We start from the raw sequence: 237,906 nt of genomic DNA on the forward strand, positions 1-237,906 counted from the left end.
ACTTTCTTTCAAAATGTTTACAAACTTTCTTTGGAAATCAGTGCAGCTCAAGAGGTTCATGTTGAATGGTTAGTATGGGTAGTTGTTAGATGTTGTACTCCATCAAGTATTACAGTTCCCTGTACATGCTAGTTAAAAAAATGGATATGGCGCTGCATGGTGCCCAAATCACCATACGGTTCATCTGGCCCTGCATTACTCATCTGTTATCTGAACACACTCTATTCAAGTAAATGGGATGACAAAATAAAAATCTACCAGTTACTGATATACATCTATACACATTATTAATAAACAGTGGTGTGTGTGTGTGTGTGTGTGTGTGTGTGTGTGTGTGTGTGTGTGTGTGTGTGTGTAATTTACCATTTAAATAATTTATTTCTGTCAATCAACATGTTGTTTTGGACCCCATTGGTTTTGAAACAACATGAGAGTAAGTACATTTTTTGGTGGACTAGACAAGAAGTACTCATCTGAGCAACATGAGTGAAAATTACCATTTGATTTTATCTGAAAATACATAAATGTACAGTTATGATGTGATGTTTAAGATCATGCCAACAAATCTCAGGTGGGCTGAGGTCACAACTTTGGCCAAGAAGGTATATTTTCTTTTTTTTGAAGCCATTATGTTGTTGATTTACTCCAGTCTTGTCACATCACACAAATTATTTTGAGCTTCAACTGGTGGAGAAGAGGGGCTCCTAGAGAGAGAGAAAATAAAAACAGCTTATGCCCTAAACATAATGGCATAACCATACATTTTATGTTGAGATGAGGTTTTGGGGGATATGGGGTTAGCATGTTTCTTTACAGAAAATCTGCACTATGCTCTTGCAGTTATATTTGCAGGACCCCCAATCAGAGCAGTGAACTGTCTCTATTTGTAGACTGTTAGTATGAGTGATTAGTATGACTGTTAGTATCTTAGGTGTGCTGAGAACTATTGTGTGAGACATGGCTCACATAATGCCTCTCATGAATAGCAAACTCAAAATATGCGTTGTACAGTGAAAGAGACTTTGCCTAATACCTTGAATATCACCTCACTGACTGAAGCTGACTATTAATTCCATTTAACTATTGGAGAATTCTTTAGCCTGCTTTTACATCACAAACTTATTCCATGACATACTGTCAAGGTTTAGATAATGCACTCAATAAAGACATGAAAACATTTGACTGTTGGTGTGGTTTTTGAGCAGATTGTCTGTTGTTATGACTTTAAGATTACATAAAATTTTATGACTAGTTTCTGCAGAAACCAGGTCAATCAAAAAGTTTCACATGTTTCTTCCTCCAAGTGTATTATACAGAAATTGTGCACAGAAAGCTAAGAGGTTATTTTATATCCTTTCTAGAGGACAGCAGGGGAGGGGGGAGGGGGGAGGGGGCTCATTATATTCACCCTTAAAGTTATCTGGATGCAGATTTTAACAATGTATCGATCACATAACCAGTCTAGGACAGTTAAGGGACATATGGCTTAATCTATTGTGTATTATAAGTTTATTATACTTTAATTCTCTATTTACTGTAATTTTGTACTCAGTGTGTTTTCATTATGGGACAGCAATTTGTAATGTCTGTTGTTATTTAAGAAATAAACCTGAATTTGGGCCTGATTGTAAGGTTTTCAGTAGCATGATTTACATTTATCTTACAGAAAAAAAGTTATATTAACCAAAATATGACATTATGTTGGTCATACTACTTGCAAAATATGAATTTACTTAATTTAGAAAATATATATATAATAAATTATAAAAAGAAAAATTGGAGTCAAAAAAAAAGAAAGAAAAAAAGATATCAAGGCAGAGGAAAGACTTAATTCTATCTAGTTAGTATGTGAGAATGAAAAAAAGAGCTTGAAGCGTACTGCCTTTGCGTGCTGGAAATGTGTTTCTGCAGCCCACGGCAATTTGTATATATTTTACGAGGTGGCTAATTCGTATGAATTTGTACAGATGACCTACACCTAACCCTGTCCCTAAACCTATACCTGTCACTGGGGTCTAGACAAATCATACAAAATTGTACAAGTGAAGTTGTACGAATTAGCCACCTCATAAAATAGGCCTATGTACAAATTGGTCATGAGATAGTGTTGACAGCACATCACCAAATCGGGGGTGGGGGCTACTTATGGACTCAAAAAATAAAGTCTTTGGCTGTTGCTCCAGTAACTGGACAACCATCATCTTCTCCTGCTTTCTACATGATGCCACTGACCAAACTTCTGTGAAGTTCTTTTATTGAATGCTGAGGACAATTACACACAACCTTGTGAAAATGCAGCTTTATCTCTTTCGTAATAAATTCATACATAATGAAATTGTCTGTGTCAAAATTGGGCCAATGGCTTCTTACAGTCAATTGAAAAGAGAGGTCTCATTTGTTAAATTAGGTGTACTTAATGATAATTAGACATTTTAATTAATTTTTGTTTTAAAAATTACAATTAAGGCACACACACACACACACACACACACAGTCTGGTTAGCTATCCTTGTAGGAATTCTCCATAGGCGTAATGGTTTTTATACTGTACAAAAAGTATTTTCTATCGCACTGCCTACACCAACCCTACACCTAAAATCTACCCCTCACCGGATACTTTCAGCATTTTTACTTTCTCAAAAAAAGAAAAAAGAAAAATACAATTCTGTATCATTTATAAGCTTTTGTACCCATGGGGACCTCAATTTAGGTCCCCACGGTGACACGAGTCCCAATGAGTCTGTGTGTATTCAGGTTTAAGTCCCCACCAGGATATATCAACCTGTACGTATTCACACACACATAACTAAAGTATGATACTTACACCAGATAGGCCTATGTATCGTATGAATTATCCGCCTATAGGAATCAGGTGGGCACGTTCTGTTGGAAACACTATCACTATTATGGTGACAGCGACGCCTGGCGTCGTTCTGGGGAATTTAAAGATTCTATTTGTATTTAGTAAAGCTGAATATCACACACAAAGTAATAAAACAATAACACAATACTACAGTTTTGGTAGAATGAAAGACAGAATTCCAACCAAATTATGACTAGATATCTTTGCTTTCACTGCGATATTGTATTAAACAGTATTTTGAAACTTTTTGAAAATGTTATACTTGAAATATAGATCACTAGTAGCCTACGGGTGGAGGGCGACTGATCAGATAACAGTCTGTATGGACCGTCAAAAGCTTTTTTGATGGCCATAAAGTCAAGAGTATTTTAAATAATACAAACCTAAATGACATTAAGGCCTAATATTCTAGGCTATTAAATAAGTAATTGAGTATATAATTGAGTATACCGCACACTGTGGACAATTACAAAAATTTAAACGTGTTTACCAAAGAAACAAACTCGTCAAATTCCGCCCAGTTCTCCTTTGCTATGAGATTGGACAAACTGTTTTTACTCATGCCCCTTTATCCACCACTCCCCGTTCAGGCAGCTAAACTACGAATCCAGCGTTACGGTCAATGCTTCTCTCGTAAATATTAATTTGGTGATGCTGACGTTGCTTTGTACGTTTCCTGAAGCATTTGACATATCACTTAGACTAATTAATATTCATGACCCACAAGCGTCTCTCATTCGTCTACTGCCGAATGGTCCACATTATTACTGGACGAAGGACATAATTAATATGCATGAGGCTCACGCAAAGCATGTGTGACGTGCTATGAGCCGTCTCAAGTTGAAAACACAGTCCATGTTATTGCTCCTTCTCTGCAACGTGCGTGCTGCACTGCAAATGCAATATATATATATATATATATATATATATATTGTAGATCGTTTCGACTTGAATAATTAAACAAGTTATTTTTTGACGGATCTTCTTATTTTGCTCACTCAAGGACTGTTAAAATTACCAGCAATCCTACTGCTAGATTTTAAGTGACAATCGAGCCTTCAATTTAAGGTGAGGCTAAGCTCAATGCATTTAAGTCGTAACGTAAATTGAAACGGTCACATTACCTCTTCAGATTAAATACTACGGATTTTTTTTGCTTATGTAAACCGCTTGATTTTGCACACTTTATATTGATGTGGTTACTACTTGTTTCCGTGATCTGCAGGCTTAGGTGGACGGTAAACAACGTATAATGGCGACCGAGATTGAAGCATGGACCACTGGCCCTCAGAACGATGGTACGAACATTAAATATCCGGTTGTCCTAAAAATCTGCTCATTAATGCATTCAGCTTACATTTAGCTTATTAATGCATATTGTAGTTGGTCTTTTACCATGTCGTTTTTTGCAGACTATAGGCTTTAGTTGCAGTCATGTTCCACCACCGTGTGCAATGGCAGAAGGGTTGTATATCGCATATGTGGTATAAACTCTTGGAAAAATAAACGGTGCATTACTGCATTAAAACCAGGATTTCAGTGGATGTTATTTTGAAAGCATAAAGACGAAGTAAATTTTTAATGCAAAACTTTTTTTTCGGAAGTAATTTTAATTTCTCTATTAGAATAAATAAAGTGACCGAAACTGTATTGTTTCGTAGATTTTACTAAATGTACTGTCGTTCATAATGTAAACTCTACATTCTAGTTCCAAAAGATCGTTAAACGCAAGGAGCTAACGTTAGCATGACAAATTATCATATATTGCTGCCAGATTGGCTTAAGAACAAACCAGTATTGAATGGCAAGTTGTGACATTTCTTTTCTAACCAAATCTATTTATATATGATCTTGTAAACAATAAAAACATTAAATGTCTTTGTTAAGAATTTGCTTCAATATTTAACACTACGCCCCCTCGCTGAAATACCCGGATGTTTTTCTTTCCACGTGAGTTTGAGTAAGTGTTTTGTAGATTTCCTTTCAGAAATACATGAGTGCAGAGGTCTAGATCAGTGTTATAGATAATGGGAAAAAATTGTAAGAATATAAAATACAGATCAAAAACAATTTCCCTTAAGTTACAGACATACATATATTACATGACTGTTATTGTATATACATAAAAAAGAGACAAATATAAAATAATAAATCTGCGCTGCAAAAGGAACTCAAACAGAAATCCATGATAAATTACTGTTATTGAAAGTACCTACCACAGTCTTCCTTTATGACTTGTTTATTGACCTGGTCCAGTAATTTTACAGTCATGAGACTTGTTTTTTGATTGCACACAGAACTTGGCTTGGAATTTCTCTTATCTGATAGCTGACTTGAATCATATGAATCATAGTTGACCTGCGTGTTAAATCATCTGCATGATTTATTCTGTTTTCAATATTTGTGTAGTTATATTCAAAAGTATTATGTGTAAACAAAGGTAATTGCTTCAAAATTAAAATGTAATACGTTTTGGAAGGCTTACAATTAAAAAAATAATAATAAAAAAAAAACTCAGATTTGGGTGTTTTGTCACTTGGTCTATTTAAACTTTTGCCTTGTCACTGTTTTGTGTTTATATTGTTTTGTGTTTAATAAACAGTGCGTTTATTCTACAAGAGCTCATTTTAATGATTATGTTGGCATTCTGTCCTTCTCTTTTCTGGATTGGATCCAGTTTGATTAGTTTGATTAATAGCAGGCGTAAATTACAATGAACAAAAAAAAGTAAATAAATATTCTAGTATGACACTTTTCATTGGGGTTGATGTATTTATTTACACAACCGAGAAAAGAGTGTCAATGTAAATTTAACCCTTTAACTGCCTGCTCAACCAAATGGTTGATTTGTCACTTTATGGTAAACGTAGAAAAGCTAAGCTAATGTTTTCAGATAATCCTTTCTGCTGTCAGAATGTACTATTTGCTGAGAAATATAACTTTCTGATCATTCATTATAGTTCATATTTTCTGATTTCCATAGTATGTGTATGAATTCCGGTACTTTTGCCATAAAGTGACATATCAACCATTTTGTAGAGGCCGATATTTTAAAAATTATGGGACGTGTTGAAAAAAAATACATTGAGTGTGGTAACTAATGACATAAGGAGATAAGAAATGAAAACAAAAAAAATTTCAAATGCTTTTTTCTTGGTGGGGCAGTTAAAGGGTTAAGCAGATTTGTTATTTGCATACATTTTGAGATGTTTTGCATCTACAATTTCTGTGATTATTTAGCAGCCCCCCCCCCCTGCAATTTTGCAGCAAGCAGTAAAAGTAATTTTTTTCAGTTGCAATCAGATGTGTCATTGCAGATGTGATTGCAATCACATAAATGTGAAACAATACCTCTCATAAAACGTGAGTATATATGTTGCATAGTGCTAGCAAAATATTGTGTACCAATCAGTACTGGAGGAAAAAAATAGTTGTCTAACACACTTAAGATGTACTTTTCTTATACATTTTTCAGATTGCATTTGGGCAGGTTATAATTTAGCGTGCCACAAACAGATGAGATCTTATTGACCCCATACTTCTGAATAACCTCCTATTTGTGGATTCCTGTTTTTTTTTTCATGTAGTCATAGTGCATAATGTGTAATGCACAGACTTGCGAGACACATTTGCACTACAAACTGAATGTGTTGTTGTAACGTGGGTTTAGTGTACACCCTCATAAGATGTCAGAGGTGAATATGCCCATAGTTGACAAAAACAGATAAGACTTTTACTTTTATCACAGCAAATTCTCCTTCTTGACAGTTAAACCATTTGTTAAACACACCCACCACACCTCCTGGTGTCCCACTTACTTAGTACTCAAAACAAAAAGAAACCAGCAATGGGTACTACAGAGCTCCAGAGGATAACTTTTAGTGGATATTTCTGCAATATTTCTGCTTTGCTGTGTATTTTGTGTTGCTGTTCTTGGCACTTATACAGATTTAAACACTGTAGTAACTAAAATGTGGTTTCTCGTCTGATTATAAGTAGTATTTAGGAAGAGGGTATTTATTACCATGTAGTCCACTCCTACTCCTACTTTCTCCTGTGAACGTGTCACCCCACACCCCGCCCATGCGCACTGTACACTGCTATATGTAGAAAGGCTTGGCAAGAGCACCAGCTCTAGCACCAGAAATGAGCAACGTCAGCTTTTCTGCCTTCTGTGCTACTGCCTTTAGTTATCCTTCTGTAATCTTGTGAAAACAGAGATACAATTTTGGGGTTTACATTCTAACATTGTTAGAAACCTGTGCGCATTGTTGTTTTGGAGCCTGTCTCTTTAAAACTGAGTAGATTGATTGAGATTATTTTTTGATTTGAGTTAAAAGTGGACTCGTCACTTTTTTATGTTATTTATATTATTATTATAGTTTTTATTCATGTATTTTATTATTATTTTAGGGGATTCTTTTTCAAGGTTTATCTGATGTGAATGTGAAATCTTACCAGGTGTGCTGGAAAGACAAATATTTCTCCATAACTAAATGTTCCAATCATTTATGATGCAATTTGAAATAATAATATTTGTTCTGTACAGGTTTTGTAAATGTTTAGTTAAAGTGGTATGCCTGCTACGTGATGTCTGAACTTACCTTTTGACATAAAAATGTAAATTGCAAATGGAAAATTGTTGGGCTTGTATTTTTCATAAGCCTTATTTGTATATTTAATATTTAATTTCTTATTTCTCATTTGTTCTTTTACTATGCACATTTTTTATGTGAAGCAACTTAATAAATGAGGAATTTTGAGCAATTTGTCATGAGCAGGGTTTCTACGGGTCTTTAAAAATGTCTTAAAGCGGAGTAGAAAATCTGAAATTCACAAAATTATGGCACTGAATGTTGCTTTCACTGCAAAGGAAAGAAAGATATAATACCATCTTTAGTGTTTGTTCTTGTTTCCCAATTCAAATATACAAGCAAACCATCTTAAATCAAGATACAAAATGAAGGCATGAAGTTACAAAATTAAGTGAATGTGTGCTTAAGACAAGAATACATATCTGTAAATGGGGTATGAAAATTCAATTTAAAGGGAATGTGCATTAGCAAATATTTTCCCTGGGTTTAATCATAAAGTAACTTCATTTTGAGAAATTTCCAGAAGACATGTCATTTTGCTTTTCCAATAAATGCATCTTTACATTTGCCCTGGAAAACAAGACAAAAATCCTGAGAAAGATAATGTGTTTTTTTTTTAGATTTAGTTTGACCATGTTGTGAGACGGTACAGTAAAAAAATTTGGTTCTTTCCATATTCTAGTGGTTGCGAGCAGAGTTTATTATGTCTTCAATATGCTCTTATAAAAACCGCAGGACAGAGGCCTTTGCATGTTCTCCCTGTGTTTGCTTGGGTTTCCTTCCAGAGCCCAGAGGCATGCAGAACAGGTTTATTGAACAATCTAAATTGTCCCAGGACTTGTGTGTAAAGACAAGCCTTGTGTATGGATCAACTTGTGTATGGATTAACTGGTTCTCACCAGGAATATAGCCATATTTACTGGATTGGAGCGAAAGAAGCAAACAAACAAACATAAAACCTTCAGAAACCCTGGTAAATGTAACCGTATTTATTGTAGAAATTGCAAGTTCAAAATGTAAGCTACATGAAAAAAGAAACTAAAATACTGTGAAATGCAGAGAAGAAATCAGATGTCTACGGTGTTTAGCTGGTAACGTATGCTTGGCCATTTATCTAAATAGTTGTCCATTCGGTCTGTCTTGTACAGGCGTGTTCTCACTTGAGCAAGGGAAGGGTGAGGAGGATGAGTCTTATGGCAGTGAAGATCTGAATGAGTTGGAGGTGAACGGGAACTGGACCCCTCAGGAGAAGGCCCTGCACGAGGCCAGACTGAAAGCTAAGGCTAAGCGGCGCCTGCGCAAGTCATCATCCCGGGATTCCAACCGGGAATCAATCTCTGATTCCCTTTCAGGAGAGCTTTCTACCGATCCACACAGCCCCAAGGGCAAAAACGCTGTAAATGACAGAAAGTCACGGACTGGAAAAGGTCGGGGACTGCCGAAAAAAGGTCAGATTGTGAAAAATGAATTGTTTTTCCCAAGTGCCTAATTTTAATGGTAACTCAAGTTATATCATCAAGATGTGGTTATTTTTGTTTATTACATAATTCTTGATTTTTCTTGTTCTGTAATTCTTAGTTTTTAAGTTAAGCGAAAAATAAGATAAGCGATATAACCGGCACCATTTATATTGTGGTGTCTATTGGATAAATGTTTATTGTTCAAGGTCTGTCTACTTTCCGCACTTGGCTTTCAGCTAGTGTTTTAAACTGATTGCTCTTATGTATAGGTGGAGCAGGTGGTAAAGGTGTGTGGGGAGCAGCGGGTATGGTATATGAGGTGGAGGAACCTGATGCTAAGGACCCCAACTACGATGAATCTTCACAAGTAAGTGTATGGCTACATTTCAGTTTTACAGGTTACATGAAGAATACTAGTATACCTCACTTAATGGTAGATATAGTATGTATGGGTTATAAAAAATATTTGTCTACAGGCATCAGAACTCTTGCAAATATCGTGCAAATATTTTTTATAATACAAAAATGTTTTTAAACAATTGTTTAAACATTGTTATCAACAATGCCAGTTAACACAATTAGGACTGGAGGTTTATTTAGAAATGAAAGTTGTCAACATTTCCTCCCCCTCATGTCATTCTTCATGATTTTTAAGCCTGATTCAGACTCTGAGAATGTTTATAAATGAGAGGATTGTAACGTTGCACATCTTTATTATGATCCAACAGCAATATAAGTGAGAAACCATAATAGGACTCCTTAAGTGAGATTTTAGTGAACTTGCAAGAAGTTTGACTAAAATGCAGGAAAAATGATTTGAGGCTCCTGTTTTTATATATATATATATATATGTATGTATGTATATGTCCCAGATCAAATATAGCAACGTGTCAGTAGCATTAAATATCACAGATTCTTGCATTATGACAATGACACAACCACTAATGAGGTGTGATGTTTGGACTGGCATGAGTGTAAGTAAATAAAGTAGAGTGAATTATTTCTTAAAGAGATGTCCATTAGAAATAATCAGTGTTTCAGCAGAGCTGACTGGGATGTGAGCTAAAAGTAATTCTGGCAAGCATGCTGTTTGAATATCGCAGTGATGTTAATCAGTGCACAAATTAAAAAGCAATTGCCTGTAGCATTGTCTTGTTTCCTTGAAAGCTCTGTGAGGCCAGATGCATGATGAAAGCAATGTGTTATTTTTATTGTAGTATATACTTGTTGTTTCCTTATTTATTTTGCCCCTTATTTACAATAAAGGTGTATTTTCTAGTGTGAGTTTTTTTTTTTGTTTTTTTGTATTTCAGGGAGACACCGTATATGCCACAGTAGTACCAGAGCTGGACGAGAGAGAACTCGAGAAGACCATCAACCCCATTGTGCAGGAATACTTTGAGCATGGAGACACCAAAGAAGTGGAGGTGAGCTGTAGTTCATCACAAAGCCAGATACCAATTAACAGAACCTTTGTTTCAGTGTAATGTAGAGGAGAAAATGTTGGCTACAATGTGTGTTAAACATTCCATACCTATTAATTGTTTACTCTTAGAATAGTGGTTCTCAAACAGAAAACTGGAGCATACTAGGGGGCATTTAAAAGCATTAAAATAAGCTTAAACAAGTAATTTTAAATCAAGTTAATTTCTATTTTTAGTTCACAAAGTACATTTTCTTCTCCTTTGAAGATCCAGGGTTCACACTAGCTTGGACAACTAAGATATATGAGGAAGCCTAATTTAAGGTGGGATTTCTAGAGAGGGAAAAGTTATGTAAATTAATAAAATTCCATGGACAGTGTTTTTGTAACTTAATTTTATGGTTATGCCAAGCTCTAAAATAATTTATCATTTAGAAATTGTGACAAATCCGGGAAAAAAAAAAATACAAAATAAATGAAAAGTTAATAGATTAAAGGAAGCCAGATTCCTGAAGAACATTCAGATATATTTAAATGTCTGGAATCCTGAAATTTATAAGGGGGCACTGAAGTCAAAAAAGGTTTTAAACCCCTATATTACTGCATCATTATATCACAATTGGTGTATTATACAGTATTTTAAATACTCATTAGAAAGGAAGCATTGAATACACAGTTTCCACAGTTTCCACAATTCCACAGTTTCCTATTTCCTCCTTTGTCTGATAGATGCTGCTCAAAGAGCTGAACTTGGGGCATCACAAATATGAGTTCTCCTCTCTGGCTGTGTCTCTTTCTCTGGAGGGCAAGGCCAGCCACAGAGAGCTCACATCTCGTCTCCTCTCTGACTTGTCTGGGAAGGTGCTTTCTGAGAAGGACATGTCACGTGCATTTGACAAAATGCTTAAAGAGCTGCCAGACCTCATCCTGGATACACCGGAGGCCCCACAGGTTGTAAACCCAATTATACTGTAAAGTCCACAATGTAAGAAATTTAATGAAACGGGACAGCATGTAATTAAAGGAACAGTTGACCCAAGAGTAAACATTATTTATTCACCCTCATGTTCTTCCAAATATGCCAGACTGGGGAACACAATAGACCATAAAAATAGTCTTTTAAATGGAATTAAAGCATATATATATTATATTTTAATATGAAATACATTCCTTATATTACCTGGTTCCTTTCCTTTCCTCAGATGCTTGGCCAATTTATTGCACGAGCCATTGCTGACCACGCTTTACCGATGAGTTTCCTTGACTGTTACAAAGGCAAAGTAGATTGTGACCATGCCAGGTGAGCTTGATGTTACTTTGGCAGTCTTATATTGGCTTATTTGCTTGGATATTCACCAGCAGTTTTTGGTTTAGATTCTGAATTAGAATTAGTTTGAAGTTTGAAGACCAATATTATTTAAATAGAGGGAGTCACAATGTGATTTGCATTCTGGATCATAATGGGAATTGTGGCGGGAATTTACCACCTGCCACTAGCCAGTTGTCAATGCAGTGGCAGGTAATTTGGCCTTGTCTGTCAGTAGCTATGGTGAACTGTCTGTGATTGGTCAATGCTTTTGCTTTGTTCCAATGGTGCATGTTTGTAAAAGTAGCATTTCGTCTTTCCTGGAAGGACCACAGACGTAACAAGTGGAATAATGTTTGCCATTCACTTTAGTAGGTTATGTCATACTATTTTTACATATTCAAAATAAAATCCTTATGTCTAAAAAAAAAAAAAAAAAAAAAGTGTAGAAGCAGTTAGGGTAATTTCCCACCCTACATGGGGTTCTAGATTGAATATGCAGTTCCTTTTGTTTGACATGTGAAATCAGACAAAATGAGCTGCATGTATTTTTTCCTGCATTATCTGCTTCTGACTTGCTGCCTTACCCTGGCTTTCATGCTATTCCCCTGTTCAATATTAGAGCTGCACTGGACAGAGCATCAGTTCTTCTCTCCATGAAAAGAAAAATCATGCGGCTTGATAATGTGTGGGGAGTAGGTGGCGGCCAGAGGCCTGTCAAACATCTCATCAAGGAGGTGAGGTATCTCTGTATTATTACTTGCATCCTCTTTTTTTAACTAATTACTTTCAAAACATAGTGTAAATATTCAAAAAATTATAAGTAATAGTAATAAGTAATACATATTCAGCTTTAATCAGTAATTTTAATGGCTGTAAGGACTGCTTGTTAATACTGCAAATGCTTGTTAATACACCCTTAATCACACCCTTTTTCTTTGATTAATTGCACACTTTAACTTGAAATTAAACAGACGATTTATCTTGTTTCAAATGTTTTTGTCATTATTTGCTTTGTCAAGCAAAGTAAACAAAAAGATTATAGGGTGATTCTCAAAAATCTGTTTTCTGTAAGATAAATTTAGATGTCTTTCCAAAAAATGACACTTAGAAACTCCAAAAGGACACCAAAGGAGCCCATATAAGAATATATGAAAGAAAAAAAACCTGAATTTTATAGTATGTGTACAGTGCTAGAGCAAAGAGCCTATACATTTTAAAAAAGTACAGTTGCAATACCAAACAGGACCACATGAAGATGCCAAAAAACAACAACCTTAAACCAACCGCCTGCTGACTGCATATGTCTACTACTACTGTAGACCGATCCATTCATTATTGTGAATGGGTGTGGAATAAAGAAATAAAGAAATATATATATATATATAATTTTTTCTACATTTTCATGCAAAGGTGTTTATTAATTCATCAACTCGTTTCTCCAAGTAGAAACTATTATAAAGTCAGTCATAACTATATATATATATATATATATATATATATATATATATATATATATATATATATATATATATATATATATATATATATATATATTCTGCCCAAAAAATTGGGTTGGTACAATAGTAACCCATTTTCTCATTTCGGAACATGCCACTTATTTCCTGTCCATAAATTATGTTGCTGTTTGTTTTACAGATGAACCTATTGCTAAAGGAGTACCTGGTGTCAGGTGAGCTCTCTGAGGCTGAGCACTGTCTGCGAGATCTAGAAGTGCCACACTTTCATCATGAACTGGTCTATGAGGTATAAAGTTTGAAGTGTGAATAGCATGTTCACTAGTTATGTCATGAAGATTTTCACTGTTTCTTTTATAAAATGGTGTTTTACCATCAAGTCTACTGACTTGGAAATATCAGTATCACAAACATTGCTTCTTGGTTTTGCCCATTACAGAAACTAGTGCGGTAATATGCACTTTCCTTTACCCTAGTTAAGGTCTCTTGTTGTACCAGCACATTTTCAACATTTTCTTTGATAATAAAGTGCATTGTCACGTTGCACAAGGACTTGCTTTTCCTTATTCCTCTTCCTGTCATTTTCCTTGTTTCTCTCATCTGTTTGTTGTTGATGTAGGCTGTGTTTATGGCACTGGAGTCTACAGGTGAAACAGCCTTACAAATGATGGTCAAACTTCTCAAGGCATTCTGGCAAACTGGCCTAATCACTCTGGACCAAATGAACAGGGTTAGTACTAACTTTTATTTATTTTCTTATGTGCTATGGTGATTCTAAGGTTGCAACATAACAGACATAAAGACAAATCATTTTTTTTCAGTGTTTTGAAGGACATCTAAATAAAAGATCTAAGGCAGTGACTTGATTCAGTTAATTGGTTGTTGACTGGATGGAGGCAGATCTGAATGCAATTTTTTTATTTATAAAAGTCTATTTTAAGAAAGCTGAAGAGTGATACCCATGCATGGACAAATTGTTTGCATTGAAATGCATTTAGAAAATTTCCATTTAATGCAGGCTTAAATGATTGTTGTTGTTGTTGTTATTTATGTTTTAATTATTAACAAACAGATGGCTCTGTAATATTAGTATAATGGGGGTTACACCCACTGACATCAAAATTTGTATGAAACACAAAAAGTGATAGTGGATGGAGATTTATATCTAATATCTTTTCTAGTATCTTTTCACCAGATCACTACAAAGGTAGTTTTTCCAGTCATCACCATCATCTTTGAACCATACTTGTATTCAGAAGTCTATTGACATACAACTTGACTTGGTAATTGAAAGTTCGCAGGTTGGAACCCTGCAGAGGACAATCTAAAAGCCATTATTTTTGTGATTGTGAACAGAAACAAAAGGGCAACCCTGTAGTGAGGAAGTATTGTTCGTTCACTTAATTAATTCATTCATTTCCATAATTTTAATGAACTGGCTTTAAAGCTTTCTGTTTATAACAACGGCTTTCAAATCAGTTATTGATTTCCACATAATTCAATACATAATTTGACCAGATTGAATATATAATTGCTATGACATGGTTGGCAACGTTTTTTTGAACAGTGACGCTGTTTGTGAGAGGATTATTGAGTTTGCATGTTTCACACAGGGCTTCCAGCGTGTATATGACGAGCTGCCGGAGATCAACCTGGATGTGCCTCATGCGCACTCCATTATGGAAACCTTTGTGGACCTTTGTTACCAAGAGGCAGTGATCACTAAGCAGCTGAGAGATTCCTGTCCAACCAGGTCAGAGACTTGTATCTTCCTTGTTAACCGATGTTCCGCCATATGTAAAGACTGGAGAATATGATTGTGATGTTTTGTTACCATCTGCTACATAATGGTAGTTCTGTTCCTGTAAACACTAGCGTTGTAACATGTTCCTTGTGGCCAATAGGGGGCGTAAGCGCTTTGTGAGTGAGGGCGACGGAGGCATCGTGAAAAGCTAGAAGATTTGGTCAGAGCTCCGGCAGGCCCTGATGATGAGCAGCCTGGGATCTCCTGCACTTCCCTGGGAATCTGTCCTCACTGTCTTCATTGCTCATCCTCGGAGTACACAGAAATATTCAGCCTCAGAAACAATATCATTGTGTAGAAGAGTGACAACTGAGAAATGCTGTACTCTCCTCTATTACAGGATTGTTTCATTTTGTTTGTGAATTTATGTTCGATTGTATGCAGTATAAGTGCTGCAGCGGAAGAAAAAAAGTGGGGAAATCAGCAGCTTCAGATGGCCATGAAATACAGTTTGGTTTGAGGGATTAACGTTGCTTTTTTCAGCTTAAGTTGTTTTTTTTTTTGTTGTTGTTGTTCACAAGGGTTCACTTGTTAGTGTTCACAGTGGTCAATCAATGTTTTGCTTTTCTTTACAATTGAATTCATAAAATATGGAGCACGTAAACTAATGTATTAAATTGTGCTACCCAAATGAAGTGTTTAATCAAACTGTTGGGCCAAAATACAATATTTTATGAAGCGAATGGAGACACTTCTATTGTTTTTTTTATTTTATTAGTAGTAATTATTGCATGTTTATCTTCAAATTTGTCTTATTACTGCATAAAGAAACCCACTTTTTCAGATTCACAAGGTTCTGGGACATTGCTTGGTTAATTAAAGTCTCTTTTTTCGGTTATTCATGATTTATACCTTATGCATGATGAAAACTATTTTAATTTGAATGAGTTTATGGATCGTTTTGACATCAAGAAGAACCTTTGTATGTTTAAGCTTCCAAAGAATGGAGGAGAGAGCATCATCACCTCTCAGTCACGGCTGATGCCTGAAAGACTACAGTCTCCCATTTTCATAGCAGCTCAAGTTTTGTACCCTCTTTGTTTGAAGGTAATGTTCAGAACAATCATTTTAATTTTCAGTTATTTTCTTTATTTGGACGAGGAAAACTGGTTAAATTGTGTCAGTGCAGAGTAAACAATTGTAAGTTAAAAAAAAAATTGTGTATAATTTTTGAAGTGGTAAACTTTTCTGCAAATTTCCACCAGTTTCACTAGTGAAACACTTGTGGTTTCAATTATATGATGGAGAGAAACTACTAAATTTAACCAAAAGTACTTTGTACATGCAATCTGTCTTTGTATCTGTTGATGGGACACTTTTTCAAAACATTTTTTTTTTTGTCAACTAGCATTTACAGAGTTCCAGCATTAAATACATTTTGACATTAAATTTAATAAAAATTCATAATGCTCATAATCATGTTTCTTTGTGTGAGTTTATTTTATATATATATATATATATATATATATATATATATATATATATATATATATATATATATATATATATATATATATATATATATATATATAGGCATTTTTGAAAGGCAGTTTTTGAAGTGACTTACCTTTGGCAGGGTGGTGAAGTGCTAACCAGAAATGAGGGGCACAGCAGGACAGGATAGAACCCTAGTGCTTTTGAGTCTTGAGAACTCACGTCGCATGCTCTTGTTTTCTCTGTGCCCACAGATAATATTAAGGCAGTTTACAAATGTGATACTGATTTAATACAACAGTTCAAATAAATTGTAAGAATTTTCTCGGTTTCTTCAAGAGTTTCAAATATAGTAACAGCTCAGCCGCTTCACATCTATTAAAGCAAACATAGCCGAGTTTCATTCATTCAGTGAAAGTGTGTTTTTGAATGAATCTGGTCAGTCAGTTATTCATGGTTACCCATTCATAAAGACTTGCTTCCTTCCTAAATGAATCAGCCATTCGAACAAATCAATGTTCAATGATAAAAATCATTGAGTTGCCGCAACCTGCTGGCAGATTTAGTTAAATTTTTAGAGTATAATTTCAGTTATTTAAACAATTTAATATTTCTGAATTCAAAATGTTATATGTAAAACATTAATCTCCACATGAATGTGTGAATTTAATCACACTCATGCCACCTCTGAGCCTCATTAAACTGAAAATGTACGTATATATATATATATATATATATATATATATATATATATATATACATCTGGTCAGAGGAGAACTGGCCCCCCAACTGAGCCTGGTTTCTCCCAAGGTTTTTTCTCCATTCTGTCACCGATGGAGTTTCGGTTCCTTGCCGCTGTCGCCTCTGGCTTGGTTAGTTGGAGTCACTTGCTCTACTGCGATATCATTGACTTGATTGCAAATAAATGCACGGACACTATTTAAACTGAACAGATATGACATAACTGAATTCAATGATGAACTGCCTTTAACTATCATTTTGCATTATTGAGACACTGTTTTCCAAATGAATGTTGTTCAGTGCTTTGACGCAATGTATTTTGTTTAAAGCACTATATAAATAAAGGTGATTGATATATATATATATATATATATATATATATATATATATATATATATATATATATATATATATATATATATTATTAATACTAATTTCATATTATTGGTAACTTATTTGTCTTATTCTACTTACTATTATATTGTTTTAAATATACATTTTGAGTTTGCCATATATGGAAATGATACCATTACAAAGGTAAAACGTACCCCTGTAAGTCACTTTAAGAAATCAGATGTCACCTCGTATTAGGATGGATGATTATTTTTTTTTTTGATAATTGAAGAAGTATTTTTACTTTTAATAATTAAATTATTTAAAAAAGTAAGCATAGAGAATATACTGTATGAGATCTTGAAGAGACAGCAGCCTAAATAAACCTGCAGCTGCCTTTCATTATACAGTGAAGACTATCCATTGTTTATTTTTGTTTTTTTTTACTACAGTTGAACAGATTATAGTAAAACCAAACTGAAAAGAATAAGTACTGTTAATTTAATTTGTATCTTTTTATTGTTTTTGTTTGTGCTATTGATTGTCATTAATTTATTTGTTTTTATTTACTATTTACTTGTCATTTTTAGTTAAAATAAATTCAATTCTGAGTGCACCCCTTGAGTCAATCCCCTTGCATCCTCTTGAGTCAAACAATGTCTGACTGTAATTTCATTGAACAAAATACTGAACATATAGAGGAAATTTGGCAGACACTTTTATCCAAAGCAACTTAATTTTCAGCCAAACTCCTGTATTTATCAGTCCTGTAAATCCCTGGGAATAACCAGGAATATAGGACAAGACCTACAAGGTTAGACCTGCTGTAAAACTGGGAAATCCCATATGACAAATATTTTTTTTTAAACTGAATCCCATATGACAAACAATTTGGGACCAAATTGCGAAAATATAATGGCTTCTTTATTGCCATCAATAAAGAAATCACATTGTGTTAGAAAAGGAATTTTTATTTTTCTTTCCATAATAAACCAATTATATTATTGACTTTTGTTTTGATTTCTTAATTGTATGGTCATATTGATTTTCATTTCTCTTATTTGTATAAAAATACATAGAATAGGCTACCTTGAGGAAGTAGGCTATTACATCATCATTAAATGATCTGACGTGGCGATTCCAAAAGAATGGTCATATATCATAAAAAATAGAAAGATTAAACCGTTGACATAAATAAAAAGAGCTTTATATAAAGACCTAATGGAGCCTAGAAATCTAAACATTATAGGAAGTCAGAGAACTCCATTATGTACAGAGGTGTGTGTGTGTTGTGTGTGTGTGTGTGTGTGTGTATGTGAGAGAGAGAGAGAGGGAGAGAGAGAGAGAGAGAGAGAGAGAGAGAGAGAGAGAGAGAGAATGGAAACTGATTCGCTCCCAGGTGTTTGTTACGTTGACGCGCATTTACACCTTTCAGAGTCACTGTTCATCCGTGTACCTGACAGGAAACTGAAACCAGCGGAATCCAAGCTGACAGAACATTGGAATAAACCAGAGGACTTGCTTTTGAATCCATTCCTTCTCTCTAATTGAAAATGAGCAGCCGACGGCGGCGATGCAAGCGTCAGTTGATCAAATTTACTCAGCATATTGCTCGATTAATCACAGGAACTCTGAGCTCAGGTAAAGTCAACCAGTTTGATACTGTCTCTTTTTGAATATATTATTTAGGCTACCGCTCTGTATGATACTAAAAAGATAACTTAATTGGCACATTTCATCGTTTGACTGTAGCTTTGTTGTCCTGAAGTTCATTACAGCTTTTATCATGCTCAGCTTTTGTTCATAAACGGGTACTATTGTTATAACAGATTGTTTGTAAATTTATATTTAAGTTAACAAGTCATTAAATTTAATTATCGTATTTGCACACACAATAGCATAGTCATGAACTTATGATCAGTAATTGCCAAATACCAATTCCATTTATTGTGCCATGCTGTAAAGTAAAAGGTGTAATAAATACAGTGTGCCTTTGACTGAGAGATATTTCAGTTCAGAATTGGCTCTTGTTGCCACCTAGGGATTCAATACTTAATTTTATTAATTAATGCATTTAGCAGATGCTTTTATCCAAAGCAACTTCTAGTGCAACCAGACTATATATTTTTTTTCTTTTACCATTATGTTCCCTGGGAACTGAACCCATGACCTTTTTCAAAAGACCAAAGACATAATACATAATACAAGTCAGTTTTTCACTAATTGTGTTCTTTTGCCATACCAAGACCAAGGCCAGTTTTGCCATGGGGAAGGTGTAACGAAGCTAGAACTAAATTTACATTTTTTCATTTAGTAGATACTTTTATTCAAAGCGACATTGCACTGAAGGTATATATTATAAATTAGCTATCAGTTTTTGCATTGCTTGGCAATGCTACATGCACTGATATCTGAGAATGAATGAATGAATGAAATAAAAATGTAGATCAATGTAACAGTTCCAATTGGTTAATTCAGTTGTTTTACTGTTTACATTTTTTTCTGAAAAAATAAATAAATAATTTCATGTGAAACGCATTCAAAATGCATGTTTTCCTTTCCTTTTTTAAAGATATAATTTTATATTACGAAGTATTTCTCTCGAATCAGTGTCCGATTTTGTTTAGTTTTTTGGTTTCCCATGCATATATATTTTTAATGTAATTATCCCATACAACAACAATTTATTTTTCAATAAAAACCCATGACATCAGGTAAGAAGTAATAACACTATTAAAGTAAATAAACCCAATAATCATGAAATACACTCAAAAAAAAAAAAAAAAAAAAAGAAAAGAAAGAAAAACACCACAGTAGCAGCAAAGGACTTTTTTCAATGTTCAACTGTCAGTAGCTATAGGCTATCTATCTCTTTAAAAAATATTTTTATTATTGGGCAGTGATCAGCATTACAAAAGTCACAATAAAATGAAAACCTATTGTATAAGCTAATCAACAGGTGTTGTAATTCCTACCAGACAGTCTTGTGATTATAAATTCATACACACCCTTTTTCTTTGACTCTTCAAGGGTGTACTTACACATTTAACCGAATTATTTAATATGGAACATATTTTAGTCTGAAAATAATGCAGGCATGTACAACACAATGTACAACACACCCTATATGGGTTATTATTGAACCCATCATTAATGGGTTCATCATTAATGGTCTTAAATTTGTTGATGAGAGTTCTAATTAATTTCATCTTTCCCTTGGCTGTGCTTCATATCCTTGTGGGACTAAATATAATTACACACTCCATCATTCCATAGCCTACCATAAGACACTGATGATCCCTTAATAATGCCATAAATTAAGTATTGCAGACACTGGTATCTTTTTCAGATAGTTTTGTCTGCCACATTTCTACTGAATTTTGACTTTAATTCTTTCTGCTTTATCTGCTACTTGACCACACCTTCCTATTTGAAATTCATGCATGCAGATTACATTTATTATATGATTAATTTAAAGCATTTGATTGTTTTCCTACTGTTTTCCTACTTTGCCTTAAAAGCATCATAAGATAAAAATAACTACAAGCCATTCAATCTTTTCTCCCTTCCCTTGGTTCCTTTTTATCGTTTTCTTCTATCAGCAACCATTCCTTTTCCATTTACTCTTTCATCTGAGCTGTGGTTGATAATGTTGTTTTGACTGTTTGTGTTTGTGTCAACTAAATTCTTATTCCTAAAATAGAGTGAAATACCATATTCTCTCATGTGAATTAAATTTAAGGCCAGTTAATTTCACTTTCATCATTTTCACATCCTGTGCAGTGTTTAATAGAACACCTTTAAATTTAAATTATTTTCTTTTTGAAAATACTATACATATCTATATCAAATTAAACCAATCTAAACTTCTGAGGCATTCTATTAAAATGAGGAATTCTCATTAAAAAAATAAAAATAACAAAAATAAAAACTGGTGTTCTATTAATGATGAGATGCTCTTTTAAATATCCAGTGCATAATTTGCTAATATGTACACTCAGGGAGTACCTTTTCAAAAGGAACTAATATATACTTTTGAAGTATTAATATGTATCTTTTAGTTACTAGCATGTACAATTTAGGGGTAAATAGGGTAAGAGATGTTCCTTTCATCTTAAAAAAAATCCCTTTATTTTATACCAGTAAAACAAATTTTGTAATGAGGCTAGAATAATTTTTAAGGCACATCAGATATATTTTTTTACCAGTGTCTATAACACATACTAAATATTATAATTGATATTTAACTGATGTTTCCTGCATAAAAATGTTTCCCTTTAAACTGATTAAAGATCTAGATCTAGACAAATACAACTCAAAAATCTGCTAGTTATTTGTAGCACCACCTGTGTAGTGAAATGTGACCAGTGAATAGTAGTGGCTGCTATGACTTGATAGATAATGTTTTAGGAGCAGCTGGTAACATCTTGACCAGTCTTTAAGTGGGTCATTCTAGTACTCCAATTTTAGCATGGATAAATCTCCTCATACAAAAACAACAGGTTAACAAGAACATTTTGACCTACAAATAGTAAATAGTTCAAGTAGGACCGCATAATTTAAAGGAGATCACAGTATGTGATTGTAATTGTGAAATATCTTCAATGTGTTTTTTTCTTTCATTGTCTTCTGTATTTCCTCAGACATGGTATGTTTCTCATGCTTGGACAATGAAATGTAAAAAATTAAAGTTTATAAAGCACAGAGACTGTATCTTAAGCCAGCATCAACCTATGCACCAGGACGTTCTTCATGAGAATCTGGGACAGAGGTAGTATGCATGTCCTAAAGGAGACACCGCTCAGTGTCTTTAGTTACCTGACCTGCCAAGGCACAGTAGTGAATATTTAATAAAATTCACAGAAACAGGCCAGCAGACCCTTTAAGCTATATGCTATGAATACTGACCCCCCTCCCCCCCCACACACACACACATGCACACACATACTATCTTCCTGCTAAATAGTGTTTTAAGAACAGCTTTTAAATAACCAAACACCCTGAGGAGTTATACAAAAATTGAATCAAAATGCCATTACATAGGTGAAAAAACAATATAAAATACAACATTTATAAATACTTGTATGTTGCTGCAAATATTGACTCATCGTACCAACAGTTAAACACTCAACAGTCTCAGATCTCAGACACCATATCTGTTTAGACTCTAATGTAGTTTCTCAAATCACAGATAATGGTGTGTAAAAGGAAACATGGCCTTGACAGAGCCATAAAAACATGTCACTCTCTTTTCATTATTCATCAAAAGGCAAGTGTTTGTGTAATTAGTGTCACTGGATCCGCTAGTGCAAGGATTCTTAATTAAAGGTAAAGCTCTAGGCGTCATTGGGCAGTATGCAAGCGAGGATGTATCTGAACTCCTGCAGGTATCAGAGTAAATACAAAGATGGATTCTTTGAATCTGAAGCTGTTTTGCTCATAAAAATGATGGCAGCTGTGTGTGCTGTGTTGTAGATAATGAGGATGAAGAACAAGAGAGCACAACGTTGCGGTATCACCCGGAAAATCTGGAGCAACTGCAGTCGCAGACCCATTTCTCCAGACAAGAGCTGCAGTTACTCTATAGAGGATTCAAGAACGTGAGAGTTCAGTTAAACCCCACCTGCTGGGTGTAGGAATTAAAAATGATGCTGTCATTTTAGGGCTCCTGCTCTCTTTGGAGATATTCCAGTGTCTTAAATATTGCTTTCTTGTCCGCTCCTGTTTTTTGCTAGGATTGTCCAAGTGGAGTTGTGAATGAGGACACATTTAAAAACATCTATGCTCTGTTTTTCCCACTGGGAGGTTGGTCCACTTAAATTTGTTTTATAGATTATAAAATATGTTTAATCTAACAATATGATACCACATTTGGTAAAGTTCATAATAGGAAACTGCAAATCAGATAAAAGTTACAGATTACCTTTACTGCACACTGCAGTCTGTGTCTCCTCCTTGTGGTATGATTTGAGATTTTTTTCACAAAATAAAATGACTTATGATATAATGAATGATGCAACTTTTCATCCCTTTGGAAAATGGAGTGTGCCTTGTTACCAGATGCAGTTCAAAACAAAATACTGTTTTTGTTATGGGACAATTCAGTAAAAGATCAATTTAAATGTATATTAAAGCTGACTGTCATCATAATATTTCATTGAAATTGTTTAGGTATTTCCATATGTCACAGAAACTTATTTTACTTGAACAGATATAATTTATTGTTTTTTATTTTCTTAGATTCATCGAAATATGCTCAGTTTCTTTTCAATGCATTTGATAAAGATAAAAATGGCTCTCTTAGTTTTGAGGTAAGTATTTTTTATCTTAATTAGATAGTTTGGATAAAATATCCTTATTAATGATCTTGTTGTTACTTACAAACATTTGTGACAAATAATGATTTTCGAATGTTAAATCCTGTAACTCTATATAAAATATAGCAGGAATTTTCAGGCACTATGATGTAAATTCTTTATCTATACAATAGTTTTACTGTGCTTTAATTGATTTTATTTTTCAGGAATTAGTCTGTGATCTCTCAGTTTTGTTGAGAGGCACTACAGAAGAGAAGCTGAACTGGGCCTTCAATCTATATGACATCAACAAAGATGGCCAGATTACTAAAGAGGTCTGAAAACATTTTAATCTGAAGCTCTCAAAATAATGTCTGAACTACATCTTGAGTTTTGATTCCTGTCAAAAAACTTGGTTTGTTCTAAGCATTACTGAATGCAAAGACTGTGTATGATCTTTTTTTTTTTTTTCAGGAAATGTTAGATATATTAAAGTCTATTTATGATTTGATGGGGAAATCTATCCATCCACGACTTAAAGAGGAGGCATTGAGGCAACACGTCAGAATGTTCTTCCAAGTAATGCCTTCATGCACTTTTATGTTTAGGAAAAGTGATTATGCATGTATCTTTGGAAAATATGTAAGACCTACCATTTTGCTTTATATTATAGAAGTTTTCAGGTTAAAATGTCCACAGGGTGGCGCTACAAGCATTATGACGTTTAATCCTATTTGAATGATAGTTCACCCAAAAAAATCACACTTGTTGCTCCAAAACTGTAACGTGAAAGAAGATACGTTTAATGCTCTAACAAATACACCCCTGGTACCAAATAGTATTTAGATATCAACATTCTTCATAACATTTGCTGCAGAGGAAAAAAGTCATACAATATGTGAGTGAGCAAATGATGACAGAATTATTTTTTGGGTTAAATATCACACTGTTGGTCGTACAAACCTTTTGTATGGTTTCATAGCATTTAAATTGTGAACAAGTTGTCTATTAAAAATAGTTAATGCAATTTTAATTCTACAGTTTTGTTATAACCGTGTAATGTAAATTGGCATTAAACCCTACTTTCAATCAAATACACACTGAAAGAAAGAACCTTCAGTGCACTACGAGTTCCTTCAATATTGTAATTTTAGATTCAAATTACATTTATTATTATTATTAAATTGTTATTTAAAATAATCGGTAGGCATTTCACCTGGAAACAGCAGTGAGATATAGCAACCATTAAATCTGTTATTCTAAATTATTCACATCTTTAATGAGGTCAGCCTGGTTATTCTGCAGAAACATTTATTAAAACCTCTCTCAAATCTCTGTTAAAAGTCAGTTTCAGTGTGCATCACTAGATTACACCTCCCTCATACATTTGAAAGCAAAAATGCCTTGTAATCACATTTGTTTCATTTTTTTATTTTGTTTTTCTTCCTCCCCTTAGAAAATGGACATAAACCAGGATGGTGTAGTAACTATTGATGAATTCATTGACTGCTGCCAAAAAGTATGGCTCATTTGATCTTTATCTAAACCTTTATTTGCTATCCATAATATGCATAATAACACAACTGTTGATGCTTTTGTTTTACAGGATGAAAATATAATGCAGTCTCTTAAGATTTTTGACAATGCTGTCTAGATTTTAGTCAGGAAATCCACCCTAAGCACTAAGAAAGATATTTCTAGATAAATAATACTCGTTGTTATAATGCCAGCTTTTCTGTGCTGCTGTTCTGGACTGCTATTGTCTTTTGTGAACTGACTGCTGAATGTATACCTTGGTAAATGTGGGACTCTTCTGTGATGCAAATGTAAATGCAATGTTACTTGTAAAACACAACATCAGTGTTATTGTATAATAATATGCTCCTGTGGTTACTGACCTGGCTCATGTTTGGCACAGACTAGCTGTTTCATACTGACTGTTTCACACATTTTCATCCTTTAACCCTAACCTTAAACCATTCAATAACCAGCAACAGGTCTTTTCAGGTATTTTCTTTCTTTCTTTCTTTCTTTCTTTCTTTCTTTCTTTCTTTCTTTCTTTCTTTCTTTCTTTCTTTCTTTCTTTCTTGGTGAGGGTTAGTTTGTGATCTATCTTGTGGAGAAGACTGAATACAGTTTATTGATCATCAAAAGTGACACTTATAAAACTAAGGGGACCTAAAAATACACTGAAATTTAGTTTAATGATGTAACACGTTGCCATATTTGAAATTTCAGTAGTTAGCAAAACCTTATAGGATGTACAGTATGGACAAGGTAACACTATTTATAATAGCATAGTATATCTCTGATAATAAGTCAATAATTAAAATGAAATAATGTTAACTAGACTTTTAACATATATTTAACTAATTGACAGTTTAAATGTATTTTGTTGTTTTGTATATTTTTAATGTTAAGAATATAATACCAGTGACAAGGGAATTAGGCCTTGATAAATTTTAATATCAATTGGTATGATTACTTATTATCAAAAAGTAGAGTAGAGCCTCTAAGCCAGTCTCTCTCTCTCTCTCTCTCTCAGGTCAGGAGGTCTGTAGTTAGTGTCATTGGCTTCGGACACACTAGTTAATGTTGTTCATTATGCTTTTATCAGTAGAAATGACACTGTTGAAAGATCTGAAATTGAAAAGGTTTATAGGTACAAAACATACAGTTCTTGGCAAATGTTGAGAGGTGGTACCAGTACATGGTGGCATCCAAATGGTGCATTCCAATGGATTATGTACAGGGGTGCACATCATTTTTTCAGCCTGGTTCTCATAAGAGAACCTGCACATTTGGTTTGGTCCTCACACTGCATATAGCATGACCCATTAAATATAACTATAAAAAAATAATTAATAATATAATATTATTGCACTTTATTTATTTCGTTTTTAAAAAATAAAATAATAGTAAATAAACTAAATATTAGCGTGTGATAATATTATTAAAAATAAAAGGCATTCCTAGCATTAAATACAAATACATTTGTTTTGTAGTAAACTTAAAATAAAATGCTACTATTTACTACTACTTTCTTTGTTTGCCTCTTTAAGAAGAATCGCTTTATATATTCCCCAATTTTAAGTCGCTTTGAATAAAAGCGTCTAAAAATAAATAAATAAAAGCGTCATAATATTCAAACTTAAAATCAGCAGGCTTTTATTTTGGCAGGTTGTCGGCAAGTAAGTATACGCCCCTCCGGATTAGCGCCGCTGCTGAGCTTCAGTGGATCAGTGAATGTCACAGTTTTGCGTTGTGCTTTGAAAACGGCATTGCATAGCCTAGATTTATGCTCTCAGGTTGAAAATAAAACTCACATAGTACATTTTTATTTTGGTCCACTTATGTGCACCCCTGATTATATAAATTAAAATGCAGTCCAAAGTAATTTTATGTGTGACATTTTGGATATTTGAAAAATGTAACTCTTGTCTCAGAGGAATAATAAGATTTTAGTTGTCATTTTGCAAGATGTAGCACTGAATACATATTACTATTGTTTATTGTAAGGGTTGTATTCTCTTGTAATAAAACAATAAATGCCAGCTGCCTTGATTTAAGGAAATGTTCAACATTTTGATTTCTGCCGATTTTTAAAATGTCAGAGACAATTTCTTCAGCTCAGCATTAGTAATATAGTGGGGAAAGTCAGGGCCCCCAAACCGCCCCACACTGAACATTAATGATTGCATCATCCTAGTGTTTCTAGGAATCTATCAGAAGGAAATACTATCCAAAACCTTACAAAACCTCAAAAGCTTACAAAGGAAGCTATGCTTTTCACTTTGGAATACTGTTCCAAATAATTAGTAATAGCTATAAATAGTAATCCCTTCTGACCATTTGGTAACACTTGAGTGATTACTAGTGAGTTACTATGATCTTCACTTTTGAATTAATTATGAATTATGCATTATTTATAATAATTATAAAACAGTCACACTTTATTTTAAGGTCAAATTCCCGCTATTAGCAAACAACTATGACTTTTGCCTCAATAAAATCCTAATTCGCTGCTTATTTTAGTAGTTAGTAAAGTTTAGGTATTGGGTAGGATTAGGGATGTAGAATATGCTCATGCAGAAGATGTGCTTTATAAATACTAATTTATAAATACTAATATATAGAGTCTATGTGTTAACAAGGCATGCTAATAGGCAAGTCATTGATGAGAACCTTATGAATGGTGTTACTATATGAAACTGTATGTAGTTTCTTAGCACTTTTCTGTGAGTTATGAAAACAATAGTTAATTAAAGCTGCAAGCAGCGATGAACGGGCCCTCGCACCCGGGCTCACCGGCAGCGAGTGGCTTTAGTAAATAGGTGAACGGTGAGAAATATGCATTTAAACTCATAAATATAAGTGGAATATATCAAAGTTTACTCCATATTTGTGCCAATCTTTGTGTTGCCAGTAGGTGGTGCTCTCATTATAATGGACTATTGGCCTTCAGATGTGTTCAGGGCAGGACTCTTATTGAACATGTGAAGTTTGGGGAAGATCGAACAAATTATGCCTGAGTTACAACAACTTCTCTTGCTGTGGCGAGACATCAAAATTTGTCATGACGCCATGGACACGCCCTTTAACAAAAACTCAAGATCTCCACAAGTTAACATTGCACAGGCCTTTAGATTAGACTGACTACAAAAAAATACATTAATCTCAAAAAAATTCTAGGAGTAGTTTGTCACAGCATACAACATGTCACTTCCTGTTGCCAGCAGGTGGCGCTATGACTATAACTGAATATGGGCATGTAGATCTGTTAAGGGTAGAAGTCTTATCTAACATGTGAAGTTTGGGGCAGATTGGACATTGTAAATCTGAGTAACAGCAACTTCCTTTTTCATGGCGAAACATCGAAATTTGTCAGGCCGCCATGGACACGCCCTTTAACGAAACCTCAAAATCTTTGCAATCTAACATCGCAAATTCCTTTAGATTTAACTGACCAAGTTTGGTGTTGATCTGAATATATCTCTAGGAGTAGTTTGTTAAAGTACAACCCCTGAAAATGGCAAAAACAACACCAATTTTGCAGAGAAAATTCTAAATAACCGACTTCCTGATGGGATTCGAATTTCGTACCAAGAGACTTTTTTGTAGGTATTGGTGTGTTATATGTGTGTACCGACTTTTGTACATGTACGTGACAAATAGCTCGAGGCACACTCCATTGAATTTGCATATGCACTCCGTTGAAAGTTTATAGGTGGCGCTATCGAGCCATTTTGCCACACCCAATGGAATATTGGCCTTCAGATCTGTTCAGGCCAGGACCCTTATCACACACGTGAAGTTTGGGCAAGATCGGACACTTTATGCCTGAGTTATAACATCTTTTATTCCCATGACGAGACATCGAACTTCGTCACGGCACCATGGAAACGCCTTTTAACAAAAACTCAAGATCTTCACAACTAAACATCACACAGGTCTTTAGATTAGACTGACCACAAAAAAGACATTGATGTCATACAATTTCTAGAAATAGTCTGTCACAGTGTAAAATATGTCACTTCCTGTTGCCAATAGGTGGCGCTATGACTATAACTGAATATGGGCATGTAGATCTGTTCAGGTCAAGAGTCTCATCCAACATGTGAAGTTTGGGGCAGATTGGACATTGTATGTCTGAGTTACAGCAACTTCCTTTTTCATGGCGAAACATCGAAATTTGTCAGGCCGCCATGGACACGCCCTTTAACAAAATCTAAAGATCTTCACAATTTAACATCGCAAAGGGCTTAAGATTACACTGACCAGGTTTGGTGTTGATCTGAATAAATCTCTAGGAGGAGTTCGTTAAAGTACAACCCCTGAAAATGGCAAAAACAACACCAATTTTGAAGGGAAAATTCAAAATAACCGACTTCCTGTTGGGATCCGGATTTCGTACCACGAGACTTTTTTGTAGGTATTGGAGTGTTACATGTGTGTACCAATTTTTGTACATGTACGTGAAACATAGCTCGTGGCGCACTCCGTTGAAAGTGTATAGGTGGCGCTATAGAGCCATTCTGCCACACCCGGTGGAATATTGGCCTGCAGATCTGTTCAGGCCAGGACTCTTATCACACATGTGAAGTTTGGGGAAGATCGGACATTTTATGCCTGAGTTATAACATCTTTTATTCTCATGGCGAGACATCGAACTTCGTCGCGGCGCCATGAACAAGCCTTTTAACGAAAACTCAAGATCTTCACAACTGAACATCGCACAGGCCTTTAGATTAGACTGACCACAAAAAAGACATTGATGTCATAAAATTTCTAGGAGTAGTTCGTCGCAGCGTAAAATATGTCACTTCCTGTTGCCAATAGGTGGCGCTATGACTATAACTGAATATGGGCATGTCAATCTGTTCAGGTTCGGAGTCTCATCAAACATGTGAAGTTTGGGGCAGATTGGACATTGTATGTGTGAGTTATAGCAACTTCATTTTTCATGGCGAATCATCGAAATTCGCCAGGCCGCCACGGACACGCCCTTCAACGAAAACTCAAGATCTTCGCAATTTAACATCGCAAAGGCCTTTAGATTAGGCATACCAAATTTGGTGTTGATTTGAAGAACTCTCTAGGAGGAGTTCGTTAAAATACAACACATGGAAATGACCAAAATTACACAAAATATGTTCATAATATTAAAAATAACCGACTTCCTGTTGGGTTTAGAATTTCGCTCCAAGAGTCTTTTTTGTAGGTATTGGTGTGTTACATATGTGTGCCAATTTTCGTGCATGTACGTGAAACATAGCAGGAAGGCTGTTGATTTTCTTGGTATAGGTGGCGCTGTCGAGCCATTTTGCCACACCCTCTTCTGAATCCTGTATCAGACGAAAATTTTCACCAGGTTTGACGCGTGTGCAAAGTTTCATGACTTTTTGAGCATGTTAAAGCCCTCAAAAATGCGATTCATTCGGGAGAAGAAGAAGAAGAATAATAATAATAATTAAAGCTGCAAGCAGCGATGAACGGGCCCTCGCACCCGGGCTCACCGGCAGCGAGTGGCTTTAGTAAATAGGTGAACGGTGAGAAATATGCATTTAAACTCATAAATATAAGTGGAATATATCAAAGTTTACTCCATATTTGTGCCAATCTTTGTGTTGCCAGTAGGTGGTGCTCTCATTATAATGGACTATTGGCCTTCAGATGTGTTCAGGGCAGGACTCTTATTGAACATGTGAAGTTTGGGGAAGATCGAACAAATTATGCCTGAGTTACAACAACTTCTCTTGCTGTGGCGAGACATCAAAATTTGTCATGACGCCATGGACACACCCTTTAACAAAAACTCAAGATCTCCACAAGTTAACATTACACAGGCCTTTAGATTAGACTGACTACAAAAAAATACATTAATCTCAAAAAAATTCTAGGAGTAGTTTGTCACAGCATACAACATGTCACTTCCTGTTGCCAGCAGGTGGCGCTATGACTATAACTGAATATGGGCATGTAGATCTGTTAAGGGTAGAAGTCTTATCTAACATGTGAAGTTTGGGGCAGATTGGACATTGTAAATCTGAGTAACAGCAACTTCCTTTTTCATGGCGAAACATCGAAATTTGTCAGGCCGCCATGGACACGCCCTTTAACGAAACCTCAAAATCTTTGCAATCTAACATCGCAAATTCCTTTAGATTTAACTGACCAAGTTTGGTGTTGATCTGAATATATCTCTAGGAGTAGTTTGTTAAAGTACAACCCCTAAAAATGGCAAAAACAACACCAATTTTGCAGAGAAAATTCTAAATAACCGACTTCCTGATGGGATTCGAATTTCGTACCAAGAGACTTTTTTGTAGGTATTGGTGTGTTACATGTGTGTACCGACTTTTGTACATGTACATGAAAAATAGCTCGAGGCACACTCCATTGAATTTGCATATGCACTCCGTTGAAAGTTTATAGGTGGCGCTATCGAGCCATTTTGCCACACCCAATGGAATATTGGCCTTCAGATCTGTTTAGGCCAGGACCCTTATCACACACATGAAGTTTGGGCAAGATCGGACACTTTATGCCTGAGTTATAACATCTTTTATTCCCATGACGAGACATCGAACTTCGTCACGGCACCATGGAAACGCCTTTTAACAAAAACTCAAGATCTTCACAACTAAACATCACACAGGTCTTTAGATTAGACTGACCACAAAAAAGACATTGATGTCATACAATTTCTAGAAATAGTCTGTCACAGTGTAAAATATGTAACTTCCTGTTGCCAATAGGTGGCGCTATGACTATAACTGAATATTGGCATGTAGATCTGTTCAGGTCAAGAGTCTCATCCAACATGTGAAGTTTGGGGCAGATTGGACATTGTATGTCTGAGTTACAGCAACTTCCTTTTTCATGGCGAAACATCGAAATTTGTCAGGCCGCCATGGACACGCCCTTTAACGAAAACTAAAGATCTTCACAATTTAACATCGCAAAGGGCTTAAGATTACACTGACCAGGTTTGGTGTTGATCTGAATAAATCTCTAGGAGGAGTTCGTTAAAGTACAACCCCTGAAAATGGCAAAAACAACACCAATTTTGAAGGGAAAATTCAAAATAACCGATTTCCTGTTGGGATCCGGATTTCGTACCAAGAGACTTTTTTGTAGGTATTGGAGTGTTACATGTGTGTACCAATTTTTGTACATGTACGTGAAACATAGCTCGAGGCGCACTCCGTTGAAAGTGTATAGGTGGCGCTATAGAGCCATTCTGCCACACCCGGTGGAATATTGGCCTGCAGATCTGTTCAGGCCAGGACTCTTATCACACATGTGAAGTTTGGGGAAGATCGGACATTTTATGCCTGAGTTATAACATCTTTTATTCCCATGGCGAGACATCGAACTTCGTCGCGGCGCCATGAACAAGCCTTTTAACGAAAACTCAAGATCTTCACAACTGAACATCGCACAGGCCTTTAGATTAGACTGACCACAAAAAAGACATTGATGTCATAAAATTTCTAGGAGTAGTTCGTCGCAGCGTAAAATATGTCACTTCCTGTTGCCAATAGGTGGCGCTATGACTATAACTGAATATGGGCATGTCAATCTTTTCAGGTTCGGAGTCTCATCAAACATGTGAAGTTTGGGGCAGATTGGACATTGTATGTGTGAGTTATAGCAACTTCATTTTTCATGGCGAATCATCGAAATTCGCCAGGCCGCCACGGACACGCCCTTCAATGAAAACTCAAGATCTTCGCAATTTAACATCGCAAAGGCCTTTAGATTAGGCATACCAAATTTGGTGTTGATTTGAAGAACTCTCTAGGAGGAGTTCGTTAAAATACAACACATGGAAATGACCAAAATTACACAAAATATGCTCATAATATTAAAAATAACCGACTTCCTGTTGGGTTTAGAATTTCGCTCCAAGAGTCTTTTTTGTAGGTATTGGTGTGTTACATATGTGTGCCAATTTTCGTGCATGTACGTGAAACATAGCTGGAAGGCTGTTGATTTTCTTGGTATAGGTGGCGCTGTCAAGCCATTTTGCCACACCCTCTTCTGAATCCTATATCAGACGAAAATTTTCACCAGGTTTGACGCGTGTGCAGAGTTTCATGACTTTTTGAGCATGTTAAAGCCCTCAAAAATGCGATTCATTCGGGAGAAGAAGAAGAAGAATAATAATAAATATAGCTGCAAGCAGCGATGGCGGGCTCAAGCCGTCAGTGCAACACCACCCCGGTGGCATCGGGAAAACTGTGCCCAGCGGGCATAAGCATTTACAGTAACCCTCTTGCAATCAAATTTTAAGGGATATGGCAGTTAAAGGGTTAATCCGACCCATCTAGACTTTGAAATCACATACACAGAACAATATATATAACTTTAGTAACACTTTATTTTAATATATATAAAAAATGTATAAGTTGTGCATCGTAGCTGACACCTAAATGAACACATTACAATTGGTTTATGACTGCAAGTCTTTCTCCTCAAATGCTATTGAGCTTCAAATTTGCTTTTGAGCCCATGTGAAAAAGTAGCATAATTTACATATGACTTACAGTTTGTTTTAATAAATATCAAACATTCAATTTAATGGTGCATTATAGCTGTCACCTAGATGAACAATTACAGTTGTTTTTATGACTGTAAGTCATTCTCTTCAAATGCTACTGACGTTAGAAAAGTGTATAACAATATTACATGAAACTTTAGAGACGGTCCCTAAATTTGAGACTCTCGAATGTCCAATGTCAAGCCAACTTTATGCCTGTTTTTGTTTTGTTTTTTACTTTATTTTTCTTTTCTCTGTGCCGGATTGCTGATATCTTTTACCCGGGCATAGATGTCCATCCATCAATTACGAACATTCATCCGCAAATGTCCGAGCGGTCGCGAGCGCGGATGGGAGAATGGCGCATGTTTTATTTTTTTTTTAGCTACTGGGATGGTGCCCCCTCTGGGAGTTGGTGCCCTACGAAGACTGCGTATTCTGCATATAGGGAGCGGCGGTACTATCTGGAAAATATATTCCTCAAACCGTCGTACAAGAGGAGGTGATGCTAGTACTTCAAGAATCTCTCAAAACCTATCTGTTCATAAAGCCTATATATAAAGTCTTAATATAGTATTCCACAATATGTTGTGCTATTCTAATATTATTGTGTTTTTTTACTGACATTGTTATTTGCTGTTATTTTTTGTTTTAATATTGTTACTGTTGTTACTTGTTGTACGGTGACCTTGAGTGGTTTGAAAGGCGCCTTAAATAAAATGCATTATTATTATTATTATTAGCTGTACACTTGATAAAAAAAAAAATATATAAACTTATGCAATTGTATATATATATATATATATATAGTGTACAGTTTTCTTTTATTGCATCTTGAAATAAATGTTTCTGAGTTCTGTGTTTGTTTGTTTTTTTTTTTTTTTTTTTTTAGGAAGATTACAGCCTTTAATCTCCTCAAAATAAATATGCATATAAACCATGAACAATTTAATTATAGCTGTATTTATAAAATGCTTACTAATGACTATTCATTTTGGGAGTAGGCTAGCAACAGTTGATGTTGAGGCCTAAGATATTTCTTAAGCTGTAATGATGAAAAAACAACAACAACACAAAATTGCTTTTTTTTCTGCTGGTGATTAAAGAGATGATTAAGTCTCCCTCCCTCTCTCTCTCTCTCTCTCTCTCTCTCTCTGACACCAAGCCCATCCCCTCTCCCACACATTCACACAAACTCAGCACACACACTTAACACACACACACTTAACACACAAACACACACACACATACACACACATTACCCAGAGGGACAGAGTGACATCAGATGTATGGTAGTTTTTTTAATTTTCTATCATCCATATAGTGTTGTATAGTCATGAAACTATGCATATTTCCTCAGAATGACTTGTCTTCTATGTGTACATTTTGTTGAAGTGTTTAGAAGCTGCACTTAAAAAAATAAAAGACATTTACTGGTTCCTTTTTTACTGTTATTTCAAAAAATCACCATGACAAAACCATTCAAGCTATCCAAAACTAATTCGCACCTGTTCTGTAAGATAAATTCTTTAAACAGTGGTAAAAGAGGATGTGGTGCTGATCCTTCAAGAGTCACTCCAAACTTATCTGTCCATAAAGCCTATAAAGAATTATTCTTAATACACAGTATTTCACAATACTTCAGCATATTATTCTAATTAAGTGAGGGTCATTTTATCAGTAAAATACATATTATTTTTCTTTGAAAGATTTCTATAAATGATTTAAATCATACTTGTTTCTACAATAATTATTTAAAAGTAATCATATATCGCCATCTGGTGGCCATTATTGGTACTAAGAATTGCAAGCTTGATTTATATGTTATGATAGTTTTAATTTTAAGCTGGCTCTTGAAAATGATAAAGCTATGAAACTTGCTGTGCTTCTTTCAAATGATGACTTCTACGTATATAAAAAATTATGAAGAGTTGGAATGAAGAATGTTAAAGATATAGTAAAATAACTATTGTATTTTTTTATGTTACTTTAATAAATCGGTATGGCCACACCATTTAAGGTATCCTTAACCCATTCACAATTTAACATCTTCAGTATATTGGCATCATGTTGAAAAAGTTTGGTGTGAACTACTTGTGTCTTCTTGGAGGAGTATGATTCATTTACAGGCTGAGTTTATCATAAATCCACAATAAAATTTCTGAGTTCTGTATCAATCTGTGTTGTTGTTTTTTTATTTTTATTTTTTTATTTTTCATAGGAAGATAACTGACCCTTTACTCTCCTTTTTAATAAATGTGCTTATAAACCAAGAACAAGCTATTTATAGCTGTATTTATAAGCTGCTTACTACTGACTATTAATATTGGGACAAGGCTTTATAAAGCATGAACTGACTATTTACTAATGAGTGCAGTTATTATAAAGTGTTACCAATGCATTTACTAATGTTAACAAATTAGACATTATTTTACAGTGTTATAAAATTCTTTAATGACTTACAAGCATTTGTGAAAGTTCTGCTTGCATTACAGCTTAGTCTTCATCTGTGAGCTGAACAGTTTTACTGTTACATCCATGAGATTATGTAAATTAAGATAAATGTCATGTCACAGGATGGAATAGGTCAGTATCAAATGAGATTTAAATTATTATTTGCAGCACAAATAAGTATTTTTAGAATTTTGTTTTTAATTCCTGAAACTGTCAGAAAAGGATAAGGCCTAAGAGATTTCTTAAGCTGTAATGAAAACAGCAATGTTAGCAAAAGCAACAAAAAATAACAATTTAAAATAATTTTTTTTTTCTGGTGATTAAAGAGATGATTAAGTCTCTCTCTCTCTCTCTCATTCTCTCTCTCATTGTGTCTGCCACTCAGCTCATGCCCATCCCCCAATCACAGACACACACACACACACACACACACACACACTCAGTCAGCACACATACATTCCTCAAACAGAGGGACAGAGTGAGTTGAGATGTCTGAAAGTTTTTTAATTTTCTTTTAATCATACAGTGTTGTAAAGTCATGAAACTATGCATATGTCCTCAGAATGATTTGATCTCTGTATGATTTTTTTTTTTTTAAGTGTTTGGAAGCTGCAATTTAAAAATACAAGACAATTAATGATTCCCTTTTTACTGTCATTTCAAAAAATCACCACGACAAAACCGTTCAAGCTAACCAAAATCCGTTCGCAATTTAAGTTCCTCAATGTTTTTTCAACATGTAGACAAAGTTTGGTGAGTATAGTGAACATTTCCTGTGAGGAGTATGCATTAAATCAAAGCTCAATTTAAATATTCAAATCAAAATAGCCGACTTCCTGTTGGTCGTAGCTGATGACTGTGAATTAGAAAGTTGTCCGTCTGGAAAAGAACAATTTATGTACCAAGTTTGGTGTCTGTAGCTAAAACTAACCCCCCCACTTTTGACAAAAGGTGGCGCTATAGAGTGCCTCCTTCACGCCCTTTTAAAAGCTTTTGCCATTGTCTAGCTATCACTAATACTGATATGTGTTTTGAGTTTCATGTAAATCTGAGCTTGTTGTCTGCCTCAAACTCACCATAACAGAACATTCAAGTTTGACACGTTGCCATGGCAACACAATATCAGATATCAATATCCCCACAACAGATTTACATCGGCCATGTTTTGTCATTATTCTGATGAAGTTTTAAGTAAATAGAGTAAAAATAAGATGCTGAATTCAAAGCATTTGGAAAATGACACACTTCCTGCTGCCAGTTGGTGGCGCTATAATGTTGACTCTTAATAGTCACATATATGCGATCGGTATCATACAACGAACAAACCAATGAAGTTTGATCAAACTCAGGCAATGTATGTGGATGTTATTAGACATTTCCTGTTTCTCATTTCTCGCCATAATTTCAACGCCTCGCCACGGGCAAACCGTTCGAGATATCAAAAATCCCCTCGCAATTTTCCATCCCCAATGTCTTGAGATCATGTTGACCGAGTTTGGTGGCAATCAAGTAAAAGACCTATGACAAGTATATCAAATTCCAGAGCATGCTTTTTATAAACAGCCCTAAATAGCTGACTTCCTGTTGGGCGGAGCCTATGACATAGAGTGCGAAAGTTGTTCGGCTCAATGAGATCTATAAGTGTACTGAGTTTCATATAAATACATGAAAGTGTGTGTGAGCTATGGTTCAAGATTTCTGACTGTGTTCCAGGGGGCGCTGTAGAGCCCCTGTGCCACGCCCGGGTCCCAGTCTCTGTGGCGTCCTGATGGCCGCAGATTCCAATGTGTGTGCCAATTTTCAAGAGTTTTTGAGCATGTTAAGGCCTCCAAAAAACCCCGGAAGGTTTAATAAAAAATAAAAAAAATAATAATAAGAAGAATAATCCTTAGAAGAACAATAGGGCTCTTCGCCCCTTCGGGCTTGAGCCCTAATAATAAAAAACAAAGCAGATACAAGAGGGTCCTCGCACCTCGGTGCTCGGGCCCTAATAAAAAACAAAGCAGATACAAGAGGGTCCTCGCACCTCGGTGCTCGGGCCCTAATGATTAGCTAACAGTGAGCTAACAGATACACATTCCCACTGGCTCCATGCACAAAAGTCAAAATTCAGGATTGGATTGGACTATCCGGTTGCCCTCAGGAGTTTGAATTAATATGAACTTTTATCTTTCTAGGGCCACTCTTACGTTGCCTGTAAGAACCATGCAATAATTCCCTGATTTCTACATTTCTGTTCAAAAAGATTATTGAAATTATTTTAAAATAAGCCTCTTCTACTCAAAATAAGGCTGCATTTATTTTATCCAAAATACAGCAAAAACAACAATATTGTGAAATATATATTTTTTTACAATTTTGAACACATGTTTTCTAGAGAATATATTTTAAAATGAAATGTATTCCTCATATGAGAAAGTAATATGTATATAGAAAAGTAAAAAGACCTGCATTTAGCTGAAATAGAAAACTTTTATAACATTCTAAATGTCTTTACTGACCATTCTGGATAAATTAATGTATCTCTGTTGAATAAAATTATTAATTTATTGAATTTCTTTACAAAAAAACAAATAAAACATAATAAAAGCTATTTCAGGTGCAAATGTGGGAAAACTGAGCTGGTGCTCCACAATGTTTTCCACTTTTTGTTGTTGTATACAGTAAACCTACAATTAAATATCTAGATTTGATATGTTTAAATAATTAAGAGTATCCCATTAGCAGTGGCCCTGTGCCCGGGTATAAGATTTGTATGCATGTGTTGACTCATATCAGACTATCACATATCAAAGCCATTTTGTCCAGCTGAAATATTTACTTGATCAGCAGGTGTGCTGTCAGCCAAAGGTTAAGGGTCAGCCTAATAAAATTCATGCCGAAACAGCTGTCTGTCAAAGATAAGAATGACATCATGGTTTTTTGTGTCACATGACATGTACTGTATGATACCTATTTATGATGTGCCATCCCTGGTTCCTGCAGGCTGTGCTTATTATCTGAATTTTGGGGCTATATACAAGCAGCATTCTGTGATCAGTATTGCAATATAAAAGACCAAAAAGCAAATGCATTTTATGGACTGTACAGTAAACTACACTGGTCATATGAAGTAAAATGTCATCACATGGTGCAAACACTTGGGTACTAATAAACAGGTATAATTCATATCCTTTTATTTCTGTCCATGTTGTATATGCACATTGAGACATAAATGGCAATGAGACTTTGTAAGGACCATCACGAGGACAAAATGTGGTCTACAGTGCACACAATATGGAAAACAGCCACCAAAGTGTTGTGTTTGGCTCCCAGGACACAAATGCTAGTTTAACATTTAGACACAAACAGTGAATACCATTCCTTCTAGAGACAGCAGGAGAGCTGATGGCTTTCCAGACAGTACTGCAGACTACCTATTGAGGAAGAGGAATGAATTCACTCCATTAGACTTACTGTCCCTTCACCAACTCACCAAATACATCTGTGCATCATTTTAGGTGCGATATTTTAGACAACACTAAGTCAATGTTTTTTTTTTTTTTTTTTTTTTTTTTTTTTTTTTTTATAATCATACTTGATTGATATTTTAGTGTTTCTGTTGTCTAACAATAAGATGTGTATCAAGAAGAATGTGCTAGATATTGCATGAGTGTTGGCTGAATTATACAGTTGCTCAAAAAATTTGTTGTTTAGTCTTCTGTACAATAGCAAAAAAGAGTCTGAGATCTAAGAAGAGTCTGACAGTCAATTTCTCTTGCAAGTTTTACGGCTCACAATCAGTTTATCATATCCCAGAAACCATTTGATTCACTTGCCTATATTAGGGCTGTGTTACAGCAGGTTGTGCTTATTTGCAGCACAACATTACTTTGCGGTTAAGCATCTGGGACAGCAAAGGATTTTGTGCCGAGAAATTCTTTAGATGATTTTTATATCTTAGTTATTGTTCTCTGTAAATATCCATTTACTGGCTCATGCAGATGAGCATATTTTGTGATTAAATGGATTTCATTGGCCATTTATATTGTTTTTTTCCATGTTTTTTTTTTTTTTTTTTTTTAATCCCTGTATGCCCAGTATGTGTACTGTATGTGTTCTCTGTACTATAATTTAAGTTATGGTAACATTTTAGATTAGGGAACACTATTCACTATATTAGAATATGCATTACTAGAATATTGATTTATCAGTACTTATAAAGCACATATTAATGCTGTATTCTGCATGACCATATTTAGATCCCTTAAACCTACCCAATACCTAAACATAACTACCACAAACAACCACCTTACTATCAGTAAGCAGCAATAAAGGAACAACTCTTAATAGTGTTAAAAGTGTTACCGAAGTTATTTGTGTTCATGGATTTATTTTATTTTTTAATGGCCTTAAGTGCAACTCGGACACTTGGACAAGTCAGACAGCCCCATTGCATCTTTCTATTTCCATTGTAGAGAAACAGAAAGTGTTATCAAGCATCAAGAGCCCCACCAAGCACCTCAGGTCACTTAAAGGATGGTTCTATCAGTATGCTTTGACACCAGTCCTAAAACCCTCTCCAGGGAGTTTGGAGAGTTTCCAGGATGAGAGGCAAACTCCCCATTCCCACAAAAACTGATGGACCTTCCTTAAAGTACCTTTCTACCTATATCTGAACAAGACAAAAAGGGTTCAGTGTACCACAGGTCTTCTAGTACAGGTTCTCACTAGAACCCAGCAAGAGCCTGAAGCAGGAACGTTTAAATTCCTTAGAGACTAAAGAAGTGAAAAAAGGCAGAAGAAGAGGAGGAGACGAAGGAGAAGGAGGAGAGAGAGGTGTGGGACCTTCTGTGTGTCAAGTGGAATTTAAGTCCGGGGTACTGAGCAGGCAGAGTGGTGGGGCACTTCCTCCTTGACGGAACTGATCAGACTCAGCAGACAACAAGCAAGACAGGCACGTAAGACAAAAACCTTCTCCAAATCTGTCCTCCAGTGGCTGTCTATATCTGTCTGTTTGTTCTTTCTTTTTTCCATTACCTATTCAATGATGGTCAGTATTCTACTGTTATCTAATAAAATAAATTTAATTTCTAATACATTAAATATTTAATACCTAATATACTTGATCTTAAATACCTAAAACTGTGAATTAAAGTAATATAAAATATAAATTAATATATATATATTATAAGACACATTTTATTTTAAGATTGCATCATTTGGCTGGTTAAGGTACTTGCTTGCATGAGCATGTCTTGACAGTTAGAGTGCCTGGACAGAAATAACCAACCAATTCTGAAATAGGTTTTTTTGTTGCTCTACTAGGCAATGCATTCTCTAAATATGGTGTTCTGCTATAAACTTGCACAAATGTCCTTACAGATTAAATAATCTAAGATTGTTAAATTTTGCTATTAGGTCTGAATTGGTGGTTTAATGTGTAATTGTAAAATAATGGAATCTACATGTAAAATAGCCATTAAACATGTAAAAATTGCTAATCATTTGTCAGTATCAGTAATGGTTTGGGATGGATAAGGCAATCCATACGCAAAACCAGCATTTCAGATATAATTAAATAATAGTGTGCCTCTGCAGTATTCCACAGGCCACGGGTTTGACAGACACCAGCATGTGTCAGTAGAGTTTTGTCATAAGATCCCCTGGTGATGAGACCTGACTCAGTTAAATAGTGGACACTATCTCTCTCTCTCTCTCTCTCTCTCTCTCTCTCTCTCTCTCTCTCTCTCTCTCTCTCTCTCTCTCTCTCTCTCTACCTCTCTCTCTCTCTCTCTCTCTCTCTTTCAGAGTCTTGTCACCCCACCACAGAGCACTGACACAGTTTGCACAGATACCCACTTTAGCCAAGGGGTTTTATGACCTCTCACAATGTTTGTTCACTTTGGACTAGGCTGGAAAAACCAAAGTGTAAGCCTTAGAAAATTATTATTATTATTACTATTATTATTTAGTTTGTTTGTTGTGAGTATAGATTGCCTGGATTTGGAGTAAGTGTGTGCTCATTTTCTTCAGAATAATATGAGGGATTCCCTCATGCTTGTTTCTTATATAAAGCTGCATTTGAATATACTTACATTTAGGAAATAACTGTATTCTAAAACAGATAAATAGCATTAGATCAGTTGTTTGAGAAAATTGGATTTGGTTATAACTAATGCAGTTGGAAATGTTTTGATGTTATTGTATCTGACAAGAGATCAGATTAGTAAAATTAATGGTTAAAGGTTTAATGTTTTTCAACTAACCCAGTTAACAATATTATACTGAGGCTTGTGTGATGACGTTTTGGTCGTTTTATTAAAATATGCAGAGAAAGTTATCATTGCAAACTATAAAAGAATAAAAAAGTGCTCACTTAATTTAAATATAAATGCCACTTAAATAATAATAAAAAATATATATAATATCAAAATTGTGTAATTATACTGTTAATGCTTAATGTATTTACCATGGTTATTATGAGATGACCTATGCAAAATACAAGGTGCACCATGATGCCATGTTGCATCATGTTGTTAATGTATGAATCTGACCAATTTGTTTTTATAATTCTTGTATTGAGGTGTAATTCAATTCTTCATAACGCTCATGCCATTTCCTATATTTCCTTGTTCTAATTTTTCTTTCACAGGTCTAAGATGGAGTGAGGCACAGTCGGTGAGACAGCTGAAAAAACTCTAAATGTAAACATAACAATTTGCTTTTTACTGCTGTCAAAAAGAAGGGCATCAAAAAAGTGTCAGAAGCTTCACACTGATTAACTACCGGTACAGCTTCTCAATGACAGATTTCAAGACGAGAATGAGATTGTACACCACAAAGTAAGTCAGGACAGATTGCCACTGATTCTGAGAAAAATCCTGCTCCTTTAGTACTTAAAACCACAGAACTGTTTTCAGCTGCAACAGAATTTCAAAGTACAGACCAAGTCAAAATTGGAAACAATGGAGCATCTTCCACAGACAAAAGGAAAGGGAGTCTTTATGTTTGCCAGGAGGCGTCAAAGGATGGATGAGCTTTCCGCAGAACAAGAGGAAATGAGACGCAAAAGCATACCAATGGATGCATTTGTTGAACCAGAAGGTGAAACTATTAAACCTCCTCCGCGGGAAGAAAATACACAAGCCCCGCAAGATATCTATGTAAGGCAACAACAACAGTATCAAGACCAGCCATTTCAGCAACAGATGTTACCACAGTCAGCAAACGGTTTGAATGGTCTGGATCCATATCAAGGTTCAGCTGTTTCCAGATCCCTTGTCTCCAACAGAACTGCTAAGCCCTTTCTGGGTGGTCATAATCAAGGACAGAAAACTTTTTCACCAGTCAGCGGTGTCTCAAGCCCAACATCTAGGAAACCTGAAAACATATTCAAGGTTCCTGTTCCAGTAAACACAGCCCCACAGGTTTGGTCCCCCACATCAGACATCATTGCTTCACGTGATGAACGCATTGCTATACCTGCAATTAAAACAGGGATCCTGCCAGAAACTAAAAGGAGAGGAGCAAACAAGACAGACTCAAAAGAGAAGCCTCTGCTTCAGAAAAAAGGTGAACAGAAGTCCGTAACAGAGTCAGTTCCAGAAGAAGACTTTCTCAGTCTGGGTGCAGAAGCATGCAATTTCATGCAAGCTCCAACAATCAAACAGAAAAACCCTCCACCTGTCCTACCCAAACCTACCATCAACCCAGCCCACCCTCTTTGGTCTGCAGAGGGTCATGGCATGTCTCAGAATCCCCTTGCAGCATCAAGCTCAGTTCCAGCGATGGGGAACACCCAAGTGCAGGCAGTACCCCAACAAAGCCCACCAAAGCAGCCTGCTGAAAAAGCCTGGCCCCCATTGTCATCTCAACCAATTACACAGGAGGCATCACCTGCTTGGGTTCCATCCCACACACCAGATCCGAATCAACCAGCCTGGACTCCAGAACCACATCAGGCAAAACGTACACCAGATTTACTCCATGCTGGTCCTTCCCAGGCTAAAACATCATGGATTAGATCAAGTGAGGGTAACTCTGTTGCTTCCTGCCCACCCCAACACCTGAGCACATATTTTCAGGGATCTAAAGCTCCATCATCTTCTCCTAAAGGGTTCTCATCAGATGCAGGTGCTTCTGAGGGACTGAACCTTAAAGGAAAAGGAGCTGAACTGTTTGCCCGAAGACAGTCCCGAATGGAAAAATTTGTGGTGGACAATGAGACTGTGAAGGCCAACAAAGCAACATCCTCATCGCCAACACTTTCAATGCCAAGCACCTGGAAATACTCTTCTAATGTCCGTGCCCCACCTCCAGTCTCATACAATCCTATTCTGTCTCCTTTTTATCCCCTTGCAGCAGTTAAACAACCCCCTCCTGCAACTAGCCCAAAGATAAAGTCTAAAGCAAACACGGAGAAGAAGAATCCACCACCCAAACATCTAAATGTTCTGGATGTTATGAAACATCAGCCTTATCAGTTAAATTCCTCACTTTTCACCTACAACTCCACTCCAGAGGCCAAGGAAGCAGTTCCGCCTACAGAGTCTAAGCAAACGTCTGCTCAAACTCCTACCAGTTTCCAGTCCCTTGCTTATGAGCCCTCTACAGCATTCTCTCCCTCCCCAAATAGTTTGCAGTCAGTAAAGCAAATTCCATCTAAAGCCACTGGAGAGGTAAGTGTTCCATACCCCTTTGTTCACCAGTTTACATCAAATGAAGCCACCATTGTTCCACAACAGTTACATGGGGAAAAACTAGCCATGCATGATGGCCCTAGAAACAAAGGTGTCTCAAACTCCTTCCTGGCTCCTGGTATCTCTGGGGGCAATGTCTGTGTAGGGTCTTCTTTACCCGTAAATAATGAATATGCCTCACGGTGTGCATTACCTTTGGCTCCAAGACCAAAGTTTTCAGCCAAAATGTCGAACACTGGAGGCAAGAAATGGAAACCAGTAATTTTGCAACATTAATTGAGTTTCATTTTTTTATTTTTAATAGCATATATTTAAAACAATATGTTTGGGCAGATTCAAAAAGTGCTGTTTTTGCAGTTTTACAAGCAAGTTGTTTTCTGAAGGTATAACCCTTTAAATGACTCTTTCTAGATCAATGCACAAGAGAAGAATTTCATGCATTATATAACAGTTGTACTATTTAGATCATGTATAGATTAGATAGATTTTTTATTAGTTTCAGTTTTATTGTGATATGTTTCCACATTAATGTGTTTAGTTTATTTCATTTTATTTATTTTTTAGAGGACAAAATGTTAAACATTTTCTCTTTGTCTTGTGTATAGCAACACAACACATTTACCACATTATGCCAAGTGTTGCTGAATGGTAAAAAAGAATATAACCTTATTTTTCAGCCATGTTGTCTGGCCAGGCTAAGCACAAATGCAATGATCAGTGTTAAAAGCATTAAATGCAATGTTTCAAGTCAATATACTAGATCTCCCATTGGATTGAGCCTGCTTTGCAATTTTGTCAAACCTCCAAATCAGAAATCAGTTGTTGGTGTCGTTAGGAGTTTTTTTTGGGGGGGGGACAGTTGAAGTCAATCTAATAATATAATTCAGAATACTTAGTTTATTTGTACTCTTAGCATATTTATGTGTACTAATTCAAATATCATTGTGAACTGTTACTTCTGTTGTTATTTCCTCTTGTCATTTCAAAACTATTGCACATCCTGCTTCTTCTGTTTAATAAATTTTTCCATCAGCTCTGTTTCACTTAATGCTTTCTGTGCTCTCTTTTTGCTTTCCAGTACTTTCTGTGCTCTCTAATTACTTGCTAATTGTTCCATGAGTTCTCTTTCTGGTATTTCCCTCATGTTACTCTGCTTTCTATCTGGTAAAGTCCCACAAAGATCAGTTCATAATTTAAAAAAAAGCACAATATTTTCCTTCAGTGTAATAACAAAACACCTTGTACTATACTGGGTCAATAAATACTACATACTATTAACACATAAATCTTTAAACAAACTTAAATTATAAGGTTTTCCATTGGTATACAATCATTTTGAAATGTCTTAACAGGTCTGTATTCTGTCAAATTAATTGTTTTTTTTTTACAGATTGTTGATATACTATGGGTAGCTTGCAGTGGACTGTGGCTGTGGTTTTCTTAACTCTGCACATAGCTCATTTTAAAAATAGCTCTTGCTCCACCATGTTTGAAACAGACAAACCTTATTAAGACACCACTTCTGCTTAGCCATCTGATCTTACTGGTCTTAACTTCTTTTAATTAGTCCTCTAACCAGAGGAAAGTGCTGAAATAACCTCACCCCCAACTCAACACCAAACAGACAAAAAAAAAACAACATATTTTAATGACAACACTTAAGCAAAATTAATTTTCTCTATTAGCGTTGTCATTTTTGAAATGAGCTTTCTCATTTATTAATTTTTTTAACGAGGTTTCCCACCTTCCCAAACTGATAGAATATAAACTTTTGTAGTGAAAATTTGTGTAAACTTTTAATTCAAAATTATGTAAACTCAGTCCTTCTTGACACTGATCACACAAGTTCATGATGAATTGCCACGTCTGTCCTGTTTAACTCCTGGAGGCTGACCTCATTTAAATGCTCCGGTCTTTAATGGGTTTTGCTCAATTTGAGCATTAGCATCTTCTTTTTCAAGTTTTTGTATTACATCACCCAGTGGACCTTGGAAAAGGTTAAATTAGTTTATTGTGCTTTGGCTACAGCAGTCCTGTGGTGACAACATGCGTGCATGTCACTTCTGCAGGCTTCATCTTACTATGGGACTATAAAAAGTCTCTCTTTTCATAGTTTTGCTGGCTCTGAGACACTTGCACGGTATTTCGCTTGATCTTTTTTTTTTTTTTAAGCAAAAAACACTCATCACTAAATGATCCAAAAACCTAAAGTGAAGACCTGATTATTTCAGGAGCCTTGTCACAAGTCCATAGTTTTTGAATGTTGGTGTTACTTCTCACACACATAAAACAATGATTTGGTATTCCTCTAGTACCATAGTCCTCTTTTGTGCAATGAAATAAGTCTCCTGGCAGTTCTCTCCCATTGTTGTCAGCATTCAGTCCGAGTATGATTCAGTGTGCTAAATAACACTTTTAATTGTCAGGAAATTACTTGTATTTAAAAGTTTTGTTTCAACATACTTACCTTTTGATCAAAAATTAAAAATTTTTTTAAGGTTTATTTAGTAACTTTCAGGAGGATGTTATATACATATACATACATACATATATATATATCTAACTTCATGACTTCATAGAATCAGTAAGTATGAAGAGTGCAACCACTCTGAAAATATTTTGACAGTATCTAATTATAACCCAGAATTAATCTGGTGCCAAACAACACTGACCTCTCCTGAACCAAAATTAGCGATGTCTCTAAATAGCATTTACAGACATAGTCCAGAAGAGGGCAGTCAAAATGCATGTTTTCATTTATTTGTTTGATGTAAAAAGTACTGTAAGAAATACAGAAGTGACAGTTTGTGTTACAAAATAATTTGTGATTATTTTCAAACTGTTCATTTAGTACTGAAAAAATCTTTCTTTCTCTAGATATTCAGCAGGAGCCGTTCCTTGTCTTTCCCCCAGAGACTGTCCTCTGTGTCTCCTGCTTCCCCCGTGTCCACACCAGGTGTCCATTCAACAAGTCAGTCACTGGACAGGCAATATTCATGGGTGGAACAGCCCAAAAAAACACTCTCCTCTGTGGAGGCAGTTTCTCAAAGCTCCTTTGGTCCTGATGAGTCCAAAATTTCTGCTATTCATAGAAAATCATTACCAGAAACACCAGCAGAATGGAAGCAAAGAGTTTTCTATGACTCTGTTGGTGGCTCACAGGAGATGGAGCCTTTAATAGCTGTTACACCCCCCACCAACAGCTTTCCTTCAGTGCCAAAAGAACCAATATATGGGCCGCCTTTCCGTCCTGCACAGCCTCTGGTGACCAGCAACAGGTACAACAGGGGTAGTTCTCTACCCAGAAATTTCACACTTAACACAAACTGTCCACAATTGCATAAAGTCAGTTGGAAACTGTAATTAAATACTTCTGTTCATGCTGATTATTATTATTATTATTTTTTTTTTAAAAAAGAAGGTTTAAGAAATAATTTACCCTTAACATGAAAAATCTTACATTTTCCACTCTAGTTGCTTTCAAGATCCAAAAGACCAAAAATAACCCAACATTTTAAAAAACACAAGATTTAATAATAATAATAATAATAAATAAATAAATAAAAAACTTTACAGAAACTGAGCATTGCATTTATAGACATTTTAATGCTGAATTCTGTAAATACAATTTGGATTGGATGAGTGTGAAAAAACTCACAGTAGTCAAAGTAGGAAAAAGAAATGTCCAGGTTAAAGCTTAGCGGTGCATACATTGTGTTTATAAGCCTAATATTCTAGCATTTAAAATACAGTGCTGTTCAAAAGTTTGGGATCAGTATATTTGTAAAGTTTTTTTTTAAAGAAGTATCTTCTGCTTGGTCCAAATTACAGAAAAATACATACTTTTATAAAAACCAAAATAAAAATATTGTTAAATATTTCCACAATTTAAATTAATAGTTTTCTATTTTAATACAATTTTCAATATAATTTATTCCTGTGATGCAAAGCTGAATTTTGAATGGCAGTGCAAGTTGTATTACTTTAATATAATTCAATATTATTAAATAACCTGTAGAAGTTTAAATTATCTTGCAGCCCTCTTTGCTGAGGCCCCCTTGTTGAGAACTGCTGGACTGGATTATTTGTGAGCACTTATTATAGTTTATTTATACAGCATTATTATATTCATACACATTAAATCTTTTACAATATGTGAGCAAAAAAAAAAATCAACGGAAGGCAAGTTTTTTTTTTTCAAGGGAGTGTTAGATTAGATTAGTTTTATTTGTATAACCTTGTACAATTCATCTTTGTAGTTGCGACAAATGCAGTCAGTATGCAATGATGAATAATCTGAACCACTGATGCAATTTAGTTCACCCATTAAAACTATGCCAGTTAAAGTCAAGTCTCCAAAACAATTATTTTTTATTTTTTATTAATCATCAATGATGTCAGTGATGATTTCAATCATGTCAGAAGGGTTGTTCTTAATCTTTGATTATGTCTTTATGTCTGATATTATGTGTGTTCAATTATGTTTCTGGGTTATATTGAGGTATATTGAAGGTGTTTGATTGTCAACGTGCAGATCTTCATCATGGTCAGACTCACACGTCATATTTAATAGTAAATGCATTACTGCTTGTGGAACTATTGTTCAGTGTGTAATTCATGCCAAAATATTTTATTTTATATGTTGACGTTTCTATTTTTCTACTGTGCAAGTCAATGTGTGAATCAATAACCGTTTTCTAATACTAATTCTAGAAACAGCACAGAATATTATTTCTATCTGAATGAACATCTGCAACATCATTCAACTAAATATGCACATTGTTTAAACTCTTTTGTTTGAGAAAGCCTGACAATGCTTTTGAAATCCAAGCTCACCACAAACAGTTTGGATTCTTATCTATCCTAACATGTATCAAGCTGTACACTTACAAGAGTTTTATTAAAGCACAATTACCAAAAAATGATGTTAATGTTCTATTTGCCAATGTTTACTGCTAGACATTTTGACTCTATAAGATCTTTTCACAACTGCAAAATAGGTTAAGCCTATTTGATTTTCTCTCGGAGCAGACAACTATCTCAGTGCTGACTCCTATATAAGATGATGTGTTATGTAACAATGCAATAGCACAATCTTTATACTTCTGGAAGGCCAGCCATAAATGACAATCAAGAAAATCCCAGCCTTTGAAGCTGACAATTGCACAGACTAAAACCTCCATCACCTTTTACACACTTACACAAAAAGTACTCACACACAGACTTTGTAGACTTTATTCTCATGCATACGGTTCACCTCCCTCCCCCTCCGTGCCAACTTATACCATTGTGAGCGGTTTGAGTGCTGAACACAGCTAAAATTAGCCTATTGATGTAAGCTGGCGTTCCACTAACACCCGCACACACCCCCACCCCAGTGCAAGTCAAGAACAGAGTGCAAGACAAAGACAAATCAGGCCGGATCGATCTACCTAAAGTAACCTCTTCCTTTGTACAGGTCGAACTCAAGACACACGCATATCTAACAGGTAAGAAGATGGCCTTCCTTGAGAGACTGTGTGCAGCGTGGACATAATGATAACAGGCGTGTTATAACAAGTGTTGGGAGTTGTGGGTTGTGTTTTGTGGACAGTTCTGACACTTAAACTGTGGTAACAATGCATAGATACTATGTATTTTAGAAGACTTTCTTAGAAGAATGATATTAGATCAATATGCTCATGACAATGGAATGAACTAAAACAGAAGCACTAACAAATGGACATAAATATGAAAATGATTGTTTAGGAATTTCTTTCTGAATTGTGTGATTTCAGCAATCACAGCAATATAAAGTATGCAAATAGATGCTGATAATATTACGCAACCATTAAAAAAACTTTTTCACAAGTAAAAGTTTACCTACGCAAATCAATTCAAGTGTTACTAGCAATGTTACCAAAATAATAATAATAATAATAATAATAATTTTAGAGATTGATCTTTTTGAACTTTTCAATGGGAGCAGCAAGTAAAGGATTGAATAGCAAGGCCTTGCAAACTGTGCCAAGAAACTATCTTTTGGCTTTGATCAGTCTCAGTAACCCAGTATACACCCTGGACACAATGTTCCATCACCAGCTCATGCATAACCATGATTTATATCACATCATGACATATGACAACTTGCTCTGTATAAAGAGCTGGCTAGAATTCAGGTAAGTTTTCCCTTTACACTTTAAGGACAGTTATAGAAGGGTATTTTCAGTGGTTTAGAAAGCCTAAATATGGCATTTAACACAACTAGATTTTCTTCAGTAACTAATACAGAAACTCAATAGCAACCCTCAACATTTTAACAAAGAAGTCCTAATTTAGAAGAGAAAAAATACTCTGCAGATTTATAGAGATTAACTTTTATTTCAGGTAAATTCACAATGACAACACATTGTATCAATATATGTCATAAAAACATAGAATATTGTAGTTATAATAATATACAAACCCATCTAATTAAAAAAGCTATATCGTTATTGTATAAACTTTTTTTTTTTCCAGACAGGTTCTCTTGGGACTTTTCATCACATTATCCTATAAACTGACTTTAGATAGTTCTACTTCAAGTATCTGTGTCCTTTATGTATTGCAGCACTACTGGGATTCTCTTTTAAAGCAACATGTCACAGTTCAGCACTCTCTCAGTGCGTGAGAGGAAGAAGCAGGCAGCTGCCCTTTGCCATGAGGTCCATGGTGGTGCCAACGGTATAACCTTCCATCAAAACCTGCTCTCAGATCAGCACTGAATGATTACAGAGCACAGCACTGAACGTAGCTGCCAATCACAGAGAGAAACGCCAACATTTAGAATGTGGTTCAGGGCCACAGCCTCATTCTAGCCATAAATAATCTTGTGTGAATGTTCTGCTGCCTGTAGCAGTGGATTCACTCTGTCATTGTCACAGGCTATTTCTGCAGCGGCTAAAGTTGGGAGGATGGGGTAGGACAGCTGTGCTGGAGCTGAAATCAGAACAGAATAAAGATCATGGAGAACAAGAGAGCTTCTTCTGTTTAAAAAATAAAAATAAAAATCCCTTTCATAGTCCTTTAGTAATATCTTTTTAGTTTAAGACCAAATATAAACAGTTTATATTGAAACATCAACATTAAACATTAAAGATCAGGAATGATTTCTATTTTAAATATCAAGTTATTTTAAGAATTATCTTGGAAACGTTCAAAATAGCATCATCAGCATGGCTGAAAAGCTCCTGCAGCAATAGCATATGACATGCACCTTATATAATTTCCCTTTAATAACACTTTCCTAACCATCATATCTAACCTTTTGATAATGAATCTGTCAGTTTCTATTAAGGTTGAATGATTTTTCATGTGACCTTTCATAGAATATCTATCTAACACAGGTATCCATAACCTTTTGTATTTTTGGTTTCTTTATATCATGAGATGTTGTTTGAATAAAGGACACCCATCACAACTACATACAATATGCATTCAAATATGAATCATATGAAGCATCTAAAAGTTCACTTCATAATAACTTTCATTTCATTCACTATTAAGTCATTCACAGACATTATTACATGATACATTGTAGTAATGTCTTTATGAATCATTCATTATTGTCTATCTAAATTTTCATGAGCCATGTAAATTGTTAGAATAAGGTGTTATCAGATTTTGAAAAGGACTCTGCTGAATTGTATTGTAATACAAAATGAAACAATTGTGTGATATTAATACAGGTTTTACTATGGACCTGGGAAAGAAACTTTCCACTCCGAAAGACATCATGCTAGAGGAACTGTCTCTCTTGTCAAACCGAGGGTCACGTCTTTTTAAGATGCGACAGCGGAGATCAGACAAATACACGTTTGAAAGCATTCAGAATGAAGCCAATGCCATGTTCAATGTAAGTAGCATCTACACTGGCTTGAACCTACATGCATAACAAAGTCTATTTGCTTATATTGTGCATAACAATCATTCTACTGCAGATCAAAAGATGTAAATCAACGTAGTACATATTGTGGCACTAATAATACCAATAATTTCTAACCTACTTCTGAGGTGAGCTCAGATATCTAATTTGATGTTGATTTTGTCACTTAATCATTGACACTGAGCATAGAAAGACTAAACTATTCTGTTATATAATTGTGCTTTGCTTGTTAAACTACTATATGTGTGGTTACTTTGTAAAGCAAGCATGTGCTCAGCTAAATGAATGGCAGCCACACATGGAAGATAGCAAATGCCACGTGCCCGTGTCCTTCCCAATGTTCCTTCTTTAGGGTCAGCACTGAAATGCTCCCTGACAACCTACTTCATTTATCACTGTTCAAGTGTTTGTGTGTATGTGTGTGTGTGTCTGTGCTCGTTCTCACTTCTGTTTACCAAAATGCATTTATACATAAGTGACAGCTTGTTAATGTTTCAGTCAAAGGATTTATAATGTACATTGTTGCTATATGTAACTGTAAATGTATACATTATGAAATGAAGGTACAAGAAACCACTGTATCTCTTAAATAAAACAAATTTAGTAATCTGGTACCAATAAAACAACAGTCCAAGATCAAGGATATGGTGAAGTGAATTATTTTAAAGTCAATAGTTGTAATAAATCGTAAATTATTTTTCAGTCATAAATTGTGAAAGAATAGAGCTGTGGCACAATGGTATTGCAAGTCGTCTTGATATGATGATTATGTTGAAGTCCAGGCTCTGACATCTCTAACCATTTTGTCTGGAAATAATGGTGTTGACATGAAGAATGAAAATCCTCCATTGACCTTTTTGTTTAAGATTTTAGTAATAGAACAGACTACTTTCAACACAAAAGTGCACTTTGGGAGAATCAAGCATTATGTGCACAGAGATTAATCTGTGTCAAATGTAGCTCAGTTTACCCAAATCCTCACTGCCTTATTGGAGAAGAATAATAGAATAGAATAATATACTGTGCTTTTACGGCACCCAGTGGAACAAAGTCACTATCAGGCCACTTGGTCCACAATCTGAAATTATTTATAAAATTGTTTGTAAAGTGTTTTTTTTCTGTCTTGCTACACATGCACAACGAGGTACTATATGTCCAAGTTGAAACTGACATTTCTTTTTAGAATGAAAATCAAGACAATGCAGAAAACTCAGCAAATAAAGGAGATGCATCAAAAACACAAGCAAACCCTCAGGACATTGCACCAGGTATGTCAAAATCAACAATGTTTGTAATGCACAAAAAGTGGCTTTGAAACTATTTTCACTTAGAAATTGCTGTTCAATTTTACAAGTAACACATTGAATAAAACATAAAAGCAAAGAAACAAGAATTGTGTTCTAGAACTAATTTTATCTCAAATTTTATCTCATGTGCTTTATATGAATTATTAATACGTCTAATGGCAGAGTCAGGAGGATTGCACTACTCATGCTTTACTCTTGTTATCCGCCCTGAGCTTGTAAGATGCTTTCAAAGCCTTGTAATCATCTGTGAAAGAGTAAGTGCAATGGAATCAGAGAGACTGAAGAGAGAATATGATAGTGACAGCACATGCCACCCCCAACTCACCTTCTATTTCTAGCTAAGTGAATCACCCTGAGTGACTTTAAACAGGTTAAAAAGTGTATGTGTGTCGGTTTCACTCTGTGAATGTTCAATAAATACATTCTGCTTTTACTTTGTAAAAAAAAAAATATATTGCACTACTAAATCCAAGACAAAACTGGATTTTTAATTGAGCTTTTTTTTACGTTTATTGTGGTGCAGTTAATTTTTTTACAGTTCAGGTTTAATATGCCTGATTTGGTGTAGTTCTACTCCTTTCATCTTAATTTGGGTCATTTCTTGTTAGTTTTTATGGTGTGTTCTACATATGATGTTCTTTACAGTGGCTTCACTATATCAGGAACTCCAGATCATCAAACTAAGATGAAACATATGCAGCAAACTGTTGTTTTTGCAGGATATGGAGGTCCACTGACAAACATTCCTCCAGAGAGGTTTAATGCCACAGCCATGCCAAAATCCTACCACTCCCCCTGGGAAGAGGCCATCATCAATGACCCCACGCTGGCCGACACAATAAAAGTTCACATGCCAGTGCCTGAGCCTAAAACTGAGCTGCCTGACTACAAAAGCTTTAATAGGTATTGCATTTTTTTTTCTTAAAGCCAAATCATGCAAAATGCACGTGAATACTGCTTTCAACAAAATTTTAATATTTAGTTTAATTTTAATTTGAGAAAAATTAGGTTATGCTGGTTTCTTTTTAACTTATTTATATATTTTTATGCATTTAGTGCACTGTTGATATATTGCACAAAGTGGATCTATTTAGTCCTGCAATGATGTATCTGCACAACACAGCACCATCATGAGGAGATAAACAGGAGGTGCAGTCTCAATATCCATATAACTAATTATTCATTTGTAAAAAATGTATTAATTCATTAGGAACCGTGATTCCTTAAATTGGCATTGATTAAAAATTGGATTGATTTAAAATTAATTATTTATCTATCATTAAAATAGTTTAATGAGAGTTAACATCATACTATTTTATGACAAACTGATGTATTTCAAATTTAAAGAAGATACAACAGTCCAAAGTTCCAGCAGTAGAACGGAAACCAATTTATATGTGTCAATAATTAAATCTCTGTTTCTTAGGGTGGCTACACCATTTGGGGGTTTCGAAAAAGCCCCACGAGGGATCACCTTTAAGCTTCCAGAGGTGGACTTGAATGCTCCTCGGTACCCCGAGCTCCAGGATCCTGCAGCCAAGCGACCCACTTTCAACAGGACTGCCCAGGGGTGGATCTCCGATGGCACGCCTCTCATTTTACCCACTGTCTCTCTGGAGCCTTTTGAGATCCCTGAGTCTGACGATCTGTAACACAGATTCAAGCCCTTCTTGTTACCCAATCCCAATGAGCCTGATTGAGGTATAGGGTGTGTGTAGAAGTCTAGTTTGTGTGTTAGCATTCTTTGTATTCTTTGAAGTGAATTTTGAACTGCTGTTCTTGGTACTGCAATTTCCACATATCATTTTTGTAAGGGATGCCTTAGAACTGAAGATTTTTTAACACAATATGTGAGGCAGCATTTATAATCCTCATCAGAATTAAACACTTATGTTGGGTTGAAATCCACATAGCACATTATACTACATATGTGTTTAGTTATATCACCTATCATTACAACTCTAGGTAACCACAAACTCTGAAAAATACAGTGTGGACTACCATCAAAACACAGAAATTAATTTTTATTTATTGATGAAGACTTGTACAATTTGCAAAACAATACGTATATAAAAGTGTAAGAATATACATTGTGCAATAAGTACATTTATTGATACACTGACTATGTTACAGTGATTTTCACTAACATCATGCATGATTATACTGTGAAACATTACCAGTTTTCTAAGACTGCGTTCACATTTATGTAATATGTTTAGTACAACATCAAATACATTTTAGGTTACTTTTTTTGTGGTGAAATATTTCGCACTCTAGATTCTACGAAATCTCACCGAGCTTTGTAGTATAACAGTAAAATCAATCCTTTTACATCTGAAATCAGAAATTGATCAGAGATAGAACAGCCATGTAAATACGGTATAATGTGCTGAATGCCTGAAATCTTGTTTGCACTGTAAAAAAAAGAAAAAGAAAAGAAAAACATATTATTAATATATATTTCTGAAAATTTGTTTTGTGCAATGTATTTCTGTCTTTTGGCTAATGTTTATCCTTATATTCACAGTGTTAGAACCTTTGCTTGTAGCTTTAAAATATAGTGTACACAAATTGTCCACATAAAATGCATATTTATTTCAAATTTCTGCCATTGGTGATTTATTAAATTTGTATCATTTTCTTATATGGCCAATAATGCTAAAAATGTTCTGAATGGGGTTTTCACAACATATCTGCATAGTAAATCATCATCATCCAGAAGAGTCTCTGGAAGAATCTGTCTAGGTTACCCTGAGGCATATACACAGACATATCCTCTGACACTGTCTATATTTACAGGAGTCATAAGTAGCCTTGAATTTGACACTCTCTGTGCTACAGTTACAGTAAACACAAAGACTTCCAGACAGTCAGCAAATGCTTCCTTCGAGCGCTACAATAAATGTGCACGGAAAAACAGTTATTTTACATTAGAATACTTAAAGACCATTAAATAATAAATAGCATTAACTACCTACACAATAACCACTCTAAACAACAAACAAAACTAATATTTATTTATTTTAAGGTGATGTAATTACACGTTATCATTACTTACAATTGTAACAACAGTAAATTATGCACAATTATATGTAACTAACCATAAACCAAACCCTAACCCCATCTTTAGCATTATATTAAATATATACAGTAGTTAATTAATATTACTCATTGCTTGCAAATGTATGCATTCTTTTGTTGCTTTGAAAAACTAATTACCTTTTAAATAATAGCTCCATCTATAAACTTCAGTTCTGCTATTTTCTATTAGTGAACAAACACTAATTACAGTGACCGATACACTGTTTTAAAGCTGATGAAATGTTCTTGTGGTTTGTTCAGGCAGTTTATGGCTGCAGCCTGGTTCCACCTTAATATTCACATAGCAATGAGCAGCAAATGTTAATTATAGTCAGAAATATACATCATATAGGTTCACATGGCAGTATATTAAGCATACTGTACTGTCATTCAGAAAACAAAACAAGCAAACAAAGAAACAAAAACATACGTTCATAAAGTATACTGAATTTATTTTCAAGGATGTGATTTTAGTCCCTTTCACTCAAATCTGTGAATGTTTATATGGCCATCATGATGCAAAACAAAAGTCTTAAGTTGCACAGGTATATTTCTAGTTATTTATAGCCAGCAATACATTGTATGGGTATAAATTATTGATTTTTCTTTCATGCCAAAAATCATTACATTAAGTAAAGACTGTGTTCTATGAAGATGTTTTTTAAATTTCCTACAGTAAATATATCAAAACTTAATTTTTGATTAGTAATATGCAATGCTAAGAGCTTCATTTTTACACTTTAAAGCCAATTTTCTCAATTTTGATTTTTTTGCACCCTCAGATAAAAGATTTTCAATTAGTACCTCTGCCAAATATTGCCCTATCCTAATATACATATATAATATATATTTTTATTAAGCTTTTAGCTCAAGCATTTTTATTTTGACCCCATGAGTGTTTTTGTGGTCAAGGGTCACAAATGTACAAAAAAAAAAAAATATATATATAATAATAATAAAAAAACTAAAAAAATAAATAAATAATATATATACAATTTCAGTTTGCAGTTTGCTCAAACAAAACAATATATTTCACTTTTGTGTCACATGGTTTTAAGCTAGGCTATTTTGACCCATTTTCGTGTAGAATTGGTTCATTGTAGCATAATTTATACTGTTTTAAGTCTTGGAGTAGCCTATGGAGTCTCATTTGTAGCACCAAATTTCAGTAATTGTAATATAATAACAATGTTATGACATAATGCTAAAAATTTTTTTTTTCTTAATCTGTGACACGTCAAGCAGTACAATGCCAGCCCAGCACTGTACAACAATGTAAATGTCACATCGGTTGTTTTGCTGGGTCTCGTCCGCACACGCGGGTTATTTCTGCGGGATGACAGGATATAGTGAAGCGCCGCTACAGTAGCGGTATATGAGGGGCGGAGTCAGCGCGTCTAACTCCACATCCATCAGAATAATCTCCAGCTCAGGACCTGAACGGATAAACCCTCATGCCGATGAGTGTGGAGGAGAAGGAATGCATGAACATGGACACAGCGCTATGGTGCTATTATGTTTAGGCCTGTAAGAGGATATTTGACCATTTGGATTCACTGCGCTTTATGTCACGCTGAGCAATGAAGGATTCCGACAGCAAGTAACTTGAGCTGGACGTGCATAATGAACTCAGCTCCTTATGTACAGACGTGGATAAACACGCTTCTAAACGAAGGATTTCAGTACCAATACACTGGACACGTGTAGGTAAGCTATTCTTGTTTATGAATGATTATGTCTCAAAACCTAGCTAGCTGCCTACATGGATAGCATTTTTGGGCATCATAGGCGCGCTCTAATGCCCAAAAATGCGGCATAGAGCAGGTCACCTGATGCGCATGCGCAGAAACAGGTGTAACGGCATGCTGAGCGCATTTTTGCTTTTGTTTATCATGTTATGTTATGCAGATACGGTTACAAGACAATATAATAATGGATTCTGTTTCAAAACAGTTTTTCAAAGGCTATACGCAAAGGAAGTGACATTCAGCAGTCTTACTGCGCTTTTTAATGACAAATGAGCTCATATAGCCTAGCTAGACACCCAAATCTCTGTGTTAATATTTTCTGATGGTTATGTCACTGTATTTTAACTATTCGTTTTAAAACATAATGCATAAAAATAACAATACCACAAATAGTTATTGTTTACCATGAAGAACAGCTGCATAGCAATTCAATAATGTATAGCTACTTGCTATTTACACTGATAAACTCCAGAGCCTCATAGTGTATATTTTCAAGTGCTTGTGAGAACCATGCAAATTCTTCAGAAACCCCTTCAATGTTTTATTGTGAATTTTATTTCATACTGTTAGAAATTCAGCATTTTTAGTATGAATATGGAATTGCTGTAGCTGCCTACAGCCCATCATCTTCATGCGGTAGCCATGGCAATGGTCCAGCATTTACAGTAATATACTGCGACACTGCGGCAACAAGTTTTACATTCATCCTCCTGACCCTGGCCACAGAGGCTCTGAATAGAGGATTGCCCCTTAGCATTGAACACCAGTCAGATATCCTTACAGAGTCATTAGTCTCAGACATCACAACAAAGCTGAACTTCTCAAGAAAAAAAAAACACTAGCTGTATTACTACACTATAATAAGAACAAATAACAGAATACATATCATGTGTACAGACGTTATTATTCATTCTGAATAGATTTTGCATAGACTGTGATATGTATCAAGACTGAAATATCAAGAGTCTATCATTCATATCTAATGAGATTCAGAGGTGTCCAAGTACAAGCAGAACATTCCTATGTCTAAATATTTGGTGGTGTAAATGAGAGATGATTACTAAAAACACTAGATTAGAAATAGTTGCTAGATATTTTGTTATATTCCAGTTGTATAGAAACAAAGTATTATATCTCAATGCAAGCTCATACATTTTCTTCAAACTTTACTGTTGTTTGTTGCCACGTTAATGTAATGTAGTCATAATTTTTATGACAAACAAAATGCTTTTGGCTCAACATTTTAAAATAGGTACACGAGTAATAAAATCTTAAAATAAAATAATTATAATAAAAGAAAGAAAACATAAATATTTATTTGTTAAGTAGAACATTACAGTACATCAGTAAAAGGACTGGATTTTAAGATTGGAGATGAAAAAGAGCTATTCTCTCTTTATTCAAAAGAGATATTCTCTTTTGAATTCTAATTTAAATTCATGAGAGATTATGTCAGTACAGTAAGTTCAGTGTAGCTGATTTAATTTTATATTTAATTCTTTTTTCCATTTCAGTGTACTCAAAAGTTAATGTTCCATTTAACAGTTTTTGAGCAGTTTCTCGAAAGAAAACACAAATCAGAGCTTCAATATTTCTCCTAGGTCATTGAAAAAGTGATTTTGTGTTGCAAATACTTTACAAAAGTATTTGTACCTTCTACTTTGAATATGTTAAGCAACATATATGTGTGTTTGCTTGTACAACTGTTTGAGTATATTGCTCATTTAACATATTTGTTGAGATTTGTTTTAGTCATTTAAACTCAGTAGAATGATAGATATGTCAACTGGAGTGGTTGCATTGTCCAGTCAGTTCTTTTTGGCATAATAAAATAAGAATGTTAAATAAGGAATAAGCCATTCTACACTTGCAGTTTTCAGACACATTTTCGTTTTTTATCCATGGATGCAGTAGAAAAGGTAAAAAAAGATAACGTGTTATGGTTTACCAAATAAGCTATAACAGTTTCTGTGGACAATGGATAAAAGTCAGCTACACAAAAACACAAAAAGAGCTCAGTTATAAACAGACTATAAACAGTCACTAAGTTTGTTTCATGTACTTCTTTAAAGACGAAAGATTAAAACATTTTCTGCTATATTTCAGTTTTAATTTTTTTTTTACTGTCATGTTTTTTTTAGATATTGCTGTCTTAAACATTGCTTAAGACCATTAGAGCAGCTGTTTTGATACTCTATCTTGCCGTTGTCATTGTGCCTATCAACACTGAGTTGAATACGAGACATAACATCTTATGAAATGTTTGGACTTGCCTCCATGTTCTTTCGGAGCTCAACCAGTAAAAAGTCCAGTCCAATCTATTTTATGAACTATAGATCTATAGACAGAGTGACCATATATCCATTTTCTGGAGGTATTCTGGCTGGGCTTTCTAAATGACTTAAAATGTCTGTGTTTGTCTTGTGTTCAGAAGAATATGTAGCTCCTAATTGCAAATAGCATCAGAGGTTATGTAATACCTGTGTACAAAATGGTTGTAGTACCCATATGTAGCTTTCTATTTAACAAGATTGATTTAGTCTCTTCATATTGCTTACCTACTGCACTCCCAACCCTTCTCTGTGTGTCTCTCCCTCTCTATAGGTCTTCCTTTGTTCACCAGTGTTCTCCTTCAGTGCCTGTCCTGAGGAGCCTTTATGAATGACCCCCTTCAGTGACCTCCATTGACTTTGCTGGAAATGTTGAGGAGAGTAATGGATTTGTTCTTCTATCTGCATCCATCCTCTTATAGCCAGTGTGCCTGGATACAGATGAATCCACACAAACCAATGAGACAGAGTGTGATCATTGTCATAGTAACTGCTGGACTGATGAAGCAACCTGCCGCAACTTGTGGCTAAAAGTCACATGTTAACACATAATAAAAAGCTACTGTTTTGAAAGGTTCTTTATATTCAAATGGTGTGCTGTCAAATCCTGCACATCAGAAAACAAATCCCGTGTAGTGTATTTGCCTCTTTTTGTAGGGCACTGTGAAGTTGGTCTTCTCTGTCAGGTACAGGGACTGCTGAGAACTAATGCTGCCTAAAACAGATGTATCAACCTCAAGTTGCTTCAGTAATTGACTCTGGTTGTTTGCTGGAGAGGGCCAGGCTCCAACCTCATGGCATGGGTCAAACTATTTAAAAAGCCAGGAAGCAACATGGCTGGTACAGGTGCCTGGAGTGGGACGGGGCTGGGCAAGTCCTACCAGCCAGGCAGTATGATCTCTCTTGCTTTGACCAAAGGTCTTCTTAATGAGCCAGGCCAGAACAGCTGCTTCCTCAACAGTGCTGTGCAGGTGAGTGATGTTCTGGTAAATATTGAAAACAGGTGTGGTATATCACAAATGTGAAATATTCTGTGTAATGCTAATGCAAGTCAAAGATGCAAATACTCACAGATAATTATAAAAAATGTTGGGAACTTGCTAAAAATAACAACATTTTAATAATCTATTTTAGAATAATCTAACAAATTCTTTATTGTTTTTTGTGGTTCCATGAAGAACTTTTAGCATCCTTAAAACCTGCATATAGAAAAGGTTCTTTAGATTTTTTAAATGTTCTTCACACTAAGACAAATGATTCTTTTAAGAATTGTTCACTGAAAAGTGAATCTATACCTTTATTTGTAAAAGTTTATATATAGTATCTCATTAAGAGTGCAACAATTATTCAACATGGTACACTGTGGCAGGCTGATTTTATGCAAACTAAAGACATGTTTCTTTTAGGTTCTTTGGCAGCTTGACATCTTCAGGAGGAGCCTGCGACAGCTCTCTGGCCATTTCTGCTTGGGTGATGCCTGTATTTTCTGTGCTTTAAAGGTACACACATAAAGGTCCATATGTCTCAAAACCCAGTAATCTTTATTGTTTGAATTTACAAACGTTTTATATATATATATTTTTAAATGGCAAATGTACAGTAAGTTTGCATGCAATAGAAAATGTGATAGTCTTTTTCTTCCCTAATGTGATGTACATCCAAGTGAAACGACTTCTCAAACTAGATTTTATCCATCTGGAACTGATTAGATGATTGGAGTGTTGTCATTTGCTAATTGCTGTGATCTCATGTGAGTGACTCATTGCCAGGTTATTGACTAGCCCTTGTACCGTTATGCACATCAGATTATAAGGACACATGAGTAAAAAAAAAAAACAAACAAAAAAACATTGCCCAATATTGGTGTGTTTTACATGTTTATTATTTCTTTTTTTACAATTTTTACTAATGCTTATTAGGCATATATTATCTTAGTTCATGTAGATAGTAAACAATCTGTGAGTCTGGGCTTACTGGGTTCTGAGACACATCAGCTTTTCTCAAGGAACCCTATGTTGCATCTTTGAATTGTGTATACTGCAGTGCTGAGTTTGTTTGTGAGGATTATTGCATTGTTTCTTTTCATAGAGCATCTTCTGTCAGTTCCAGCAGAGTCGAGAGCGGGCTCTGCCATCAGATACCCTGCGTCATGCTCTGGCTGAAACCTTTAAAGACGAGCAGCGCTTCCAGCTGGGCCTTATGGATGATGCAGCAGAGTGTTTTGTATGTTTCACCTCATGTATTTGCATATTGTATATGTAAATGTAGAATTTCAGTTTACTTGAGATAAAATCTCTTTATACTTTTTTGTTTACCTGTTGTGCAAAAGAGACAACCTTATTTACTTATTACTGAAGTCTAGACCTTATTTAAGACTAATGCCCGTGTCTGGTTTGTAAGGCCAGTAAGCTTTTATTAAAACTGGAGTTATATGGCAGTGCTTTAAGTTGTATGGACCTCTGGGAAGTTAAAGTAGAAAGGTTAAAGTGGTTTATACATCATCACTGTGTCAGCTGATCTCATTTGATCAGGGTCCAAATGACGTTCACTTGTGACCATCACAAACAGTTATGTGTGCATTGCGCAGTGGTCTAGGCCAGATTTCAAGAGCTCTGCAGTGTCTGGGCACTGCCTAACTGTTTGCATTTTATAGTAAAAGCAGCACGATAGAATTAAATATAGTTCACCAAAAAAATGAAAATGGTGTCATTATTTACTCACTATCATATTGTTCCAAACCTGTATTAACATTATTTTTGTTTCTGTGGGAAACAAATAAGATATTTTGAAAGTCAGCAAAAGTCCACTGTGGGGAAAGAAAAAAATTCGGACACATTTTTCTAAATTTCTCTCAAAAGAAAACAAATATAAACAGGTTTAGAATAACATGGGGGTAAGTAAATGATGACAGAATTCACATTTTTGATGAACTATCCATTTAAGGCCTTGACACAAAATCTTAAAAAGCTAAATGTTGAAAGGGCTAATTAGAATGTATATATTGTCCATATTACCTATTTCTTATGGCAACAGTGTTGTAAAATATTTTTATTAAATGCACAGTCCTTTTATTTTTATTTTTTATGAGCAATCAAATAAAATGATTCACAATTTCTTTCTTTGCTTTGAATAATTTTGATCCGTTTGGTGCCATTAATGTGCTTTATTTTAAGTAGCTGTTTTGTGTTGTTTGACATACTTTGTGATAGGTTGATGTCTCTAATAATAACAATGATTCTTTAAAAATAACATGAAGAAGTTTGAGACTAGCACTAAGAATAACTGTGTCAATAGAGTTTGACTTATCACTGATCATTGTTTCCCTTTTGCTTCTTCTTTCCATCTGTTTGGGTAATTATGGGAGACAGCAGAACATTTTAGAAAGGATACACCTGCACCTGGTTTCTGATTCAGCCACAGAAGCGTGTACTTCCAAATCGTGCATTACCCACCAGAAGTTTGCCATGACTCTCTATGAGCAGGTACTATGATAACTATGATACTATGTTTTCTCTTCTTTTTTCATTTTCACTAAAACTTACTCAGCTACTACTTGAAATAACAGTTTATTCTCAGTGTTTTCTGTGTTAGTCTTTGAGACATGAAGTCATTCCAAGGCAATCCATTACAATGACAGAATTATGTATTTTTTGTTTGTATGGTTAGACCTCGCGTCGCCCTTACAGAAGTTTCTTTCTGTCTGTAGTTTGTTTGTCGTAGTTGTGGAGCATCATCAGACCCTCTTCCCTTCACTGAGCTTGTGCACTATGTATCCTCCACGGCCCTATGGTGAGTGAAATAATCTACTGTAAGTGATAATCTACTCTTAAGTAATATTGTATATGCTTTTATGAATAGTGGCAGTGTGAGAATCCAGCTGACCTAGTTTAACCATCCTACATGAATTCTTTGGACAGACAAATTCTGACAGAGATAGTGTCTGAAAGCTTCATAGAAAACAGAACTGTTTACATTAAAGGATTACAGTTTAATTTTAACAAAGTGGAATAGAGGTCGGCGGTACAGTATGTCTACAACCTAGAAACCAATTATCTCATTTGTGCTCTTTGCTCTTTTGTCAGTCAACAAGTGGAGCGAATCTTGGAGAAGACAGACAGACTGCGTTCAGACATGTTTGGTGAACTGCTGCAGGCAGCCAACACCATTGGAGATCTCCGCAACTGCCCTGTATATCAGCTTTTCTTTCATTTAAATCTTCTTTTAGTTGCATGTACATCAAATTCTGACATATTTTAAATTGAAAATGTTGCTTTTTACCATTTGACCTCTAGGCTACTTGTCAGGTCTGATAAATTTACAGCATAGCTTATAACACGTGGAACCTCGTGTATACCTCTTTATTAATAGTCCTAAATAAGTTTTATGATGAGTTCTCTTTGTAGCTCTTGCCTCTTGCATCTTCTCAGCTGTCAAATGTAAAATATAGCAGAGGCTTTTAATATTGTTTATTTTAGTTGTGTACAGATTGCACAGATAATCTTCAGAAGAGAAATGGATAAAAAACCAAATACATAAATATTGTTTATGTAAATCATAAATGCACCCCTAGTGCTCTAGCCATTATTTTCATCACATAGTGTTTGATTTGACTTAATTACTGTAATTAACATTTGTTCATGATTGTTTCTACAGTATATGCACTTTCTTCCAGCCTTGATAGGCACTATACAAGAAAACAGTATTATATGCTGCATCAGTACGCCTTTTGTTTGAAATTCTGCTCAGTGTAATTTGATCTGTGCATTGCAGAGTAACTGTGGGCAGAGTATCAAAATCCGCCGTGTGCTGATGAACTGCCCAGAGATCGTCACCATTGGCTTTGTGTGGGACGCTGAACAGTCTGACCTCACTGAAGATGTCATCCGCTCTCTGGGCCCAAACCTCAATCTCTCGGGGGTGAGGGTCAAATCTTTCTGCACAACTCTAGCTGTCTCCATTCATTTTTATTCAAGATCAGTTTTTATTGTTACAGTATACATTCAATGACTGTGTCATGTTCTGCGTTGCTTATTAAATCAAAACATTGATTTAACAACATGTAGGGAGACTGGCACATCAGTCCAAAACTAAACATCCATTAATATCATTACCTGAGTTAAAGGGGTCATATGATGTTGCTAAAAAGAACATTATTTGTGTATTTGGTGTTATGAAATGTGTTTATGCGGTTTAAGGTTCAAAAACTTTTTTCCACATACTATACATTATTGTTTCTCCTATATTCCCCACCTTTCTGAAACACATAGATTTTTACAAAGCTCATCATTCTGAAAAGCAAGGTGTGCTTTGATTGGCCAGCTATCCAGTGCATTGTGATTGGCCCGAATACCTCAAGTGTGTAACGGAATTGTAACAACCCTTAACATACTGTGATGCTGTGTCCTGGCACGACGAGACAAAAACAATAAAACCTGTTATAAGCGAGGCATTTTTTGCATCCTGTGGGGAAATAATTACTTATTATAATGACTTATACTGTATTTTTACGCGTTGTATTGCATTGCCACATAAACATAAAACCATGTCTGCATTTGTGATCAGAGAAACGACAAACAACAAGCACTACTCTGCACTGCTTAAAACTTGCATTTGAATCATCAATGGCAAATCCTTTACATATGAAAATTTATTTACAGACTGTAAGAAAAGGCAGCATTTTAGTCTACTCTCCCAGGATCAGGAAACAGTCCTCCATAAAATGCGTTGCACACACAAATATTTGGTTTAAATTTTTCTAATTAAATTGTTCTGGAACAGTGTTTTAAAAACAACTTAACCACTGATTTCTAGTCATGTCCTCTTTTGGAAGACCAAACAAAGTATTTTCACTTTCAAACATATATATATATATATTAGGGGTGTAACGGTACGCAAAAATCACGTTTCGGTATGTACCTCAGTTTTAAAGTCACGGTTCGGTTCATTTTCTATACAGTAAGGGAAAGAAATGCAAACATTAAACTGCAGGTTGTTTATTATTATAAACTTTTTTTTAAACAATTTGTTTACAATTAAAAAAATACTTTTTAAATAAAATACATATAAATTACAAAAGGATAAGAAATAAAATACTGCTGCAAAGTTCTCCACTAAATAAAATACTCTCAGTCTCAAACCAACATTATATAATAAAATATAATGAAAAATATAAATAAATAACTATGATTACAGTGCAGCATTACGAATCACCAATTGTAGGCCTGCTCATATTTAAAAAATATATATAAATTCTCCAAAGTGTAAAGTGCAGCATGAACAGTTTCAGTTTTTAGACCTGCTCAGATTTCGTTATTGCGTTGGACCGATCGGAAATAAGAGCAAAGGTCTGTTTAAATGCAGACGGGAGCTGCGTTTGAAATACAAAAGTTTTTTTCCTAGTTGTAGTGATGTTCACAAAAGGCGTGATGCCTTTTGAAAACTTTAGAATCAGCTGCAGGGCGGGATTTGCGGAGACTTCTGCCACTTGTTCGTTTTGAAACACGAAAATGTACCTATCATTCGGTACACACGTACACCGTACCGAAAGCCCTGTACAGAAACGGTCCGGTACGAATACACGTACCATTACACCCCTAATATATATATATAGTTGTGGTCATTTTCTAATAATAAGTTCCCTCATTTTAATTAAGTTTCATGAGTTCGCCTGCCCAATCAGTCCTTCTAGAAAATGGTGAACAAGCTAAATGTTCTTGAAGGAGACTCAAATTTGAACCTCTGCTCGAGTTCTGATTTAGAATTCGATTGTACAATGTGAAGGACAAATTAAGGAAATAAAGTCGGAAAAGGGAAGGTAGAGGAGTGCCTGAAGAATCGTCATCGGGACGGCGCAGTGACTGCTGTATATGGTTGTAGAGATGATTGACAGGACTGAACGTTTAGGCTCCACCTAAATTCTAAGTTTGGAACTTCACTAGATAGCGAGATATTTAACTAAAGTTCTGGAAAGAATTAATACAACAAGGCTACAGTTGGACTGAGTTAATAAGTAGTGGGAATTAATTCTTAATTTGTGGCCACTGCATACAAAATGTATTACTTTTGTTTACATTTTCCAAAACTTGTTAATTTTTTTTAAATATATTGTTACATTTAACTTGGAATGGAAATGTAATTTCATTGTACATGCATAAATATCAAATGTGGAATTTAAATGCCACATGGCTGCTTGCAAGTACTGTATGTGTTGTTAAAGTCAACCAGACTCATCCTCTGTTAGACCTCAGTTTCCTCCTCAGCAGTCATATGAGTACTGCAGGCCAATATCGCATAATGTCTAGGTCACTACACCAGAGGAGACATGAACCTTGGTAAACTTCGACAAAACCATTTTGTGCATTGGCTTGAACTAGAGGCAGTTTACCCTTTCATTTTCATTTTGAGAGATTACAGTTTGCAGATGGAACTGAAATATTGCAGTAGACTAAATGTGTCACATTGTAGTAACAATGCTTCAAAATATGTATTTTTATTTTTCTCACCATGAGTTTTAAATGTCAGTTTGACTGTTCTCTCTATTTATTCTTCAGCTGTTCTATAGAGTCACTGATGAAAATGCCAAGAAGAGAGATCTCCACCTGGTGGGAATGATCTGTTACTCTAGTCGACATTACCTAGCATTCGCTTTTCACAGCAAGTCTTCCAAATGGATCTTTTTTGATGATGCAACCGTGAAAGAGGTATTTCACCAGCACACACACATTTGTGCAAGCGTGAAAGAGATAATTTGTTATTTGACATTTACTTCCTGAAATGTGTTGGATCTTAGATAGTAGGTTCAAACACCATAAGGGTTGATCCATGAGATTCAACCATTTTGACTTTGATCATTGAAGTTAACTACAGCTTGATACAGGGAGACCTTTTGTAATTTTACTGTCATTCAATTTGGTATTTACAGTATGACTGTATAAGGTATTTGGAATATAATGTAATATTAAAAAATACCTCAAAATGTAAAATTATCAGATTTTACCAGCACTTTGGCTTCTGGAATCATAAATGACAGGTGGTCTTCTCTATCAAGAGCCTTTTTTAACTGTTACAACAAATACAACTACTGCATGATTTATTTTTTATTTTATTTTATTTTATTTTTTTTGGAGTTGGATGACTGTTTTCTAAAGGAGAAGCCAAAGTGCAAAAACTGTAAGAAGAAGAAGATATTTTCTTTATATAGTGCTTTTACATAACTCAAGGACACTTTGAGATATTGAGATACAACAGGAAACTAGAAATTGAATAGTGCTATAGAGGGACCTTGGAAATGAGTTCCAGATTTAAGTTAGCACAAGCTATTCTTAATAATCCCCCCCACCCCACAGAAGCATGTTGGTATTTAGGTATGTTAAACCATGTTAACTTCTTTGTAGTTACCTTATGTTACATAGTACTTTCATGGTTAATGACACTGCAAGTGCACATAAATCAAAGGGCAACCAAAATGGGAGTGAAAATAATACATTTAAAAGGATACAGTCATGATTTATTGATGCAGGAATTAATAACTGTTAAGTGGTTTAATAGGGACAATGTCCTAAAATGGGAAAAAACAAAAAACAAATGAGAAGTGGTTTAAAAACTACATCTAGCACCTCTTTTTGTAGTTAGTAGTCAGTAGCCTATAGTGTCTAGCTTACATTTTTATAATACTGTACTTATAATACTGTAGTTAGGTAGCTTTTTCTCAGTATAAAAGTGTCTGAGTTGAAGTAATTAGACAAACTGAGGTGCAAACAATGAGGTGTAGATTGAATAAACTAAGTGCAGAGCTTAGTTAAGAGTTAGAGCAAACACAGTCTCTATGTGATGTGATTTATGTGCTCTGTCAAAGTAACTAGTAGACTCATGAAGCACTATTAAGATTATTGATTAAATTTAATCGCGGCACCTTGCATGGAGGATAGAGCCATTCTCTCTTCAACAGATCAAGTCTACATCACAAATTATTCCAAATGCATTATCTCTGAACGCTATTTTTCTGTATTCTCTGGACACCGCTTGGACGTCATAGTTGACATTCACCTTCCTTTGGAATAGAGCCAGAACAGATTACAGTCTCTGACATAATCTTTGTTAGCGCACTCACCTCATTAGAATTACTTTTTGAATTTCCTGACTAGTAAAGCCGGATGTTATTAGTGCTAGTGTTAATAATAATTAAATCCAGGTTTAAATATGACTCGGATTTAAGAGTCTCTGGTTTCCATATTGCATTGGACTATGGTTGCAGATGTACCTTCTAAACACTTTGCTGAAAGTAGGTCATCATATGCTCTAAAATATTTGAACTCTTGGTGTTTACTGACATATTTATGTGTCTTATATCTTGTATCTAGATTGGCTCCAAGTGGAAAGATGTTGCATCTAAATGTATCCGGGGTCACTTCCAGCCTCTCCTCTTGTTCTATGCCAACCCAGATGGTACCCCAGTGTCCAATGAAGATGCCCCCAGACAGACAACCATGTGGTCCCGTTATAGCTCCCCCCTCAATGGGAAGGGGACAGGTAAAACTGCCTTGCTTAACAGTGTATGAGATAAACCAAAACATCCACATAGTACATATTTACCTACATAGTAAATAGTTTTTTTTAACTGTGTGGCTTGGGTGTAACCTTTTTAAATATTTAATCTACTTAAAATTTGAATCAGTTGAACCCAGCATCATGTCATAATGAGGATTTTTATTCCAAAATGAGTAAATGAAAAATAAATTAATGAATCAAACCATTTTTCTCTCAAATCATTAAGCTGTTGTATCCAAGAACAGCATATGAGATGATATGAAACTACGTAATATTTTTATTATTATTATTATTATGAATAATCCTTTGTATGGAAATTAGGTACAGACAAACTTTCAGTGGGCCCTGTGAGTTATGTAAAATGTGCTTTTATTCATTACTATATTCTATTTGTGACCTTGAGCACAAATCCCTGTTTTTGCGGCAAGCATTTGCCGGGTGGATGAGTCGATTTCTGTGCGGGTTTCTGAACTCCACCGAGGACAGGGATTATCACCCACGCGCACTTTTTCTCGCTGCCTTTCACTTTATCTCTGTCTCTCTGTCTCTCCTAATCCTTTCCCTCTGGCCTCTGCATTGCAATGTTATTCTCTTGTCTCTACTCTACTGAATTTTCCCTCCATTCTGTCTTCCATTCTTGCTTTACTCTGTCTCGTGTGCTAAATGGATATTCTCCCCAGGCTGTCATATTCACCTAATGCTATTGGAATGGGAAAGCATTCTTATTTTTCCATGAATATCTGTAAGTAGTGCTTGTATTCTTTTGTCCTTTAAGCTTTATTGATTTGATACTATTTGTGTCAATAGCTGACAACAGTGTGATGCAGCACAGAGCAGTGTTGTACATAGGGAACTAAAGCAGTTGTGCAGCAGCAATTTGTCCACTCGATAATTTCCCTCCTCTGTTGGACCTTTGTATGATTTCTTGGTAGTTGCGCAGTCTTTTGTAGACGGTGAAATGTCTTAATGTGTTTCCTGGATTTGTTCCTCTGGTGCTTTTGGAAGGATGTTTAATGTGGGATCTATGCCAGCGTGTTCCTGCAGTCTCTGCTGAGCTCTGTACTTAAGACTGAGCTGGCAACACTTCTGCTGAGCAGAACACAGATGCTTTCTCAGTAGTGATAGGCTGCTCACGCTCCCATGATTTCATCAAAGTTGCTAAGTTTTCACTTGCTTTAAATTATGGGCTTGACAACAACATTACCTAAGAAAGGCTTTGAAAATAATGTTTTTGTGTATAGTGAAAACATTGTGTACATCAATGAAATGAACATTTGTTGTGCTATTTTTGTATGCTTAATATATTTAACAAAACTTTTCAACAGTACTATTTAAGAACAACAACACTATTTTTCAAGTGACGTCAATATTTTCCTTGTAAAATGTAAAGAAGTGTCAGAGACATGCACATGTTCATATATATAGCTTTGGTGCACCTGTCCTGATCCCATTCCAGCTTTTCTCTCCATCATTCCCTGACCTCACCAACCCTAGATATAATAACTGGCAAAAAGCCAAACATTACATAACAAAAAGTAAGCAAGAATTCATAAAAGTTGAATAAAGTATTCATGTTATTATCATTGTATTTTTATACTGTAGTAATCATTGTATTATTGGTTAGTTGTGTTCTCAAGGTCATGTTTCATGTTTTGATTTGTTAATATTAGTTTTGTGATTAAAGATAAAATGCATCTATTGTTACAAGTAAACTGCCTTTTTTGTCTGCATTCTTTTTTCAGCATTGTTTTGCAGTCAGGTCAAGATTACATAAGTACAGTATTTAATGGTCATTTTCCTTTTTTGAAGATTTCATTCTTCAAGATAGATTATATTATGATTGATGTCGATTTAAATCCAATCAATTTTCTATTGTTTTGTTTTGATGGTTTTAGTTTAACTGGATTATTATTCCCTATTTGTTTGATTTATTGTACAATTTTTATGTGCGTACAGTGGCAAATCCACTTTGCTCTTCATCTATGGGGAATGCTGTAATCCATGTGTTGTTTTTTTCCCTCTTCAAACATCTGGGGTGGCTCACTGTGTGCCCTATATAAGCACATAATAAGCAAGTTTGTCCTCTCTCCTCTCTCTCTCCCAGAAGAAGTTTGCAGACACAGCAGAGATATAATGTATTTTAGGAGGCTTCTACTCAAAGCTGTTTGTTAAGTTATAGATTGCACTGCCTTATTTGATTACTTAACTCAGTGTGCACTGGATGAGAGACAGAATCAATTTATAAAAGTCTTTCTCTGAAAGTACATTAAAAGAGGTTGGTCTACAGCAGCATGATAGATCAAATATAGTGCATTATGGTAATAATCACATTTTATTTCCCTTGCATCATGTGCTATGGATGAAGGTTATTGTTACTTGCAAGATTACACCAGTCAAAAGTCCAGACATCATTCTTTCTTTAAAAGGATAAGTTTACCCGAATGTTCTTACTTCTCTTTTTGCAAACATTGACCTGTTCCTCATGCAAGTATAGTTTGTTGGTTTCATATAAATATATATATATATATATATATACACACACACACACACACACACACACACACACATGGTTTGGTGTGACATGAGGATGAGTCAAAATATTTTTCTTTTAGTTCACAACATTGCAAAATATTGGCATGTATACACTAATCAGTAATGCAAAATTAGAATATATAAAGTCTAATTGAATGTAGGTTTACCTCTGTGTTTTTCTGTCTGTTGTTCTCTTTGGCAGATACTCAGCTGTCAGGCTCTAAGAAACTGGACAGTGTGAGGGATATGAATGTTGGTTCTCAACGAACAAATCAGGGATCCCACAAAACAATGCAGTCTTCAGCCAATCGGTGTAAGTCATCATGATTAGTTGTTCATGTCCACACAATATGTTATATATATATATATATATATATAAAACAATGTTTGGAGACATTTCATTAGAAACATACTGATATGATGAAAGTCACAAATTTCTCCATTTTCAATGTTGCAGTTAAAGTGCTTCCAGAAAGTCCAAGCAGGTACCGACAGTCTTCCAGAGATGTTTCTCACCGAGGAGGAGGACAGAGAAGAGAGAGTGAAAGAAGCTACCGAAGATCAGACTCTCTCCAACACAAAGGTATGTTAATAAAAGACACATTTGAAGAATTCAGATACAAAAGCCTCTAAGTGCCATCTGAAATGTTCTTCTAAAATGAGCATTTTTATCAGGCTCCTATGTGTAGGTTCAGTAAATGTATTCTAATGGCAATGTATAGGTCTTTTTCTACGCAATGAAAGGGAAATAACTAAACATAAATATATAGGAGCCTTATAAAAATGCACATATCAGAAGAAAATTTCAGATGGCACTTTTCACTTATCTACATATTTATAATGAAATATTTTAGTTATTTATACTATAATGGGTAGCACTTTATTTTACAGTCCTGTTCCTCATGTACATACTATGTACTTATTAGTAATTACAATAACTATGTAATAATTACCCCTAAACCTAACCCTACCCCATGTAGTTACCTTGTATTACCAGAACTTTCTTAGATAAATACACTGTAAGTACACTATAAGTACATGTTAGTACACGTACTGTAAAATAAAGTGCAACCCTATAATGAATAATCCTGTGCACAGTAGCCTTTGTAGTGTCTGTTGTATTCTTCTATTAAATACATTCTACAAAATAACACAGTTCCAGTGATGAGTCATACAGAATATGTGTTATACAATAATTGTACCTTTTTACTAATGTGCTTATAAAATGTTTTGACTTTAATCTTATTTTAGCATTAGTATAGACCATGCTTCACTCATTCATTTTACCTTGCATTTTTTGTATTTTGTAATTCATAGAGATTTGTGTGTTAAACATGTTAAACGGTTTCCACTGGTAATATGCATCAATCATGAGACATCATCTACAGGCCAGAACAGAACTGCTAAACCTCTTCATGAGCACTAGAGCCCTTTTAGCATAAGCCGATTTTATACTTTTAGTTTGCTACTGTGTTACTGTGTAGTCATGTGTTTTTTTTTTCTATTTTGTGTCTCTGAAATGAGGTTTCATATTTAAAACAGTATGAAAAATATTTGTTATATTTCATCTATATATGTTGATGGGGTTATTCAATTCAGACATTTGATAATATCAGATGTTTTAATTGAATATTTATATTTTTTGAATGCAAATATTTTCCACTATTGACTACACAGAAATCCTGATCAACTATTAATTAAGTAAATGCATGAAACATTTTACATTTTCAATGAGTGAATTGTTTACAAAGAATGAATGATGAATCATTGCAGTCAATAAATTTGTTGTTGTATATCCTTCATCATAAGATTTTACTTTGACTCATGAGCCAGCATATACAGCCACTGTTTATTTAGTTGAGATTGCAGCATACAGATATAGTTCTGGGAGTTTGAAAACATAGATAAGTGTGCTGCTCATGATTCAACTTTTCTATTTTCAGTTGGGGTGCTTGCTCTGACAGACAGAGCTTCTAAAGGCAACTTACACACAGTGAAAAGTTTGAGTACTGGCTAACCTCCAAAATAACAGCAAACCATCTGTCCTATTAAACAGCCTGCCGAAAGCATATGCTGTTCAAAGAGGCTTAAAATTCATGTTAAAATCAGCATAAACTTATTGACACGCGTTGGCTAAATGTTGTGTGTGCAGGAGCATGAAGATGAAGATTAAAGCAAACAGACTTTATTAACATAAGGAACTGAATGTAAGCGTTAGTGAGAAACCCAGAAGATACATAGGCATATAAATACTAATACAAGCAAAGAAATAATTAAGCAACAGCTGAACGAAAGTCAAATGATCAAATTATTAAACAAAAAAAAGAGTTAATGTACTTAAGACAGCAATGACTGAAAACCAACTAAAAACTGTGATAACTGTGAAAGACTGAGTCTGTAGGTTGTAGCAAATTAGCTCAAAAGGGAAATGTATATGAATAATTATAAATAATTATAATTCATTACAATAGCAAGCACGCAGCTTTGCTGGAAAGCATGCAAAAGAGAGCACAAGGAATCATTGAGAGATTTACCAACACATGATCAATGTTGCTAAGTGCTAAGTTGCATTGTACGTGTTAAAACTTTTTATGTTTTGTGCGTTTTTGAATAGATGCATATTTAGATGCACATAGATGCACATTTTTTGGGGCTGAAACCAATACCGATTTTAACTAAAACTTATTGGACATTTCCTATACCGATACCGATATTTGTCACTTCCTCTCTTAACTTTTTGAGAAGAATAGTGTGCAATCTTTTGTCTTTTGGTTACCATTAAAGTGCAGACAGCAGCACTAGGATTATGTAACAGACATTATACAGCTCAGTGCCTTCACGCAGTTAATTAATAAACCATTGGTTTATTATATCTGTCTTTTTTTTCTTATATAGCCAATATGCTGGTTGTAAATTGAGGAAAAATCGGCCGATAAAAATCGGTGGCATACATTGGTGCATCCCTAATATTTTGCTTATGTATGGGCAGATGTATATGCATTTATGTTAAAATTTATATATTTTATTGTTTTTAGTATTATAGTTTTTTTTTTTTCTCGCGATTTTATCTTTCAAAGTTCTTTCTGCTATGATTCAATCAGTATTGCTAAGCATAAAAGTAAATAAACTTCAAAGTAATCTTCAAACTTATACTGTATCAACTGCCAGTAGTAACTGTAGCAGAATTAGTATTGTCTTCAGCTAATCTGTTTGTCCAGTGAACATTCAGTGTAATTTCATATCAACTCTAAGAAAGGATATTTTTGTGGCCACAGAAAATAACCCTCTTACAGTATTAATGCATTAGAGCAATTAGCTTGATCGGAATCGAAAAAGGGACATTATTCACAATTGGTGACAGAATCAGAAACTCATGTAATTCTTGCACAAAACCTCTGTTTCGTTTAGTTAAATGTACGATACTTGCATTGCCTTGGTCGAGTGTCCGGATGCAGTCTCGGATAAAAGTTTTGAATGGATTGAAGGTTTGGTGGTGTTGGAGCTATTCATGTTTTTACGGGTTTGAAGGGTGATGAACTCCAAAAGATGTTATTCTGGCTCAGTGGTGATCGTGAGAGTTTCTCCCAGATGAAGGTGATGAGAGAAGAGCACAGAACTCGAGATATTTCAGATGAAATCCAATAACAAGACGAAGCCGAAGCCTAGCACATACTAAGGGGTCCAGAAGAGTTCTAGCTCAGCATCCCCATCTTCTCAGTATCTTCTCTTAAAGAACCTAGACTGAGCTGTGTTAAAACCTGCCAGGTGTGGCTGCGCCGGCTCTGGGGTTCAGCAACCAGAAAGTGGGAAGGTAATGAGAGACGAGTAAAAAGACAAAAAAAGCAAGGCGGGTCACTGCCTTTTAAGTTTTATAACAAGTGTATGATTCTAACAAAATATTGGCCTTTAGATGTTTTCAGAAAAGGAGATGGGTAGCTATCTCAGACTGAGTACAGAAGCGAACTGAAATTGAGCGGAAGAACAAAGTCTGACGTAGTCAGGCTGGAAGTTTGTCAGACGGCCATGGAAATGCCCTTCAATGAAAACTCAAGATCTTTGCAATTTAACATCACAAAGTCATTTAGATTACACTGACTAAATTTGGTGTTAGTCAGTTTCTAGTAGGAGTTTGTTTAAATACAAAGCCTGAAACTAGCAAAAACTGCACAAAACTTGCAGAGACTTCTGTATAACCCCTTTTTTGTCCTTCATTTTGGCTTAGATTTCCAAATACATTTTGGGCCACTGTATTTTTGTATATATAATTTTAATTACTTACTAATTAAATAATATTTGTTTTATTATTTTTTTTTAGATATGACATATCCTCGATCATCTTCTCCCCCTGAAAACGGCCCTAGGTTTCATTCTGACCAGAGACAGAGAACTCTTCCCTCACGAGTCTCTCGACCTGAGCATTCTTCAGTACATCCTCGTGTATCACCCCAGGAGTCCACCCGCTCAAACCAGGGAATAGCCAGTGGCTCCACACGTCATGCTGAGTCATCATCCCTCTGCCATCGTGGGTCTACAAGTCTCCCGGAGCGTAGCAAGTCCAAGCCATCATGGCGACCAGTGCGAGAGGTTCTGAATGTAGACAGCGTGCTGAGTGAACTAGAGCGGCGTCAGCAACAGCAGCAGCGTGGGAGCCCTCGATGTGTCCGTCGCTTTGGCCATGAGAGAGGACTGATGAAGGAAAAACAAAAAGGTCTGATGACTATTTATGAAGATGACTCACGTTTGGAGACTGAAAGTCAAAGCTCCCAGGAGTCTCAGCGACAGATGATGGTGACAAGGCCTAAAGGTGGAGTAAATGTAGCACAGAGGAGTGATAACTGGATGATTCAGAGGACAGAATCAGGATACGAGAGCAGTGATAGGTTGAGCAGTGGTTCCACCAATCCTGACTCTCCAGGTGTTGAGAACTTCACAGGCAAAGAGCTCAGACTCAGTCAAGATTCACAGCACCTCAGGTAGGAGAAATTAAGTAGTTATAGGTGTTTGAGTTGTCCTTTGGATTCCTTGTTCTTGACTCAGTGGTGTATTTCCTCAGGGATCAAGGCCATATTAACCAAGGTGACTCAAAAACGGAGGCAGTGCGTTCTCCACTGTACCACAGTGAGTATTAATCATATGCCATGCCACATGGTTTCTGGTTTAAACCTGTTTAAACCGTGCTGTCAGAATGAGAGCTCAAACAGCTGATAATCACAATAATCAACATGATTCCAGTCCATCAAGTGATAAACTGCATGTTTCTGAGAAACACATATTGTACATCATTAAGGTTTTTTAACTTGAACAGTTTCTTCTGGCTAAAATACCAGTAATGTGAATCATCCAGTGAAAAATGTCATCCCCTGTTGTCCTCTCACATCAAAAGCTACCATCATATTATTTGATCTGTGCATATTTCTCTTAAGATTCAGACGATATTACTTTTTCACTGGAGAAAGCAATATTAATCATAGAGGACGTATTTTAGCCTGAAGCAAGCACATTTTATACCAAACATGAAGCTTTTGCTTCATAACAAATTAATCAAATTACTAGACCTGAATGAACCATTTTAATTCAGAGGACGCTTATTAATTAAGTATATAGTAAATATTAAATCATCTTTATAGTAAATAATCTTTTTACTTTGTATATGTGACACTGGAGCACAGTCATTCGTAGCACAGGTATATTTGTAGCAATAGCCAACAATACTTTTTACAATACTTTTTATTTTATACCAAAAATCATTAGGATATTAAGTAAAGATCATGTTCCATGAAGATATTTTGTAAATTTCCTACCATAAATATATGAAAACTTAATTTTTGATTTGTAATATGCTTTGCTAAGGACATCTTCTAGACAACTTTAAAGGCAATTTTCTCAATATTTAGATTTTTTTGCACCCTCAGATTCCAGATTTTCAAATAGTTGTATATTTAACAAATATTGTTCTATCCTAACATCTCAATAAAAAGAAAAAAAGAAAAAGACCCTTATGACTGCTTTTGCATTCCAGGGTCACATGTATGTTTTTATCTTGGTGAAAATAAATAGTATAAATTAAGATTAAAATGTAATGTTTGAACCAAACCATAAATATAATTTGAGAATACTAATACATTTGGGAAAACTAATAAATTTGCCTGTAATTTGAGTATATATTTTTAAGTTGGTCCAAAGTATAATATTTTTCTGTGTAACTAATTATTGTTTTTAAAGATTTTAAAACAGAAGTCATGGTCCAGTCAGTAGCCCATATTCTTGAGCAATGTTGAGATTTGGTGCTCATATAGGAGAGGTTGTTTTGAATCTAGTCAATGATTTCTCGGTCCTGTCCTTTTTGCCTTTTTTTCTGTCATAAAAAGCCATACAATTTCATAAATAAGCGTAGAAAGAGATGTCACAAAATGCACTTGTAAATTCTATTTCACTAATCAGTATATCACAAAATGACAATTCTGTAGAGGACTTTTATTTTATTATTTTAACAAAATACACAGAATGAGCATTTCAGGTCATATTTGGCACTTCACTGTGTAGCATGGTCTGTCTTAGTTTAAGCTATATATGAAACCAAGCTCCATCAAACCCCAAAAGAGAGACAGGCATTTGGAGTTGTTCCAAAAGACTGAATAACCTACAGTTTTGACATGTTTTTGTATACTTTGTGATTTTACGCAGCTGTAATTCTCACTAATTCCATGATAGCACATGGTAGCATGCCAAAAACTGATAAAATCTCTCTCTCCCCTTTTTCTACTTCACAAACGATAGAAGGAGCTTAAAATGTAAAACATTTTGCCCCATTAAAGACTGATATATATGGCATTGGAACACAAATTCTTTATAATTTTAAATTGCACTGTGGTTGATCAGGCTTGTGTGGCAGTCTTGTGTGGCATTTAGCTCCTAGTCCTTCAAATCCACATGTACTATTTCAGAGCCATCTTGGTTTCCCAGAATCTTCCCTTGGTTTCATGGAATTTTAAAGCCCCTTCTTAGTAAAGAGAAAAGCACCAGAAGCCAGCAGGACAGCACACATTCAGCAAAAGACAGACATGCAGGAGCATTGTTAAAGTAGAAAATGCAAAAACATCATTACAGTTGTAAAATGTATTCTATAAGCTTACTGAAGCCCAAATCTTTGACTTGAAGCACGTGTTGTATCCTGTGGCTTTATCCTCACATGGAGCTCAGCAGGTTGGCAGGAAAGAGATGAATAGTCTGTCTATTTATAAATAAGTGAGTAGGATGTGTCCTAGTGAGTGTGTCTGTGCCCACTGTGATCCAGCTAGCAGGATTTTGGCAGTTCTTTTCCTCTGTCGCTACACACCCATGGCAGAGATGCAAAAATTCACCTTTTAGGCTTTATTGTCTGTTGTTTGATGTCTCATGAAATAAACTATTGCACGTTTATTCCCTCAGGTAAACATTTGGTTAAAATTCAGGGAAAGAACTCAGAACATCTCATGAAAGGCAGCCCAAGTTCAAGGTATTTACAGGCTTTATCTTTACACTGCAAGTATTTTATAATGTAAAATTCACATATGTAAGAGTGTGACATGGTGTTATTTGAATCACAATTTTTCTTAGGGAATATTATGGAATCCTTTATATGAATATATATATATATATATATATATATATATATATATATATATATATATATATATTCATACTACGCATGCAAACACTGGAGACTGGAAACACAACTTTTGTAAAGGTGTTTTGTCTTTTGTTGTGTTCCAGAGTTAAATTTGGTAAACTCTTATTTGAGTATTTTTATTATGTAAAGAGTTTACATTTTGCATTTATCATCATTTGTTACATTAAAAAAAATAGATACAGCATAGAATGATATCATATCTCTACACTAAAGAGTCCAAAACAATTCTGCATGTTCAAAAACTAGTGTGACCACCCCATAACAATGATAAACAACATTTTGTAAACCTAAGATATTTGAAAATTGTATTACTTGATTGTTATACTACAAAACCTATAAAACATTTAAATCATTGGATTTTTTTTTTCTTGAAAATGTTTTCAAACGTTTTTTTTCTGAACCATATGGAACCACCATTAATGCAAGAGTGCATTTGTTTTAAACTAGATTTGCAAATAATTGTTCATTTTATTTATAGTGGACAACTATATACCATTGACTGCTTTACAGCAGAAATCTATAAGTCAAGTGTATAACAGTCCATTTTGAGTACACATGGAGAAACTCAATGAGTGGAGATGAAGATGTTAAAGGGTCATATGATGTTGCTAAAAAGAACATTGTTTTGTGTATTTGGTCTAATGAAATGTGTTTAATGCAGTTTAAGGTAAAAAAAACACATTATTTTCAACATAATGTACATTATTGTTCATTAAATTATATTCCTCTATGCCCGCCTTTCTGAAATGCGACATTTTTTTTTTTTTTTTACAAAGCTCTGATTGTATAGTGCATTGTGATTGGCCGAATGCCTAAAATGTGTGATGGAAATGTTACACTCCTTGCCATACTGTAATGCATGTCCCAGTAAGAACATCGGCACGACAAGACAAAAACAATCAAATCACAAATGAGCCATTTATTGCATGCATTGTCCTCTTTTTGAAGGCCAAAATAAGTATTTTTGCTTTCACAGTAAAACAGCTTCTCCACAACATGGTGCCAGCGGCAACAGCGTGAATCAAAGTTACGCATTTGGGCGGCTTTATGCAAATCTTCCCACATCGTAATGTAGACATGTGGGGCCGTGTTTAAACAAGGCATTTTAGGAGGGTGTGGACGAGTCTAAACTTTTATTAAGAATATATCTATGGGTTTAAGACTTTAGTCTTTGCATCTTTAGGGATCTTTCCTTTTCACAAACAGCTTGTAACACTCCAACGAGAAAGGAAAACTTGAAATCACCTCATATGACATAATGACTGTAAACATTGTGAAATAAGGTGACGTCTAAATACATGTGTTCATGTATCACAGAAGGAAGCTGAAATCCTGTGGTGCCAGGAAAGGGGGCAATGCAGAGAAAGACCCATCGACTGGTGAACTTCAGGTAGAACAGGAAGTTTCCATGCGATGGCACCACAGCCCAGAAAGCCCCCTACTGCGCCGGCTTGGCAAGATCAACTGTTCAGAGTGTAACAGTTCTGATGAACTCACAAACCCTCTTTCAGAGCAAGAAGACAGCGCTTATCGTTCCAGCACCAGTGAAGTCGCTCCACATGAATCACCGGGGCCTAATCACAGTTACCTATTGCAGCCAAGGGAAGAATCAGCCATAGCTCCAGCGATGCCAACTTACTCCAAACATGCACAGCGCCCCATCGAGATAAAGACTCCACCCTTCCGTCCAAGAATTTTACAGGAGCCATCACAGACCGCTTCTAGAGCCTCTGGTCGTGGCATTCCATCATTGCACACCACCGCAGTACACAGACGGATGGAAGTCAATGGCACATGCCTAAGCTCATCTGATGTGAGCTCAAAATCAGGTTCTGACCAGGAGAGAGGGGAGCAGGTGTCCAGCGAGCCTGAGGAAAGATCTTGTAGTTGGGATAAGCCATCTGCTTCAGTCTCTCCAGGATCTGGAGTGACGCTGACTACTTATTTCTCTGTGGATAATTGTATGACAGACACCTACAGACTAAAGTATCACCACCAGAGGCCGTTGGTCCTCTCCATGCCTGAGCCGAGAGGAACTGTTAAGGATGGGAGAGACCCTCAAACCTCAAGCCGTATAGAGAGCCAATCTGAGCGTCCCAAAAATAAGCCTGACCTTGGTATGTTAAAGTTCAGCTGATCTGTTCAATCAGTCATTGATACATTAATATATTGCCACAACCATTCAAAGGTTTGGAAAAGTAAAATGTTTTTTTTTAAGTTTCCTGTTCCCTTTCAGTGCGTCACTCTCTACGTCATGTCGGTGACCGTTCAATCAATCAATCACCTTTATTTATATAGTGCTTTAAACAAAATACATTGCGCCAAAGCACTGAACAACATTCATTTGGAAAACAGTGTCTCAATAATGCAAAAATTGGTACCGTTGAATTGGTATCTTGCTTCGAGAGACCAATCTACTTAAACTAAACAAGCCAATGTAAACTTAATAAGCCAATGCACATTGGCATGCAATTATTGCATCCAGCTGCAGCTGATCACGTCATGTGTCTGCGAGCATGGCTCTGTTACCTCCAGGGGGCGGAGCTCCATGTCCTCTTTCACGATCTAGTGCTTATCCTGGCAGGTTCAAGGCAAGGCCTATTTTCACCAGTAGCACCGATGGTTTGAGGATTACAGTGGTGGCAAACCCTCAGGGAAAACCAACCCTCGTGGGCCCACCACTACTCTAGCACCTCAGATCCAGTTGAGCAGCCAGTGGAATGTGCTGGGCCCTTTTCAAATAACATACATGCGGTATCCTGCAGGCCTCCTCCTGATGACTGAATGTCGATCACTGCATCGGAGGGAGAGCTCTCTGAGGAAGATTTGGCTGTGCTCCCTCTGGGATGGTGGCAATGCCTGTATTGGATCCAGAGATTACAGCTATGCCTTCCCGGGCTGCCGAGAAGGTAGGGCTCGAGTGGAAACCTCCACCACGTTCTGAGTCTTCCAGGCTGGTTGATTGGTTTCTCTTGGTGTCTCATGCTGGTTCTCAGCGCCCGCACTGATGCCTTTCTTCCAGGAAGTGCATGATGAGCTCAACAGGTCATGGACAGAACTTTATTCTGCCAGAAACTGGCCTGTGGGCTCCTCCTCCTTCACCACCCTTGACGGTGGTATATGGATTTCCCCCTGGTAGAGCAGTCAGTTGCGTTTCAGTTGTGTCCTAATGCCGCCTCTGGCCATGTCATGTGGTCTGTGGAGAACCTGCTTCCTCCTTACACACTAAGGCATTACTGCAAGTGCACCAGGCCAAGGCACTGAAGGACCTGCACAAGGGAGGTCATGACCCAGAATTTCTCAGAGAACTCCATACCACTACTGACCTGGTGTTATGAGCAACGAAGGACACTGGGTTGTGCGATGTCTGCTATGGTGGTTCAGGAGCGCCAAAAGTGGCTGTGTGGTCGATATGAGGGGCGCTGACAAAGTTTGGTTTGTTAATGCCCCTGTGTCCCAGACCGTCCTATTCAGCAATGCAGTCGAGAGCCTGGGCCAGAAGCAGACTGATGCGGTTGGTCACACTCTGCTCTTGTGGTCAGCTGCTGCCTCCACCCAGCTGCAGTGCCCCAGCCTGCTCGTCGCCTGATTGTCTGCTCCTGCGAGTCACGTTGACCCAACACAGGACCTCACTCATCCTACTCCTTCACCAGCCGGCAGCAGCGGGTGGTTCGAGACCCTACTCACGCAAAGCATTGCACCGCACACTCAGACTCCTCTCCTGCGTTCCACCTTGCTGCCTCACTGCGGGGACAGCAGTGTTCTGTTGGTCCAGCTTGCATGGTATCTAGATTCCTCACAGAGGAACATGCGCAGTAATTGCTGACCTGCTTGAATTCGTTCAAGGGCAGGATGACGGTCCCACTGAAACTATTTCATAGGCTCCAGGGGCATATGGCAGCTGCAGCAGGGCTATTGCATATGAGACCACTTCAGCACTGGCTTCATGGCCGAGTCCTGAGGTGGGTGTGGCAGCTTGCTATACTGGCCTGTCATCAATCCTTCACCCTGTGGTCAGATCTTATGTTTCTCCGGGCAGGAGTGCCCCTGAAACAGGTCACCAAGCATGCTGTGGTTTACACAGATGCCTCCATCACCAGCTGGGGGGGCCACGTACAATGGGTTTCACAGTTCCACAGTTTCCACAGTTCCACAGTTTCAGGGGTATGGACGGGTCCCCATCTGCACTGGCATATCAATTGCCTAGAGTTGTTAGCAGTGTGCCTTGCCTTGAAACATCTCAAAGGGTGCTTACGAAGCAAGCACGTGCTGATCCGAATGGACAACACAGTGACTGTTGCATACATCAACCAACAAGGTGGTCTGCGCTCCCGTCACATGTCGCAAATCACCTGCCACCTCCTCCTTTGGAGTCAGAAGGTTCTGAGGTCACTTAATGCCATTCACATTCTGGGCCTGCTCAACCATACAGCCGATGAGCTGTCTCGAGCTATGCTCCCAGAAGAGTGGTGAACCCATCCCAGGATGGTCCAGCTGATTTGGAGACATTTCGGAGCCACTCAAGTTGACCTGTTTGCCTCTCCAGAGACCTCTTACTGCCAGTTGTTCTGCTCCCTGACCAAGGGAACACTTAGCATGGGTGCACTGGCACACAGCTGGCCGCCGGGCCTCTGCAAGTATGTGCCTCCCCCAGTGAGCCTTCTTGCACAGATGCTGTGCAAGGTCAGGGAGAATGAGGAGCAGGTCTTGCTTGTGGCACCGTATTGGCCCACTCTGACTTGGTTCCTCGAGCTAATGCTCCTCGTGACAGCCCCTCCATGGTGGATTCCTCTGAGGAGGGATCTACTGACTCAGAGACAGGGTACCCTGTGGCACTTTATGAAACTTCATGTCTGGTCCTAGGAAGGGATGCGGAAGTTCTTGGTGACCTCCCCCGAGAGGTAGTAGACACCATCACTTCAGCGGGAGCACCATATATGAGACACACGCCTTGAAGTGGACCATGTTCTTCGAGTGGTGTTCTTCTTATTGAGAAGACCGCTGTAGATGCCCGATCAGGGTCATGCTTTCCTTTTTGAAGCAAGAGCTGGAGCGACGGCTTTCTCCCTCCACCCTTAAAGTCAATGTCACTGTGATCACTGCTAACCATGACCCCATGGAAGGGAAGTCGCTAGGTAAGCATGACCTGGTCATCAGTTTCCTTTTGAGGGCCAGAGGGTTAAATCCTCCACTGCCCCCCTCCATACCTTCTTGGGACCTGTCTCTAGTTCTTAAAACACTACAGCAAAGCCCATTTAAGCCTTTGCACTCAGTCAAGCTAAAGTTTCTTTCATTGAAAATTCTGCTCCTGCTTACACAAATTTTCGGTCAACGATTTGTGCCTAGAGTTTGGGCCAGTTGGCCTGGCTATGTGCCCAAGGTTCAAACTACTCCCTTCTGGGATCAGGTGGTGAGCCTGCAAGCGCTTTTCCATATGCACCTACTGTAAATGGATGTTCATATGTGTATTTGCTCCTGAGACTTCCTTCCTTCGAGAAGGATGGGCTTCCACAGCATCCCTGTTCCAAGTGGAACAGATACAATTTCCTGTGTGATCCAATCTCACAGAATGGTTAGTGCTATGACAACGGAGAGTGGTCCTCTTGTTGCGAGCACCAGCCTACACCAAAAAAAGGGTGCAGGCGGCTCACACAGGGCACTGGAAGGCATAGCATACAAGGCAATTTGGTAGAGGATCCCAATCCGTTGGTCACCGACATGACGTCGCTACGGTAGCTGTACCACCGCTGAACAGCTCGGTAACTTAGTTCCTTAGCGAAAACATGATATGCATTGCACCTGCAGCCTTTTTATGCTCACACTGTGATCAGCTGCAATTGCATGCCAATGTACATTGGCTCTTTAGTATACACTCTAAGTAGATTGGTCTCTCAAAGCAAGATCCCAATTCGTTGGTCACTAGCGTGACATCTCCGTTCCCTCCTTCAGGGAACGAGGGTTACATACGTTACAAAGACATTCTCACAAGACAAATTTTATTCCACAATAACACACTAAAAAATTTTATTAATATCAGAATAAAACATTTATTTATTTATTTTAGCTTACAATTTTAAAATACAAAATTAAAACAAACATTTTAAGCTCCTGCGTTTAGTGTAACACAGTTCTTCAGAAATCATTCTAATATGCTGATTTGGTGCTCAGGAAACACTTATTAAAAATTTGTGCTGCATAATATTTTAGCAAAAACTAATGTATACATTTTAGGATTCTTTGGTTACAAAAAGTGTACATTTAAGTGTTACATTTGTAACACTGGAAATGTCTTTACTGTCACTTTTTTTTTAATTATATATGTTCTTGATGAATAAGAGTTTTACATCTTTCTGATCTCAAACTTTTGAACGCTGATACATGTATTTCATAAATTATTCTTTCCAGGCAATAGCAACAATAAGCCCACTGCTAAATGGCACCCTGTCACTTCAAAAGGGCTAGATGAACATGGATATTTGTAAATGTTGAGGTAAGTTCACACTAGCAATGTACTGACTTCAAACACTTTATTGACTTTATTATATATTGCATTTGATAACACAAACTAACGATTTAGAACTAATACATTTATTACATTTGTTCACGATACCTACTAACTTTTGTTAACAAATACTTATTGTAAAGCTAATTATTAATATCAAAGGCTGTGGTAAATAATGATCCTCTTTTTTACTGCAGTGCAGTGTTTAAAACCTATGTTGTAAACTATTGTGTCTATGGTGTCAGTCAGAAATTTTCAAAAATTTGTCATTTTACTGTTCTACACTTACAGCTTTCTGGTTACTTTGTGTTTATTGGTGTCTCATATACAGAGTAATATTTCATTTGAATAGAGCTGAGCTAACACAGCAAACATCAGTGCAGATATCAGCCATTTTTCACCTAAATAACGCACAGAATTGTGCTGAGAAAGACCATAAAAGAACATAAAGCAATGAACCTGTTTTCAAGCTTTGGGCAGCCAAACATTTTGCTGAGCCAAGCAAACTAAGATAGTTATAAGGCAGTGGTGCATGCAGTTAGGGGGATTGATAGTAGAATTTGTTTTTCCTAAACATAACCTGTTAAGAAAAAGGCAAACTAATAAACAAACACAATGGGCTCTACTATTTTATTAAATTTCCTTGAGTGATTTTATTTGGGTATGAATTGGAAACAGCATACTAGCATACTAGACTTACTATTTCTGCCATATAAACATATGGTAAAATAGTAAGAGTAGTGTGCTGCAGGGTTGTTATTGTTAACTAAACCTATTTAAAATCATTTATAAAATCATTAAAAGAAAATATAAACATTAGTTGAAAAATTTATAAATAAAATGAATGAAAATGAAATAAATAAATAAAAAAATTAAAAAATGACATCACATAAAAATCATTAAGCTACTTAATAATATTAATAAACACTGTAATAGTAAATAATAACACCAAATAAAACCAAATTAACACTGTGCTGTTGAATGACTATTCATAGTTTGCGCTTTGAGATAATAATGAATGAATAGTTGTGTTCAACCTTTTAACTGGTACTTTATGTATTTAAAAAATATTCATTCATCCATCCATTCTCCAAACTGCTTACTGTCTGTAGGGTCACATGTATTTAAAAACAATGCAATATAATCAATCTTCTTTCTTATCAGGTCCTGGTGACCCAATGAGAAGTAATGCAAGAGAATTGCCAAAGATGTGAAAAAAAAGGATTGTTTTGTACTTGTAATTACAATGTATTTGTATTTGAGGGGCAGCATAGGAGAGACTTGTCCTTTTGTACCCTCTTCCTGTAAATTGTGATGTTCAAGTATCTTATAAGAGCCATCCACAGGAGGGCAGTATGCACTTTGGTTTGAATCAGTATTTGCTTGTGAACAGGAATGAACATTTTATGCTGAATATCCAATTAATTGATGATCTTTTACTGAAATGTGACAGGTAACAGAGCATATATATATATATATATATATATATATATATATATATATATATATATATATATATGAAACAAAGAATTGTCAGAGTCTTAAAGAGAAAAATAGTGATTATGTTGTTAACTTTAATTTTATTGCAAATGGACCTTTGTATATACTCCCTAGAGGTTGTTTGTGGAGTGCCTTCCTGCTATTTTTTTTTTCATGAAAAATACTGACATGATTCAAAATAAATGAATAATGTAAAATTATATCCTCTATATATTTTTGGAGATGTCTATGCAGTTATTTTTATTCTTTGTGTAATAAACTTCAAATGTTCAATCACTGGTGCAGTCTGTTTCTTTGTACTGTATTTTTTTTTAAATATCTAATATACTTTCCTTTTAGAAAATCAACAATCATGCTCTACCTGTGCTGACTCAATTGATTTTTATTTTAAATAAGTTAATTCAACACAAATGATGACACATACTGCATATAAATAAAACTGCTCACTAAAGGATGTAAAAATGGCTTTATTACCACAAATATCAAAACTCACAGTGCAAATGACACATGATTTACATACATACTGTGTAAACTTTAGGGCTACCAATTGTTAAAACCATTATTTACAGGTTGAACATCCATGGCTACAACATGTAAAAGTTTCATATCGTCCCACTAGAAGTGTAATTTAGAAATTTTGGGAATGGTCAATTTAGCTCCTCTTGAAAATCCTCTTGGCCTCAACTCCTTCATAGGTATAGCTCTGTAAGCAAATAAAAAAAACTGTTAGACAACACAAGTTTTGATCTGAGGGCTCTGTCTTCATTCATAATTAACAACAACTTACCTGTACGAGTTCATCGCCTATAATCTTCCTGGTTGTTATTAGCACCTTTCCGTTGTCCTTGCGTGTGAAAGTTCCCTTAAGCATATCTCCCTCCATGACCCAGGATCCCTACAATCAGAAGGTCTGTGGTCAGACTCACTTTGAACTGAGCAGTGATAGTCTAGTTCACCAATAACTGATTGTTTCTTAAGTAGGCATGTACAGAGGGTGTTATAAATGTTACATATTCTTATCTGTCACTCAAATATTCAAACTGTGAACTTTGTTGTTTCCACTTCCATTAGAAAAGCACAAGCAAATGGCCAGCTTGCAACATTCAGCAAATGTGACATGTGACTCTGATTAAACACAAAAGAGTTAATGTATAACATCACAATCCCATGTTATTGTTTTCATCACCATTCAGAACTGCTCAACATGCGTCTCAACCTTTGTCCTTGATTATTACACTTTCAGAAATAAAAACCTGTCACTGGGGTGGTACCATTTCAAAATATGTTTAAAAGGTGCATAGCAGTACTTCGAAGGTGCATATCAGTACTGCCTCAGTGATTTTTTCTTTTTGTATCCTTTTTTTCCAAAGAAGCTTTTTGCAGCAATGGAAAAACCACTCTCGGTCACCCAAAGAACCTTTAAGCTCTTAAAGGAACATGTTTTATTTAGTGTGAAGAATGATTTATATAATCTAAAGAACATTTTTTTCTCTATTAAGAACCTTTTTGTGCAATAAGAGTTTCCATGGATGTTAAAGGGACTTTATGGAATCAGGAACCTTTAGAGTATATAAGACTGAAAACACCTAAGATTGTTGAACTTACTGTGAGCTCAGTGCCGTCTGCCAGAGAATAGTCAAAGGTGACACCCAGAGTAAAGTCAATTTCCAGTGTGCGGAAAGTGCTGACTTCCTTCACGTGGAACTTGTCTCCGGTCTGCTCCAGTGTGATCTTCAGGTTGTCATGAGAAGCTAGTTTCCTTTTAACCATGTTGATGCCTGTTGAAAATATGCAGTTCATGTGCACCTTATAAATAATGACTGACTGAAAGACTGACTGACTGAAATTCAAAGAATCTTGCACCGTTTGATCTCGGATTCAACAATTAGAAATTCCTGTGTCCACTTACCCATTTCTTCCATGAACTTCTCATAGTTCTCATTGCGGTCGACTTTCCAGGTCCCGTTGAAGGTCATGATGACAGACAGTCTGCTGTGATTCTGACGGCGACTTAACTTTACCCTGTGCCTATCTTTTATACCTGTGCAAGTGACAGCACGCTGTCTTATCTTAGTATTATCTTCATGCTGATGTGGCTGAGTAAAGCTCACCTAGTATAAATCTCACCCTCCCTCCGGGCTTTACATTACACATCCCAGCATGCCTTGCATCTTCATTAATTGTGCAACAGAGTGGAGGCTTCAAGTCATTCCATAAGAACAAGCACTCACTTGTATTGTGTGGTCAAATATTCACATTGCTGTAGCGTCTTTGTTGGTCACACACAAAGTCCTGCTTTTGTTTGAATTGTTTGCTGTTTAAACTGCAGGGTGTGTCTGTTCAGTCGTTGTGGTTTATGTTGCAAGAACTGAGGGGTGTATTTTGGAAATGAATTTTAGCAAGCGTAATTTGACATGTATTAAACATGTTGAGAACTGCGAAAGGCGAAACTCATCATGTTTGACCTGACTCACCGGTTTACTGAAAATTATTCACTGTTAGTGCTTACAGTGATTCAATTATTGAGTGAAAAGAGCTGTGGCATATTTACTGATAACTCGACAAGACTTGCCAATAAAAAAAAATCAAAGCACAAACATGTGGTGTGGAAGTTTGATCTGGAGACACCAAGACATGATAAAGAGATAGAAAGAGATATGATAATCTCTGATAATGGTTTATTTTATCATTACCTCGGTCTTAATCTCACAAAAGGGCAATATAAGAAGACCTTTGAAGACCTTTGGTATCGTCCCATTGTAAGACCTTTGGTATCGTCCCATTGAATGAGAAGATAAGAAAAACTGAACTAATCTATCATATTCAAGGTTTAAAAAAGTTCACAAAGTTGTGGTCATATGTTTGTCTGCAAAATAATGAATGGTTTTAACAAAACAACAGTGATCTTATATTGGTAAAAAAAAAAAAAAATCTTTGGATAAAACCCGAAGGTTGCAGGTTTGAGTCTCACTGCCGGCAGGAGTTGTAGCTGTGTGTGTGTGTAAAAAATATATTAAAAAATAGCTGCCCACTGCTCGGTGGTGTGTGTTCACGTTGTGTACCCTCCTAACTGCTGTTTGTGTGCATTTGGATGGATTGAATGCAGAGCACCAGTTCAGAGTATGGGTTACCATACTTAGCAAAATGTCACGACTTATACTTAAAAAAATCTTACTCACCCCAACATCAGTGTATTATGCACAATATTTTTTTTTCTGCATAATATGCGATTTTACAAGTCATGTGCTTTTTTGAGGCTTCTGTGATTCATGGACTTTAAGATTATCTTTTTTTCTGCACAATTCTATGAAACATGAAAGGTTGTTTATTAATCAGGATGAAGTCATGCTAGGTTGCTGTAATCCAATTTTCTTGTGAACTTGAACTCTATCACTAGGGCATCAATTATCTTCCCATTGACTCTTAGCTTAGACAAATGATGTTTCAATCTTTTTATGACATAATTAGTAGTGAACTTGCCATGGTGTTGTATTTTACTAGAGAGAAAGTAGTAATTGCTAGCAAAGTTTATGTCCAGAAGTTAATGATCAACTACATAATCTGTAATATACATATAAATGTTGATTTCTCTAATATGGGAAGTGGAAATATTGAAAATATTGGTGTTATAGTGACTTCAAAGTCCAAGGTGAACTATAAATAGAAAGTAAAGTTAATTTTGTATTAATTTTCAGATCTAAGCAACAAAGTAGTTACATATTCATACCACAAGAAGGAGACAGTTGCTCCAATATTAGACGAGAGACTCTTGGAGAGTGACTCACATTCATGTGTGAGGAGCAGGCTTATTGCTTTAGTATTTGTTAATGTCTGACAGTAAAAAAAAGGTACATTTTGTCCCTGGTGATGATAATACATTAGCCTGCTCATATTGTTGAAGAGTTTTTGCTTAAATTTAAGCAGTAAAAATTATGATCCCAGTAAGCATTTTCACAATTTCCAGAAAATAAACACCTTCAGTATATTTAATCAATCTGTACATTCCTGACATTTATATTTTTTGTTAATGTTTCTTTTCATAACACACTGTCTGTAAAGAGACTGAGCCCGAGGGTCTGTGTCTGACTTTACTAAAAACAATGATTTTAGATTTGACTTTGCTTATATATATTTTTTTGACAATATGACCATGTATTTAGAGCAGCAAGACAGACTTACGAATATGTTTAGAGGCATTACAATGAAATACTCATGAAGGCTACTAAATATTTTTTATTTTATAAAAGAAAAACTCTCAGTAGCAATGCTATTATTACAATGGTATTTTGTTTTTATCCTACAACACAAACAAAAAATTAGACTATGCAAATCTTTTAAATAATATTTTAATACAAGACTTAAATAAATGCTGCAAACAGAGGTGTACATAAAAGCAGGTGACATGATAGATTTCCGATAAAAAGATCTGTGACAATGAATACAAACTTTCACACCAATGAAATATATCCACATTTTAAATAATTAATATCACTTAAAAAATTGTTTAGAGTCGATTCATTGATGCAATAACTACTTGTAACACATGAACATTAGTGTAAATGTTTTGTAAATTGTGATCATAAAATAACTTATATGCACAGGTTAAACAATTTCTCTGATGCAATGTGAGATTGTAAATATGATTCCAATGTGCAGGCATTTTTATTATTTAAAGCATCATGATCCGCTGAAACATGAAAAACTAATTCAGTCAAGCATATTTAATTATGGTTAAAAAGAGTATTTCCAATATAATACATTGGTACAGTAACAAAATGTGCCGTGATTCTGAACACAGAAGGTTAATTTGTTAATTATTGAGTGCATTTATAACAAACAAACAAATGTTAAAGCTATTTTTAAGCTGTAGTGTTCTTAATATTAAATATCAATACTCAGACATATAGTACTTAATACAAAGAGAAAAGTTTTTTTTTTTTTTTTTTTGCTCAGTTATGGAAAAAAAATTCTGGACTTTGTAGTGATCTACTGTAAATACTGTCACTTTATTTACTATAAATAAAGCAAGATGAAAACAAACAGTGATGAGCATGTCTGCACATTGCATAGTGTATTTGTACCATGTTCCAGTTTTATTCTGAAGTGCTATTTTATTAAATATATTCAATAGCTGGCATTCGATTAGTATGATTAATATCAAATGGCAGTCATTTCCATATTTCTACATAAAAAGTGTAGAGCTGTTTATCTTTAGCTATGTAATACCCTTTTCCCCATATGTTGTCATTATCTGTGAATGAGAGATAATTGGCACTTGAAATGCAGGGGTCACTAAAGAACACACTTAATTTGAGAGTTGAAGAATAAAAATGATCTTAATGAAGAAAGCGAAGTACACTCCTATTTACTGTATAGATTTCAGCAAGAAGAAATTCGTTGAGAACACAATAAAAATTGCACCACTGCGGCTCTATGGCGTGTCTGTTAGGTCTTGCGTGAGAGAAACCACACTTTCATTGGTTCTTTTTTTCCTTTCATGGTTACAGGTCCTCTGTACTCCAAATTAAACTGTGGATCGGCGTTTTCCACTGACTTCAAACACCTGAAACAAAACAACACAATAACAGCATTCAATTTATTCACACAAATATGCTGTATTATATATATATATATATATATATATATATATATATATATATATATATATATATATATATATATACTAATCTCACAAATTAGTTTCTAGTCTAGTCTAGTGTAGTGTATTATTAAAATTCATGTTGGTTGTTATAATTTTATTAATTGATTATTTCTGATTTTATATCCTGTACAGGGGATACAGAAGTAAAAAACAAACAAACAAAAAAAACTTTGGCTAACTTAATAGTTGACTTTTTTTCACAGTGTTTATATTTTATGAAATAGTCAGTGTACAATGAATATACTTTTTAGAAGTTTATTAAAAAACACTAAACGGTAGTACCCTGTACCCTTTACATGCTTTAACCCATGGAAAAATATATATACAGTATGTGCTCTGTGCATTGTTACAGGGTACTACTTTTTACAGTGTTTGTAGTAACCTTTTAAAAGTATATTAATTGTACACTAAATATTTCAGAAAATATAAACACAGTGTAAACAATCAAAATTGGTGTAGAAACACTTCGCACTCATAAATTCTTAGGGACAGATTTACTTAACAGGGCAATTTAGTGTTAGAGCGCAATTCCATAAAAGTGTTGATGGGGTGATTTACTGACAATGTGCACATTAAACAACATATGGGTGTACTCACACTAGCCAGTTTGAACCGTGCCCGAGTGCGTTTGACCACCAAAGCGCGGTTCGTTTGACTAGTGTAAGTGCTCCAAACCGTGCCCGGGCGCGGCTCGATTAGCCGGCCCTGGCCCGCTTGGAAGAGGTGGGCCAGTGCACGGTTCAGTTGGACTCGGGCGCGGTTCGCATGCAGTGTGAGCGCTAACCGTGCCGGAGCACGGAAAAGGACGCGTTGCGTCACGGTTTTGCGACGCTCCAAAACCAACATGCCAGGGAAAGGGTCGCTTTGGTCTACTCTACGGCAGAGGTGCAAAACGCATAAAAACTAAAAACTGCAAAGTCCTTGCTGCACTTCAGCTGGCACCTCAGCTGCAAACATCCTCATACGAGCAGCACGATTACATGAAATTTTTCGCGCCACTAAGGCGACACATCTGTTTAACAACAGGCTGTGAGAGGGCTGTGGACCAAACGACACAAAATTATCCACAAAGATAACAGAGCGATGGACTCCATTAGCCGTGTTTCCACTATTGAGCTAGGACCGGGCGTGCTAGTGCGTGCCAGGGCCAGCCGCGTTTCCACTGTCACTTCCGGGGATTGATCGTGCCTCGCCAGGGCTTCCTCAGGGCCAACGGCCAGGTTTTTTCGGCCCTACGAAAACCTTGGGCCAAAGCGGGCCAGCTGGGGCTAGAGGAGGGGTTATGAACAAAGGCGGAGTTTCTCCGTGTCTAGAGAGCGTCAGTGCGGATCATTTCAGAAAGATAACAGCTGTAACACCAGCATTAAAGACGTTTTAAAATAAGTTGAGCTCAAAACTCACTCTTAGTTAGCAGCAAGTGTTTGAAATAACTTGATCCGATGTGGATTATGATCATTAAATAAGGCAGAAATATTTATAAGCAATGTAAAAGACTATGCACGCTAAACATTAACATAGTAAACATGGTAAAAATGACCGTTTGGATAAATCAGACGTCAGCTTCTTATTCTCTATCACAATTGTGTATTTATTAAGTAACATTTTATCTGTCGTCTCGTTTCGTGAGTTTAGCTTCGTTGCATATCATCAAAATATAATAATGATTTTTGTTCGGGAGCTTTTATAAAAATAGAGAGTCTGCGCTGCGGATCATTTCAGAAAGATAACAGCTTTAACACCAGCATTAAACACTTTTTTAAATAAATCAAGCTCAAAACTCTCTTTCAGTCAGCAGCGAGTGATTGAAATAACTTGATCCAATGTGGATTATAATCACCATACAAGGCAGAAATATTTATAAGCGATGAAAAAGATATGCATGCTAAACATGTTACCATAGTAAACATGGTAAAATATGACCGCTTGAAGAAATTACGTCAGCTTCTTATTCTATATCACAGTCGTGTATTTATTAAGTAACTTAATATTATCTGTCACAAGCCTCGTTTCGAGAGTTTATCTCACGTTGCCTATCATAAAAGAATATAGCCTAATGTTTTTTGTTCGGGAGCTTTTATAAAAATAGAGATATTATCATTCATTCTAAATATGATGGCTACTGTGGCTAATAAACAGAAACAGACTCGACTGAATAAGCAGGCTATTTTCATGAGCGTTAAAAATAAATAAATAAAATAGAATTAAGTGTATTTATGTGTGAATAATTTTGAGTCCTGATAAATTAAAACAATATGATCAATGTATCACTTATTCTATAGTTAAAACATCGATGCTTTTGAATTTGAATATATAACAAAGCATGCAAACAAACTGCCGCTTTTATCATCTTCGTTTTGTGATCGCACATGTTAAAGTGACTTATTTCTTAGTTTTCTGATAACTTCTCTTTGTTGGTGAAATTTTGAGGTTGCATGACGTTGTTCTGAGAGGCATGTAAAGGGCGTGTTTTAGTGACGTGCAGCGGTGCTTCAAGCTCCACTGTGGAAACCCTGCACTATTCTGGCCTCGGTGCTTCTGGCCCGGGGCTATGAGCCCCGCCCGGCCCGCTTTAAGCCCTGGCTCGCACTGGCCCGACAGTGGAAATGCGATGGACTCCATTGTGTTCAGAGAGCGCCGCTCTTCCTGTTTATCCCGAAACCGTCGCACCATAATGACGTAAGCGTGCTCCGGCACAAATGCTGAAACTCTATATGTGAGTGCAGGCCAGAGGGGGAGTGGGGAGGGGAGACAATCGTACTCGGGCCTGGTTCATGGCAACCGTGCCTAGTGTGAGTACACCCATAAGACGCAGCCAGATAATTTCCATGATGACCAGTGGAATCTACCAAAAGCATTCCAAATTACTGTCTGCTTTAAGACATGCTTTTTTGGGTGTTAAATAATGGCGCAAATACCAGTAATTTGAAGAGTGCAAAAGTTAGTAAATCGCATTGAGTGATTGCTTTTAATACTCTCCTCCCATAAATTTTGCGTCTGAAAAGGAACCTCCTAGAAATGCATATTCAATAAGGTCAGGCGCAAAAATAACTGAGTCCATGCCTTTTCAGAACTAATTCTTCAATGCGCATCTTTAGTAAATCCTGACGGGACTATTTTAATGCCAAAAGAATGTTTGTGCTGGCACAAGCTGTTAGTAAACCTGGCTCTTAATATAATTCCCAAAACAGTTAACACATTGGATAACTGGAATAGCATTTTCTTGTAAAACGTACTCCAATCATTTACAACTTCGAGAAATATTTTTTTACAGTGCAGATTTATGTAATTTTTCTCACCTGTATGTGTACTCCGACACATTTATCTTTCCTTTCTCTCCTGTGGTCTCTGTGCGACTTGTTAGATTGACCGTGTTTCCAAACAGGCAGTAACGGGGCATTCTTTGACCTATGACTCCTGTGACCACCTCCCCTGTGTGGATTCCAATGGTGATCTGCTCCAAAACATAACAGTTAAAGGGTTAGTTCGCCCAAAAACAGCTTAAGTCATTTGTGGATTAATGCGCATTAGAGATGCGAACCTTTTAAAACGATTCAGTTCGATTTGGTGAACTGAACGATTTGTTTGCGAACCGGATATCCAGACTGCTTTGATTTGAACTCTCTCTCACAACAGACACGGAAGAGAAGACAATGCTGAATAAAGTCGTCGTTTTTGCTATTTTTGGACCAAAATGTATTTTCGATGCCTCAAAAAATTCCAGCGGACCATCTGATGTCAAATGGACTACTTTGATGATGTTTTTCTTACCTTTCTGGACATGGACAGTATACCGTACACACAGCTTCAATGAAGGGACTGAGAGGTCTCAGACTAAATCTAAAATATCTTAAACTGTGTTCTGAAGATAAAACGAGGCTTTACAGTACATGTTTGGAACAGCATAAGGGTGAGTTATTAATGACATAATTTTCATTTTTGGGTGAACTAACCCTTTAATATGCAGTAAATGTGTGAAGCCTGAAAACATGTAAACAAATTCACACATAACTTCTTAACATTCATTTTTACAATTTGGACAATTTATAAAGGGAGAGATCATGGTCCTTTTATTTATTGCATGTACTTATCTTTCCAGCAATTGCAAAGAACATTCCTCCTCTGAGCGAGACACGCTGTGCCACATGTACGTGCCAGAGCTAAACTAACGGTTCAGAAAAAAGTTAATGTGGGTGTATTTTTAAACACTGAAAGGAAGGATGATCTGACGGTGTCTCCCTTTGCCAGACTGTGCTTACTTTTGTGTGTGTGTGTCTTTGTGTGAAAGCATCCATGCCATTCGCCTAATACAGTCCTCTCTCTAATTTAGAGGCTCTTAGTGTTCCAGCAGCACATTTTCAACAGTCGCACATATAATAACAAACCTTTGTCGTCTGGTTAAACAAAAGACCCCGACTGAGACTTTACTGCAGATGTATTATCAAGCTATTCTTAGAAAACATAAAACATCCTTAATACACTGGCTAAAATGTATCCCCACAGGAGCATGTTTTATGATACAATTTTATTTTTTTTATTTTTATATACAGGACAGCATAGTGGGTGGGTGCTTGTATAAGCCCATCAGCCTGGTACACAAAATATGCAAGGTATTTTGTTTAATTTATGCTATGAGGCATTGCATTAAACAAGTCTAAACATTTAGAATTTATTTATTCATAAAATTATAAATACACAATGACCAGTATATACTTGTTTATTATATTGTGAGTTAAAAACATTATAATGTTTTTTATTTTTTTTTTATTTCTGAAAGAACTTTAACACAGTCTTTTCTGAAACATTGCCAAGGCATATTTTATAAAAGGCGTGGCTAAATGTTACATTTATTATATAGTGGGTTTATGTGAATATTGTTTTAAGTTATCTTGAAGGTTGTTATATTATAGTTAAATTTGTGTGTATTTGTTAATACATGATCAATAAAACAGATAATTTGCAGTTTCGTCCTGGATTTCAATTATGTTGAATGGCTATTAATCTTAATTTTATCCCCACAAATTCATAGAAAGATGCCATTAAACAAATCTTTCAGACCAAATATAAAAAAAAATTGAGATTCACTGTGAAAACATATATATATGTGCACCTTCTATATATTACTATTTACCTCTCAGCTTTTGCAAAAGCTATTTGTGATAATCTTTGATTAATCATTAATCATTCTCTTTAGCCCCTGTGGTTTAAGGTGGCTGTCAGTATATATATATATATATATATATATATATATATATATATATAGTCACGGGGTGAAGAACCACTCGACAAGAGGTGCGTGAATTAAATGCCCCGGAGGGTGGATTTATTGAATAGTGAAGGGTGCCTGGTGAAGTGTCCTGATCCGCTTTCAGGTAGTTGGTGCTTCCCGTGTGCTCTCTGTGCTCTTCGGTGCCAATCAAGGGGAAAGTGGGTGTCCTGACGTGCTCCAAAGTGTGTAGGCTGTCGGTCACTCGCTGCCTTCTGTGAAGATAGAAGAGAGGGGTTAGACCAGCGTTGCATTCGGTTCGAGAACGTCTTCTGAGTGTAACATGTGCTCCTTTTAAATGTGCTGGCTGATGGGGAGCAGCTGTGACTGATCAGCGGGTGACGAGGACATGCAGGTGTTTTGCTTTGGTTTCCAGGGCGACGCTGTTTCCACTGGGAGTGCTCATCACACTGTCAGGGGGGCGGCTAAAGAGGAGAAGTTGGGGACAAAACAACGGTAATAACCCGCCAACCCCAAGAAGGCTCGTACCTGGGTCTTTGTCTCGGGTCTTGGGGCGGCGTGGATGGCCTCAACTTTCTTGTCTTGCGGCTGGATGAGTCCTCAGCCGACTTGGTAGCCCAGGTACTTGGCCTCAGAGAGGGCTAGGTGGCATTATCGGGGGTTGGCGGTAAGTCCAGCCCGCCGGAGCTATGAGAGCACCCTCCGCAGACGATCCAGATGTTCGTCCCACACCTCAGAGTGGACCACGACGTCATCCAGGTAGGCGGCCGCGTAAGCTTGGTGAGGCCGCAGGAGGATGTCCATCATCCACTGGAACGTCGCTGGGGCCCCATGTAGCCCGAAGGGAAGGGTCCGGTACTGCCAGTGGCCACTGGGGGTGGAGAAGGGGGTTTTCGGCTTGGCGGCCTCGGAGAGTGGTACCTGCCAATAGCCCTTGGTGAGGTCTAGGGTGCTGATATACCGGGCCCTTCCTAGCCGGTCCAGCAGTTTGTCCACCCGAGGCATGGGGTACCCGTCGAATTCGGAGACTTCGTTCAGGCGGCGGAAGTCATTACAAAAACGGAGGGTGCCATCCGGCTTTGGGACCATCACAATGGGGCTGGACCACGGACTCCGGGATGGTTCTATTACCCCCAACTTTAGCATCTGTTGGACCTCTTCCTCAATAGCCTGCCGACGAGCCTCCGGGACTCGGTAGGGCCGTTGCCTAACGACAACTCCTGGGGGCGTCCTGATGTGGTGTTGAAGCACGTTGGTCTGCCCGGGCTGAGAGGAGAACACATCCTGGAACTGACTGACCACGTGCTGCAGCTCCATCTTCTGGGCAGCCGAAAGGTGGGGGTTGACATCTACAACCACGGGCTCAGTGAGGCTCAGGGCAGCTACTTGGTCCCGGGTCCCCACCCATTTCTTTAGGAGGTTGATGTGGTAGAGTTGCTCCGCCTGCTGTTGTCCCGGCTGTCTCAGGCGGTAAGTGACCGGTCCAATCCTCTCCACGACCGCGTAGGGTCCCTTCCAGGAGGCCAGAAACTTGCAGGCGGAGCTGGGGACCAGGACCATGATGCGGTCTCCCGGTTGGAACTCCCGTGGTTGGGCTGCCCGGTCGTAATGACGTTGCTGCGCTTGTTGGGCCCTGGTGAGGTGTTCCCGGACTAACGGCATCACTCGGCCGATCCGTTCCCTCATTTGCCGGACATGTTCGATGACGGTACGATGCGGGGCCGGCTGCTGCTCTCACGTCCAAGAGGCCCCGGGGTTGACGGCCAAACAGGAGCTCGAAGGGGGTGAAGCCAGTTGAGGCCTGGGGAACTTCTGGGTACCGGGTGGCATAGTCGACGATGACCAGGATGTGCTCATGCCCTCGGGCAGACTTCGGCAATGGCCCCACTATGTCCATTCCAATACGCTCGAAGGGCACCTCGATGATAGGCAGCGGGATGAGCGGGCTGGGGGGAGGAGTCTGGGGCGACGTGGCCTGACAGGTCGGGCAGGCTTGGCAGAACCGCTTTACCTCGGCGTCCAGGCCCGGCCAATGGAAGCGGTCACAGATGCGTTGAGCAGTATTGGCTGCCGCGAGGTGTCCTGCCATGGGGTGGGAATGGGCCAGCTCTAGAATGGTCTCGGTCTTGGCTCGAGGCACAACTAGTAACTTTTTCTCCTCCCCCCTACGCTGGGCGACACAATACAGCAGGCCATTCTCTACGACAAAATGTGGGAGAGGGTGGGGCCGGGGGAGGACTCTGGGAGTGCTCGTCACAATATATATATATATATATATATATATATATATATATATATATATATATATATACATTCCAGTGAAATTTTTAAATAGAATGTGAAATGCCATTAGTGATATTCATTTACTGACATTCACTAAAAAAATAAAAAAAGTAGAGCAAGCTTTGAATCCACAACCATTCACACTTAATGCACATCTTTTGAAACCCCCAATAGGCCTATTAAAATAGCTCCAATTATAGGCAAAACTATATCAGCTGTTAGTTCCTGGGTGAATTGATCCTGAGTGAATGATTCAACAATCAGACAAACATTTTTTTGATACAAACATTGACGTTCAGTGCTGTTGGACTAAATAGCAGCAATCTAGGAATGTAAATTGACCAAAACTGAGAACGCCTTGGTTACATATGTAACCCTCATTCCCTGAAGGAGGGAACGGAGACGTTACGTCAGAAAGAGACTGACAAATGGGATATCGCATAGACCTTCAGGGTGGAAGGAGACAGGCTTTGTTACAACCCTTCCTGAAGAAAGGAAAGCACTGACCCGACCAGGCATTCTCAGTGGCCTTCACAACGTGAAGAACACTAATTGACGAAGTGGTTCCACTTCAAAGCATAGTGATGGTCTTTCCTCAGAGGAATTGGCCAGGGAGGGGCTGTCGCAAGAAGTACAAGTTCGGGGAACCAGGTCCGACTGGGCCAAAAAGGCGCAACCATGAGGACCTGCTCCTCGTCCTCCCTGATCTTGCACAATGTCTGTGCAAGAAGGCTCACTGGGGGAAACACATACTTGCGCAGGCAGAGCGGCCAGCTGTGTGCCAGAGAACCTGTGCCAAGGGTGCCCTCGGTCAGGGAGTAAAACAACTGACAGTGGGAATTTTCTGGAGCAGAAAACAGGTCTACTAGAGTGTCTCAGAAGCATTCCCAAATCAGCTGAACTAACTGGGGGGTGGAGTCTCCATTCCCCGGGACAAACTACTGCCCTGAGAGCTTGTCGGCTGCACGATTGAGCCTGCCCGGGATGTGAATGGCACAAAGTGACCTCAGATGCTAGTGACTCCACAAGAGGAGATGGCGAGCGAGTTGCGACAAGCGGTGGAAGCTTAGACTGCCCTGAAGGTTGATGTATGCTACGGTCGCAGTGTTGTCCATATGGACCAGAACATGCTTGTTCTTCAGCAGGGCCCTGAAGCGGTGCAGAGCAACCCGTAATGCAAGCATCTCGAGGCAATTGACATGCCACTGAAGTCGGGGTCCTGTCCAGGAGCCCGACGCAGCATGCCCGTTGCACATGGGGGCTTCACGGGGTGAAGGCTCGGAGGGAGGCCAGAGTGACGGTCACTTGGAGCTTTCCCTGTTGCCATGCCCATCTCGGGACTTGGTCGTGAAGCCAGTGCTGAAGTTGTCTCATATGGAGTAACCCAAGCGGGATGACTGCTGCCTCGGATGCCATATGCCCCAGGAGCCTCTGAAACAGTTTCGCACAACCGCGCTCGAGAGCGAGCTAGAATCAACCAGTCATCGAGCTAGTTGGGGTTATAGACACCTCGTTCCCTGAGAGGAGCCAGGGCTCCCGCCGTGACTTTGTAAAGACACAGGGAGACAGGGCCAACTTGAAAGGGAGAACCTTGTACTGAAATGCCTGTCCCTCGAAAGCAAACCGTAGAAACGGTCTGTGTCGAGGAAGAATGGAGACTTGAAAGTATGCGTCCTTCAGGTCGATTGCTGCAAACCAATCCAACGGACAAATGCATTCGAAAATGTGCTTGGGCATTAGCATCTTGAACGGAAGTCTGTGAAGAGCTCAGTTCAAGGCACGCAAGTCCAGGATTGGCCGTAACCCACCTGTTTTCTTAGGTACTATGAAATAGGGGCTGTAAAAGGTGAACTTCATGTCGGCTGGACGGGCTGGCTCTATCGCACCCTTTTCCAGCAGGGTCGCGACCTCCACGCGCATGACAGGAGCATTCTTGCCCACCATTGTCGTGCGAATACCCTGAAACCTCGGGGGATGCCAGGCGAACTAAATCGTGTAGCCGAGCCTGATCGTTCGGATGGCCTGGGGAGCTCTAGCCAGGCTCCCAGGAACCGATCCAGAGGGATCAAATGAACTACAGGCGTACCCAAGGTGGGGGCAGCGAGGTAGAGCAGACAGCCCCGGCATGGGAGGCATAGCGTCCCTTAGCGGGGGTGGATTGCGTGCACTCGTCTGACTCCAAGAGTCAGAAGGCAATGCATTCTTGAGCCGGCTCTGCATAGAAACTGGCAAGGGGAGAGGAGAACGAGAGTGGCCAGGAAGCATATCGCCAACTGTCATTCGCGGCCTCTTGGGACCTGGAGGTAGAGAAAACAGCTTTTTTAGTGAAGGAGAACAAAGGATTCTCCCCCGGCCCTCCTCAGGGGGAAGGAGTGGTCCTGCTGCCATCTCCTGATGAGCTGACATCCCCAACTTCGGGTCGCCCATCTCAGGAATTGCACTTGGCCTGACGCTTGGCAGGTTTAGGGGCAGAGACGTGCCGCCTTTCTGCGCAAATGTCTTAACACTGACATGGTCATGTCCCCGTAATGAGAACATGAGTCATCCACGAATGCAGTGTCAGCGTGCTGAAAGCCCAGATATGTGACACAGCGATCGTGGCCATCACGAGGATCGATATATCTACAGCACCCAGAAACACACGTGCGAAATGACTTTAAAAAGACGCAAATTCAACCTGTTTTCTCTTTTAGTGAGAGAAAGAGCTCTTTCAGTGGTGCTGAAGTGCTCAGGGGAACGCAGGAGCTGGCTGCAGGAAACCCAGGTGAGCCGCTGAATTGTGCCGTCACTCCAACACCAGTTGACTCGCTTGTAAACACTGAAAGCAGCAAGCAATGTGCTCGGCTCTGAAGCGAAAGCTTGAATGCGAGTTGGCCGCGCTGCTCCTGGTATTCTTGAACTGGTATTCAATCTTACAATCAGCAGGCTATGATAAGATTTGAGCAAACACTTTTCTAATTTTGTTTCCACATAATTTAGCTATTCTGACAGAGAACGAAAGTGATAAGACAGAGACTGGAGTTGATAAGATGTTCTGGAACAAAATACATTAACATAACCTCATATGCTATGCATAAAAATGGGAAAAGAATGTTATTTTTCTTTAAACTTGCAACTGGGTCAAGAAAAGTGATCACCTGCACAGGAGCCTTGTCTACTTTCACCTGTCCAGCGATCTCCATCATGTCCAGGGCCAGATGACATATGGATTTTGCATGGTGGGTGCAGGGCTCCGGAAGACCACTCACAGTCATGTACTTATCACCAACTGTCTCCACCTTGCAAAGAACAGAGAGATGTTTGAGAAACTGATGAGACGGCTAATAATAGCTAATGTGCCTGTGGTATGATGAACCTCAAAGGATACTTGGATATTTTAATTCTCCTACCCCATAACACATTAACCTACTTGATGTAATAATATCTGCACAACAGATATAGTCTGTTTAAAGTCTGTTTAGATTCTGTCTGTGAGTATATAGAGTAATATATATATATATATATATATATATATATATATATATATATATATATATATATATATATAGAGAGAGAGAGAGAGAGAGAGAGAGAATTTATGTATTTTATTTGGCTGTATAAAATTTTTATATATACAGTATATATAAATACATATATATATATATATATATATAAATTTTATACAGCCAAATAAAATACAAAAATTAAAATATCAGAAGAACTATCCTCCTATTTTAGAACACTTTTGATTCATCAAAGTTTTCTTGACAATGCACACAAATCTTAGCAATTCAACTCCTTGTGTTTCATTCTCCAACCACATTTCTACACCATATCACAACAAACTCTAAAGAGAGAGCCCAGTCCTTTATGAGACCTTTGGACCACATAGATACAGATGGCTTTAAGTAAATATAGCTTTTTTTGGTGAGCCAACCTTGAAATTCTACCCACCCGTTTTGTTTAGTTAGCAAAGCTCCATGAAGTGCATTCTTGTCTGTATGCCTAGGATGTAAATTTTCTCATGCCCTTGTTTTTAAGAGAGCTTTGTACATGGTGTGTAGTTGGAAAAGTACAGACTATGAGGGACAAATAGTTAAGACGAGAAAGTTCATTCAATTTATATATTCTATTTTTATAAAAATACAATATATTTTATTTTTAGATAGTTCTATATATTATAGCTGATGCACTCATGTATGGATTTGCAAGTGATGCAACTGTTGAGTTGATTTTCCCATTTATCAAATATATCAGTATTGTTGTTTGATTAATACTCCCTTAATTACCAACTGCAAACTGTATGTACATGTAATCTAAAGACCTCCGGTAAATTTAATTAGTAAATTTAATGTGCTTCTTTTTTATCCCAGTATTGTATACACACTCTGTGTTTCCTACAGCAAGATTTAATAAATCAGCCCATGTAAGGTGATTCAATCAGGCACTTGACCTAATATAAGATTCACACCCTGCTCTAAATATAGTCATTCATTTACTCTAATTAGGAACATTATAAAAGATTTATCATAAAACAACGCATCATAAAAAAAAAGACTTATAAAGTTTTTGCTTTTTTGTCTTTGAACTTTGTAGCTGGAAAGTTTATTATTTTTGTTGAAAGTGACACCTTTATCACTTTAAGTTTGCTCATAGAATCATTGAAATAAAATTTTCAGATTTTGCACCTGCTGTATAATGCTTTAACTTTAGACTGTGGATAACTTGCCTTCTCACAAGCACATTCAAACATATTTGTCAAGAGTTGTCATTTTTGTCAAGATATTTTTAGGCCAGTCACAATCAAGAGGTTTTTTGTGTGTGCTGAATATCTCTGGATGTGGCCTAAAATATCTCTATTTATGTCTGTGAGCATGGTTATAAAGGTATTTTTATCTGTCTATTAATAAATCAAAAACACATATACAGAAAGATCTGAATTACATATTCCAGTTTGAAAGACACTCACCTTATAAACATAAGGATTCTTCCGAGAATCAGTGAGAATGTCAAATTTAGTGTAGATGTCATTGAGCAGATTGACAATTTTAATGGCTCCCTCTGCTGATGCATGTTTGCTGCAGAACGCATTGAACCCAACAATGCCACTGAAAAGAATTGTCACATTGTCGTATCGTTTAGCAGGCACGGGCCGCTTATGCCGAAGCTCATTGGCTACAGACGGAGGAAGAACCGAATACAGCAACCTGAAAAAAAAAGAGGTATCATCATTATCATGTACACTCTACAACAACATGCATTCATTTTATTTGTCACTGGAGAATATTTTTTTAAAGTTGTAGCAGTTGTTGTAACCATTCAATGCAATACAATTGTTTACTTCGGTTTGTTAAGAAAGGTTTTTAAAAATAACTAAATAATTTAATTTAATACTAAATTAACCCTTTTGTGAAATTCTATTAAACTGACCATGGGATAATGTGTATCATTTCATTCTTTTAGACATTGTACTTTCCCTGAAGGTTGAGTGCTAATTATCCACAGAGCAGTTTGAGTATTAGCTCTCTACATTTAGACATTTCAATCCATCTGTTCTATTTTTTATTCTTTATTGCTTTTGGGAAAACACAAGACTAACCTCATTTTAGAACTCTCAGTTATACAACATGATGAAACATAGGTTTAAATATAAAAAAGTTATATACTGTGTATATGTGACCCTTCTTGATTTGGTTGCTTTTGGAAACAAATTTTCTTCATATCAGACTCCCAGTCCACTCTGTAACTTAAATATTTCTGAACATGTCTCTCTCATGTACATATTGTACACTGCCATGGTAACTGCCTCAAGCATGATTTTTGGCCAAAACTCCTAACTGTGTTAAATTATGGATTAAAATTGCTGGTGTTGAGACACATTTCAATGATTTGGTCTGCTCATGGTCTCACAAGAATACAAAACAGGCTCTTTATAAATACATTTCACATTATTACTCAGACATCTTAAATAATAAAAACTATGCTGGCTCTTTATGTTGTCAAAAATAAATAAAGAAACAGCATGATTCACAGTAAATACAAAACATGGACAAAAGAAACAAACAAACAAACAAAACAAACAGCTATTTTTTAAAGAAGAGGATTAAGGCCAAGCAATAAAAAAATAAATAAATCCATCTCGTGATTATAATACAAGATCAAAGAAAAATGTTGAAATTAAAGCTGCAAGCAGCGATGAACGGGCCCTCGCACACGGGCTCAACGGCAGCGAGTGGCTTTAGTAAATAGGTGAACGGTGAGAAACATGCATTTAAACTCATAGACTGACCACAAAAAAATACATGAATCTAAAAAAAATTCTAGGAGTAGTTTGTCGCAGCATAAAACATGTAACTTCCTGTTGCCAGCAGGTGGCGCTATGAGTATAACTGAATATGGGCATGTAGATCTGTTAAGGGCAGAAGTCTTATCTAACATGTGAAGTTTGGGGCCGATTGGACATTGTATGTCTGAGTTAAAGCAACTTCCTTGGCAAAAATGGCAAAAACAACGCCAATTTTGCCAAGAAAATTCTAAATAACCGACTTCCTGATGGGATTCGGATTTCGTACCAGGAGACTTTTTTGTAGGTATTGGTGTGTTACATGTGTGTACCGATTTTTGTACATGTACGTGAAAAATAGCTCGAGGCGCACTCCATTGAATGTGTATATGCACTCCGTTGAAAGTTTATAGGTGGCGCTATCGAGCCATTTTGCCACACCCAATGGAATATTGGCCTTCAGATGTGTTCAGGCCAGGACTCTTATCACACATGTGAAGTTTGGGGAAGATCGGACACTTTATGCCTGAGTTATAACATCTTTTATTCCCATGACGAGACATCGAACTTCGTCACGGCGCCATGGACATGCCTTTTAAAAAAAACTCAAGATCTTCACAACTAAACATCACACAGGTCTTTAGATTAAACTGACCACAAAAAATACATTGATGTAATAAAATTTCTAGGAGAAGTTCGTCGCAGTGTAAAATATGTCACTTCCTGTTGCCAATAGGTGGCGCTATGACTATAAATGAATATGGGCATGTAGATCTGTTCAAGTCAAGATTCTCATCCAACATGTGAAGTTTGGGGCAGATTGGACATTATATGTCTGAGTTACAGCAACTTTCTTTTTCATGGCGAAACATCGAAATTTGTGAGGCCGCCATGGACACGCCCTTTAACGAAACCTCAAGTCCTTCGCAATTTAACATCGCAAATGGCTTTAGATTACACTGACCAAGTTTGGTGTTGATCTGAATAAATCTCTAGGAGGAGTTCGTTAAAGTACAACCCCTGAAAATGGCAAAAACAACACCAATTTTGAAGGGAAAATTCAAAATAACCGACTTCCTGTTGGGATCCGGATTTCGTACCAAGAGACTTTTTTGTAGGTATTGGTGTGTTACATGTGTGTACCAATTTTTGTACATGTACGTGAAACATAGCTCGAGGCGCACTCCGTTGAAAGTGTATAGGTGGCGCTATAGAGCCATTCTGCCACACCCGGTGGAATATTGGCCTGAAGATCTGTTCAGGCCAGGACTCTTATCACACATGTGAAGTTTGGGGAAGATCGGACATCTTATGCCTGAGTTATAACATCTTTTATTCGCATGGCGAGACATCGAACTTCGTCGCGGCGCCATGAACAAGCCTTTTAACGAAAACTCAAGATCTTCACAACTGAACATCGCACAGGCCTTTAGATTAGACTGACCACAAAAAAGACATTGATGTCATAAAATTTCTAGGAGTAGTTCGTCGCAGCGTAAAATATGTCACTTCCTGTTGCCAATAGGTGGCGCTATGACTATAACTGAATATGGGCATGTCAATCTGTTCAGGTTCGGAATCTCATCCAACATGTGAAGTTTGGGGCAGATTGGTCATTGTATGTGTGAGTTATAGCAACTTCATTTTTCATGGCGAATCATCGAAATTCGCCAGGCCGCCACGGACACGCCCTTCAACGAAAAGTCAGGATCTTCGCAATTTAACATCGCAAAGGCCTTTAGATTAGGCATACCAAATTTGGTGTTGATTTGAAGAACTCTCTAGGAGGAGTTCGTTAAAATACAACACATGGAAATGACCAAAATTACACAAAATATGCTCATAATATTAAAAATAACCGACTTCCTGTTGGGTTTAGAATTTCGCTCCAAGAGTCTTTTTTGTAGGTATTGGTGTGTTACATATGTGTGCCAATTTTCGTGCATGTACGTGAAACATAGCTGGAAGGCTGTTGATTTTCTTGGTATAGGTGGCGCTGTCGAGCCATTTTGCCACACCCTCTTCTGAATCCTATATCAGACGAAAATTTTCACCAGGTTTGAAGCGTGTGCAAAGTTTCATGACTTTTTGAGCATGTTAAAGCCCTCAAAAATGCGATTCATTCGGGAGAAGAAGAAGAAGAAGAAGAAGAAGAATAATAATAATAAAAAACAAAGCAGATACAAGAGGGTCCTCGCACCTCGGTGCTCGGGCCCTAATAATAAAAAACAAAGCAGATACAAGAGGGTCCTCGCACCTCGGTGCTCGGGCCCTAATTAAAGCTGCAAGCAGCGATGAACGGGCCCTCGCACCCGGGCTCACCGGCAGCAAGTGGCTTTAGTTAATAGGTGAACGGTGAGAAATATGCGTTTAAACTCATAAATATAAGTAGAATATATCAATGTTTATTCCATATATGTGCCAATCTTCCTGTTGCCAGCAGGTGGCGCTATCATTATAATGGAATATTGGCCTTCAGATGTGTTCAGGGCAGGACTTTTATCGAACATGTGAGGTTTGGGGAGGATTGGACATTTTATGCCTGAGTTACAACAACATCCTATTTCATGGCGAAACAATGAAATTTGTCAGGCCGCCATGGACACGCCCTTTAACAAAACCTCAAGATCTTCGCAATTTAAGATCGCAAAAGGCTTTAGATTACACTGACCAAGTTTGGTGTTGATCTGAATAAATATCTAGGAGGAGTTCATTAAAGTACAACCCCTGAAAATGGCCAAAACAACACTAATTTTGCAGAGAATATTCCAAATAACTGACTTCCTGTTGGGATTCGGACTTCGTACCAAGAGACTTTTTCGTAGATATTGGTGTGTTACATATGTGTACCGATTTTTGTACATGTACGTGAAACATAGCTCAAGGCGCACTCCGTTTAAAGTGTATACGCACTCCGTTGAAAGTGTATAGGTGGCGCTATTGAGCCATTTTGCCACACTCGATGGAATATTGGCCTTCAGATCTGTCCAGGCCAGGACCCTTATCACACAAGTGAAGTTTGGGCAAGATCGGACATTTTATGCCTGAGTTATAACATCTTTTATTCCCATGGCGAGACATTGAACTTCATCACGGCGCCATGGACACACCTTTTAACAAAAACTCAAGATCTTCACAACTAAACATCACACAGGTCTTTAGATTAGACTGACCACAAAAAAGACATTGATGTCATAAAATTTCTAGGAGTAGTATGTCGCAGTGTAAAATATGTAACTTCCTGTTGCCAATAGGTGGCGCTATAGCTATAACTGAATATTGGCATGTAGATCTGTTCAGGTCAAGAGTCTTATCCAACATGTGAAGTTTGGGGCAGATTGGACATTGTATGTCTGAGTTACAGCAACTTCCTTTTTCATGGCGAAACATCGAAATTTGTCAGGCCGCCATGGACCCGCCCTTTAACGAAACCTCAAGTCCTTCGCAATTTATTATCGCAAAGGGCTTTAGATTACACTGACCAAGTTTGGTGTTGATCTGAATAAATCTCTAGGAGGAGTTCGTTAAAGTACAACCCCTGAAAATGGCAAAAACAACACCAATTTTGAAGGGAAAATTCAAAATAACCGACTTCCTGTTGGGATCCGGATTTCGTACCAAGAGACTTTTTTGTAGGTATTGGTGTGTTACATGTGTGTACCAATTTTTGTACATGTACGTGAAACATAGCTCGAGGCGCACTCCGTTGAAAGTGTATAGGTGGCGCTATAGAGCCATTCTGCCACACCCGGTGGAATATTGGCCTGAAGATCTGTTCAGGCCAGGACTCTTATCACACATGTGAAGTTTGGGGAAGATCGGACATCTTATGCCTGAGTTATAACATCTTTTATTCGCATGGCGAGACATCGAACTTCGTCGCGGCGCCATGAACAAGCCTTTTAACGAAAACTCAAGATCTTCACAACTGAACATCGCACAGGCCTTTAGATTAGACTGACCACAAAAAAGACATTGATGTCATAAAATTTCTAGGAGTAGTTCGTCGCAGCGTAAAATATGTCACTTCCTGTTGCCAATAGGTGGCGCTATGACTATAACTGAATATGGGCATGTCAATCTGTTCAGGTTCGGAATCTCATCCAACATGTGAAGTTTGGGGCAGATTGGTCATTGTATGTGTGAGTTATAGCAACTTCATTTTTCATGGCGAATCATCGAAATTCGCCAGGCCGCCACGGACACGCCCTTCAACGAAAAGTCAGGATCTTCGCAATTTAACATCGCAAAGGCCTTTAGATTAGGCATACCAAATTTGGTGTTGATTTGAAGAACTCTCTAGGAGGAGTTCGTTAAAATACAACACATGGAAATGACCAAAATTACACAAAATATGCTCATAATATTAAAAATAACCGACTTCCTGTTGGGTTTAGAATTTCGCTCCAAGAGTCTTTTTTGTAGGTATTGGTGTGTTACATATGTGTGCCAATTTTCGTGCATGTACGTGAAACATAGCTGGAAGGCTGTTGATTTTCTTGGTATAGGTGGCGCTGTCGAGCCATTTTGCCACACCCTCTTCTGAATCCTATATCAGACGAAAATTTTCACCAGGTTTGAAGCGTGTGCAAAGTTTCATGACTTTTTGAGCATGTTAAAGCCCTCAAAAATGCGATTCATTCGGGAGAAGAAGAAGAAGAAGAAGAAGAAGAATAATAATAATAAAAAACAAAGCAGATACAAGAGGGTCCTCGCACCTCGGTGCTCGGGCCCTAATAATAAAAAACAAAGCAGATACAAGAGGGTCCTCGCACCTCGGTGCTCGGGCCCTAATTAAAGCTGCAAGCAGCGATGAACGGGCCCTCGCACCCGGGCTCACCGGCAGCAAGTGGCTTTAGTTAATAGGTGAACGGTGAGAAATATGCGTTTAAACTCATAAATATAAGTAGAATATATCAATGTTTATTCCATATATGTGCCAATCTTCCTGTTGCCAGCAGGTGGCGCTATCATTATAATGGAATATTGGCCTTCAGATGTGTTCAGGGCAGGACTTTTATCGAACATGTGAGGTTTGGGGAGGATTGGACATTTTATGCCTGAGTTACAACAACATCCTATTTCATGGCGAAACAATGAAATTTGTCAGGCCGCCATGGACACGCCCTTTAACAAAACCTCAAGATCTTCGCAATTTAAGATCGCAAAAGGCTTTAGATTACACTGACCAAGTTTGGTGTTGATCTGAATAAATATCTAGGAGGAGTTCATTAAAGTACAACCCCTGAAAATGGCCAAAACAACACTAATTTTGCAGAGAATATTCCAAATAACTGACTTCCTGTTGGGATTCGGACTTCGTACCAAGAGACTTTTTCGTAGATATTGGTGTGTTACATATGTGTACCGATTTTTGTACATGTACGTGAAACATAGCTCAAGGCGCACTCCGTTTAAAGTGTATACGCACTCCGTTGAAAGTGTATAGGTGGCGCTATTGAGCCATTTTGCCACACTCGATGGAATATTGGCCTTCAGATCTGTCCAGGCCAGGACCCTTATCACACAAGTGAAGTTTGGGCAAGATCGGACATTTTATGCCTGAGTTATAACATCTTTTATTCCCATGGCGAGACATTGAACTTCATCACGGCGCCATGGACACACCTTTTAACAAAAACTCAAGATCTTCACAACTAAACATCACACAGGTCTTTAGATTAGACTGACCACAAAAAAGACATTGATGTCATAAAATTTCTAGGAGTAGTATGTCGCAGTGTAAAATATGTAACTTCCTGTTGCCAATAGGTGGCGCTATAGCTATAACTGAATATTGGCATGTAGATCTGTTCAGGTCAAGAGTCTTATCCAACATGTGAAGTTTGGGGCAGATTGGACATTGTATGTCTGAGTTACAGCAACTTCCTTTTTCATGGCGAAACATCGAAATTTGTCAGGCCGCCATGGACCCGCCCTTTAACGAAACCTCAAGTCCTTCGCAATTTATTATCGCAAAGGGCTTTAGATTACACTGACCAAGTTTGGTGTTGATCTGAATAAATCTCTAGGAGGAGTTCGTTAAAGTACAACCCCTGAAAATGGCAAAAACAACAGCAATTTTGAAGGGAAAATTCAAAATAACCGACTTCCTGTTGGGATCCGGATTTCGTACCAAGAGACTTTTTTGTAGGTATTGGAGTGTTACATGTGTGTACCAATTTTTGTACATGTATGTGAAACATAGCTCGAGGCGCACTCCGTTGAAAGTGTATAGGTGGCGCTATAGAGCCATTCTGCCACACCCGGTGGAATATTGGCCTGAAGATCTGTTCAGGCCAGGACTCTTATCACACATGTGAAGTTTGGGGAAGAACGGACATCTTATGCCTGAGTTATAACATCTTTTATTCGCATGGCGAGACATCGAACTTCGTCGCGGCGCCATGAACAAGCCTTTTAACGAAAACTCAAGATCTTCACAACTGAACATCGCACAGGCCTTTAGATTAGACTGACCACAAAAAAGACATTGATGTCATAAAATTTCTAGGAGTAGTTCGTCGCAGCGTAAAATATGTCACTTCCTGTTGCCAATAGGTGGCGCTATGACTATAACTGAATATGGGCATGTCAATCTGTTCAGGTTCGGAGTCTCATCAAACATGTGAAGTTTGGGGCAGATTGGTCATTGTATGTGTGAGTTATAGCAACTTCATTTTTCATGGCGAATCATCGAAATTCGCCAGGCCGCCACTGACACGCCCTTCAACGAAAAGTCAGGATCTTCGCAATTTAACATCGCAAAGGCCTTTAGATTAGGCATACCAAATTTGGTGTTGATTTGAAGAACTCTCTAGGAGGAGTTCGTTAAAATACAACACATGGAAATGACCAAAATTACACAAAATATGCTCATAATATTAAAAATAACCGACTTCCTGTAGGGTTTAGAATTTCGCTCCAAGAGTCTTTTTTGTAGGTATCGGTGTGTTACATATGTGTGCCAATTTTCGTGCATGCACGTGAAACATAGCTGGAAGGCTGTTGATTTTCTTGGTATAGGTGGCGCTGTCGAGCCATTTTGCCACACCCTCTTCTGAATCCTATATCAGACGAAAATTTTCACCAGGTTTGACGCGTGTGCAAAGTTTCATGACTTTTTGAGCATGTTAAAGCCCTCAAAAATGCGATTCATTCGGGAGAAGAAGAAGAAGAAGAAGAAGAATAATAATAATATTAAAGCTGCAAGCAGCGATGAACGGGCCCTCGCACCCGGGCTCAACGGCAGTGAGTGGCTTTAGTTAATAGGTGAACGGTGAGAAATATGCGTTTAAACTCATAAATATAAGTAGAACATATCAATGTTTATTCCATATATGTGCCAATCTTCCTGTTGCCAGCAGGTGGCGCTATCTATATAATGGAATATTGGCCTTCAGATGTGTTCAGGGCAGGACCCTTATCACACAAGTGAAGTTTGGGCAAGATCGGACATTTTATGACTGAGTTATAACAACATCCTATTTCATGGCGAAATATCGAAATTTGTCAGGCCGCCATGGACACGCCCTTTAACGAAACCTCAAGATCTTCGCAATTTAAGATCGCAAAAGGCTTTAGATTACACTGACCAAGTTGGGTGTTGATCTGAATAAATCTCTAGGAGGAGTTTGTTAAAGTACAACCCCTGAAAATGGCCAAAACAACACAAGTTTTGCAGAGAAAATTCTAAATAACTGACTTCCTGTTGGGATTCGGATTTCGTACCAAGAGACTTTTTCATAGATATTGGTGTGTTACATGTGTGTACCGATTTTTGTACATGTACGTGAAACATAGCTCGAGGCGCACTCTGTTTAAAGTGAATACGCACTCCGTTGAAAGTGTATAGGTGGCGCTATCGAGCCATTTTGCCACACTCGATGGAATATTGGCCTTCAGATCTGTTTAGGCCAGGACCCTTATCACACAAGTGAAGTTTGGGCAAGATCGGACATTTTATGCCTGAGTTATAACATGTTTTATTCCCATGGCGAGACATCAAACTTCATCACGGCGCCATGGACACATCTTTTAACAAAAACTCAAGATCTTCACAACTAAACATCACACAGGTCTTTAGATTAAACTGACCACAAAAAAGACATTGATGTCATAAAATTTCTAGGAGTAGTTTGTCGCAGTGTAAAATATGTAACTTCCTGTTGCCAATAGGTGGCGCTATGACTATAACTGAATATTGGCATGTAGATCTGTTCAGGACAAGAGTCTTATCCAACATGTGAAGTTTGGGGCAGATTGGACATTGTATGTCTGAGTTACAGCAACTTCCTTTTTCATGGCGAAACATCGAAATTTGTCAGGCCGCCATGGACCCGCCCTTTAACGAAACCTCAAGTCCTTCGCAATTTATTATCGCAAAGGGCTTTAGATTACACTGACCAAGTTTGGTGTTGATCTGAATAAATCTCTAGGAGGAGTTATTTAAAGTACAACCCCTGAAAATGGCAAAAACAACACCAATTTTGAAGGGAAAATTCAAAATAACCGACTTCCTGTTGGGATCCGGATTTCGTACCAAGAGACTTTTTTGTAGGTATTGGAGTGTTACATGTGTATACCAATTTTTGTACATGTACGTGAGACATAGCTCGAGGCAGACTCCGTTGAAAGTGTATAGGTGGCGCTATCGAGCCATTCTGCCACACCCGGTGGAATATTGGCCTGCAGATCTGTTCAGGTCAGGACTCTTATCACACATGTGAAGTTTGGGGAAGATCGGACATTTTATGCCTGAGTTATAACATCTTTTATTAACATGGCGAGACATCGAACTTCGCCATGGTGCCGTGGACACGCCTTTCAACGAAAACTCAAGATCTTCACAACTGAACATTGCACAGGCCTTTAGATTAGACTGACCACAAAAAATACATTGATGTCAAAAAATTTCTAAGAGTAGTTCATCACAGCGTAAAATATGACACTTCCTGTTGCCAATAGGTGGCGCTATGACTATAACGGAATATGGGCATGTCAATCTGTTCAGGTTCAGAGTTTCATCAAACATGTGAAGTTTGGGGCAGATTGGACATTGTATGTGTGAGTTATAGCAACTTCATTTTTCGTGGCGAATCATCGAAATTCGCCAGGCCGCCACGGACACACCCTGCAACGAAAACTCAAGATCTTCGCAATTTAACATCGCAAAGGCCTTTAGATTAGTCACACCAAATTTGGTGTTGATTTGAAGAAATCTCTAGGAGGAGTTAGTTAAAATACAACACATGGAAATGACCAAAATTACACAAAATTTGCTCATAATATTAAAAATAACCGACTTCCTGTTGGGTTTAGAATTTTGGTCCAAGAGTCTTTTTTGTAGGTATTGGTGTGTTACATATGTGTGCCAATTTTCGTGCATGTATGTGAAACATAGCTGGAAGGCTGTTGATTTTCTTAGTATAGGTGGCGCTGTCGAGCCATTTTGCCACACCCTCTTCTGAATCCTATATCAGACGAAAATTTTCACCAGGTTTGACGCGTGTGCAAAGTTTCATGACTTTTTGAGCATGTTAAAGCCCTCAAAAATGCGATTCATTCGGGAGAAGAAGAAGAAGAATAATAATAATAATAAACAAAGCAGATACAAGAGGGTCCTCGCACCTCGGTGCTCGGGCCCTAATTAAAGCTGCAAGCAGCGATGAACGGGCCCTCGCACCCGGGCTCCCCGCCAGCGAGTGGCATTAGTAAAAAGGTGAACGGCGAGAATTATGCATTTAAAGTCATAAATATAATTGGAATATATCAAATTATATTCCATATATGTTCCAATCTTCCTGTTGCCAGCAGGTGGTGCTATCATTTTAATGGAATATTGGCCTTCAGATGTGTTTAGGGAAGGACTCTTATCGAATATGTGAAGTATGGGGAAGATCGAACATTTTATGCCTGAGTTACAACAACTTCTCTTGCTGTGGCGAGACATCAAATTGTGCCAAGGCGTTATGGACACGCCCTTTAACAAAAACTCAAGATCTCCATAATTTAACATTGCACAGGCCTTTAGATTAGACTGACCACAAAAAAATTACATTTCTGTCAAAAGATTTCTAGGAGTAGCTTGTGGCAGCATAAAACATGTCACTTCCTGTTGCCAGCAGGTGGCGCTATGACTATAACTGAATATGGGCATGTAGATCTGTTAAGGGCAGAAGTCTTATCTAACATGTGAAGTTTGGGGCAGATTGGACATTGTATGTCTGAGTTACAGCAACTTCCTTTTTCATGGTGAAACATCGTAATTTGTCAGGCCGCCATGGACACGCCCTTTATCGAAACCTCAAGATCTTCGCAATTTAACATTGCAAAGGTCTTTAGATTTAACTGACCAAGTTTGGTGTTGATCGGAATAAATTTCTAGGAGGAGTTCGTTAAAGTACAACCCCTGAAAATGGCAAAAAAAACGCCAATTTTGCAGAGAAAATTCTAAATAACCGACTTCCTGTTGGGATTCGGATTTCGTACCAAGAGACTTTTTTGTAGGTATTGGTGTGTTACATGTGTGTACTGATTTTTGTAAATGCACGTGAAACATAGCTCGAGGTGCACTCCGTTGAAAATGTATAGGTGGTGCTATGGAGCCATTTCGCCACACCCAATGGAATATTGGCCTTCAGTTGTGTTCAGGCCAGGACTCTTATCAAACATGTGAAGTTTGGGGAAGATCAGACATTTTATGCCTGAGTTACAAATTTTATTCTCATGGCGAGACATCAAACTTTGTCACGTCGCCAAGGACACACCCTTTATCGAAAACTCAAGATAATCACAATTCACTATCGCAAAGGCCTTTAGATTAAACTGACCATAACACAATTTAGATTTTATTAGATTTCTAGGAGTAGTTCATTGCAGCGTAAGGCATTCACTTCCTGTTGCCAGCAGGTGGCGCTATGACTATAACTAAATTTGGGAATGTTGATCTGTTCAGGTCAGGAGTCTTATCAAACATGTGAAGTTTGGTGCAGATTGGACATTTTATGTCTAAGTTATAGCAACTTCATTTTTCATGGCGAAACATCGAAATTCGCCAAGCCGCCACAGACACGCCCTCAAACGAAAACTCTAGATCTTCGCAATTTAACATCGCAAAGGCCTTTAGATTACACTGACAAACTTTGGTGTTGATCTGAATAAATCTCTAGGAGGAGTTCGTTAAAGTACAACCTCCGGAAATGGCAAAAATGACAAAATTTTGGATGAGAAAAAAAATTATAACTGACTTCCTGTTGGAATTTGGATTTCGTACCAAGAGACTTTTTTGTAGATATTGGTGTGTTACATCTGTGTACCGATTTTCATACAAGTACGTGAAACGTAGCTCAAGATGCACTTCGTTGAAAATTTATAGGTGGCGCTGTCGAGCCATTTTGCCACACCCACCTTAGCAAACCATTGCATACCTAATATTTTTCCAGCTCTGACGTGTGTGCCAAGTTTCATGACTTTTCGAGAAAGTTTCAGAAAAATAATAATAATAATAATAATAATAATAATAAACAACACAGAAACAAGAGGGTCCTCACACCATCGGTGCTCGGGCCCTAAAAAAACAAAGCAGATACAAGAGGGTCCTCACACCATCGGTGCTCGGGCCCTAATTAAAGCTGCAAGCAGCGATGAACGGGCCCTCGCACCCGGGCTCCCCGCCAGCGAGTGGCATTAGTAAAAAGGTGAACGGCGAGAAATATGCATTTAAAGTCATAAATATAATTGGAATATATCAAATTATATTCCATATATGTTCCAATCTTCCTGTTGCCAGCAGGTGGTGCTATCATTTTAATGGAATATTGGCCTTCAGATGTGTTTAGGGAAGGACTCTTATCGAATATGTGAAGTATGGGGAAGATCGAACATTTTATGCCTGAGTTACAACAACTTCTCTTGCTGTGGCGAGACATCAAATTGTGCCAAGGCGTTATGGACACGCCCTTTAACAAAAACTCAAGATCTCCATAATTTAACATTGCACAGGCCTTTAGATTAGACTGACCACAAAAAAATTACATTCCTGTCAAAAGATTTCTAGGAGTAGCTTGTGGCAGCATAAAACATGTCACTTCCTGTTGCCAGCAGGTGGCGCTATGACTATAACTGAATATGGGCATGTAGATCTGTTAAGGGCAGAAGTCTTATCTAACATGTGAAGTTTGGGGCAGATTGGACATTGTATGTCTGAGTTGCAGCAACTTCCTTTTTCATGGTGAAACATCGTAATTTGTCAGGCCGCCATGGACACGCCCTTTATCGAAACCTCAAGATCTTCGCAATTTAACATTGCAAAGGTCTTTAGATTTAACTGACCAAGTTTGGTGTTGATCGGAATAAATTTCTAGGAGGAGTTCGTTAAAGTACAACCCCTGAAAATGGCAAAAAAAACGCCAATTTTGCAGAGAAAATTCTAAATAACCGACTTCCTGTTGGGATTCGAATTTCGTACCAAGAGACTTTTTTGTAGGTATTGGTGTGTTACATGTGTGTACTGATTTTTGTAAATGCACGTGAAACATAGCTCGAGGTGCACTCCGTTGAAAATGTATAGGTGGCGCTATGGAGCCATTTCGCCACACCCAATGGAATATTGGCCTTCAGTTGTGTTCAGGCCAGGACTCTTATCAAACATGTGAAGTTTGGGGAAGATCAGACATTTTATGCCTGAGTTACAAATTTTATTCTCATGGCGAGACATCAAACTTTGTCACGTCGCCAAGGACACACCCTTTATCGAAAACTCAAGATAATCACAATTCACTATCGCAAAGGCCTTTAGATTAAACTGACCATAACACAATTTAGATTTTATTAGATTTCTAGGAGTAGTTCATTGCAGCGTAAGGCATTCACTTCCTGTTGCCAGCAGGTGGCGCTATGACTATAACTAAATTTGGGAATGTTGATCTGTTCAGGTCAGGAGTCTTATCAAACATGTGAAGTTTGGTGCAGATTGGAAATTTTATGTCTAAGTTATAGCAACTTCATTTTTCATGGCGAAACATCGAAATTCGCCAAGCCGCCACAGACACGCCCTCAAACGAAAACTCTAGATCTTCGCAATTTAACATCGCAAAGGCCTTTAGATTACACTGACAAACTTTGGTGTTGATCTGAATAAATCTCTAGGAGGAGTTCGTTAAAGTACAACCTCCGGAAATGGCAAAAATGACAAAATTTTGGATGAGAAAAAAAATAATAACTGACTTCCTGTTGGAATTTGGATTTCGTACCAAGAGACTTTTTTGTAGATATTGGTGTGTTACATGTGTGTACCGATTTTCATACAAGTACGTGAAACGTAGCTCAAGATGCACTTCGTTGAAAATTTATAGGTGGCGCTGTCGAGCCATTTTGCCACACCCACCTTAGCAAACCATTGCATACCTAATATTTTTCCAGCTCTGACGTGTGTGCCAAGTTTCATGACTTTTCGAGAAAGTTTCAGAAAAATAATAATAATAATAATAATAATAATAAACAACACAGAAACAAGAGGGTCCTCACACCATCGGTGCTCGGGCCCTAATAATAATAATAATAATAATTAAAGCTGCAAGCAGCGATGAACGGGCCCTCGCACACGGGCTCACCGGCAGCGAGTGGCTTTAGTTAATAGGTGAACGGTGAGAAATATGTGTTTAAACTCATAAATATAAGTAGAATATATCAATGTTTATTCCATACATGTGCCAATCTTCCTGTTGCCAGCAGGTGGCGCTATCATTATAATGGAATATTGGCCTTCAGATGTGTTCAGGGCAGGACTTTTATCGAACATGTGAGGTTTGGGGAGGATTGGACATTTTATGCCTGAGTTACAACAACATCCTATTTCATGGCGAAACAATGAAATTTGTCAGGCCGCCATGGACACGCCCTTTAACGAAACCTCAAGATCTTCGCAATTTAAGATCGCAAAAGGCTTTAGATTACACTGACCAAGTTTGGTGTTGATCTGAATAAATATCTAGGAGGAGTTCGTTAAAGTACAACCCCTGAAAATGGCCAAAACAACACTAATTTTGCAGAGAAAATTCGAAATAACTGACTTCCTGTTGGGATTCGGACTTCGTACCAAGAGACTTTTTCGTAGATATTGGTGTGTTACATGTGTGTACCGATTTTTGTACATGTACGTGAAACATAGCTCAAGCCGCACTCCGTTTAAAGTGTATACGCACTCCGTTGAAAGTGTATAGGTGGCACTATTGAGCCATTTTGCCACACTCGATGGAATATTGGCCTTCAGATCTGTTCAGGCCAGGACCCTTATCACACAAGTGAAGTTTGGGCAAGATCGGACATTTTATGCCTGAGTTATAACATCTTTTATTCCCATGACGAGACATCGAACTTCATCACGGCGCCATGGACACACCTTTTAACAAAAACTCAAGATCTTCACAACTAAACATCACACAGGTCTTTAGATTAGACTGACCAAAAAAAATACATTGATGTCATAAAATTTCTAGGAGTAGTTTGTCGCAGTGTAAAATATGTAACTTCCTGTTGCCAATAGGTGGCGCTATGACTATAACTGAATATTGGCATGTAGATCTGTTCAGGTCAAGAGTATTATCCAACATGTGAAGTTTGGGGCAGATTGGACATTGTATGTCTGACTTACAGCAACTTCCTTTTTCATGGCGAAACATCGAAATTTGTCAGGCCGCCATGGACCCGCCCTTTAACGAAACCTCAAGTCCTTCGCAATTTATTATCACAAAGGGCTTTAGATTACACTGAGCAAGTTTGGTGTTGATCTGAATTAATCTCTAGGAGGAGTTCGTTAAAGTACAACCCCTGAAAATGGCAAAAACAACAGCAATTTTGAAGGGAAAATTCAAAATAACCGACTTCCTGTTGGGATCCGGATTTCGTACCAACAGACTTTTTTGTAGGTATTGGAGTGTTACATGTGTGTACCAATTTTTGTACATGTACGTGAAACATAGCTCGAGGCGCACTCCGTTGAAAGTGTATAGGTGGCGCTATAGAGCCATTCTGCCACACCCGGTGGAATGTTGGCCTGAAGATCTGTTCAGGCCAGGACTCTTATCACACATGTGAAGTTTGGGGAAGATCGGACATCTTATGCCTGAGTTATAACATCTTTTATTCGCATGGCGAGACATCGAACTTCGTCGCGGCGCCATGAACAAGCCTTTTAACGAAAACTCAAGATCTTCACAACTGAACATCGCACAGGCCTTTAGATTAGACTGACCACAAAAAAGACATTGATGTCATAAAATTTCTAGGAGTAGTTCGTCGCAGCGTAAAATATGTCACTTCCTGTTGCCAATAGGTGGCGCTATGACTATAACTGAATATGGGCATGTCAATCTGTTCAGGTTCGGAGTCTCATCAAACATGTGAAGTTTGGGGCAGATTGGTCATTGTATGTGTGAGTTATAGCAACTTCATTTTTCATGGCGAATCATCGAAATTCGCCAGGCCGCCACGGACACGCCCTTCAACGAAAAGTCAGGATCTTCGCAATTTAACATCGCAAAGGCCTTTAGATTAGGCATACCAAATTTGGTGTTGATTTGAAGAACTCTCTAGGAGGAGTTCGTTAAAATACAACACATGGAAATGACCAAAATTACACAAAATATGCTCATAATATTAAAAATAACTGACTTCCTGCTGGGTTTAGAATTTCGCTCCAAGAGTCTTTTTTGTAGGTATTGGTGTGTTACATATGTGTGCCGATTTTCGTGCATGTACGTGAAACATAGCTGGAAGGCTGTTGATTTTCTTGGTATAGGTGGCGCTGTCGAGCCATTTTGCCACACCCTCTTCTGAATCCTATATCAGACGAAAATTTTCACCAGGTTTGACGCGTGTGCAAAGTTTCATGACTTTTTGAGCATGTTAAAGCCCTCAAAAATGCGATTCATTCGGGAGAAGAAGAAGAAGAAGAAATATAGCTGCAAGCAGCGATGGCGGGCTCAAGCCACCAATGCCATCGCCACCCCGGTGGCATCAGGTAAACTGTGCCCAGCGGGCACATGCATTCACAATATCCCTCTGGCAGTGAGGTTTTAAAGGATATGGCAGTTAAAGGGTTAATCCGAATCATCAAGACTTTAAAATCACATTCACAGAACAATATATATAACTTTAGTGACACTTTACAATAATATTTCATTTCTAAACATTATGTTAACATGAACAATATTTATATAGCATTCATTCATGTCAGTTAATATTCCAAATTTAAACATTAAAACATTGTTTTATTGTGATTTTTTTCCAAGCACATTTTACCAATTCCAAACCATATCAATCTTAATAACTACCATTATTTTTTATTTAATCATTTATGAGTGCTATACAATAGTCCAGGAAAGCTGGAAGAGAAAAACTCCTTATATTCATGTGTGCAGAATTATTGGGCATGTTTTCTTTTACAGATGAAATGCGCTAAAAAAATAGTTTTAACTCTGTAAAGCCTGTGAGAAATATCAAACACAAATGCAATACAGAAATGGATAAGTTAAGACTTGGCCATTGTACAAAAAATACTGACTGGGTCATGAGGTCAGAAAAGAAGAAGAAAAAAGCAGGTCAAGAAGAACTGACAAAAAGAATTGCAAAATAATTAGGAATTAATGTGAAGATTAATTTTTAGTCAATTCTGCAAGACAGACTTTCAGGAAAGGAGGTGGAATAAAAATGAGCTCCTAAATCTTAACCCCGGATTCAGGAAAATATATTCCTCAAACCATCAAACAAGAGGAGGTGGTGCTGGTCCTTCACGAGTCACTCTAATCTGTTCATAAAGCCTATATATAAAGTCTTAATATATAGTATTTCACAATACTTCATGGTATTCTAATCAAATCATTTTTTGGAATCTTTGATTTCTCAGAACCTGACACATTGTAATTCTGAGACTCCAGGAAAGTGGCAGTTCTGTAAAATGTTGGCGCTGGAGACTAAATGCTCCCTGATAGTTTCACACCTAATTCACTTAACACACACACACACACACACATACACACACACACACACATTACCCACAGTGACAGAGGGACAGAGTGACATCAGATGTATGATAGTTTTTTAATTTTCTATCATCCATATAGTGTTGTATAGTCATGAAACTATGCATATTTCCTCAGAATGACTTGTCTTCTATGTGTACATTTTTTTGAAGTGTTTAGAAGCTGCACTTAAAAAAAATAAAAGACATTTACTGGTTACTTTTTTACTGTTATTTCAAAAAATCACCACGACAAAACCATTCAAGCTATTCAAAATTCATCCGCACCTGTACTGTAAGATACATTCTTTAAACAGTGGTAAAAGAGGATGTGGTGCTGATCCTTCAAGAGTCACTCAAAACTTATCTGTCCATAAAGCCTATAAAGAATTATTCTTAATATACAGTTCACAATACTTCAGCATGTTGTTCTAATTAAGTGAGGGTCATTTTATCAGAAAAATACATAAAATTCATATTATTTTTCTTTGAAAGATTTCTATAAATGATTTAAATCATTATACTTGTTTCTACAATAATTATTTAAAAGTGATCCTATAGCTCCATCTGGTGGCCATTATTGGTACTAAGAATTGCCAGCTTGATTTATATGTTATGATAGTTTTAATTTTATGCTGGCTCTTGAAAATGATAAAGCTATGAAACTTACTGTGCTTCCTTCAAATGATGACTTCTAGGTATATAAAAAATTATGAAGAGTTGGAATTAAAAATTTTAAAGATATAGTAAAATAACTATGGCATTTTTTTATGTTACTTTAATAAATCTCTATGGCCACACCATTTAAGGTATCCTAAACCCATTCGCAATTTAACATCTTCAGTATATGGCTTCATGTTAAAAAAGTTTGGTGTGAACTACTTGTGTCTTCTTGGAGGAGAATGAATTCATTTACAGGCTGAGTTTATCATAAATCCACAATAACATTTCTGAGTTCTGTATCAATCAGTGTTGTTGTTTGTTTATTTTTATTTTTTTATTTTTCATAGGAAGATAACTGACCCTTTACTCTCCTTTTTAATAAATGAGCTATTTATAGCTGTATTTATAAACTGCTTACTACTGACTATTAATATTGGGACAAGGCTTTATGAAGCATGAACTGACTATTTACTAATGAGTGCAGTTATTATAAAGTGTTATCAATGCATTTGCTAATGTTAACAAATTAGACATTATTTTACAGTGTTATCAAATCCCTTAAATGATTTGTAAGTGTTTTGTAATGATTTTATTGACCTACAAGCATTTGTGAAAGTTCTGCTTGCATTAGAGCTTAGTCTTGATCTGTGAGCTGAACAGATTTACTGTTACATCCATGAGATTATGTAAATTCAAATAAATATCATGTCACAGGATGTCAGAGGTCAGTATCAAATTAGTTTGAAATTATTATTTGCAGCACAAATAAGGTTTTTTAGGATTTTTAAAAATCCCTAAAACTGTCAGAAAAGGATAAGGCCTAAGATTTCTATGTGAGTGGCTAAATTTGTTTGTTTTTATAACTATAATGCATAAACTATGAAACTATACAAAATGTATAAAAAAGTACAAGTTATTCTTTTCCAATGTTTTTTATTTATTTACAATTTTTTTTTTTTTTTTTTGGGATTTACATTTTAAAAAATTAGCCTATGGCAATCATTCTAAACAGCTTGAATAAAACCTGTCAATATTTATTATAGACCACTATAACTGTGTATAATCTAACAAACGAGTTTATTATGAAAATAAAGTGTGTACACCAGATAAATTGGACGATAAAGAAATTGCTAACAATAGTATAATAGAGCATGTTTTAGGTTTTTAGGCGTTTAGATGCAGAAATGGACAAATCAAATGTAAAATCAAATGTAATTGATTTAATTAAATATAGATTAAGTCTTGTTAGAGCAAAATAATAAATAAATACGTACACACATTAAAAAAGCAGCCAAGATGAATGAGTTTAATTTTTTATATAGATTAAAATTGAAGACAGAAGCAGCTGATATATGCGGTCACTTAATATTAAAATCCAGTAGATCCACTTCAGATTTTTTTCTCAACAGTTTGTTCACGTGGCTGTTTTCGTTTATATTAGCCAAGCTATTATGTATTTTGAAATAATCTTGTCCGTGATGTGTTCGTTCTTACGACGAAAGGCAGAATCCTGCAGCTCAAGAGATACATGTTATTCTGCCAGTGGCGGTGTCAAATAGTCTTGCGCACTTAAACGGGTCACAAACACCTGCATTTAGCTCGTGTTGTGTTATAATGGATGTATTGTGTGCATATATGGCAATAATTTATTTTGAAAAGCTCTTAAACAAGAATAAATTCGTTTGTTTTGAACTTGTGACACTGTGCGCGCTGATCGGAGGCAGTGATTTCAGACAGGCAGCCGCGAATATTTCATTTTCACACAAACAGTTCAAAAACATCTTAATTTAGCTCTTGGTGTGCTCTAATTGGTGAATTGTGTGATATCGCTGCAATACTTTATTTTTAATAGCTATAAAACAAGAATAAACTCGTTTTTTTCTGAGCTCATCATTCCACACGCTCCTGCTCAGAGCGGTGATTCATCTCTCATGTTTCTCACGTATCACTGACCACATATCAATTATTAATGAGCCCTGACCTGATAATAATCATATATGTTGGTTTAGCTTGTCAGTGTGAATTAAATCCAAGTATTTATTTGTATTTTAACCGATTTAAAATCGAAACCAAAAGACAGTCTCCTCCCTTTTTTATTCCGGTAACTGCACCTGTAGGGGCGCTATTTCTCTCAGACAATGGAAGTCTAAGCACACACACTCAAACAGAGGGACAGAGTGATATGAGATGTCTGACAGTTTTTTAATTTTCTGTTATCCATACAGTGTTGTAAAGTCATGAAACTATGCATATTTACTCAGAATAACTTTTTTTCTGTATGAAAAAAGGTTTTGAAGTGTTTGTAATTTAAAAATGCAGGAAAATTAATAATTCCATCTTTATTGTCATTTTAAAAAATCCCCACGACAAAACCTTCCAAGCTATCCAAAACCCATTCACAATTTAAGTTCCTCAATGTTTTTTCAACATGTACACCAAGTTTGGTGTGTATAGTGTTACTCTCCTCTGAGCAGTATGCATTAATTCACAGCTAAATGTAAAAAACAATCCACATTCAAATCAAAATAGCCGACTTCCTGTTGGTCGTAGCTGATGACTGTGAATTAGAAAGTTGTCCGTCTTGATAAGAACAATTTTTGTACTGAGTTTGGTGTCTGTAGCTAAAACTAACCCCCCCACTTTTGACAAAAGGTGGCGCTATAGAGTGCCTCTTCCACGCCCTCTTATGAAATTTAGCCAGTGTCTAGCTGTCACTAATACTGATATGTGTTCTGAGTTTGATGAAATTCTAAGCATGTTATATGCCTCAAAATCACCTGAGAAGTATTCCAGTTTGACATGTTGCCACGGCAACAATATTTTTAGATATCAATATCCCCCCAGCAGATTTATATCAGCTGTGTTTTAACATTATTCTGATGAAGTTTGAAGCAAATCGAGTAATAATAAGATGCTGAATTCAAATCATTTTGAAAATGACACACTTCCTTCTGCCAGTTGGTGGCGCTATAACTTTGACTCCTAATAGTCACATATATGCGATCGACATCATACAACGAATAATCTGATGAAGTTTGATTAAAATCAGGAAATGTATGTGGATGGTATTAGACACTTCCTGTTTCTCATTTCTCGCCATAATTTCAAAGCCTCGCCACGAGCAAACCGTTTGAGATATCAAAAATCCCCTGGCAATTTTTCATCCCCAATGTCTTGAGATCATGTTGACCAAGTTTGGCGGCAATCGAGAAAAAAACCTATGACAAGTATTTCAAATTCCAGAGCATGCGCTTTTTACATAACTCTAAATAGCTGACTTCCTGTTGGGCGGAGCCTATGATATGCAATACGAAAGTTGTTCGGCACGATGAGATCTATATGTGTACTGAGTTTCATATTAATACGTGCAAGTATGTGTGAGCTATACATCAAAATTTCTGACTGTGATCCAGGGGGCGCCGTAGAGCCCCTGTGCCACGCCCGGGTCCCAGCCTCTGCAGGCTCCTAAAGGCCACAGATTCCAAAGTGTGCGCAAATTTTCAAGAGTTTTTGAGTATGTTAAGGACCCCAAAAGCCCCCACAACTTTGACGAAAAATTTGAATACTAAACCCTAAATAGCCAACTTCCTGTTGGGCGGAGCCTATGATATGCAATACAAAAGTTGTTTGGATTGATGAGATTTATATGTGTACCGAGTTTCATACGTCTACGAGCAAGAATGTATGATATATGGCCCTCCATATTCCAGGGGGCGCTGTAGAGCCCCTGTGCCACGCCCGTGTATCAGTCTCTGCCCGGCCCTAATGGCCGCAGGTTCCAATGTGTGTGCCAATTTTCAAGACTTTTTAAGCACGTTAAGGGCCCCAAAAGCCCCCGAGACGTTGGAAAAAAATAATAATAATAATAATAATAATAATAATAATAATAATAATAAAAAATAATCCTAAGGAAAACAATAGGCCTCTCGCCCTTTGGGCTTGAGCCCTAATAATAATAATAAAAAACAAAGCAGATACAAGAGGGTCCTCGCACCTCGGTGCTCGGGCCCTAATAAACAAAGCAGATACAAGAGGGTCCTCACACCATCGGTGCTCGGGCCCTAATAAAAAACAAAGCAGATACAAGAGGGTCCTCGCACCTCGGTGCTCGGGCCCTAATAAAATGTTGAGATTAAACTCATTGGGCCCTTATTAAACACAGGAATGCACAGAAGCACACAAATATGCAAAATATTAAAAATTAAAGGATTGCAATGCATAAGATTTCTTTTGTAGGCTATATATATATATATATATATTATATTATATATATATATATATATATATATATATATATATATATATATATATATATATATATATATATGCCTACATGTCATAATGGATAGTCATCACATGTATCAGAATCTATTTACTTGCACACGAACAGCTCCGTTGCGCTTTCCAAATTCCGCTGTGTAAATAGCAAATCCGTCACGGCATGAGCGCAACTGGCTCTTAAAGGGAATGGAAGATGAGACTCTGATTGGTTTATTGCATGTTACGCCCAAAAAACACCCATTACTCAGTAAGAGAATAGGGACAACCCGTTTAGACAATGCGCCCGGGTGCGCCAACCGTTTTTCTGTCATTAAAATAGATAAAGTGGATTTGGACAAGATCTGAATGCACCTGCGCCGTGCGCTTTACACTTTGCGTTTAGATCGTTAAAAATCGTTAATGTTGAGAATAAACTCGTTAAATTACAAGAAAAAAGTTGTTAAATTTTGAGAAAAAAATTTCGAGATAAAATGTTAAGAATAAACTCATTAAATTGCAATAAAAAGGTAATTGTGTTTCGAGAAAAAAACTTGTTAAATTTAGAGAAAAATTCAAGAATAAACACTCATGTCATTCATTTTATCTCGTTGGACAGAGTCAAATAGTGTCTGCAGTGGCGTAGGTTGGAGAGTAATTCGCTGGAAAATAGTGTGTCAAGTCAAGTTTAGCTTTATTGTCATTCTGCTACGTGTGGACATACAGTGGAATGAAATGTCATGTCTCACAGGACCACGGTGCTACAGACATACATCCTACAAACAGATTTTGACTATAAATATACTATATATAAATGTTTACCTATACATAAATGAAAAAATACAAACTATATGAATGTTTCACATACATACTGTACATGTGCAAAGACAAACATCGCAAGTCAAGCAGCTGGCTGTGGAACAGTGCAAGATGATTTGTAGTACATAAGCATGTAAACATACTCATATTACTCTTTTTGGTAATTATGTACACACAACAGTGTGTGTAAAAAGTGTTTAGTGTGCATAGAGGAGAGTGTGTTTCTACAGGTGGTTTGTACAGGCCCACCCACTAGTGTTTAGCACACTTCGAATTGCACAAAAAAAAAAGTTTCGTTTCAGGCAGGTTTTCTGATGTGGTAAGATTGGGGGGTGTTTTGGGGGTGGAGGAGGTTAGATGTTTCAGAGGTGGATATAAAAAACTGGATGACGAGTAATTTCTTACTGCTAAATTCTGAAAAAACAGAGATGTTAATTATAGGACCTCAAAACTCTGAATGTAATAACCTACAACACTGTCTAAGACTTGATGGTTGCCCTGTCAATTCTTCGTCATCAGTAAGGAACCTAGGTGTGCTATTTGATCGCAACCTTTCATTAGAAAGCCACGTTTCTAGCATTTTTCCATCTAAAAAATATATCTAAATTACGGCCTATGCTCTCAATGTCAAATGCAGAAATGTTAATCCATGTATTTATGACCTCAAGGTTAGATTATTGTAATGCTTTATTGAGTGGTTGTTCTGCATGCTTAATAAACAAGCAAGAGTTCTTACTAGAGTCAGGAAGTATGTATGACCATATCAGCCCGGTCCTGTCAATGCTGCACTGGCTCCCTATCAAACATTGTATAGATTTAAAAATATTGCTTATTACTTATAAAGCCCTGAATGGTTTAGCACCTCAGTATTTGAATGAGCTCCTGTTACATTATAATCCACCACGTCAGCTGTGTTCTCAAAAAAATACCTACAAAATAAACCACGGGCGGCAGATCCTTTTCCTATTTGGCACCTAAACTCTGGAATAACCTACCTAACATTGTTCTGAAGGAAGACACACTCTTGCAGTTTAAATCTAGATTAAAGACCCATCTCATTAACCTTGCTTAAACATAACACACTAATATGCTTCTAATATTCAAATCTGTTAAAATATTTTTAGGCTGCATTAATTAGGTAAACCGGAACCGGGAACACTTCCGTTAACACTCTATGTACTTGCTACATCATTAGAAGAATGGCATCTACGCTAATATTTGTCTGTTTCTCTCTTATCAGATATAGATCCCCTGTAAAACCTTGTCTCAGAAGACCACCAGGACAAGACCACAGGAAACAGATGATTTTTCTGCACAATCTGACTTTGCTGCAGCCTGAAATTGAACTACTGGTTTCGTCTGGTCAGAGGAGAACTGGCTCCCCAACTGAGCCTGGTTTCTCCCAAGGTTTTTTTCTCCATTCTGAGTCATGTCACCGATGGAGTTTCGGTTCCTTGCCGCTGTCGCCTCTGGCTTGGTTAGTTGGGGTCACTTCATTTATAGTGATATCGTTGACTTGATTGCAAATGAATGCACAGACACTATTTAACTGAACAGAGATGACATCACTAAATTTAATGATGAACTGCCTTTAACTGTCATTTTGCATTATTGACACACTGTGTTCCTAATGAATGTTGTTCAGTTGCTTTGACACAATGTATTTTGTTTAAATCGCTATATAAATAAAGGTGACTTGACTTGACATATCACATCGGAAAAGTGGAAATCGATTGCTTAACAAGTGTTTAATAGTAATGTATCAATTAGATAAGTTAAGTTTTACTATAGTAAATGCATTGTAAATTCTGATTTGTTGATTGAAAAGTACTCCTATACGATTGTTGTTGCAGTGTTTCTCCCATTTTCCATGTCAGTGTTCTTGAGAATAGCAGCACTGTTTCATCTGCCTTTAAACGTGTTTAAATCACTGCAGAGTCTGTGGTTTGTATAGGAGAGCTCTTCTCCAAACATGAATGTTTCTCACAGCACTGTTTAGTGGTTGCTACTACAAGTCTTTATTATACTACAGGTTATTACTACCATTATAACTACATAACTACATAAGTAGCACTGTACCGCATTTAGTGCGCTAAAGACAGCACATTTTACTGTGTCAAGTTTTTGTCACTCATGTTTTACTGATACATCTGGCCTAAAATGTAATGTTCTCACCTTGTGTTGACATTTAGAAACTGCATGATTTGTAAATTATGATTGGTGGGCCACACTAAGTGAAAATAGCTATTCTATTTACGTCAGGTTATGTTAAAGTAGCAAATCTTTGCAATAAGTGTAGCTGATTAGATACTATTTATACTCATAAATGGTGACAGATACTATCTGCAATTTAGTATTGCTGACCATAAACGGGATACAATAATAACAGAGTGTACATTATTTTATTTATTAAAATTATTAAATAGATGCTTATTAGGACAAAAAAAGCCTCCCTAATTAATACATTATTATTAAACACTTGTTAAGCAACTTATTTATACTTTTCCGATGTGATATGTGATGAGAAAATGAAGAAAAGTGAGTTTTCATAATTTTTTCATAATCATAATTTTTTCATTGGGACTTTGTTCCCAAAATTTTATCTTAACTTTTTTTCTCTATATTTATGGACATTTTTCTCATCATTTAATGACTTTATTCTCAACTTTTTTTCTCAAAATTTAACGAGCTTTATGTCGAAACATAATGACTTTATTCTTGAAATTGAATGAGTTTGATATCAACATTTTATTTTAAAATTTTTCTAGAAATGAAACAAGTTTAATCTCATATTATAATGACTTTAATCTGGAGATGGTTTCATTTTTTAACTATTGCTTGGCCCTAATCCTCTTCCGTACTTACAAGCACAGAAAGAATCTGCATATAAAAACTGCTTTCAAAAATCATATGCATAAACCTTAAAGAAAATGTCACAGTCACATCTCAGTGACCTATTTTGAGCAACTGCCCCAAGTTCCAGTGCAGAACGCCTGCTATTTAAGATAAGGCTGTGCTATTCAGCAATTCAGAATACGGCCCATTTGTTCACGTTATCAATGAGTCACATACATCCAGGTTTCTAAGAAATGCATGTGCACCTAACGCTACTGAATAAAACGAGAGTGTAAATTTGAAATTAAATAAAAAAATGCTTAGAAGGACATAACCACAGTCAGCAACTCACAGTGATGTAATTTAAGACACAAATGAGAGAATATCCCAGTCCATATTTAAATGTCTCTGAAGATTGTTAAACCATTCCTTCCAACATTCATGTTTTAAATTCTGACTTGAATTTGAAACTTGTACACAGGCAGTTGTGGAGGTTTAGCTGGTATATATTGTCTGTGTGGAAGAGAGAGATGGTCTCTGGTGATGTTCAAGGTTCTCCACCAGATTTAATAAACAAACACAGAGCTCACAGACCGAGGCAGACTGGCTCCCCACGGAGAGTGCAAATACAGCCTTATTTTCCAAGCAGGAAAAGAGACGGCCATCTTAAAAAAGCTGTACGCTGGGGAAACAAAGTAAAAACCAATATCATGCTTTTTTTTATTATTACATCCTTACAGTCTATGCAGCACTGTATTGCCAAACTATAGACTCATAGCAGGACTATAAGGGCCTGGATTCACATCTGGTTTAGGCCTTAGTTGTGAGACCTAAAATTGAAATTAGTCATATTACTCAGTGTATTGGTCTGGATCTGGATCCTCACACATGGTCTCGGATAAGACTGCAGTCTATATACAGTTTGCCTTGTGTAACCACCCATTAAGACAGGAAGAGATGGTCTGATTGACATGTAATGTAATTTACAGATTACTGTACAAAGGTAATGATGACACGCAGAGGAGGAAATGAGCCACTTATTTTATTTCTACGGGAAATTACAGTAAGCTCCACACAGACTCTCAAATGTGCTGATTCAGTAAAGCAGGGAAGAGAAGAAGCAAAAAACAAAACAAAAAAAAAACTGTCAGATATCTAATAATACTATATAATGATTAAGAATGTTTGGTACTCTCTATAGCCTGAGATTTTCAATCTGTGAATAGATTAAAATCAATTAATCTCATTACCTTTTTTATAATGAACATGATTAATTTATCACAACTGAATTTACAGAAATGGTTCTCTAACTACCTGTACATATTTTCATACAAAACTATATTGTGTTAATTTTACAATGTATTATGGTTAATGAAATTATTTCACTTGTAAGATACCTTTGCTTATACTGTACATGATTAAGGGTTTTAAACATCTCATTTGTAATCATTGTTTTCACTGCACTTTTCCAGCTGGTTGGGTGCCAAAATAAACTGTAAATATGTTTAAAAAATTACAGTTATTGGTCTGCACTCTATAATATTTTATTTAAGTTAAAGCAAGGGATAAAAAAGGGGACAAGAAACGTCTGTTTATTATACCCTGGTTTAACTAAAAGAAAATATATCAGGTTGGCATGCTTTCATTTAGAGTTAACTTTGAGATTCCTAATTGTACTTAAATATAATAATAATAGGGCAATGAGCTCAAGTCAAGTCCTACCCTGGTTGATGGTCTTGTCCGTCAACCAGTGTTTGGTTTGGATCAAGGTTTTGAGGGAGCTAATTTTGGTCTGGATCAGGGTCTTGAGAGATCTAGATTTGGTCTGGGTTTGGGTCTTATGGGGTCTGGTGTTGGTCTGGGTTTATGTATGGATGAGAGTTCCCTCAAATCAATTACAAACGAAACTATAAATGTTTAAATATTTCTGTGAATACCTTTAACACTGAATTCGAGTACTGTTTGAATGAAACATCATATTCTGTCAATATATTTCATAACATACATGTAAGATAATTTTTACATTTTATTACAAACTTTAACCCTTACAAACATAAACATAATAGAGTTAACAGTGTCATTCCATTGCTTTCAAAATGTAGGATTTTCAAGGTAATAAGTGTTCATTCAAATCAGCTAATATTCATTAAATATTTCCACAATGTGGCACGTTGGAGAACTGACCTGTCTGTTTTCTTCTTCTCATCCTCTAGGGCTCGGAGTGTGTGCTGTAGACGGTCAGTCAGGATCTCCAGCTCCTGGGTCAACTTGTACTCCTCACGAAACTGCTCCCCCAGTAACACAAGGTCTCGGGTGGCATCATGAAGAGGAATGTCACTCAGGTACAGACCTCTCCTGGTCAGGTCATCCAGATTCATAACACTGACATATGGACAAAACACTTAATCAGCCCCATAAATTTAAGATATCAAAAACTGAAAAAATTATATATATATATATATATATATATATATATATATATATATATATATATATATAAAACCTTAATATATACCAATATAGCAATCTCATTAGAAAATATTTTTAGCACATAATAAGTTATCTAAGCCTTTGTGTGCATCTTTCAATCTAAATCAGCGGGAAGGACACAGCTGTGTTTCCAAGGAAAAGAGTGTCTGAATCAAGTGACCTCTTCATATTATTGTAAGAGGATTCAGCTCATCTCAGACTAGCACTAGCGAGAGATAAGGTATTAACACACAAAGTGATTGAAATGAAAAAATCTATTTCTAGTAGGATTTGGCTTATAAGAGGCCAACAGAATAACTGGAATGTAAACATTCATTAGATACTGGTCTAGCTCATGTTGAACATTGCTGACATTGTGTTTAATTTAGGAGGCAATGAACAAAATGTACTGTACTTGTTTTGTAAGTGACTTTTGTTGGTGTAACATAATATAGTCAGGTTGATTCTGTCAAATTAAATACTGTTTCTACCTATGTGGTTACATTTTACCACATGTAACCACATGAAGCACATTTTATGTTAACTATGTTCACTAAAAATAAATAAATAAATAAAAATAATAATCTACAGTAACTTGAATTTTTTTTTTTTTTTTGCTAATAATAATAGATATGACTAAATCCATGTAACTACATTAGGTTACAAAAATGAAAATAATTTTAAGGGTTAGAGCAAGTAATAATAAGTAATTATGGTAACAATTACATGTTACCACTTGCAGTATGTTGTCCATCTTCTCCTCAAGTTCATGTGAAAAGCAGCAGAACGATTTTAAACTGATGCAATTATTTTAAGATACCAAAATTACCAAATTAGTTTTATTGGGATTATTTCACAGCCTCATTCATCTAACCTTGGTGAGCACAGGAAAAGGATGTTCTCAGTCTCAGGAAGTGAGATCATCTGGCCCTTCAGTCTCAGGCAGCTAATCTCTGTTCCTGTGAGTTCATCTTCACTCTCCGCAGTCTCTACATTCAATAGGCCTTCCTACATAAAACCACAAACAAGCCTTGTATAATTTAGTTTCCATTTACATATTTTTATAGCATTCTGTACATGGTTAGCCTTGTATTTGTATATGTGTGTGTGACATGTTCTGTAGAACTAACAATCACAATTTGTTCCAGAAACTATTAACAACATCTAGTTAATGAGTGTTGGTGGTTATATATCAGACAGTATGTTATGTGTTTTGGGGCAGACAGACCTTACTCCGCAGCACAAAGACAGTGTTGATGTGAGACAGGATGCCATGGAAACTGAAGTCTATGTGTGGCCGCACCAGCGAGAACACTGAGGACAGGTTACAGACGCCAGGCTGCAGCTGGAAGATGACACAAATAACTTGACATTTTTCTCCATCATACTTTTAATATACTTTGTAAATCTCCCACTTTTACATTTCTAAAATAGATTTTTGAGCAGACAAACCTGTGGCAGAACTCTGAAGATGGCATTTCCACACTGTGTGAGCATGAGGTCCTTGTCAAACATCAGGTGGAAGGGGAAAGCCTTGCAGAAGGTATACGGACTGATCCGTGTCTCTTGAGTCCCATTCTCCTCGAAACCATCCAGGTCTTCATAAAACGCCTCCTCCTCTGAGTCCTTCTCCTCAATCAAGAACTTAATGTGATCACATTCCTCACTCTTCGGCTGAATGACCTGGTACACCCCCACAAATATATATTTAGAGTCTCGTGGGTCTTGGGGATTGCATTTCCAAACATTAAATGAGGACACCCACAGCGTGAAAGAAAAAGAAAGAAATGACTGGAAGAAAGGATGGAAGTAAGAGACAGACCAATACAAGGTTATTATTGGTAACTAAAACTAAAGCCATAAAAAAAATAATAATAATAATAATAATAAAATAAAATAAAAAAAATTCAGTATTAGAAATAAAACAAACATTAACTGAAATAAAATAAAACATAAAAATCCATGCAACATTTCTCACTTTCATTTAAGTTGAAGTACTAAAATACTAAATAAACACCAACTCAATATACTAAAACTTAATAAAACTATATACAGTAGGTATGGTTGAGGTTATTTATTATTGTATGCACTTTTATTTCATAAAATTAATTTTAAGCAAAATAAAATAATCTTGGAAGGCAATTACAATCTAAGTGAACGAGGTCAATCTGTAAGCTTTTTATAACTGTGTGTGTTAACATTGTTTAAGTGTGATCAAAAAAGGTTACTGTATATCAAATTTTACAACTTTAAATGATTTAAAACGTTTTAAAATTCAAATAAGTTTTAGCAGACAAACTTGTGTTTATAAACTTATAAGCTAAATATTCAATTATATTTCATTTTAAATCCTCCAAAAAAATAACCCTTTTACTTTCATTATAATACCTGAAAATGAAGGATTAGTTTTATATATACTACAATCTATATATATATATATATATATATATATATATATATATATATATATATATATATATATATATATATATATATATATATATATATATATAAATAAAACATATATATAAAATCAGCATTATGCCACAAATGCTGTTGACTAAGCATAACTTACATTGAACCCAAAATGTTCTTTTAAAGAACACTAATAAAAGTGTCTAACGGTCTCTTGTGATTCCAGACAATATCTTCTGTTAAGAGTCCAGGTTCAGTGATCTCATTCCGTAGTCGTTGTATAGCATGTAGACTAAGCAAAGAGAAAGTTAAAGCTTCAAGTGTGTCTGAGTGTTTAATAAAGGAGAATGTTTAGTTTATTTAAGTATGAGTCAAATACAGGAATAACTTTTGGAATTGTTTACGTAATGCAGACAGTGAAGAGTTCAGTCTCCGTTTTGTCTTCAGCAATATCACTGAAAATGGCTCTAAAAGCCATCTTATTGTAGCCGTCATATCAGCCTGGCCTGAATGCAGAGAAGCTGTTGTTTTTTTTTCTCTCTCAGCTTGAAGTTGAGCCCATTTTACTGACGTCAAGTCACTGTCTCTTTGCCCTGCCGTCACCATGACGACGATGGCTAACATTTTTTTCGACAAGTCAGGTGTTGCATTTCGAGGGTCTGTCGATTGGACTCCCTCATTTCACACTAAGCCCAGATGGAGAGAGAGAGCGAGGGAAAGAGCAGTCTGCCGTCTGGGGGATGATTAGCTCTTATTGGGTGAAGGGGATTTATTTGGAAAATAAGCAAATAAGGCAGAGACTGAAATGCCGTGACAAAGGATAAACTGCGGGGAGTTCACCATAATGTTGTTCATCGATGAGCCTCTCTCAGTGAGAAAGAGAGTAAATCTGCCTTTGGTCTGCCTAATTTAGCACTTACATTACTGTTTGTTTAAATATAGCATTATATTATATATATATATAATTTATTTTATATTTTACAATTATATTTTTACAGTTTAAATGTACGGTTTTCTATCATAAGATATTTAAAAATGAACAGAAATGATTTGAAATAGGATTTTTTGTCTTTTCTGTAAGTTTTGATCAATTGAATGGATCCTTGCTGAACAAAAGTACTTAATTTATTTTAAAAAATCTATCTATCTATCTATCTATCTATCTATCTATCTATCTATCTATCTATCTATCTATCTATTTTTGTGTCATTGTGGATATACATTTTTTGTGCAATGATTCTCTTCTACCATTTGCATCCAGTCTGAATCTGCCAAGCTAAAGACAATTAAAGGAACAAAGCAACATCTATAAGGGAGACAATTAATGCACAGGCACAGCACCTTCATCTCAATCTCAGTTCCATGAATCTGCTGTGCAACTGTCTTGATGATCCCTATGACGATGTCCTGAAGACCTTCTCTCTCAGAGTAATAGTGTAAAATGAGGTTGTTCCCTTTCTCTGCATCCGTGCAGCGGAAGGAGGGCGCGCGCATGCCTGGGTAGATGGTGCCCAGATGGTCATGCAATGCGTCCAGATTCTGAGAGAGAGAACAAGTTGATATTAATGTGCTGATGTAAAGAGCAGATTTTTGCTAAGCTAAACAAAGTCAGTGCAATGAAAAGGGGTGAAAATAGTATCTAGATTTTAGTATCACTAAGCTTTATACTACAAAATATTTAGTGAAACCAGCTTCAGTTTGGGGAAACTTTTCTCTCATTTTTTTATTTTACTATAGATACAGTTGTATGGAATTTTTCACCAAATAAGGCAAAGAAATAACATTATTTAAAAAAAAAAACATGATATATAATGAAAGGACATTAGGGATTTATTAAAAATATAGCCATTGATGTTATCATCAATAATCCGCACTTACACAGAACTATTATTATTTATCACTATTAATATTTAAAACATTTTAAAAATCACCCTCACTAAAAGTACAGTACATGCAGTGTGTGAAATAGAGAACAGTGTTACTTGCGTCACTTTCTCAACATTGCTGCTGCTGATTTTTGGTGATAAAAACAGTAGCCTCTTACTTGTAAGAATTCACGGACATTGGAGCCCAACACTCGAAGGATAGTGTCATAGCCAGATTCCTGACAGAACTCAAAAAACATTTTCCCGAACATTTGCAAGATGCCTCCGGCATCCATTTCTATAGAAGAAACCATATTTAAAGCAACAGGCAATTCAAGAAGAATTTTACATTTAAACTAAGTAATTTTGTTACATTTCATTGTATAAGTTAACCATTATGAAGTTCTGTCACTTCACCCAGTGAACTAATAGAACAATTATAATAGGCCACTTTTGATTTAATAAACAACTTAATAAATAAATAAATGTAGGTTTCAGAAAATTATTTCCTCCATCTTTCCAAAACTACAACAATAACAAAAACAAATAAAACCTTACTTAGAACTTTGCTTGCAGCAGCCACAAGGTCATATGTTTTGGCATCTTCATAGATAATTCTGACCAAAAACTGTCCTTCCACATCAACCTGAGCCTCTCTCCTAAAATAAAAATATTGTATAAAATATTTGAAACATCAAGTTATTACTATAACATCAACATTAAAAGAAAAAAAAATGGTAACGCTTTCTATGAAGCCCGTATTTATAATACACCATAAGTGTATTCTTAAGGCATTATAACGAATGCATAATGCATTATAAAACAAATTATAATATGTTATATCAACTCATGAATAATCATAACAACAATTCTAATACATCATAATACTTACGTATATGTAGTTATAAGTTTAAAAGTATGATTATTTCTGACACATCTACTTCATTTACAGTATAATGGACTGTATCATATCCTGACATTGTTTAAGATCTGCACAGTATCTTATTACAGCTTGTGAGTGGTTAGAGTGGTTGAGTGTTATTTGAGTGTTTCTGTGGAGCTAATGTTCATTAATTGATGTGCGATTAATACTTCAACTGAAAAAAATGCAATGTTTCATATGGTTACATTTTATTTTTATGGTACCCTTAATCAATCGACTTAAGCAACTTTGCAACTACATGCCAACTAACTCTCATTAGAGTATTAGTATACTTAAGAATAGTAGAAAGTTGACGTACTTGCAAAGACACTTATAGTCATTTTATCTGTTGGTTTAACATCACAAAATTATTATTATTATTATTAATACTTATAAGTGGTCTTTGACCACTTTAAGTAAAGTAGCATCAGAAAAATGGCAACAAAATGAGACTTAAAACACATTATAACTATGAGATATATAATCCATTGTAAAAGTGGATGCAACGTGTTCACTGTGTTATAAATCATCATACTCTTAAAAGCTATAATCACAAATAAGTAAATAGTATAATATTTTAATAATAACTGTTCTTATAAATATTCATGAAATGATACAACATATTATACGTTTTATTATAATGATACAACATATTATACGTTTATTAATTATAATGCCTTAAGAATACCCTTATAATGTATTATAAATACATGCTTTATAGAAAGTTTTACAATATATATATATATATATATATATATATATGTGTGTGTGTGTGTGTGTGTGTGTGTGTGTGTCTGTGTGTGTGTGTGTGTTTCATTAGAAATTTTGGGCTCCAAGGTAATTACATGAAATGAATTACATAATTAAATGAAAAGGAATATTTAATAAAAGCATAAAGATTGTTAGAGTCAGGTCAAAATGTGCTTTGCCTGGACATATTACTAAACTGAGCTAAAAAAAAAACAAAAAAAAAACCTTTGACTAAGAATGATGACAAAAGAAAAGTCCAGCCAAAAAGTCACAATAGTATCAACAAAGGTAAACAAAACCTAAAAATAGAAATAGAAACATAGTTAATCATGTCTTGGACAGTGCAATGTGAGATGCTAACCTTGTGATAATACTGAACCTTGCAGAAAAAAAATGCTGCAATAACTGATTCCAACTGTTTTAATGTTGCCAGAAAATCAAGTGAGACTCAAAGCTCACAACTTAAGCCTAAACAGGCCCTAAAACATGTGTTTACATTAAGCACAGCTGTGACTTGAAAAGACTGCTCTTAAAAGTCATGTTAAAGAGATGGAGGAAGTTAAATAAAGCTGAACTGTTTGTGCAAGAGGAAAAATTGTTATGCATGTGACTTAACCCCATGACATGTTATACGTGATTTCTTATGTTACGAATTAAAGAAAAAGAGCATATGGTGGTAAAGACTTGCCAATTACAATATACTGAGCTCTAGATATCATTAATTGTATTTTTAAGACATTATGAAAAAGTGTTAAGAATAAAATAGCATTTGCTGAAATTTGATTTAGATTTCAAACCATAGTTTAGTAAGTGTCATAGCTACACACACGCCTCTCCTTAAGTCATTTGAATTTATATCTGAGAACATCTATTATATGTACAGACCCATATTTTCAAATATAAATACATTGCACATAAATGCAAAAAATTATAATAAATTATAAAAAAAAAAAAAATGACAATATAAGATTGTCCATGATGTAATAGAGAAGTCCACATGAACTCACTTGATGTCCTCCCACACATCTGGACCATAATTTCTCAGCACCAGAAGTTCTAGTGCATGGTTCACAAAACCGTACTGCCAAAAAAGAGTGAAATATAAAGTTGTGAAATTTATGCATGATATAATTATATGTTTATACACTACATGCACTGTAATGCATTATTTGCCACATTGTTTACATATTCAAATGTGCCATTTATACAAACATGTTGTACGTTAGTGCTTTTGTTGTGCGTAAGGACGTGATCTGTAACGAACATTGGTGTATCTTGTCACACAGTGAGGCAATACATACCTCACTGTGTTTATATGTATAGGCTACATATATACATATATAACGTTACTACTATAATACAAAAATACATATTTGAGTAAAGCCGTATTTCCATCGTTTTTATATCACCGATGATACCGTAAGCTGCAGAGCAAATATTAACGTGAATAAGGATTACAGAATAAAAACAGAAATGTAAAATCGCATTCATATTATTGCTACATACCATGTTTGGATTAATTCGCCAGTCCTCTGTTTGTGATAGCTTATCACTAAACACCAGCACTGAAAAACCGTACAGCTGTTATGAGTGAAACCACCATTCCTGAAACGAGCTCATTGTTATTGACAGAGGATGCAGCCAACGAGAACGCTGGGATGCAAAAGTACTACACACAGCTGGTTCTCGCTATTTGCGTTTTACTGGATCCCGGATTCAGGAATTGTACTACGTTGAAGGATTGGCTCATGAATATTCATTACGCAACATGACGTTTGTCCAGAATTCCTACCTGATTGGCCGCGAAGAGACGCTAGTAGGTGGGCGCTAATTAACTGGCGAATTAACGATTCCTACTTGGTTGAGGCCTGTGTCATGAATATTAATTAGGTTACGTCTTGTAAGCTCCGGGAAGGTTACCAAGCAACGCCAACATGACCTTATTAATATTCATCGACCAAGCAAGGGGAATGCTGTCAGATGTTATCGTTGGATGGTTTAAATATATCATAATATTGTAATCAGTCTAATTAATTTAAAAATTATCAAATTAAGAAAATGAATTCGTATTTTCATACCCTATCGATTTTTACTTCATGAAGAGGTTTAAATTTTTAAAAAGCTTTCACTATATTCTTAGTCAATTTGATATCAAGATATTAGCCTATTATTTCTTTGATTTATTTTTTCAGATTTATCTCTAATTTGTTATGCTTTTTATATTAAATAATATGTAGTGATAAATAGCACAGCTGAATGAAATTCACTATGGGGTGGTATTTTAGGCACAAACATGTTTATCATAACTTTTTTGTATTGCTTTCTGATACATTACCAACCAACCAAACACACACACACACACACACACACACACACACACACACACACACACACACGGCCACTGTTCTGTTTAATAACAAGTTAAAACACTGTTTGGACACTGTTAGTGTTTTATGAAGAACAGTGTTATGTGAAATCTGAACAAAATGTAGAATAATGCAAGTGTTATCTTTTTGTGGTCACCCTTTCACTCTTTTCATGAAATACTAGGTCACATTGAAACATAGACATTAAACAATCCAAACCTTGAGTAAAGCATGTTTATTATAGATTTATTACAATACAAAAAATTCACAATGTTTACTTTAAGGATGACTGTGGTCGGGCTCTACTAATGTGAACCTTTACTGTGTGCTTTTCTTCCCCTTTACTGTGTGGTGCACTACAATGAAATGTGCTCTATTCAGACTATTGAATTGATACTAATTGCCTCATACAGAATAAATGATTCACATAGGTTCTGTAGAGAAATAGTAATTATAAATACTAATGTGGATAGCATTCTTTGCTTTTTAGATTTTTGTTATATGGTCGGGAATTAAAAATATACTAAATACTCTACATATATATTTATATAAAAAAGAAGATGTTCTGCCAAACAAAAATCTGAGGCTTTAATCCAACACTACTGTGAACAAAAACTGTGCACAGTGAAACCCTTCTAATGAATGTTATTTGATAGCTTTTTGCCAACATTCAACATTTGGATGATAAACTACCTCTGGCTCAACTATAAATATACACAGAGTGACAGTTAATATTAACCCAATGTTTCCAGGATTTGTGTCTTAAAGATTTTATGTTTTTTTATCCACTGGGTTGAGTTTCGTCTGAAGCAGCACTAGTCATTTGATCGCGAGCCTGGAGGAAGTAACAAACTCCAGGGATGTCGGCAGGGAAGTTGGGTGGAAGATCCTCTCTTGTCCGGGGGATGAGAGTGAACTCTGGACAATCTTTTAACAATCTGAAATGAGAGGGAAATAACAAATTATCCTAAAACCCAAATGCAGGTACAGAGTAAAACTGTTAGTGCTAAATCACCTCTGACAGAATGGAATATACTTAAAATACTTGTACTTGTTTTGGCTCATCCAGATATGATTTAATAAGGAAGATCTTCAAGTGTTATTCTTTCTTAAACATATAAAACATGGTGAAATGTTCCTGTTCTTTGTTCATTTAAAATTAATGTAGTTGTTTTCCTCACACCTTATTGTACAACATCTGATATATTGTTGCTCTCGATAACGTGTAAAATAAATTTACCCTCATTTAAAATTTTAAAACTGTAAAATAATAAAATAAACATTTAGTCAATCACACTTACTATTAAGCTCTAAATACAAAATAAACAAACTAGTTGTCTCTGCTTATACCTGTATGTGGTGGGACTGACGTTAATCTTTCTTGGCAGGCTACAGGACTCAAACTTGTTGGCTAATGTGACGTTATTGCCAAAAAGGCAGTAACGGGGCATTTTAACACCGACTACACCAGCCAAAACCGAGCCAGAGTGGATCCCGATACGCATCTGAGAATAAAACAAAGCAAAGACTCCCTTTAAAAACATTTTCTTCACATATTTCTTCTCCAATATTCTTTTTATATTTTTTTTATTGCAAGCCATATGTAATATTAACATTTCTGAGCAAATTTTAGTCTCCTGATGTGTAATGTTTGTCAAAATATATTTAGCATTTAAACAACGAAATTCAGAAGCTCAAACTGAATCTTTAAACAAACATAAATACCTTTCTCCAAAATGAATGTTTGTTATATAAAAGTATCACAGTTTTGATCTAAAGCAGCAGTATTCATGATCTAATTCTAAATCTGATAACTAATTCCACTTCACTATTGCACTGTTAAGAAAAAAGTCTAAAATAGGAGACATTAGATGTGATCTTTCAAAAATTATTCACCCTTTGTAGTGGGAGTTTGTTTGCATGAAATATATAAGGATATAAATATATATAACATATATAACATATAAAACTTCTCAGTGAAGCGTTTGTTTTAAATAGAAAATTTCTTATTTTACTAACAAACAACACTGTTGAAACATTATTTTGTTTCAAATCAGCAGTCTAGCAAAGGTTTGCATGACTAATGAGGAAAGATTTTATATTCATGCTATAACTACACAAAATGTAGAAAAACCTGATGTAACACTAACCTTGATAACCTCCCCCATGGGAGTCGTGACCTCATCAGACAATTCCATCATCTTTAGAGCCATGAGAGCAATCTGGACAGCATGGGTCGGACTCTCTTTGTGTAAGCCTCCAGCTACACAGTACGCGTCTCCAATGGTTTCCACCTTGAATGCACAAATGAGGACATATAAAAGGTTACGAGAGCAGAGTGCTAAATATTTTATAACACACCTCTGGGTATGATCGAGGTGCATGCAGTAATTTTCTGATTTGCCTCTCATGTGACATCCATGTGTTAACTAAAACCAGTTAATAAAAGAGATCTGCATTTGCGCAACAATTTTAATTAATATTTAATTTAAAGTGAAAAAGTGATGTGGTGTGATGTGTCGCTATGGTGTCCCATACTTGGAATTTGTGCTCTACATTTGACCCATCCAAGTGCACAGACAAACACACCCTTAGCAGTTTTAATTAAATAATTAAGAATATTCAATACTTATTTTATATTATACTATACTTTATTTGATTATATTTTATGCATAATACTAAAAGCTCACCAGTGCATTCCCATCTATGCACCAGTTTACAGTACGTTAATTGACTATTTATATAATTCCACAAAAATCTGCTATTTTGAAGCCAGCTATAACAAACTAACTTTACGTTAACAAAATAGTACATCTTGACAGCTTGAGAGACATTAATTCCCTGTTATTGCACATCCAGTTTGGAGTTGTTTGAGACACACATCATGAACCAGCTGAGATATGTTGGGAGAAGACAAGGGTGGAATCTATTTTAGGATATAGCTGTCTGTAAGAATGTAAGCAAAGCCAGACACTAAGCTAAACTTTACCTCCACCGTCTTTTACATGAAATTCTTCTCTGCTGCATGTGTATGGGAAATTCGGCTTCAGATTACATTAGCGAACCTCTCAGCGGTTTATGAGCCAGCATGTCAAAAATGATTAAATTAATTATTGTTTGGTTTAAAGATTTCTTGTGAATGATCGTTTAAAAATCCCAAGGGCCTTAAGATTAAGGAGAATATTTTTGCAATCTGTGAAAAAATACAGCCCCATTTTATTTACCATTTATAGATTTTTTTTTTATCTAGTTTAAAGCTGAAATACCTAAAAAGGAATACTGTGTACTGTACCAAAAACAACACTATTAATTGAAGAGGAATTTAACACTTATCATCAGTGAGTGGCAGTGAAATGTTCTACATAGATCTATTTGTTTGGAGCTAACAGTTATACAGCAATTTTACCCACCTTATACACATCCAGCTCACCGCAGTGGTGATCAAACCTTGTGTAGAGCTCACTGAGCATGTTCACCACCTGCATGGGTGTACATCGTGAGCATGTCGCAGTGAAGCCCACGATATCTGAGAACAGCATGGTGACATGATCAAATTTTTTTGCCTGCACAGGAAGTCCCTGCCACAAACGCTGAGCAACATTCCCTGGGAATATTGTGAAGAGCAGCTCTACTGTTCGCCTCTTCTCTTCTTCAAGGGCTTGATGTGCCTGTTCCAGGGCAGCTTTGGCTTTACCCAGACGTTTTTTTAGTCCATCTTGGGCCTTGGTCTGCTCCCCAACCAGAACAACATCTCGTAACGCATTGTGGATGGGGATGTCAGAGAGGTAGAGGCCCCGGCCTGTCAACTCCTCCAGCTTATCTACACACGGAGAGCCGAGGAAGAGGAGAGCACTCATTTCTGACATGAAGATCATCTGCCCCTTCAGGTCCATATGCTACAATGAGAGGGTTGGAAGAATGGGAATTAATTCAGTTTAGTTTTGGACTAGTTTGTTATAAATTAGACAAATGTAGAAAACTTTATATATATATATATATATATATATATATATATATATATATATATATATATATATATATATATATTATAATATAGGTTACGTTAATATAGTTTTTGGAATATAATATAATATTATATAATATTATATTAACACTCTCATGGCAGTTTCTAAAAATGTTCTATTTTGCTAAATTCATGGGAATTTCTTAATTTCTTAAATCTTTTTCACATGTTTTCATACTATCTGCTTTTGCCACATTGAAGGTTTGTTTTAGGCATGGGGTTACATTTTCATACAAATTTGCAACCAATTTCCCAAAATGTGAAATAGTTTTCTCATGAGATCACTCTGAATATGACCATATCATTCATCTTGCTCAAAGGTATTCAATATGCACTTAGCTTGCACGCTGATGTTGAAGTATGCTACAGAATATATCAAATCGTCCTAACCCTACCACCTTGCTTGAGTTCATAGTTTTCTTTATAAATATAATTGGAAATATGGAAATATTTTCTTTGCTGACTGATATCCATGTGCTCTCCAAAGTAATATATTTAAAATACATTTATTTTTATTCTAAGTATAGTTCAAATCTATTTACTGACATTTTACTTCACTTTATTTGGAGTACTACTACACGATCCACATTTCTTAACATTAAACCTAAAATGTCTTTTAATGTCACTATTGATGAGGATTGTATGATCTTTGAATAATAACGGTCTTTAAATGTGACCCTGGACCACAAAACCAGTCTTAAGTCGCTAAGGGATATATTTGTAGCAATAGCCAAAAATACACTGTATGGGGCAAAATTATAGATTTTTCTTTTATGCCAAAAATCATTAGGATATTAAGTAAAGATCATGTTCCATGAATATATTTTGTAAATTTCCTTCTCTAAATATATAAAAACTTCATTTTTGATAAGTAATATGCATTCCTAAGAACTTTATTTGGACAACTTTAAAGGCAATTTTCTCAATATTTAGATTTATTTTGCACCGACAGATTCCAGATTTCCAAATAATTCTATCTCAGCCAAATATTGTCTTATCCAAACAAACCATACATCAGTGAATATCTTTTTTTATTGAGCATTCAGATGATGTACATCTCAGTTTGGAAAAACTGACACTTAAGACTGCATGGTTTTGTGGTCCAAGGTCACAAATGCAAGACATTTAAAGTATACCTAAAGTATACTCTCAATAGTTCCACTCTAGCACAATCAAATATATATACTTAAGAATATCTTTAGTTGGACCTCAGCAATACTTCCTCACAATTAAAGTGAATTAAGCCCAGAATTAGTTGTTTCAATTTAGCAGACTTGAAGTATACCTGTTTAGTACAGTATACCAACAGTATAATTGCACGGTATTACAGTAAATACATAATATGTAAATGTATTTGTAGTATACTAAGCATGAAATAAATGTGTTTCAAATAAACTTTAGTATATTTATTTTTCACTAGGATTATATCAGCCAAATCTTTAAATTGGCAATAGAAAAACTTGTTAAAAGGACACTTTAACACTAATAAAGGAATGAACATAAGACTCTACATGAACCATATGTATGCACAAACTCATAATAATGCATCTGTACTAATAATATATACTGTGTGTACTGTATGTTTCCTAAATGAATCTAGATACTGTATGAGATTGCTTTGCTATTCCTTTTGTGTGAGCGTAAGGTTAGATCTCATTAGTAGAGGCTTTGAGGGGCCTTCCACGTCTTGACATTTGCCGCCATGTTAATTTCATCACCTGCGTGGTACATGGCTTTATTGCATTGCTCTTATTATACTGATCATCTTCAACCCAAGAAACTAAGACTTGCCATTAAAAATTCCCCTCGACCACCTCATAAAAACTCATCTCACATCTGCACGAAGATAAACCTATGAGTAAAAATCCTACTAATTACTTTGCACTGATTAGTTGAATCACGTTGCGCTTTTTAATTGTCTAATCAACATGAAACCCAAAGCAATCTTTGATTCCTCTTTCTCTTTGATGTCGGTGTTAAAATGACACATAGACCTTCAGAAGTTCACATTTCAAATACACACCAGCATACGAACACATTCACAGCTGCAAAATTAAGTGCCTCCCCCCCTCACTCTATTTGACTTGTCTTAGCTAAGCAATAAGCTTGATGTTTTAAAATTTCCCAAGTAAGCAGTTTCACGTGTAACAGGTGGCCTGTTGTCAGCATCAGCATTTCAATACATAGGACACAAGGGAAACCTTATTGCAGAGGGAGAAACAAAATGGTAAAACAAAAAATACCTTTCCAGGTCTGTCAGCAGAGCTCGCTCCATGCTGTTTCACCCGTAGTACAAACTGGGTGTTTAGCATGGTTAAAATATCCTGGAAGCTGGCTCGTATCTCAGGTGAAACAATAGCAAAGTGCTCGTTGAAAAAAGTTCTCCTTTGCCCATCTCTGCATCGTCCGAGCCTCCTCCTCAAACCGTCTCCAATCTGCATCAGGCTCATTTCCTGATCTAAGAGAATGTGGAAGGGAAAAGTAGAGTAGAGCAGTGAGAGGGGAATGTCTCCAGATGAGTGCGTCCTCATGGGGCTTGGTGTGAGGCTTCTGCCGTCTCTCACTACTACTGAGTACAGCAGATGAGGCTGATGACTGGCCTGTAGAGCACTACTGTCTTTACCCCCAACATCCATTCTGACTTCCACCCGTGTGCAGTAGAGCAAACACGCTGCTGCCTGGATGACACCCGAGAAGAAGAGCTCAGTGGTGGGGAGGGGATTGAAGAAATAGACGGTTAGGAGTCCTGGGTCTTTGTCCAGGCAGAGGATAGAGGCTTGGTGGATGTAACGCTGAACTTCTGGGGTGGGTGGTGTGCTCTGCTTTAAGAGAACATTGAAGCTGTTTAGAAAATCATGGAGAGCTCCCCCCACCACATGAAGAATATGACCGTCCTCCTCATAACAGTTCCGAAACACCTCCAGACCCAGAGAAATCTTTAGCGTATCCATGGGGATATCTGGAATTTAATCAGTACAATTCATTAAAAAATATTTTTTTTACGAATATTAAGATTATATAAATACATGTTTTTTTTTAATGCCTCTTCATACCTGTTTTAAGGGCGAAGTTTTTCATGACATCTGATAATTGTTCAGCATTGTCCATTGTCTGAGACAAATGAGAACTGCAGGCTACAGGGCTTTGAACACATATATTAAACCATAGTCAATAAATTAATACCTAGAATGGAATAACGAGAACAACATTCGAACACTTTTGAATTTGAGTTGAACTAGGAAACAAATACAGAGGCTGCATTTCAGCATATACAATATTAAAATAATCTCATATAAGCTATGTAATAATTCACACTGGCATTAGGCTATATAATTTAATCATTTGTATGTAATGTAATGCATAAAACAATGAGGCATAATACTGATGCAGTATAATCTATATTATAATATACCCCATTAAGTCATGAGAATGAACACAATAACACAATAATTCTGTATGGAAATTGTAAATGACCGACAAAATTTTAAATGTGATTAAAGGACAATATACATTCTCACAGATGTAAGATGACATAATGAAAAATAACAGCTTACCAACTCATGTCTAGCTGCTGTTTCATAACTCTGATCAATGCATTTCGTAATTTTTCGAACTAAAAGAAAAAGAAAATATATTAAACATAGAAGAACATGTGTTTATATATATATATATATATATATATATATATATATATATATATATATATATAAATATATATATATATATATATATATATATATATATATATATATATATATATATATATATATATATATATATATATTAATTACAATTCCATTTGCGCGCGTTGTGTACTCTGGACACAACGCAGATATAAAACATTTTTTTTTTTTCCAATGCAATGAACAAGAATTTGCTGCAAAATATAATCAGGTGAATTAGACACATCGAACATATTAATTTACCTCCGGGCACACCAGCTTTCGGATGCTCTCACCCAGTGAATGCAGATTAACTTTGCCCCGGCTTATTTTGCGTCTGGGCAGAATGTTTGTGTTTGTGCCCTGCACCTCTCTGGATACTGGCAAAGCATTCACCGCACTGTTTTCCTCAAAGTCCGCGGGTTCCTCATTTCCAACGACCATAGAAAACGGGCATTCACCCGCGATCTTGAGATCCTTCAGTTTAGCGCAAAACATTCTTTGCGTAATAGTCCTCTCCAAACGTCCAGCAGAAATATCTACATGCTGAATATCCGACTGAGACAATTCCTACCCATCCGAATCCAGGATAGAAGCATTTCCACTAGATGATGGAAAATATAATTTCCCCGCACACACACGTCTTACCCAGGACTAAGCTATTTCAAACTTACCAGCAGCTTTTCCGCCTGTATACAATATTCATAGTAAATTACAGGGGCAAATGATAAACCAAGGATCATTAAGTATGGCCAATCACAGGACCCAGTGCAACCTCCGGCTAGCCAATGGATGCACCGGCAGACAGAGCTCCTTAAAGATGCATTATGTTCGTCTGGAGGTGCGTGATGTTCTCCTGGAGATGCTGTGTACCCTGTTCATCATCCAGTGAACTTGCTTTTGATTTTAGAGGATTTCCGTTTTGCACCGAATGCTTGCTCGATCCTCAGCTTATTATGTATACTTTCGGTGACGTCTAGCAAATATTTAAATGTCGTATAGGGTATAGCTAATCTAACCCTAACGTGGATACTTATGCAACACCACGTTTTCTTTTATTCGGATTCTGAATGATCCGATGCGCAAATGGAGACGCTCTCAACATCTCGCTTGAATCTGTCACGTATCATATTCGGACACATGCTGAGCTTTGAGCCACACAAATGTAAAAATGAATAAATTGCAATGCAACTCATTAAAGGCGCGAAGAGATGTTATATAAGGGTCTCAAGGCTTTGCATTCTTTAATGGGTGTATTTGCCATGAACAGACAGCCAGCCAGGACTTGTCAGTCTAATGAGGAGCATCGAGTTCACGAGATCACACTAGGAATCCAGTTGAATGAGGCTAATTTGGATTTTAATTATGATTTTATTATAATTATATATATAAAAAAATAAACCTCACAATAAATTCCAAACTATTATACAGGCATTCATTCTTGCTGGGTGACAATGACTTGTTTTTGATGTAGCAGTGTTTTGCAGCCACTACGACACTTGCAAGAGCTGGAGAGATTCTTGTGCAAAACAGATCAATAACGTACACAGATCGAAGAAAACTTGAAATCACTCACTATTCAATTATTTTGTTCAGCACTGGTCTTCGTCAGTGACATGTCTCTGAAATAATTTATAATAAAAGGGACTCAGAGATCACCCTAACTTCATGATCACCTTGCATTTTTGGCATGTTAGAATGTCTTAAATAATTGTATTTAATTTGAATTTTGTTGTTTGTGCACAGGAAATTAAAAAAAAAAAAGTTATCTCTGTAACATCTCATTGCTTCTAGACATCTGTGTAATTAAATGGGGAGATGTTAACCTACTTGTGCTAGATTTATTTTTTAATTTCTCCTGTGACAAAATAACTGAATCTTGTATGTGATAATAATAATAACAATAACAATAATAATAATAATAATAATAATAATAATAATAATAATAATAATAATAATAATAATAATGTATTTGCACCTGGGATCTGGGATCTGCAGGATTTTGAATGATGGGATTTAACATTTCTATGGAAATCTGCAGAGCTTTCAATAAAGTTACGTGGCCGCATAATCCTTGGACAGATGCGTAAACAACAAGCTACAATTTTTTTTTCTCTCAAATTACTGAGGTTTTCTTAGTCCACTTTGCTCTTAATATTTAGGAATCAATGAAAAATGACTGTATAGTGATATTATGTATCTTGCAATATTGCACTCTTTTCACATTCAAATCAAATTAGGAGGACATCTTTAAATTAAGGAGGACAACTCCTTAAACATGCACAACTTCCCTGACATTACCTCAGTTTAATAAACACTTTAATTTGAAAATAAGAATAGGAAAAGACAGCATGTATTGGAGGCTGCAGATGCTGAATCCATCATCAGTTCATGGAACTCAAATTTCTCCATAAGAGCTCATGGATTAACAAACAAGAGGAATCACATGGGCAGCTATACTGCAGAGTGAAGTGATCATTCCTCTGATTTACATTAATGGCTGCCTGATTGTCACAGATGTGTCAACACATTATGTGGTTGTTGTTTTAGAGCTATGCATATGCTTTCAGTTTTTTTTTATGTGGTTGTTTATGTTTTCTATGTACATACTGTATGTATATATGACATTTGCCTTGATCATATCTATGTGATCATAATATAAACACTGGCTGCTCGTCAGAATTAAAAAAGGAAAAGAGTTTGGCTTAAAGCTGCCAACATGAAACCCAAGCACAGAGAAATAGGAAGTGTGATATTTGTTTCCTTCTTAGTTTGTTAGTTTCATCCTCATTTGTATTCGATAGCACTTCTTGGTTGCATGATGCCAAGCTTTGACTCTATTTGTGCCCACATGCTTGAAAAAAAGCCATAAAGCACCAGGTATAATCATCTCAGTCTTCTAATCTCTCTCTTTCTCTCTCTGACCATGCATAAACCTGACAAATATTCAGTCTCATTGCTTTTAAAACCATTAAAGTTTGGAACAAAACAGTGATTTTTTTTTATCCTGGCAATTCAAACCTCTGTTCACAGATTTGACCCAGTTTCGCACCAGATCTGGTTTGATTTGACTTATCTTTGCCTCATGATAGCAGTAATATGATTATGTGTCACAGTAGGAGTTTTATTGTCAAACAAATGTATTATACACCTTTCTTTTCAATAAATGTTAATGTAGCTGCAGCTGAAACGATGGATTGTATGTAATTACAATGGGCTCTGACACATGAATACACTGTACAAATATTTTAGCACAGAATGTCACTAAATAAAGTATCCGATCTTCATGTCTGTTACAAGCAATACTCATTTAATCATGCCATCAATTTGTTAGCGTATGTCATGTTTGGTAGAAGTTGTTTGTATTCCCAGTGGTGCCAGGCATGAATAATTTCAATTCCATGGGTACTGTGAGACATATACAGAACAGAACTGGAATCATTGCTAGATCTGTGCCTGATGTAATAGAGCGATATAATTGATTTTATGTTTGCAATGCATCAAGTTCAGAATCTTGTGTAAGGCAGTGTGAATTATTCCTCGGAGGTGGCAAAGGGAGCAAACCTCCCTGTAACTGGTGAAACAAACAACACTACAGCTGAGATGGTCAGCAGAACAATAATAGCGGGTATGTGTCTTTATGTTATTTGTCCATTCAAAAGATAAGCATACAAAATGGAAACATAGTGGGGGCATATATTTATATGTATATAATGTAACATAACATAATGTATAAAGTATACAGTATAATATGGTTGTATGTACAGAACCATGGTTCAAAAGTTTGTGGTTGTCTCTTACGCTTACCTGCATTTATTTGATTGAAAAGAAAACGGTAATGTTTCAATTTAAAATAACATGTCATTCAATAATAAGATGTTTTGTCACCTGTGATGCAAAAGCTGAATTTTCCATTTGAATCAGCAATTATTCCAGTTTTCAGTGTTACATGATCCTCCAGAAATCATTCTACAGGCTAAGATTTAGTTCATAGTTGATGTCTGATTCTCCTTTTAATGACTGGTCATACATTTCCAATAGGAGACAGATCTGCTGGCCAGTCAGCCGTATCCACATGTGTCTATGGGACACAGTTGTGGCACATGCAGAATGAGAGGAATTATCCTAATCAAATGAACATGGGCTTCCCGATAAAGACATAATCTTGATGGCAGTATACAAATCCCAATATACAGTATGTGCCTCCATGTCAATGGTACCTTCACACATAGTCACCAATGCCGTTTTCACTGATGCACCCATATACCTTGACAAACGTTTTCTTTTGCTTCTGTAACTCATTCTGTAACTGATCTTTGGGACTGATAATTTGATTTCCATTTTCCCCAAAAATGAGCAGAAATGTGGACTCATCTTACCACAGAACACATATTCATTATCTTTTGGACAATCTAAGATGAGCTCAGGCCCAGAGATCTTGCTGGCGTCTCTCCCTAGAATTGATGTATAGATTTCCATAGTAGGAAATCCATACACCACAGTTTTCCATAGTACTCTGATGCCCATGGGGCTATATTTCACAGCAGGACGGTTTCTAATGCATCTGAGGCCTCAATGGTCACACATTCGAGTTGTCTTGCCTGGCCCTATGTATATACTAAGTTTCACAATATATGAATGTATATGCTGAAATATCTAAATTATTAGCAATTTTGCATTGAGATTTTTTTTCTTTTTTTTCTGACAATTCTCTCATGAATTTTATTATTTCTTTTTTTTAGAGTCCTTACCAGGTCAGGAAAATATGATCATATCACCCCAATTTTACAGTCTCTGCACTGGCTACCTATTAAGTTCCATATCAGTTACAAATTATCATTACTTACCTATGAGGCCCTAAATGGTTTAGCTCCTGCGTACCTAACTAGCCTTATACCACGTTACAATCCATCACGCTCCCTAAGGTCACAAAACCCTGGACTTTTGGTAGTTCCTAGGATAGCAAAGTCCACTAAAGGAGGTAGAGCTTTTTCACATTTGGCTCCCAAACTCTGGAATAGCCTTCCTGATAATGTTCGGGGTTCAGACACACTCTCTTTGTTTACATCTTGATTAAAAACGCATCTCTTTCACCAAGCATTCGAATAATGCATCTCATAAATTGTGACTGCAGTTGCATCTGATCAAATGTGCATTCTTATTCAATTATAATTAATTTTACTTTGTTGGAACAGCAGCTAAGCTAATGATGTCTCTATTTGTTTCTCTGTTTTGTAACTAGGATATACACAAGCTCCAGTCTGAATCCAGAACACCTGAGAAGAGATGACGCTGACCCTCAGAGGACCTCAGATGATGCTTACCCTGAATCAACAAACAGAACTAACAAATATTGCTACAAGTGTGATTGCATCATATAATAATTGCTGTTAAAAATGTTCATCGTCTACGTCTTGTATTAATGTTTCTGAAAAATCCTGTCATATGCACATAAACTGACAGTCACCACTTATAAATTACTACTAAATATTGTAAAAACGTAATTTTCTGTAAAGTTGCTTTGTAATGATTTGTATCGTAAAAAACGCTATACAAATATACTTGAATTGAATTGAATCTTTTCTGGCAAAGACTGAGATGCCCCTTTCACAACCAATCATTACTGATTGCTTATTGTGGACTGATTGCAAATTACAAAAGACCTAAAATATCTTGTTTTAGAGGTTGTTTATATTTTGATCTAGTGCTCAAGAAAGTTTTTTTTCATCAATGTGCAAAACAGCTATTTAATATTTTTGTGGAAACCATAATATTTTTCTGGATTATTTAATGAACAAAAAGAATCTAAATGTATTCAAAATATAAATCTTTTGTAACATTTACTGTGCCTTTTGATCAATTTAATGCATACTTGAGTAAAAATATTAATAAGAAAAAAAAAAGTAAGTAAGTAAGAAAAAAAAAAAACTTCCATGCATTATTTACCTCAGTAACCCTCTGGCATGGTCTGCCGCTTCTGAATTTATTCAAAGAACATCATAGGTGTTCACACAGTCCCTTGAACTTGTTTTCCAACAAACCAAATGACACGACACTCTCTTCCTCAATTCCCAGTTCCATTCTGCGAAGGGTCCTTGTAGCCATAAAGGATGTTTGTTCTGACTGATTGTTTTAATCTCATAATCCAAATTCATGTGGATGGCTGAGCAGGACTTATGTCGAAAGGGGTCTTTGCCATTAGGAGCCCATAATGACACAGAAAACAATACTGGACATGAAGCACTCTGAATGGTACTCCAAACCAACACAGCATGCTTATTCATTCATTTCATCTCTTCTTGAGAATGAGCCACAAACTGAGCAGTGGATTTCACAGGCAGGCACACAACACAGTGTTTTTGACCTTGGACTAGAAATTGTGTGAAAGCATGGAATGAAATGAATACAGTCTGTGGCATAAAATGATATTTAGTGCTCTTCTCTGGAGGTGAAATGATTGTAGAAATAACAGAGCAACAATAATAAACAAAATAATGAATGTTACACAAATCTTATTGATTACTGTATTTTGTATTTATGTCAGTATTTTGCTCTTTAGCACCAACAACTATTCAAAGAATTAATCAGAGGTTTGTGTACAGTGGATGAACTTTACTAACAGAGAGCAAAACTGTTATTTACAGGCTTCCACTCTTCCACAAGATTAGTCTCTGCAATATCCAGGGAGAGAGCCCGAATCCTTATGTAATCCTGTCACGCATTTATGAACGCAATGATGGTTTCGAGCAGCACTGGGAGTCTGTGTATGTGTGTGACTAGAATGTCATAGCTCAATGCCATAGCAACACACCATCCACCAGGAGAAATGTTTAACTGAGTCCAATAACGTGACTGAAATATTCTTTCTCAGAGGAAATATTTTCTCTCTAATTTTCCCCCTTCTTATATGATGATATGTTTGCTGGAATGACGAAAAAATGCATGGACTGACCACATCTTTGAAAGTGCAAATGTAGGCAAGGCACAATGTTACATATCGCACACTGATGTTTTAAAATATTGCCATATACCTTTAAATGATTTTGATCGTGTTTATGGGCCCCTTGCTGCAATCAGTTTTACAAGAGCTCATTTATTCTTCAGAACAGAAAATGTAGCATGATGAAGACATTAATTAATGTGCTTTAGGCAGTCTGGCCCCTGACAGCTCAGTTGCTTATAACACCAGTGTGATTGCTGTTATTATTTTTAGCACCAGTAGTAGTGGTAAAAGTAGCTCTGTCTAAGCACACATACATGCGTGCCCTCACATTGTAGAGTTCTCAAATTACTCGATAATTTAACCAAACCATTTTATTGCAATGCCAAGTCAAAGTGCTGAAAATGTAAACCATATACAAATGACTGTACAGTGCACTGAAAAACAGCTGGTGTAGAAACAAAGTAATTGCACAAATAATTACAAAGAAATGGCAAGCTACACAATGAATTAAGAGTGGGATTTTAGAATCTGTAAGTAAAATGACTCTTTTTCTTTTGCAAAATTACAATGATATTTGTTTTATTTACAGCTTCAAAAAAGCATTTTTACAGTGTAGTTGCAAGCCCAGAAGCTAACGTGTGGGCATTTGGCAGTGAGCACCACAGGAAACATTCCTCTAGAGCATCCTAATTCTGAAACATCACAAGCACATTTAAAAGCTTAAATAATAGAAGGAGTTGAGGAAGGGGACCAGAGTGGCTCTTTCTCCATTTTATGGCCTTTTTAATAAAATCCTGGAACAGAGAAAAAATAACCAAATTTAGATTTTGAGTCCAAGTCTGGGTTCAAAATGGGCCAAGTTGGACTCGAGGTCAAATTTGATTAAAATACGCTGAGTCCAGAACATAAATTAGATTTAAAAAAAAAAGAAAAAAAAAAGAAAAAAAAAAAGATTTGATATTGCAACTGTAGCTTCAACCTTTTTATTAATATTTAAAACCTTCTCAAAACCAATGACAATAAATAATTACCTACATTCATTAAAAGTATTCTCTGTAGCGTTTAGCAGAAGCGAGAAATGAGCCAAATGCAAACAATCTTTTATGTTCTTTTTCTTTTCTCAGGCCAGCTAAAATAAATGTACACCTCCACTGCATGTAAAAGATTCACAAATTAAAACCTAGTGTTTTCTAATAAATTGAGCAAAGTTTAAACATAGGAATAAACCACATTGTATCATTTGGCTCCTAATATGGTCATCCTGGGCTTAGCATGGAAGAATGTACTAAGCAGTGAAGAGGCATATCAATATATCAGATGATGCTTACTTTACCACACATTTCCAGCTAACAAATCAGCTACATGATGTAGGCACCATTTATGAGTTGCAACACATTTCAAACATAAACCAAACCTTGTGTAAGCTAATTCCCCCTTTTACAATGGTACAGGTCTGCTGTTACTATGCCATGACATATTTACACATATAGAAGAGGGATTTATTACAGTTTCGTTTCACCAGGTTACAACCCCACGTCATGCGTTTACAAAAAAGAAAGAAAGAAAAAAAAGGCCCACAACTGCCAGCCTCTGCTCTTAAAAGGTAGCCATGATAAACAATCTTAGGTTTCCCTCAGCGTTCAGTCCATGACCAGACCTTTTTAGACTGGAGCACTGATGCTGTGTTTACATGGAGGAGAAGGGCAAAGGGAACCACATGGAGAGTGACAACTACACATCCAAATAGCAACCTGAGATCCAAGGCTGCACATCAGGAGAGAAAAAAAAAAAACCATGATGGTCTGAGTCTATGTGTGGACACAGCTGTCTCTAGAAGCACAAATACGACAAGTGTTTGTCCAGCAAACTGCGAGGTGCCATATGGTCCTAAGGAGAGCCACAGAGCAGAAAAATATTTAATTTTAGTTTAGTTTTGTCTTTTTAGAGAGGAAATTGCATTTGTCAGTTGAATGCATTGTCATAATTTTTTTTTTTTTTTCCCATTTTGACTTTTGGAGGTGACAGACTATTACAACCTGATTTTTAAATTGCAATAATTATCTCTATACCATAACACAGACACATCAAAACATGTTGAGTAAAAGATTGACAGTCAAAGAGATATAATACTTTGCCTTTTTTCACAGCAAGACATTTATCTGAAAAAGGCTCGATGTGACTTTGGGTGCCTTATAAACAACTTTTTTATGGGAAATTACAGGAAGTGTTAGAATATCTGCGTCTATACTGTAAGACCCATTCACACCAAGAACAATGACTGTGAAGATAATTAGGCTATATAGTATCCACACCAATGGATGAAGAGATAGTTTACTATAAGCACGCACCAAAGTTTAGCTATCTGCCAATATTAAAAGGTCAAGTCAGGTTAATTTTGATGAATGTTTTAACGTTAAACGAAAAAATCTAAAAAAAAATTGTGATTCCAATGATACTGTACTTCTTTGTCAATATTGTTGTGGCTACTTTCCAGTTTGTGCGCTATTGCTATCTAATGATTATCAAAACTTTATGGCTGTTCACACCAATCACTCTGAGTGTAAGTTTCAGTTTTGACATTTATTTACTTCTAAACAATGACACATAGAGAACATCACATACAACTGGTTTAAAATAGGGTTCAACCAATGGCGAAGCAAACGAGAGGAATGCAGAACGGTTCTTCTCAACTCTGGACCTGGGAACCTACTGCTCTGCACATTTTGTATGTCTCTCTTATCTGACACACTCATTAGAGTTCACAGAGCGTGATGACCTGAATCAAGTGTGTTAAATAAGGCATACAAAATGAGACATACAAAAGTGTGACTGGAGTTAGGAACCAATGTTCTAAAAGCTGTGGACAAATTGGCACTGATATCTACTCTGCAAGTAGTAAGGACATTGATATTCTAGTCAGTGCTGTTCAATGAATCCTCAATCTGCCCAGGCTGGATTCTCTTTATCTCTTTAGGAATTACCATTTATAAATGGCAAGACTGCTGGGAGCTTGTCATCACTGATGAATTCAGTCAATTTCAAAGCAGGAGAAGGGATGGATGCACCATGTTCTGTAGTAGGGAGCAGATGAAGTCAGGTAAAGTGGTTGGAATATCATCTAAATTTAATTGCCAATCATTGCAAATAATTTCAAATATTTTGAGACAGAGTTTAAGTGGAAATTTCTTTTAGTCTGAAGAGTTGAAAAATGTGTGTCCTGAAAAGGTAATTGCTAATAACTGCTATGATGTTTATTTGAATGATTTCTTTAATACTTTCAGACCTGCTCCCTTGCAAACACATGCATATAAAAAACATTCAAATGTAATTAGCTATTTTATATCTCCTATTCTTCTATCTTTGCTCACACTGACATCCAGGTTCCACTGGGTCATTTTATTAGATGTATTTATATGACACAAACTAGAATTTATAGAAGCTAGAGTTTATATAAAATATTTTGTATTACATGGAATGAAAGACCAGCAGAAAGATAAAAAGAAACTGAAAAGAATGAAACTAACCAAACAAACAAATATGACCAACAATATAAATCACACATTTATCATATTGTCAACAAATCACTTTTTATTATTTATGGAAAGCATGTTTTCTTTCTCTTACAACATTTAGGAAATGAGATAAGCACACTTTCAGAATTTGCAACCCTATATTCAAGCAAACTACAGAACACCTGAAATTCAAATGGTTTTAACAGTTCGTTTATTGAATTCCATTTTATTGCATCTTATTTCCTTCTCTCTCCATTTCCAGGACCAGTATTATTTATAGCTTTATATTTCATTGACAAAAGCCATTCAGGCTTTGTTGGTGCTCCAAGGCATCTTCCAGCAACCTGATCTTTCCCCGTCACCCCCCTTTTTCTGTTTGACACAAACCAGCAAGCAGCTTACAACTCAAACAAACCACACAGGCATTTAAAAAAATCACTTCCTCTTAATAAGGAACCTCTACATTTGTTATAGAACCAGCTGGTGCATATAAAACTTCCAAGTTTTAACTGTAAAAGTAACTTCATAAAACCTACTGGTTCCACTGACATAAACAGGTATTTTAAACCTGACAACTAGTACATAAATCTATTGCTGAATTGTAAATATTTATGGCTGGTATTTGGCTGGTTCTGGTTCACACTGCTATTGCTTGATTATTTTTTTTTTAAGTTCTCTGAAAGGACAAGGTTGGCTCTTCTACAGACCTAAGGTCCACAGAACTTTTGGAGCAGGTTAATTTGTACACATAATTCTTTTAAGTCATTTTAGTAGTTAAATCAGAACATGCAAACATGTTTGTAAAGGATACTGACAAATGGAATAGTCTCATTGTATTATAGGCTATATAAAAAACTCAATACCTATAACAAACAGTATAAAGATATGAAGGAATTATTAGAGGACAGGTTGAGGCTGGTGTAAGATTCAGATATTGCATAACCACAATGATTTTTCTTTTTATACTTTGTGTAACAGCTGATGGGTACAGCTGACCAGAGTAAGTAGATGGTGTAAGTGTGGTTCATCTATGGTGCCTTAGGCCACTGATGCTCTCTGTATATGCACTTTACCTTCCATATAAAAATGATTACAGAATGGCAATACACAGTCATTCTCTATGCACTTTAGTACAAATAAGAGCAAAGACAGAAGGGCTAGTCCAGGTTCAGTGTAAAAGTTAAGTTCAATCACCATATTTTGTAGCATATTGCTTACAACACACTCTGATATTTACCTTATTTAAGAGCATACATGTGCAGTTAAAAACATTTTTAAAAGCACAAAAGGTGAAGTTGATTATATTATTGTATGTTTAGTTTATGGCATACAAGACATTATCATTTCAACAAATATTATATCTTCATACAAAAATGTTAATAAGCATTTTATTCAAACATAGATAATTTTATTTAGCATATTGTTTCAGTCCAATTTTATTGTCAGACCTAAGGTCCAATAGCAGACTCACACAGACTACATACAAACAAACAAACAATAAATAAATATTGACATGTGAGCACTGGTCCAATTCACTTCCATTAAGGATCTCACAGTGACCCATATTTATATTTTTTAGGGACTGATTGAAATAAATGTTTGTGATAATCAACAACATTTCATAATTGCTTTAAGCTTAACTGGTATTAAACCTGAAATATAAGACTATTTTTCCAAAACTGTGAAGTTGCTAAGTGATTTGACTAGTATTACTTTACTTGTCCCTTTGATAAATTTGACTATAAATTCAAAAATAAATATTTATATATGATTCTACTCTAAAGTTGTCTTGGCCGTTTGAAATGTTCTAATAAGACAGAAACTAATAATGTTAATGATGTATTAATGGAAGTCATTATGAAATAATACAAACACATTCAAAAGTTCATGAAACTCTAGATGGCGCTGGCTGATGTTCTACAGTAACTCAGTCTGACATAATGACACATGGCACAGTTGAGTGATTTCTTTGTGTATAAGCAGCCATTGAGCTTGCTGCTCAACTTTCACATATTTAGCTAGAGTTTGCAGTAGCAGTTGCAACGCACTTCAGAAACCCTCCACCTTCCCCAGCTCCACCTGTGTAGACCTGCTATAGGATGGTTTAATGTATGTGGGGATTATTTAATATACTGTATGTTATATGTGCAGCAGCATCAGTATTCTCACATGCTCACAGCATTATATTTTTGGATGTATTGGCAGTAGCAAGTCTCTGTACTTGCTCTGCCACAGCAACAGTGTAGCAGATTTATCCAGCTAAAACCAAACACATTAACATTGCCATGTACAGTATATTACCATGCTAAACTATCTGAGAGTTGTCATGACAAATACAGTTTATGGAAGTGATATAATGTAAACAGCTGCTGTCCAAACACAGCTGATGAGAGTGAAGTGAATAATCACAGACAATTCTTCTCAAAAAAAAAAAAAAAAAGCCAGAGGGAAAGGACCAGGAAAGAAAAAATAAGAATGTGATGGAGAAATAGATAGTGTCATCCAGAGGTCAAGATCTCATTAAGAAGACATTTGTGGTGATTGCAGGTTGTTAAAAAAAGATACAAAAAGAGAAACATAGACTGGAAAACATGGTTGGAAAGATCACATTGCTTTTTCTGAGACAAACATACACAATAAGAAAAGTACATTAAAGACCCCATGTACAGTATTAATACGAAGGAATTTGGGAATACCTGCATTATATTAACAAATATTAATAAACATGGAAATAACAATGAAATTACATGCCCAAAGGCTGCAGGTTGTAGATATTTCTGTTCATACTTCCAGAAACAACAATTACTGCAGGTATCTGGATGTTGACATATTGTTTTACAGCTGTACATCACCAGCGTTTAGTAACTTGCATAATTATTTGTTTCATACATGGTCTAATTGCTTGAGAGGTGCTTTTACCCACAAATTCAACAGCATGGTTTGCAAATTTCTATTCATAAATGTTGTGTAATTAATCAAAGCTAAATAGTATGACACAGTAGTATTTTTAGAATCTGACTTTGCAATCCAGAATACATGTAGGCCTAAAAAACTACTTAACACTGCTAACTGACATTAACAATTGCAAGAAAAGAGTTTTCTTAAAATGCCTTTTCATTATCGTAATTTCTGCTGTATTTCAGTGATTAAAAGATCACTGCAATGTAAAAAAACAATCATATCACACAAATATTACTCTGTTGTCACCTCTTTTCCATTGTCCGTGACCTTGATCATTTAACTCACAGATGCAGCTGTTTATAAGTGCAGGAATATTTTACGATGTCTACCTCCCCCTGGTGGGAATACATGGTATTATATATTTTTTATTGTATCAAAGTCCTTTAGTCTCTGGTTGTATTCAGCGATTGGTCCAGACATGTCAAGGAGGCACCCAGCCAGACACCCAAAACAATTGTGCAACAGATAAAATCACCTTTTAGAATATGCAAAATGTGCACTGCCCTAAGCTATTGTACATAGTAGGAGTTTACATAAAGTCCAAAATATAAAATATTGGCTAGATTTACACATGATCCAGTTCAGACGTTTACATAGGCTTACTATTGATTCTTAAAGGCAGGGTAGGTGATTTAGTTCTAAAACATTTTTTGTTATGCTGGTTGGGTTGAAAGTCTCTTCACATCCTGGTAGCAATCACCAAGTTACTGTAAGTGGTCTAAATCTATTTATATGGTCTGGATGGAAGGCATAGGACTTTAAATTGTTCATTCAGACATATCCCTTGACCCTAAGTTCAAGGGCAATGATAGCCTTTTTGACCACCTGTCAATGTATGTATTTGCATACCCTCACGCAACTTTCGCACAGACATGACACAACGTTCCATTATGCTACTACAGACCAAGTTAGAAAAGGAAGGCATTATTATTGTAATATGAAGTGCTTTATACTGTAATGTTTTCTCACCGGTTACTGGGACATAAGGTAATCTGTCTGCATTGCATCCAGTCCTCCACCACTGTGGTCTCTCATCATGCCTCTGGTTAGCCTCTGAATGTTAGCCTCTTTTATATGGATTACATTTCTTAATATTATTGTTTACACAATAGCATTCATTTTGCAATCATGTGTTGTGATAAGCACACAAACTTTTTTTTGTATTATCCCTCAATAGGTTATTTTATTATGTATTACTTTGGAAAGCATTTCATTAAAATGCACAAAAAACAACAACAACAACAAAAATAAACCAATTTTTTTTTTTCATCGGATCCTCTTTCCCCTACTGTATTTTCAAGTTCCCCTGAAATTTTAAAATAAATATTTTAAGAATTAAGTAGCCTATCACATTTGCATGTTCATGGTTCTCTGAAACATTGTACGGTCAAATGATGACATGCAAAAAAAAAAAAAAAAAAAAAAAAAAAAAAACTACAGTTCCTTCACAAATCCATCTTGGGAACCCTTGGTGTAATATAATGTTTAATGTACTTCATGTTGTTGTTTACAACAAATGGAATATATTTTCTTACTATTTGTATTGTTTTATATCAATATGGTAAAAGATTATCCTATTTAAATCAATTTGGAAATACAAGATCGGTCAAAAGTAAAATAAAAGTAGTCTGATTTGTAAGTAACACTTTTTGTTGTTACAGATGATATGTGACTGTTCTAATGTTTATCTGCAATTCTGCCCACTGTTCTTATAAATATCTTCCAGGTCCTGCACTTTCATTGGTTTTCCAGCATCTTCTACATGTTTTACCTCTATCCAACAGATATAATTTTGGGATACTTTTTTTTTAATTAATTTATTTATTTTCTTTTTACAAAAGATGCAAACATTCATTGATGCTCAAAAAGCAGAATAATTAATAATTAATAATTATAATTAGTAGAATACTGTTCTTTAAGACAAAATAATAAGAATTCACATTGATTAAAAAAATTGCAAATGTTTTTTATGATTCACCACGAAACAGGACAGGCATGTATAATCAAATTTCCAGAACACCAGAACCTTCTGTTTTCATGTTAAATTTTCGTTAACTCACAGAGACTGTGTGTGATACAGGCTTCATAAGCTGTGTGTGTGATCCAAAAGGTTCTACATCTATGTTCTACATCTGTCTTGAACTGGAGCTGTTCCGTTTTTAAGATACAAATAAACTGGTAAAGCTTAGGACATTCAATGTGAAAAGCATTTGCCATAGTATGCTACGGCATGCAACGTCACCACGCCAAGCCATCGTCATAGTAGGATTCGTACGTTCTTATCCGGTAGTTGCTTTGGTTACTTGCGTAAACAAATGGCGTCCAAGAGGATCTAAACAACGCTCGTTTGTTTCGAAGCTACGGTAACGTTAGGTATTAATAGTCTGAACGTTTAATGGGCAAATTATATTTCTAAAACGATTTGTTTGTATAATACATTATTGTGTTTAAACAGTAAACAGAGATGGCTGACGAGCCTATTTCTACAACGCTTGCATACACGAAAAGCCCTAAAGCATCCAGAAGAACAACTTTTCAGGTAACGTTAACGTTTTTAGTGTCAAATCATTTTTGTGCTCCAATGTTAAATAATTATTTAGATTGTTGTCAGACACATCAGTTTCGGTCTCAAAGTGTATTGAGCTGCCCATCTTTTCTAAACAGTTATGGCGCGTTACTCTCAATGACACGTGCATGTTGTTGAATTTCAGGATGAGCTAAAGAAAGCTGTGTCTGCTAGAGGCAACAGGCATGGTTACTCTGATGACTTTGACGACGGTGATGATGATGATGATGACGGTAGGTTTTACAATGCCATGTTTATAATATAAAATATGTTCACTGTATTTGTATACTACTGGTATACTCCGATCTACAGACCTTACCTTGAATCAGTTTATTTTCTTACCAATGTTTGTGATTTAGTTTTTCCTATTGTTCTTTACCTTTATACTTGAATTATGCAGACATACTTCAACTCCTTAAAATACAAAAACAGAAGAAAGAGAGATTTAAAGCTGCGAAGACAAAAGGCAAAATCATCAATTTCAAGCTTTCAGATGATGAAGAGGAAAATGCCAAACCCAAAAAAGTGTCTTTTATGAAAACAAAAAGGACCAGCTCACCTGTGCTCTTTGATCAGCTGAACACCATAGGAAGTGCAGATGACCAACCCAGTTCTTTCCATTCCACACAGTCCAGGAATACTTCTCAAAGTCCAAGCAATTATTACACTCCAGAGAAAAACCAACAGACAGATTCCCCCTTTTCGTCTCTATCTGATAAGTTTCAATCAGAATCCACTTCACTCCAGAAGGATGAACAGTCAAAATCAGTAACAAAGTTGAGGAAGAGCCTGTCAGAATCTCCATTGCCACTAAACTCTGAGAATAGCCAATGGGAATCTTCCGTCCCGCTTACATCAGATGGTTCACAGTGGGACAGTCCTTTGCCATTGCCTTCAGAAAAAAATGATGATAACCAAATGATTGGTGAAGATGGTGAACTACCCATTCCTCAACCCAGGGAGAGAAGTGTTAAACCAAAACTCTCCACAGGTCAGTGCAGTCTTTGCATGTGTACAGTTGTCTAAGATCTGTTATCTTTGCAAGACCAGTTGCCAATAATACTACTACTACTTGCTTTGTATTTACATCTTTAATTTTAATTTTAATGGTTGCTTCCAAGTGACCATGTTCTTATTATTAACTTTTAAATTATTAACTTCTGAAAGGTTTCCAGAGCTGGGTTTGATTTTTATTCTGTCTATAAAATCTGCTTAAGAAGTGTCAGAAACTAAAATACACTTTCTTTAATGTAAACAGGTTGTCTTGCTCAAGACATGTCACCCAGACCCAAACCCAGGCAGAGGACAGTAAACATGTGTGACATCGGTCAGTTAGGAGAGGAAACACAAGAAGAGACCACTGCTTGCAGCAGAACAGCCACATCTTCTATGTCTATAGACCTCTCCAACACATTCTCTACTGAGAAGAGTCTAATCTCTACCAATGATAGTGTTCTGGTGAGAATCCCTTAATAGTAGAAAGACAAAAAGTGTCAGCAGAAAACCAATTTAAACAACGTAAATGCTAAAACCGAAGCTTAGAGATGTTACCTTTTTTAATTAAAAGTATGAATTTAGTGGAGACATGTTCAGTATTAAAAATTTGTGTATATATATAATTTATTTATTATTATTATTATTATTTTTTTTTTTTTGGCAGCATTTGTCTACCAATTCTTTCATGAAGAACATTTAACATCCATGGAAGCTTTATACAAAACTTTGCACAAAAAGTGTTTTGTAGCGTAAAATGGTTCTTTGGGTTATTAAAATGTCCTTCACACTAAGAAAAAGTATTCTTTTAAGAATTGTTCACTAAAATGTAGACATATAGGCATTGATGAAAATCCCCTCCTTTTTTAAGAGAGTAGAATCTGTTGTTATCATCCAGTGGTAGATTACGTCTCACAACAGAAACTTGCTGACCAGTTCTAAATCCAGGAGATGTTTTGAAAGACTCTTGTTTTGTTTTTCAACCTTATGTTTTATACAGAGTCCAGATGAAGACCAGACCATGTCAGAAAAGTCCAAGACACAGTCTTGTTCAACAGCAGAGCAAATGTCTGAGGTTCCAGACACTGTAGGCAGTGGTATGTGCAGAAATTAATTTAGACTGTTTCAGTGTTCCAAGATTCTGTAGTAATGAGATTACATTTTGGTAGTTTAATACCAAAATAGTTTAAAGTAAATTATAGTTAAGTGGTTATTAATCATTTTAAATATGTCTTTTTCATTCTAGCTGCCTCAGAAGAGAACAAAGAGAGAAATTACTCAACATCCTTTGAAGAAAAGCATGTAAGTGAGATTACAAGTGAAATATCTTGTTCTTATCAATTAAAGGGGTCATATGATGTTGCTAAAAAGAACATTATTTTGTGTATTTTCCACATACTGTACATAATTGTTTTTCCTCTATGCCCCACCTTTCTGAAACTCATCGTTTTTTACAAAGCTCATCAGTCTGAAAAGCGAGGTATGCTCTGATTGGCCAGCTATCCAGTGTGTTGTGATTGCCTGAATGCCTCAATCATGTGACTGAAATGTTACACCTCTCACCATACTGTGATGATGTGTGTCCTGGCATGACAAGACAAAAACAATAAACCCCCCACAAACGTGGAATTTGTTGCATCCATTGGGGGACATGAATACTGGTTATATTGACTTACATTGTCTTATTACGCATTGTGTTGCGCATCGTGTTGCGTAAACATACAACTGTGTCTGCATTCGTGATCTGCTCAAATCTCGTGTTTGACTTACATACAGTTAGTCAGAAGGGCCAGACTGTCCTTTTAAATATGGAAGTGTCCCACTTCATAGAAACAGACACCGGTTTCACGAGTTCACCTTGCAGATAATAAAGCTAGAAGAATAGCATGCATACTTAGCGTGCTGCCCAGGGAGAGGGCTCCGAGCTTAGCATCGGCCCAGGAATGGGTCAACCGTGAGGAGTCGGGGTGGTGGAGGGATGCTGAAACACTAGAGAGAATGAAGGTAAGGCTGCTATGATTATTTATACTGGTTCTCTCTTGTGGTGGTTGGATAGATGATGTGATTACTGATGGTGAATTGGCTGTTGATTATTTGCGCGTGTTCCTCTCGAAATTTGTTAATAAAACATCACATTGTAGGCTACTTTCACAGGAAACAGTCCTCATCCTCCGTAAAATGCGTTGCACACATATTTGGGTTGAACTGTTCTGGAACAGTGTTGTAAATACAACTTATCCACTGATTTCTAGTTGTGTCCTCTTTTGGAAGGCCAAACAAAGTAGTTTCGCTTTTTTACAAAGAAAAATACAGTGTCTCCACAACATGGCGAGAATAAAAGTTACTCCTTTTTTTTTTGCATGAACATTTGGGAAGCATTATGCAAATCTTCCCACTTCTTGATGTAGACATGTGGGGGCGTAGTAAAACGAGCCGTTTTAGGAGGATGTGGATGAGTCTTAACTTTTATAAAGAATATCTCTGGATTTGAGACTTTATTCTTTGCTACTGTACAGCTCTACTTTATGCACCAAGAGCTTGTTACACTCCAAAGAGAAAGGAAAACTTGAAATCGCATCATATGACCGCTTTAATCTAAAAGATTAAATGGCATCCAGTGTCAGCATTACACAACTTCTGAAACATGTTACTAAAGGAAGCAGTACACTACAAATTAAGGTCAATCTCAATGCCATGTCAAATTTAAATGCTAATGTAATTCTTAATTAAATCTGTCTTCACAATTTTCCAATCAGGAGAGTTCCCAGGGTGATCTTGACCACACGTCAGCTACACTAAGCCGAATGTCTAGAAAATCAACAGACAGGTAAGTGAATTTGTTTAATACCTCATGCTGTTTTATGTGCATGTGGTGGACTTCTGAAGGAGGCAAAGTCTCCTCTCTTTTTTTAAAGTGTAAAATCATGTTCCAATTGATGTTTACACCATTTTTGGATGAGAATGTTACAGCATACTTAAAGGAAGAGTTCACAAAAAAAAAATGTCATCGTTTACTCATCCTCATGCTGTTCCAAACATTCAAAACTTACGTTCCTCATCGAAACACAATTAAAGATATTTGTTATGAAACCTGAGAGATTTCTGAGCTTTCTAAAATCCAAATAAATTTAGTGAGGTTTCATTTAAGGAACATTACATTAATTCAAACTGGGTCATGAAAATCTCCCCATGTTACTGCATTTCTTATCACTTTTGTTAACTATTTTCTCAAGTTAAGCTTTTTCTATCTTGCCTTCTTGGAGGTACATATTTTTTAAATAATAAAATATTTTTTACTTGGTCACTGGTATGCGTGTTCATGATCAACATCTAATCATATCTGTCATTTTTCATGCTTTAATGAGTAAAACATCACTTAGCGCACAGTTAACTTAAAAGTGTTACTTAAATGCATCAAACATTAAGAACTCAAAGATCAATGTCTTCTGGACATTAGACCTTCAAGCTCTCGGTCATCCAGTTCCAGAAAATCCAAGTGCTCCTATACAGCAGAGTCTAAATACCTAGGAACATTGAAGGTTTTGGATCAGAGGACACATGACACCCAAGAGGTTCCAGAAGCAGCAGATTCACTAAGAGCCGCTGTGTACCAGGTTAGTCTAATCATTTACTGTAATCGTAATATTTAAGGAATTAAATCATATTAAGTTAAAGGGTTACTCCACCCCAAAATTAAAATTTTGTCATTAATCACTTACCCCCACGTCATTCCAAGCCCATTAAAGCTTTGTTCGTCTTTGAAACACAATGTAAGATATTTTGGATGAAAACCAAAGTTGTGCATGTCCCATTGACTGCCTAGTAAATTACACCGTGTCAAGGTCCAGAAAATTATGAAAGACATTGTGAGAATAGTCCATCTGCTATCAGTGGTTCAACCGTAACGTAATGAAATGAAGAGAATACTTTTTGTACGTGAAGAAAACAAAAATAACGACTCTATTTAACAATTTGTCTCCTCTGTGTCACTCACTGTAGCACCATTTTGGAGAATACCTGCTGAACACAAACTGCGTACGCTTTTCCATGTCAGCCGCCCCACAAGGATATGTTTCTATGTCTATTTACGCTAGAGCTGTGTGAAAGAATCCCGATAACTTCTGAAAGTGACCAGCAGTGTTTTTAGCATTAAATAAAAAGAAATGTCACAAATCAGAAAATGTTATTTTAACATCAGTGTGAACATACAAAAAAATTATGACACTAATTTTATATAATTGTAACTCTGTTTTCCATACACATACGTACTTCTTCATATACCACAGCAAAACTATAATCTGAGAAAGTTAAAATAGGACTGAAGGCAAATGTGTTCGAGATCGTAAATAAAGGTGGGGGAAGCGCGGAGGTCTAAGAGTCAAGCTAAAGCTAACACTGCTCCGGCTCTCTTTACCCAGTATTTTCCTCTCTAATGTGCAGTCACTGGTGAACAAAATGAATGAGTTACGACTCCGCATTATCACCCACAGTAAGAGACTTTTTGTTTCCTGCCACACCAGAGGAGACAAAACTTTGGATCATGTTTACACAAACATTAATGGAGCTTACATAGCGACCCCCCTCCCCCATCTCGGACAGTCTGATCACCTTTCTTTGTTTCTCACCCCTAAGTATTCACCCCTCATCAACCGTGTTAAGCCATCAGTGAAGACCATCAAAGTGTGGCCAACTGGAGAAGACTCTCTTTATTTCAAGACAGGTTTCAACACACTTACTGGAGTATGTTTGCTTCTCAGGCTGCCTGTGTCTCTCACACGGACATTGATATCTACACCTCCTCTGTACTGGATCACATCAACACCACCATTGACAGTTTACGACAGAAAAACAGATAACAAAATACCCTAATCAGAAGCCATGTATGAACAAGGAGGTGCGACTTCTGCTGATAGCCCGCAACACTGCCTTCAAGTCAGATGATGCTCAGGTCTACATTAAATCCAGGGCTTACCTGAAAAGGGGCATCAAAAGGGCCAAGTACTGCTAAAAGCTGAAGGTAGAGGAACACTTTTCCAACTCCGACTCTGAATTTGGCAGGGCATCTGGATCATCAGTGATTACAAGTCAAGCAATTCCACTCCAACGGTCACGGACGTCTCCTTCCTTAACGAGCTAACTGACATTCATGCTCGCTTCAACAGCGACAGCAAGGAGACGGCCACCAAAATTACACACTCAGCAGACCACCAACCCCTCAAACTCACCTCCACAGATGTCCACACTGCACTGAGCCGGATCAACGCACGCAAGGCTGCTGGCCCGGATGGCATTCCTGGACGTGTGCTTAGGGCATGTGCAGAGCAGCTTGCAGGGGTCTTCACGGACATTTTCAACCTGTCCCTCACCCAAGCAACTGTGCCAACATGTTTTAAGTCTCCATCCATTGTGCCAGTACCGTAACACTCCTCCCCAATGTGCCTGAATGACTATCGCCCCATAGCACTCACACCCATCATTATGAAGTGCTTCGAGCGGCTGGTCCTAGCACACCTCAAATACTGCCTCCCACACATACTGGACCCACACCAATTTGCCTACCGTAGGAATGGGAGCACAGAAGATGCAGTATGCACAGTGCTGCACTCCGGACTCACACACCTGGACCATAACAACACATATGTTAGGATGTTGTTTGTTGACTTCAATTCAGCATTTAACACTGTCATTCCCTCCAAGCTGACCACAAAACGTGGAGACCTGGACATTAACACCTCTCTCTGCAACTGGATTATGGACTTTTTTTCCAACAGGCCTCAGCATGTTTGGTCAGGGCACACCCACTCCACCACCATCACACTTAACACTAGCTGTGACAACCCTGGCTCTAGGGATGCAACATAAAGGACACAAAAAGTATGCCAATCAAAATAAGTTTATTTTAATAACAAAAGGGGAAAAAAAAGAAAGGACTGGAGAAACAGAAACACTGCTACCGCAGTGTTGGCTGCAAAATGAGAGAGAGAGAGAGCAAGAGCATGTGTCCTAGATTTAAAGTGACTCCCTTCAGGTGGATCCAATTAACCTGTTAATTGCAGGAGAGGGACCAGGGAAACTGCAATCAAACACAAATTAAAACACTCCCACATAACACTAGCGTACCACAAGGCTGTGTGCTGGTATTAGGGAAGTGGGCTGCCAAGGAAAACTTCCGGGGCGGACACGCGCATCAGAAGCGAATTTGGAATAGAGTTTGACTGTATCAGAGGATTATTTTGAACTGATTTATTGGATTACTCGTTGGACATTGGACTGAGGACTCTGTAACGGTAGGTCGGTAGTGAAGAGGAGTGTAGGAGTACCGGGCCGACGGCCTGTATAGGTCCGGTAGCGGTGCTCCTTCTCTACTTCCGATCGACTAAATAATTTCAAACTTTTTCAGAATGACAGAAAGGGAATCAGGAGATGAAAACAATAGCATGGAATTTAGAGATCAAGAAGGGGAAAGTGAATGGGAGGATGTGGTAAAGGGATCCAGAGTTAAGAAATTGGCTAGAAATAAAAGAAAGAAAAATGATTCCGATAGTTTTGGTGGAACGGAAAGTGAAGGAAGAGAAGTTGAGGTAAATGATTTGAGAACAGAAATGTTCAATGTAGTAGTACGTTTTGAGGGAGAAGGGGGAGTAAAGAAAACTGACCCGTTAAAACTCACTAAATACATTAAAGCACAAATAGGAGAAGTAAAATATGCAAAGGTACTGGGAGATGGAAACTTGCTTATTGGATGTAGCTCTGGAAAGCAGATAGAGAAGGCAAAGAAAATGAACAGTGTGGGGAAAGTTCAAGTAGCAAAAGTGGTAAGACTTGGAGGGGAAAAAACTGAGAGTTGTAAAGGAATAATGACAGGAGTTCCTCTTATGGTGAACATAAAGGAGTTAGTGGAGAATTTGAGGATGAGAAATGGATCAGTTAAATTTGCTAAAAGAATGACAAGAGGAATTGACAAAAAGGAAACGGAATCTGTCTTGATTGAATTTGACTGCAAGGACCTCCCTAAAGAGGTATACTTTGGTTATATTAAATATAACATAAGAGAATTCATAACAAAGCCTATGAGATGTTATAACTGCCAGGAATTTGGTCATGTGGCAAGGGGATGTAAAAAGCAAAGAAGATGTGCTAGATGTGGAGGAGATCACGATTATGGAAAATGTGGAGAAGGTGTTAAACCAAAGTGCTGCAATTGTGGAGGCAATCATAGTGTTGCCTTTTGGGGATGTGAAGTAATGAAGCAGGAGGTGAAGGTACAACAGATTAAAGTGAAGGAAAACATTTCTTATGCTGATGCTGTCAAGAGAAGTGAGGGGGGGAAAGCAGGATAAGGAAGCTAATGATGTTGTAGATGATAAAAGGAAAAATGGAGGTACGAATAAAGAATGGAGGAGGATTTGGGAAGAAAAGAAGAAGTTAGTTACTTTTATAGCAGGAGTAATAAATGCAACATCTGAGATCAAATCTAAAACAAAGGATTCAAATCATAGTTAAAGCGGCAGTACATCATTTGGAGTTAGTAGGATTAAAGTGGGAAGAAGTAAGAGATGAGCTTAATGTGCAGTCAAGTCAAGATATAACATGTGTGGGTTGATAATATTAATTATGTTAATCCTTCAATGGAAAGCACGAAGTCTAAATGCAAACGGACAAGATTTTAAGCAATTTATAGGCACTAGAGTGGAAAAACCAGAAGTAGTATGTGTTCAAGAAACTTGGCTAAAGCCTAATTTGGATTTTGTTTTAAGTGGATATATAGCAATTAGACAAGACAGGAGAGAGGGTGGAGGTGGAGGGTGTGTTACATTTGTTAAACAGGGAATTCCTTATAGAGTTATAAGCTTCGGGAATGAACAAGAATATGTGGGAATAGAGGTTTGGGGAGGGAAATCAAAATTATCAATCATAAATTACTATAATCCATGTAAAAAGCTTGAATTGAACAAACTTATAGATATAGGGGGACAGGATAAGAACAGTGTTATATGGTGTGGGGATTTTAATGCACACAGCACATTGTGGGGATGTGGAAAAACTGATAGTAATGGTTTAGTATTAGAAGAGTTATTGGAAGAAAGAGAATTGGTGTGTCTAAACAATGGTAATACGACAAGGATTGATATTAGGACAGGAAAGGAATCCGTACTTGATCTTACTTTTGTATCAAATAATTTGGCATCAATTTGTGATTGGAGAGTATACAAAGATGGGACAATAGGGAGTGATCACTATCCAGTTATATGTAAAATCAATATCTCTATAGTGGAAAAAATAGATGGAAGAGGAGGAAATTGGGTATTTGGAAAAGCTGACTGGGAAAAGTTTCAAGTAGATAGTGAAAAATATTTAAGTCAAGTTGATAACTATATAGATATAGAGTTATTAAGTAATGAAGTAAAGCAAGGAATATTATTAGCAGCAATAGATAATATACCAAAAAGTAAAGGCATAAAAAGGAGGAAATCAGTTCCATGGTGGAACGATAATTGTAAAACAGCAGTAAAAAACAGAAATAAAGCTTTCAAGTTATTAAAAAGAACTCATAATTTCCAGCACATGATACAGTATAAACAAGCACAGGCAATTGTAAGAAGAACAATTAGGCAAGCAAAGCGGACATACTGGAGGGAGTTTTGTAGTTTAATTGGAAGTACTACTCAGATAGGAGAAGTTTGGGGAATGATTAAAAGGATGAGTGGGGATGTAAGGGAATGGAACTATCCTGTGCTAAGTGATGGGGATAAAGATGCTGTTAATAACAAAGACAAAGCAGAGATGTTGGTAGATATATTTGTTAGTATACACAGCTCAAACAATTTATCGGTGGAGGGAAAGAAAGGTAGAGAGAGCACCAAGTCTAATAATATGGAAGCTTTAAAAAAGAAAGAAGTCTCTGAGGATGATATAAATAATCCTTTTAAAATGGGAGAAGTAGAAAGAGCGTTAGCTAAAACTAGACAAACTGCACCAGGAAAAGATGAAATAAGCTATATCATGTTAAAACATTTAAGTACAAAAAGTAAAGAAAAATTGCTAATGTTATTTAATAAAATATGGGAAGAAGGGAGAATTCCTGAAAGTTGGAAAGAAGCAGTAATTATCCCAATAAGGAAGCCAGGAAAAGATGCTAGTAAGCCATCAAACTATAGACCTATAGCATTAACATCACATATTTGCAAATTAATGGAAAGAATGGTAAATGAGAGATTAATGTATTTTTTAGAAAAAAAAGGTTTGATAACAGAATTTCAAAGTGGGTTTAGGAGAGGAAGGGGCACACTGGATGCAGTGTTGTGTTTAGAGGACGATGTAAGAAAAGCTCAAATAAATAAAGAATCTGTGGTAGCAGTATTTTTTGACGTTGAGAAGGCGTATGATATGTTATGGAGAGAGGGATTAATGATTAAACTACACAAAATGGGAGTAAGAGGTAAAGTTTTTAATTGGATTTTAGACTTTTTAAAAGGAAGATCAATTCAAGTTAAAATAGGAACAGATATTTCAAGTAAGCATAAAGTAGAAAATGGAACACCACAAGGGAGTGTTATAAGTCCTACACTTTTCTCTGTTATGATAAATGATATATTTAATAAAGTATCTAATGGCATGAATAGATCATTGTTTGCAGATGATGGGGCGATTTGGAAACGTGGGAAAAATGTGGAATATGTAGTTAAGAAAATACAGGAAGGAATACATCAGGTTGAAATGTGGGGAATGGAATGGGGTTTTAAATTTTCTGCTGAAAAATCAAAAGTGATGGTTTTCTCTAGAAAGAAAAATAAAGATATTGAACTGAAATTATATAGGAATAATCTGGAAAGAGTTAAGAGTTTTCGTTTTTTGGGGGTGTGGTTTGATTCACGAATAACATGGAGATCACACATTAAACAAGTAGAATATAAATGTAAAAAAGTAATAAACATTATGAGGTGTCTTACAGGAGTGGAGTGGGGAGCAGATTTTAAGTCATTAAAATATATATATATATATATATATATATATATATATATATTTCATTAATAAGATCTAGGTTGGATTATGGGAGTCAGGCATTTGGATCAGCAGCAAAGTCAGTATTAGCGAGGCTGGACCATATTCAGGCACAGGCATTGAGAATATGTCTCGGAGCCATGAGAACATCACCAGTGTGCTCATTGCAGGTAGAGGCAGGTGAAATGCCTTTGAGCTTAAGACGGAAGCAGCTGATGGTAAATTACTGGATTAGTTTGAGGGGACAAATAGATAGCCACCCAACCAAAAGAGTGTTGCAAGACAATTGGGAAAGGGGAAAGGGGAAAGGGGAACAAATTTAGTTTTGGTTGGACAGGAGATGATGCTGCACGTGATCTGGGAGTATATGGAAAGGAGTTTTGTAAAACTGTGGTATGGCCCAGTATCCCTATGTGGAAGTATGATACTCCAAAAGTGGATTTGGAGGTATTACAGTCCAAAATAGTAAATAATCAAGTTGATTTGGTGAGTGAATTTTATAGACATGTGAACCAAAAATACGTAAATTTTAAGCAAGTTTTTACAGATGGATTTAAAGACCCGATAACAGGCGTTACAGGTGCTGCAATTGTAATTCCAAGCCAGAAGAATGAGATGAGCAAAAGAACATCAGATCACTTAAGTGTATATGCTGTTGAGATGTTTGCCATTTTGATGGCATTAGAATGGATAGAATACACGGTCAAACAGAACTGTAATTTGCAGCGACTCTGTCTCTGTATTGCAGAGCCTCAAGACCGGTATGGCAAAGAATCATCAGGAGATTTTTTATGATATTATGTCTGCCTATTTAAGAATTAAAAATAAGGGAGATGATGTTATATTTATGTGGGTACCAGCACATATGGGTATTGTAGAAAATGAAAAGGTAGACAAAATAGCTAAAAAAGCACTTCAAAAAGAGAGTATTGAAGCAGTTATCAGCCTTTCAAGATCAGAAGGAAAGAGTATAGTGTGGGAAAAAATTATTAAAGAATGGCAACAAAGGTGGGATCAAGAACAAAAAGGAAGACATTTATACTCCATTAAAAAAAGAGTTGGTACTGTGGAAAATAAGGTAGGAAACAGAAGAGAAGAGACTATTGTAACCAGATTAAGAATAGGGCATAATAAATTAAATAGCACTCTTCATATAATGGGGAAACATCCTACTGGGTTTTGTGATCAGTGCCAAATACCAGAGACTGTAGAACATGTGCTTATTAATTGTTCAAAATATGTATTACAGAGGGTAGATATGATAAAAGACATGGGAAAAATAGGACTAACTGGACGTGGAGTAATGAGTATAATGGACTGCAGTAGGAGTGAACAAGGAGTGAAATACTTGATTCGTTTTCTGACTAAAACAGAACTACTTGCAAGAATATGATGACTAAAGTATATGGGAAATAACTAGAACCAGAAGATGGCAGTAATGCAACGTCAAGGATGCAAGCTGCCGTTAAGACCCAAAGAAGAAGAAAAAAGAAGAAGAAAGCTGTGTGCTGAGCCCATTCCTTTACTCCCTTTACACCCACGACTGCAAGCCTGTGCATGGATCCAACTCCATCATTAAGTTTGCGGACGACACCACGGTGATTGGCAACAATGAGACAACGATGAGAATGCCTACAGGGAAGAGGTACAGCACCTGGCAACATGGTGCGCTGACAATAACCTGCTCCTTAACACCAATAAGACTAAGGAGCTCATTGTGGACTTCATGAAGAAGAAAGGAAGCACGCATGACCCCATCCACATTAACGGGATGGTTGTTGAACCTGTCTCCAGCTTCAAGTTCCTGGGAACCACCATCTTGGAGGAACTGTCCTGGGTCACAAACACCTCCAGCCTGGTCAAGAAGGCTCACCAGCGCCTTTTCTTCCTCAGGACACTGAAGAAGAACCAGCTGTCTTCATCCATCCTAGTGAACTTCTACCGGTGTGCGATTGAGAGCATCCTGACCAGTTGCATCACAGTCTGGTATGGGAACTGCTCAGTGGCTGACCTCAAGGCACTGCAGAGGGTGGTGAAAACTGCCCAGCGCATCACAGGGACACAACTTCCTGCTCTTGAGGACATCCAGAGGAAACGCTGTCTACGACGAGCTCGCAGCATTCTCAAGGACTCCTCTCGCCCTGACCATGGGTTGTTTAACCTCCCGCCCTCCGGGAGGCGCTTCAGAAGCCTCCTGACAAGGACCAAAAGACTCAGGAACAGCTTTTGCCCTAAAGCTGTCTCCTTGCTCAACTCTGCCCTCTGACACCACTCAACCCCCCCCCCCCCCCCCCCCTAACCACACACACAGACTCCTCCCCCTCTTCAACACTACATCTGACTGATCTATTTATTTACAACAAGCAAAAAAAAAAAAAAAAAAACAGTAACTTGTTATTACTTGCAGTACTTTCTGTTCATCCAGGAACACTGAAATATTTTCTATGAACTTACTGTCCATTGCAATAGTGTAATTATGTTCATATGTTCATAGTTCTGCCTATAGTGTACATACACTTTTACATAATCCACCTGTATAGTATGTTCATAGCACACCTATCTGTATATCATGCTAATAGGATTTAAAATCTGTAAATTATGTCCATAATACTTATCTGTATAGTTATTGTACATATTGTAGACCTTGTATATTCTGTACTTACTGCTTATTGCACTTCTGGTTAGATGCTAACTGCATTTCGTTGCCTTGTACCTTACATGTGCAGTGACAATAAAGTTGAATCTAATCTAATCTAATCTAAAAAATGACTGAAGAGGGCCAGAGGGTTAAAACATAACTGACTGCATTTTTTGAGAATGATCATCAACATGGGTACTATTGACATAATTCTGTTTATTTGTATGTTCAAACATGAGGAGATGCGAAAAGACGAATCAACTCTGTTCGTGCGCTGTCTCAAATGGTCTCTGTATGTATGCGTGCGCCTTGCACATGTGCAGCATAACTGAAGATACACTTATCTCTTTTTAACGTCAAGCAATTCTCTGCTATATACATTGAACTAAAATTCTGACCTTTTGCAACATTTTGATTTAAGTAGCGTATTATTAAAGAGAAACGTTAGGTTACTCTCGTAACCCCGGTTCTCTGATAACATGAGTGAGGTATCTCACTATGGGAATCGCCTCAGGCGTGACCAATCCTGGAAGCACCAATTTCACCATGTCTGTTGGTTGACAGGCCATCACGACAGTGATGAGAGTCCCGCCTCCCCAATATATAACACTGCATAATGGTCCTCACCTTATTCTCAGCATATCTCTTTCCCGTGCTACTGCAAGGAGGCAAGTGTGGTGAGATACCTCACTCATGTTATCAGAGAACCGGGGTTATCAGAATAACCGTTCTCTTTCAAACATTTGTTCGGTATCTCACTATGGGATATAGATAACTCCCATATTGTAGATATGCTTTCCGAAGCAGGCATGCCAACCAACTCAGTAATGTGTGAAAACAATAACACAAGCCCTCCATGTATTATTCACAGAATAGGATGGAGACATGTGAAATAAAAACAATTTTTTTTTTTACACACTTTTTTTTACACCAACGAAGGCTCTGTAACATCCAGCCTATAAAACCTGACAAAAGTGTGTAGCGAAGCCCAACTCGCCGCTGCACAAATGTCCTGCATTGATACGCCCTTAAACCACGCCCACAAGGTGGCTAACCCATGGGCACTATGAGCCTTAATGCCCTCTGGAGGACTTAGACCTAGTGTTGTCAAAAGACCTGGTAAGTCGGTACTAAAAAAAAAGTAAATGTGATGGTACCAGGTTTCTTTAAGTACTGGTAGTACCGAGGTCCCGTTCAAACCCGGTTCAATGCTATGATTTCCACGAAGCATAAAATGAGGACGGAATCTCAAAATCCAGTCATGAAAATAAAACTTACATTTTAATATGGACAGTCATGTAATTTGTCAAAGTTAGCATAAATTAATCAAATCAAATCTCCATATGGACCAGTATCTGTAAATGTTAAGCCACGAAAGTTGTTTGAAATATGAATCCGTGTTCTGCGCATCTCTGTGTGAATTAATGAATGGCAAAGACGTGCGGGTTTGTTTACTACATAGACTGAAGCGCATGACGCTTGCATTAATTTCAGCATCTGAGCTTCAGAGTTCTCTCTTCATCAACCAATCTGTACTTTCCGATTCATGTAAATGGATGCACAGCGCACCTGTTTTTGACGCTCTGTAAACTCTTTGTGAAGGCGCACGACTTACCGTCGCTTTACTGATAGCGCTGTTTCTCACAAATGCAAAGAGAGAGAGATCGAGAGTCTTACCACGCTGAATCACCACGCTATATGTAAACTATTCCTTGTTGTCTTCTCCTGTCAAAATAATGGAGTTAATTTAGAATTATTCATTTTCGAACAAGCAGAAGACATACCGGTTTCTCCGGTAGTGGGCGGAGCTAATGCGCAAATGAGTGCTGCTTTAGTATCGTCCCTGTTTTGATTTCAGCAAATCAGTTTGACCGAACACAGACAACGTGATTAATATTCATGAACCCAGCATTTCATCAATTCATAGTGCATTGTATATACATTAGTATGATAGTAGAATTAGTAGTAGTATTATCTTTTAATAATAATTAATATGATCTATTACTATTTTTTTTACAGAAACCCTCAATGACCAAAAATATCTTAAGCATCACCACCAGTCTTAAGTTCAGTTAAAATGAAAAATATGCATTCATTAGGCCTAAAAGTTAATTTTTACAAAAAGGCATTGTGCCAGAAATATTACTATAATTTAGTAAAATGTATGTGATACTGCTACTACTGTTGAAAAAATTGATTAGACTTTATTTTTTAAAGCACAATTTTCTTCCATATTTTAATTTTAATAGCAAATCCGTTTGAATTTCATAAATTTAAAGACAAATACAATTTGGGTGAAACTTGTTTACTGTTTTTCATAATTATATAACTTGTAGAAAAACTTTAAACACAATTCTAAATAAATATAAAGAATGGCATTGCTTTTATTTTTTTTTGCTAAAAAGTAATTTGTTTTTTTAATTAGAATATTTTTGTGTTTTGCTTTGGTACCGAAATTGGTACCAAGAACCATGGATTTTCACTGGTATCGGTACCGAATACTGAAATTTTGGTACCGTGACAACATTACTTAGACCTATGCTATTATAACAACATATAATAGCTTTCACCAGCCAGTGGGACAGGCGCTGATGAGAAATAGGTTTACACTTATGAAAATCAGCCCATGAAACAAATAACTGATTACTCTTTCTTAATCCCTTCGTCCTGTCCACATAGTGACACAACGCATGGACAGGGCACAAATGATGAAGCCGCTCGACTTCCGTCGAGGAAAAAGGGGGGCGATGAAAAGTCAACAAATCCACCTGTCTACAGCCGAAAGTTGACTGGCTCACTTTAGGCACAAACGCTGGGTTAGTCTTGAGAGATATTTGCGAGAAATCCGCAGCAAATACCATACAAGAGTTATGAACCGACATGAGTTCACTAACTAAGTTCACTAAGTTCGCTATCTCGTTTCGTGGTCATCAGAGCCAATATCAAAGCAAACTTTAGCAAAAGGAGCTTCAAATTGATATAATCTATCGGCTCAAAAGGTGACTGAGAGAGTGTGTTAAGGACCATGGACAGATCCTACGGTGGAATCAGTGGCTTTGAAGTTGTGTTCAGATGCCGCACACCCCTCATAAACTTGCACACAAGCGGATGTTGACCTATAGTATTCCTGTCAATCCCCACATGCCAATCAGAAATTGCAACCAAGTAAACCTTAACAGTAGAGAAGGCTCTCCCCTTATCTAAAAATTCTGTGACGAAAACTCAACACCTCTGCCACTGAACATTGAAAAGATACAGTTTGCCTTTGCACGCACCACAATTCAAATACATTCCATTTCCTATCATATGCAGAGCGCGTCGAAGCCGCTCTCGCATTTTGAATTGTTTTCACCCTCGGAGGCAAACCCGTAACACTCAAATTCAACCTCTCACGGGCCAGGCCCAAAGAGACACTTTGTCCGGTGCCGGATGAAAGCTCTCTCCGCGAGTTTTTGAGAGGAGGTCTCAGCGCAAGGGGAGAGGCCATGGCTGATCGCTCAGGAGCTGGATTATCTCCGTCAGCCACAACTTCCTTGACCAGTTTGGCGCGATCAGAATTAATGAGTGACCGCACTCTCTTACTCCTTTTAGAGTTGGTACGATCAGACTTAGAGGAGGAAACGCGTAAAGCAGTACGTTTGGCCACGGGTGAGCCAAAGCATCCACACCCATCGGTGCACCTTCTCTCGCCAGAGAAAAGTATAGGAGGCAATGGTTATTTTCGTGCCAGGCGAATAGATCTATGGCAGCTCGGCAAAACCTCTCCCACAACTGGTTCACTACCTTAGGGTGGAGAGTCCATTCTCCGTACCGAGGATTCCCCCTGGACAGGAGATCTGCCCCCACATTCATTATTCCCGATACATGAGTCACTCGTAATAAATTAAAATGCTTCAAGCCCCACACAATGAGTCATCGTGCTAGACTGTGAAGCTGGGTAGAACGTGTTCCCCCTTGGCGATTTATATATGTCACCGCCGTTGTGTTGTCCGATCTGACCAAAACGTGGACATTCCGTAGGGACTGCACGAAATGTTTCAATGCTAGAAACACTGTTAACAGTTCCAAGAAGTTTATATACGCTTCGGACATAAGCGCTGTGCAGCACTGAAACTCTCTCATCCGTAACAGTCCCAACGGGATGACAGACAGATATTTTTGTTTTTATTTTCACTCAAGTCTGTGCCCTTGGCCTACTGCCTGGATGCACAGGAAACATTTTTATTTCTTTCAAGTGTAAACTTTCGTCCTCTCTCTTGCATAACCCTGTGGGTGGAGAGGGGAGAAACCACAGGGCACTGGGTGAACTGGTGCCAACTATCCAACAAGAGAAGACTTCTTGCACAAGTCGCACTGCTGACACATATTTGTCACTGCAGTCCCAAAAAGGCCTTTCGGCTCCACTGGGGCATCAAGGAAATCTGTGTTCTCCCTTTCTGATAAGCCCGTCAGGCCCAACCATAGAGCTCTTTCACCCACCATGGCCAGGCCCATGCTGCGGCCGTAGCTCTGGACCGCTCTCCTTGATGAACTTCCAGAGATATCTCGTCTATTAATTCTCCCCAGCTGTACTGAGCCCCTGGATCAACCTCATTCATTTCCGTGGGAGGCGCGGAAAAACTTGGTTCCCCTTTATATGTGGCCGCAACTCTCACTCTGCGCTCCAAAACCCTTAACGGGAACTGAGAGCAGTGCAGGCAGCACTCGGGATTAGTGAGCACAGCCTGTGTATGTCTAACTCCCAAACACGCTATGCACAGTGGGGGATAGTCTTTAGACGAGATCATCGACCTGCATGTGCACGGACGAGAGGGATCTTTCCTTTTTGCTGTGCTGCTGGATAGACTCGCAATCGACATAACAGAGATGTGAACACCAAGAGATTAATGAGATCACCACAACGTGCCTCTCGATAACCGGTCTTACCACAAATTATTCCCGTGAATGCTCCGGGATCGTAATGATCCGTACACCACTTAACGTGAGGGAATATTTAGAGAAAAAGCTTTAACCGCTCGATAAGAAAATGAGAACCCGCCTTAACGTGCTGGTCCCCAAAGCTGAATAAAATGTCTGTGAACAGTTTAGCAGCCACTATCGAGGATCTGCTGAGGATAGCTTCCAAAAGATCTTCACGGGGAAGAGAACAAGAATGAGGTGGGGACCATTATGCAGTGGTATATATTGTGGAGGCGGGACTCCCTCATCAATGTCATGATTGGTCTGTCATCCGACAGACGTGGTGTAATTGGTGCTTCCAGGATTGGTCCCGCCCGAGGCGATTCCCATAGTGAGATACCGAATGTATGTTTGAAAGAAAATTTCATCCTAAAATTTTACGTGGTCGAGTCACCGTTATTTATAAAGCACTTAAACAAAAAAGATTGTGTCAAAGCAGCTGAACAACATTAATTAGGAGAACAGTGTGTCAATAAGGCAGTTCATTATTGAATTCAGTGATGTCATCATCTTGGTTCAGTTTAAATAGTATCTGTGCAATCATTTGCAATCAAGTCAACGATATCAAAGTAAATGAAGTGTACCCAAATAAGCAAGCCAGAGGCGACAGCGGCAAGGAACCAAAAGTCCATCGCTGACATAATGGAGAAAAACCTTGGGAGAAACCAGCCTCAGTCAGGGGGCCAGTCTGACCTGCCCACAAACAATTCTGCATGTTAGCTTGTTTACATCATGGGTCCGTTCTTTATACTTCGCTTATTACATCCGAGATGAAATGTCACATCCAAGATTATATAATTGCGATAATTGGGATCTGGCTAATTCGGTTCTTCAAACACACCTGTTGTTGATGATTAGCATGGCTGGATTGAGTTATCTGAGATAATTGCGCATTTATAATTTGGTTTAAAAAGGTCTATGTATCGATACTCGAAACCATGATCAGCAGTGCAGTGATTGGCTGGTGGCAAGACAACAACGTAATGACATAATATAATTAAAAAAGACACCTGACGAAAAGCTTGACAAATTTCTGGACTTTTTTAAGGAAACAGCCAAGAGAACAAAACTACATAAATGTTATAATAGATAAATGAAATTGACTGTTTTTTTTGAGTTTTTTTGTTTTTTTGATTCTCAATTATTTAAATTCACGACTTCTAATATTTGTACAGACTTTAATTTTTTTTTTCAATGTAATAATTAGCAAGTCATATTTCAAATAAAATTTTATATTTGTAATGTGACAGCATTAATTAAAGTTTCTTAAGGGTCAAGATCATGTTCTCTGCATCTCCTGTGCTCCATCAAGCCATTCTCATAATAGCCGTCATCACTCAGATTAATGCACAACTCTACATTACCTGTGTGTAAGACTCTAATTATGGTAATACAATTATGAAGTAATTATTTTATGATGAATAAATCTTTCAGTGAGTAAAACTGGCTGTGTCTTTAGTAGCCTATTACAGACTACTTAACATTATTATATTATCTTTAAATGAATTTTTAAATGATTATTATTTTAAATGATTATCCCTGTATCAGTAGGATACTCTACTAATAAAGTAGCGGTGGTAGAAGTATCAGTTCTATTTTAAAAGATGCAATCTAATCCTGTTTACATGAAATAAACCCGAGTAGGTTTGAGTTTAGTGAGCTGTTGCTATGACAGCAACACCAGGATGAGCTTCGAAGAACCAACCAATCCAAGATAATACCAGATCATCAACAATCAAATCCAGCTATCTGATTTAGTGATGTACGAAGAACAGGAACCATGTTGGAAAGGCGCTGTGTTCAAGGATACCGCAGAAATACAATTCAGACCTTTTGTTGTGTGCATATAATTTTACCAAGGACTGCTTCTCTAATCTTGGCTTTTATCTTTGTTGGCTTCTAATCTTATTTATTTGGACTAACAAGCGATCCTAACCACAAGCTGTAAGTATGATTGATATGTTATTGTGTACATTTTCAAGTAAGTGCTCAAAATATCAAGTTTTTGTGCTAATATATACCTAGTGCAGCTTTAGGTTTCCAATTAAAGCACAATATTTCTTACTGAAGTAGTTCTGATTATTAGCTGTGAACCCACTATTTCCTAAAAAATGTGTTGATTAATGTAGACTGTCGTTATTCTGACTGTGACAGTTATAAGGTTAATGCAGGAGAGACGAACAAGTTATCAGGCTGGTGCTCCTGTGATACAGCTGTTCTGCGTTCTGATTAAAAGTTAAGACAACATCTTTTGCCTGTCGTTTCTTTAAACATTAGGCACAGTTGACATTTTTTGGTTTTCAAGCTGTATTGTTTCATCACAGTTACGTTAGCACTCAGCCAACATATCCACCATTATTGTTTTAAGTGTTCAAAGTTTACCAGCTAAACTTTAGCTGTGGGCACAATTAGCTTGCATAAGTGTTTCTGTATTTTATGTCATTGTTATAGAACAGATTGGAGCACTATAGTATTGTTTTATGCAAAGGTGCTTTGCCAATGGTAGCAATCGCTAACTGGCTCAAGGACCTCTCTCTGTGCCAATCACAACAGGCCTGGCCAGCTGACCAGTCAGAGCAGAGTAGCCTTATGGAAGGGAGGGGTTTGCTCTGAACTTGCTTGGAACAAATCGTTTCAAAATCATTGGCTCTAAAATCAAATTACTCTAATATTTAATGTATATTCTGAGAAAATTACAATGTTAGATGCATTTAAACCTCTGGTTGGGGACTCAATATTAGCTTACACAATATTAGGACATTTTAAAATACCATATGACCTGCTCTTTAAAATGATCTTGATTTTGCACGCCATTGCAATATGCATATATTTCTAATATTTATATTTGTGATATTTCGATAATTTTGATATATCATGCATATCGTGCTAATTTACGCTTTGATTTGAACGAATCACGAATGCACATCCGTACAGCATTGCTGACACAGTAGAGCGTACGCTGCTTGTGTCCAGCAGATATTACATTCTGACGATGTCTTTCATATTTTTCTGGACCCTTGACAGAATAATTTACTTGGCAGTCAATGAGACAGTCCCAAGCCTCCCAGTTTTCATTCAAAATATCTTAAATTGTGTTCCGAAGAATGAAGCTTTTACAGGTTTGGAACGACATGGGGGTAAGTGATTAATGACAAACAATTTATTTTGGGGTGGAGTATCCCTTTAAGAATTGAGTTATATCGAGACTGACCTGTGATTTATTAAGAAAATCTTGATGTATCTAAAAAGGAATGGCTAAAAAAGAAAGAAGAAACTTTAAAAACAAAAATGAAGGCAAAAAAGCAGGAAGATAAATTAAAAGAGGAGAAGATGCAGGAGGTAAGATAAATCAAATGCTTAATTGAATTCTTTAGTAAACAATCCTGGAATTATTTATTCTATATTTATAATTTCTCTTCTAGGAAAAGCTTGCTAAAATTGCAGATGCTAAGGCCTCTTATGATGCCTGGAAAGAGAAAAAAATTGAAGTCATCAAAAAGAAAGTAAAAGAAAACCAGGAGGCAATCAGGCAACAACAAAAGGAAATGGATAAAAAGCAAGAAAAAAAGGAAACAGCTAAACAGGTCAGTATTTTTCATTGATAGTAATTCAAATTTGGTTTATTAGCAAGAAAATAGGATGCAGCATGTTTTGTTGTTTAAGAATTTTTTTTTTCATTTTAGAATTACAGTCAATATTTTAATATATAAAAAATATTAGGGATTTGATAATATCATTAAGAATTTTTTTTCCATTTATCAACTGCACAAGGTCCACAAATTTAGAACAGATTATTTTATGTTTGCAAATGTGGTTTATTGTACTGGATAGTAAACTGCACTCCATCCTTGTGAAACCTTTACTAAAAGTCTTATGAAACAGACACTTGTGGAGATATTCAGTTCACTCACTTCTATTTGAACTAGCATCTCTGCTTAAATCACACCATTACTAAACTGGATATTTTGTTTCAAAACATTTTAGATTCAGCATTTTAGCAATTTTAGCGCAAGTATAACTAGGCAGCAGGTGCAAGCCATACATTTTTGCTTCATATTGCGTCTTACTAGGGCTGTATGATTAATTGAACGCGATTATTGAAAAACGATTTTATTGCATGATTATAAAATCAAAGAAATCGTTCACAATGATGACAGCTGTTTGCAACGCTTCTCAATGAATATGGCTCTGGCAGGGGCAGACTGGCCATCTGTGTGATCTGGAGAATCACAGAACGGCCAGTACTCCAGGACGGCTGGCGGGCCACCCACCACGCACGCAGTCATCACCTCATTCAGACTATAAGTCGCAACTTAGTATAAGTCGCATCAATCCAGAAATACGTCATGATGAGGAAAAAAACATAAATCGCACTGGATTGTAAGTCGCATTTCTTTAGAAGCAAGAACCAATAGAAAACATAACCATCTACAGCGGCGAGAAGGGGCGCTCTATTTTTTTCAGTGGTAGGCTACAGGAGCACTGAGCAGCATAGTGCGCCCTTTCGCAGCTGTAGACGGTAATGTTTTCTCTTGGTTCATTTCTCTCGGTTCATGTCAAATTAATTTTGATAAATAAGTCGCACCTGACTATAAGTTGCAGGACCAGCCAAACTATGAAAAAAAAAGTGTGACTTATAGTCCAGAAAATACAGTTAGTATGGAACATGAGAGGAGAAAGAGTTACTTGCTAGGGATGATGTTAGGAAGTGATATTCAGGTTGCTACATTTCTAATGATTACAGTAGTTAAAACAGCTAAACTTCAACATTTTAGCTGTAAAATGCCACATGCAGTAGCTAATATTAAGAAATATTTTGTGCTTTTACTTTAAAAAAATGTTGGTAACGTTACAGTTAATGCTTACAAACTTTGAAGATTTCTAATACAGAAGTTACATTTGTAATGGTGTATTTTCATTTAGATGTGATATTATTATTTGTGCAGTAAGATTAATTATATAATCTATTCCATGCTATCTTTTTTTATTTTTATCCATTTCATCATTTGTTTATTCAGGTTGAGCTTAGACCAAGAGCAGAGAAAGACTCCAGCTCAACTTTAAATTAGCACCCCAAGTCAGGTAGTCACATCCTAGAGTTTTTTTTTTTTTTTTGTCAAACCACCCTCAGAAGAAGACAAAATACCTGACAGTACAGAGAGTGTTTAAACTGAGTGTTTAAATCAACAATACACAAAGATGGCGCAGACAGACTGTTGTCGAGTTTCCACACGCCGATTGCTTTGGGCCGGGTTTAGTCAAAGTCCAGGGCCATTTTTTATTCCCAGTCCGTCCCTCCTTCATCTCTGAAAGCATGTGAAAATACCACATTTAATACAATTTTTACTCCAAATTCACTCCATAATGTCAGTCGAGTGTTTGAAATAAATCCTTCTGTGAGATGATATGGCTTCTTACACAGAATAAGACACACCACATATTTCATAGTATTCTAAGCAGTGTTAAAGGCATTGCTTTATAAATATACTTTATTTTAATGAAAATTATAATAATAAGAATATAGACCATATATTGTTGAAGTTCTGTGTTTATTAGTCAGGTTGAATCAATGAAAGCAGTTAAATCATCTGTTTATCAGCTACCGCTATTAGGCATTTCCTGCGTTTCTTCTGTGAGGCGTATTTGGAGTTCCCATTGAGTCAGTCACTCTCCCAACATATTGGGATATTGCTTCGATAGACCAATCTACTTTGAGTGTGAACTCAACAAGCCAATGCACATTGGCATGCAATTATTGAATCCAGGTGCTGCTGATCACAGCATAAGTTATAATAAGGCAGTAGGTGCAATGCATACCAGCTTTTCGCTTCGGAGCTGAGCAGCAATATCATTCTGCTCTACTGTTTCTTTGAGTACTAGGATTTCAGTATGCTCTTGGAAGCTTTGTGTGGTGGTTGTTCCAGAGTCGAGTGGGTTGTGCATTTTAGGCTGCACTACCCCCTGTTGTGTTGCAAGCAGCCATCTCCCCTATGCACCTCAGTTGTAAAAGAGCATTTGCTAAAGAGCAATGTTCTCTAAAAGAGCTCCACGGGTGTGTCTTTGTAAAGATAATGGATCGACTTTTTAAAGATGCAGTTTCACCGGTGCATTTCTGGGTGCGGTCATTATGGGTGATGGTCATGATCACTGCCTCACGTGTCTGGGCATTAAGTACGCTGAGGTGGCATTTGTGGATAAGTCATTGGCTTATATACATTTTTACGTAAGCCATGTAGCATCATTAAACAAGCATTTAAGTTTAAGGTGTATTTTTTTTATTTTTTTTACCTATGGTTCTCTAACCATAAAAGCTGCTGTGTAAAAAGGGGTAAGGGTGTCTTGATTCTGTTTTGGTTGGAGGGGTAGGGGTAAGGGGAAGGGCCAGATAGCCAGATAACATAATAATCACTTGAATCTAGTTTGTGCTCACTGTTGTAAATGGGAAGCAGTTCCGGGGAGGTCAGCTTTGCGCATGCGCCGCTCAGAACCGCTCTCCACTGCACACGGAAACGCAGTGGAGAGATCAAAACAAAACAACAGTCACTAATTAGTCACTAATTAGTACAAAACGAGGATTTGTAAAGAAGAATTTTGGAGGATTTTGATATAAGCCAAGAGGAAACTGGTTTTACTTTGCTAAAGTAAGGAAACTTCTTTTGCTTCTTTTGATCCTGTAAACAAACATTGGTTTTCACAAGACTCACGGGCGCATGTGCAACATTGACCCCATACGTCATCCTCCCGGAACTGTTTTATGTGTACAACTGTTGGTGCAAGCTAGATTAAAGTGATTATTACATTTTGAAAACTTCCTTTGGACTGAAGGAATGCAACACCCACTGAGTGCAATGATAGAGCTTGAAAGATTAAGGACAATATTTGATATAACTCCGACTGGATTCGTCTGAAAGAAGAAAGTCATATAAACCTAGGATGCCTCGGGGGTTCATAAAACACAGCCTAATTTTTATGTTTGTGTGAATTAATCCTTTAATGCAAGATATTTGAAGTGTATGTATACTTGCGATATCTACACTTTAGCACAATCAAATATAATTCAGTATCTATTTAGTTGGACCTCAGCACTACTTCCACACAATTCAATTTCAAAGTACAAAATTACTTGTTCCAGTTTAGCAGACTTTAAGTATACCAGTTAGTATATACCTAAAGTACAATTGCAGAGTATATTTATTAAGTGCATATATATGTAAATGTATTTTTAGTATACTTAGAATAAAATAAATGTATTTCAAATACATTTTTGTATATATATTTTTAACTAGGGTGGATATAATATATACTGTACTGCTAAATGCAATATTGGTGCCATCTTGCGCATAAATATATCACACTCTGAACATTATGAAAATCAGGTTTTTGAGAAGTGGAAAGAGGAGCATGACAGTATCCTTAAAGACAGAGTAAGGCAAAAGATACAGACTGAGAGAAGACAGAAACTACAGCAGGTCAAAGAGAAAGAAGAGAAGAAGATGGACTCCATCTCTGCATTCGCTGAATGGTAAGAAAGATACAGTACGTTTTATTACATACATGACACTATTTTATTTTTATAATTAGCACATTTAGTCATGCTCAAGTCACTCAAGCTATTATGTATTGTATTGTATTGATTAAAATGTAAATGTGCTCTCTTTCTAAAGCCTCAGGTTACAGACTGACATTAATAACTGTGCTGTTGTGCAGAACTTGACTTTCGTTAATTGCTTTACATATTACAGGAGTGACCAAAAGAAGGAAGTTATTGAAAAGAAGATAAGGGCAGAACGCAGGAAGGAGAAGATAAAGGAAGTGGAAGAGAACTATGAAAAGGAGGAAAAAGAAAAAATGGCCTTGGAGATGTATGAGAAATGGCTGGTATGTTACAGCAAATTTCTGCACAAGTTAATGAATAGACAACCTGCCTTAAAATGTACATGCTATTTTTCCATTAAAAAGTATCAATATGCTCTGTAAAAAAAGATTTAGAAAATAATACATATCCATGAAATTGCTGTTTATGCTTAAAAAGTTGTTCTTCTTAAAGGGTTATTTCACCCAAAAATGAAAATTATGTCATTAATAACTCACCTTTATGCTGTTCCAAGCATGTAAGACCTCCTTTTATCTTAGGGACACAGTTTAAGATATTTTAGATTTAGTCCGAGAGCTCTCAGTCCCTCCATTGAAGCTGTGTGTACGGTATACTGTCCATGTCCAGAAAGGTAAGAAAAACATCATCAAAGTAGTCCATGTGACATCAGAGGGTCAGTTAGAATTTTTTGAAGCATCGAAAATACATTTTGGTCCAAAAATAGCAAAAACAATGACTTTATTCAGCATTGTCTTCTCCTCCGTGTCTGTGTGAGAGAGAGTTCAAATCAAAGCAGTCTGGATATCCGGTTTACGAACAAATCATTCAGTACACCAAATCGAACTGAATTGTTTTAAACGATTCGCATCTCTAATACGCATTAATCCACAAATGACTTGAGCTGTTAACTTTTTTATGTGACTGACACTCCCTCTAAGTTCAAACAAACCAATATCCCGGAGTAATTCATGTACTCAAACAGTACATTGGAGAAGAGAACTGAAGATGAACACCGAGCCGAGCCAGTTAACAAACAAAACATTGACTCGTTCACGAGTCAAGGACCGTTTCTGTCAGATGCGTCTGATTCGTGAACCGAGAAGCTGATGATACTGCGCATGTGTGATGCAGCGTGAAGCAGACCAACACCCAGAGCGTTTGAACTGAACTGATTCTTTGTGGTGATAGATTCTGAACTGATTCTGTGCTAGTGTTATGAGCGCGGGTAAACCGAAGGCTTGAATCAAGGGCAATCATCGCAAATGATGCCATTACGTCGAGCGCAAAAGAACTGGTGAACCGTTTTCTTCAACCGGTTTATTGAATCGAACTGTCCGAAAGAACTACTGGTGATCCGAACACTGATGCAACCGGTTCTTCACTCGTGAACGAGTCAGTCTATTGTTCGTTATCTGGCTCGGCTCAGGGTTCATCTTCACAGCAGATCAGTCAGTGTACTGTTTGAGTGCATGCATTACTCCGGGATATTGGTTTGTTTGAACTCAGAGGGAGTGTCAGCCACATTAAAAAAAAGTTAACATCTTAAGTCATTTGTGGATTAATGCGTATTAGAGATGAGAATCGTTTAAAACGATTCAGTTCGATTTGGTGAACTGAATGATTCGTTCCCGAACCGGATATCTAGACTGCTTTGATTTGAACTCTCTCTCACAACAGACACGGAAGAGAAGACAATGCTGAATAAAGTCGTCGTTTTTTTGCTATTTGTGGACCAAAATGTATTTTCGATGCTTCAAAAAATTCTAACTGACCCTCTGATGTCTCATGGACTACTTTGATGGTGTTTTTCTTACCTTTCTGGACATGGACAGTATACCGTACACACAGCTCCAATGGAGGGACTGAGAGCTCTCGGACTAAATCTAAAATATCTTAAACTGTGTTCCGAAGATAAAAGGAGGTCTTACATGTTTGGAACAGCATAAGGGTGAGTTATTAATGACATAATTTTCATTTTTGGGCGAACTAACCCTTTAAGCTGAAAGATCAAACTAACTAAATCACCTGTCAAACATCATTTGCCAATTAATTGTTTTCATTATACAGATTATTATTATTATTATTATTATTATTATAACATGTGCTTTTAAAAAAAAATACATTAGTTGTCAATGAACATAATGTGAACACAATCTTTTGCTTGTTTTCCTTTGTTAGATTTATGTTGACTTTATATTGTCCTGCTCTTTTTATTACAGAAAAGGAAAGAGTTTCAACAAAAAAGAGAGAGAAAAGAAAAGAGGATACAGGCTATTCTTCAGGATGAGCCCTCTCCACCCTGGAGCCCACCTAATAAAACTATTCCATTTGGTAAATGAGCGTTATTTAATTTTTATTTTTAACCTGTTCTTTGACATTTGATATCACTACATTTCAGAAAGACTCAAACATAAATAAATCAAAATACCTTTAACCCTATAAAGCCTATATTGTATCATATTTGATATGCAAATTTCTAAGGCCTTTTAAATTATCAACATGATAAAAACCTTTACTGAAAAAAAGCATGTTGTACACAATATTCTGTGTGCCTTCATTGTTATTTTTAAAGCAAGTTTAAGGCTTTTTACTATAATTCTAATAATGTCCCCCTTTATCAGTGTTCATAAGGTAAACATAAGAATTACATAATTTTTCAGTATGAACACTTACTGGACTGAAGTAACTTGGGTTTATTTGTTTGTCCATAAATCATTTTATTTTTTTATTTTTTTTTAATAATTCTTTTAAATTGATCAAATATGATAGAAAAGGCTTGTAAAGCTGTCAATCATTGTATTGCATTGCATTATATGTTTTGCCCCCACAATAAAATTGACAGAGCTTTAATGATAAAACCTACAAAACATTCAAATACCCTCTTACTAAGACTTTTTTATTGGGAGATATAGATTGGTAAGTGATATTAATGTGCATTTTATATAAGCAAATATCTGTTGTTATACTCTTTGGCCATATATAAATATAGTATCAGCAACTGCACAAAATTGCATATTTTCCTCAGTTTGGGCATTTTAATAAAATTGAGGTGTTTTTCTCCTCAACTATTTGTTCCATACTCTCCTATATCATACAATGTGAGCCATGAAATGCCACAAAATATGGAAAATTTTGAGATTCCATAAAGTAATTTGTGTAAGACTTTTCTGAATGTGTTTTCATATATCACAGGCTTCACAGGAGTACTGTGACACTACATTAAATTTTCATTAAGATGTCTTTAAATTATAAAAGCAATTTTAAGATATTTGTATAAATATCACAAAGCTGGTCATAAACATAGCAACTAAAGTTAAATCAGTGCTGTCTATAGCATTGCATTATATGTTAGACAAACCTTTTGTTTAAAATAAATGTGTGTAATTGTTTTTGTAATAATGTGCTCAATTGCTTTTTATTAACTTATATTCACAAGTTTGGACCTTTTATTGTTTGTTCTGATGATAAACTTGGGTTCTTTTTTCCTATAAAACATATCTTGTTAATCATCAGTGTCTTGTATTACTTCTCCAGCTCCAGTTTTTCTGCCTTCTGAGTCAAGCAGGGTCCTTATACTTTGCTTAAGTGAGTTCTTTAAAGGTAGTCACCAAAAGTAATCACCTTCACAAAAGGGGCTATAATGTTTAAACCACTCATGGGTAAATCTAGGAACAAACTAGCACATTCACCCTACCAATCAATATCCAGCTATAGATAGTATAGTATAATAACCTTTATTTATCAATGTAGAAGGGAAAATTGCAATTTTGCAGCAGCAGCAAGGACCTTAAAGGAAAATTTGCTCAGTCACAGGTCATCCAAGATGACTTTGTTTCTTCATCAGAACAGACTTGGATAAATAGCATTACTTACCAATGGATTCTCTGCAGTGAATGGGTGCCATCAAAAAAAGCTGATAAAAATTTACACCGTAAACCACTCCAGTCCATCAAGTAATGTCTTTAGATTGTAGAAAATGTAGATGTTTGTAAGAAACAAATCCATCTTTAGGGAATTTTAACTTTAAATTGTTGCATCTGGCCAAAATACAAGTCAGTTGCATGGATTACTTGTGGATTATTGTGATGGGTAAATCAGCTGTTTGGACTCTCTTTGACAGCACATGTTCACTGCAGAGGATCTACTAGTGAGCAAGTGATGTAAGGCTAAATTTTCTGAATTTGTTCTGATAAAGAAACAAAATCATTTACATTATCATTTTGAATGGCCTAAGGGTTTTTTCATGAAATTTCATTTTGGGTGAGCTATTATTTTAACATTCAAGAAAAATTGGCCATCCACAGAGAAGTAGGACTAATGTTAAGTTTATTCTTATTTAACCCATTGTGAAAAGACTGTTAAATAGGTTAATAGGCTTATTATTAAACCTGTTGTTATTTGTTTATTATGTGATAGGTGAACTAGGAAAATGTGGTGAACTAGGAAAAAGTGGCTAGAAAGTTATTTTCATTCATACACCTTGGCACTATTTTTCAGTATATTATGGTTAGGGTTGCATAGACAATACTCTTTTAGACTATATGTTAGAAGTTCTCTGCAAATTATCCTGCAGTTTTTTTGTCACAATCCATAAATGTATATAATTGTGAATAAAACAACAACAACAAAAAACGAAAATCTTATACTGCTGGTTTTGCTTGTGACTTTATTTATATTCATTTTAGCAACACAAAATATCTCTCAAAATGACATTTATACATGTACCTAAATATCTGAGACCAGTATTGGTGCATTAGCATACTGAAGTGAGAATGCAGACAATGAAATATGGAAAATTCATAGAAAAAAACACTTCAACTTCACAGAATGTCACTAAGCATAATTGATACACATTGTAAATTTAAAACTGTGACGTCTTATACATTAACGTTTTCAGTAGGCACTGTGTAATCACAGAAAGATACAAAAAAGTACAATACAATTTGGCCCAAGTTGGCTGAATTTAATAAAAATGCTACCCCTCCCCCTTTAATTTTCAATGATGCCAAAAATTTACAACTCTACATTAGATTCATTTTAGCACAACATCAGCCTAAAATATGACAGCACATCTTTACTCAGCAGTATCATCCTTATCACTCTCATCAGAGCTTCATCCCAATCATGCATTTGCTCTGTTTTCTGGGAAACATTTGCACAATATTTGTACTGACTGACAATATGTGCCAATTCTCGGGGACATGCACTTTCTTGTCATATAATGATTATTGTGCACAGCACAAATACCTGGTTATTTATAGGAAATGTAGAAATCCTTTGCAGAACATGTCCCTGGGAAGTGGCAAGTGTGGTCACCTTAACTGACATAAATCAGTACAACACAGTCCTAGAGACATACAGGAACATCTTTCAGTCTCACATTTACCTTGCTTGCAAATGCAGTGGACTACAAGCAACACAGTTTCAGGGGCAAGATTTGTAGTCATCCAGTTCACCGTCTCATTCTGGCTGCCTTGTAGTTTGCCCTTTTGCAGTGTTGGTACAGGTCAACATAAGAATTGGAACCGTAAGCAATTTCTAGGTTCCGTTTCCGAAAATGTTTCTGGTGCGACACATGACCAAGCGCTGTGAGCAGCCTTCCTTGGTGTTCTCACAATTCGTCGTTTGCCATAAAGGATGTCACAAATCAAATAACAGAAATGCTGCCCTGCCTCTTTAATTACTGAGCACATTGATTCCAATAACGCACATTCCACAGACACGTCTTTAACTGCCGAACACATAATTTCCCACGACTGTACGCGCACTCGCGCCTTTGATAACTGTGCAGGTTGTTTTCATGCATTTTATATGTATAAAAATGTGGGAACCACTCATTGCATCACACCATCTCCTGACTGCATTATTATTTATAAAATATAGGGGCTTTATGGAGTGTGTGTATACATGGTTATAAGTATAACAATTGATTTAGGGAAATTAACAAGTGTACTAGCCCTCAAGGGACAATTTGGCCAACCAGCTTATTCCTGCTTGAAAAGTCAACTTTGCAGCACATGCTGACTGATGGGCTAGCATTACTCAACATACATTCAGTGAAGGTAAAACAGCAAAAAAAAAAAAAAAAAAACATAATAATAATAGTTATTGTAAATGGAACCGAAATCTGAAAATTTCTAACAATACCCAACCCTACTTAATGAAGATCCGGATACTATTTTTTTAAAGAAACATTTTTTAGGTATAACTTTTTTTTTTTTGGGGGGGGGGGGGGGGGGGTATTAGCGGGATAACGAGTATATCTCAGGATTTCAATAAATCTGATAACGTATCAATTAGGTCCAACCAAAATTGTATTGTCTTTCTGGTGGCACCATGTATTTTGGCTTTGGTACATTCCAAAAGGGCAATGACCAGCAAGTATGACATCCACCTCAGTCTAATTGGGGTAGATGGATCCAACAACAATTTTAAGATAACCTTTTTAGCAGCGGTCAGTGAAGCAAACAGAATAATTTTTTGATTAACAGACAATGACAGCATAGAATCATCCAGCAAAAGAAAGAGCAGTGGGTCCTTTTGGATCTGAGTCTTCAGAAGATAAAATAAATAAATGTATGCATTTATCAGACGCTTTTATCCAAAGCGACTTACAGTGCATTCAGGCTATCAATTTTTACCTATCATATGTTTGCGGGGAATTGAACCCCCAATCTTGCGCTTTAGTGCAGATCTAAATCTTAAGTACAGGAAAAAGGAGAATCCTGCGAGAGAAAACTCATCCTTTAAGATTTGAAAGGACTTAATAATCATTAATCATTGTACAGGTCTTTTAAAGTGTAAATACCATATTCAAGCCAGCATTTGGAAACAAACGGTTTGTTACCAGTACAAAGATTATTATTATGCCAAATGGGGGTAGAGTCACTGTAAGAATCTGAAGCTCCCATAATCTTTTCTGCTGCTTTCCGGGTTTTGATAGAATGGCATATAATTGGACCAAACTTTTCCAGAACATTCTTAGATATTCCAGTAAAGGGTATATCCTGTAGACGCAATGGGTAAATAATATTAGTTTCTAAAGCCCACCATAGGACAGGGGAGTCAACGTCTAGCCATGTCCGAAGTGGTCTCATCTGATATGCTTAATAATAGGACCAAAAATCTGTTCGGGATAAGCCACCATGAGGTTTTAACCTGTGCATAGATTTAAGGTGAGTTCTAGGCCACTATTCTATTTCACAAGAATTTTGATACTGCTGTATTGATCTCATTAAAATGCCAGTAGGTGGTGTCAGAGGTAATACTGAAAATAAAAAGCTTAGCCCCGGAAGTATATTCATCTTAACAGTGGATGAGTCAAACAGAATGGAGACCAACACAGAAGATCACTCTTAATCTGAGCATTCACTCTTAATCTTGGCTGAGCATTCAGAATTAATAGTTTTGACTGCTTGTAGGAAAAAGGAGCCAAACCAAGAATGCTCTAGAACAGACTATTAAAAGCTCCACTCAGTTCTGTCGAATGCTTTTTCTGCATCCAGAGAAAGGATTGCAGAGGAAGCTGTATATGAGTCTGGTTGTTGAAAAATATGAAGAAGCCATGTACATTGTCTGTAGAAAATCTCCCCCTTAGAAAACCTGAATGATCATAGTTAACCAAGTCTCCTGTATATCGATCCAACACAGCATTGAAATCACCCCCTATCACCACAAGACAGTCCTCTAAACTCACAAATAAATGTAATAATTATTTTAAAAAAGATAAATCGCTCTCCATAGGTGCATATACAGACATAAAAGCATATTTAGTATTATTTAGGGAAACGACATAAGTGATTCAGCCTTCTTTATCATTACTTGATATAATGATTGAAAAATATATATATATCACGCTTAGAAACTATCAGCACCCCATTAGTCTACAGCCAAGGAGGAAGAGATTACTTTAAAGTATTTATTTTGGAAGCGCTGTACAGTACAGACGGCAAGAAGGCATCAAAACTGAATTAACACGTGGAATTATATATGGAATTATATACTTAACAAAAATATGAAAATGAAAATATGTCATATTCTAAGTTCTTCAAAGTAGCCACCTTTTGCTTTGATTACTGCTTTGCACACTCTTGGCATTCTCTTGATGAGAATCTCCTTCAGTGTGACTCTACAATTTTCATAGTCATGAAAATAAAGAAAACTCTTTGAATGAGAAGGTGTGTCCAAACTTTTGGTCTGTACTGTATATGACCACTCTAGAAAAAAAAGAAAAAAAAAAAGCTCACTAACTTTAATTAACTAACTATAGTCTTAACCTTTTATGCAACCGGCCTTGCACAAATTCTACAAGCTCAGCTAAAGGTCAGACACACTTTATTTTAATGAAAATAGTGTAATAAATCCAATCAACTATTCACAGCAGTAACCAGAAAAAAATATTGTATTTATTCATAATGCCAACATTCATCAAGTTGTTCTGTCTGCATAATTATTCTTGTTCTGGTTCTCATTCAGAAATTTATTAATATACAAATTAAATTTAAACTGTACAAATTCACAATCAAGCATCGTCAGAGCTTAATAATAACATTAAAAAAAAAAAACCTACAGGTATAGGCCTACTTATACATGTTATGTATTAAAACAGTTCATGGTACATTAAAATTGATCATATCAATTAAATTCTATATCAGTGATCATAAACACTTCTGCTTAATACAAATATAAGGCACCTTTAGTGAACAGTACATGCAATCTGTAACTTTAAGCTACAGCAATATATATATATATATATATATATATATATATATATATATATATATATATATACTTTAGGTATATGGTTTAAGATGAAAAATATACAGTGTTGCTGTAAAAGCGGAGTTAACAGCATGTCATGAATTATTTAAATGAAAGAACTTATCTTTTAACATATATCGAAGAAAACTAAAAACAAATTATGCTTAAACATTGTTTGACTCCATAATCAGATTTTGCATGTTCGACTGCTGCACTGATGCATTGCATTGTGGTGTACTTGTCCCCTTTAAAACTGTGCTTTGTTGTTTAATGTGATGTAGTGAATGTGTCTCTCAGCCAGCCATCCACAGGATGAAGGGAATAAGGATTGTGGGTAATGTAGTTGAAGGTGCCAGGCCAAAGCACAGGATGTACATCACTCCTATTCCAACAGTTAAGGCCACACTTCTCTGGTCCCGAATGATGGTTTTCAGACAGTCACAAAACTGCAAAAGAAAATACATTAAGCATATCATTAACAGACCTTGTCCAAGTAAAACCAAAATATTGTTTTTTAAAGGATATAGGCTAGGCTTATTTATTCGTGATGCTTTCTGGGAAAATTGCATATTTTGTCGCGCTGGGAAGTTTTCAGGAAATCCGAAATATAGTTTGAATGTAATTTTGTCAAAATTATTTTTTTCATTGAATTATTATTCTGTAACATCTTGTCTATCATTTCTGAAATTATTCTGGGCAAAATGTACCTACTTGTTTAGTGCAAAAAAATAGCTATTTACTGCAGCAAGCAGACTGTATTTTTTTTCTTAAGAACCTGCTGCGGAGGAGCTTTCTCTTAACATCACAAAACAGTTAACCTATCAAAATAAATCATGTAATATATATATATATATATATATATATATATATATATATATATATATATATATATACAGTATTGTTCAAAATAATAGCAGTACAATGTGACTAACCAGAATAATCAAGGTTTTTAGTATATTTTTTATTTCTACGTGGCAAACAAGTTACCAGTAGGTTCAGTAGATTGTCAGAAAACAAACAAGACCCAGCATTCATGATATGCACGCTCTTAAGGCTGTGCAATTGGGCAATTAGTTGAAAGGGGTGTGTTCAAAAAAATAGCAGTGTCTACCTTTGACTGTACAAACTCAAAACTATTTTGTACAAACATTTTTTTTTTCTGGGATTTAGCAATCCTGTGAATCACTAAACTAATATTTAGTTGTATGACCACAGTTTTTTAAAACTGCTTGACATCTGTGTGGCATGGAGTCAACCAACTTGTGGCACCTCTCAGCTGTTATTCCACTCCATGATTCTTTAACAACATTCCACAATTCATTCACATTTCTTGGTTTTGCTTCAGAAACAGCATTTTTGATATCACCCCACAAGTTCTCAATTGGATTAAGGTCTGGAGATTGGGCTGGCCACTCCATAACATTAATTTTGTTGGTTTGGAACCAAGACTTTGCCCGTTTACTAGTGTGTTTTGGGTCATTGTCTTGTTGAAACAACCATTTCAAGGGCATGTCCTCCTCAGCATAGGGCAACATGACCTCTTCAAGTATTTTAACATATGCAAACTGATCCATGATCCCTGGTATGCGATAAATAGGCCCAACACCATAGTAGGAGAAACATGCCCATATCATGATGCTTGCACCTCCATGCTTCACTGTCTTCACTGTGTACTGTGGCTTGAATTCAGAGTTTGGGGGTCGTCTCACCAACTGCCTGTGGCCCTTGGACCCAAAAAGAACAATTTTACTCTCATCAGTCCACAAAATGTTCCTCCATTTCTCTTTAGGCCAGTTGATGTGTTCTTTGGCAAATTGTAACCTCTTCTGCACATGCCTTTTTTTTAACAGAGGGACTTTGCGGGGGATTCTTGAAAATAGATTAGCTTCACACAGACGTCTTCTAACTGTCACAGTACTTACAGGTAACTCCAGACTGTCTTTGATCATCCTGGAGGTGATCATTGGCTGAGCCTTTGCCATTCTGGTTATTCTTCTATCCATTTTGATGGTTGTCTTCCGTTTTCTTCCACGTCTCTCTGGTTTTGCTCTCCATTTTAAGGCATTGGAGATCATTTTAGCTGAACAGCCTATCATTTTTTGCACCTCTTTATAGGTTTTCCCCTCTCTAATCAACTTTTTAATCAAAGTACGCTGTTCTTCTGAACAATGTCTTGAACCACCCATTTTCCTCAGCTTTCAAATGCATGTTCAACAAGTGTTGGCTTCATCCTTAAATAGGGGCCACCTGATTCACACCTGTTTCTTCACAAAATTGATGACCTCAGTGATTGAATGCCACACTGCTATTTTTTTGAACACATCCCTTTCAACTAATTCAACTAATTGCCCAATTGCACAGCCTTAAGAGCGTGCATATCATGAATGCTGGGTCTTGTTTGTTTTCTGAGAATCTACTGAACCTACTGGTAACTTGTTTGCCACTTAGCAATAAAAAAATATACGAAAAACCTTGATTATTCTGGTTAGTCACATTGTACTGCTATTATTTTGAACAATACTGTATATATATATATATATATATATATAATAAAGGTGTATCAATGCACATTTCCCGCAAAACCTGTGTAAACTATGGCACACAAGGTGTTTATTTATTTAGCTATTTGTTTATTATCGGCTGAGCGCAAGAAAACTACACAGTCTGAAGTAGCTGTCACGATCTTGCTCGTCTCAGTATGCTCAATTTCGGTGATGTCAGTGCCCTAAACGATGTTATATGGACTATTTAAAATCAAGAGATGAAGGATCGGATGATGAAGTTAGTAAAGAGAAAAAGTCTGTGCATAGGTTCCCCGAAACATTTGCGCTGTACTCGCTTTTCTAAATGTAAACTACAAGTTACAGTATTCATGCTTCCTAAACATTCAAGGGGTGATCGAAATGTATGCCCATGGTAAACAACGGGAAGCTTTCCTCTTCAGGGTAACGTGTTTGTGTAATGATGCAGTATAGCGCTGATGGACTGCTCTCCTTAAACCCGTGAAGTGAAAGTAAAACTCGTCGCTTTAAATCCATTATTCTCAAAATGTAATTCCTAGGCCTATGAGCCAACTTCAGCCATAACTTGTTACGTTCGAGCTATAGACAAAATAAAAACAGTTTTGTAAAGGGTTTGAACCCAGCTTTCATATGGCATCAAAACCTAAAATAGCACAACATTTCAGTATGTTTGCTGCAATATTAACATTTTCATAACATTGTATTAATCCTACAATATTTTGTTACCAATACTAATTATGTGATATTTTAATAAGTAGAGCATAGTTTGTAGGGTATTATAATATTTTAAAAAATTGATGTTAAATTTTTTTTGACGCACTCACCTTCTCTGTCTGATGGCTCACAGGTGTCCCGTACCTGCAATATGTCACGAAATGTTCACAGTTATTCCATAATAAACTGTACGGAATGTCGCCGACCAGTTTCTCTGCTCTCCTCGCGACTACTTCGCTCTCCAGTGCTTGACACTTAATTTTCATATCCATATCATTAACCATAATCTGAGCTCCATACGCGAAATCTTCAGCTGAATCTACACGTATACTCGCGTTTCGGTAAATACAGCCTAATATAAGTCTTTTGTTAGTGACGACTGGTTTGATGAGCTGCTTGTTGTTGGTTAATACTGGCATGATGTCAGGCATCAGGTGCGCCACCCTGTTATCCCCCAAATAGATGCCGTAATGAATGAAGAGAGTGCGCTGCACTCCCAGAAGATCTCCTCTCCTGAGCACTGGCCATTTCACCGCGCGCTCCGACTCCTCCTGCCATAGACTTTTAAAAATATTAAAGTTTGAGAAAAGAAAGAATTTCTCAAATAGAAGCGTCAGCGAGTCTAGCATTTTTTATGACTTGTAGATTTCACAGACTTCACAGTTGATGGAGAATTTATATATAGCATGTGCTTCAGGACCAAGGAGGTCCTTGCATTTTGATTGGCTGGAAGTTACATTCCCACACTAAACCACTTTAATGCTGAACACTTGATTACACTGAACATAAATGGTAAGCATATCTTAAAGTTCAAAAGCTTTTATTGGCAAAAAAAAATAAAAATAATAATAATAATAAAAAAAAAACAATAATGAGTGAATATGTACAGATTATGTATTCTTTTCTATTCTCTCTCTCTCTCTCTCTCTCTCTCTTTCTCTCTCTCTCTCTCTCTATATATATATATATTAACTTTTTCTATCTTTACTGCTATAGACTTACTGAGACTCGTCATGGCACTTGTATACTGTTGTTGTTCTCTTGTTGGTCTGATTGTTCCTATTGTTTTCATTTGTAAGTCGCTTTGGATAAAAGTGTCTGATAAATGATTAAATGTAATGTAAATGTAAAATGTACAGTCTTGACCCTTGTTCTTCATAACCTCTGTAATTCGCTCTGGCATGCTGGATATAAGCTTCTTGGCCAAATCCTGAATGATGCATTCCATTCTTGTCTTATTAGTTCTCTGAGTTGATCACAATTTGTGGGCTTCTGCTTGTCCACTCGTCTTTTGAGGACTGACCACAGGTTCTCTTTGGGATTGAGATCCAGAGGTATTTTTTTTTTTTAAATGCATCTGATCACTCTAACCAATACTATAGAAACAATGAGAAGGGAAACCACAACATCTTATTATACAAACTTTGCAAAAAACTACATTTGTGTCACTGCCAAAAATGTTGTCCATGACTGTATATAAAAATGCTTTGTCTTTTTTTTTTTTTTTTGCACATAACTCAACTGTGTGAGTGTAAATGAACATACTAAAGAAATCAAACATTTGTATGTATCACTGCTTAAAAAGACTTTCAAATCCATATATTTTGTCTATGTATGATTCTGAGTTTCAAAACATGTGAAGAAGCTTATCCGGAACCATATTCCTCTCTGCTCAAAACATGTTTTGAAGTCCCATTTGAGCTGATTTTGTAGTCTAGCCTGTGAAACATGAGCCCCTTAATTAGAGTCGGGCTGATTATCCTAACAATAACAATTGCTGTTCTCCTACACACTGGTCTTCCCAGGCTTCCCAGGCCTCTCCTAATCACCCAAAAGATTTCTGCAAGCATCAATAAAAGAAGTGGTCTTAATTAGCAGTGGTGTGTAATGGCAATTCTTTCCCATAATCAGGTCATTGGATAATCTTGAAATATTTTGTCGCCAGATTTGTCCAGACACACTTTATTTTGTAATCATTAGAACCATTTGCCCAGTCTAGGGCATGAAATCAGAATCACTATTCTTCCTCCACAATTTTGGTTCCAAGTACTATTTAACCTACATATCAGCGGCTAATCAAGGAAAAAAGGAAAAGAAGCCACCTTAAAAAGAAACACTATGAGAATTTTTATCCACAACAATAAACACTAGCCTATTCTTTTTTACAATGTGAATGTATTTTTTTTTTCATTCAAGAAACTTAATTATATTGCATTTACAATTATTTCCAATTTATAATATGTATAAGTTTATAATATAAAATCAAATAATGTAATTAGTTTAGAATAAATGTGGTTTTATTATCAAAGTTCGGGAGGAGCACGTTCAGGTAATCATCCAACATCCAACAATGAGCTAGAAGCTCCCCAGCAAGCCACCGGCTCTAAAGCACCTTCCTCTGCTGGCCCCGTGGCACCTCCTTCTCAACCCGGATGCAGCGGAGAGCCCCAGGCCTCAGCGCGCGGGCGAAGATGAACAAGGCCTCATACGCACACACCTAAGCCTTGAAGTCTCCGTTAACCTCCACCATCGAGACAGCCAATTCAATCACCATCATCATCATATGCATCGGCTTCACCATCCATCCCACCCATCCGATGCATCAAAGTCACGCCTCGTACACAGTCACAAGGGGGACTCTCCCTTCCGGTGCAGCAGAGCCGCAGCTCCCTTCGGACGCAGCGAGAGTCCCTCCATCAGTCATGTTTCATTGCCTACTCCGCATCGGACGGGGCTCCCCTCCCGGTGCAGCAGACACATCGGCTCCCTTCGGTTGCAGGGTCATTCTTCAGTCTGTCGTACTGAGTATGATGCATGCTTGGCGGTGGACGGGGGATCTCCCTCCCGGTGCAGCAAAGCTGTTGGCTCCCTTCGGTCACAGTGGGAGCCCTCCATCCGATGCATCAAACCAGGCCTCTTATTCAGTCGAAAGGCGGCCTCTCCCCTCCGGTGCAGCAGAGCCGCAGCTCCCTTCGGACGCAGCAAGAGTCCCTCCATCTGTTGCGTTTTTCTGATTGTTCAGGATCGGACAGGGCTCTCCCTTCAGCAGGAACGTGGCCCCCTTTGGTTGCTATGAGAGCCCTCCATCTGATGCTTAAAATCATGCCTCATATCCAGTCACAACGGGGACTCTCCCTTCCAGTGCAGCAGAGCCGCAGCTCCCTTCGGATGCAGTGAGAGTCCCTCCATCTGTCGCATCATCTTGTCTACTCTGCTTCGGACGGGGCTCCCCTACCGGTACAGCAGACCCACTGCTCCCTTCGGTCACAGGGTGAACCCCCCATCTGAGTTATGTTGCATGCTCAACGGCGGACAGGGATCTCCCTCCCGGGGGAATACATCCGCTGGCTCCCTTCGGTCGCAGCAGGAGCCCTCCATCCGATGCATCAAACTGTGCCTCGAATCTTCTTGCCTATTCTGCATCTGACGGGGCTCTCCCTTCCGGTGCAGCAGACCCACGGTTCCCTTCGGTCGCAGGGTGAATCCCCCCGTCTGAGTTATGTTGCATGCTCAAGGGCGGGCAGGGTTCTCCCTCCCGGTGCAATAGAGCCGCTGGCTCCCTTCGGTCGCAGTGAGAGCCCTCCATCAGAAGCATCAAACCATGCCTAGCATCGCAAGAGGGACTTGCCTTTCTGGTGCCGCAGAGCCGCAGTTCCCTTCGGACGCAGCAGTCCCTCCAAAAGTCGTATTTCAGTTAGCATCAATTAGGGCTCTCCCCTCCGGGGCAGCACTCCCGATGCAGAGTTGCGGACCCCCTACGGAGGCTGGGAGAACCCTCCGAGACGTAAAACCATGCCTCACATATACCCGCTATGGGGGACTCCCCCTTCCAGTGCAGCAGATCCGCAGCTCCCTTCAGATGCAGCGGGAGTCCCTCCATCAGTCGCGTCTCTTTGCCTTCTAAGCATCGGACTAGGGCGCCTTTTCCGGTGCAGCAGACCAACGGCTCCCTTCGGTCGCAGTGTGAACCCCCCATCTGAGTTATGTTGCATGCTCAACGGTGGCTAGGGATCTCCCTCCCGATGGGGTACAGCCGCTGGCTCCCTTCGGTTGCATTAGGAGCCCTTCATCCGATGCGCCAAACCGCGGCTCGAATGTCATTGCCTATGCAGCATCTGACGAGGCTCTCCCTTAAGGTGCAGCAGACCCACTGTTCCCTTCAGTCACAGTGTGAACCCCCCGTCCGAGTTATGTTGCATACTCGATGGCGGCCAGGGATCTCCCTCCCGATGGGGTACAGCCGCTGGCTCCCTTCAGTCGCAGCGGGAGCCCTCCATCAGATGCACCAAACCGCGCCACGTACTCAGCCACTAGAGAGACTCTCCCTTCCGGTGCAGCAGTGAAATGTGGTTTTATTAACAAAGTTCGGGAGGAGCACGATCAGGTAATCATCCAATTTGGCACAGGTGCATCTCATTTAGCTAATCATCTTAACTAGCACACAAGCGTGTATATCAATCCAATCTTCCTACCTCCTGTCCCACAACAGTTTTTCGGCAACCCTCCTACACCCCAACTCCTCACTTCTAATTTATATATCCCAAATTAGGGATAGGGGGAGTTATTTGGGTTCGGACTATGCTCCTGGCCCGGAAACCCTCCCCCAGGACAGCATGCCAAAATATGCCTACTATTCGCCTTCAGATTAGGGTGAACTAGTGAATTCATAATTAATTGAAAATGTTACCATCCTCAGACCATCCAAGATGAAGGTGAGTTTGTTTCTTTATCAGAAAACATTTGGAGAAATATTACTCGCTCATGATTAATTTCGTTAACATTTTTTGGACACCTTGTTAAAGGGGTCATATGACATTGCTAAAAAGAACATCATGTTGTGTATTTGTAGTAATGCAGTGTGTTTATGCGATTTAAGGTTCAAAAAACAATATTATCCAAAAAATGTACTTTATTGTAATTATTGTTGGTCCTCTATGCACTGCCTTTCTGAAACGAGTCGATGTTTACAAATCTCATCGTTCTGATAAGCGAGGTATACACTAATTGGCCAGCTATCCAGTGCGTTGTGATTGGCTGAATACCTCAAGCATGTGACGGAAATGTTCACCCATTAATATACTGTGATGCCTTGTATCTTAACATACTGTGTGATGCCTGGCTCGACATGACAAAAACAATAAAACACATTATATACAACGCATTTGTTGCATCCAGTGGTGACATATAGAGCTGAAGATCTTTGCCCGAACCCGATGGGACCCGACGGATTTGTTCGGTTCGGGTTTAAGAGTACGTTGCACGCTGCGTGTGTCTCGCTAGCACTTTTTTTTTGTTTTGTTTGTTTGTTTGCACGCTACTATGGTACCTTCTACATAGGTGGCTGTAATAACAACAACAACGCTGTCGTCCCGGGTACAATACCCCCGATGCGGAGATATGCCGAGGAAAACTAATATCGCAATAATGGAGGAGGAATTGGAAAACATAAAAATCTCTCTGAACACCTTGACAGCTGAAATGCAAAAAAATTAAATGCAACAAACGACCATAATGGAATTGATGCTTGAAGTGAAAGAATTAAAAAAACAAAACGAAGAAAAAAAACAAAAAATAATTACCCTGGAAAACCTAATGACCTCATCATATCGGGTCTGGATGTCAAGCCGCGCTCCTATGCCAGAGCAGTAGCGTCAGGTGGAGGCGAACCAACTGACCAAGACTTGGAGTCAGTGGAGCAACAAGTGGTATGGTTCATGAACAGCAAAGGGATTGTCTTGGACAGTAAGGATATTGAGGCCTGCCACCCGCTGCCTCGCAGGGACAAACAAGTCAAACCAAGCATAATACTGAGATTGGCAACTAGGAAACAAAAAATCGCACTACTCAAGCAAGGAAGAAACCTGAAAGGGACAAATGTGTACATCAACAAACATTTGACAAAGAAAAACAGACAAGCACGGCAATTTCGCAAAGAAAACAAAATCCAGGAAACATGGACATCCAATTGCAGGGTGTTCATCAAATTGAATGGATCTCCTGAACAAGCTAAAGTTCTGCTGATTAAGGAATGCTCTGAACTGGACCAGTACAGATAAGGTAACAGATAACCAAACTTTCATTCACCATGACAGACATTCTAATTAACGACTCGTCCTCATCTGACAATGAAGATACAAGTGATATTCAGGACTCAGAGTTAGAAATATTTTCAAATGGGGAGCACAAACCAATGAATATGCTAAATAATGTGGATCCTGATATACATTTTTATAATTCTATCTCTCATAACTGTAAATATTATCGCAACGAACAAATTAAAACATTAAATAAGGCAGATCATATGTCAATAATGCACCTACACTGCTACACAGCTTATACGCAAACTTTGAATATGTTAAAGAATATTTGAACAAACTAGATGTCAAATTCAATGTAGTTGCACTATCAGAGACATGGATAAATGAAAACAAATATGAGAATTTTAAACTTGATGACTATCAAATGTACAATCAGAACAGACACCAAAAAGCTGGTGGGGGGGTTGCACTTTATGTGCAAAAAGAATTGAAAGCTAAGAAGGTTGATTGTATGACTATGGAAATAGATCATGTGTTTGAATGTGTCACGGTTGAGAGAATTTCTGATAAAAATGAAAAAAATGCTTATATCCTGTATTTACAAAGCTCCGGGTGCAGACATGGAAGTGTTTATTGATCACATGGAAAGGTTATTTATAAATAGGAATCATAAAGATCTAATTATATGTGGGGATTTCAACATAGATTTATTAAAAGCAAAATTGCATAGACCCAAATTCATAGATACTTTGTACAGTCTTTCTTTATATCCAACAATTATGCACCCCACAAGGATTACTGCACACTGCGCTACCTTAATCGATAACATATTCACAAATATTCAGAATACTAACATACCAAGTGGATTGCTGGTTAATGATATCAGCGATCACTTACCAATTTTTATATCCTATGAAAAAAGAATAAAAACAAAAAAGATGAGTAAAACAATAACAAAGAATATTAGACTAAGATCTGAACAGTCAATAAATACTCTTAACCAAAGCCTGTCATAACAAAATTGGGATGATGTTCTTGGAGAAAATTATGTAAACAAAGCATATTATAATTTTGTTAATACATTTAATAACTTATATGATCAACACTGCCCTGTAAAAACATATACATATACGCAGATGAATAAAACAAGTCCATGGATGACAAAGGGATTGTTAAATGCGTGTAAAAAAAAAACTTATATACAAATTTTATACGGAAAAGGACGAAAGAGTCAGAAGTAAAATATAAAAAGTACAAAAATAAATTAATAAGTATTATAAAAACTTGTAAGAAACTGTACTACAGAAATCTGATTGAGAAAAATAAAAATAATATGAAAAGTCTTTGGGGAGTATTGAATAATGTAATTAATAAAGATTATAAATATGCCATGTTTCCTGATTACATGATAAAAAATGACCAAAAAGTAACAAATATGGATAAACTTGTTAATGCATTTAATGATTTTTTTTGTTAACATCGGCCCAGAACTTGCATCAAAGATTGCCACCTCAGATTATAATTATGCTGGCTGCACAAATAAAATTGCACACTCAATGTTTTTGACTGCAACAAATGAGAATGAAATCATCAAGATTTGTAATATGTAATATAGCAACACCTCTAACCTATATCTGCAACACATCTTTTCTAAATGGAGAAGTTCCTCACTCATGAAAATCGCAAAGGTCATTCCAATTTACAAAAACGGGGATAGTCATCAGTTCACAAACTATTGACCTATTTCTATACTTTCTCAATTATCAAAAATATTGGAAAAACTTTTTGTTGCATGCCTGAATGGCTTTATTAGCAGCCATAGTTTACTTCACGATAGTCAATATGGTTTTAGAAAAAATAGGTCAACTGCTCATGCATTAATTGATCTAATAGAATATATAAGTGACAAAATTGACAGCAAAGTGTACTCGGTGGGTATATTCATTGATCTCCAAAAAGCATTCGATACTATAGACCAGTGGTTCCCAACCTTTTTCAACTCGCGGCCCACACAACCAAACACATATGTTTGCGCGGCCCACTTCAAAAAAATTAACTGACCCCGCTATTGTTGGGTTAATAACTTAGTACTCAGAAGCTAGATTTTAAACTGCATTTATTGAATAAACATGGACAAAAAAAATTTTTTTGATCAATTTTGCAATTGTGACACACACCGATATGCTTTTACAGTCATAAATGCATTCAGGATTAATTTTAAACATATTTCCAAAAGAAAACCAATCAGAGCTTTATCAAAAAGTTGTAACATCTCTAGAACAGACATAAGTCAAAATTATCACTATAGTGAAGATGTAAAAAAATGTATAGACTTGTGGCAAAAAAAAAAAAAAAAATCCTGTATACAGGGACTTTTTTTTCTTTTTTGCCATGCATTCTTCATAGAGCTCATTAATTGTAGCGGTGCCTCAGGTGTTTGCAGTGTGTATACAGTAGGCTATGTGTTTGCAGTCAGCAGTGAGAGCGCATAAATATAACGCGAAAGCACATTAAAATAATGCACGAGTGCGAATCTCTCTGTTCGCACGCAGATTTCCTTTGTTCGTTCACACTTAAAACGTGTCTCCTCTCACTTAAACTGCATCCTGTTCACTAACAAATTCACTCTATGCTCATGTGTTGGACATGAATTATTTTCGCACATTTTTATTTCTAGCCTTTTACCGCAGTGAGAACGCTCTGATCCGTCAACATTGGCTCAGAAAAAAGGCGCATCACAGACAGTGTGTGAACCTGGAGTTAGGCATATGCCCAGTCTCTGTTCTCGCGCTAGGCGCAATGCATTCTGATTGGATCAGATAGCATACTACGGGAGGTCAGGGCCACGGAAAACTGTGCTATAAAGCGATTTAGAAATCGCGCACGCTCAAATCGTGATTTTAGGACGTTTCCTTTTAATCGCACAGTCCTAGAATGGACTGCAAATGAACAGAAAATAATTGGCGGCCCACCTGCAATACCACCGCGGCCCACAGGTTGAAAACCACTGCTATAGACCATGAAATACTTTTACAGAAACTACAACAAAATGGGATAAGAAGTCTTGCATATAACTGGGTGAAGTCTTACTTAACTGATAGACAGCAATTTGTACAGGTAGGTGAGCAAAGGTCAAGATGTAGGAGCATTACTTGTGGAGTCCCCCAGGGTTCGGTACTGGGACCAATATTGTTCCTGTTGTACATTAATGATCTGTGCTATGTATCGCCTAAACTTAAATTTATATTATTTGCCAACGACACCACAATCTTATACTCAGGCAAAAATCTTCAGCTAATTGTGAATGAGATCACAGTGGAGTTAGAAAAACTTAAAAAATGGTTCAATCAAAACAAATTATCATTAAATATAATGAAAACAAAAGTGATGTTATCTGGTAAACGTAAGAAGGATGTACAGTATCCTCCTTTTCAAATCAAAATTAACAAAGTTGAAATAGAAAGAGTAAAAGAGTATAAATTCTTAGGAGTGATTCTTAGACACAATATTAGCTGGAGACCACAAATAAACAGCATACGTACTAAATTAGCAAAAAATATTGCTATTATGGGCAAGTGTAGATATCTATTGGACCAACAAGCTCTCCTTATCTTATACTATTCGCTTATACTACCTTACCTCAGTTACTGCACGGAGATTTGGGGAAATACCTACAGTAGCCATCTAGAGACTGTATTTAAACTACAAAAAAAAGCTATTAGGATAGTGCACAACGTTGATTTCAGGGACCATACCAACACACTGTTTATAAAATCTAACCTTCTAAAACTTGAAGATTTAATAAAACTAAAAGTGCTTTTCATTGTATTTAAAGCTAGAGCTAACCAACTTCCTAGCAACATCCAACATTTATTCACCAACAGAGAAGGCGGATATAATTTGCGGGGAACGCTTAATTTTAAGGTGCAGTGTGTTCGTACTACCCTTAGGAGCCAATGTGTCACTTGAAGAGGTGTGAACTTATGGAATGACTTAAAGGATGAATTAAAAAGTGCTGTAAATGTTCATCAATTCAAAAAACAATTTAAGATAAGTATCCTAAGGCAATATGTCAAAAGTAATCACTAAGCAGGATTTCTGTCACTATCTATTAAAATGTATAATATAATATAATATAATATATATCATATCGTGCTGATACAACTCCTGTCACCAATGTCTCCACATGATCTGTCATAATTAAAATGAGGAAATTGAGTTAAAATAATGCATTGTCATTACTATCACGACACGCGATAGACAAAAGAGAATTAGGGAAGACGAGACATGGACCCGTCGGGTGAAGGGCTCCCTCCTCCAGACTGGCTCATGAAACATCGTCTTTTTAAATGCATCACAAAGCAAAGGTTATAAACATCGCCCGCTAAGACAATTATTTAGGGTAGCTGGGCGGGCCTGCTGGATGGGGCCGAGATCCACTTCCAACGAGCCCATGCCCTGGCTTTTTAATGCAGAACACAAAACAGGGTACACATCATCATCATCATCATCATCAAAATGAATGCTGTAAATGTACACCCAGTTGCTATGGAGATGATAATTATAACAAGGTAATAACAAGACAAAATATGTAAAAGAAAAAGTGTTTCTACACAGTAGTGTTAGTAATGTGATACTATTGAATCTAATACTTGAATTATAGAATTGATAAAAATTATAATGAACATACGGTTAACCAAAAATTACTATAATAATAATAATAATTGAAAGAAGGGAATAATGTGGAGACTGGTCATGTCAGTTGTGCCAGTTATGATTGTTTTTTGCTAACAGTGGGTGTAAATTTTCTAGTAGTATACAGGATTCTGTATTAATGTTATCCTTCACGACATAATGCCTTATGGAAGATAATTATTAATGTAGATGTAGTCATGCTGCTTGTACAATAGATGTATCCTGTAACTCAAACACAGTTATCCCTATATGTTGTTATAATATACATTGGATGTGGAATGTAGCTACAAGCTCTAACCATTTTAAATGCTGCAATTTGTAACGTCCATATTACTGATAGTATGGTTGAAAATGTAACTCATAAACAGGTGTAGGCTCGTGGAGATGTGTGCCTGGGTATGAAAATTATATACTTGAATTTTGCACATTTTATGGTAACCTTATCGATGTAATATATATTGTTAAATGCAGTGTTATTTATTGAGTTACAATTGGGAATACAAATGTGAAATCCATGGGTACTGAGAGTATTGTACATAGGGGTAGGCGCATATAAGCTTCCTTGCTTCAGCCTACTCCTTTTGAGCTTCCATTACTGTGTAAGTTTATGACTTCTGTAACAACCATGATTCTGAACAGCTCAAATAAACTAAACAGCTCAAATTTATATCATCTTACGAGGGCTCGGGCCTTTCGCTCTGGTTTGCGAGGTAAACCAGTGGTCATGTGATGTGTTTCGATTAGCGCGAGAAAGATGCGAAAATATGCTGAGTAGGTGTAATGGAGGCTTGCCTCTGGTGATTACATTTTGGTTGCACCAGCAACTAAAGCAAAGTCTAAGGTGTGGAAATGTTTTGACCATGTTTATAATGAGAATAATGAGTGAATAATGACGCACCATCAGTGTGGCCAGGAACAAGCTAAAGACATCTACAGTGGATCAATAATGTTCCTCCACAAAAACATGTAGGCTCAGCCCAATCTCTATGAGTAAAGGATTTTCAAATGATAACTAAATATTCATTGAGTCTTAAATGCATAATGTGGACAGAGTATTTACGCAAATGTTGGCATTATTCTTTTATTAAATGTCAGCTGCTAGTGGTAAAGCAAATCCGGCGGAGCCTGTATCTTAATTTCGTTATTGCCAAATACCCATCTTAATTTAAAATTTATCTTAATTTAATTTGTAAAAAAAAAAACTTGTTTTTATTGGTGCGTTGGTCTATAGGCCAAATGAGCCTATGTCTATTTAGAGTGCTGATATGTTAAAGGTTAGTTCAGCCAAATATTAAAATTATGTCATTAATAACTTTCCCTCATGTTGTTCCAAACCCGTAAGACCTCCGTTTATCTTTGGAATACAGTTTAAGATATTTTTGATTTAGTTCGAGAGGTCTCAGTCCCACCATTGAAGCTGTATGAACGGTATACTGTCCATGTTCAGAAAGGTAAGAAAAACATCATCAAAGTAGTCCATGTGACATCAGAGGGTCAGTTAGATTTTTTGAAGCACTGAAAATACATTTTGGTCCAAAAATAGCAAAAACTACGACTTATCGTGTCTGTTGTGAGAGAGAGAGTTCAAAACACAACAGTGAAGTGATATCCGGTTCGCAAACGAATCATTCAATGTAACCAGATCTTTTTGAACCAGTTCACCAAATCGTACTGAATCGTTTTAAACGGTTCACGTCTCCAATAAGCATTAATCCACAAATGACTTAAGCTGTTAACTTTTTTAATGTGGCTGACACTCCCTCTGACTTAAAACAATCCAGTATACCGGAGTAATTCACGTACTCAAACAGTACAGTGACTGAACGGCTGTGAAGAGATAACTGAAGAGCCAAGCCAGATAACAAACAATAGACTGACTCGTTCACGAGGCAAAAGAGCTGTTTGTGTGCGCACATTGGAATAATGTTGGGCTGTAAACGGGTTCATGTTTTTAAAAAGCTGTCAATCAAAATTTACTTGTGGGGCTCGAGTCGAAACCTGTCGGGCTTGGGTCCTGTAAGGCCTAACTTTTATGGCCCGATTACAGCTCTAGTGACATAATTACTGATTATAATAACTTATACTGTCTTTTTACACATTGCATATTGTGCTGCATAAACATAAAGCCATGTCTGGAGATATTACAAACAGGCTGAGTGAGCAGAAGCCTGCGGCCTAGACTGAGGAATGTGGGCTGAGTGAGGGGCAGCCGTTGGGCTTGAGAATGGTGCGGCTGATGGATTTGACGAAGGAGCCCCTGGGGGGCAACCCTGCTGGACTTTGTCCATGGTGAAAGCCGATTGGGTGTTTCACAGCGCGAAGTTGATGTATTTCCTCAGCGACCAGCACGGTCAGCTCCAGGCATGATGAAGGGGATATCGTCCTCTTTTGAAAGGATAAACAAAGTAGTTTCGCTTTCACAGTGAGCCACACACCATCTCCACAACTGCAGCAGTGGCAGCAACAATAGTACAGCGAGAACCAAAGTTACTCCTTTCTTTACGTAAACATTTGGGTGGCATAATGCAAACTTCACACATTATGACGTAGACAGAAGGGAGCGGGTTAGAACAAGCCATTTTAGGAGGCTGTGGTTGACTCTTAACTGAATATCTCTTCTGAGTTGAGACTTTAGTCTTTGTAACTTTACAGATCTTCTTTACGCACCAAGAGCTTGTAACACTCCAAAGAGAAAGGAAAAATTGAAATCACATCATATGACCCCTTTAAGTGAAAAGCTGCATTTCTGTAATAAACAAAACCATCAAGGCATTTTCAAAGTCATTTTTGGCCAAAATATCAGTACATAATCCATAATAATGCATACTCCAGTGTAAAAGTCCCCTGTTTTCCTCAAGTGATGTAATGCTACATTTCTCAAAATCTGTTCTGAAAAAGAAATCATTTCATCTACAATCTTAACGGTACAATTTGCAGTAAAATATCCAAAAACCACTAGGCTAGTGTTATATATTTTTTCCAGCTGATTGCTAACAATATCTTTAATGTTTTCAACTACTTATAAATCATGAGAAAAATTCCCATTCTAAACAGTGACACATGGCAGTGCAGTCACTGTCAATGATGTTACCCTTTGTTTCCGCCTTTACTGATGTAGAAACCACATGACAACAGTGTCGTGGATAAATGTGGAAGTAGTGTCTAGTGTCCAGCAAACCATTAGCTTGTTTCAAGCAGTTCCTTATTTACTTCTTGCACGTTTTATGGTGGATTGTGTTACTTATATATGGAACATAATTACTATTTACTGTCTGCCGCTGGTTCTGTCAACAAGGACAGCTCCCGTAAACGTAAGCGTATGGTCCAACCAAACGACCCAAGAAGGGTTTGGGATAAGAGGAGAGAAAGAGCGAGGATCAGTATCGGTGTTGCATTTTCTAGATGGAGAGAGCTTTGCGACAAACTTCAACTAGAAAGAGATGCTGATCTCAGTTGTGTTTTAATCGTCAGGTTAGTTGTTTTGATTCACATCTTTACTGAAAGCTATTATATTGATCAACAAGATTAATATTATTGGGCATACACGCCAAACGACAGGGCATTGCGTCTGATCGCGTCTTTGCATTGACTTTGTATGTAATCTACTCATGCAAATCGTTGAACTCGAGTTTGCTTTGTATGCCCAATTATTGTGTTAGAAGACAACACATCCCATCATTCCATGCTCATCAAGCCACGCGGTTGTTATTGTTTTGGTAGTGCGCCCTCTAATGGCATGTCCTACAAACTGTACTTTTAAATTGCCTGAGAGTAAACTGTCAGTAAATTTTCATTTATGAGCAAACTATTCCTTTAAGCATCAGCATAAAATTATTTAAACATAATTTTAAATCAGCTGTATTTCAGCACACAAAGTCTGCCTATATGGATACACTGTTGACTTTGTGGAAGACTGCTACCAGTTGAGTTGACAAACTGGGAGATGTGAAGGTATCTATAATAAAGTAGTCACAAGGTCTAAAGTATATGGACAGATGGTAACATCAGGGAGGGTTCCATAAATCTTTTAAGGTATCTGTAGCTGATTATAGGCCAGCTTTGTTTTTTCTTGTTGAGCTAAAACTGGACATGTGTCATCGCCCCTAAAACAGATTTAAAGGTGCTGTATGTTTAGTGTTATTACTACAGGGTGTTTGCTGTGATAACTCTTCATTTAAGCAAATTTCATTAAAGGAACACTCCACTGTTTTTGTGTCCAAATCCCCTTAGAGTTGAACAGTTTTACCGTTTTTGAATCCATTCAGCTGATCTCTGGGTCTGGCGGTAGTACTTTTAGCTTAGATAGGTAATTGAATCTGATTAGACCATTAGCATGACCAAACAGTTACAATACTTTTCCTATTTGAAGCTCGACTCTGCTGTAGTTACATCGTGTACTAAGACCGACAGAAAATGGAAAATTGCGATTTTCTTGGCTGATATGGCTAGAAACTATACTCTCATTCCTGTGTAATAATCAAGGAACTTGGCTGCCGTACCATGAGTGTATGGGATTTAAATCCTGCCATGATTCAAAACTGAAAATACAGTGCTGAAAGGTTAAAAACTAAGTGTTCGAAAACTCAAAATCTTACAAAAAAAAAGTTTCGCAAGTTCGAAAAATAAGATTTGCAAGCTTGCAAAATGTAAAAAAAATAAAAATATCTCTGCAAACATTATGTTGTTTTTGAGATTTCCTTCTTCAGAACTGCAACTTTTTTTTACGATGTTGCACAAAGAATTTTTCAGAGTTTCAAATTTGTCAGTGTTCTCCCACTGTATTAGATTGTTATCCAGGTTTGAAACCTTGTAAATGGTGATCTGAAAACTGGTGTCTGAATGTGTGAAAAAAAGTTTTGAAACTCTGAAAACAGAGCTTTGCAGGCTTGCAAAGTGGTAAAAAAAAATTAATCTCTTCAAACATCATTTTGTTTTTGAGTTTTCCTTCTTCAGAAGTGCAACACTCTTTTTAATGGTGTTGTGCAATCATTTTTTCAGGGTTTCGAATTTGTCACTGTTCTCCCAGTCTATAGTTTGTTTTCAAGATTTGAAACTCTGTAAATAGTGATCTGAAAACTTGTGTGCAAATAGGTGAAAAAAAGTTTTGAAACTCTGAAAACAGAGGTTCGAAAGGGCGAAATTTATTACATGACATTACATTTGCCCTCCTATGCAGACTATCTTTTCAGAGCCGAGTTTACAACACCCACTTTGCGGAGATACGCTCACACAGTTGTGAGTTTGCGACTCACGTGATTTGTGGCAGTGTTGTCACGCAGCTCTGCTCTGAAATTCTGAAACTCAGACTAAGCGAAAATGAAGCTTCGCAACCTCGTAACAAAAAAAAAAAAAAAAAAGCCTGGAGGGAGGGCCTTCTGCTCTTGGCCAATGCTTTGCTGTCTGCTGACGTACAGTCCAATCACAAGTCGTATTTATCTGAAAGGTGGGATTGACAGACTGCTCCGCCAATGACAAAAGCGCACAGGATAAGCAAACAGAGAATGCGCAGATTTCTGGCCACAAGACGTCCCGAATGGCTTGCGGTCTGGTTCTAAAATAAGGTTACCAACTTTTCGCTGGAATTCACCGTACAATTGCCATCAGTCTGCGTATAAATAACACGACTTTACACTTTCTAGTTGCGTGTAATGCATACGCCAAATGCCATTTTTGCGTGCATATGATACGCCAATACTTCACATTAATTTCGGTGGAGAGCAGATGCGTCCAAATAACACGCATCATCTTCAGCGGCAGTGACGTCACCAGCGAGGCTCGTCCAGTTCACCTGATGCGCGTACACCTTCAAACAGGTAAGCAAGGGTAAACATCTTTTTTTCTTCTTCTTTTTGTAATGATATCACGTGGTTAACCGTATTGTTTTAATTATTTCATTATTTCTGCATCACGTTAGACAGGGTCGTGTTTTAAAGGGCAGTTTATGCTCAAATTATGGGTCAGTGGGCTGCTCAGCTAGCCTACCATTGTCATTAGCCTAAGCAAACCTGTAGGCCTACTGTATATAGACCTGTTGCAGTTTTAAATAAATAATGATGTGACATGGGTCTTCAGCTTTTAGACATGACTAATACAAGCACAACAAAGTAATCGCGTTTCGGCATATCCCCATCAAAATGTGTGTTCTGCGCATGTTCTATTCGCAAGGAATCTTGGTCTTTTGAGTCTTTGGATACAGGAAGAAGAATCGGAAATGACGCATATTGTGTATTACGTCCAGATGCTAACCGTGCGTCGCTGTTTACATCGGGATATATGAATGTTTCAGAAACCCAAATAGTGACCTTAACCCGACCATAACCCAAATTTTAACAGCATGTAAACGTAGTCAGAGAAGTATCTTCTGTTGGTGTGGATGCTAAAATACTTCTCATTATAGTTATTGGTCTTTGTGTGAACAGCTTTAAGTGATCTGATTTGCCCAAATTCATTGAAGATCTGATTTGTAGCACTTGAAAAGTTAAACTAGGATTTCCATTCTCTTGCTTCTAAGACAGATGTGTTCAGTAACATCACCATAGAAAGAAAGGCAGACTATGAGGTGTGGACAGATATCATGTACTGTTGAAACAGGAAGAGGCGGCACCAATTTGTAAAGATTTATAAAGAATACAATGGACTTCATTTAAACTTCATGATATAAACACTCTTACAATGGGCACAATCTGATGGGAGCTGTGGTAATGGCCGATAACAGGCAGTAGGAGTAAAAGTTGTAGAATTTTGTACAAATACGCTTGTGCAATATAATATGATTATTGTATGAATTATTACTACTACAACATGCTCTTTGTTGAGTGTTCTTCCTGATAGGCTATGTTAACCAAAATTTAAGAAACATCAAATGCTGAGAAAAATGTATCTGCAGTAAGGTTCAGTCAAGGTGTTCAGACGCACAGACGTACCATTGCAAGTGTTTGCCTTTGCAGCTTTTGGTCTTCTTCATAAATGCACAAGATGGTCAAATTCAAATCTCATGACAGGCCTTCCTGAAATATAAACATGTTGAGACAGTGTGTTAAAATGATCTGTGACCAAAATATTTGATTAACACATAATATAAGAATGCGTTCATTAAAGCAAATCAGTTATAACTAAAAGTCTTCAACATTACCTGTGAGGGGTTGAACCTTTGAAGGACTTGTTCAGCCCCCTTGACAGCTTCTTCAATATCAGCATTGGGAGCGTGGAGTTGAAATTCCCTGTTAATTCTAGCAGAGAGAGAGAGCGAGAGAGAGAGAGAGAGAGAGAGAGAGATTTTACAAGAGATGGCTTCTTTAAAGATCTGCTGGATTACAGGTTGTTGTGGAGTATGTAATCCGACGTAACTGCAAAACAGAAAAAACAATGAAATACAATTACTTCACAAAAAGATATTAAAGGCATGGCAAACTTAGTGGTTACTGTGCTTTACAAATAGTGTAGAGTAAAAACACAATTACTGTGGTAAAATCCTGGTAAGTGCTGTGGTTATTGTGCGTTAGTAACTACAAATACCACAGTAAAACTACGGTTACAGTAGGAGAAGCATGGTAAATATGCTGTAGTTACTGTGTATTGGCTACACATGACGTGGTCAAGAAAAGTTAGACTAGTATTGTAAAAATATGCTAAATGTGTGGACTTTTTACACGATCAAGATTATCACGCGATATTGGGTTGGGTGCTTTGTTGTGCTTGTATTAGTCATGTCTAAAAGCTGAAGACCCATGTCACATCATTATTTATTTAAAACTGCAACAGGTCTATATACAGTAGGCCTACAGGTTTGCTTAGGCTAATGACAATGGTAGGCTAGCTGAGCAGCCCACTGACCCATAATTTGAGCATAAACTGCCCTTTAAAACACGACCCTGTCTAACGTGATGCAGAAATAATGAAATAATTAAAACAATACGGTTAACCACGTGATATCATTACAAAAAGAAGAAGAAAAAAAGATGTTTACCCTTGCTTACCTGTTTGAAGGTGTACGCGCATCAGGTGAACTGGACGAGCCTCGCTGGTGACGTCACTGCCGCTGAAGATGATGCGTGTTATTTGGACGCATCTGCTCTCCACCGAAATTAATGTGAAGTATTGGCGTATCATATGCACGCAAAAATGGCATTTGGCGTATGCATTACACGCAACTAGAAAGTGTAAAGTCGTGTTATTTATACGCAGACTGATGGCAATTGTACGGTGAATTCCAGCGAAAAGTTGGTAACCTTATTTTAGAACCAGACCGCAAGCCATTCGGGACGTCTTGTGGCCAGAAATCTGCGCATTCTCTGTTTGCTTATCCTGTGCGCTTTTGTCATTGGCGGAGCAGTCTGTCAATCCCACCTTTCAGATAAATACGACTTGTGATTGGACTGTACGTCAGCAGACAGCAAAGCATTGGCCAAGAGCAGAAGGCCCTCCCTCCAGGCTTTTTTTTTTTTTTTTTTGTTACGAGGTTGCGAAGCTTCATTTTCGCTTAGTCTGAGTTTCAGAGTTTCAGAGCAGAGCTGCGTGACAACACTGCCACAAATCACGTGAGTCGCAAACTCACAACTGTGTGAGCGTATCTCCGCAAAGTGGGTGTTGTAAACTCGGCTCTGAAAAGATAGTCTGCATAGGAGGGCAAATGTAATGTCATGTAATAAATTTCGCCCTTTCGAACCTCTGTTTTCAGAGTTTCAAAACTTTTTTTCACCTATTTGCACACAAGTTTTCAGATCACTATTTATAGAGTTTCAAATCTTGAAAACAAACTATAGACTGGGAGAACAGTGACAAATTCGAAACCCTGAAAAAATGATTGCACAACACCATTAAAAAGAGTGTTGCACTTCTGAAGAAGGAAAACTCAAAAACAAAATGATGTTTGAAGAGATTAATTTTTTTACCACTTTGCAAGCCTGCAAAGCTCTGTTTTCAGAGTTTCAAAACTTTTTTTCACACATTCAGACACCAGTTTTCAGATCACCATTTACAAGGTTTCAAACCTGGATAACAATCTAATACAGTGGGAGAACACTGACAAATTTGAAACTCTGAAAAATTCTTTGCGCAACATCGTAAAAAAAAGTTGCAGTTCTGAAGAAGGAAATCTCAAAAACAACATAATGTTTGCAGAGATATTTTTATTTTTTTTACATTTTGCAAGCTTGCAAATCTTATTTTTCGAACTTGCGAAACTTTTTTTTGTAAGATTTTGAGTTTTCGAACACTTAGTTTCAACCTTTCAGCACTGTATTTTCAGTTTTGAATCATGGCAGGATTTAAATCCCATATGAGTGCAGCAGGCACAGTGATATTACGCAGCACCTGATGATAGTCCCCAGCTAGTTTGTGTATTTTTGTGTATTTTGTGTTTGTGCAGGTGGCCGATCACAGCGCACTGGATAGCTGGCCAATCAGAGCACACCTCGCTTTTCAGAATGATGAACTTTGTAAAAAACTATGCGTTTCAGACAGGCGGGTCATAGAGGAGAAACAATAATGTACATTATGTGGAAAATAATGTGTTTTTTTAACCTTAAACCACATAAACACATTTCATTACACCAAATACACAAAATAATGTCATTTTTAGCAACATCATATGACCCCTTTAAAACATCAGTGGAAAAAAAATAGAGTGCCCTGTGATGGAATAAAATGGACATGCATTATATAAAAATATGTACGCATTTGTGATCACCTTCAGTATCTTCTGTCTAAATTACATTGTTTACTCATTTGTAAAAGGCTTTTGTGTAGCATAAATAATTATTATGAAATCACTATGGTGACTTTCAAAGCCATTTATTTTGTGTTGAATATTTTGCAGCTGAGATCAACAGGCAGTTTAAGGTCAGAAGGGCAGATGTGAAACTCTGGTCATTGCAGTTCCACACTTGAAGTGATGGCCGCTGAACTTACACTGCCCTCGCTGTAATCTTCCCACTTACAAATTCAATATGATCATATTTACAGGATGCCAGATAAGAGTACTCTTGAGAAATGCACTATACTTAACTCTGATGTTTTTGTGCATTCATTTATTTTTATTTTTTCTCATTGCTAGTTTCTTCCAAAGTTTTTTTACAAACTTTTTTTGAGAAGCTTGTAGAAAATTTGCTCAAAAGAGCAATGTATATAAATAATTACAATAAATTATGATTAATTACAATTATTCAATCTAATGAACAATTGTGTGTTTGTGTGTGATAGGTCCAAATGCTACAACCTTGATGAAAAAAAGGATCAGCAGAGTGCCTTAATGTTGAGAACAGAGTCGAGCAGAGGACTTCAGTAAATTAATCACAGGAGATGCTTAGCATGACTATGCACATAAACATTTAACATTTTCAATGAGAAGCATTATATATCTATATTTTAACATTGTAGAGCCTGAAATAATAATTAGAAAAGTCAAATTCAAGAAAAATAGCTCATATAGCATGAAACAGGAGAATAATGAGCACTTCAAATGTATTAAGAAAACCCCAAATAAGCATAAATATTCAATTTGGTGCAGCTGCTGTTATATTTATATGGCTAAAAAGTAAGATGAAACTGATTATTCTTGAAATGTAATGAGTGAACTCTTTATAATAGTAGATCAGATGGTTTACATAAAATGCAATTTATGAACAAAGTTCATCCGCTTACCCCCAGATCATCCAAGATGTAGGTGACTTTGTTTCTTCAGTAGAACACAAACAGAGATTTTGAACTCAAACCGTTGCAGTCCATCAGTCTTATAATGGAAGTGGATGGGAATCACGACTTTAGGAGTCTAAAAACATGCACAAACAAAACCAAATTAAACACTGAGGCTCATGATGATACATTGAAGTGCAAAGACACAAAACCATTGGCCTGTGGAAGAAACTGAACAGTATTTATATTATTTTTTACCTCTGATTTTCACCGCAATGTCCTTCAATATCTCTCAAATGAACCATTGACACTCTATCTACAATCTCAATTAGAAGTGTCAATGCTCCATTTGAGAGATAGGTGGCGGTAATGCACTTATAAGTCTGTGATCTGCTGTAAAGCAAGAAGAAGAGGAAGACGGGTCAGGTGCCTGTTGAAAAAAAAAAAACGTACTCAGAATGCACTCAGGACAGACAGTTCAGACATTGCGATAAAAATCAGAGAACAATATAAATACTGTTCAGTTCCTTAACAGACCGATTGTTTTGTGTCTTCACACATTAATTGTCTATGCGGTCTTGAGCCGCAGTGTTTAATTTGGTTTTATTTGTGTTTGTGTTTATTTGTGTATCTCTTTGGACTCACAAAGCCATGATTCCCATTTACTTCCATTATAAGAGTGATAGACTGCAAGGGTTTGAGTTCAACATCTCTGTTTGTGTTCTACTGAAGAAACAAAGTCACCTACATCTTGGATGCCCTGGGGGTAAGCAGATAAACATCAAATTTTATTTTTTGGTGAACTATCCCTTTAATGCTCATATTTTAAAATACATTTTTCAAAAACGTATATAAACTACAGTAAGTTGCTTCAGACTAGTAATTGTTTATCTTGATATATATATATATATATATATATATATATATATATATATATATATATATATATATACATATATATATATATGTGTGTGTGTGTGTGTGTGTGTGTGTGTGTGTGTGTGTGTGTGTGTTTCCTTTATAAAAATCAGTTCAAGACATACAGTATGTACTAAAAGAGGGACATTTGAAAATTTGCTAAAACTAATAATATACTTGCTAAAAATGTGTGTAGACTATCATTCAGATGACAAATGCATTGGGCTGGGTACAGCAGGTTTTTCAAACTTTGTGTGTCATATATGATATAGGGTTAAAGTCAGATGGATAGCATTAACACCAGCCATTTTTTCTAAATGCACTTGCAAACATTTCTGAAGCTGTGTTCATCTAATCCATCCTGTTCCACTTATGTAAAGGCCCCATTACTACTACATTTGTAAACTTTAAAAATATTATAGTTGTTTGGATCTTGATAGGGTATTGCTGAACTACTGTTTAGCTCTACACCACAAGGTCTAATAATCATCACAATACAATAATTCTATACAAGACAATCAAATCCACAAACATAATAATGAGGAATATCTGTTAGCTTTACTTACTTTATTGTGGTATATGTATACAAGAGGAGAGATCTCAGTTCAGGTCTTTTTAGTACATAACCTCAAAATGACCTACGACTTTCCATTTCAGTACAGCTTAGACGTCAACGACCTCCCATGATCACTTCAATGGTGGTGACATTTCTTATCTTTTGTTTGGGAGACTTGTGAAATGGAAGCAGCTCTCCATCTGGTTTTTAGAGATGGTTCAGGCAGAGTTCAGAGTTGTTTGAGTTCACAGACGGAGAAGTTGACTCTCAGGTCAGCCATGCCTTATATCTGTCGTCTACCATGTTCAATATGGTTTCACACCATAAAATCAGATCACAGCCTGGCCACATTAATGATGTTATTGGCAGAGCCAGGGCTCCATGATACACCTAAGCATAAAATAAACAGAATGAAGAAACCGTCTTGTCAGTCTCTAGACCCACCACTGCCCCAGTAAATTCATCTGAGTGAAGGAAGCTTTAATTCCAGGTCCTACTTGGGTCAACTCTGGATTAGTTTTCTTTTTTCTTTTTAAGCCTTTTATTCACAGACACTGAATCCAGCAGTTATATATATATATATATATATATATATATATATATATATATATATATATATATATATATATATATATATATATATATATATATATAAACAGAACTTTCAAATTTAGATCAGTCTTGTTTCAGATGTCCTTTACTGTTACTGATGTTTAAGAAGAAAAACAGAGCTGGCCTTTGCTTGAGAGTTTAATCTTTTTCAATGGCAGCTGGATGTCTGTCACCAAACCCTTCATGCAGCAATACTTTTGTTAGTAAAACAGTAACATTCATTTAAGCATATAGGTTACAGGTTTAAAAAAATATGTGTCCATTTATATTAGAAAACCAAAAAAAAAAAAAAAAAAAACCCACAACAACAACTGTATTTTTCATAAACGTTTAGTGTTCAAACTTAGATTTTCTGTTGTGGTATTTACATTTTTAAAAAAATATTTTTAGGCCATGGGGCCCCTGAGAATTCAAGTTCTGTCTGAACACTAAACAGTTTCTGTTTCATTCAGTTCTGCATTGAGACAATGATGCTTATTTTGTTATGAGGCTGAATCATTTCTGCTTAAACCTTCTCCCACCCCTAAATCCAGAACCCACGTTAGCTTAGTGAAACTAATTAATTCTACCCATTTATTTGATTGTCAAGTATAAGTCATATTTTTAACAGTTGCTGATGTGTGTACTGCTTCTCTGGTAACAAAAATCAGGACCATGTTATACTTTTGATGTGCAACATCCCCTAGTGGTTAAGTTGGTAAAAACATGTTCAAAGTAGATTACCTTTGGTACTGGTGTTTGTGGCACTGAAAACAGAAGTATTGAGCAACAGTATTAATATTCAAAGCAATTAAATATTTACTTGTAATATTTTATATATTGTCTCATGCCCATTTATGTATGTTCATTACCATGTTCTCAGCATTAAAATGGACATGTTGATCAATCTCTGTTAATTTACGGTTAGATCTGAGTCACACAATGAGTGGTAGCTCTTATTTGTATACTGGACCGTTATCACCATCTCTGAGCAGGACCTTGATCGGATAAATATCCTGCAGCAGTCAGCAGTCACTCACAATCTCAAGGGACCAGACTGATTGCAGGTCCAACATGGCCTCTTACATACATGTGGCTGTTTCCATCCTGCTGCTGTCCACATTAACATCAGTGGTGAGCAACATAAAAGTGTTATTTTATTGTATTGTAATAGCAATTTTATTTTTATATATATATATTTTTTTTTTACTAATTGTCTTTTCTCCCTTTTATTATCTTAAGCAAATGAGAGGGGGCAGTTCACCAGCACAAGATATATGTAACCTGAATGATGGGTTTGTAAGTATAGACTATCTGCTCTGGTTAACATATTTTAAATTAAGAAGCTTTATGGTCAGTCACTATTTTAACATTAACATTCCATTCTCTCTTCCTCAGGGGATATACTGCCCAACCACATGTGGAGTTGCTGATTACCTACAAAGATACATGCCTGATATGGACAGACAGCTGGGTCAATTGGAACAGGATTTGGAGGATATCGTCAACCTTACCAGAGGAGCACAGGACAAAGTGGTCTACTTGAAAGACTCAGAAACACAAACACAAAAACAATCACCAGGTAGTGTAATTTATCATTAATTATGGATTTAAAAATTATTTAATGCAAAATACGTACAGAGGTTACAGTAGTCTTGAAAGATCTCATTAATATTAATATTATTTAAAATATAATTTTAAAGGTTATTTATTTATTTATTTATTTTACGCTCAGTAATTAGTCATTCAAAAAATTACGATTATGCGAGTGACATTTCATGACCTAAAATTATCTTTTATTTTAAGACACTTATTGACTTTGACACACAGTCATGAGGGTCTGAGGTGGTCTTCTCTAATATATGTCGTTTTCAGGGGGTGGGGGTAGTTCTGAAAGTTGATCACACCACAAGACCATATAAGAAAACAATAAGATAATATACTTATAGAGGCTTCTTCATTATGATATCAGGACAGTTTTTTCACCATTAACTTTTTATACCTCCCAAAACATGTTAAAATTTATTTTAAAACAAAAAGTAAAACATGCTTATCATTGAATGGGCATATTCAAGACTTTGTATGTCTTTGTATGTCAGCCTTTGTATATATGTGGAAAAGTAAATGTGAAACTCCACCATTTTTTGTCAGACACATACATCAAAAAATCTACAAGCATGCTTGATGATATAACGCGATTTGAGAAGAGTATTCTCGCTCAGGAAGATGAAATATAGTGAGCATTTTTCTTCTTTTTTATACCACTTAAATATGGTCATAGCTTAATAAATGTCATTAGGCTATAGACATTTATAGCCTTTTTAGTGGTGCTTGCCATAGGCAAAGCATCACTATTATTATCTCACATACTTATTATTCTTCTTCTTACTTCTTCCGTACAAAACTTCGGCGCGTAACTCGTCCCGCAGTTTTTGTCACAGACCAACGAAACAGGCGTCAAATCGTGCGGCCTATTGAGGAGAGGTGTGCTATGACTTTTATAAGCGATCGGGCGTACGATGTTCGTACAGCGGGCGAAAAAATGGCCGAAAAACGTCCCATAGGAAATGCATTACTGAAAACTTTGACGGATTATAGCACAGAGAGGGAATTTCGTAGAAAAACGTAAATCACCACATTAGGAGAGGCTATCAGGCTGTGCGAGAACATACCTCACAGAGGGGTAAAAGTTGTACCCCTGGGGTGCTAGAGACCCCCAAAGTTGCCCCATTGACATAGTATGGTGAGGGATCGCCCATGAAACACTGTGTTTTTCCTACTATGGGAAATTACATAGGGATTTTGTATTGAACATAACTCAGGATCACAGTGTCATAGAGACAAGGGGGTGGGCTCATTTGAATCAGGCAACCAATCAGTCTCTCAGGATCACTGTGAATCTATCAAGCCACGCCCTAGCAACCATATAGAGCACCATAGCAACAAGCCCCATAGACTTCCATTGAAAAAGATCAAATTAATAACTTTGCATAGAAGTGTCATAGAAACATGAGGGTGGGCTCGTTTTACTCGGGCAGCAAACGGCCAATCATGTATCTCCTTCAAGACAACCTAGCCACGCCCTAGCAACCATTTAGAGCAACCTAGCAACCCAAAGTATAGAGAGATATCTTAACATCTGAAAGACATAGAAGCATGGGGGTTGGTTTATATTAGCAAGCAACCATTGGAGTATCATCATTGGCAGCTGCCAGGCCACTCCCTAGCAACCAAACACAGTACCCTAGCAACCGTTTTGCAAGATCTATATCTCTGCATCAGAACATCGTACAGACATGGGGGTTGGTTTATATTGGCGAGCAACCTTTGGAGTATCACCATTGGCAGCTGCCAAGCCACTCCATAGCAACCAAACTGAGTACCCTAGCAACCGTTTTGCACGACCTATATCTCTGCATCAGAACATCGTACAGACATGGCGGTTGGATTTTTTGACTCATGCTAGCACACTGGACTTCCAACATGCTAGTCATGCTAGCAGTGATTAGCTACATGCTAATAGTGATTAGCTAAGTGCTCAAATGGGCTAAGAACTCTATAATAACTACATAGTGACCATCTGTGACAACTACCGACCACCTAGTAACATCATAGCAACCACCCAGGAGACCATAGCAACTGCCTAGCAACCAGCCAAAACACCCTAGCAACCACCAAGGTTACCCTAGCAACCACATAGCAACACCCTAGCAACAACCCCGATTACCCTAGCAACCACCCTTGGTACCCTAGCAACGGCCCTAGCAACCATCATAAGGGACCCTAGCAACCACCCTAGGAACCACCCCAGGGACCCTAGAAACCACATAGCAACACCCTAGTAACCGCCCCAATTACCCTAGCAACCATCATGGGGACCCTAGCAACCGCCCTAGCAACCACATAGCAACACCCTAGCAACCACCACAATTACCCTAGCAACCACCCTGGGTACCTTAGCAACGGCCCTAGCAACCACCATGGGTACCCTAGCAACCGCCCTAGCAACCACCCCGGGTACCCTAGCAACCACATAGCAACACCCTAGTAACCGCCCCAATTACCCTAGCAACCACCCTGGGTACCCTAGCAACGGCCCTAGCAACCATCATGGGTACCCTAGCAACCACCCTAGCAACCATCATGGGTACCCTAGCAACCACATAGCAACACCTTAGCAACCACCTCGATTACCCTAGCAACCACTCTGGGTACCCTAGCAACGGCCCTAACAACAATCCTGGGTACTGCCCTAATAACCACCCTGAGTACCTCAGCAACAACATAGCATGTTCTACAGTATGCTAAAAACACCACAGTAACCATTTATGGTAACTAGCAAGTACCTAGCAACATCCTATAAACCTACTAAAACACCATTGCAACCACCCACAGCACAGGCAGCACAATATCAACCACCAATAATGACTAGCAACCACCAGAACACAATCAAAACCACCTATCAGCACCATAGTAACCACCTAGCAATCACTGCGAACAACTTAGCAACTGCCTAACAGTCACACAGAGTACTCTAGCAACAACAGGGTAACCGTTCAGCAACTACCCAGATTACACTAGCTACTGACTAGGAACACACTAGCAAAAAGCTACCGAAACACTTATAAGCAATGATACAACATATTCTCCAGCATCACTGAGCAGCTTGTGTGGCAGTGGGGAGAAGGATGGAAGCTAAACAAGACAATAATGTTTATTAGCAACGTTATGGAACAGTACACAAATGAAATTTGCTTATTGATTATGATGAGGACATGATGGGGTTAAATTAAGTGTCCTTCTTAGTTATGTGTATATATATATTATATTGTATGGGTGTATCATTGCATTGCATATGTATATCATTATATTACATCAAGGTATATCCATCCAAACATATTCCTTGGCTTTGTCTCCATTAGAGGTGGTAATTTAATATTTAAACACAAAGTTAATCACTAAATTCATTACATAATGTTTCTTTCTCTGTATTTTAAAGGCTATAACAATTTGAAAGTATTGATTTTAAAGTGCTCATTATTAAAGAATGTTATTATATGACCCATGGTGATCTTAAAAACAAAGACATAATAATATCTGACATAATCAGAAATATTTGAATTTAACTGTGTTTAACTTTTCGATATGTGGGACCTTTATTGTTTATTTTTAATAATAAGGCTTGATGCACACATAAAAAAAAAAAAAAAATCCACTGTCTCCATGGACTCTCTCTTCTATATATGGATAGAAAAGAAACGCTGCATGGCTATTGGCTGTGCAGCTGAAGTTCGCGTTGCTGATTGGCTGAGTAATACTGTGATAGAGCAAGACCAGCCTCGACGATGTTCCAGAAATCTCCCTGAGGTGAGTACGGATGGTTTGCTTTTCTAACGTCTGCCTTTAATAACGAATTTTAAGAAATAAAATATGTTGCCAAAGTGCTGTATACTATTTTTGCCTGAAATTTGTTTATGCATCAGCTAATTCTGAATATTAGTGCAATATTGCCTGAGCAAGAGTGCTTTTTAAAGGTATTTTAGCAGAGGTTAGTCATTGATGTTAGGCCGCTGGAGATCGATGTTATTTTTTCCTGTTTGAAAGTGCCTTTGGGACAGTATTTCCTAATATTCACCGCCTATTTAAGAAATAAATTAGTTTGAGGTGACTGTGAGGCATTAGACATTTGTGAGGCCTGAATGCTGCGTGTTGGGTGTCATTAAAGCACGTATTTTTTGCTGTTCCATATACGTCTGTAAGTGGTTTTTCACATATCCACGAGGTAATAATAGGCAGAGCTCTGAAACTACACACAGACCGCCGTGTCTGACACGCTAGTGGTGGCGAATCGGCTCAGATTCACACACGGAGTCCGTGTGAGGTACATATTAACGGAACTTATCCGTTTCCTCTCGGTAGCGGGGTGCGGCCGGCTTCCCGCTTTGATCTTAAATGAGCGCGAAATAGTTTCGAAATCATTTCGAAATTAAAAAGGCCGCTGGTTTCCTGCTTGAATGTGCCTTTAGAACAGTAATTCATAGTATTAACCGTGTATTTAAGAATGACTTTTGTTTGAGATTAATGTGAGGCATTATAAATCTGTGCGGTCTGATTAATTCTGCGTGTTGGGGGTGATTAATGCAAGTATTTTCTGCTGTTCAATAAACGTCTATATAGTGGTCTTTCACTGAACCACGAAATAAAAATAGACAGCGCTCTGAAACTACGCACAGACCGCAGTGTCTGACACGATAGTGACGGCGAATCGGCTCAGATTCACACACGGAGTCCGTGTGAGGTAACGTAGTAACGGGACTTATCCGTCTTTGTCTCGCTCTTGGGCGCGGCCGGCGGCGGCTTCCCGTTTTGATCGTAAATGAGGGCGAAATCTGCTACAGAAATGTTGTTGAGTTACAGTTTAGATGCCGTGTCAGCTAAACTTTTATGTACTTTTTTTCATAATTTATGATTGGAATATAATTACAGTACTTTATAAAGGTAATGTTTAATGGTTCTAAGTCAGCAGGTTGAAGTGAGAATTAAAATTTGGATCGTGGACGATTTGTGCTAACAGTTTACTTATCCATGCATTTATCTTAAGTAATGAATGGGTCAGGGAGGAGAGACGGTGTTTAAAGCTTTACTACAATCTGTTCATGTGCACCGAATGCAGAGGAAGAGCAAGCTGAAGTTGTTCGTGGTTTGTCTGTGACCAGTGCTCCATTCACTTGATGAGAAACAGTTAAAACAGTGGTATTGTAAGATATCTTTTCAATTTAAAATATCTGTGTCCTTTCTTAACATAATTTATATAAAGATTATATATCAGAAGTTAATTATATAATGTAATGATTACGAATAAACTTATTATCAGTGTTGAAAAAGGTCGTGCTGCTTATTATTGTGTGAAATGTTTTTTTTTTTGATAATCTGTTTTGCATTTTTTACATTTTGTAATGAACTAATGCATTTTTTTCAGCATTCTTTGAAAATAAAGTAAAAAATAAAAATCAAGTCCAAAATCTTTGTTAAATACTTCACTTTTGATCAGTTCATGTCTGCTTAGTAAAAGTATTAACAAAATTATTAAACCCAAACATAATAGTTAAAATTCAGTTTCCACAAAAATATGAAGCAGCACAACTGTTTTCAACATTGATGATAACATGACACAGAAAAATGGAGGTTAACTATTATAATTCAGTTTGCCATCACCAAAATAAATTAAATGTAAAAATATAATACAAATAAAAAGTAAATTTTAAGCTGTAATAATAATTGACAATATCACAGTTTTTACTGAATTTATCAGCTTTGGAGAGTATAAAAGTATTTTGAAAATAAATAAATGGAATTAAAATCTTTTTAGCTTTCATCATCTATTTTTTTAAATTTTTTGTAGTGCAAAATGTAATTTTCCTCTGTTTGTGTTGATATGGTTGACATCATGCATCTCTGATCTAATGTGTTTATGTGTCCCGATGTATTTGTCATATGCCTATTAACATCTGTTTTTGTAGATATATTTAAACGTTTACCATAAACATATATTTGGACATAGACCGCATATTCAATGTTTATATTAAGAATACAATTTGATTTTTTTTTTCTGGTTTAAGTCATAAGAGGTAATTGAAAGTCAGAGATCTGTTTTTTTATCAACTGTCCCAGTTCTGTGCTGTCAAGCATTAATTTATTCTTTTTTGCTTGTTCATTTTTTCTTTGTTATAGATTGATCATTGAGCTTATAACTCCTGAGCAATTCCTGAGGTTTGTTTGCATT

The 237,906-nt window shown here is 36.8% G+C and overlaps 11 protein-coding genes across 18 annotated transcripts; 7 read left to right on the forward strand and 4 right to left on the reverse strand.

Moving 5' to 3' along the window:
* The first annotated feature begins 3,709 nt into the window (after positions 1–3,709).
* Positions 3,710–16,345, forward strand: pdcd4a (programmed cell death 4a). Its single transcript, XM_026204441.1, has 12 exons — positions 3,710–3,931; positions 4,089–4,161; positions 8,607–8,906; positions 9,188–9,285; positions 10,232–10,345; positions 11,071–11,292; positions 11,544–11,641; positions 12,270–12,384; positions 13,307–13,414; positions 13,745–13,855; positions 14,739–14,878; positions 15,030–16,345. The coding sequence occupies exons 2-12, from the start codon at positions 4,116–4,118 to the stop codon at positions 15,079–15,081; spliced, it is 1,404 nt and encodes a 467-aa protein (XP_026060226.1). The 5' UTR covers positions 3,710–3,931; positions 4,089–4,115; the 3' UTR covers positions 15,082–16,345.
* Positions 16,346–18,812: 2,467 nt separating this feature from the next.
* kcnip4b (potassium voltage-gated channel interacting protein 4b) lies at positions 18,813–25,697 on the forward strand. Its single transcript, XM_026204959.1, has 8 exons — positions 18,813–19,078; positions 22,913–23,037; positions 23,173–23,242; positions 23,678–23,748; positions 23,961–24,068; positions 24,208–24,312; positions 25,190–25,252; positions 25,340–25,697. The coding sequence occupies exons 1-8, from the start codon at positions 18,991–18,993 to the stop codon at positions 25,385–25,387; spliced, it is 678 nt and encodes a 225-aa protein (XP_026060744.1). The 5' UTR covers positions 18,813–18,990; the 3' UTR covers positions 25,388–25,697.
* Positions 25,698–41,056: 15,359 nt separating this feature from the next.
* On the forward strand, positions 41,057–48,322 carry synpo2b (synaptopodin 2b). 2 transcript variants are annotated; one of them, XM_026204443.1, is made up of 3 exons: positions 41,057–41,172; positions 42,867–44,892; positions 47,791–48,322. In XM_026204443.1, exons 2-3 carry the CDS (start codon positions 43,180–43,182, stop codon positions 48,274–48,276), a joined length of 2,199 nt encoding a protein of 732 aa, XP_026060228.1. In that variant the 5' UTR covers positions 41,057–41,172; positions 42,867–43,179; the 3' UTR covers positions 48,277–48,322. The 2 variants fall into 2 exon arrangements, with proteins under 2 accessions (XP_026060228.1, XP_026060229.1); XM_026204444.1 differs by lacking the exon at positions 41,057–41,172 and adding an exon at positions 42,044–42,142.
* A 1,931-nt stretch (positions 48,323–50,253) lies between these two features.
* On the forward strand, positions 50,254–56,725 carry myoz2b (myozenin 2b). 2 transcript variants are annotated; one of them, XM_026204445.1, is made up of 6 exons: positions 50,255–50,402; positions 51,503–51,615; positions 52,620–52,786; positions 54,000–54,084; positions 54,843–55,026; positions 55,550–56,725. In XM_026204445.1, exons 2-6 carry the CDS (start codon positions 51,531–51,533, stop codon positions 55,773–55,775), a joined length of 747 nt encoding a protein of 248 aa, XP_026060230.1. In that variant the 5' UTR covers positions 50,255–50,402; positions 51,503–51,530; the 3' UTR covers positions 55,776–56,725. The 2 variants fall into 2 exon arrangements, with proteins under 2 accessions (XP_026060231.1, XP_026060230.1); XM_026204446.1 differs by lacking the exon at positions 51,503–51,615 and having other exon boundaries at positions 50,254–50,402.
* A 1,749-nt stretch (positions 56,726–58,474) lies between these two features.
* usp53b (ubiquitin specific peptidase 53b) lies at positions 58,475–88,988 on the forward strand. 2 transcript variants are annotated; one of them, XM_026204447.1, is made up of 18 exons: positions 58,475–58,911; positions 61,557–62,253; positions 62,689–62,781; positions 63,371–63,505; positions 64,651–64,764; positions 64,989–65,071; positions 65,365–65,470; positions 66,053–66,199; positions 68,833–68,982; positions 70,642–70,810; positions 73,563–73,673; positions 73,818–73,943; positions 77,676–78,333; positions 78,414–78,478; positions 80,789–80,855; positions 82,347–83,146; positions 87,435–87,519; positions 88,696–88,988. In XM_026204447.1, the coding sequence occupies exons 2-17, from the start codon at positions 62,077–62,079 to the stop codon at positions 87,509–87,511; spliced, it is 3,078 nt and encodes a 1,025-aa protein (XP_026060232.1). In that variant the 5' UTR covers positions 58,475–58,911; positions 61,557–62,076; the 3' UTR covers positions 87,512–87,519; positions 88,696–88,988. The 2 variants fall into 2 exon arrangements, with proteins under 2 accessions (XP_026060232.1, XP_026060233.1); XM_026204448.1 differs by having other exon boundaries at positions 58,475–58,907.
* Positions 88,989–89,478: 490 nt separating this feature from the next.
* Positions 89,479–91,100, reverse strand: fabp2 (fatty acid binding protein 2, intestinal). The gene is made up of 4 exons (XM_026204449.1): positions 90,941–91,100; positions 90,637–90,809; positions 89,819–89,926; positions 89,479–89,734 (listed from the first exon to the last, which is right to left on the reverse strand). The coding sequence occupies exons 1-4, from the start codon at positions 91,005–91,007 to the stop codon at positions 89,684–89,686; spliced, it is 399 nt and encodes a 132-aa protein (XP_026060234.1). The 5' UTR covers positions 91,008–91,100; the 3' UTR covers positions 89,479–89,683.
* A 2,916-nt stretch (positions 91,101–94,016) lies between these two features.
* gucy1b1 (guanylate cyclase 1 soluble subunit beta 1) lies at positions 94,017–144,217 on the reverse strand. The gene is made up of 13 exons (XM_026204450.1): positions 143,984–144,217; positions 143,485–143,558; positions 141,364–141,464; positions 140,985–141,103; positions 140,282–140,479; positions 137,978–138,208; positions 137,754–137,870; positions 137,400–137,533; positions 136,241–136,438; positions 107,149–107,386; positions 105,338–105,478; positions 97,990–98,144; positions 94,017–94,594 (listed from the first exon to the last, which is right to left on the reverse strand). The coding sequence occupies exons 1-13, from the start codon at positions 143,984–143,986 to the stop codon at positions 94,477–94,479; spliced, it is 1,827 nt and encodes a 608-aa protein (XP_026060235.1). The 5' UTR covers positions 143,987–144,217; the 3' UTR covers positions 94,017–94,476.
* Positions 144,218–145,063: 846 nt separating this feature from the next.
* On the reverse strand, positions 145,064–153,407 carry gucy1a1 (guanylate cyclase 1 soluble subunit alpha 1). Its single transcript, XM_026204451.1, has 8 exons — positions 152,794–153,407; positions 152,422–152,480; positions 151,921–152,009; positions 151,111–151,826; positions 148,254–148,739; positions 146,994–147,137; positions 146,194–146,348; positions 145,064–145,781 (listed from the first exon to the last, which is right to left on the reverse strand). Exons 1-8 carry the CDS (start codon positions 153,025–153,027, stop codon positions 145,625–145,627), a joined length of 2,040 nt encoding a protein of 679 aa, XP_026060236.1. The 5' UTR covers positions 153,028–153,407; the 3' UTR covers positions 145,064–145,624.
* Positions 153,408–168,207: 14,800 nt separating this feature from the next.
* map9 (microtubule-associated protein 9) lies at positions 168,208–198,203 on the forward strand. 4 transcript variants are annotated; one of them, XM_026204452.1, is made up of 14 exons: positions 168,208–168,318; positions 168,401–168,484; positions 168,657–168,744; positions 168,906–169,502; positions 169,770–169,969; positions 170,505–170,601; positions 170,751–170,806; positions 172,261–172,331; positions 172,962–173,118; positions 190,353–190,442; positions 190,526–190,687; positions 194,480–194,625; positions 194,846–194,981; positions 196,917–198,203. In XM_026204452.1, the coding sequence occupies exons 2-14, from the start codon at positions 168,410–168,412 to the stop codon at positions 197,034–197,036; spliced, it is 1,995 nt and encodes a 664-aa protein (XP_026060237.1). In that variant the 5' UTR covers positions 168,208–168,318; positions 168,401–168,409; the 3' UTR covers positions 197,037–198,203. The 4 variants fall into 4 exon arrangements, with proteins under 4 accessions (XP_026060237.1, XP_026060241.1, XP_026060240.1 ...); XM_026204456.1 differs by having other exon boundaries at positions 172,986–173,118; XM_026204455.1 differs by having other exon boundaries at positions 168,912–169,502.
* A 5,474-nt stretch (positions 198,204–203,677) lies between these two features.
* lrata (lecithin retinol acyltransferase a) lies at positions 203,678–207,496 on the reverse strand. The gene is made up of 2 exons (XM_026204960.1): positions 206,804–207,496; positions 203,678–203,903 (listed from the first exon to the last, which is right to left on the reverse strand). Exons 1-2 carry the CDS (start codon positions 207,320–207,322, stop codon positions 203,751–203,753), a joined length of 672 nt encoding a protein of 223 aa, XP_026060745.1. The 5' UTR covers positions 207,323–207,496; the 3' UTR covers positions 203,678–203,750.
* Positions 207,497–231,086: 23,590 nt separating this feature from the next.
* On the forward strand, positions 231,087–237,893 carry fgg (fibrinogen gamma chain). Of its 2 annotated transcripts, XM_026204458.1 has the most exons (5): positions 231,092–231,257; positions 231,366–231,422; positions 231,522–231,705; positions 235,375–235,490; positions 237,855–237,893. In XM_026204458.1, the coding sequence occupies exons 1-5, from the start codon at positions 231,198–231,200 to the stop codon at positions 237,864–237,866; spliced, it is 429 nt and encodes a 142-aa protein (XP_026060243.1). In that variant the 5' UTR covers positions 231,092–231,197; the 3' UTR covers positions 237,867–237,893. The 2 variants fall into 2 exon arrangements, with proteins under 2 accessions (XP_026060242.1, XP_026060243.1); XM_026204457.1 differs by lacking the exon at positions 237,855–237,893 and having other exon boundaries at positions 231,087–231,257; positions 235,375–236,106.
* The last annotated feature ends 13 nt before the right edge of the window (positions 237,894–237,906 follow it).

Source organism: Carassius auratus, chromosome 26 (assembly GCF_003368295.1).
Source record: "Carassius auratus strain Wakin chromosome 26, ASM336829v1, whole genome shotgun sequence".
Taxonomy (NCBI): domain Eukaryota; kingdom Metazoa; phylum Chordata; class Actinopteri; order Cypriniformes; family Cyprinidae; genus Carassius; species Carassius auratus.

Bases quoted from the DNA above. Each gene is read 5' to 3' on its own strand.
- pdcd4a (XM_026204441.1), top strand. From the start codon at position 4,116: ATGGCGACCGAGATTGAAGCATGGACCACTGGCCCTCAGAACGATG. The intron at 13,415-13,744 runs GTATAAAGTTTG...TTGTTGATGTAG, and splicing joins ATCATGAACTGGTCTATGAG to GCTGTGTTTATGGCACTGGA. The intron at 14,879-15,029 runs GTCAGAGACTTG...TGTGGCCAATAG, and splicing joins AGAGATTCCTGTCCAACCAG to GGGGCGTAAGCGCTTTGTGA.
- kcnip4b (XM_026204959.1), top strand. From the start codon at position 18,991: ATGAGCAGCCGACGGCGGCGATGCAAGCGTCAGTTGATCAAATTTACT. The intron at 23,038-23,172 runs GTGAGAGTTCAG...GTTTTTTGCTAG, and splicing joins TCTATAGAGGATTCAAGAAC to GATTGTCCAAGTGGAGTTGT. The intron at 24,069-24,207 runs GTCTGAAAACAT...TTTTTTTTTCAG, and splicing joins ATGGCCAGATTACTAAAGAG to GAAATGTTAGATATATTAAA.
- synpo2b (XM_026204443.1), top strand. From the start codon at position 43,180: ATGGAGCATCTTCCACAGACAAAAGGAAAGGGAGTCTTTATGTTTGCC. The intron at 44,893-47,790 runs GTAAGTGTTCCA...TTCTTTCTCTAG, and splicing joins CATCTAAAGCCACTGGAGAG to ATATTCAGCAGGAGCCGTTC.
- myoz2b (XM_026204445.1), top strand. From the start codon at position 51,531: ATGTCACAGTTCAGCACTCTCTCAGTGCGTGAGAGGAAGAAGCAGGCA. The intron at 52,787-53,999 runs GTAAGTAGCATC...ATTTCTTTTTAG, and splicing joins AAGCCAATGCCATGTTCAAT to AATGAAAATCAAGACAATGC. The intron at 55,027-55,549 runs GTATTGCATTTT...TCTGTTTCTTAG, and splicing joins GACTACAAAAGCTTTAATAG to GGTGGCTACACCATTTGGGG.
- usp53b (XM_026204447.1), top strand. From the start codon at position 62,077: ATGGCATGGGTCAAACTATTTAAAAAGCCAGGAAGCAACATGGCTGGT. The intron at 63,506-64,650 runs GTATGTTTCACC...TATGGGAGACAG, and splicing joins ATGATGCAGCAGAGTGTTTT to CAGAACATTTTAGAAAGGAT. The intron at 73,944-77,675 runs GTATGTTAATAA...ATTTTTTTTTAG, and splicing joins AGACTCTCTCCAACACAAAG to ATATGACATATCCTCGATCA.
- fabp2 (XM_026204449.1), bottom strand. From the start codon at position 91,007: ATGACCTTCAACGGGACCTGGAAAGTCGACCGCAATGAGAACTATGAG. The intron at 89,927-90,636 runs GTAAGTTCAACA...TTCTGATTGTAG, and splicing joins CAGACGGCACTGAGCTCACA to GGATCCTGGGTCATGGAGGG. The intron at 89,735-89,818 runs GTAAGTTGTTGT...ATTTGCTTACAG, and splicing joins TAGGCGATGAACTCGTACAG to AGCTATACCTATGAAGGAGT.
- gucy1b1 (XM_026204450.1), bottom strand. The intron at 137,534-137,753 runs GTCTGTCTGCCC...GGTTTTATGTAG, and splicing joins TCTTTGTGCTGCGGAGTAAG to GAAGGCCTATTGAATGTAGA. The intron at 136,439-137,399 runs GTTAGATGAATG...TCCATATGTCAG, and splicing joins CTTTTCCTGTGCTCACCAAG to TGTTATGAATCTGGATGACC.
- gucy1a1 (XM_026204451.1), bottom strand. From the start codon at position 153,027: ATGTTTTGCGCTAAACTGAAGGATCTCAAGATCGCGGGTGAATGCCCG. The intron at 152,010-152,421 runs GTAAGCTGTTAT...ATGTGTTCAAAG, and splicing joins CAGCAGCTAGACATGAGTTG to CCCTGTAGCCTGCAGTTCTC. The intron at 151,827-151,920 runs GTATGAAGAGGC...ATTAAATTCCAG, and splicing joins AAACTTCGCCCTTAAAACAG to ATATCCCCATGGATACGCTA.
- map9 (XM_026204452.1), top strand. From the start codon at position 168,410: ATGGCTGACGAGCCTATTTCTACAACGCTTGCATACACGAAAAGCCCT. The intron at 168,485-168,656 runs GTAACGTTAACG...GTTGAATTTCAG, and splicing joins CCAGAAGAACAACTTTTCAG to GATGAGCTAAAGAAAGCTGT. The intron at 170,602-170,750 runs GTATGTGCAGAA...TTTTCATTCTAG, and splicing joins TCCAGACACTGTAGGCAGTG to CTGCCTCAGAAGAGAACAAA.
- lrata (XM_026204960.1), bottom strand. From the start codon at position 207,322: ATGCTAGACTCGCTGACGCTTCTATTTGAGAAATTCTTTCTTTTCTCA. The intron at 203,904-206,803 runs GTGAGTGCGTCA...TTTCTTTTGCAG, and splicing joins TGAGCCATCAGACAGAGAAG to TTTTGTGACTGTCTGAAAAC.
- fgg (XM_026204457.1), top strand. From the start codon at position 231,198: ATGGCCTCTTACATACATGTGGCTGTTTCCATCCTGCTGCTGTCCACA. The intron at 231,258-231,365 runs GTGAGCAACATA...TATTATCTTAAG, and splicing joins TGTCCACATTAACATCAGTG to CAAATGAGAGGGGGCAGTTC. The intron at 231,706-235,374 runs GTAGTGTAATTT...ATATATGGATAG, and splicing joins AACACAAAAACAATCACCAG to AAAAGAAACGCTGCATGGCT.